Source organism: Oryctolagus cuniculus, chromosome 2, assembly GCF_051225735.1.
Source record: "Oryctolagus cuniculus isolate XC-2025 breed Fujian yellow rabbit chromosome 2, ASM5122573v1, whole genome shotgun sequence".
NCBI classification, from domain to species: Eukaryota; Metazoa; Chordata; class Mammalia; order Lagomorpha; family Leporidae; genus Oryctolagus; species Oryctolagus cuniculus.
The window spans coordinates 185,337,666-185,626,023 of NC_142868.1; the positions used below are offsets into that span (position 1 = coordinate 185,337,666).

Sequence of the window (288,358 nt, forward strand, 5' to 3'; positions counted from 1 at the left end):
TATACAGCTTTAGGAGCATAGTGATACTTTCCCCATAGCCTCCCTCCTGCCATGCTCACACCCTCCATCCTCCTACCTTTATTTTCTTCTAATTTTGACAATGACATGCTTTCAGGTTATTTTATAATCATAAACATAATCCTACCCTAAAGGATTCAACAAATAGATTTGTTCCTCAACAATAGGGACAATGGCTATAAACAATAATCAAATCTGAAAATGTCAATTTTGCTCATATACATTATATATTTGGGCTGCATTAGATCAGGGAAATATATGACACTTATCTTTGGGGGCCTGGCTTATTTCAGTATGCATAATGATTTCCAGTTGCATCTATTTGTCAATAAAAGGCAGCATTCCATTCTTTTTTACCATTGTATAATACTCCATAGTGTATATATACCACACTCTCTTTATCCAGTCATTGGTTGATAGACATCTGGGTTGATTCCATATCCTAGCTTATTATTCCATATATTAGTTTATCTGAATTGTGAATTCAGCTGCAATAAACATAGAGGTACAGATAAATATTTCATATGTTGATTTCATTTCATTTGAGTAAATTCCCAGGAGTGGGATGGCTGGGCCATATGGAAGATCTCTGAGGAATTTCCATACTGTCTACCAAAATGGCTATATCAGTTTACATTCCCACCAACAGTGGATTAGGGTAACTTTTTCTCCCACATCCTTACCAGCATTTTTTCTTTTTTCTATTTATGCATGATACCCATTTAACTGGGGTGAGGAGAAACCTCATTGTGGTTTTGATTTGCATTTCCTTGATGGCTAGTGATTCTGAGCATTTCTTTCATGTGTCTGTTATACATATGAATTTCATCCTTTGAAAAATGCCTGTTCATGTGCTTTGCCTATTTTTTTTTTTGACAGACAGAGTTAGACAGTGAGAAAGAGAGAGAGAGAAAGGTCTTCCTTCCGTTGATCACCTCCAAAATGGCTGCTACAGCCGGCACACTGCACCAATCCAAAGCCAGGAGTCAGGTGCTTCTTCCTGGTCTCCCATGTGGGTGCAGGGCCCAAGCACTTGGGCCATCCTCCACTGCCTTCCCAGGCCACAGCAGAGAGCTGGACTGGAAGAGGAGCAACTGGGACAGAACTGGCGCCCTAACCAGGACTAGAACCCGAAGTACTGGTGCTGCACGTGGAGGATTAGCCTAGTGAGCCGTGGCGCTGGCCAACCTTTGCCTATTTTTTAACTGGATTGGTTGTTGGTGAATTTCTCGAGCTTTTTATAGAGTACAGATATTTGTCCTTTATCAGTTGCATAGCTTGCAAGTATTTTCTTCCTTTCTCTTTGTTGTCTCTTAACTTTGTTGAGTACTTTCTTTGTAGTACAGAAGCTTCTTAGCTTGGTTTAATCCCATCTGTATTTTTGTTTTGTTTTGTTTTGTTTTTATTGCCTGTGATTCTGGAATCTTTTCCAAGAAGTCCGTCTGATGCCAATATCTCACAGAGTTTCCCCAAAGTTTTCCTCTAGTAATTTGATGGTATCAGGCCATAGACTTAGATCCTTGATCCATTTTGAATTGATTTTTATATAAGATGTGAGATAGGGGTCTTGTTTCACTTTTCTGCACAGTGAAATCCAATTTCCCCAGCATCAGTTGTTCAAGAGATTGTCCATTCTCCAGGGACTGATTGTAGCTCCTTTGTCAAAGGTTAGTTGGTTGTAGATGTGTGGATTGATCTGGGGTTTCTATTCTGTTCCATGGGTGTACATATTTATTTTTGTGGCAGTATCAGGCTGTTTTGATTATAACTGCACTGTAGTATGTCTTAAAAGCTGATATTGTGATGCTGCTGGCTTGTTTTTGTTATATAAGATTCCTTTATCTATTCAAGATGACGTGTGTGTCCATATCTCCTGTATCTCCATATGAGTTTAGCATCATTTCTTCCAGATCAGAGAAGAATGTCATTGGTATTTTGATTGTGGTCACATTGAATCTGTAAATTCCTTTCACTGTTATGGACATTTTAATGCTACTGTTTCTTCCAATCCATGGACATGGAAGTTTCTTCCAATTTTTTGTGTCTTCTTTTATTTCTTTCTTTAATGCTCTGTAATTTTCATTGTAGAGACCATTTATCACTTAGGTCAAATTTATTCCAAGGTATTTTTTTGTAGCTACTGTGAATGGTACTGATCTTACAATTTCTTTTTCAGCCGTGGGATTGTCTGTGTATCCAAAGGCTATTGATTTTTGTGTGTTGATTTTATAACCTGCCACTTTACCTGACTATCTTATGAGTTCCAATAGCCTCTTATTGGAGTCTTTTGATTTCCCTATGGATAGGTTCATGTCATCTGTAAACAGGAATAATTGGACTTCCTCCTTTTTAATTTCTATCAATTTGATTTATTTTTCTTGCCTACTGGCTCTGACTAAAACTTCCAGAAGTATATTGAATAGCAATGGTGAAAGTGGACATCAGTGTCTGGTTCTGGATCTTAGTGGAAATGCTTCCAACTTTTCTACATTCAATTGAAGCTAGTTGTCGGTTTTTTATATATTACCTTTCACTTTCAGTTTGTGTTTATTTTTGTTGGTGAGGTATTTTTCTTGCAGGCAGAAAATAGATAGGTCTTATTTTTTAATCTATTCAGCTAGTGTGTATCTTTTAATTGGAGAATAGCATCCATTTACATTCAAGGTTATTTACATTCAAGGTTATTATTGGTAACTAACAATTTATCCTGCCATTTTTCATAGTTATTACTATTGTTTACTTTGGATTTCCTTTGTACTTTTACTACGGTATTTTCTGCCTTCACATTCTCTCATAATGATAACTTTCTTTCTGTGTTTCTATGTATAGCACATGCTTAAGGATCATTTATAAGGCTGGGCAAGTGGTGACAAATTCTTTAAATTTCTGCTTGGTATACAGGGTCTTTATTTCATCCTCATTTTGAATGAGAGCTTTGAAGAGTATAGTATTCTGTGTTGACTTTTTTTTTTTTCTTTTAAGACTTGCACTTTGTCTTTCCATTGTCTCCTAGCCTATAGGGTTTCTGATGAGAAATCAGCTGTGAGTCTAATTGGAGATCCTCTGAAGATAATCTGGCATTTCTCTTGTGCACATTTTAGAAACTTTTCATTGTGTTTTACAATTCAAAGTCTGACTATATTGTGTCATTGTGAATATCTTTTCTCAACATATCTATTATGACTTCTATGTGATTCCTGTACTTGGATGTCCCTTTTTTTTCTCCAATTAGGGAATTTTTCTGTTATCATTTAATTGAGTAGGCTTTTTAATCCATTCTCTCTTCCAGACATTCGAGAATTCCTAAGACCTGTTTGGTTGGTTGTTTGATAGTATCCCATAAATCTCAAACATTGTCTTTAGTTTTCCTAATTTCTTTTCTTTTTCTTTTTCTTCTTCTTTTTTTTTTTTTTTTTTTGGTCTGACTGAGATATTTTTAAAGAATTTTCTTCTAGCTTGGATATTCTTTCTTCTCTCTCACTGTTAAGCTAAGCTGTTAAGGCTTTCCACTGTACTTTTTCTTTGACATATTGAATTATTCATTTCTAATATTTGATTTCTCAGCAATGTCACTATCTCACAGGAAATTTTTTCATCCATGTCATGTATGGGTTTCTTTAACCCATGAATTTGCTTCTCATTACTTTTCAATAATCTTATGATCATGCTTTAATTTACTTTTCAGGCATGTCATCAGTCTCTTCATGTTCACATTCTTATATTGAACTTTTGTTGTGTTCCTTTGGAGGAGTCATATTGTCGTTGTTGTTCTTGTTTCTAGTATTTCTACATTTATTTTTTGACATTTGTTCACTTTATCCTCTGTTGTCTTTTATGTTAAAATATGCTTTAGTGGAATGTCTTACCATTCAGTGGATATCCAGAGGCATGTGCTGAGTGAGGCCAAGGAGCTCGTGTCAGTGCTGAAGGGTGGGTGAGAGTCCAGGATAATACACACATTGGACATGATAGATCTCCTTTATTGTCAGCAGTGGAGAGGGCATCATCACAACATCTGGTGTGGTAACAGCCTCAGCTCTTCTGTGCCAAAATGATCAATGCCCAGAGGGTGCCCAATGTGGCTACACACTCCCACCATGCATTCACAACAACCATACAAAGGATCTGTACAGTCCTCAACATAAGCACAGGATTGATGCTGTGCAATGATCCATGTTAGGCGCTTAGGGCACTCTGAGCCTCTGGGGCTAGATACAGTGATGACCCAGAGACCCAGCTACATCCTTGCCCTATTGTACAGTTACAGAATTCCCAGTCACAGCATGCAGGGCTCCCACAGTCCTAGGGATGAAGGGAACCACTTTCAATCCTGTGAGGCTGCTCACTCCATGGATAAAACTGAGGGGTTCACAGTGCCAGCTGTCTGTGGGTGTCCTGCCTTGGCAGTTTGAGTACAGGCACCAGTGGTATAGACAGAAGGCGAGTGTCTCAAAGGCTTAAGTGGGCACCTTTTCCCCTGCCAAACCTCTAGGGCAGACTCAAAGTCAATGGTGACCGTGGATTTATCCCTCAGATAAAATTCCCTAGTCACATGTGTATGAGCCACAGCAGCCTGTACTCACCTATAAGGTGGCACTTTGGGGCCGGCACTGTTGGTAGCAGGCTAAACCTCCACCTGAGGTGCCAACATCCCATATGAGGGCCAGGTCATGTCCTGGCTGCTCCTCTTCTGATTCAGTTCTCTGTTAATGGTCTGGGAAAGCAGTGGAAGCTGGTCCAAGTGCTTGGACCCTTGCACCCATATGGGAGACCCAGAAGGTGCTCCTGGTTGCTGGCTTTGGATCGGCCCAGCTGTGGCTGTTGTGAGCATTTGGGGAGTGAGCCATCGGATGGAAGACCTTTCTCTCTGTCTCTCCCTCTCTCTGTCTATAACTCCACCTCTCAAATAAATAAGTAAAACCTTAAAAAAAGAAGAGGATGATTCCTCCATGCTATTCGCCAGGAGCCTTGTTGGGGGCAGGACAGGGGATGGGAAGCAGACAGTGTGGTTTCACTCTCACTGCACAGGTTTACATAGGCATCCTGCCCCCTTAATGCTGCAGGACAGACTTACAGTCGGTGTCGTCTGACAGCCCTCAGGCAGTATCACCAGTGACACAGGCTGCTGCAATTTCCTCTCATTTCTCTTAAGAAGATGCTGTCTCCTGACGCTGATTCTGTTCCTGGTAGGAATGGAGCACAGGAGCACTGCCCCACTGTTCACTGCTGGGTAGAGTGCTCAGCAGGACTGGGGGAAAGGGAGGGAGAAGGTGTCTTCCCTGCTGCACACCTGGCAGTTGTTCATAGGCCAGTCAGATCCCCAGGCTGAAGAAAAAGTCGGTGGGAGACTCTGGAATTCGCTCTCAGATAAAACTGTCAGCGGTGGTGCACAAAGCTAGTTCTTCCTGTCTTGCTGTAGTAGTATGGTGGTACACAGCCAGCAGCTGGCTGTGCCGTATGGCTGCTGCCATCTCTTGTCTTCATTGTGTTTTCAGTTCTTGGCCTCAAATTTCCATCAGTCAGGTCCCTGGAAACGTGGTCCTTCCTTTGTTCTTTTCATATCCCAGAGCAGCTGAAGTTAGTGTGGCTTCACCCTACTCAGCCATCTCGGGTTACTCCACAATTATTTTATGAAATTTTCTTTGGGATGAAAGAGACCTGATTGTGTGATTCAATCAATTTATCTATTGGTCAGGCAGTTGAATCGATTTCTACTATTACATTTGCAAGCACTAAAACCTTGGACATTTTTCAATTTGGGACATGTTTTCAGTTTGGGACAGCTCTAAGAAAAATCTCAGTTCTTTCATCTGTGAATGTGTACCTGTCTATACTCGACTAATATTAGTTTGCTGGTTTTCTAGGAAAACATTGCAGAAAGAAAAAAAGCTAACAGTGCAGCAGTGTCTGGGAAAATAGAAGAGTATAGACTCGAGCTCATGTAAATGGATGAATTAATCTTTCAAAGGAAGGAGGACTGATGTTGTGCTTAATGTAAAAGACTAAGCAAGGGCATTTACCTTTATGTGTTTGGAACTGGAAGACTATTGATTTTGATAGTTTTTTCTTTCTGTTAATTAATAATCAGCCCCCAATAGGTTACAGAACTGATGTGAAGAAGGCTTAAAGATGGCCATGACTGAAAACAGCAAGTGTAGTCAAAGTGAGAAAAAGCATGCTGAGAAAAAGGCTTGTCAGACAGTCTTGAGTTTCCATTTGATGCTACAGGAAATACATTTGATGAAACAGTAGTTTGAGGTCCTGTTTTTTTCTTTCTGAAAATGGTACCTTACTTGGTACTTGATGAGGGAAGGATGACAATGGATTTGGCCCAGAATTAATATTCTGTGAAGGGGATGCAAGAGAGTGATGAAATGTGAAATGATGAATGTGAAAGGAGGATATTAGAAACCGAGACTTGAATTATATTCAAAATTGAGAAGGAATTGGGTAGGAATAGAATATGATATAGGTAAATAATGAAAACTTACAGCAGACAGAATTATCAAGATCCTGGTCAGAAGAAAGCTGAGTTGAGATAAAGCTAATGAGCTGGAAGGGTTAAAACACAGTTTAACACTGGCATGTTTATACTTTGCTACTTTACACCAGTGTGAGTGGATATCTCAGGATAGAGTTAAAGGCAGGTTGACCCATTTTATACTTGTTATACATCAGTAGTTTTCCTTTTATTTTTCTAAATCAAATGCCTAATCAATTATTTGTAAATCAATATGTGTATATACTAAAGCTAAAATTATAGAAAGACATGATTACATTCATAGTCCTCCATAGGCATTTACAGTGAGACTGAATTGGCTCATAGATCTGAATGTTTTGTAAATAGTACTATCAATGCCTACATATAGCCTGATGTACACTGTTAATCATTTCATTTATACTACAATTCTACTCAGGATGAATTGTACTAAGTTCAAGTTGAGTTATCACTGACTCCAAATTAATAATACTTTGATGTATTTGAGGACCATTCTTTGGCCAAAATACTAATTTGTCTCCCATTTTTAGGTCCATGCAAAAATAAGTCCTACACATGATTTTTCTCATGAAGTTTATAATAATAATGTGTTGGTAGTAATTAGCACAGGATTTTAGTGTATAAAATTTTCCTTCAGTTCTTTTTAAAATTTACTCTTAATTTTTGCTCACACCTCATTATGTACAACACACATAGAGGAAAAACACTAGGATCCTAGGTGAAGTGGTTATTTACTCTTTTTTGATGAAGGCTTTTATTTAAATATGTCAAAAGTTTAATCTGTGTGGGAAGGCATGTAGTGCAGTTAAGTCCTTGCTGGACGCTCACGTCCCCTATCAAAGTGCCTGAGTTCAGGTCGTGGCTGCTCTGCTTCTGATCCAGCTTTCTACTAATGTGCATCCCAGAAGGCAGCATGTGATGGCGTAAGTACTCTGGTCCCTTCAGTCCATGAAGGAGACTCATGATGTTCTGTGTTACTGGCTTCAGCCTGACCCAGCCCTGGTTGTGGCGGGCATTTGTGGAGTGAACCAGTGGGTGAAGATTTCATATCTGTCTGTCTGTCTCTGTCTCTCTGCCTTTAAAATGAAAATGAAAAGAAATATATAACAATTTCTTAAGAACATAATTGAGTTTATAGGGTTTCAGAGATAATTTAGAACGCTGTGTTTTGACTGTGTCATTCTTAAACGAGAGTGATTCACAATTTCTGAGTCATTTAGAGAGAAGTTATGACCATTTTTGCAAGTTTTAAAATAACCATCTTCAGTTTATTTGATTTGTGAATTTGTTTTTTTTTTAATTACTAGTTTCTAAAATTTGCATTAAAGCAAAGGTGTGAAACCTAGGCAACTACCAAGAATCATGGAATCTTCCCAAAAGGTGTTCAAATGTATAATTGTTTCTCAATTAAACAGTGCAGTCCACTAAATCCAGAAATCTGGCATGAAAAAGGACCTGGAATACCAGTTTAGACCCCCAGAATAACTTGTATCCTTTTAGGGAAACTAAAAATGTTTGTTCTGGGGGTAAATGATGTCTATTCCAAAGATCTCCTGGTGAACAAAACAATTATCATCAATCCCTTAGAATACTGAAGTGTCTAGAGAATAAGTACATTTTAGTTACATTGTACAAACATAACTACTGACTTGCTTTTAATCTGGAAAAGTATTTTAACAGCCTTTGAAAAAGCAAAGGCCGGCGCCGTGGCTCAATAGGCTAATCCTCCACCTTGCGGCGCCGGCACACCGGGTTCTAGTCCCGGTCGGGGCGCCGGATTCTGTCCCGGTTGCCCCTCTTCCAGGCCAGCTCTCTGCTGTGGCCAGGGAGTGCAGTGGAGGATGGCCCAAGTGCTTGGGCCCTGCACCCCATGGGAGACCAGGAAAAGCACCTGGCTCCTGGCTCCTGCCATCGGATCAGCGCGGTGCGCCGGCTGCAGCGGCGGCCATTGGAGGGTGAACCAACGGCAAAGGAAGACCTTTCTCTCTCTGTCTCTCTCTCTCACTGTCCACTCTGCCTGTCAAAAAAAAAAAAAAAAAAAAAAAAAAAAAAAAAAAAAAAAAAAAAAAAAAAAAGAAAAAGCAAAGAACCTGAAGATCAGAAGATTTGAAAGTATGTAAACTTTAAATATTAAATATTTCAAACAAAACTTTCCTTCTTACATGAAAAGTATTAAATGAATTACACACATATTACATGTATATATATATATATATATATATATAAATATACATACTTCAGCTATGCAGAATATATGTGGTAAATATACCGGATACTTTCCACGTACGATATACTGGAAATTGTTAACAATGCAAGGGCTTTTGTTTAATGGATGAAGTATATATCTGATTCAAATTACACTGAAATCCAAATGTAAAGTATAAACACAGGTGATATTTTTTCTGAAATAAAGTAAATATTAACTATCCTTTCAAAATAGATAAATTATACATGAGGAAAGAATGTATGTGGACTGGCATACTTCCTCATTTTGATACATGTAAAAATGTATTTCATGTTTGTATATATTTTAAGTGTTACAGTAAAATATAAAATTCTGCTTTTATGAACAAAGTCACTGGGGCAAGTGAAGTGAGCTCAGTTGGTTGAATTGGTTGCCTTCATATGGAGGCTTATTTAACTTTAGTCTGGTTTTCTTTGCACATGTAAAACATGTCAGATGATGCACTGTAAGGCTATGGGTGATGCAAGCATTTGTGGTAGACCTTAATAAAACACACAAAATCCATTGATATCAGGGGAAACTGGATTTCACACTTTTTTCTTTGTCATTTGTTTTCTTCCACTCCAAGTCTTTGATATTTTCTATGCTGCTCTAAATGGTGCTATTATAAGTTGATGGCTGAGAATAGAACTCACTTTCTTTTTTTTTTTAAAGATTTATTTATTTATTTATTTGAAAGTCAAAGTTACACAGAGAGAGGAGAGGCAGATAGAAAGAGGTCTTCCATCCTATGGTTCACTCCCCCGTTGGCTGCAATGGCCAGAGCTGTGCCGATCCCAAGCCAGGAGCTAGGAGCTTCTTCCGTGTCTCCCATGTGGGTACAGGGGCTCAAGCACTTGGGCCATCTTCTACTGCTTCCCCAGGCCATAGTAGAGAGCTGGATCAGAAGTGGAGTAGCCCGACTTGAACCAGCACCCATATGGGATGCCGGTGCTTCAGGCCAGGGCGTTAAACTGTTGCTCCACAGCGCCAGCCCCAGAACTCACTTTCTTCTTATAGGCGGCTGATGTGACTTTTCTCATCATTATCCTCAACACATGACTCTTCAGAATGATTCATGGTAAATTTTTTGTTTGCTTTTAATAATCAGAAACATCATAGCCCCTTCTATTTGGGTTGATTTTATTTTCCCTTTATCTTCAGGAGGCAATTCTTATGAAAGGCCCACTGTTTTTTGCAGTGAAGTAGAAGGGCATAATCCATCTCATGTCATGAAATATATTTCTAACGGTAAGTTTAGGGGATTTGAGGACCTTCATCCATGAGTCGGCATCACTCACTCCTGCCTGATACACACGAACATCTCCATGTATTCTTGTCCTTTGTCATTGAGGCCAAATTCAAATTCCACCATGAGCTGAAACTGAATCTTGGTGCAATCAATCACCTGAAGGTTCACTTACACCAGCATCAAGCTTCAGATTTGATGGAGTCTCTGTCAATCCACGGCTGCTGTTTGTTTCACAACTTATTTCCCTTATTACCCATGAGACGAGGCTCTTATCGAAGGAAAAGCGAATGCTCTTGGAGTGGTGGTACTTTGTCCCTCCTTTGATAATTCATCAGAATTTTCTTCTAGTCAGAAGACGTTTTTTTCCTCTGCATTTGCAAAATGTTCTTAGGTCCTGTCCTGTAAGTATTTCTTTGTTTAGCTCTACTACAAGATCATAGATTCTTGAATCTAAGCTATTAATGATTTTTTTCCCTTGTCTCACTAATTGCTCTCCTTCTAGATGAGGTGGATCATCTAAACCTCAAATTGGAAGATAAAGTTTCTTTTCCTGTAGCTCTTGCGCAGGTCGCCATTGAGCAGACTCATTTTCAAGCTGACATCTGCTTTCATTCACAGAAGGGACTGAATCCCATGACTCCATCCAATTGACTGCTGCAAAGTCTAAGTAGTTCATTCATATATTTTCCTATATTCTTTCATAGAGAAGCTTGGCACTCCAAACAGATCTCCTACAAAATCATTGGAGCAACACACATTCTTTTGTTTTTCTCATATTATATCAGTTTAGTTATAACACTTGATAGCACTTGAAAAGTTTGTAGAAGACCGGCACCGCAGCTCACTAGGCTAATCCTCCGCCTGTGGCGCCAGCACACCGGGTTCTAGTCCCGGTCGGGGTGCTGGATTCTGTCCTGGTTGCTCCTCTTCCAGTCCAGCTCTCTGATGTGGCCCGGGAAGGCAGTGGAGGATGGCCCAAGTGCTTGGGCCCTGCACCCACATGGGAGACCAGGAGAAGCACCTGGCTCCTGGCTTCAGATACGCGCAGCACCAGCTGTAGTGGTTATTTGGGGGGTGAACCAACGGAAGGAAGACCTTTCTGTCTCTCTCTCTCACTGTCTATAACTCTCTGTCTCTCTCTCACACTGTCTAACTCAGCCTGGCAAAAAAAAAAAAAAAAAAAGAAAAAGAGAGAAAGAGAGAAAGAGAGAAAGAAAGATTTGTAAAAATAAGTTTATTTTGGTGCAAAAAAGTTGAAATCAATGCATAGTATTTAGTCTTTCAAAATAGGCATTTCCATGAACTTTTCAAAGTACCTGCTGGTCTAGATAAAATATAACCTCTTCCTCAGAAAGATCAAGGTACTGTACTCATATATTATGAGCATAGAAATTCTTTTTTTTAAGATTTTATTTCTTTATTTGAGAGGTAGAGCCACAGACAGTGTAAGGGAGAGACAGAAAATTCCTCCTTCCATTGGTTCATTCCCCAAATGGCTGCAACAGCCGGAGCTGTGCCGATCCGAAGCCAGGAGTCAGGAGCTTCTTCCTGGCTTCCCATGCGGGTGCAGGAGCACAAGGACTTGGGCCATCTTCTAAAGCTTCCCAGGCCACAGCACCGAGCTGGATGGGAAAAGGAACAGCCAGGACTAGAATTGGTGCCTGTGGGGAGCAACTCGGACTAGACTAAGTTACTGGAATTAAGACTTATTCTATGCATCTGCTCTCCCACAATATGGCGCTGGGAGAGGAGTAAACAACTTCTACACAGCTGCCTCTCGCCAATTTGACTGATGAGCTGCAGGAGCTGATCTTGCTCCTGATTGGAGGAGAGCAGCGTGCTCGGCGTGTGGGTAGCAGAGTTGGGATTGGTGGAAGAGGACTATAAAGGAGGAGAGAGACAACATGCACCAGGAACATCCGGATAACATCTGAGCAGCCCCCGAGAGAGCCGGCCGGCAGTGTGCCGCTCCCCTGCGGAAGTGGGAAAGTGGCAGGGGGAACCGCCCTTTCACGGAGGTGGAAGGATCGGCAGCCAACCCGGGAAGAACCAGCAGCAAACCCGGGAAGGGCCGAGTAGACAAAAGAACAGCACAGGGTCCTGTGTTGTTCCTCCACGAAGAGGGGGAGCGACAGGTGCCCATCTTGGATGCCAGCGCCACAGGCAGAGGACCAACCTATTGCACCATGGCACTGGCCCCAAGCACAGAAATTCTTAATCTGGGGTCCATTAATGTCCACAAAGTTCTTTTTCATAACATAAATGTCTTTTGTGCACCTATATACTTAGACAATTTTACAAGCAACAGCTTTGGGCCAACCAGAGTCTCTTGTTACTTTGCTGAAATTTGGAGGTGTTTCCTTTTACAAGCACTTTCAGTAGACACAGACATGTTGGTATGGAACATGTGTCCTGTGGGTCTTCTGCTGATAGGATAAAATGAAGAACTGGGAACCTCTCCAGTTTCTGTCACTCAACATGGGAACCAGAAGCCTTAGACCCAAGTGACCCTTCTGTGCAGGGCCCTGGCCACAGGTGTGCTTGATCACAGTAGTGCCAGAGAGAAAAGGCTTACATCGGTGAAAGTAGCATTGCTCGGACAGACAGAGGGGTAGGGCTTCTACTTGGTCTCTGTTTTTTGTTCCCCTGCCTTTCAGTCATACCGAGAGGCACCGGCACCAAACAGGGCTCAGTTGATTTTTTGGGAAGGGAGTACACCCGTGAGCCCCAGGCCCTCCTGCCCTACTAATGATTTCATTTTCAAATTCACCCTGCTGTGGATCTTCCAAATGAGTGCAAAATCTGTGGCATAGCAATGAGGGTGATGAAAGGGGTACTTGAGCAAGACTACTTACAAATGAATATGCATTAATAAAAGATATGATTGACTAAAGCTTGAATCTCTAACTGAAGTATTCATGTACTCGAGAGAGCGAGCCAGTGGAAAATGTGAGCACCTAGCATGGAACATACACCTGACCTTCCCTGTGTGTGATGCTTCACTGATTTAATTGCTTTCAAAAATCCAAGTTCCTTTCAACTCTTAGCATCTATTGCAAGCCTAAGGCAGGTAAGTTTGAGCTGGTGGATAAAGCCATTACAAAAAATGTAATCAACAAACTGTTACAGATCTCCTCAACTAATGATTCACACAGGATTTCACACAAAACTCCCATTAATGCTAATGAAATGGTGTAAGTTATAGGCGGAAACTCTACCATACATTGATAGGTGAATAATTCCCTGAGGTACTTACTTAGATGAGGGAACTTAATTTTGTCTCCTCTAATCCTCTTCAGATGAAAACTAAGAAATCATGCTTCACTAATTAGATTTCTTCATTTAAAGTAAATGGCACAAATTCAGAATCATTGAAGTGGATTCATCAAAAAGCACATTGGGACATCGACCAGGTCATCTGGACCACACAAGACACCTTTAGATCAAAGAGGATTGCAATTGTCCTAAGTCTTAGGAAGTCAGTGTTTCTTGTGACTGTGAGAGTAACTCATTTAAGTCCATTGGATTTTGCTTTTTCAAGATTTTTTAAAAGAATATGCAGTTATGTGCAGGATCTATTGACAAGAAATAGAAATTCCTGATTACTGTAGTATGAATTGAAGAGTTTGGTCACAGATTTAATTAGCTGCCTAAGGAAGGAAAGATGCAATGTTGAGTTAGAAATGATACAAAGGTACCCAAAGGCTTAGACCATGTGATAGTAGATATAATTAAGTTTTGGGGGCAGATGTGCTTTTTGTGGTTCAGAGGAAACTAGCAACTTTGAATAGCATGTCAGCATTTGAGCTTGATAATGATCATTCTAACACCATCAACTTGGTGGTGTTCTTTTTTGCTTTTATAACTAATGTAAAATATATTTTCTGTTCATTTTCTCATTTATTGCAACTTCTTAGTGTGTCAAAAAGCTTTGGTTCCTGTGCCATTTTATGACTGACAAAATGAGATTTGGTTTAGCAAGTTACCCCACATAAGAAAAGTGGGAGACCTTTCAGAAAAACATTAAATTATGTAAGTCGTAAAGAAAGTATGCTTATTTGGTCCTATACTAAGGACAATAATGTTACAGAAACAAAAAACTTTAAAAAATCTCATTATGCTAACATTCCCCTTTTCATAGCTGAAACAATTGAGACCTGAGAATCTTCAGAAAATTGTCAGCCAAGATCTTAATTTCAGAAGAATTGTTTGTTTTTGTTTTTGTTTTTGTTTTTTTTTTTTTTTTTTTGACAGGCAGAGTGGACAGTGAGAGAGAGAGACAGAGAGAAAGGTCTTCCTTTACCGTTGGATCACCCTCCAATGGCCGCCGCTGCAGCCGGCGCACCGCGCTGATCCGATGGCAGGAGCCAGGATCCAGGTGCTTTTCCTGGTCTCCCATGGGGTGCAGGGCCCAAGCACCTGGGCCATCCTCCACTGCACTCCCTGGCCATAGCAGAGAGCTGGCCTGGAAGAGGGGCAACCGGGACAGAATCCGGCGCCCCAACCGGGACTAGAACCCGGTGTGCCAGCGCCGCAAGGTGGAGGATTAGCCTATTGAGCCACGGCGCCGGCTAGAAGAATTGTGTTTTGACTACTGATATTTAGGAAGGATATTAAATAGGGAGAACTCCCCAAATACCAAAAATGTATCTTTGATTAAATTATGTATGAACATGTAAATTGTTATTATGAACTATTCTATGAGAACTATGAGACTTCTCATTTTACTAAGGCCTGAATAATGGTTAAGCATCAGCAATCTAATTATATGACTAATTATGTGGCTAATTATTTGACTAACCAAATAAAATAATTTTTATTTATTATAAGGAGCATTGCCATTTCACATGGTATATTCAAACCGACTGTGTTTGAATGTCTAGTGTCTAGTGTTCACAATTATAGCTGGAGATGTCTCAGTTATTGATAGAATGATTAATGTGAACACAGCAAGGAACAGAAGACCTGCAGCTACTTGAAATTTATAGGACAAAGGGCAGAGGCCCAGTGACATCCGGATACATGTTTTTCTCTTTTTGTGCAATATACCAGTCATCAAGCTAGACCACATTCAGTGATACAAAAGGCCTCAAGATTTAGAATAATGAAACTGCATAGCATAAATATCAGTCCACAATGGAATGAAAGTAGCCCTCAATAGAAAATAATCAGAAAAATGCCCAAACACTTGGAAATTTTAAAATACGCTTCTCAGTGAATGCTCTGTCGAAGAAGAAACAGTAAATAATTTGAGGAATATTTTGAATTAAATAAGAGTGAAAATACAATATATAAATATTTATGCAATGCTGCCTAAGTAGTGCTTAAAATAAAATTCTAGTGGCCGGCGCCGCGGCTCAATAGGCTAATCCTCTGCCTGCGGCACCGGCACACCAGGTTCTAGTCCCGATCAGGGTACCGGATTTTGTCCCAGTTGCTCCTCTTCTAGTGCAGCTCTCTGCTGTGGCCCAATAGTGCAGTGTAGGATGGCCCAGGTACTTGGGCCCTGTACCCGCATGGGAGACCAGGAGAAGCACCTGGCTCCTGGCTTCGGATCAGCGCGGTGCGCTGGCCGCAGTGGCCCTTGGAGGTTGAACCAATGGTAAAGGAAGACCTTTCTCTCTCTCTGTCTCTCTCACTCTCCACTCTGCCTGTAAAAGCAATAATAATAAAAAAAAAAATTCTAGCACTAGGGTAAAAGAAATCTTTAAAATCCATCTTACAAGACTGAACCTAAGAAACTAGAAACAGAGAGGCAAATTAAATTCAAAGCAAGAAGAAGAAAGGAAATAAGAGCAGTAATCAGTGAAATTAAAAATGTAAAAGAAATTTTAAAAAAAATCAATAAAACAAAAGCTGGTCCTTTGAAAGGATCAAGAATAAAATTGATGAGCCTCTGGGGCCAGCGCTGTGGTGCAGCAGGATAAAGCCCCAGCCTGCAGTGCCAGCAGCCCATATGGGTGCCAGTTCAAGTCCTGGCTGCTCCACTTCTGATCCTGCTCTCTGCTTTGGCCTGGGAAAGAAGTAGAAGATGGCCCAAGTCCTTGGGCCCCTGCACCCATGTTGAAGACCTGGAAGAAGCTCCTGGTTTTGGATCAGTTCAGTTCCGGCCATTGCAGTCATCTGGGGGAGTGAACCAGTGAATGGAAGACCTCTCTCTCTTGTGTGAGCGTGCATGCCATCTACCTTTCTCTGTAACTCTGTCTTTCAAATAAGTAAAATAAATCTTTAAAAAATTGATAAGCCTCTGGCCAGAGAGATTAATAAAAAAGGCAGAGGGAAGACACTACCAATATCAAGAATTAAAAAAGGGAAGTGTCACCTCAGATCTTAATGTCGTTAGTTATAAAGGAACATAATGAACAGCATAATGACCACACAAATGCTTTCAGAGATACACTTTCTAAAGAGGGTGAATTTTACTATAATACAAAGTATGCTTGAGTAAGCCTGACATAAAATACAGATTGTCTATTTGGGGAAGTAAGCAAAATGCAGCATGACTAGAAACACAAGTGAGATTTTTAAAAAAATAATTTATTTAATTGCTTTACTTTTCTTAAATAAATATTTGTTTTTATTTTATCTGGGAGAGAGAGAATGAATGAATGAATATCTTCCTTCTACTGCTTCATTCCTCAAATGCCTACAACAGCCAGGGCTGTGCCAGACCCAAACTTGGGGCCTGGACTCAATCCAGGTCTCCCACATGGGTGATGGGGGCCCGAGTACTTGAGCCATGGCATGCTGCCTTTCAGGATGAGTATTATCAAGGAGCTGGATAGCAAACAAAGAGGAGACTTGAAATGAAGCACTCTGATTTAAGGTGTGGGCATCCTACGTGGAATCTTAATTGCTAATCCAAATGCCCACCCCAATTGCTTTGATTTTGTATGCCTCTTCCCAACAGCTCTAGACATCAAGATGATATAATGAGTTGGGCATTAGCCCTGCAGTTAAGACAACCTTCTCCCATAGAAGAGTATTTGAATTCAGTTCTTAGTTCGAGCTACTGATTTTAGCTTAACTGTTAATTCAGATCCCAAAAGTCAGGGATGGTACCTCAAGTGATGGAGCTTCTGCCACCCACACAGGGCACCTGGATTATATTCTGACTTTTTATTCCATCTCTCTCATGCCATTGCTGGCATTTGGGGAGAGTGAACCAGCAGATTGGAGTGCTTTCTCTCGCTCTCTCTCTCTCGCTTTTGCTCTCTGTCCCTCCCTCCCTCACTCTCAGATAAATTTTAAAAAATTAAAAAGAAAAATTATACAACTGTGCTTTGAATTCAGTTGCTTAGTATTTCAAAAGTAAACATTTATTTTCACACTTTCTGCCATTTATTGTCCTGTAACAGGGCTTACATGTGAGACAACTTACTTCCATGTTTGCATGGGTACTAATAAGATCAAGGGAAGTGTTTGGGTGTAAGAAATAAGGCTAAGACTCATTTTTCTCACTTGGTGTTTAGTTGGTCTATTGGGCAACCATTTGCCTCCCAATCTGAACATTAGGAACTTGATTAAATTGTGTTAAACTAATAGAGTCTCCAGGGACTTATTTTTTATGGAAGTTTTAAAATTATCACATCACTTTTTGCACTTTTCCCAGTTGTAAGCTGTGTGTGCTGGTGGTCAATCACTAGTAGGAAATAGAAATGCTTTCTAACATGAGCATTAAGTATTCATTAAATGATTAGTTCTCTAATAGATCCAACAAGGAAAAAAATAGATCAAGATAGCTTTTACTAGTAGGAGTGATAATAATAACGTGATAGCTATAATTTATTGAACACTTACATGTGCCAGAGTGCTAAGCAATTTTCATTCATTAGATTAATCCTTATAACATCATTAAGACATGAGTGTAATTCTCATTGTACCACAAAGCTATGATACTAAATACTAAGAAATATTCTGCATCAGTTAATGTAAGGGGAAAAACTCATCCAGTATTTATCATGGGTGTTGGAAAATGTATGCATTCCAACTTGCATTGTTTGTGAAAATTAAGTCAGTAAAAATAGTTTTATTTAGTAATTTCTAGCACATATAAATATTTATCCACATGTTTTATATTTTGGTAGAGTAAATGCAATTTTAGGAACATATAGGAAGAATGATCCAAGCTATGAGGGGGAAGCTTTGATTGATGATTTTAATATGATCAGTAACCATAACAATAATTTAGATAAAAGAATATTTAAAGAAATAAAATGTAGCCATATTATTTAATTTTCAATTCAAATTGCTATGCACATGTACTATTTACATGTGAGTTTATTACATAAATATGTGTGAAAATCAATACAGCTCTGTATCTATTCATCCCTTTGATAAAAACTATCTTCATACCATGGCACACAGACTGAAATACAATTGTCTAAGATGTAATTTCTAAAATCTCCACTTTTTCTGTTACATTCCTATAACAGGAAGTTGTATAGAGTAACCCAAATGAAGCTGTGGCATGTGCCTTGACATATGCATCTATTATTATTATTATTATTATTATTATTATTATTATTCTTGGAGTAACCTTCTCATCCTTCATGTCTTGGGTTAGTCCACTTTGTCTCTAAAATAAAGCCAAGGAGGTGGCTTTTCTGAGAGTCCTTTCTTGGGCCCTTTCCATGTCAAAATAAGGTTCATCCCAATCTCTCTCTTTCTCGCTCACAAAACCTTAGATATTTCTATAAATCACGTTCTTCTGTGCCTGTGGCCTACACCTGGAAGCCTTGTGAGCTTGGATACTTCCATGTCTTCCTCATGTTGTCAGGACACAGCAAATGCTGGGCAGGTAGCGATCATCAGAAGCCCCTCAGCAACTGAGCTTACAAGATCCAAACTGGATCCACTATCATCCCTTTTCTCAATTCCCTATGCTTTTATATTATTTTTATAATGACCCAAATAATGGATTCGAATGGAATAAATATGAAAGCAATATGCCCTTGGATTTATCTGTAACTGTGCCCATACCACTCTTCAATCAGAAAATTTTAAATCTACTTACAAAAATAATCATGATATCATTCATTGGAAATGTTAAATATTTACTATAAATCTGGTGACAAAACTGATGATGAAAACTTATATTCAAAAGGAATGATGCTTATCTGTAGAATCCAAATGTGATGTCATTATAAAGCACATTACGATAAGAAAACTACAAATAATGTAGTAGAACCCAAAATTTAAGTATTGGTACAAAAATCATGTTGCTGCTTTTAAATTCACGATGCTAGCATGAAAAGCTAACTGCTCTAAAAATTGTAGGACATATAATACATGATTGCATTAAACAATGTGAATATTCTAGATATTTAGCTAAGAGGATGTCCTTTTATAATCATGCATTATGTGTACTCTAGCCCCAACATAGACATACAGCATTAGTTTAAATCCCTGCAATTGTTGGGATTCCTGGGAAATAAGGAAGCAATACTGTTAAAAAATTACTTTTGATAATCTGAAGATACTTGTTTCAGCAAGCATTGTAGATTTTCTGAACACCAGTAGAGAGGGGTTAATAGATGTCTTTTGGCTTGGATGGAGATCTGATTTAGGCAACACCTGTTAACTAACTGATTGTGATGCATTTTAGAGAAGTAAAATGGGGTGGGCATTTGGCCCAGCAGCTAGCACTGTGGTTAAGATGCCCATAAACCATATCAGTATAAACCTGGGTTTGAATTCCAATTCTGGCTCCTGAATCCAGCTTTTTGCTGAAAGGGACCTTGGGAGGCAGCAGTGATAGTTGGGTCCCAGTCGCCCACATGGGAGACTTGGGTTGTATTCCTGGCTCATAGTTTTGGTCCACTCCAGGTCTAGCCATTACAAGCATTGGAAGAGTAAACCAGAGGATGGAGTTTCTCTCTCTGTTTCTCTTCCCCTCTCTGTCTCTCTATCTCCCCTTCTCTGTCTCTCTGTCTCTCTCTCACCCTCTCCCTCTCTCCCTCCCTCCCCAAATATAAAAATTTGGGGAAAAAACAGAAGCAAATACAGAAACAAGATCAGAATATTTGGCTCCTCTGATGTGGTATTTCTCTTTAAAAATCGCATTAGGATGCTGTGCAACACATTCCGCATTCTGGAGGCACGTTTTTATTTAAAAACATCATTGTGACATGCTAATGAAAGGAAACTCTAAGGTGAGAAAACTGAAAAGTAAGCCAAAAAGATCTGTACAAAAGGAAAATAACTAAGTTAAAGCACAGACATGATAACTAAGCACAGAACAGAACACTTTTGATCCTAAACATATCCAGAAACCATGAAAGGCAAATGTTACAGGTAGAAGCAATAAAAAGGATTACCTCGAGAAAGAGATAGTGAGAGAAAAAGCATATATTTAGATGCTCTGTAAGAAGAGAAAACAAAACCAGGCAAGCAGTGAAAGATCTGAAAATTGAAAGAGAAAAATCAAATCACTGGCTTTTCTGCCTCATCCATCTGCCGGCACCCAGACAGCACACTTTGGAGTCCAATAGAGTGAAAATAAGATTGGGCAACTTCAGCAGAAACACATCCTCTCCATTTTAAAAATAATGAAAACAGTAACAGAGGCATGACTAGGAACCAAATGGAAGAAACACCAGAGAAATTACACAGGGGACAGTCAGGGAGGCAGTGAAAGGGAGTTTATTCATTGGAATGAAAATTCAGCATGGCTGGAACAGGCTATCTGCATCAATGGCCTGGAAGAAATGAGTTGAGAAAAATTTGAATCTGCTAATGATCATACTTGGTCAAGCAAAAGAAAGTGTGTTGGGGTACTTGGGAAGATGACTCTGGTTTCTGAATTCATATAACGAGTCTTTACTTTCCTATGTGTGGCACATAGTCCTTGTCATTTGTCTTCAGGATTGTCCCTGAGGTACCGCCTCCGCAGTTCCTGGGCAAGGCTCTCCAGCATTGTCACAAGTGCCCTTGAGAATAGCCCAGACCTGTTACTGAGGCTTAAAAGACTCATGTCATTTGGCCCATGCCTCCTTACCAGCAATTGGCCTAGCAGCTAAGACTCTTGTTAGGATGCTCAGGTACCACATCTAAGTGCCTGTATTTCATTCCAAGCTCTCGCTCCTGAATCCAGCTTCTTCCTATTACAGACCCCAAGAGGAAGCAGTGATAGATGATGTAGCTGGGTTCCAGCCACCCACATGGAAGAGCTGGGTTGTATTGCTGGCTTCTGGCTTTGGCCCAGTGCAATTCTAGGCATTGTAAGCATCTGGGAAGTACCCAACCTTTGTCATATCAATTCCCTGCTGTTTATTAATCTCTGCTATTTCTTTTGTCCCACCCAATCCTGAAACTCTTCCATCGTATCCATGTCTTTGTATATGTTAGTGTTGCTGGAAAGGTTTCTCCACTTTCTCTCACTCTTAGGTCAATTTATCAGGGAGGTCTTCCAAGGCTATTTGCTCCCCTCACCCTTTGCTGTCACATCACGATCTCATCTACATTATAATGCATAGTGACATTTGAAAGGAGCATGTATGGTGATTTTTTAAGAAATCTTTTATTTAATAAATATAAATTCCATAGGTACAGCCTCAGGAATATAGGGATTCTTTCATGCATACCCACCCTCTCACCCCCACTCTCGTCCCACCTCCTACTCCCTGTCCCATTCTTCATTAAGATTCATTTTAATTATCTTTGTATACAGAAGACCAACTCTAAACTAAGTAAAGATTTCAACAGTTTGCACCCACAGAGACACACCAAGTTTGAAGACAAGTTTTACCATTAATTCTCATGGTACAACTCATTAAGGACAGAGGTCCTACATGGGGAGTAAGTGCACAGTGACTCCTGTTGTTGATTCAGCAAATGATGCTGTTCTTTATGACATCAGTGATCACCCAAGCTGCCAAGTGTCACAAGCTGCCAAGGCCATGGAAGCCTTTTGAGTCCACAAACTCCTTCAGTATTTAGACAGGGACATAAACAAAGTAAAAGTTCTCTCCTGCCCTCAGAGAAAAGTACCTCCTCCTTTGATGGTGCCTTCTTTCCACTGGGATCTCACTCACAGAGATCCTGAGAGGTCATTTTTTGCCACTGTGTCTTGGCTTCCCATGTCTGAAATGCTCTCATGGGCTTTTTAGCCAGATCCAAAAGCCTTAAGGGCTGATTTTGAGGCTACAGTGCCGTTTAGAGTATTTTTCATTCTATGAATCTGCTGTGTGGCCTGCTTCCCATGTTGTATCATTCTCTCCTTTTTAATTCTATTTATTGTTATTAGCAGACACTTGGTCTTATTTATGTGATCCCTTTGACACATATTCCTATCTACATGATCACTTACATACATAATATGATCACTTTAACTAGAAAGATGGCATTAGTACCACCCAGGTTAATGGGATTTGGAGTCCCATGGAAAGTTATTAACTTTACCCTTAGGGGTAAGTCCATGGGAACGTGTGTCGAAAGGTACCTCTCTTCCCGCTCTCGTTCCCACTCTTATTCCATAGAGTACATATCCCATAATTTCTTTATCCAGTCTTCTATTGATTTATTTTATTTGACTTATGGCTCTGGTTAAAACTTCCAGGATAATTTCAAATAGCTGTGGTGAGAGTGGGCATCCTCTCTGGTACCAGATCTCAGTGGAAATGCTTCCAACTTTTCCCTATTCAATATGATGCTGGTCGTGGGTTTGTCATAAATTACCTTGATTGTGTTGGGGAATGTTCCTTCTAAACCCGATTTGCTTAGAGTTTTCATCAATAAAGGGTGTTGTATTTTATCAACTGCTTTCTCTTAATCACTTGATACAATCATGTGGTTGTTGTTCTTTAAGATGTATCAACATTGATTGGTTTGTGAATGTTGAACCATCCCTGCATAACAAGGATATATCCCACTTGGTCTGGTGGATGATCTTTCTGATGTGTTGTTGGATTTCATTGGCTAGAATTTTGTTGAGGAATTTTGCATCTATGTATCAGGAATATTGGTCTGTAATTCTCTTTCTCTGCTGCATCTTTTTCAGGTTTAAGAATTAAGGTGATGCTGGCTTCATAGAAAGAATTTGGAAGGATTCTTTCAATTTCAATTGCTTTAAATAACTTGAAAAAAATTGAAGTTAGTTCTTTAAATGTCTGGTAGAATTCAGCAGTGAAGCCATCCAGTCCTGGGCTTTTTATTTCATGGCAGGGTCTTTATTACTGGTTCAATTTCTTTCTTGGTTATGGGTCTGGTCATGTTTTCTATGTCTACATGGCTCAATTTAGGTGGGTTGTATGTGTTCAGGAATCTATCCATTTCTTCTAGGTTTCCCAGTTTGTTTGCATAGAGCTCTGGTAGTAATTTATGATGCTTTTTATTTCTGTGGTGTCTGTTGTTATATTTCCCTTTTCATCTCTAAGTTTATTGAATTTGTTCTTCTCTCTCCTTTTTTTGGTTAGTTGGGCCAATGGTGTATCAGTTTTTTTTTTTTTTTAACAGCTCTTCATTTTGCTGATCTTTTGTATTTTTTTTAGGGGGACGGTTTCAATTTTGTTGATTTCTTCTCTAATTTTAATTATTTAGTTTCTCTTACTAGTTTTGGGTTTGGTTTGCTGTTGTTCTTCTAGATCCTTGATATACATTGATAGCTCATTTATTTGGTGCTTTTCCAATTTCTTGGTGTAGGCACCTATTGCTTTAATTTTTCTCTTATCACTGTGTTTGCCATATCCCATAAGTTTTGATATGATGTGTCACCACCTAGTTTGTTTCCAGAAATGTTTTTATTTCTCTTTCAATTTCTTCTGTGACCCACTGTTTATTCAGGAGCATGTTGTTCCATTTCCTTGTGTTTGTATATGCTCTAGAGATTCCCACTTTGGTGATTTCCAGCTTCATTCCATTGTGGTCCAAGAAGATGCATGGTATAACTTTGATATTTTTGAATTTGATGAGACTTGCTTTATGAGCTAGTAAGTGGTTAATCCTAGAGAAAGTTCAATGCACTGCTGAGAAGAATGTGTATTCTGTAGCTCTAGGATGAAAAGTTCTATAGATATCTGTTAGGTCCATTTGGTTAATAGTGTCGATTAAATCTGTTGTCTCCTTGTTGATTTTCTGTCTGGTTGATCCGTCCATTGCTGAAAGTGGAGTACAGAAGTCCCCCAATACTATTGTCTCCTTTAAAATCCCTTAATATTTCTTTTAAATAGCCAGGTGCCCTGTAATTATGTACATATACATTTATAATAGTTACATCTTCCTGTTGAATTGATCCCTTAATCATTATCTAGTGCCCTTCTTTGCCTCTTTTAACAGTTTTTGTGTTTAGGTCTGATATTATGGCTATGCCAGCTTTTTAGGTTTCAGTTTGCATGCAATATTTTTCTCCATCCTTTCACTTTCAGTCTGCATGTATTTTTGTTGGTGAGATGTGTTTCTTGTAGGCAGCAAATAGATATATTTTGTTTTTAATCCATTCAGCCAGTCTGTATTTTAACTGGGGAGTTGGTACCATTTATATACCAGGTGGCTATTGATAAGTAGCAATTTGGCCATACCATTTTCCCATAAATATTCCTATTGCTACTTTGTATTTCTTTTGTACTTTTGCTGAGAGATTTTCTTCCTTTACCTTCTTTGTAGAGATGACCGTGTTTCTATTTTTCTGTGTGCAACACATCCTAAAGTATATTTTGTAGGGCTGGAGGTGTAGTGCCAAATTATTTCAATTTCTATTTATGATGGAAGGTCTTTATTTCACCTTCATTCACAAATGAGAGATTTGCAGGGTATAATTTTCTGGGATGATAGTTTTACAGTTTTTTTCTTAAGACTTGGACTATATCTCACCATTCTCTCCTAGCATGTAGGGTTTCTAATGAGAAGTCCACTGTGAGTCTGATTGGAGATCCTCTGAAAGTAACCTGGTGTTTCTCTCCTGCACATTTTAGTGTCTTCTCTTTATGTTTTACGGTGCTGAGTTTGATTACGTGTCATGGTGAGGATCTTTTCTGATCATGTCTATTGGGAGTTCTGAGTGCTTCCTGTACTTGGAGGTCCCTATTTTTCTCCAAACCAGGGAAGTTTTCTGCTATTATTTCACTAAAATGGCCTTCTAATGCTTTCTCTCTCTCCATGCCTTCAGGGACTCCTAGAACCCACATTTTTTATAGTGTCCTGTAGATTCCCAACAGTGTTTTTTAATTTTATAATTTCCTCTTGTCTTTGGTTTTACTGTACTTTCCTGTGCTTTGTTTTCTAAGTCCTTTATTCTTTCTTCTGTTTCACTTATTCTGTTGTTAAGGCTCTCCATTTTTTATTTGTTCTATTGAGTTCTTCATTTCATTTTGATTTCTCTGTAAGATGTCAATTTCATGGGAGAAATTTTCTTTCATTCCTGCACAGCTTTCAGTAGTTTGTGCATTTGCTTTTTATTACTTCTATGTAATCTTATGATCAATTTTTTGAGTTCCATTTCTTGCATTTCTTCTATCTCATCATCTTGAAAATCTAGTACTGAACTGTCGTGTTCTCTTGGGGGCCTTATGTTGTCTTTCTTATTTTTGTTTCTTGGATTGATGTGTTTGTTGTTTGGCATTTGTGGAGATACTCGTTGGTTTCTTCTTCTTCTTCTTCTTCTTCTTCTTCTTCTTCTTCTTCTTCCTTTTTTTTTTTCCTGTGGCGGCTTTTATCATTGTACTATTGCTCTGTAGATAAGTGGGATGTCTGCTTTGTCTGCTTTCAGTGAATCTCTAGAGATGTAAGGGAGTGCTTAAGGTGACACACCCAGGTTTGGCGTGGTATCTCTCTCTCTCTCTAATCAGAAGAGAGATTTATTCTGCTCAGCTGATATCCTCTCCTCAATGGCAATCAGTGCCTGAGTGCTAGCCCCAGTGGGTATAGCATTTGTTTGCTCTGTCCCAAGGGCCACACAAAGGATCTGTGCAGTCCTCAGTGCAAGTTCAAATTCCCCAGCAATGTCTCTCACTAGGTAACCAGGAACCCCTGAACTTGTGGCATCTCCCACTGAGACAGCTGAAAGTCCCAGCTATACCATGAGTCCTCCCACACACCCTCAGTTTTTTTCACAGTCCTGGTAGAGAAGCCTCACACAGTCACAAGCTCCTAGTCCCCTGTTAGTTCTTTCCACCAGAGTCAGGAGTTTCCACCCAGCTGGTTGCTGGGTGCAGACATGATCTGGTACAGCTGCTACGTATGTCCAAAGTGGCACCCAGTTTATCAGCTTGTTACAGGACCCCATTGTAAAGTGATCAGGGAGAGAAACATGTCCAGCCCATCCTTTTATTTTTTTCCTCCTCTAGTTTGTCTCCAAGCTGGGTTCCCTCTAGGCTCTTCTTGCACCTTTTTCGCCAGTGGCTTGGGTTATTATGATCTGGTCTCATCTCACTTTCCAGTGCTGGTATGTAGGCTCTTGACTGCTGAAGTCCTGAGCACCCTCCATGTAGGTCCACTCTGTCCTTCTAATTGCACCAGAGTTTCCTCTGTTGTTTTCTCCCTAACTATTCCCTGAAATTACATTCTCTCCACTTTTTTTAAAATATCTTCTCCTGGGCTAGAGCAGTAAGCTCCCTCCCTACTCTATCATCTTTGAACTGCCCCATATAGTGCTTTAATATTGAATATAAACTTCTGAAATGTGTTTTGTTCACCACTCAGTCCCAAACACTGGAACAGAGATTACTACTATACAGTAGGAATTCAATAACTATTTATTTAAAGATTGGATTGGCAAAACAGTAGCCATTCAAGTTTTGAGCAAAGCTTTGAAGGAGCAGATAGATTTTGAGGCCTACTTTATACCACAAAGTTGCTAGGCATTTTAGATACATTACTTTTCATTGAGTTCTCTCACCAAAATTAGGACATAGTTATTAGCTCCACTATACGTATGGTAATTGAGGCTAAAAACAATGAAACAACTTAATCAATGTCATAGAACTACTATCAAGAACTTCGTTTGACACTGGAGTCTCAATTCCATGCTCCCTCATTGTCCCATTTTGCCAGCTCTTTGTTTTGGTCATTTTGTTCTCTAATGGGCTCATTCGCTAACATCTTTGGTTAAACAGAATTCCATGGCTGTGTTCTTCAAGGGACATTCTGATCATCAATTGGACCTTTATTAGGAAATATATAGGCTTGAGCTGCTGACTCTCATTTGCATGTATCTACTATGTTTCTCTATCTAAGCAAGAATGAATTTTGGCACAGTGACTCTGTTTCTTCTTTGCCTGCCCTCATTATCCCCTACTTCCTATCTTGCTGTGTCTCTGCGACATTCCCTAAACCATCCCTTCCCCTGACACTCTGCCTAAAACCCTACTTCCTATGTCTTTGCACTTTCATGCCTCTGCCTTTTTAAGCTCCTCCCAGCTCTATTCAAACTGCCACTTTACACCTCTCCCTTCCAGGGTCTCTTGTAACTTTCTATTCCCTGCAATAACTTGTTGCACAATTCTCTGTATGTTGAAGTATATTTAGTAATAACTGAACATAAAAATAGGAGAAATTACAGTTAGTAGGGATTTCTTATTTCTGGATGCACATTCATCATTTCTATAATGGCTGGAAGAACGAACCGAAGACCAAAATTATTTAGAATGAATGATAGTCTCATTTGCTTCATTTGCCCATGCATGGTGATCCCAGTTTCACTCAAGCCTCTGCAGTCACCTCCTATCTAGCCACGGTTTGGCAGTGGCAAGTGAATGCTTCAGAGAAAGAAGGACCTGGATTCACACTGGGACTCGGTCTTCCCAACTGTAACCTAGTTAATTTGCCTTCCTAATCCCAGTTCCTGTCTCTAAAATGAGGTAATTATATTGACTATTTCAAAAAATTCTTATATGGATAAAGGAACTAACACATGGGTATTTCTTACCAAAATGTCACATCCGTAGAAAACACTGAATAGTGACACTGTTCAAAACAGGTAAGAGTGTCACCCCAGCCCTCTGAAGAGTTTACATGGCATTCTTTGAAGGAATTCTAAGACAAAGGAGAATTCAATGTGGAATTTTTGCAACTTCTCTCACAGCCATGAAATCATTTGCTTATTTTTTATTACTAAGTGGTATCTCCCTATTCAGAAGAAACACTCGCTTTTCCAAAAGAATTTTTACTGATGTTTTAAATATGGTAGGTACCACTAGTACTAATAACAGGATCTCTGTTGTTTATTGCATGCGTATTAATCAGAAGTTCCCTCCTCTTTTGAAGTTAGGTGGAACCATATGAAAACCAATGAAATGGAAGCAAAACTAACATGCTCTTTTGCCCAAAACAATGATGATCCCTGCAGATTCTTCAATCTTTCTTTCTCTTGCCACAGTTATTTCAAACAAGATATGTACCAGTAGAACAGAACCAAAGGATCCAAGGCATTAGGTTTTAAAAAAAATTACTTATTTACTTATTTATTTGAAAGAATGACAGTAAAAGAGAAAAGAGAAGGAGAGAGAGGGGTAGAGAGAGCATTTTCTTTTTTTATAAAAATATTTTATTTATTTATTTGAGAGGTAGAGTTACAGACAGGAGAGGGAGAGAAAAAGAGAAAGGTCTTCCACCTGCTGATTCACTCCCCAAATGGCCACAATAGTTTGAGTTGGGGTGATCAGAAGCCAAGAGCCAGGAGCTTCCTCCAGGTCTCCCATGTGGGTGCAGGGGCCCAAGCACTTGGACCATCTACTTCTTTCCCTAGCCATAGTAGAGAGCTGGATCAGAAGAGGAGCAGCTGGGACTAGAACCGGCACCTATGTGGAATGCTGGTGCCACAGGTGGAGTCCCAGCCCACTATGCCACAGCACCAGTCTCAAGAGAGTGGTAGTTTTCTATCCCCTGGTACACTGCTCAAATGACCATAACCTGATCTGGAATAGGCTAAAGCCAGGAGCCAGTAACTGGGTCCTGGTTCCCCATGTGGGTGTCAGGTATTGAAGTACTTTTCCCATCTTCTACTGCTTTCCTAGGCGTGTTTGCAGGACACTGTTTTGTAATCAGAGAATCCTTGGGTGGACCTGGCAATGTGGTATGTGATGATGGCTTTTCAAGTGAGGACCTAATCGACTGTGTCATGAGGCTGGCCCTAGTATCGAGCTCTTAAATGGAAAGCAAGAGCTCTGAAGGGTTCTGTAGATTTCCAGCAAACTGTACATAAATGGGGGTGGGGAGACTTTTGTAGTAATGAATCAGTGCTACTAAAGAGTTGTTTATTGTAGGATAGTGTTTCCAGCCTGTCCATAAAGGGTTAATTCATTAGGCCTGAGTTATATAAGCCTTGCACATTCTCAGAAGGGCTTGTTTTCTTACCAGCCTCTTGGGAATTGAATGCTTAGAATGTTTTAAATGATAACAGTGCTTTGAGTATTTGGAGTCCTAAGAATTTTATACTAGCTTGTCTAAATAGTTGATTCAACATTATGATTTATGGTGAATATCTGTTTTCCTTTTGGAGAGCTGTGGTTAGAGTAATTATCCTCAGTCATAAAGGCATTGATGCAGCCTCCATAAAAACCACAGGCTCTTAGACTAAACCAGGCTTCCATGGTAAATAAGACTGCACTTATGTTGCCAGAGTTCATAGCAGGAAGAAACAAATGTGTCTTAGGTGACTGCATTGTAAGGAAACTCCTGGACAGTTAACTTCTAGCTTTTTCTAGACTTTGCATAATAGTATCACTTGGTGACTTTTACATTGTACACTTACATTCTAATAAATTGTGACCAGAATTGATTTGAGTCCTCTATATCCTTTTAGTGAGTCACTGTTTCCTGGTTAATCTTGAGGACTATAGGAAACTTCTCCAACCAATACAGAAAATCAGTACTGGAAAACTGGTGTTATAAAAAAGGAACCCTGAATATATAACAGTGCTATTGTAAGCACATAAAAGCTTGGTTATTTGTGTTCTAAATTTGTAGAACTTTTGTCTTATGTAATAGGTCATAAAATTCTTGCTTAGGGTGATTTGAGAATTGAATCATATAATAAGAAACGTGTCTTCTAAGTCTGGGTGGCAGTCAAGAGCAAAAATTTTGGAAAACAAGTTTTAATAGGGTGTTTGTGGTGGAATTGTCCTCACTGGATGGGGACATTCTGATAAAGTGAAGAGCCCAGCAAAGTATTAACTGTGGAATATAGTAGAGGAATTGCAAACATTGTAGGTCCTTCAAAGTTGGTGAAACTGTCTGCTTTTAGATTCTAGGCTCTAAATGATGAATATAATAAAGCCTTTGAATGTCAAAAGCTTATCAAAACTCAACCATGCAACAATGATTAAATTAATGAACTTCCTGCCTTTTGTTAAAACCCTCTTCATAGACTTGAGTTCCTTAAAGCAAAAATTGGATTGACTCAACAACCCATAAATTAATATCAGTATTTAAAATTTTATCAAGATCAGATTTATAATACAGCCCTTTCATCTACCGCTAATAATAGACAAAGTGAGTGGATAAAGGGAAGGAAGGGAGATAATAAATAAATAAAATCAAAGAACCACATTGGACTTAAGGGCATGTAAAGAATATTGGTACATGGATCTAAATTGATTCAAGTATATAAGAGCCCTTCTGTGGCTTTCTATTTTGAAAAATAATAATACTGTATTTTTCTAAAGAAATTTTGAGCCTAGCCTGGAAAAACCTGTGATTGTTTGAGACTGAAAACTAATATTCTCCTGCATCAAAAATATTATGTTCACCCACTCAGGAATCATTTCTAATAATTCTTATGCCTTTAACTCAAGACTGTAAAGACAATAAAAATAAAAGAAACTACAGTTTTGTATCAGATAGATTGGGGTTTGAATCCAAGTTCCATTATGGCCTAGCCATGGGACAGTGGGTAATTTAAGCAAGAATAATTATAACGCCATTCCAAATGGCCATTGTAAAGATTAAATGAATGTAATTGCTAAGTATAATTTCTGTCACATAGAGAGTACCCAGTCACTGTTAACTTCACATATCAAAATTATCCTTGGGCTTCTATGCTTCTATAGGCAAGTAGTGGGTTGAGAAACTGTTATTTTCCCTGTGAAGGACAGAGTCCCCAAACACTTCAGATATGAGCATAGGGAATATTGAAAGAGAAAGGAAATGAGAGAACAACTTTCAGATGGAGCTAGAAGGATCCTGAGGACAATGGGAAACGACTCTTCCTCCAGGAGACCAGGATAGTCTCCACCATCACGATAGGGAGCTCATAGGAGGTCTGCCCAGTGGGACTGCAGAATTTCCAAAGAAATTCTCATACTTTTTTCAAAATGAGACTGTTTATTGCAATTAGATTAGCTTTATTCAACCATTACATGGCAAGTGTTTTTGGAGGAGCAGAAGACCGTCATTTTAGAATTCATCGATTTTGCTTCAAAAGTAAATGGAGGGTCCGGCATTGTGGCATAGCAAGTTAAGCTGCTGCTTGCAAGGCAGGCATTTCATATGGGCACTAGTTCATGGCCTGGCTGCTCCACCTCCGATCCAGCTCCCTGCTAATGGCCTGGGAAAAGCAGCAGAAGATGGTCCAAGTGTTTGGTCCCTTGCTACCTGTATGGGAAATATGGATGAATCTCCTAGGTCCTGGCTTTGGCCTGGCCCAGCCTTGGCTGTTGCAGCCATCTAGGGATAAGTCAGCAGATAGAAGGTCTCTCTCTCTTTAACTCTAAATTTCAAATAAATAAATATTTTAAAAAAATAAATGGAGATCTGATTAGATCTGAACCAAACCTATCATAGATGTTCAACATCTAAATTTTAGAGATATTACTATGTAATGTTTGGGTAATTTTTGGTAAGAGGTTGTGTGTTTTCAAAAAAATTAAATATCAGTCATAGAAGAAAAAACAATGCAGCAACACTACCTATGCTCATGGTATCTAATTCTCCTTTTCTGCCCTAGTTCAAAGGAATTGCACTCAATGTCCTTACAGTAGAAATCATGTGCCTTGTCTTAGCTAATAAAATATTATTTTCAGGGTGAAAAGACAATGAAAAAGAATTCTAATCTCATCAAAGCACTATTTCGGCAATTACAAAGGGATTATCATATTTTGATGGCCAAGTTCCAAAAGTGCAGCAGGCTGAATGGTGGAGAGCTGCAACTAAGAGTTTTGTAGACCCATTAAGAAATTAACATTATTATATGCAGCTGAAGAGGCTTATGGTTACCTGTTAAAGCAATATAGCTTAGCTCATTCTGATTAAAGCAGTGAGTACTGCCAAAGATTTGTGACTGAAATTTGTTTTCAGTAGTTCTAAGGAGGAGTGGAAGAGGGAATACTCCAAAACTCATGTTACAGGACTGGCAAATTATAGATCAATATCCCTGATGAGCGTAGATGCAAAAGTCCTCAACCAAACACTAGCAAATCAAATTTCATAGTACATTAGAAGATCATTCATCATTACCAGTTGGTATTTATTCCAAAAACACAAGTATGACTCAACAAGGATGGCAAAAATATAAATGTGACATGACACTTTAGCAAAATGAATGGCAAAACCCAGATGATCCACTCACTAGATTGAAAATCATTTGACAATATTTGATATGCCTTCAATAAAATAACTATAGAAGGAAGTTACCACAACATGATAAGGTCATATATGGAAGATTTTCAACTAGCATCTCACTAACAGTAAAAAGTTGAAAGTTTTTCTTCTGTGATCAGAAAAAGACAAGAATGCCAACCCTCACAACATGTGTTCAACTTAATACTTGAAGTCTTATCCAGAACGCTTAGGGAAGAAAAAGAAATAAAAATGCTAAATACTAAAGGAAACAGTTAGATGGTCACTGTTTATAGATGGCAAGATATTATGTATATAAAATGAAACCTTATAACTCCACCAAAAAAAAGAAACCTTTATAAACCATAAACTAATTCAATACAGTTGCAGGATACAAAGTCAAAACCCAAAATTCAGTGGAAATTCTATATACTAACAGAGAACTACACAAAAAGATTAAGGAAACAATGTCAGTTGTATTAGATACAAAATTACAAAATGCAAATTTAGCTAATGAACCCATACACTGAGCCACAAAACATTGATGAAGAAAACTGAAAAATGCATAAACAAAAGGAAATTATCCCATGTTTAGGGGTTGGGACAAAGATTAATACTTTTAAAATGCCCCTAGTATTCAAAGAGATTTATAGATTCAATGCAATTCCTATCAAAATTTTAAAGATTGTTTTTTCACCGAAATAAAATCAATAGCATTTCTATGATAAAGCAAAAAGACCCTGAATAGCCAAAGGCAAAAGGATAAAGATGAAGAATCATAAAAGGTGATCTCCAAGTTTACTAAATACTTACAGTGATCAAAACATTGTGGCTCTTTGGTCAAAAGGATTTACATCTAATGATTTTGATCCATGTTGTCAAATTTCTTTCAACATAGACTACAGTAATATATTCATGAACATACCCTCAAATTTCACCAAAATGAACACCACCATTATTTTATATCTTTGTCATTTTGATAGATGAAAAAAGATATCATTATTTAATTTGTATGTTTTGATTATGAGCAAAGTTACCCATCAATTGTATGTACATATGCATACTTGCATGAAAGAATATCAAAGTGTTGCTGTCTTGATTTAAACAAAAAAGCATTGTGGTACTGGCATAAAACAGATATGTAGGCAAATGAAAAAAAGTAAAATTCAAAAAATATACTTTTATAAACACTTTATTTTTGACAAAAGTATCAAAAACACATGATAAGAATAGCATAGTTACGTCAATATATGTTGTTGGGTGAACTTGATATTGACATATAGAACAGAGTTAGATTATTTATGAAGCTATTAGAAAAAGAATCATAGGGAGAAGTTTGTTACATTGACCTGTGAAATGATTTTTTGGTATGACCTCAAAAGCATGAGAAACAAAAGTTAGACTACGCAAATGGGATTACATCAGTCTAAAATGTTTCTGAACAACAAAAGAATAGAGTAAGCTGCAAACTACTTATTGAATGAAATTAGCTGCTAAACATATCTGATAAGGAATTACTACTCAAAAATTATAAGAAACCCAATTTAATTGAAAAAAAAATAAACCAATGGAAAAAAATGGGCAAAGTAACATCTCTCTCAATTGGTCATTGAAAGGGCTACCAAGTATGTTATGAAATGTTCAATGTCACCAATCATCAGATAAATATAAATTAAAAACTCAGATATTACTGAATACCTGTGAGAAAGCTATTGGTGTTGGTGAGGCTTTGGCGAAATTGGAACTTTTATAACCTATTGGTGTTAATGTACATTAGCACAACTATTATGATAAATACAAATGACTCTCCTCAAAAAATGTTAAAAACAGAGCTACCATATAGTCTAGCAATCCCACATTGAGTACATATCTAACTAAAATGAAATCCGTCTGTGGAATAGATCCTGACACTCCCATACTCACTGCAATGTTGTTCACAACAACCAAGAAAGAAAACAACCTAAGTGTCCATCATAAGATAAATGTATAAAGAAAATGTGGCCTATATGCACAGTGGAATACTATTAAGCCTTTAAAAAGAGGCAAACCCTGTCATTTGCAATGATCTAGATGGACTCTGAGGGAATTACGTTATGAGAGATAAACCAGACACAGAAAGACATAAATACTGTGTAATCTCATTTACCTGTGTAATCTAAATGTTGAGCTCATAGCAGCAAAGTACAATGTTGGTTATCAGGGGCTTTGTAGAGAGTAGTAGTTGGGGAAAGATATTGGCCAAAGGATATAAAATTTCAATTAGATAAGGGAAATAAGACCTATTATACAATATTTTAATATACCTATTAATGATGTAATGCATTCTTAAAAATTGCTAAGGTAGTAGATTCTGTGTCCTATCACAAACATAAGTGTATATGTGTGAGGCAATGCTTATGTTAATTAACTCCATTAAATAATTCTACGATTTATACAAATTTCATGTTATTGTACGTGATAAATATATACAACTTATATTCATCAAATAAGATTAATCAGATTTTTGTGTTTTTTTTTGTTTTTGTTTTTGTTAAGACTCTTTATTTGAAAGTCAGAGTTACAGAGAGATAAGGGAGAGAAACAGGGAAATCTTCCATCTATTGGTTCATTCCCCTAAGTGGCCCCAAAGGCCAGGACTAACTAAGTCAAGCTGAAGTCAGGAGGCTGGAGCTTCTTCCAGATCTCACAAAAGAGGCCCATGCACTTGGGCCATCTTCCGCTGCTTTTCTCAGGGCATCCACAGAGAGCTGGATTGGAAGTGGAGCACCTGGGACACAAACCAGCACTTGCATGATTTAGCAGCATCATAGGCAGTGGCTTTATCCACTATGCCAGATGCCAGCCCCGGATAATTTCTATGAATTAATTTGAATCTTTTTCTCAGGGAAATAATGGGCTAGATATTTTTAATTTTTGCCCCCAAAGGCCAGTGTGGCTCAACATATTAAACACGCAAAGGAGATAGTTCAAAAAAAGTTGTAAATTTGATAGTTTACAGTATAAATTTATTTTAAGTCAAAATAATAAATAGGGATTTTCTGTAAAAATAGTAAGGCATTGAATATTAATCAGCAGAGCCACATAAGATACACATTATATAAATATGCTGGACCATGTGCAGATCACAAAAGAAACACAGAGAAGAGTGTTTTCAGCTCTTAGAGTTCTTGAGCAAAAAGATGGTGTGGTTTAGGCTGCAGCGGTAGCACAGATGGAAAGGTCAGGATAGATTCCACACACATTTTGCAGTTCGAGCAGTAGGACTTGCTGGTGGTATTAGGCAATGCACTGGAAAGTTATTTCTCTTGAAGGAAATATAATTTTTGAGAAAGTCAAGAGACTATATAAACTTTTCTATATTTGCAAAGCTAGAAATTTGCAAAGGTCTTGGGATTTATCCCTTGTAAATGTCAAGGGTCTTATGATATCTACTTATTGTAGAAAACTTGCAAAATACAGATGTACCCAAATGTCACATGGAAGTGGGTATGAATTGCATCTGTGACACAATTACATTTTTAAGGACTTCTAATTTTATATCCCATAACCTAACCGTGCTCCCCAGTGCAAATAAGAACATAGACTTGCAAGTACCCCACCACAACCATCACCATTTGTGTCTGAAAATATCTGAAGGGGCTTTCCATGGCTATCCAAGGTCTGTAGTGCTTCTCTCCTATTTTGCCCTCAAACCTCCAAATTTGTATCACCTCCAAACTTTCCCTGTCACCCTGCCATGCACAAAATCTGGTTTACAATGTCTCAGGGACATTGTTTACCTAAATTTTATCAGAAGTATTACCCATTACGTGATATCTTAAAGTGATAATTTAGTATTTTCCTATGAGGAATATATTTTCTTTTATTTTCTTCTGCTTATATCTTGTCTCCACCTCCTGAAGAAAGCAGTCTAATCATGTTTGAGCTGCTACTGCTCTATCATTGTATCTACCTTTCATAGATTATCATTTTTCCTTCCTTTATTTATGTTTTTCTTTTTGCTTTCCAAAGCATGGCTGCTTTCATCATTTCTGGGAATACCAAGGCAGGCTCCTAAATGAATGACATTGCGTAGAAGCAATGAGCCTCTCCACACTTAAACACTAATCTTAACCACCCGCCCCCCACACCAAGCCCTCAACCTGCTCTAATAAAAAGATTGAAATCTTTCAATATCTTCTCATTGCCCTAAGGCTAGGTCCTACCTTTGTTGATTTGCTGCTGGATATGTTGAGGATTTGCTATGCCTGTTTCTACAGCCCCATCTTTTTCACTCTCCCCTCTAACACAGCATCTTGTCTAATCATTATGAAAATCAACTCCTCGACATGGCAAGGTTCTTTCATTTAGGGCCTTCACATGTTCTTATTTAATAAAATAATATTTCTTATATGTGTTTGGGATCTCAGCATCAATATGTTTTTTTCCTCTATAAATCTTTTATGCCTTCTTTGTGAGCCCTGTTTTCTTTCTTTCTTTTTCTTTTTTTTTTTTTTTTTTTTTTGACAGGCAGAGTGGACAGTGAGAGAGAGAGAGAGACAGAGAGAAAGGTCTTCCTTTGCCGTTGGTTCACCCTCCAATGGCCACCGTGGCCAGCGCGGTGCGCCGGCCACAGATCCGATGGCAGGAGCCAGGTACTTCTCCTGGTCTCCCATGGGGTGCAGGGCCCAAGCACTTGGGCCATCCTCCACTGCACTCCCTGGCCACAGCAGAGAGCTGGCCTGGAAGAGGGGCAACCGGGACAGAATCCGGCACCCTGACAGGGACTAGAACCCGGTGTGCCGGCGCCTCAAGGCGGAGGATTAGCCTGTTGAGCCACGGCGCCGGCCAAGCCCTGTTTTCTTAACACATGGTTTCCAAATACCTTGAATTGCTCTGTTATCATGTTTCACATTTACTGCTGTTTTATATTAGCCATAGATGTTACTCAACTCTTTGAGGAGCATCTCTCTTACCCAGTACATAATGAGAATTTCACATATACTCCGTGACTTCTTCCTCTGTTATCAGATTTTCTGTCTAGTTTTCTCCCTGTCATCTGAATACAAGCCACCAAGTAAATAAATATGTGCATTTATGGAAGAGGCAAAATTGTCTACATTGGGATATAGTAGCATAGTGGTTTCATCAGAAATTTCTGTACTACACATGAATGCATTTGAAGCAAAAACAAAATAAAAGCAAAATCTCTAGTATTTAACAGGTGTGTTTCTGCCAGTGTCCTATATTTATTTGGTAGATATATGAATTAAAAATATAGTCAGTTGGAGAAATACAGAGCTGGATGGATGGATAAATGAGAGTTATAATTGAAAGTATATTAGATGTGATTATGTACCTTGTTTTTTGTTTGTTGTATATTTGTGTTTTTACATTGTATAGAAGAATAATTTTCCATATAATTAAAATTGTTTTGGGGGCAGGTGTTTGATGCAACAGGATTAATGCAGCTTGGATCACCCACATTGCATATCTAACTGCCTATGCTTGAGTCTCAATATGCTACAGGTTGCACCTTCCTGCTAATGTACACCCTTGGGTGGCAGCTTGTGCTGGCTCAGCTATGTGGGTCCCTGCACACATGTGGAAGATCAAGATTGATTTCCATTATTTTGGCTTTGGTCAGGTCTAACCTCAGCTGTTGTGTGCATTTGGGGAGTAAACCAGTAAATGAGAGTTCTCTCTCTCTCTAATTCTTTCCCTCCCTACCTCACTTTTCAATAAGTAAAAAAGAAATAATTTGAAAATAAAATTGTTTTAATGGCTGCGTGATTTTCAAATACATAGTGAACATTGCTTAGCCTTCACATTGAGTAACATATTAGTTCCAGTTTCGATATTACAAATAATCCCCTAGCAATCAATTCTGGATGTTATAGTAATCTTTCCTTTTTCATTGATTCTTTGCACTGGTACCTGGTCTTCCAGTGGAACTTAGGTATCTCTTAAAACACATATATTTAGACTCGTTATCATGTCTTTTATGTCTTAGTGACATTCTCCTATTTGGTTCAGAAACTTGAAAACATAAACTCAGTGGAATTGGGTGCCTTTGGAAATTCATGTGGTTACCTTGAGTCTTAGTTTCCTCCCTCTACTAATAATCACTCTCTTGTGCATAGGTTTCTATTTTTTTAATTTGAGTATTTCTTAACCATTAAGAGATTAAATATAAGTAAATACATTTTAACTTCCATTTCTTTGTGACTCTATAAAATGGTTATGTTTTTACTTATTTGGAATGATCTTATGTCCTTTGAATTACTAGAGTTAACTTCAGATGTTTGAATCATATACTTTGTGCTTGGGTCATGTCCAGGGGAGTCGGTTTGGCACATAAAATTCTCAGTTTCATTCCAAGTTACTGCTACAATCTTTCTTTGTGTTTATTCTGTCCCAGACATACTTTCCCACACTTTGCCAAGTTTCAAGATCCTTTGAAAATGTGATTTTTTTTTTCTACTAGCTCGTTGGTCTACTTAGAATGTCTACCATCACAGGATTGTGATTCTCCTAAGGTTTTTACTCAGAAGGCAAATGGATGGTGGCTACTTCAAAGCCACTGCACCTGTACTGCTATTGATGTGTTCAGCTGTCAGCTCCCTATCAGGAGATGACCTTACATCATAAGATGTAGATGCTTCACTGTATTAGTTAAAATAATACATTGCAGAGTGAGAGCAGACATGTGTTATTGTAAGGAAAATTAACAACCAGCATCTGGGAAAGAAATAAATGAAAATGACAGGCCAGTTTTAAGAGACCTTTTGTTGGAGCATACATTTTTCACCTAGAACTGGACACAATTACTGAAAATTAGAAATGAAGCTGGGCTTTATACAATGAAATGAGATAATTTACCGGCCAAAACAAGTGGGCTCACATTGAAAAGAAAGCCATTAAAATATACCTAAGCAGTAAGTTAATGGGGGAGAAATTCAATTTGAAAATGAGAGAACATTTTCAGATAGAAAGGGCAGGCAGTGGAACAGTGTGCTTAATGAGGTACAGTAGATATATTCAAGTTTAATCCAGATAATTTTAGATAATTACAGAAAAAGCTTAGGCTAGGAAATTTTTCTACTCCCCAGCTCTTGCCTTCATGTTAAGAATTTGACTGGACCAAAAGAAAAATATGTATATTATCTTCCTGTAATCTTTTTTTTCTATGAAATTTATTTTCAATAACCCCCAATTTAAATAATTTTTCTCTAGGTTACTTGGTGTCAATTCAGAAAACAACTCCATTGTTGACAAATATGCTTTGACGAAAGACATCCGTCACTTTATTAAATCTGACCCCTACTTCTGTCCAAAAGTAAGTAAGCTCACCCTCACTATTCCCCTTCTCCCTGTTTACTGGATTGTCAGCCTGCTCTAGGACATAATGCCCTGGTAAATGACCACTCTATGACAGGTGAAGGCTGCTTTCAAGCTTTTGATGGGATTTCCCAGGGATAACAATTCTCGAAGTTGTGCTACTGTGTTTGGTGTTTTCACTCACTGTAATAACCTCATTGTTTTCCTCTGGTATTTATCCATGTTTTACATTTTGTTGCAGATAGTTGGGAAATGCCATTAGCTCTCTAAAAGCTCATAAGCCCAGTTACCTCATTCTCAGTCAAGACTTGGTATATAATATTGAGTTTACAAAGACAGAAAAGAGTGTTGTACAGGAGGAAGGTTGTCTTGCCTTCCATGTCTGCTGAGGCATCAAAACTGTCAAGACACATTTGCTGTCAATAGACAGGATCAGTTGAGTATCTCATGGGTTCTATGGTTTGAATTTATTTTTTCCTCTCAGCTTTACTTGTATCTCTGATCAAGGGCTGTATGAAATAGGCTCTCAGGGCTCTAGTAAGAAGTGACTTATTGGCTTGAATCCAAGAGTATTCTACTCCACAGAGAAAAGTTAGTGAAATGGATAAGGATACAGATTTAGGAGAGATAGAAAACCAGCTTCAACTTCCTACTTATCCACTTGATTACTGAATGTTATTGGACTACTTGCCTTATTTCTTAGTAAGATTTTGTTTTCTTATCTTTCAGAGAGGCATAATAACTTCATCCTATTCTAGCTTGTCAGGAGGAATAAATGAAACAGTATACAGATTGCTTTTATGTATAGATCATAAATTATTTTAATTTAAACTGATAGTGGATGTATTTTAACCATGATTATAAAAATAAATAAATGTGGAGCTCTTGCTATTGCTATTATAACATCATTTCAAGTCAGAAATATTTATGGAACTTACAATTACCTAAACATTTTTATATTTGAGATATGTTCCAACTTTACTGAAAAGATAACTTCAGATCACAAAAGAAGGGGCCGAGATGGCTTCGTAGGGAGAAGCCTCACTCAGCTGAATCACAGAAACATATTAGAACAACAAAGGAAGGACTACACTTCCAAAGGTCTAAGAGAAATTTTCTTTACAGAGTGCTGGGGATGGCAAATAGCACAGACACATGGAAAGCCAACAGAGACAGGAACAAGCATGCCACAGTTACTCTGCAGTCACTCTACCACTTCCCTGGCTGCCTTACACCAATATCACAGATAGTCCTAACTTTGGGAGAATTCTACAGTTCTCACTGACTTTAAATCCAAGCTAGAGAGCTGACTGGGGTCTGAGTGATTACTTTGCTCTGAAAAGGGAACCCACATTGTCTCCTTCTAGTCCCAAAGTCTCAGACTCCAAGTTGTTGAAGTAGAGCTTCTGGTATATTCTGTTCTGACCTAAGGGACAGCAATTTATTCTACTGTTGCCATAAGGCAGAAGAGCCAGTTAGAGGGTACTTTCCAGGGCAGAGGGCAGGCCCATTGCAGATTGTAGCTGTGGGAATTCTGATCACAAGCCCTGGAGCCATGCTTGCTTGTCTGTGTGACCCAAGGAAGTTCCTCTCAGCTTCCTGGGGCTCAGTACCAGCAGCATCCCATAACAAATTGGAGAGACTCAGACCTCAGGAAGGTCTCTCTGCATCTCTGAGCACATGGTGCAGTGTGGCAAGGGAACAGGTCTCAGCATCACCCTTGCATGCCCACAGAAAGGGGGTTGTTGCTGTTAGAGGAGTTCATACTCATTTACAGTCTCTGGAGGGCACCAGCCACATTGCTGTGCTGAAGGCTGGTGGATGCTAGTCCACAATCCCCAACATAACTGATTATCTTATTATGAAAGCTGTTTAACAACCCCATTGTGTTCTGAGGCACCAAGACTGTAACTATTACTAATTAATTCCTCAGAGTCACTAGAATTTAATTGGTGGGACCTAGGGAAGATGTATCCTGAATTCCACCACTCCTGAGCCATACCTGCCAGTATAAAATCCAGAGTATATCTCCTAGTTATCCCATAGGGCAGGGGCACAGTCTCCTTAACATTTCTTAGCATTATACTAGGGATATTGGTGCTATAAGCCCCCCAGCATCACTCAGACTCTCCAAACAGGACCTATGGAAGGTCCCATGAACATCATGCCATCCCACAGCCATGGCTGTGAAATAATAGCTGAAAACATTCCAAATCTTGAAAGAGATATGAACATCCAGATACAGGAAGTTCAAAGGATCCCAACCAAACTAAACAAAATACATTCTCTAAGCCATATTGTAATCACATTGTCTAAAATTAAAGACAAGGATAGAATCTGAAAGATGGTGAGAGAAAAAAAATCATATGTAAAGGCAAACCCATTAGATTAACAGTAAATTTCTCAGTCAAAACCCTGCCCAGAAGACAGAGTTATGATGTATTCAAGTTCCTCATGGGAGGAAGACTTCCAAGCAAGACTATTATACCTAGCAAAGCTATCTTTTAGAAATCAAGGAGAAATAAAATATTTCCCAGGCAAGCAGAAATTGAGAGAATTCATCACCACCAGATTAGCCTTCCAGAAAATCGTGAAGGGAGTCCTACATTAGAAGGAAACATCAAGAAAATACACAACAGCACAAAATTCACTAACAGAGCATATAAAATCAGTAAATTTTCAATCAAGTGACAGCAATTAGTTTTTGCCTATCAGTATTAACCATGAATATGAATGGATTAAATTTCCCAGTCTAATGATACAGATTGTTTGAACTAATTTTAAAAAAGATGCAACTATACCCCGCCTATAAGAAATTCACTTCACAGGTGATATACATATAGACTAAAAGTGAAGTGTTATAAAAAGATATACTATGCAAATGAAGACCAAAAATGACCTGGGCTACTAATATCAAATAAAACAGACTATAGCCAGCGCTGCAGCTCACTAGGCTAATCCTCTGCCTTGTGGCACCGGCACCCCAGGTTCTAGTCCCGGTCGGGGCGCCGGATTCTGTCCCGGTTGCCCCTTTTCCAGGCCAGCTCTTTGCTGTGGCCAGGGAGTGCAGTGGAGGATGGCCCAAGTGCTTGGGCCCTGCACCCCATGGGAAGACCAGGAGAAGCACCTGGCTCCTGCCATCGGATCAGTGCGGCGTGCCGGCCGCAGTGCGCCGGCCGCGGCGGCCACTGGAGGGTGAACCAAGAGCAAAGGAAGACCTTTCTCTCTGTCTCTCTCTCTCTCACTGTCCACTCTGCCTGTCAAAAAAAAAAAAAGACTATAAATGAAAACCTATAAAATGACAAAAAATCTAATAGAGGATCAGTTCAGCAAAAAGATATAATAATCATAAATATTTAGGCACCCAACACAAGACCAACAAATTATATATAGCAAATATTATGAGACATAAATGGAGAGATAGACTCCACCACAATAAGAGGGGAATTTCTGCAGCCATTATAACTAATGGACAGATAGAAAATCCACAACATGTGTCAGAGTTGAACCAGATTGTAGTGGAAATGGACCTAACAGACATTTATGGGACATTTCACCTGACAGCTACAGAATGTAAATTGTTTACTTCAGTGCATGGAGCATTTTCTAGAATACATAATATATTGGCCACAAATAAAACCTCAGTAATTTTTTTAAAAGTATAAATCATACCATGTATTTTCTAAGACCACAAAGGAACAAAACTAGAAAACAACAATGAGAACAATAGCAAATTTACAAATAAATTGAAATTGAAAAACATTCTCCTCACTGACTGATGGATCATTGAATAAATTTTAAAAAAAGAATTTCTTGAAACTACTAAAAATGAAAATACAACAAATCAAAACCTGTATAATATAACAAAACCAATATTAAAGGGGAAAATTATAGCCATAAGAGCTTATATTTAAAAATAGAAAGACCCTAAGCAAACAATCTATTGATTAATCTTAGGGACTTACAAAAACAAAAACAAGAACAAACCAAAAACCAAAATTAGGAGGAGTTAAAAAATAATAGAACAGAAATAAATGAAATTGATACTAAAAAAACCAAAAAGCTAGCTTTTAAAAAGATAAACAAATTAGACAAACCTTAGAATAATGAGAAGTTTCAAATAAATAAAATTTCAGATGAAAAAGGAACTTTACAATGGAAATATAAAGGGTCACAGGAAATTACTGTGAACAATTTATCGGTAACAAATTGGAAGGCCCTAAAGAATGGATGCATTCCTGGATACGTACAACCTCTCTAGACTAAAGCAGGGATATATAGAAAATCCGAGCAGAACCATTTCAAGGAATGAGATTGGTATTGTAATTTAAAGGCTCCCATCAGAAAAGTCAAGGATCTAATGACGTTACACCTGAGTCTTACAATACATTTAGAAAGGAACCAGCTTCAATACCTTTCATACTATTTCAAAATACTAAGGAGAGAACTTTGCCAAAATCTGTCTGTGAACCCAGCATTACTCTAAAAGCAAAACCAAAGAAGATTGTTGACCAATATTCTTGATGAGCATAGATGAAAACTCTTGACAAAATACTAGTGAACTGAATTCAGCATTACATGAAAATGATCATACATCACAATCAAGTGGGATTTATTTCAGAGACGCAAGAATGGTTCAGAATTTGAAAATCAATATACAGAATGAAGAATGAAAGCTGTATGATCATCTCAATAGGTGCAAGAAATCATTTGATAAAATTCAACATCCTTTCATGATAAAAATCTGAACAAATGAGGTCTAGAAGGAAAATACCTCAATATTTTAGAGGCTAAGTATGACAAACCAGCCATCAATATTATATTGAAAGGAGAAAAGCTAAAAACAATTCCCTTCAGATATGGAATAAATTAAAGGATGTACACTTACAGCAAATTTATTTCATACAGCCTGGAAGTATTAGCAAGAGCAATTAGGAAAGAGATAGAGATCAAGGGTCTCAGAATATAGAGGAGGAAATAGGAAAAATCTACAGCCTCCTCAAAAAGCTGTTAGAACTGATAACCAGCTCAGTGAAACTGTAAAACTCCACATTCTTTTATATTTAATAATAATCTGAATTTTTAAAAAAAATATTAAAAGATAACTCCCATAACAGAGTTACTATGTCAAGTTTGTGATTAGTCCCATATATGGATTTTGTTTATGGCAAACATTCTAGAAAGCTCATCACCAAATCCAGATGGCAATGACATTCAAGTCACTGAAACTTTACCAGGTGATAGGCAATACACAAAGCTTGTACATGTGTTTCCACATTAGTAATTTCTCAGATGAAAATAGCTATGGAGCTCTTCATTATTTTCTGTGTCATAAAGGACTTACTAGCAATGACAAAATCTTATCTATTATGCCGATTAACACTACTCTAATTCTTCAGTATTGTGAATGGCAATTCCATTTCTTTATGACTGAAAACACAATATTTCTGTAATGATCTTTATCTCCATCCCCATATTTTATTTGTAGATACTCTCTCAAGGAGTTATGTTATGTAATTTTATACCTATCAGTTAAAATACAGGAAGTTGCTATTAAATTCAGTTAATACATGTTCCAAGCCATAGTTAAGTAAGCATAGAAAAGTAAACAAAAGAGAAAGGTGGAGGAAGGGTGTGCACATGGGCAGGAGGGAGAGTAAGGTGGGAAGTATCATTGTATTCCTTAATCTGTATGTATGAAATACATGAGATTTGTTTATCTTTTTTAAAAATGTATTTAAGTTTTACAAGTTTCATGTATTTCATACATACAGATTTAGGAACATAGTGATTCCCCCCAGCTCTCCCTCCCACCTAAGCTGCAACCCTTCTTCTTCCTCCCTCTCACATTCCCATGCTTAATTTTTACAAGGATCTATTTTCAGTTTATGTAATTATCATATAGTTAACCCTACACTAAATAAAAGAGTTCAACATATAGTATGAAAGAAAAAAAAATGTTCCTCATCAGAAGAGTCAAGGGCTATAAACAATTACTGAATCTCAAAATGTCCATTTCACTCCTAAGCATTACATTTTAGGTACTTTATCAGTTACCTCAAATCAAGGAAAACATGGTATCTGTTTTTTTTGGCTTATTTAAATAATTATAATGGTTTCCAGTTACATCCATCTTATTGCAAAAGACAGGAGTTGAATTTTTTCTTTCTTTTTTAAAATTTTTTATATTTAATAAATATAAATTTACAAAGTACAACTTTTGCATTATGTGGATTTTTCCCCATAACCTCCCTCCCACCCACAACCATTCCATCTCCCACTCCCTCTCCCATCCCATTCTACATTAAGATACATTTTCAATTATCTTTATGTACAGATGGTCAACTTAGTATATACTAAGTAAAGATTCCAACAGACTGCATCCACACAACCACACAAGATATAGAATACTGTTCTACTAGTAGTTTTACCATTAATTCTCATAGTACAGCACATTAAGGACACAGATCCTACATGGGGAGCAGGTGCACAGTGATTCCCGTTGTTGATTTAACAATTGACACTCCTATTTATGACGTCAGTAATCACCTGAGGCTCTTGTCATGAACTGTCAAGGCTATGGAAGCCTCTTGAGTTCACCAACTCTGATCTTATTTAGACAAGGCCATATCACAGTGGAGGTTCCTTCCTCCCTTCAGAGAAAGGTACTTCCATCTCTGATGGCCCATTCTTTCTGCTGGGATCTCATTCACTGAGATCTTTCATTCAGGTCGTTTTTGCCGCAGTGTTTTTGCTTTCCATGCCTGTGAGACTCTCATGAGCCTTTTAGCCAGATCTGAATGCCTTAATGGTTAATAATTTTTTTTACAGCTGAATGGTACTCCTATATATATATATATAGCATGATTTCTTTATCCATTCAACAGGTGCTATACATCTGAATTGATTCTATATCTTCACTATTGTGAATTGTGCTGCAATGAATATGAGGGTACAGATAACTCTTTCATTTACTGATTTCTTTTGGTTTCAGTAAATTTTTAAGAGTGGAATGGCTGGATCATATGGTAGGTCTATATTGAGATTTCTGTGGTCTCCATACTGTCTCCCACAGTGGCTTCACCAGTTAACATTCTCACCAACAGTAGATTAGGATACCCTTTTCCCCAATCTTCAACAGCATTTGACCTTTGTTGATTTCTGTATGAAAGCCACTCTAACTAGAGTGAGATGAAACCACATTGTGGTTTTGATTTGCATTTCCCTGATGGCTAGTGATCCTGAGCATTTTTTCAAGTGTCTGTTGCCCATTTCTTAGCTGAATTATTTGTTTTGTTATTGTTGATTTTCTTGAGTTCTTCATAGAGTCTGGATGTTAACTCTTTATCAGTTGCATAGTTTGCAAATATTTTCTCCATTCTGTCAATTGTCTCTTCATTCTGCTGAGTGTTTGTTTTGCAGTGCAGAAGCTTCTGAACATGATACAATTCCATTTGTCAATTTTGGCTTTGATTTCCTATGCTTCTGGAGTCTTTTCCAAGAAGTTGTCGCTTATGCCAATATTTTAGAGAGTTTCTGGAATGTTCTATGGTAATTTGATGGTATCAGGTCATATATTTAGGTCTTTGATCCATTTTGCATAGGTTTTTATGTAAGGTGTAAGTTAGGGGTCTAGTTCATCCTTCTGCACATTCAGATCCAGTTTCCCCAGCACCATTTGTTGAAAAGAGTGTCCTGGCTGGGGGGCGGAGCCAAGATGGCGGAATAGTGAGGGCGCGCACCGATAGTCCGGGAAAATTTAGTTTAATAAAAGGGGAGTTACGGTAGCCTCAGAAAAAAGAACCAGGAAAATATTGCAGACAAAACTCTTCTGGATCCAGTGGGCGTGAATCGGAGGACCTACTGGGAGAACAAGGTCGCCCACCGCGCGCGAAAGCCGAACCGCAGGACCGAGCCGCGGGACTGAGCCGCAGAAGCCGAGCCGCGGGACTGAGCTGCGCAAGCTGCAGGGTCTGCGCGCAAGTGCTCGAAGGGGAGTGCAACAGCGGGGAGACTTGGGAAGTCCAGGGCTCCGAGTCCACACATCGGCGCTGGAAGGGGAGCAGACCTGCGTGGAGAGCGTGGGAGCCCACAGTTCGGGACGTCAGCGGCAGACTCAACACACCAGCGCTGGAACGCGAGGTGAGCCGAACCTCAATAACCCGAGACACCGGCAGGCAAGCGGAGAGAGGAGACTAGAGGGAACGACCCCCGGGGCGGGGGGGACTTCACCAAGCTAACTGGAAGAGAGAGAGAGGGAAAAAAAAAAAAGGTGACTGGTATGGACACGGGTTTCTCTCTCTCCGCTCACCTCTCAAGGGCGAGCAAGACAAAGAGCAGGCGCCATCTTGGACATACGTCATAAGCAGAGCGACCTCAGGTCTGCACCGGCCCTGAGCCTAGCAGTAAAACCTGACTCTGGGTGGGGTGAATTAACAGGAGATTAGGACTTAGTAAATTTATGGTGCTACTGAACTGAGACTGTGAAAAAAGAGACGGTGGGGGAGAGAACTCACGGAATTCACGTGAGCACTCTCCAGAGACGCTACAATTCCGTAACTTTGGCAACCCAGTGGGAGATTGAAGGAGAATTTGAGCCCACTCTAAGGACCGAACAGATTCCCTGTGTGGTCCTTGGGAAAGAGCTTCTGATCTCTGGCTCCTGTGGGTATATCATTTGCCTGCTAACTACCTCCAACTTTGTTCAGCTGTGCAGAATAACTTCCCTGTTGAATCAAAAAAAAAAAAGAGAGAGAGAGAGAGAGAGAGAGAGAGGTTTACCACGCCTAACCTGGGAGTGTCACCTTTGGCACACCAAACAGAGCTCTCAGGCCACACCCATCTCAAGCCCTAAGGCTCCATCAAAAACAGATAGTCCACTTAATCTAGAGTCATAGTATAACAAGAAAAAGCACCACAGTGAAGAAACCAAATATCTCCAATATGACAAATAACAAACGCAAAAACCAAGGTAATAAAAACAAGGAAGTCACCATGAAGCCCTCAAATGAAAAAGACACCCCAATTCAAGATTATGAGGATGATGACATAGAAGAAATGCAAGAAGCAGATCTCAAAAAATTGATAAGAACATTAAGAAGTTCTCAAAAACAAATTCTTGAACTACAGAAATCCTTAATGGACAAGATAGAAAATCTCTCTCGTGAAAATGAAATATTAAGGAGGAATCAAAATGAAACGAAACAACTAGTACAACAGGAAACTGGGATAGTGACTGAAGTGAAGAATTCAATAGATCAAATGAAAAACACAATAGAGAGCCTTACAAACAGAATGGGAGAAGCAGAAGAGAGAATATCGGACTTAGAAGACAGAGAACAGGAAAGGATACAGTCAGACCAAAGAAAAGAAGAGGAAATTAGGAATCTAAAACATATTGTCGGGAATCTTCAGGATACTATTAAAAAACCCAACATTCGGGTTCTAGGAGTTCCTGAAGGCATGGAGAGGGAGAAAGGATTAGAAGGCCTTTTTAGTGAGATATTAGCAGAAAATTTCCCAGGTTTGGAGAAGGACAGAGAAATCCTAGTACAGGAAGCTCACAGAACCCCTAATAAACACGACCAAAAGAGACCCTCACCACGGCACGTTGTAATTAAACTCTCCACAGTGAAACATAAAGAAAAGATCCTAAAATGTGCAAGAGAGAAACGTCAGATTACTCTCAGAGGATCTCCAATCAGACTCACAGCTGACTTCTCATCAGAAACTCTACAAGCTAGGAGGGAATGGCAAGATATAGCCCAGGTACTAAGAGAGAACAACTGCCAGCCCAGAATATTATATCCTGCAAAGCTATCATTTGTGAATGAAGGTGAAATAAAGACTTTTCATAACAAACAGAAATTGAAAGAATTTGTTGCCACTCGTCCAGCCCTGCAAAAGATGCTTAAAGATGTGTTACACACAGAAACAAAGAAACACGGTCATCAATATGAAAGAAGGTAAAGGAAGGAAACCAAGGAAGGAAAGCTCACAGCAAAAGATCACAGGGAATTCAAAGCATATATTAGAACTTATCTTTGGCAAATGGCAGGGCAAAGTTACCACTTATCATTAGTCACATTGAACGTGAATGGCCTGAACTGTCCAGTTAAAAGACACCGTTTGGCTGATTGGGTTAAAAAACAAAACCCATCTATTTGCTGCTTACAAGAAACACATCTTTCCAACAAAGATCCATACAGACTGAAAGTGAAAGGCTGGAAAAAGATATACCATGCCAACAGAAATGAAAAAAGAGCAGGCGTAGCCATCTTAATATCAGACACCATAAACTTTACCACAAAAACCATTAAGAGAGACAAAGAGGGACACTACATAATGATTAAGGGATCAATTCAACAGGAAGATATAACAATTATCAATGTATATGCACCTAACTACAGGGCACCGGTTTATCTAAAAGATTTGTTAACGGACTTAAAGGGAGACTTAGACCCCAATACAATAGTACTGGGGGACTTCAATACTCCACTCTCAGAAATAGACAGATCAATAGGACAGAAGATCAACAAGGATACAGTAGATTTAAACGACACTATAGCCCAAATGGATCTAACAGATATATACAGAACTTTCAATCCTACAGCTAAAGATTATACATTCTTCTCAGCAGTACATGGAACCTTCTCTAGGATTGACCACATACTAGGCCATAAAGCAAGTCTCAGCAAATTCAAAAGAATTAGAATCATACCATGCAGCTTCTCAGACCATAAAGGAATGAAGTTGGAAATGAACAACTCAGGAATCCCTAGAGCATACGCAAACACATGGAGATTGAACAACATGCTCCTGAATGAACAATGGGTCATAGAAGAAATCAAAAGAGAAATCAAAAACTTTCTGGAAGTAAATGAGGATAACAGCACAACATACCAAAACTTATGGGACGCAGCAAAAGCAGTGTTAAGAGGAAAGTTTATATCAATAGGTGCCTACATCAAGAAATTGGAAAGGCACCAAATAGATGAGCTTTCTATTCACCTCAAGGATCTAGAAAACCTACAGCAAACCAGACCCAAATCTAGTAGGAGAAGAGAAATAATTAAAATCAGAGAAGAAATCAACAGGATTGAATCAAGAAAAACATTACAAAAAATCAGCCAAACGAGGAGCTGGTTTTTTGAAAAAATAAACAAAATTGACACCCCATTGGCCCAACTAACTAAAAAAAGAAGAGAAAAGACCCAAATCAATAAAATCAGAGATGAAAAAGGAAATGTAACAACAGACACCACAGAAATAAAAAGAATCATCAGAAATTACTACAAGGACTTGTATGCCAGCAAACAGGGAAACCTATCAGAAATGGATAGATTCCTGGACACATGCAACCTACCTAAATTGAACCAGGAAGACATCGAAAACCTAAACAGACCCATAACTGAGACAGAAATTGAAACAGTAATAAAGGCCCTCCCAACAAAGAAAAGCCCAGGACCAGATGGATTCACTGCTGAATTCTACCAGACATTTAAAGAAGAACTAACTCCAATTCTTCTCAAACTATTCAGAACAATTGAAGAAGAGGGAATCCTCCCAAATTCTTTCTATGAAGCCAGCATCACCTTAATTCCTAAGCCGGGAAAAGATGCAGCACTGAAAGAGAATTACAGACCAATATCCCTGATGAACATAGATGCAAAAATCCTCAATAAAATTCTCGCCAATAGAATGCAACAACACATAAGAAAGATCATCCACCCAGACCAAGTGGGATTTATCCCTGGTATGCAGGGATGGTTTAATGTGCGCAAGACAATCAATGTGATACACCACATTAACAGACTGCAGAAGAAAAACCATATGATTCTCTCAATAGATGCCGAGAAAGCATTTGATAAAATACAACACCCGTTCATGATGAAAACTCTAAGCAAACTGGGTTTGGAAGGAACATTCCTCAATACAATCAAAGCAATCTATGAAAAACCCACAGCCAACATCCTATTGAATGGGGAAAAGTTGGAAGCATTTCCACTGAGATCTGGGACCAGACAGGGATGTCCACTCTCACCACTGCTATTCAATATAGTTCTGGAGGTTCTAGCCAGAGCTATTAGGCAAGAAAAAGAAATTAAAGGGATACAAATTGGGAAGGAAGAACTCAAACTATCCCTCTTTGCAGATGACATGATTCTTTATTTAGGGGACCCAAAGAACTCTACCAAGAGACTATTGGAACTCATAGAAGAGTTTGGCAAAGTAGCAGGGTATAAAATCAATGCACAAAAATCAACAGCCTTTGTATACACAGACAATGCCATGGCTGAGGAAGAAATTCTAAGATCAATCCCATTCACAATAGCTACAAAAACAATCAAATACCTTGGAATAAACTTAACCAAGGACATTAAAGATCTCTACGATGAAAATTACAAAACCTTAAAGAAAGAAATAGAAGAGAATACCAAAAAATGGAAAAATCTTCCATGCTCATGGATTGGAAGAATTAATATCATCAAAATGTCCATTCTCCCAAAAGCAATTTATAGATTCAATGCAATACCAATCAAGATACCGAAGACCTTCTTCTCAGATCTGGAAAAATTGGTGCTGAAATTTATATGGAGGCACAAGAGACCTCGAATAGCTAAAGCAATCTTGTACAACAAAAACAAAGCTGGAGGCATCACAATACCAGATTTCAGGACATACTACAGGGCAGTTGTAATCAAAACAGCATGGTATTGGTACAGAAACAGAAGGATAGACCAATGGAACAGAATTGAAATACCAGAAATCAACCCAAACATCTACAGCCAACTTATATTTGATCAAGGATCTAAAACTAATTCCTTGAGCAAGGACAGTCTATTCAATAAATGGTGCTGGGAAAATTGGATTTCCACGTGCAGAATCATGAAGCAAGACCCCTACCTTACACCTTACACAAAAATCCACTCAACATGGATTAAAGACCTAAATCTACGACCTGACACCATCAAGTTACTAGAGAACATTGGAGAAACCCTTCAAGATATTGGCACAGGCAAAGAGTTTCTGGAAAAGACCCGGGAGGCACAGGCAGTCAAAGCCAAAATTAACTATTGGGATTGCATCAAATTGAGAAGTTTCTGTACTGCAAAAGAAACAGTCAGGAGAGTGAAGAGACAACCGTCAGAATGGGAAAAAATATTTGCAAACTATGCAACAGATAAAGGGTTAATAACCAGAATCTACAAAGAGATCAAGAAACTCCACAAAAACAAAACCAACAACCCAATTAAGAGATGGGCCAAGGACCTCAATAGACATTTTTCAAAAGAGGAAATCCAAATGGCCAACAGGCACATGAAAAAATGTTCAAGGTCATTAGCAATCAGAGAAATGCAAATCAAAACCACAATGAGGTTCCACCTCACCCCAGTTAGAATGGCTCACATTCAGAAATCTACCAACAACAGATGCTGGCGAGGATGTGGGGAAAAAGGGACACTAACCCACTGTTGGTGGGAATGCAAACTGGTCAAGCCACTATGGAAATCAGTCTGGAGATTCCTCAGAAACCTGAAGATAACCCTACCGTTCGACCCAGCCATCCCACTCCTTGGAATTTACCCAAAGGAATTTAAATTGGCAAACAAAAAAGCGGTCTGCACCCTAATGTTTATTGCAGCACAATTCACAATAGCTAAGACCTGGAACCAACCTAAATGCCCATCAACGGTAGACTGGATAAAGAAATTATGGGATATGTACTCTTTAGAATACTATACTGCAGTAAGAAACAACGAAATCCAGTCATTTGCAACAAAATGGAGGAATCTGGAACACATCATGCTGAGTGAAATAAGCCAGTCCCAAAGGGACAAATACCATATGTTCTCCCTGATCGGTGACAACTGACTGAACACCAAAAAGGAAACTTGTTGAAGTGAAAGGGACACTATGGGAAACGGTGACTTGATCAGCATAGCCCTGACTGTTAACGAACAACTTAATACATTATCCCTCTTAGTAGTTTTTTTGTCTGTTCTACTTAATATGACTGATTTAATTCTGTAATTAATACACAGTTATTCTTATGTGTTGAAATTTAACTGAAATGTGATCCCTGTTAAACATAAGAGTAGGAATAAGAGAGGGAAGAGATATATAATTTGGGACATGCTCAAGCTGACTTGCCCCAAATGGTAGAGTTAGAAACATACCAGGGGACTCCAATTTAATCCCATCAAGGTGGCATGTACCAATGCCATCTCACTAGTCCAAGTGATCAATTTCAGTTCGCAATTGATCATAATGAAAGGACTAAGAGTCAAAGGGAGCACATAAGCAAGTCTAGTACCTGCTAACACTAACCGATAGAATAAATAAAGGGGAGAGTGATCCAACATGGGAAGTGAGATACTCAGCAGACTCATAGAATGGCAGATGTCCTAAATAGCACTCTGGCCTCAGAATCAGCCCTAAAGGCATTCAGATCTGGCTGAAAAGCCCATGAGAGTATTTCAGGCATGGAAAGCCAAGACACTCTGGCAAAAGATCTCTGTGAGTGAGATCTCAGTGGAAAGAACAGGTCTTCAAAGAAGGAGGTACCTTTCTCTGAAGGGAGGAGAGAACCTCCACTTTGACTATGACCTTGTCTAAACAAGATAAGAGTCGGAGAACTCAAGGGGCTTCCATAGCCTTGGAAACTCATGACTGGAGCATAGGGAGATTACTGATGCCATAGACAGGAGTGTCAATTGGTAAAGTCAACAACAGGAGTCACTGTGCACTTACTCCTCATGTAGGATCTCTGTCCTTAATGTGCTGTGCATTGAGATTTAATGCTATAACGAGTACTCAAATAATATATTTCACTTTGTGTTTCTATGGGGGTGCAAACTGTTGAAATCTTTACTTAATGCATACTAAACTGATCCTCTGTAAAAAAAAAAAAAAAAAAAAGAAAAGAAAAGAAAAGAAAAGAAACTATCAACTCCCAACTTGACTCTCACTGGGATTAAACATGACAATAGGTCTGATCTGATTTCATCATCATTAAAAAAAATCATCTATTATTTTTTACTTTATGTTTCTGTGTGGGAGCAAACTGTTGAAATCCTTACTTAATGTATACTAAGCTGATCTTCTGTATATTAAGATAATCGAAAATGAATCTTGATGTGAATGGAAGGGGAGAGGGAGTGGGAAAGGGGAGGGTTGTGGGTGGGAGGGACGGTATGGGGGGGAAGCCATAGTAATCCATTATTCGTACTTTGGAAACGTATATTCATTAAATAAAAGTTAAAAAAAAAAAAAAAAAAGAAAAGAGTGTCCTGGCTACAGGGAGTGATTTTAGCTCCTTTGTCATGGATTAGTTGGTTGTATGATACATGAATTGATTTCTAGAATTTCCATTCTATTCCATTGGTCTATATGTCTCTTTTTGTGTCAGTGTTTATCTTAAATTAAAAAAAAATCATATGCTCAGTGTTATGATTTTCTTGCTTACATTGGAGATATGTTTCTTAGCCTGGCCTCACAGGTCATTGAGACAGATCATAAAGCTTGAAACTGTAACTACCATCTTTTTTTTCTTTTTCTTTAAGATTTATTTACTTAACTTGAAAGGCGGAGTTAGAAAGAGAAAAGGAGAGACAACATGAGAGAGATCTTCCATCCTCTGGTTCACTCCCCAAATGGCTAGGGCTGGGCCAGGCTGAAGCCAGGAGCCAGGAGCTTCATCCAGATCTCCCAAATGTGTACAGGGGCTCAAGTACTTGGGCCATATTCCATTGCTTTCCCAAGTGCAGTAGCAGGAACTAGATCAGAAGTGAAGAAACAAGGAGTCAAACTACTGCCCATATGGGATGCTGGCACTGCAGACAGCAGCTTACCCCACTATACCATAGCACTGGCACTGGCAGCAATCATCTTTCACTAGGGCCAGGTATGTTCAGTTAGGAAATGATATATTTTGGTTTTTCTTTCAGTTTATACATTACCATATACTTATGCTTGTGAACCTTGGATATTTAACCTTGGATATTTATGGATTATGTTAATGAAATAAAATAAAAATGAAGAACTCTAGTAGGTTTAGATGTGTAATCTTCACTTGGTTAGAGAACTGCTTGGAAATACTTAAACCATGTCTTGAATTATTGTTCAAAACTTGTTTACTTGGAGTGGCTTAATTTTGGGAATTAACCTGGCATAGGAAAGTGGTAGAAATTTGAAAAAATTATCTAGACATATATGAGATACTATTTTAAGAAAAGTCTATTTTTGAAAATAACTAAGGCCAACTTAGGAGAGAATACCAAGGTAAAAAACAAAATTTTTGAGGGTGCCTCAAAAAAGCCCATAGAAAGTGAGATCTAATGATTTTTATTGGGGCTGGCCCTGTGGTGTACTGGGTTAAGCTGCTGTCTGCAGTACCGGCATTCCATATGGGTGCTGGTTCGAGTCCTGGCTTTTCCACTTCCAATCCAGCTCTCCGCTATGGCCTGGGATGACAGTAGAAGATGGCCTGAGTCCTTGGGCCCCTGTAACCAAGAGGGAGACCTGAAGAAGCTCCTGATTCCTGGCTTCTGGATCAGCGCAGCTCCAGCAGTTGTGGCCAATTGGGGAGTAAACCAGCAGATGGAAGACCCCCCAGCCCCGACTCTCCTTCTATCTCTGTGTAACTCTGACTTTCAAATAAATGAATAAATCTTTAAACAAATAGATTTTTAATTCAGTATGAATCATTCAAAACTTATGAATCATTTTTTTACATTCTGCATTTTCCATGTACTTTCATAAAATCTTTCATATATATTCTAAAATATTATATCTATATTTAAAAATATTTTAAAGAAACATAAGATTTCAGAGACCATGATTTAAATGAAATGGAGAAAAATATACTTAGACTATTATATACCAAACCATAACAATTTTTAAGATAATGACTAGACAACAATGCATGTTTTTAATGATAAAAGAACAAAAAGTTATCAAGGATTGAGAAAATCTAAGAAGAACATACTGTAGATGATAGAAATGACTGGAATAATTCCCCTGGATGAAACTAGGAATTAGGAAACTACAGAAAACTTCCCTGTGAAAGTTATAGAGTACATTTAAAAACTAGCAGAAAACTGCCTTTGTGAATATTGTACTAATTGTAAGAATAGATTATATACTATTAGATCAAATATACTAGAATTATACTGGGAATAACAGTGTACAGTGCTCAAGTTATTGTTGATTGAATTTTAGGTTTATTATAAGTAGATACTAGCTATTCTCTTGGGGAATATTCTGTGAAAATTTTATGAAATAACAAATCTAAGACAAAATAAAGTATGAGCAATATGTAATGGGGGGAGACAAGTGATCTCAGTAAGTAGAATTTGGATCAGGGCTACATTTTGGTAATGCTGTACTCAAGAGAACAAGGCAGAAATATTTTGAAAGAATCAGGAATGAAAGGCAACATGCTTTTACCATAGAGGATCTCAGTGGAGTTGAGGCATATATTACAAAGAAAAATATGAAAGATCATTCAACAGGGAAAATTAAGCATAACTGGTTTTGTAACACTCTAAACAATGAACATGTTTATACATCAAGAGGGTACCCCCTAGGAATATTGGGAGGGTAACACCCAAGATAGGAAACAGACAGAATTAGGTTGATGGACGTTTAAGGATATCAGAAAATTGAAGACACTGAAACATGATTGAATGAGGTCAGTACTATTCGAAGAGTAAATAACTGGACTTGTCCAAATTATGAACCCGTATGTTTCACCGGTAGTATTGCCTGTCATCAATATAAGCATCCCATTCTCAGGAGAAAGTTACATCAGCAGAAATGTTTTAGAGACAGAATGGAGAAATAAAACCTCACAATAGAAAAATCTGGCAGGTGGGTGTGCTGAATAGGAAGATGGGTTAGGGTGAGCCATTATTCTTAGCTAGGGTCTGAGTCAAGCATTTTAAAGAATCCTCAGGAATGAACTTTTCATGTTGTCTTGGGTGATAGCCTAAGGACATCCTCTTCCTTTTTTAAAAAAAAAAAAAAAATATTTACTTGAATTTCAGAGTTACAGAGAGAGAGAAGGACAAGAGCGGGGTGGGGGTGGGGATCTTCCATCCGCTGGTCACTCCCCAGTTGGCTTCAATGGCCGGAGCTGTGCTGATCTGAAGCAAAGAACCAGGAGGCTTCTCTGGATCTCCCACGTGGGTGAGGGGCCCAAGCACTTGGGCCATCTTCTGCTGCTTTCCCAGGTCATAGCAGAGAGCTGGATCGGAAGTGGAGCAGCCGGGCTTGAACTGGTGTACGTATGGGATGCTGGCACTGCAGGCAGCAGCTTGACCCACTACTCCACAGTGCCCGCCCCATGCTCTTCCTTTTCTTTAGTGTGCTTTTCTTCTCCCCTTGCTTGCCCTATTCTTCCTCCTCCTGTCTCCATTTCATAGTCTCCATTTCTTTCCGCCTTTCTCATTCTTTCCTACTCACCTCTTTTGTCCTTTTTTCTTTTCTCTTTTTAAAGGAAGAAAAACAGGATTGACTGCTTGTTTTCAGGGAAAAAAATAAGAAATGTTGACAGAAGATTTATTTTAACTTTTTTTAATAAAATTGACTTTCAAATCGCTTATTTTTCTTTATTTTCTTACACTTTATACATAACTTTATTCTAGAAAATAGAATAATGGAAAGAGATTTGCATTAAATTGGATCATATACTTATTGGCATTTATATTACTCTTGATGTTGCCATTTGATCCTATTATAGAATCTCTGTTTTGGACAAAGTGGTTTAAAGTGATTTTAAATGGGAAATAGGCAGGCAAAATTCTAGCTTTGGACATATTATACATCCAGAGTATATATGAATAATGTATTCCTGTGATCTATTATAAACTTTTGGGGAGCAAATCCTGTATTACTTATTAGAATATCCAGAAAAATAATCAAAATGAATTGTTTATTTTGCACTGTGGAAGGCCTCCTGCATGTCGGGCTGATAAGCCAATTTCCTTGTGAGTAACCACACTGTTGATTGACCCAGTACCTAAAGGCTAAGCCCAGTGAATTAAGGGGGTGGAAACACATGGAATATTTGAAGGAGGATATTCTTCTGAAGCTAAAAGCTTCATTATTGTAACCAACATCTCCCCTCTCTTTCCTATTCCCATGTACAAGTGGATTAAGCCATCATATTGGTAACATTGAGGGTACCTGGATTCAGATACCTCCCTTTATTGTCTTACTAAGCAACATGGGGCCACAGAGTTCACATGTATTTCATTCTTTTTTGATTGTGCCAATCACACAGAGAAAGTGCTCTTTCTCATGAGGGTGAGGGTAATCCAGAAGATCTTGGGAGTAAGTGAACTTGGAAAATGATCAGTTGCGAGAAGTTATAAGAAAGTCACGTTCTCCTAGATGAATAGTGTGAAAGCAGTATGATGAATTCTACTTAATCAATAAATTGATAATGTTTTGGGATATTAATGGTTGCTCTATGATGTAAAATCAAAACTATGCCTGTGATGCCATTGCTTTAACAGAAGACCTAAAGTCAGGGACCAATTCAAACAGTGACAGATGACAAGTCAATTTCAGGACAAAAATCTATAAAATGATCCAGAAAATTATAATCAAGACAATATCCATTTAGAAGGTTTGAGTATAATGAGGGAAGGTTGAATGATTTCAAATATTCTACTTAAAAAGAAAGCTAAAGTTTTGGAAAGTATAGTGCATCCTTAACTAGTCTCACAGTAAATAGACTCAGGGAACGGTTGTCTAAATTTCACATCCTACGTTAGTCACATTATATGTGGTTGTCACATGAACTCATTGTTTTAAATATATTTAAAAATTATGTTTTGAAAGATAGTGATAGAAGTAGAAAGGCAGGGAAACAGACAGAAAGAGATCTCCCATCCCCTGTTTGAATCCCCAGATGTTCACAACAGCTGGAGGTATGCCAGGCTGAAACCAGTAGCCAGGAACACAGTGCAGATGGCCCGCATGCGTGTCAGGGACCCAGCTCCTTGAGCCATCATCTGCCTCCCAGGGTTTGCATTAATAGGAAGTCTGTTTCAGGACTGGAAACAGGATTTGAAAACAAGCACTGCAATGTAGGATGTGTTTATCCTAAGTATAATCCTAACTTCTAAGCCAAGCACCGCCTCTCAGAATCAACCATTACTGCTTTTAGAGGAAAATGATTTTAAAGTACTTCCAGCCATTTTTTTAACATATCAAGGAAAGATGCCCTCTATAAAGATGTATTCAATTCAAAGTATTGTCTGAATTAGCTCCGAAGCAAAGTAAATCACATTTGCATGCTTTTGCCATATTAAGGAATCTTAAAACATAATAGTCATGTTTATAGATTTTTCAAAAGCTCTTAACACAGTTCAGTTATATATAGGAGTTTGATTTTTGGTAGTATAAAATGCATACTTTAATTTGATAAAAATCAAATATATTTAAAGTATTTTTATAACTCGGTATTCCAGCTTATATTTAAGAGATAAGTATATTACTTCAATAGCTGTATTTATAAGCATATAAGTATACTCTCACATTGAAGTCAACATCATGAACTTGAAATATTTGATTCCATAGCTAATGAGTTCACCAGTTTTCTTTAGTAATTTATTCAAAAATTTAAACACTGACAACAAAAGATTAAGTTGCTTGTTTTTTTATCAATTCCTAAATGGTTTCTAGGTTTATAATTAATAAGTCTAGAGAAATAAACCATTTTTTCAGTATCATTAGATGTGTGAGCCATTAAAAAGTGAACAATCAATCATTTAATTTATCATGTTTCTCACATTATGCTCTTTAGATCACTGATATGCAATTTTTAACTCAATTTTTAACAAATATTTATGAATGAGACAGAGTAAATCTCTATATTTATAGAGGAATATGTATCAATGTCATAACTTCCTCATCCATGTCCAATAGTTCCCTATCTTCAACAATGCTCAATTCACTTTTGTTAAAGAAATTTATTCACAGTGGAGGTAGGAACTTTACTTTGTTCAGCAAACTTGATGGTTGAGTGTGTTCTCTTTCATATTCACACTTTGTTATTAACAAATGATTTATCTCTACACATATAATTCACAGATTAATACATGAAAAAGCTTTCATTAATAATTAATGACATTTTCTTTATTTGCAGAAGACTGCAATTCAATGAGCTGAGAACTTTTCTTAATCCTTTTAAACAATATCTAGCAAGATTTTCCCTGAGTACCATCACAGGGTATTCCTATGCTTTTCTAAAGCTATATATATCTTACAGTCAAAATGTTTTGAATAGGTTAATCAAATTTATCTACATTTTATTAAATCTCCACTTGAGAAAAGCAGTTTTGGATATAGAAATGGAAAAGATATGAGGTTATTTTTTTCCATCAGTTGTTTTATCAAGTAGTGTGTACATCCTGGTTTTCTATGCCTGTCCCATTAATTTTTGTGATCTTACGATGTATTGGCATTGTCGAAGGACATAAGATTGAATGATGTTGAAGACTGTCTTCATGCCCTCATTGCCCTTAAAATCTAGTGGACAGATAAGAAGTTAGTTTGAAATAATATGAATATAATTTCCTTAAAATGAAATAAAATTGGATTTAGATTTCTTTGTGTAATTTTTGTGTTTGTATATTCTAGCTGCATATATAAACGATGAAACAGCATCTGGTTTGGGTCAATAATAAATCAATGCAAATACTTTTTTAAGCTTCTGAAGAAGGCTGCTTTAGAATAGACAGTTCTGTAAGCTCCCTGAAGACAATGACCTCCTTAATCGGTCCCATAAAGTATATCAGAACATAATCAAGTTCACTGTGTAGAAAAAAAAAAAAAAAAAAACAACACTTGTGATTTGAAAACTCACTTTGTAACATACTTACATAAAATATGTTCAGCTTATTATTTTAATGCTTCCTGGCATTTTTAAAAAAATAATTATTTACTTATTTGGAAGAGTTACCGAGAGAGAGGGAGAGATTAGAGAGGAAGAGAGATGGGGGTGGGAAGGTGGGTATGGTGGTAAGAATCATTGTATTCCTAAAGATGTACTCATAAAATTTATACTCATTAAATAAAATATTTCTTAAAAAAAAAGAGAGCATCCACTCCTGGTTCAGTCCTTAGATGACAAGTACAGTCAGGGCTAGCCAAGCCAAACCTAGGAGGCAGTAGCATCATCTGGATCTTTCACGTGGGAAGCAGCAGCCCAAGTACTTGGACTATCCAGGGCTGCGTTTCCCAGAGCATTAGTAGGGAGCTGGATCTGAAATGGAGCAGCCGAAACACAAAACAGTACTCATAAGGGATGCCAACTCTGCGGGCAGCAACTTTACCTGGCATTCAATTTTTTTTTTTAACTTTTATTTAATGAATATAAATTTCCAAAGTACAGCTTATGGGTTACAATGGCTCCCCCCCAATAACGTCCCTCCCACCTGCAACCCTCCCCTTATCCACTCCCTCTCCCCTTCCATTCACATCAAGATTCATTTTCGATTTTCTTTATATACAGAAGATCAGTTTAGCATACATTAAGTAAAGATTTCAACAGTTTGCTCCCACACAGAAACATAAAGTGAAAAATACTGTTTGAGTACTCGTTATAGCATTAAATCTCAATGTACAGCACACTAAGGACAGAGATCCTACATGAGGAGTAAGTGAACAGTGACTTCTGTTGTTGACTTAACAAATTGACACTCTTGTTTATGGCCTCAGTAATCACCCTAGGCTCTTGTCATGAGCTGCCAAGGCTATGGAAGCCCCCTGAGTTCACCAACTCTGATCATATTTAGACAAGGCCATGGTCAAAGTGGAAGTTCTCTCCTCCCTTCAGAGAAAGGTACCTCCTTCTTTGATGACCCGTTCTTTCCACTGGGATCTCACTCGTGGAGATCTTTCATTTAGGTGTTTTTTTTTTTTTTTTTTTTTTTCCCCAGAGTGTCTTGGCTTTCCATGCCTGAAATACTCTCATGGGCTTTTCAGCCGGATCCACATGCCTTAAGGGCTGATTCTGAGGCCAGAGTGCTGTTTAGGACAGCTGCCATTCTATGGGTCTGCTGTGTATCTCACTTCCCATGTCGGATCGTTCTCTCCCTTTTTTATTCTATCAGCTAGTATTTGCAGACACTATTCTTGTTTATGTGATCCCTTTGGTTCTTAGTCCTATCATTACGATCAAGTGTGAACAGAAATTGATCACTGGGACTAGTGAGATGGTATTGGTACATGCAATTTTTTTAAAAAAGTTATTTGTTTATTTGAAAGTCAGGGTTAGAGGGGGAAAGATAACCAAGAGATCTTCCATCCAATGGTTCACTCTCCAAATGGCTGTAATGACTGGGCTGTGCCAGGCTGAAGCCAGGAACCAGGAGCTTCTTCCAGGTTTCCCACGTGAGTGTCAGGAATCCAACACTTGGACCATCCTCTGCTGCTTTTCCTAAGCCCTTAGCATGGAGCCATATCAGAAGTGGAGCAGCTGGGCCACCAACCAGTGCCCATATGTGATGGCAGAAAGTTATAAGCAGTGGCTTTACCCTCTAAGCCACAAGGCCAGCCCTACCTGGCATTCTTATAACAATTTTCTTGCCTGCAAACATTCTACTGGGAGAGAAATACATATGATTTCCTCTGATCTAAATCCCCTCAAAGTTCTCCATGTGCAGATTTCCTGTTTTACTCTGAAAATAGAAGTAATTAGAAAAGACATTTCATGAGCTACTGTCATTACATCTGACCATGTGTCTACAAGAGTGTCTCCATTGATCATCGTCCTTTCCTGTTTTCATAAGTGAATTGCTTCTCACATAAATTCCCCTCCTAAAGTTTCTCAACTTGCACTTGAGGCTTCATCGATTTTGCTCATTCTAGGATGTCATGCAAATACATTTCTCTATTGTATCACTTAGATATCACTGTCTTACATCCGTCCACCCATATCCTGTTCTCTATCCTACCTCCCTCTTTTGCTAGTGCCTTTTCTTTACTTTCCCTTAGAGCAAAGCTCATCTCAAGTGTTGTGCATATTTACAAGTACTCATTTCTCCCCTGCTGTCTCTGTTGAATGTATTTCATTCAGAATTTCACTTCTACCAGGCTCCTGAAAATGTTGCCCTCAAGGTCATCAATGACCTTTACATTGCACTCTCAGACCCCATTTTACTTGGTATGATGGTGTTGGGAAATGGAGCAGAATGAGCGGTGATTGAGTCATAAGATTCTGCCTTCATGAATGCATAAAATTTGTTGTATTGGGCTGGGTGATTCCTAAGAAGAGAGAACTTGCTTGAAAATCAAGTTTGGCAAACTTTTTCTTTGTCACTTTCTCAAATGTGCTCTCTTAGCTTATGATGCTTTCCACAACATAATGACTCCACGAGAAGGGCCTTGAACTCGGCTTTCCAAAGCTTTAGAAACTTGAAATGAATAAGCTCCTACTATTTTAATAAAATTTTATGATAAAGTTTGTTAAATAAAATTTCAGTAAATAAACTTCTATTATATTTACATTTCTCAATGTTTGTATTCTGCTACAGCACTTTAAAGAAACCAAGACAGCTTTCTCTTGGATGACTCTTCCTCATTTCCACAAAGATTTTAATTTCAATGGCTATCAGGAGTCTAATATACTCTATTGTCTATTTTCATAGCCTTGACAATCACTTATAGTTACATAATTTTGAATAGCTTCTGTCACTGATAACTCCCACTTAGCATTTCTCAGCCTGAACCTTTTCTCTGAAATACAGATTTTCAGATGCAACCGCATACTTGACATTGCCACTTGGATTCATTAACAGAATTTCAAGTCATTGTAAAAATCTCAACTACTGAACTATCGCCTCATCATGAACATTCAGGTTGTTGCAGTCTTTCCTACATAAATTGATGACACTATCATTCATCCATTAGTACAGACAAAAACTTGGGGTGATTCTTTTTTTCCTTTTTCTTTTTTTTTTTTTTGCAATTTTTGAACATTTTCCATATTGCCTCAAATGTATACATACTATATTGTTCTTGAAAACAAAGATGTTAATATCACACAGTGAGTGATTCATGAAATGGTTTTATGTGGGAAAAGAGGAATGTACTATCATTACACGTTATGATTCAGTGAAGCAATGTTAATAGCTAAATGCCAAATGATATGACTTTTTTCTATCCAATTTTTATACTAGCTATATATATATTATCATCTACAAATGAGGAAAAAAACGTGATATTTGTCTTTCTTGGTTTGGCTTATTTCATTTACCATAATGATTTCCACTTGTACCCATTTTGTTGCAAATGTCAGAATTTAATTATTTTTTATGACTGAATAATATTCCATCATGGCACATTTTCTTTATGCAGTCTTCAATTGATGGGTATCTAGATTGATTCCATGTCTCTGCTATTGTGAATTGAGATGCTAGAAATAGGGGATTGCAGGTAATTCTTGCATATTCTTGATTTACTTTGGATGTATTCCTAGAACTTGGATAGCTTGCTCATCTGGCATTTAGTGTTCTTAGGAATCTCCATGTTATTTTCCATAATTGTTGTACCAATTTGCATTCCACAAACATTGTATTTGAGTAGTCTTTTTTGCCAACCTCACCAGCATATGTTACTTATTGATGTTTGGATAATAACCATTCTAACTGGAGTGAATTGATACCTCATATATAGCTTTGATTTGCATTCCCATTAGGGCTATTGGTTGTCAGAATCTTTTCATGTGTCTGTAGGCCATTTGTATTACATCCTTTATCCTTTGTATATTTATTTTCTAATTAATTTTTATTTGACAGGTAGAGTTATAGACAGTGAGAGAGAGACAGAGAGAAAGGTCTTCCTTCCATTGGTTCACTCCCCTAATGGCCGCTACGGCTGGTGCTGCGCCAATCTGAAGCCAGGAGCCAGTGCTTCCTATTGGTCTCCCATGCGGGTGCAGGGACCCAAGCACTTGGGCCATCCTCCGCTGCCCCCCTGGGCCACAGCAGAGAGCTGGACTGGAAGAGGAGCAACCGGGACTAGAACCTGGCGCCTCAGCTGGGACTAGAACCAGGGGTGCCTGCGCCACAGGCAGAGGATTAGCCAAGTGAGCCACGGCGCCAGCCTTCCTTTGTATATTTCTTAACTGGATTGTTTTTATTGTTGTAGAACTTTTTGTGCTCCTTATATATTCTGGTTACTAATCCTTTATCAGATGCATAGTTTGCAAATATTTTCTGCTATGCTGTGGGTTACATATTCAATTGTTAATTATTTCCTTTGCTGTGAAGAAGCGTCTTAACTTGATCTAATCACTTTTGTATGTTGTTGCTTTTATTGGCTGTGCTCCTGAGGTCTTATCCAAGAAGTCTTTGCCTAGGCCAACGTCTTCCAGCATTTCCCCTATGTTTTCCTGTAGTAATTTGGTGGTTTCAGGCTTTAAGTTTTGAGCATAAATCCATTGTGAGTTGATTTTTGTAAAGAGTGTAAGTAGGGGCTTTGCTTTCAACCTCTACATAAGGAAATAAAATTTCTGCAACACCATTTGTAGAATAGATCATTCATTCTCCAGGGAGTGATTTTATCAACAATTTGTTGGTTCTAGATATGTGGATTTATTTATGGTTTTCTATCCTGCTCTATTGGTCTACTTTTGTGTCAGTCCCAGGCTGTTTTGATTATAATAGTTGTTAGTGTTCCTAAAAATATGGTAATGTGATTTCATCAGTTTTTTTTTTAATTGCTTTGGCTATTCTGGATCTTTTGGGTTTCTATATGAATTTTAGGATTTATTATGTAGTTCTGTAAAGATTGTCCTTGAATTCATCCTTTCCCTCATGCACCCTAAATAAATTCAGAAAAATTTATTTCACTAATGCACTGCCTACCCTGGTTCAATCTAGCATCATCTTTCACTTGATAATGTCAAACTATTCACCAGTATGCTCTACACTCTGATCACATTGGAGATTGTCAGTTTTTCATGGTGGACATATAGTAACATTTTACTTTGATTTCACTTGCATTTTTATTACTAATGAATCTTTATACATTTTGTATTAGCTATTTGATTAACTTTTTTATGAAGTTCTTGTTCAAACATCTTGTCTGCATTTCAGTAGTGTATCTATTTCTTATTGATATAAAGACATGTTTTATATTTTCGTTATGAAATTTGTTGGTTACATGAGTTTTTAATATCTTCTACTCAGTCATTTTGTGTTCTCTAGTTATATATTTTGATAAAGATGTCTACCTTTCCTTCATGCTTATTTCTTTTTAATTTCCTTTTGTTTCCTACTCCCATGTCATAAAAACATTCTACTATATGATTTGAAGTGACTTTTTCCTATATGATTTCCTACATGGATTTCACACATAGACATATAGATTAAAGATAATGCATATTTCCATGAAATTTTGAAGCCCTCTCATACAATCAGGCAGGATTTGTTTTGTGTGTATGATGACAAAAGAGCAAAAAATTTTTTTTCATGTGAATGTTCAGACATACCTGTGGAAAAAGTAGTTATTTTCCCTGTAAACTAAATCACCACCTGAAAAATGTCTGTAAAGATAATTTTCTCTTTGAAACCTTCATATCATTCAGCTAAATGAAAAGCTTTACTAGACCAGATAAATAACTCAAAGTTTTTTTTAATATACTAAGAAATTATTATATTTAATATAATTAAAATGGAAAAAAGGCATGTCTGGTTATAAATATCTAAACAAAAGCCAATAGATGAGAGAAATATGCTTACCATTTATATTCCTGGCTATAGATTAAGTTCAGTAAGGTATGAGCGCTTGTATCATCAGTCTTAAAATGATGAATGACACAATGGGAAAAATTGGAAGGGAAAACCAAAGTATATTTCACCATGCAAGCCATGTGGACGGTGCATGGGACATATACATTTTTCTGATACTTAGAATATAACATTTAAAACAAGGTACGATTTTTAATCCTGTGATAACAGCAAAGATCTCTTTATATACTATTCTGTTACTGATGGATGAAAACAGATACTTTACAAACACACACACACAGAGGGAGAGAGAGAGCAAGCAAGAGGCAGAATGTGCTTCAGTCCACCAGTTCACTCCTCAAATGCCTGCAACAGCCAAGGCTGAGGCCAGGTGCCACAAACTCAATCCAGATTTCCTTTGTTTGTGGCAAGGACTGAAGTTCAAACCATCATCTGCTGCCTGTCAAGGTACACATTAGCTAGAACCTAGTTCAGAAGCAGAAGCATTGGGACCAGAACCAGGCACTTGGATGTGAGTAGTCGGAAACCTGTGTTATATCTTAACTTGTTGCACCAATCATTACCCTAAAAAATCTTTCATGTTCCTTTGTAGGCATAGAAAAATGCGATAGCTTTTAAAATGCAAGTCTTCCTGACTGGTTATTCTATGTGTACATGTACTGATAAATACTCATCCTCCTCAAAATTTATATAGTCAATTCTATTACTATTCCATACTATTTTTGAGGTAATAATAACAAGTACGGGTGAAGTAACTTGCCCAAGATAATAAATAGCAAGAAAATAAAAAAAAAAGGCTGAAATTTCACAGTAGAGAGTCTGATTCCAGATTCCATACTCTGGGCTCATAACCTAGTTTTACTGACTTTGTATGAACATATGAGACTGGCATTCCTGTAGATTTATCAGTTTGCTATCAGGTATAAATATCAAACATTATGGAACTACACAATGGGAAATGAAGCAATCATTAAGAAGAGAGCAGTATAAAATTATAATTGCTGATTGAAGGATAAATAAGAACCTTGTGACACTGGTTAACTTTGTGGTATATCCTGGAAATCTGGATTTGTAGTCAAATTTATTTTTTATTACACTACACTTTTGTATAGTTTTAATTTTTTTATCATGGGCACTTATACCTCAAGGTTTAGTAATGAGAAACTTCAATAGACAGTGAGCGACTCTACTTGGATGATATCTCATGGAGTCCTACCCCAAATGTACACACTTTGTAAAGAAAGCTCTCCAACCATCCATTGCCCACTGCTAATGTGGAATCCTCGGAACTGTCTTTAGCGGTGACTTGCTATCAGAAACAGACTGTAGTTACCCCTTTAGTTAATTATTAAGATAAAATAGAAATGTACTCCTATCCATATTGTTTGGGAGATAGTTTGTAGAGGCGTCTCCATGCCATGGAGCATCCTGTCGGGCTCTGCCTTGCTTTCCAAGAGCCCTAATAGTTCATTCCTCAAAGGAAATGTCAAGCTCCTCTCACCAAGAACAGAGCAGATGCTCTGCTGACGTCTGTGAGAAGTGTCAAGTGACTGAAACGCAGATGCCAAGGATGGCATGAAATCCTTCCCTGATCACTGAATCCCATGTGCCCCATGTCCTGGCATTTTGCTAGGAACTCCAGGCCTCAGGGTTAGCCCTATCTCCACCTAGGGAGTTCCCAACAAAGTGACTATGGGGGCATGTGAGGACTTGGCTTCCTCTCTGCCTCTGTCACAAGATGTTCTCTGTGATCATCAAGTAGAAGGCGTCTATTTATCTTGCTTTCCTTTGGAAAAATTTCCATTCTTATCTGACAGCTCTTATCTAGGAAGTGTCTTTTTTCTTTTAACATATGTTTTAAACATTCTGTCTTTGTAACAGGTCTTTTTATTTCAGTGTTTTCTAATATTTAGATGCTTTCATGGAAAGTCTTTATTAAGACACAAAGTAATAAAACAGAACTTCTTTAATATTGTCTCCATGTGTTCTGATGCATTACTTGATGTGAACTTCAGAGGTAGGGATGACATTTGGAATGGCAGGTAACATGCTGCTTGCCAATGCTGAAATCGCATATCATGATATGTGCATGGTGAGAGGCTGTGGGTGACGGCTCAGGTGCTTGGGTTCTTGGCATCCTTGAGGGAGACCCAGATCTTACTTTGGTCTGGGCCAGCCCTGTTTTAGGCTTTTGGGGTGTGATCCAGTAAAGGGAAGATCTCTGTCTCTCTGCCTTTCAAAAAAAAAAAAAAAAAATCAAAGACCATTCAAGTTCTATCTTATAAAATAGAAATATGAAATCTGTGAGTTCAAATAACATGTCCAAAGTGCCTCATGTAATTGTAGAAGGAGGTGGACTGAAAGCTCTGTTTGACGGTGGTTTCCCATATATCAATAACTGTCAGAGTTCTCTAGATTGGGGTTTTCATCCTTTTTCACAAGTATATTTTGCTTATAAAAATTATAAACCTCTAAGTCAATAATGATGCATTATTACTGCAGAACAATTTAAGAATTGTAAATAAATATGAAAAGCAAGTGGGGGGAAAGAAAGGTAATGTGAGGGAGAAATGGAAAGAGGAGAAAACCAAGAAGACGATGAGCAGAAAGAAGAGAGCAAGGAGAGAACTTCAGCGAGAATACAGTTAAAGACTGTTGACATTTTTACTTTATTTTTAGATTTCAATTTTATTTTATTTTTTAATTTTATCATCTTTATGGTAGCTATTAATAACGTGAGAAGTCTTACAAGTTGTAGACACCCGTAAAATTTCATTTTCAATCTAATGTTCTGTTAAGGATATTTCCTGCTTCCATGTGTGCAGTGTTTGTGATCTTCCTCACCTTTGCTGCTATGAAGAATCTGCAAAAAGTCCATGAAAAATACATGTTAGGAAAACCTTGGCATAAATTTCAATTTTTGTACCAAGAGAATTCCATTTCTGATGAACTTTCTGAAATCTACCCATCCATCCATCTATTTATCTATCCTAGACATATTTGGAAACATTATTTGCCTTATAATTTTAAATGTCTGAAGAATTAACAGGAATTAATTCCTGGTACTCTACAATTAAAACATTGCCTTTTTCATCTCTCCATGTGTTTTGCTGTTTCTAGAAATGACAGCATATGTTTACAATTATGACTCACGCTCTAGCCATGCACTTTCTTGTCAGTGTCAAAAGTCAGCACAAGGGTGACTTCTCTACAAATCAGCTAATAAGGACTAAACGAACCACACAAACATGTCCACATCAATCAATTGTCCTTTTGATCAGCAAGGTCAAACAAAAACTATCATTTCTTTGTACAGATTTTTGTAGTAATGTACTGTTTCTAGTGTGAATTAAAACTATTTTTAAATTTCATTTTCTAAATATGTAATCTGTCTATCAAAAAATATTTTTTTAAAAAAGATTATCTTGGGCCAGCGCCGTGGCTCACTAGGCTAATCTTGTGCCTGTGGCACCAGCACCCCGGATTCTAGTCCTAATTGGGGCGCTAGATTCTGTCCTGGTTGTTTCTCTTCCAGTCCAGCTCTCTGCTGTGGCCCGGGTAGGCAGTGGAGGATGGCCCAAGTGCTTGGGCCCTGCACCCACATGGGAGACCAGGAGGAAGTACCTGGATCAGAAGGAAGACCTTTCGCTCTGTCTCTCTCTCTCTCACTGTCTAAAACTCTCTCTGTGTCTCTCTCTCTCTCTCACTAACTCTGCCTAGCAAAAAAAAAAAAAAAAAAAAAAAAAAAAAAATCTTGGCTTCAAGTTTAGAATAGCTTATGGGACAGGAAAGAAAGAAAGGAAGACACAGATATAGATGGTCAGGAGTTGTTACAGTGACTCGTGAAATTTGATTTCAATCTTGGATCACAGAGGAAGCAATCAATACAGTGGGGAGTAGGCAAAATTTGAATATATGTTTCCTAAAGGTTTATATATGGGATCTGAGAGAAGGAGGAGCTTCTAACATGATACCAAATGTGTGTCCAAAGAGACTAAAGAGATGAAATAGGTATAAAATTGAAACAGAAAAGCTGTGAGTAACAATAATTTGGGGGACATGGCAGGGAGAAGAATCAGTTTATTTTTTAAGTTGTTAAGCCCAAATAGTTTTATTAAATATTCTGTTCAGTTGTTAAGTTTTCAGTTATTGTGTGAGCCTAAAATTTGAAAATGAGATCTGAGTGGGTGTGTAAATTTGTAGGTCACTGCTATATGGATGGTATTGAGAACCATGTTCTTCAAAGGTAGATTTAGAAACAGTTGCCAAGTGAATTAAGGTCTGGCCACTAGTCATTCAAATGTAAGGAAGCCTTGGATAAGAGGAGAGTCAGCACAGAATACTGAAAGGTGATAACTAGCAAAAGAGTAGGAAAACCAACATTTGTAATGCCAACTTAACAATATTATCTTCCAACCCATGAACACAGGAAGCCTTTACACTAATTTAGCCTTTGATTTGATTCAACATGTTATGTACTTTTCATTGTTTCAGTCTTGCACTGTTTTAATTAATTTACCATAAGGTATCCTTTTTTATATGTCATTTAAAATAGATTCTTTTCTCTTTTTTTCTTTTTTCTTTTTTCTTTTTTTTTTTTTTGACAGGCAGAGTTAGACAGTGAGAGAGACAGAGAAAGGTCTTCCTTCCATTGGTTCACTCCCCTAATGGCCACTACGCTGTGTCGATCTGAAGCCAAGAGCCAGGTGCTTCCTCCTGGTCTCCCATGGGGTGCAGGGCCCAAGCACTTGGGCCATCCTCCACTGCCTTCCCTGGCCACAGCAGAGAGCTGGACTGGAAGAGGAGCAACCGGGACAGAATCCGGCACCCCAACCAGGACTACAACCCAGGGTGCCAGCGCCACAGGCAGAGGATTAGCCTAGTGAGCAATGGCGCCGGCTAGATTATTTTCTTTTTTTCTTTTTCTTTTCTTTTTCTTTTTCTTTTTTTTTTTTTTTTTTTTTTTTGACAGGCAGAGTGGATAGTGAGAGAGAGAGACAGAGAGAAAGGTCTTCCTTTTGCTGTGGGTTCACCCTCCAATGGCCGCCACGGCTGGCGCGCTGCAGCCGGCGCACCACGCTGATCCAAAGGCAGGAGCCAGGTGCTTCCTCTGGTCTCCCATGGGGTGCAGGGCCCAAGGACTTGGGCCATCCTCCACTGCACTCCCTGGCCACAGCAGAGAGCTGGCCTGGAAGAGGGGCAACCAGGAAAGAATCCGGTGCCCCGACCGGGACTAGAACCCTGTGTGCCAGCGCTGCAGGCGGAGGATTAGCCTAGTGAGCCACGGTGCCGGCCTCTTTCCCTTTTTTTAACCATTGCTTTTTGAATTCTGACAAGATTATTCATATATTCCAGAGGAAATCTTCCATTTCGAAGTAGGATTTCTTATTTTCTCCTTACCTGCCTTTGTGTCTGAGGCAGACCCAAACCCTTATTCTCACAGCTGCTGTTAATGCCCATGGGAATGGAAATGGAAGATGGTGATGGTTTGGAGAGGGTTGTGTGTGTGCATGGAAATATGTGTGTGATGACTTCCTATTTAAATATTAAGAACAATTGCCCATCTGAAATCCTAACTTTATAGTATTTTCTAAGAATAAGGGTGATATTGGGGCCAGCACTGTGGCTCACTTGGTTGATCCTCTGCCTGCGGTGCCATCATCCCACATGGGCACCAGGTTCTAGTCCCAGTTGCTCCTCTTCCAGTCCAGCTCTCTGCTGTGGCCCTGGAAGGCAGTGGAGGATATCCCAAGTTCTTGGGCCCTGCACTCACATGGGAGACCAGGAGGAGGTACCTGGATCCTTTCTTTGTATCAGCACAGCGCCAGCTATGGTGGCCATTATGGGGGGAGAACCAACGGAAGGAAGACCTTTTGCTGTCTCTCTCTCTCACTAACTATCTGTCAAAAATAATAATAATAAAAGAATGAGGGTGATATAGAGAAAAGGGACCTTTTCTGAATCAGTTTTGTTGAGACACAAACTTCCTTTAAGCAGTGTCTACATGGATAAATGAAAAATGCATTTGCCCTAACTCCAATACATAGCAGTGGACTCATTAACAATGATGGGTTACAGGCAGTTAAAAAAATTATATTTCAAGAATCCACTGGAATTTTTCTCTCCTCATTCTTTAGTGTTGTTTTCTGTTTTGTGTGACTTGTGATGGACTATTACATGCTGACAACACCTTGGATGTGGTCCAACAGTAACCAGTCAGATCAATGCAACTCAGATGGCACTCCTGGGACATGACAAGAATTTCTGATGTCCTTTAGGACACAATTACCCTGCTGTTTGCTATAAAGAGTGACCTTCTTTACTCCGGTAATTACTGAATCCAGTCCTAATGTCTGGTTTCATTTCAAAATCCCTGTCTTCAGGGTCTACACCAAGGCCAAGTACAGTAGGCAGTGAACCACCATGGCTGCCAAAAATCAGAACTTGAAGAGCATCTCCGCCAGGAGATTATCATGCCTGTTCCCGTTAGAATCAACAGTGCTTTTTCTGGCTCATTTGATGTAAAATGCAATTCAGTTTCAAAGATAACTACTCTAATTCACAAATGGTTGACAGTAGCAGGATTACAGTACAGACCGAACTTAAAAATAGTTTGGGTCTGATTATGAGTATTTTTGCATTGGGAAAGATTTAACAGGATGGGACTGAATAGAGGATATTAGTATTTCGCTTTATCAGCTTAGGAATAAAGACAAACTAAAGGTATGACAATTGAGTAATGGGATATGGAACTGGAGTCATGATCTTCTATTTCATATTAAGAAACATTTTGAAGGAATAATATATAGGTTTCATTAAAATTTATGCTGTGATTTATTTTACTAAACTACTACAGTGATTTATTAGGCATAATTGCAAAGAAGTAGCTCAGCTTTTTTTTTTTTTTTCCTTTTTGGCTAGAAGTTAAGTACTCTTGAGTCTAAACTTGGGGGACATGTCCTTATTAAAATGGAACTCATAATTAACATTTCTGTGCATTTCCTATAATCCAAACATGCAAGAGGGAACATTTAAATGCCTAGCAATTAAAATGAAAACATTTTCCTTCTACTGGCAGCCTTTTAACTTTTCAGTTCATCATATTTATAGTTATCATTATTAGACATCTGGAAAAATATAGTTATGCTTGCTATTTATATTACAAACTAAAGACTTTGAATCACTTTGTAGACATGATCTCATTAATGCTCACAAAATCTCTGTGAGGTAAGTGCAATTATCTTCATTTTATTGAGTTTAAATTACTTTCCAAGGTGTCAAAGAAAATTGTGGTAGGATATGGAAAAAAAATCAAGGTCTCTTAGTGTCCACTCTAATGATAAATCCTGTTCAATAAAATCAGAAAAAATGAATCCAGTTTTAAGTGGATGGGGAGTAATTTTCTACAAATAGACATTTGATGTAGCTATCTGAGACATAACATTTTGTAGTTATGCCATTTCCAGTGTAATTTATCAGCCTGACCCATATTCCAAGGTTTTTGTCAAATCAATATATTATGCAATGACATTCTCCTAAGTTTTCTGAAAGTTTTACACAGAAATAGAAATAAAATTGACTTTCTCTGTAAATGCTGATGCTATTATTAAAGAAGTTATTATTATCCTTTCTTTGTAAAATATATTTATTTGTTTGAAAAGTAGGGGATAGAGAAAGGAGAGAGAGGGAGGGAAGGAGAGAGAGTGAGAGAGAGGAGAGGAGAGGAGAGGTTCAAAGAGAGAGATCTTGGGGCCAGCACAGTAAATTAACCCTTCACATGCAATGCTGGCATCCCATTGGTTGCCGGTTTGAGTCCTGGCTGCTCCACTTCCAATCCAGTTCTGACCTGGAAAAGCAATAGAAGATGGCCCAAGTGCTTGGGCCTCTGCACCCATGTTGGAGACCTGCAAGAAGCTCCTGGCTCCTGGCTTTGATTTGGTGTGCACCTGCAGCCATTTTGGCTATTTGGGGAGTGAACCAGAAGGTGGAAGACCTCTCTATCTGTCTCTCCCTTTCTCTGTCTGTAACTGCCTCTCAAATATGTGAATAAATCTTTAAAAAGAGAGAGAGATCTTCCATCCGCTATTTCACTTCCCAAATGGTTGCAATGGCTGGGCCTGGGCCAGGCCCAAGCCAGAAGCCAAGAATTTCATCCCTGGTCTCATGTGGGTAGGAGGGACTTGAGTACTTGGACCTTCTGCTGCTTTGTCGGTAACTTTTCCAGGGAGATGGATCAAATGCCAGGTAGCTGGGACTGGAACCAATGCTCCAATATAGGGTGCCATTGTCAGCAGTGGTGGCTTAACCCACCTTGTCACAATGCTGGTCCCTGTCACTAATATTTCTAATTGTTTCCAAGTTCTTCAGCCTCTCCCATCCTAGTCCACATTTATAATCTAGGGTTGGGGTGTAGGTGCTTAGTCCAGGGGTTTAGATGCCCACACCTCACGTCAGAGGACCTGGATATGGAAACAGACTTTAGCCTGACTTCAGCTTCCTGCCAATGAAGCTTTGGGAAGGAGCAGGGACACCCTGACACCCATGTGAGATACTTGACTGTTTCCAGCTCCCAGCTTTGGCCCTGGCTCATCCATGGCCATTGTGGGCATTTGTATAGTAAACCAATTTGTAGGAGTTTTTCCTGTTTCTTCATCTCTCAATTACATTTTGCTAAAAATTTTCTAGGCTTTGTTTTCCGATAGTTGTTGAAATGTGTTCCTTTCTACATTTTAAGAAAATTGGGAGAGTTTGCCAGTATTCATTTTGTGTATTTACAGAATTACTACGGGATTATTTATCCCTCTTCTATTTCCTACTTGTAGACTTTTACCAATGCTAAATATTTACAGAAGCATTTCCCACTCCAACTTTCCTTCAGATGTTCAAATATAAGAAACTTTATACTGAATTATGTTCTTTTTACTGTAAAATCAAATGTGCAATCAATTGATTTCAACAAGAGTACTGAGACCATTCAACAAGACAAGAATCATTTCCTCAACAAATGGTGTTACAAAAACTACATACTCACATGAAAAAGATAATGTAGACCTTTCTCTTATGCCACATGGAAAATTAACTCAAAATGGATACAAGGCTTCACCTTGGGTGGTGACCTAGTGGTTAAGCTACCAGTTAGAATACCTGCATTCTACATTCATTACCTGACTCCTGCTAATGCGTACCCTGGGAAGCAGCAGATGATGGCTCAAGAGTTCGAGTCCCTGCCACAAATATGGGAGGCCCAGATGGAGTTCCTGCTTCCTGACTTTGTCCTGACCCAGGACGAACTGTTGCAGGCATTTGGGGAATGAACCAGCAGATGGAAGACAATTCTCTCCCTCTCTAACTCTCTCCTTCTTCCTCCTTCCCTCAACTTTGCTTTCCCTCCCTCTCTCTCATTCTACATTTCAAGTTAATTAATATTTTTGAAAAGACTAAAGTAAAAAATTTTAGAAAAAAATAGCAGGAAATCTTCATGCCTGGATTTAGTAGCAGTGTCTCAAATGTGGTACCAAAAACACGGGCGAAAATGACAAACAGGTAAGTTGAATGTCATCAAAATTTAAAAAAAAAAAGGCTTGTATATCAAATGTCATTACCAGGACAATGAAAAGATAATCAACTAATTGGGAGGAAATATTGAAAGATCATCAATTTGACATAGGTTTAATATGTAGATTCTATAAAGTAATGCTCCAAATAAAAACCAAAAAAGCTAATAATCCAACTGAAAAGTAGGCCAAAAATTGAATTGACATTTCTCCAAACAAGAAATACAGAATCAATAAGCCAGTCAAAAAATTTCTTGACATCTTTTGTCATTAGGGAAAGGCAAATCAACTCTATAAGGAGATATAACTCACAAGAATAGCAATAATGATGATGATGATACAGTGAAAATAACAAGCACTGAAGAGGGTGTGGAGAAATTGAAACTCTTGTGTATTACCAGTGATCATGTACACTGAGGTAGCCACCATGGTAAACTGTCATTTCCTCAAAAGCTCAGCATAGAATTAGCATATTTCCAGGTAATTCCTCTCCTAGGTATACACCCCAAATAATTGTATGCAGACTAAAATAGAAATATTATTCCAATAGGTAGAAATAGCCCAAGTGTCCATCAATAAAATTATGAATAATCAAAATGCATCCTTATCAAGTGAGTAAAATAGAATATTTTCAGTCATAAAAATGAGTGAAATTTTTAAAAATGCTACAATGTGGATCAATGTTGAAAACTATACCAAATTAATAAGTCAGACAAATATTTTATGAATTTACTTCTATAAAATATCTAAATTAGATAAGTTCATAGAGAGGAAATTAGATATCATTAGGGGTAGATAAGAGAGAACTTATTGCCTAATGGGCACAGTGTCCATAGTGGTTTTAGAAATAGGTAGTGATGATGGCTGTGTGCTATCATGAATGTGATTAATGATATTTAATTGTGTGTTAAAATGGTTAAAATGTGATATTTTATGATGTGTATATTTTACCACAGGAAGCCCTTATCCTTTTGGATTTCAATATAAACTAACTTACACAAAGCCCAAATATGATACACATGTTTAGTTTTATGTTTTCCAATCTGGGGAGCTCTTCATTGGCTTTATAGTTAAAATAAAGCAGTGTTGAAAACCTCTCTCTGATTTCAACCATCTCTAAAATAATTTGATATTTTAAAAGAAGGCAGAATATATTATACATCATATTTGAGAATCCTTTAGGCAAATACCTGTTGTATATAACAGGAATAGCACAATTTATTTCCCATTGTGAAGCTAACAGTCTTCTTAGAATAATGTTCATAGTTTTTAGGACATGCATTTTTGAGACCTAGTTTTCGGTTTCTAAGAGGGTTTTACCTGTGAAATTTTAATTAGATTTTTCCTGTGAAATTCTTTACCTTGTATTTTCAGAATAGGTAAAGTTTTATAAGTTTTTTTATTTTGTAAGCATTCACAAAAGGCACACATATTAGTTCAGGAGAGAAACCAGAAGTATACAAGTATAAATTTTTTTAAGATTTCATTAAAATGAGAGATAATAGTAAAAACCCTTGATAATGGAAATTGAAACACTTGCCCTTAGACAAATTCTCAATTTCATTATAAAAGCAAGAATTTACATATTGGTACAAAGAAAATCTTGCATTCTTTCAAATAAATAATAAGTAGACACTGTGTAGCTTATTTTGAACATTTTCATTACCAATTATTTAAAAATGATGTCACAGCCTTGAGCCACAAAAGAGTCATGACTAGAAGCTGAGAACATTTGAGCAAGTGAATTTCTGAGACAGCTCCATGGCGTAATGATAAACAGGATGGCTATATGTCTCTTTCTATCATATACATAATAGCTAACCCAAACTGTGTAATGATCAACTTGTCTGCATCTTGCATCTTTCTAGCCTTGTGGAAAGGAAAAGTTAACCAAGATCCTAGATACATTTGCATTATCTGTAAAAAAAATACAACTATTGTTCTAACTGGCAGTCAAATTCATCAAACAAAGGAAAATGATTGGAAAAATAACTTGAAAAGGGACTGGCGCTGTGGCTCACTTGGTTAATCTTCCGCCTGCGGCGCTGGCATCCCATATGGCCACCGGATTCTAGTCCAGGCTGCTCCTCTTCCAGTTCAGCTCTCTGCTGTGGCCCGGGAGGGCAGTGGAGGATGGCCCAAGTGCTTGGGCTGCTGCACCCGCATGGGAGACCAGGAAGAAGCACGTGGATCCTGGCTTTGGATCAGCACAGTGCCAGCCATTGTGGCCGTTTGGGGAGTGAACCAATGGAAGGATGACCTTTCTCTCTGTCTCTGTCTCTCTCTCTCTCTCTCTCTCTCTCTCTCTCTGTCTATAACTCTACCTGTCAAATAAAAAAAACTTGAAAAGTGCTATAGTTAGGACTCTTTTAAAGGGTCTGGGTATTGTTATCTGATAGTGAGGCTCTAGAGAAAAGATAAAATAATGTTGTATGAGATAGTATGATTGTGTTTATTTTTCCTCTCTCCCTCTCTTCCTCCATCCCTTTTTTCTGTCAATATTTCTACTTCTGTATTGCTTATTTTTTAATTATTACAATAATATATGTGAGAAAAGCTGTTTATGAAGGAGAGAGGCTTACTTAACTCATGGTTGTGGAGGCTGAAAATCCAAATTGCGTGACACATTTTGGTGAAGGCACCATGTAACTTTGTAGAGTGTCTACAGAGGAAGGGTCACATGTTGTACACGATGCACAGAGAGTGGGTAAACCCAAACTTAGACATTTTTAATTTTCAATTTTAATTTTCAAAATGTACACACTTTAAAATTTGAAAGGCATGGCGCCGGGGGTGGATCTTGCAATTGTAGGTTCACTTTGCAAATGCCTGATACTGCTAGAGTTTGGTAAAGACAAAGCAAGGAGCAAGGAGTTCAGTCTGGGTCTGCCAAATAAGTAGCAGGGGCACAAGTACTTGATCTACTGATATTCCCAAGAGTGTCCATCTGCCAGAAGCTGGAAGTGGGAATGGGGGCCAGGACGTGAACCCAGGCATTGTGAAAAGAGATGCAAGTGTCCCTAGATTTGTCTTAATCGGTGCACCAAATGCTTGCCTCTTTATTTAATTTATTTTAAAAGATAGATAGATAGATTTATTTATTTACTTACTTATCTAAGAGAGAGAGAGAGAGAGAGAGAAAGAGAGAGAGAGAGAGAGAATCCATCTGCTGTTTCACTCCCCAAGTGGCTCCAATGGCCAGAGCTGGGCTTATCCAAAGCCAAGGGCCAGGAACCTCCTCCAGGTCTCCTCTCAGATGCAAGGACACAAGGACTTGGGCCATCCTCCACTGCTTTTGCAGGCACATTAGCAGGGAGCTGGATTGGCAATGGTGCAGCCAGGTCTCCAAACTGTGCCCATATAGGATACTAGCTCCAAAAGAAATGGCTTTAGCCACCATGCTGCATGCTAGCCCCTAACTCAGAGTTTCATAACAACCCTCTCAGGAGACCTCAAAAGATCACAGGAGAAGTACCTTCCAAGGGCAAGCCTCTAGTAACCTAGGGATTTCACACCAGGCCTCGCCTCCTAGAGGTTCAACCAATTCCCAGTCACACTAAAAAGCTTTAACCAGGTGAGCCTTTGGGTGACATTGAACTACCAATAGCAATATCTTTCTCCATTTCCCTACCTCTCTATTTCTTCTATGGAGAGGAAAGACAAGAGGAAAGGGGAGGAAATAACATCTTGGAGCAGTTGTTCCACATTTGAGGTAATAAATATATTCAATTCCTCCCAACTTTTATTTGGTCCTGCTTCATTTTTTTTTTAAGTTGTAGGAAACTCATACTCTGGCCCTGTCAAAAATCTGTTTTAAAATGAAGAAGAAACTCATTTATTTGGTGCCTTTCCAATTTCTTGATGTAGGCACCTATTGATTTAAACTTTCCTCTTAACACTGCTTTTGCTGTATTCCATAAGTTTTGGTATGTTGTGCTGTTATCCTCATTTACTTCCAGAAAATTTTTGATTTCTCTTTTGATTTCTTCTATGACCCATTGTTCATTCAGGAGCATGTTGTTCAATCTCCATGTGTTTGCATATGCTCTAGGGATTCCTGAGTTGCTAATTTCCAACTTCATTTCTTTAAGGTCTGAGAAGCTGCATGGTATGATTCTAATTCTTTTGAATTTTCTGAGACTTGCTTTATGGCCTAGGATGTGGTTAATCCTAGAGAAGGTTCCATGTACTGCTGAGAAGAATGTAAATGCTTTATGTGTAGGATGAAAAGTTCTATAGATATCTGTTAGATCCATTTGGACTATAGTGTCGTATCCTTGTATCCTTGTTGATCTTCTCTCCGGTTGATCTGTCTATTTCTGAGAGTAGAGTATTGAAGTCCCCCAGTACTATTGTATTGGAGTCTAAGTCTCCCTTTAAGTCCCTTAACAAATCTTTTAAATAAACCGGTGCCCTGTAATTAGGTGCATATACATTGATAATTGTTATATCTTCCTGTTGAATTGATCCCTTAATCATTATATAGTGACCCTCTTTCTCTCTTAACAGTTTTTTTGGTAAATTTTATGTTGTCTGATATTAAGATGGCTACACCCACTCTTTTTTCATTTCTGTTGGCATGGTATATCTTTTTCCAGCCTTTCACTTTTCAGTCTGTATGCATCTTTGTTGGAAAGATGTGTTTCTTACAAGCAGCGAATAGATGGGTTTTGTTCCTTAACTCAATCAGCCAATCTGTGTCTTTTAACTGGAGAGCTGAGGCCATTAACGTTCAATGTGACTATTGATAAGTGGTAACTTTGCCCTGCCATTTGCCAAAGATATTTTCTAATATATGCTTTGAACTTCCTGTGATCTTTTGCTGTGAGGTTTCCTTCCTTTACCTTCTTTCATATTGATGACCGTGTTTCTGTGTTTCTGTGTGTAACACATCTTTAAGCATCTGTTGCAGGGCTGGACGAGTGGTGACAAATTCTTTCAATTTCTGTTCGCTAGGAAAGGTCTTTATTTCACCTTCATCCACAAATGAGAGCTTTGCAGGATATTTTTTAGATTTCTAATTTCCTCTTCTTTTCTTTGGTTTTACTGTATAATTTCCTGTGCTCTGTCTTCTAACTCCGATGTTCTCTCTTCTGTTTCATTGACTCTGCTTTTAAGGCTCTCTAATGTGTTTGTCATTTGATCTATTGAGTTCTTCATTTCATTTTGATTTCAGTATCACACTTTCCTGTTCTACTAGTTTCTGTGTTTCATTTTGATTCCTCCTTAATGTTTCATTTTCTCGAAGGAGATTTTCTATCCTGTCCAGTAAGGTTTTCCATCGCTCAAGCATTTGTTTTTGAAAACTTCTAAATGTTCTTCTCATAAATTTTTTGAAATTGGTATCTTGCATTTCTTCCATCTCATCATCTTCATAATCTTGGCTTGGAGGTGTCATAATGTCTTCCTTGTTCTTGTTTCCTCAGTTTCTGCGTTTGTTGCTTGGCATTGTGGAGATATTCTTTGGTTTCTTCTTCCCTCGCTGTGGTGTTTTTTCTTGTTATACTCTGACTGTATTAAGTTGACTGCTTTTGATGGAGTCTTAGAGGCTTGAGATGGGTGTGGTCTGAGAGCTCTGTTTGGTTCCTCAGGGTTAAGGGTGTGCCAAAGGTGACACTTCCAGGTTAGGCGTGGTAAATCTCTCTCTCTTTCTTTCTTGTTTTGATTCAAAGGAAAGTAATTCCGCACAGCTAAATGGAATTGCAGGTAGTTAGCAGGTGAATGATATACCCACAGGAGCCAGAGATTGGAAGCTCTTTCCCAAGGACCACACAGAGAATCTGTTCTGCCCTCAGTGTGGGCTCAAATTCTCCTGCAGTCTCCCACTGCGTTGCCAAGGTTACCGAATTGTAGCAACTCTTGAGAGTACTCATGTGAATTCCATGAGTTCTCTCCCCCACCATCTCTTTTTTCACAGTCTCAGTTCATTACCACCACACATTCACTAGGTTCTAATCTCCTGTTATTTCCCAACCCCCCAGAGTCAGGTTTTTCTGCTTGGCTGAGGGTGGGTGCAGCCCTGAGATCACCCTGCTTATGACATATATCCAAAATGGCGCCTGCACTTTGTCTTGCTCACCTTTGAGAGGTGAACAGAGAGAGAGAAACTCATGTCCATATTAGTCACTTTTTTTTTCCTCTCTCTTCTAATTAGCCTGGTGAACTTTTCCCCATGGAGTTTCAAGCCTCATTCCCTCTAGTCTCCTCTTTCCACTTGCCCACCGGTGTCTTGGGCGATTGAGGTTCAGAATCAGCCCTTAAGGCATTTGGATCTGGCTTAAAAGCCCATGAGAGTATTTCAGGCAAGAAAAGCAAAGACATTGTGGCAACAACAACAAAAAAATGACCTAGATGAAAGATCTCTGTGAGTGAGATCCCAGTAGAAAGAACAGGGCCATCAAAGAAGGAGGTACCTTTTCACTGAAGGGAGGAGAGAACTTCCACTTTGACTATGACCCTGTCGGAATAAGATCAAAGTCGGCGAACTCAAAAGGCTTCCATAGTCTTGGCAACTCATGACTAGAGCCTAGGAGATTTCTGATGCCATAAACAAGAGTGTCAAATTGTTAAGTCAACAACAGAAGTCACTGTGTACTTACTTTTCATGTGGGATCTGTCCTTAATGTGTTGTCCAATGTGAAGTAATGCTATAACTAGTACTGAAACAGTATTTTACACTTTGTGTTTCTGTGTGAGTGCAAACTGATGAAATCTTTACTCAATATATACTAAATCGATCTTCTGTATATAAAGAGAATTGAAAATGAATCTTGATGTGAATGGAATGGGAGAGGGAGCGGGAGATGGGAGGGGTGTGAGTGGGAGGGAAATTATGGGGGGGAAGCCATTGTAATCCATAAACTGTACTTTGGAAATTTATATTTACTAAATAAAAGTTTAGAAGAAGAAACTGATTTTCCATTATTCTACTTCTCTCCAAAATGTTTAGGACTCTAATTTGTTGCAAAGGTAACATTGGCATACTTGTAAGCAAGTTATATTTGCTTGTTTTTAAAAATATTACACATTTTTGCCATAGGGGAAAAAATCCATGATCTCTTCTTACTCCTTGTTTTCATTAAAGAGTGTTAGTTAATTCTGAGAAAAAAAAAAAAAAACACTGTTTTTAAAAGCAATTTACTACTCATTGTTAACCTTTGACACTAGTTCAGATGTTTCAAATACTGCCTACTAGCCTAGACCTGGTGGACATTTGTGTTCTGCATCAGAGGTTTGCATAATGGTGGAGCTGTGAAGTGGTGGACCTGCCAGCTCCTCCCGCCCCTCACTTTCCTTCTCCTCTCCCTGCTGTCTTCTTGCCTTTCTTCTTGTTCTCTTTCACAGAAATTTATCATTACCTTAGATTTTCAGATTTAAAATTTCATTCATTTATGTTTGTGTGTGGTAAGAAAATTTAACATAAAATCTGCCCTCTTTTTATATTTGAAGTGAATTGTCCTAAACTGTAATTTATAGACACTGTGCTGTAAAGTAGGTCTCTAGTACTTATTACTCTAGTGCACCTGAAACTTCATACCCATTGAATAATCACTCTGCCTTTCCTCAAGGTCTGAGTGCTGGCAACCACTGTTGTGTGCTCACTTCTTTCATTTTGACTACTTTATATACTTTTTATGCTTGGAATCTATGTGTCATCTAATTTTTGAAAGATTCATTTATTTCTTTGAAGGAGTTACAGAGAGAGATAGAGAGAGAGAGAGAGAGATTCCATCTGTTCATTAACTTCCCAAATGCATACCACTTCCAGGGTTGGGCCAATCCAAAGCCAGGAGCCAGTAACTGCTCCCAGATCTCCCACATGGGTGCAGGGGCCTACACACTTAGGCCATTTGCCGATGCTTTCTCCAGAACATTAGCAGAGATCTGGATCATAAGTGGAGCAGTGGGGCATGATCCAGCACCCATGTGGAATGCCAGTGTCACACTCAGCAGCTTTACCTACCAGGCCATGATTCCGGACCCTAATTTCACTTTTTGTACACGGAATCTGTATATCCCCTGTGACAAATTTCACTTAACATAATATCTTCTAAGTTCATCCATGTTGCCACAAATTGTAGATTTTCTTTTATTTAAGGCTGCAAAATATTCTATTGTGTGTTTGTACCACACTTTCTTAAACTCAATCTGTTCATGCACATTTGGGTTCTTTCTATATTTTGGCTATTTAGAAAACTGCAATAAATGTGGAAGCAGAGATACTTATGTGTATTCAAGATCCTTATTACAGTTATTTTGAGTACAGACATAAGTGAAATTTCTAGATTATATAATTCTTTAGTTTTTGAGGAAACTCCATAGTAGTTTCCATAGTTGCTGCAACATTTTATATTCCTATGAACAATGAGCTAGAGTTTGAGATTTTGTGAATTTTCTGTTTTAATACTTGATTATTGGATACAGTTTTGTGGAAAAATACTTAGTATGATTTAAATTCTCTTAAATTTTTAATATTGTTTTGTTCCCTAACATATGGTCAGTCCTACTGAATATCTCATGTGTGCTTAAGAGAAATATGTATTCTGCTACTCTTGGGAGGAATATTCTGTCTGTCAGGCAAATTTGGTCTGCACTATCATTCAAGTCTGCTGTTTCCATATTGATTTTCTATCTGGATATTTCATCTATTGTTGAAAGTGTGATACTCATGTCTACTACTGTTATTGTATTGCCTTCTATTTCTGCTTTTAAGTTTTGATAATATCTGCCAAATATATTTATGTGGTCTGAGGTTGAATGCACAAGTATTTATAATCAATATATTTTCCAAATGAATTGGCCCTTTTATGATTACATAATGTTCTTCTTTGTCCTTGTGACTGTTTTCATCATAAAATAAAATTTGTGTGATCTAAATATAGCCACCTCTTTCCTGTTTTTTTTTTTTTGTTATTGTTTTTAAATTTTTGACAGGGAGAATGGACAGTGAGAGAGAGAGAGAGAGACAGAGAGAAAGGTCTTCCTTTTTCCATTGATTCACCCCCGAATGGCAGCTCTGGCACTGTGCCAATCTGAAGCCAGGAGCAGGTACTTATCCTGGTCTCCAATGCAGGTTCAGGGTCCAAGCATTTGGGCCATCCTCCACTGCCTTCCTGGGCCACAGCAGAGAGCTGGACTGGAAGAGGAGCAACCAGGACAGAATCTGGGCCTCTGACCAGGACTAGAACCCTGAGTGCTGGCACCGCAGGTGGAGGATTAGCCTAGTGAGCCGCGGCGCTGGCCCTCCTGTTGTGTTTAATATCTGCATGGAATATCAATTTCCATCACTTACAGCATTTTGTGTCCTAAATACAAAATGAAACTTTTATGGATAACATATAGTTAGCATTTGTTTTATTAGCAATTTTGCCATTTTATCTATTAATTTGTTTATGTAATAATTAACAGTGAAGGACTTGGTTTTGCCATTTTGCACATTGTTTTGTGGTCCTTAAGTACATATTTTTCCTCTTGCTTTCTTCTTTTGTTTAGTTCATTTTTGTATTCCTTTTTTTAAGGCTTTTATTTAGGGGCCAGTGCCGTGGCGTACTAGGTTAATCCTCCACCTGCTGCGCCAGCAACCCATGTGGTTTTAGTCCCGGTTGCTCTCTTCCAGTCCAGCTCTCTGCTGTGGCCTGGGAAAGCAGTGGAAGATGTACTTGGGCCCCTGCACCCACATAGATGACCAGGAAGAAGCACCTAGCTCCTGGCTTTGGATCGGCATAGCTCAGGCCGTGGCATCCACTTGGGGACTGAACCAGCAGAAGGAAGACTTTCCTCTCTCTATCTCACTGTCTGTAACTCTACCTGTCAAATAAATAAATTAAATTAAAAAAAAAAACTTTTTTTATGAATGCAAATTTCATAGATACAATGTTAGGAATACAGTAGTGCTTCCTCCCATACCCACTATCCCACCCCCACTTCAGTCCCAAATCCTACTCCCTCCCCCATCCCATTCTTCATTAAGATTCATTTTTAATTAATTTATACACAAAAACCAACTTCATAATAAGTAAAATTTCAACAATTTGTGCCCCCCACATAATGGTTAAAGTACTGTTTAAAGACAAGTTTTACAGTTAATTCTCATAGTATAACTCCTTAAGGACAGAGGTCCTACATGGGTAGTAAGTGCACAGTGAATTCTGTTGTTAATTTAACGATTAACACTCTTATTTATGATGTCAGTGATCACCTGAGGCTCTTGCCAAGGCTATGGAAGCCTTTTGTGACCACAAACTTTGTCAGTTTTTACAGAAGGCCATAAGCAAAGTAGAAGTTCTCTCCTCCCTTCAAAGAAAAGTACATCCTTCTTTGATGGCCCCTTCTTTCCACTGGGGTCTCACTCACATAGTTCCTTCATATAGGAAATTTTTTTGCCACAGTTTCTTGGCTTTCCATGCCTGAAATGCTTTCATAGTCTTTTTGGCCACATCCAAATCGCTTAAGGGCTGATTCTGGGTCAGAATGTTACTTAAAACCATTGCCATTTTATGAGGCTGCTATGTGGACTGCTTCCCATGTTGGATATTCCCTCCTTTTTAATTCTGTCTAGTATTATTACCAGGTACTTGATGCTATTTATATGGTCTCTTTAACACTTAATCCTATCTGTATGTTCACTTTAATACTTAAAATGATCACTTTAACAATTAAGATGGCATTTTTATGACCAATTTTAATGGGACTTAGAATCCTATGTCAAGTTTTTAAACTGTACCCTTAGAAGTAAGTAATTAGTATTGTATGCAGGACTATACAACTTTACAGTTACAAACTTCCTTCTCCCTCTCTTATTCCTCCTCTTATTTTTTACTGGGATCTATTTTCAATTGAATTTATATACATATGATTAACTATGTTAAATAAAGAGTTTAACACATAGTATGAAGACAAGAAAAGAAGAAAAAAAATAAAAATTAAAAATAGAAAGCTGTGACTCGATAGGCAAGACGAGGGTTGTTTGAGTCATTGTTTCTCAAAGTGTCAATTCACTTCTATAGCTTTTATTTTAGGTCTGCTATTAGTTCTCACAAATCAGGGAGAAAATATAGTATTTGCCCCTTTGGGATTGGCTTATTTCACTAGCATGAAGTTTTCCATATTTGTCCATTTGTTGCATATGACATATTTCATCGTTTTTACTGCTGTGTAGTATTCCAGAGTGTACATATCCCATAATTTCTTTATCCAGTCTTTGGTTGATGGGCATTTAGGTTGATTCCATGCCTTAGCTATTGTGAATTGAACTGCAATAAACATGGCATGTAGATAGCTCTTTTGTTTACTGATTTTATTTTCCTGGTGTAAATTCTCAGGAGTGTAATGGCTGGATTAAATAGTAGGACTATATTCAGGTTTCTGAGTACTCTCCAAACTGTCTTCCATAGTGGCTTTATCAGTTTACATTCCCACCAGCAGTGGATTAACGTACCCTTTTCCCCACATTCTCTCCAAAGTTTGTTGTCTGTTGATTTCTGTATGAGAACCATTGTAACTGGGGTGAGGTAAATCTCATTGTAATTTTGATATGCATCTCCCTGATATCTAGTGATCCTGAACATTTTTCATGTGTCTGTTGGCCATTTGGATTACCTTTTTTGAAAAATGTCTGTTTAAGTCCTTTTCCCATCTCTTAACTCTTTTGTGTGTGTGTGTGTGTGTAGTATCTTGATCTCTTTGTAGATTTTAGTTATCGATCATTTATCAGCTGAGTAGTTTACAAATAATTTCTCCCATTCCGTTTGTTTCCTCTTCACTTTCCTGACTATTTCTTTTGCCATACAGAAGCTTCTCAATTTGCAGTAATCTCATTTGTTAATTTTAGCTTTGACTGCCTGTGCCTCTGGAGTCTTTTCAAGGAATTCTTTGCCTATGCCAGTGTCTTGCTGGATTTCCCTAATGTTTTCAATTAATTTTATGGTTTTGTGTAATAGATTTAGATATTTAATCCATGTTTAGTGGATTTTTGTGTAAGGTGTAAGGTAGGGGTCTTGCTTCATGCTTCTGCATGTAGAAATCCAGTTTTCCCAGCACCATTTGTTGAATAGACAGTCCTTGCTCAAAGGATTGGTTTTAGCTCTTTGGTCAAATAAAAGTTGGTTGTAGGTGTTTGGATTAATTTCTGGTATTTCTACTCTCTTCCATTGGTCTATCCATCTGCTTTTTACCAGTACCAAGCTGTTTTGATTACAACTGCCTTGTAGTATGTCTTGAAATCTTGTATTGTACTGCCTACGACTTTGTTTTTGTTGTATAAGATTGCTTTAGCTATTCAAGGTCTTCTGTGCCTCCATATGAATTTAAGCATCATTTTTTCTAGAGCTGAGAAGAATTTCTTTGGTATTTTGATTGGCATCACATTGAATCTGTAAATTGCTTTTAGATGAATGGACATTTTGATGATACTGATTCTTCCAATCCATGAACAAGGAAGATTTTTCAATTTTTTTTTGTTTCTTCTATTTTTCTGTTAAGGTTTTGTAATTCTCATCATAGATATCTTTGTCTTCTTTGGTTTATTTTTCCAAGGTATTGGATTTTGTTGTAGCTATTGTGAATGGGATTGATCTTGGAAATTATTTCTCAGCCATGGCATTGTCTGTGTATACAAAGGCCTTGATTTTTGTGTATTGACTTTATATCCTTCTATTTTACAAAACTCTTGTATGAGTTCCAATGGTCTCTTAGTGGAATCTTTGGATACACTATATATAGAATCATATCATCTGCAGATAAGGATAGTTTGACTTCTTCCTTCCCAATTTGTATCCCTTTGATTTCTTTTACTTGGCTAATGGCACTGCTTAAACTTCCAGGACAATTTCGAATAGCAGTGGTGAGAGTGGACATCCTCTCTGGTACCAGATCTCAGTGGAATGCTTCCAACTTTTCCCCATTCAATATGATGCTGGCCTTGGGTTTGTCATAAATTGCCTCGACTATGTTGAGGAATGTTCCTTCTAAACCCAATTTGCTTAGAGTTTTCATCGTGAAGGGGAGTTGTATCTTGTCAAATGTTCCTCTGCATCTATTGAGATAATCATATGGTTTTCCTTCTGCAGTCTGTTAATGTGGTGTATCACATTGATTGATTTGCAAACATTGAACTATCCGTGCCTACCAGGGATAAATCCAAGTTGGTCTCGGTGAATGATCTTTCTGATGTGTTGTTGCATTCTATTGGCGAGAATTTTATTGAGGATTTTTGCATCTATGTTCATCAAGGGAATTAGTCTGTAGTTCTCTTTCTCTGCTGCATCTTTTTCAGGTTTAGGAATTATGGTGATGCTGGCTTCATAGAATTTGGGAGTATTCCATCCCTTTCAATTATTTTGAGTAATTTGAGAAGAATTGGAGTTAATTCTTCTTTAAATGTCTGGTAGAATTCAGCAGTGAATCCATCCAGTCTTGGGCTTTCCTTTGTTGGGAAGGCCTTTTTTTTGATAACTCAATCTCTGTCTTGGTTATGGATCTGTTTTGGTTTTTTATGTCTTCAGGGCTCAATTTAAGTAGGCTGAATGTGTCCAAGAATCTATCCATTTCTTCTAGGCTTCGCAGTTTGTTGGCATACAGCTCTTTGTAGTGGTTACTGATGATTCTTTTTGTTTTTGTGGTATCTGTTGTTTACATTTCCTTTTTCATTTCTAATTTTATTGATTTGGGTTTTTGTATGCTCCTTTTGTGAGTTCATAGAGTCTTCCTTATTCTTATTCAGGATTTTTCCTTTGTTCTTTCACATTTCTGGTTGGTTTCTGTTTGATTTTATTTTTAAATTGATTTCCCTCAGTCATGAGATGCTGTGTTTCTGTGCATTTCAAGTGGAAGCACACAGCCCCGCTCCTGGTGTCTGTTTACATCTAGATTGTGATGGAGGCAGGTACCAATGCTTTGGTGCACAAAGCCCCAGCTACTGGGGCTGGGCTCCCTTTTCACTGGTGCGGGAAATGAGCTCCTGTTTTTGCTGTTTAGGACCACTCCTTGTTGTACGGCTTGCAATGTGGGGAGGAAATCACTCTGAAATGTTGTGATCCTTGTTCCCAGGTGTGGCATTTTAATGGGTTTGTACATGGAAGGCAAATGTGGCAGCCACTGTTTACACTGGAAAATGTAAATGATCAATATGACTTCTCCCTGCTGGATGTAGGTCTGGTATGGGGAAGGGTGCTAGCCACATATGGACCATGAGGTACCTAATCTCTCCGCCTTTTCCTCTACAATTTCTCTTTCTACCTGCTTGGAGCTTCAAATGCAGTTTACCATGATTCCCTGCCTGCCTCTATCTGCAGCTCTGTGGACTTGCAACTTTTCACCTGGTTCGCTGAGGGGGGTGGCACCAGTCTCCTTGCTCGGTACCTCCCTTGCTCCTGCGCTGCACATCTGCCACCTCTCCTTCCTCTTTGCTCCCCCAATGTGGACCTGAGCAGTCTCTCGTGGATTCCTGGGCCACTCTGCATGAATTTCTTCCAATTCTGCAACTGGCTTGTTTCCCCTATGCTCACTAACTGTCCATTTTTTCCCCAGCTGACTTGGAACATCCCACTGCTATACTGTCATTTTGGCCCCAACCGTTATTCCTTTTCATTTTGTGAATCTTCTGTATGTAATTTTGCGGTTGCCATAGACTTTTATAAATCATATTAAATATAAATCTGTATTTTAAGCTAATTTTAAATTAATTTCACTCATATATTAAAAACTGTTTACTCCCTACACTAAATTTTATGTTTTTGATGTTAAAATTTGCATATTTTATTGGGAATACATTTGCAAATTATTTAGTAGCAATTATTATTAGTATTCATATCTTTTCAGTTTTATATTTTTTAAAATTGTATTTCAGTTATACATGTTTCATGTATTTTCATATGTACAGATTTAGACATAGTGATACTTATGACCTTCCCTCCCTTCTGCCCATGGTCCCATCTTTTTTCCTCCTCCCTCTCCCATTCACATTTTAATTTTTACAAAGGTCTACTTTCAGTTTACTTAATGATCATATGGTTAACCCTCAATAAATAAAAGTGTTCAACAAATAGTATGAAGATAAAAAAAAAATTGTTCTTCAACAGAAGAGACAAAGGGCACAAACCATCATTGATTCTCAAAGTGTCCATTGCACTCCAATACATTTTAGGTATTCTATTAGTTACTTCAGATCAGGGAAAACATATGGTATCTACCTTTTTGGAACTGGCTTATTTAACCAAGTATGATAGTTTCCAGTTGCATTCATTTTGTTGCAAAAGACAGGATTTCATTTTAATTTCTTTTACAGTCAACAGTTGATGGATATCTGGGTTGATTCCATATCTTGACTATTGTAAATAGTGCTGCAATGAATATGGGGGCACAAATAACTCTTTCATATGCTGATTTCTTTTGATTTGGGGAAATTCCTAGGAATAGGATGGCTGGGTAATATGGTAGGTGTATATTCGTATTTATGACTTATCTCCATACTGTCTTCCACAGTAGCTATAGCAGTACATTCCCACCCAACAGTGGATTAAGGCACTTTTCTTCCATATCATCCCCAATATTTGTTGTTTGTTGATTTCTGTATGAGAGCCGTTCTAACTGGAGTGAGGTGAAACCTCATTGAGGCTTTGATTTGAATATCCCTGATGGTTGGTGATCCTGAGCATTTTTTCAAATGTTTTTTGTCCATTTGGATTTCCTCTCATGAAAAAATGCCTGTTCAAGTCCTTTGCTGATTTCTTAACTGAATTATTTGTTTTGTTGTTGTTGAGTTTCTTGAGCTCTTTATAGAATCTGGATATTAACCATTTATCAGTTGTGTAGTTTGCAATTATTTTCTCCCGTTTTGTTGGTTGTCTCTTCACTTTGCTAAGTGTTTCATTTGCAGTGCAGAAGCTTCTGAATTTGATGTAATCCCATTGTCCATTTTGGCTTTGATTGTCTGTTTCTGGTGTCTTTTCCAAGAAGTCTTTGCCTATGCCAGTGTCTTGCAGAGTTTCTCCAATGTTCTCTAGTAATATGGTCATATCAGGTATAGATTTAGGTCTTTGATCATATGAGTGGATTTTTATGTGAGGTGTATGGTAGGGGTCTAGTTGCATAATTCCGCATGCAGAGATCCAATTTCAGTTTCTCCAGCACCATTTGTTGCAGCCTGTCCTTGCTCAGGAGGTTGATTTTAGCTCCTTTTCAAAAATAAGTTGGTTGTAGATGCATGGATTGATTTCTGGAGTCTCTATTCTGGTTCTTTGTGTGTTAATTTTGTGTCCTGCCACCTATCAACTGTGTTTATGAGTTCCAATAGTGTCTCAGTGGTCTTTTTGATCCTCTATATATAGAATCATGTCATATGCAAACAGGGATATTTTGAATTCTTCCTTCTCAATTTGTATCTTTTTGATTTCTTTTTCTTTCCTAGTGGCTCTGGCTAAAACTTCCAGGAAAATATTGAATAGCAATGTTGTGAATGGGCATCCATGATTAGTTTTGGACATTAGGGGGAAAGCTTCCAGCTTTTCCCCATTCAATAGGATGCTTGCTGTGGGTTGTCCTAAATTGCCTTGATTATGTTGAGGAATGTTCCTTCTAAACCCAAATTACTTAATGTTTTCATCATAAAGCAATGTTGTATTTTATCACATGCTTTCTCTGTATCTATTGAGATAATCATATGTTTTTTGGTCTTCAGTTTGTTAATGTGATGTATCACATTTTTTGATTTGCAAATGTTGATACATCCCTGCATACCAGTTAAAAATTCCACCTTGTCTAGATGAAGGAATTTCTGATGTGTTTTTGATTTGATTAACTAAAACTCTTAAAGACTCTTATTTGTATATTCATGAGGGATGTTGGCCTATAGTTCTCTTTTTCTGTTGTATCTTTTGCTAGTTTAGGAATTAAGGTGATACAGGCTTCATAGAAAGAGTTTGTGAGGAATCCTACCCTTTCATTTTTTTTTTTTTTTTTTTTTTTTTGGATAGCTTGAGAAGAATTGGAGTTAGTTATTCTTTAAATTTCTGGTAGAATACAGCAGTGAAGCAATTCCATCCTGTGGTTTTCTTTGTTGGGAGGGTTTTATTAATAATTAAATTTCCATCTTGGTTATTGGTCTATTTTGTTTTCTATGTCTTCATGGTGTAATTTTAGTAGATTGTATCCAAGGACCTACCCATTTCTTCTAGGATTCCCTAATTTTTTTGTCATACAGTTCTTTCAGTTCTTTGTAGTAATTCCTGATGATTCTTCTTTTTTTTAAAGTTTCTTTTCTTTTCTTTTTGACAGGCAGAGTGGACAGTGAGAGAGAGAGACAGAGAGAAAGGTCTTCCTTTGCCATTGGTTCACCCTCCAATGGCCGCCACGGCCGGCACGCTGCGGCTGGAATACCGCGCTGATCCAAAGGCAGGAGCCAGGTGCTTCTCCTGGTCTTCCATGGGGTGCAGGGCCCAAGCACTTGGGCCATCCTCCACTGCACTCCCTGGCCACAGCAGAGAGCTGGCCTGGAAGAGGGGCAACCAGGACAGAATCCAGCACCCCGACCGGGACTAGAACCTGGTGTGCCGGCGCCACAAGGCAGAGGATTAGCCTAGTGAGCCACGGCGCCAGCCTCCTGATGATTCTTTTAATGTATTTTGTTACATTTCCTTTTTCATTTCTGATTTTAGTGATTGATCCTTCTTTTTATTCCCTTTGGTTAGATGGGCCAAGAGAGTAACAATTTTGCTTATTTTTTTTAAAACAGCTTTTTATTTCATTGGTACTTTTATTTTTTCCAATTTTTGTATATTTCTTCTCTAATTTTAATCATTTCTTACCTCCTTCTAATTTGGGTTTGGTTTGTTCTTGTTTTTCTAGATCCTTGAGATACACTGATAGCTCTTTTATTTTCCAATTTTTTCATGTAGGCACCAATTGCTATAAACTTAACTCCTAACACTGTTTTCGCTGTAGCCCATAAGTTTTGATGCTATGTATTGTTGCCTTCATTCATTTACAGAATTTTTTTTAATTTCTTTTTTTTTTCATTTTCTTTTTTATTGTTGTTTGATTCTTTTTTTTACTTTTATTTAATTAATATAAATTTCCAAAGTACAGAATATTAATTGCAATGGCTTCCCCCCATAACGTCCCTCCAACCCGCAACCCTCCCCTTATCCACTCCCTCTCCCCTTCCATTCACATCAAGATTCATTTTCAATTCTCTTTATATACAGAAGATCAGTTTAGCATACATTAAGTAAAGATTTCAACAGTTTGCTCACACACAGAAACATAAAGTGAAAAATACTGTTAGCATACTAGTTATAGCATTAAATCTCAATGTACAGCACACTAAGGACAGAGATCCTACATGAGGAGTAAGTGCACAGTGACTCCTGTTGTTGACTTAACAAATTGACACTCTTGTTTATGGCCTCAGTAATCACCCTAGGCTCTTGTCATGAGCTGCCAAGGCTATGGAAGCCCCCTGAGTTCACTGACTCTGATCATTTTTAGACAAGGCCATGGTCAAAGTGGAAGTTCTCTCCTCCCTTCAGAGAAAGGTACCTCCTTCTTTGATGACCCATTCTTTCCACTGGGATCTCACTCGTGGAGATCTTTCATTTAGGTTTTTTTCCCCCAGAGTGTCTTGGCTTTCCATGCCTGAAATACTCTCATGGGCATTTCAGCCAGATCCACATGCCTTAAGGGCTGATTATGAGGCCAGAGTGCTGTTTAGGACATTTGCCATTCTATGGGTCTGCTGTGTATCTCACTTCCAATGTTGGATCATTCTCTCCCTTTTTGATTCTATCAGCTAGTATTTGCAGACACTATTCTTGTTTATGTGATCCCTTTGGTTCTTAGTCCTATCATTATGATCAAGTGTGAACAGAAAATGATCACTGGGACTAGTGAGATGGCATTGGTACATGCCACCTTGATGGGATTGAATTTGAATCCCCTGGTATGTTTCTAACTCTACCGTTTGAGGTAAGTCAGCTTGAGCATGTCCCGAATTGCACATCTCTTCCCTCTCTTATTCCCACTCTTACATTTAACAGTGATCACTTTTCAGTTAAGTTTCAGCACTTAAGAAGAATTGTGTATTGATTACAGTTTCCAACCAAAAGTATTAAGTAGAACAAACAAAAAAATACTAAGAGGGATAACATATTAAGCTGTTCATCAACAGTCAGGGTAAGGGCTGATCAAGTCACCGTTTCTCATAGTGTTCATTTCACTTTAACAGGTTTCCTTGTGGTGCTCAGTTAGTTGTCACCTATCAAGGAGAACAAGTGGTATTTTCCCTTTGGGATTGGCTTATTTCATTCAACATAATGTTTTCCAAATTCCTAACAGGGATCACTTTTCAGTTAAAATTTAAACACCTAAGAATAATTGTGTGTTAATTACAGAGTTCAACCAATGGTACTAGAACAAAAAAAAAAATACTAAAATGGATAAAGTATTACATTGTACATCAACAGTCAGGACAAGAGCTGATCAAGTCTTGATTTCTTTCATGACCCACTGTTCATTCAGGTGCATTTTGTTTAGTTTCCATGTGTTTGCATATGATCTACAGATTATTGAATTGTTAATTTCTAACTTCATTGCATTGTAGGCAATGACAATACATGGAATGATTTTGATTTTTTTGAATTTGTTGAGACTTGCTTTATAAAATACCATATGGCCTATCTAGAGAAAATTCCATGAGCTTTTGATTAGAATGTGTATTCTGCCAGTGTGGAATGAAAAGTTCTGTAGATATTAGGTCCTCTTGGTCCATAGTGCTGATTATATTATTTCTTTCTGATTTTTTGAATCTGTCCATTGATGAATGTAGGGTGTTGAAGTCACCCATTACTATTGGATTGAAGTCTATGTCCCCATTTAGATCCACTGACATTCCTTTTAAATAGTCGGGCACCTGGTAATTTGGTGCATCTACATTTATGATAGTCACATCTTTTTGTTGAATCAATCCTTACATAGTGCCCTTCTTCATTTCTTTTGGCATTTTTTGTGTTAAAGCCTCTTTTGTGAGAAATAGGATGGCTACACCTGCCCATTTTTGCTTTCCATTAGCATGGAATATCTTTCCATCCTTTCACTTTTGGTCTGCAGGTATCATTGTCTGTGATATGCGTATCTTGTAGACAGCAAATAGGTGGGTCAGGTTTTTTAATCTATTCAGATAGTCTGCATCTTATCTGGAGAGTTGAGGCCATTTACGCTCAACTGACTATTGATAAGTAACAATTCGGTCATACCATTTTTCCATAAATATTCCTATTTTTTACTTTGGATTTCTTTTGTATTTTACTCAGCAGTTTTCTGACATCACATTCTTTCATAATGATGGCTACTTCTGTGTTTTTGTGTGTAGCAAATCATTAAGAATCATTTGTAAGACTGGACAAGTGGTGACAAATCATATCAATTTCTGTTTGCTGTGGAAGGTGTCTATTTCACCTTTATTCATAAATTCAGTCATGTATCTCATCAAATACCTCTCCATATACAAAATTTTATCTACAAAATGTCCCTGTAAATTAGTTGAATCTTAGTTAAATTGTTAGTTCATAGAATATGTGCATTGTGCATTTACAACAGTGATAGTTGTTCATATTGCATATAGGACTCTTTGTAACATTAAATACTATTAGTATCTATGTAAAGGAGCTTTTCTTTGAATTCATTCTTGCCTATAAAAATCTTTTTGGAATTATTTTTCAGGTTTGTATGGTACATATGGCATCTATTTCTTTAAAATATTATTTCTCTGATTATTTTTATACTAACACCTCTTCATGTTTAGTGTACATATATTTTCCATATTAGTTTCCTGTTTGTAACACTATATCCATTTTTGATGGATTGGTTGGATTTCTTTCTTTAAAAAAATTATTTCAGAAATGCAGTGAATACCTCCTTTGTGCAAATCACTGTTTCAGGTTGTTATGAAACAGCAGCAAAGAAGATGAAGTCCCTTTCCTTATAGAGTTAAAATTCTGCTAGGGAGACAGAAAATGATAGGGTAAAGAGGTGAAACAGGAAGTAAAATTACAAGTCCTGTGGATTAATTGGCAAAGAATATTTCATGGATAGGAAACATCAAATTAATGTATTTGGAATGGAGGCATGTATGATCTTTCCAAGAACACTGCAGATTAATATGAAGGACATGCTTGTGGAGGACAATCATCACAAATTATTTCAGAAAAGTACCCGGGTCTTAGATTCTGTAGGATTATGCTGGACATGGTAATGACGCTGAATATTATTTTAAGTGTACCTAGAAATCACTGATGGCTTTATTTGTTTTCACATGAAACAAATGATCTAGATTATTAATTCACAACAGAGAGTGACTTTCTCAGCCTGGAATATTGGGTAGTACCTAGAGACATTTGTTTTTATAAGTTTTACAAATAAATAAGAACAAATATCATTTAGGTAGATCATATTTATGGTTAAATATACTATAATATAAGAAATCTCCACAAGTAATTATCTAGCACTAAATGTTAATAATGATAAAGGTCAGAAGTTTGATCTAATCCTATAGCAACCTAAAAATAATGTATTCATTTAGGGTATTATCTATTAGAGTGTGACAATTGCTCATTTGCTACCTATTTCTATTATGCATCTTTCATTGGTTGATCTCTAGATACATGTTTTATATACATAGGTATCATTCAACCTATGTGGGAAAAAAACGAAAACTACACAGTGATTTTTGATTCACTGACAGTATTTTTGAATGTCATCATCTCTTCCATAATGTGGGTGGTTGTTATTTTCTCTTAGAAACTATCTTGTCTTTTGTTTCAGTAGTTTTATTGTATTTCTCCTGTAATCTCTGCAGTTGTTTTTTTTTTTTTTCTCATATAGGAATACACTCACTCACATATACATGCCCATCTGCGTATCTACAGTCCCTACATATGGCCATCTGAATCAGTGGACATTGGAGTAGACAGTGACACAGCTTTTCTGTGACAACTGCATTAATGATTCAGGATCTTCCTTGTTGAGCCCATCTTTGACTATGTGTGTGGGCTTCTTAACCCTTCCATGGAACCTACAAAACATCTTTTATCTCCTTTTGCCACCTCTTCAATTCCTAAATATTGATTTTTTTCTGTATAATCATTACTATTATGAGAAATGTTGTTGAGAAAACATGCTCATATAAAGTCATCATGACACATAAGGCCATTAGGACAGAATATATCTATTACAAACAATTTAACTAACCCAAGTCTGCCAGAGCTCTCAGCCTTGAAAAATGATTATCTTGCTGCACAGAGATAAACAGCATCCTCGAAGGATAGCTCCACTCTGGTTGACACTGTTGGATGTGGGGCAACATGATTAAATATGAGAAATGGGTAGTACTTAAAAGTAATTTTCTTGCCACAAGAATCCACGTATGAAAATGATCTTTGATAATTTAATTATGATTTTATATTTTTAAAAATATTGATTTTTATAAAAAAGTGAAGTCAGGAATTGTTTAGTTTAGAATCATGAAAAATTTTGAAAATTATTACTCTTTTTATACTTCTATGTATCTATGCAACTATTGTTCACTCACAAATGTGGTAAGAGGTGGAAGTTTAAGTTATCATGTATCTAATTAAACATTGATTACATAAGCTAGTGAATTTAGTCATGCAAATAAAATTAAATGGATACATTCATGTTATATGAAACTTCACAGAAGTGCAAGCCTTCATTGAACTGGCAGTGTTTTTCCTAGATGAAGAGCTAATATAAAGAATGCTTGGTCATTGACTCTTAACATTTCACTGTGTCTAATATAATCTGTATGTTTCTATTGTTCTAAAAAGTATGTCAGATCTCTTTCATAGTTGACTGGTAGTGATGAGGTTGTGTTGTGTTTTGAGTTTGTTTGCTTATTTGTAAATTGATGCTTCAATGGGAGCTTCTTAGTAGCAAAGGTATTTAGAGGCCTGGAGATTCATTTCTAATTAATATACTGATTTCCATATGGGTCATACATGTTTAATCTGAATTATGTAGGGGTCATTCTATAAAATTCAAATGAATTTTTAAAGTGCATAATAAATACTCGTATTCATCAAATATAAAGAAATTTTAGTAAGATCAAAGCAATTTAGACCAACAGTCCTAGAGGAAAGCCATGACATATTGCATATCTGTATTTCAACTGATTATATGAGTTATGTATGCTTATAATGACACTAAAAATTAAAAATGAAATGATATTATCTTTAAGGAATTTTCCTATTGCCAGTGGAAAGGGTAAATTCTATAACCATGTAAAAGGAACTTTAAGAAGGTAGTAGACACTAGAGAAAACTAAAAACTTAGAGAATCTTTCTATCTACCCACAGAAGACTACTCTTTCAGAAAGACATGTAAATGCTCATGACCACAAGAGCCCAAGGAGGATGGATCATTTGTTGACCAACTATGCAAATTCATTCACGAGAACTACACTAAGCTTTTCTCTCATTGAACCTTTGAATATGACTTTATCTCCTTAAAAATTAGTCTAGAGACCCATAAACTGCAATGACAAGTATATTTTGACATATAGCATCCAAATGAAACTCAGAGAGTACAACCTCATAAACACTCCCATCAGAAAGGTAATGATGGGGGAGGGGTGGCAGCAACATCGTTCAGCAGGTTAAACTGCAACCTGGATGCCCACATCCCTCATGGGCACTACTTCCTGGTCCCCAGATGCTCCAGTTTGGATCCAGCTCCCTGCTAATATGCCTGGGAAAGCAAAGGAGGATGGCCCAAGTACTTGGGTCTCTGCACCAATGTGAGAGACCTAGATGAAGCTCCTGGCTCCTGGCCTGGGCATGGACCAGCACCAGCCATTGCAGTCATTTGGGGAGTGAACCAGTGATTGAAATCTCTCTCCCTCTCCCTCTCCCTCTCCCTCTCCCTCTCCCTCTCCCTCTCCCTCTCCCTCTCCCTCTCCCTCTCCCTCTCCCTCTCCCTCTCCCTCTTCCCATCTGTATGTGTGTGTTTGTAACTCTGCCTTTCTAATAAATTATATAAGCCTGTAGTAGTCACTATTGATAGAGAATTCGAAATCTCACCAAGAAAGTTTGCTGGATACCCTTAGCTTGAGGGTAAGGAAGTTCCTTTGGTTAGGTCCATCTTTTGCTTCTTGTGAAGCCTTAACCACTTTACATTTTATTTCAAATTTCCATAAAGCTTCTTTTTTTGATGTTATGGAATATTCTTTGCTGTTGTCCCCCTGGGTGACTGTGAGAGGGGCAATGGGAAATGTTCCCTTCTCTGTTTACATATTATTTACATTAATATTATTGTCCCAAATTAGCTATGTGTCAATGTATAATAACGGAAGTACAGAGAAATAAGTATTTCTCCATGTAGGTCAAAAGGAAGGTAGTGAATATTTATTGAACAGTAATTTAATATACCATATCAAACAGAAAAGTGTTAAACAGAATATCATAAGGGTCTCGGGGCTGACAGGAGGAATGAATATCTAGACGTTATAAAGACTCACTGAATTAAAAGGTGAACAAATCCCGCATTCAGTGATGTCACAGTTAATAATCATGATTAAGTGCATTATGAAGTTCAGAAATTAGTCATCCCTTATTGGCAGTGCAGTAGGCATCATAGAAATAAGGCAACCTGAATCAAACCAATTGTGTAAACTTGCATAATTTATGTACTAATTTATGACTAGTCTGTGTTTTATTATATAGGAATAAATAGTGTCCAAGTTTACATGGTACTGCAAATGATCCCTGATTTCTCATTGTCCTATTTAGAATTTATATTGTTTAATTTTTTTGGAAAAGCGGGAGGCATTCATTATGAACCATACTTTGAACTTCAAAATATTTCTCTTTTCCCAGGCTAGTAATAACGTGTTATAAGTTTGTCTCACAATGTTGGGATGCACTGGGCCACACATTAACAAGGGTAAACATCTGATGAACTACGCTGTACTGTGTCACGAAGCTATGATGTTTGTCATATTAGGTATATTAAATGAGCTTTGAGCTTTATGATATTTTAAATTTATCATGAGATTTTCAGAGTGTAGTGCCATGGTCAATTGAGACGTATCTGTAGAGATTTTATCTGTCTACCTATCTAGACAGAATAGGAGCAAACATGTGTTTTTGTCATTATTTAAAAGTTACATTCCTCTGATTCCTACTTTCATCCCACATACATACCCTGCATTTGTTTTTTTCTCTTCCTTTAGTTAACAAAGGGGATCAGATTTCAAAGAGAATTTCTGTTAGCTTCAGTAGATGGGGTGATGCCCAGAGTTGCAGTGGTAAGAGAAAGGAAATATCATTATATGTTGAAGGACCATATAATCAGAAAAAACTAAAATTCACATAACAGTATATAAAAATGAGCATATATTGAGTTGTGATTGGGGAAATACCTCAACTACTGATCTATATTTACTGTAAATATTTATATCAATTTTAATTAACACTAGAGCAGGAGAATGAGGTAACATCTTGGAACTGTACCTATGGAATACATGAATTCTGTTCTGTTTATAGTGTTTTATTACTTCCCTTTGTAAAAAAAAAAAAAACATAGCAAAAAAAATGGGGCTGTGGGTGGAAATTGATGCTGTGGCACAGCAGATTATGCCACTGTTTACAGGGCTGTTATCCCTTATGAGCGCAGTTTGTGTCCTGGCTGCCCCACCTCGGATCCAGCTCTATACTGCTGAGAGCAGCGGAGGGATGTCCAGGTGCTTGGGCCCCTGCACCCACATAGACACCTGGAAGAAGCTCCTGGTACCTGACTTCAGCCTGGCCCAGTTCTGGCCATTGTGGCCACTTGAGTAGTGAACCAGCTGATGAGCAGGACTGAGTTTTCAGCTCCAAAAGCACTTGCTCTCTTGCTTTCTTGCTTCTTTCCTCCTTCCCTTCCTCTCTTTCTCTACTCCTGCCCTTTAACTAAATAAACGAGTTATTTTTAAAAGTTAAAAAGGGTAAAGGACTTGTCTTTTAAACAAATGCTGAGACAACTGCACATACACATGAAAATTGAGTTTCAATGTATTTTTTAATATCATGCATAAAAACTAGTTTAAAAATGATTGGCAGGGCCAGCAATGTGCCAGCACCATATATCGCCTTTGGTTCCTGTCCTAGCTGCTCCACTTCCAATCCAGCTCTCTGCTATTGGCCTGGGAAAAGCAATGGAAGATGGACCAAGTACTTGATCCCCTGCCACACATGTGGGAGAACTGGATGAAGTTCCTGGCTCCTGGCTGGCCTGGCCCAGCCCTGGACATTGCAGCTGGCCTGGGAGTGAACCAATGGTTGGAAGATTCTCTCTCTCTCTCTCTATCTCTCTCTTTCTCTTTCTCTCTCTCTCTCTCTCTCTCTCTCTCTCTCTGTGTGTGTGTGTGTGTGTGTGTCTAACTTTCAAATAAATAGAATCTAAAAAAAAAGTTGTATCCTAAATGTACGAGATAACAGCAATGGAAATCTTAGTAGAAAATAGGTATCATGTTCGTGATCTGGGCATAGGTGATTTTTTTTTTAGCTATGGCACTGAAAGAACAAGCATGATATAAATACTAGGTAAATTGAATAACGTTGTAATGAGAACAAAATGTGCCTCTTATACCATTAGAAAGTGAAAAGACAACCAACTAAATGTGAGAAAACATTTACAAAGTGTATATATCTAGAAAGAGACTTATCTCTCTTCTGAAGACTTTTAAAGCCAAAAATACAAAACACGACTCCCTCCCTCCCTCCCTCCCTCTTCCTTCCTTCCTTCCTTCCTCCCTCCCTCCCTCCCTCCCTCCCTCCCTCCCTTTCTTTCTTTCATTCTTTCATTCTTTCTTTTTTGACAGGTAGAGTTATAGACAGTGAGAGAGAGAGACAGAGAGAAAGGTCTTCCTTCCGTTGGTTCACCTCCCAGGTGGCTGCTAAGACCGGCGCTGCTCTGATCCGAAGCCAGGAGCCAGGTGCTTCCTCCAGGTCTCCCATGCAAGTGCAGAGCCCAAGCACATGGACCATCCTCCACTGCCTTCCTGGGCCACAGCAAAGAGCCGGAATGGAAGAGGAGCAACCTGAACAGAATCCGGCACCCCAACTGGGACTGGAACCTGGGTTGCTGGTGCTTCAGGTAGAGGATTAGCCTAGTGAGTCGCCGTGCAGGCCTCAGCACAGTTTTCTTTGCAGCAATGAGAATGCACTGTTTGATTGGCTCTCTCTTCCTCTCTTCTTCTTTCTCTTTCTGCCTCTAATAATAAATTTATGAGCAAAATACCATATCTTTGATATTTTTAAATTTTTATGAAAATTATGCATCATAAATTTCACTCACTCGTTTTTGTGAGTACAATGCAGTGATTTTTTTGGAAATATATATAGTTTCACCACTATCAAAACAATGCAGTTTTAGAAAATTTCCATTACTCACCCAAATCTTAAGACACTATTTTCAGTCAAACCACACTTTTCTGTGAGCCTCAGGCTAGTGAAATTTTGCTTTCTGAATAAATAAATTTGTCATCCATAGATATTGCATTTAAATGAAATTATACATTGCATAGCTTGGTTGTACATTTGTGTATGTATTTGAAACATTTATTTAACTTAGCATAATGTCTGATGTTCATCTACATTGTAGCTTTTATAGATATTTAATTCCTTTTTATTGCTGAATATTATTCCATTGTATCCATGTTCTACATTTTCCTTATCCATTCTCATTTTGATGCATATTTAGATTGTTTTCAGTTTTGGCTTCAGTAAAAAATGCCATGAACATTCCCATTGAATCTTTGTGAGGATTTTATTTTAAGCTTCATTAGGTTTTTGTTAGTGAAATTGCTGAGTTTTGTGTGTATTTCTATGCAACTTAGTAAGAACTGTCAAAATGTATTCATAATGATGGTGGTTATAGTATGTCCTCACCTTCACCTTCAATTTTTGCTGGTTTCTGTCTTTGCAGCCAGTTTGTATACCATATTATTTATGAGTTTTGTTAGTTTTTAAGTTTCAATTGTAACTGATATATGAAAATATTTTATGGGGTATCCTGTGATGTTTTAGTACAAATATACATTGTATAATGTCCAAATCTGGATAAATAAATAAATGTAAATGTACATCTCTTTAAACATTTATTACTTTTTATGGTGAAACCAGTGAAAATTCTCTATGGTTTTGACTTTTGTTACTCTAATGAACAGTTATTCTAAAAATCTTTTCATATTCCTTTCAGACATATGTATTCCTTGTTTTATGAAATATATATTAAATATTTTACTTATTTTTAATTATGTTGTTTGCTATTGCCTTATCAGTATTTTTTGTATACTTTGAATACCAATCTCATAAGATACATGGTTTGCAAATATTTTCTTCTCAATGTATGAATTACATTTTTACTTTTGTTATTTATCATTTTACATGTAATTTTACTGAAGTCCAATTTGTCTTTTTTATGATTCATGCTTTTGGGGTTGTACTTAAATATTTATTTTTCTAAACTCCAATTTATGTTTACGAAGATATCCTCCTATACAAATTACTTTTAGTTTTTAGTTTTGGTGCTTAAATTTAGAATAGTAATCCATTTTGAATTAATATACATGCATATTGTGATTTAAAAATATATTTTTATTTCTTTTTCATTTCAGCAACATTTGTTGAAAAGACTGTTCATTCTTACTAAATTGTATTGAAGTTTTATTTATTCATTTGAGAGACAAGATTATATTGATTCACTCCTTAAAAAGCTGTGATGATTTGGGCTGGGCCAGGGCAAATCCAAGAGTCCTGAACTCCATCTGGGTCTCCCACATGGAAAGCAGAGTCCCAAGCACTTGGGCCATCCTTGACTGCCTTCCCAGATGCACTATGCAGGGAGTTAATTTGGAAGTGGTGCAGTGGATCCCAAACCTGGCCCACATGGGTGGCAGAGACCTAACTACTTGAGCCATCATTTTCAATAACTGGAAGCTGCAGTGGAAAGTGGAGCTGGAATGTAACCTGAGCCCTTCTATATGTAATGCAGCTATCCAAAATGATGTCTTAATCTCTGCACCAAATATTCACTTTTGTGGCATGGATTTCAAGTGTTTACATCACAATAAACGTATCTTTTCACTCCATTTTCCATGAACTTGATTGCCCAAGTATATACATATGTGTATACTGAATTTATTTTTATATTCTGAGACATATATATAGGTATTTTAAAAATACAATTATATTTATGTTTTTAGAGGTTATATCGTGAGGTTGAATGCTCTTTTTTATTTTTTATTTAGTAAATATAAATTTCCAAAGTACAGTTAATGGATTACAATGGGTCCCCCCCCTCATAATTTCCCTCCCACTCACACCCCTCCCAACTCCCGCTCCCTCTCCCATTCCATTCACATCAAGATTCATTTTCAATTCTCTTTATATACAGAATATCGATTTAGTATGTATTAAGTAAAGATTTCATCAGTTTGCACCCACATAGAAACACAAAGTGTAAAATACTGTTTCAGTACTAGTTATAGCATTACTTCACATTGGACAACACACTAAAGACAGATCCCACATGAGAAGTAAGTACACAGTGACTCCTGTTGTTGACTTAACAATTTGACACTCTTGTTTATGACGTCATTAAACTCCCTAGGTTCTAGTCATGAGTTGTCAAGGCTATGGAAGCCTTTTGAGTTCACTGACTTCGATCTTATCCCAACAGGGTCATAGTCAAAGTAGAAGTTCTCTCCTCCCTTCAGAGAAAGGTACCTCCTTCTTTGATGGCCCTGTTCTTTCCACTGGGATCTCACTCACAGAGATCTTTCATTTAGGTCTTTTTTTTTTTTTTTTTTTTCCCCAGAGTGTCTTGGCTTTCCATGCCTAAAATACTCTCATGGGCTCTTCAGCCATATCCAAATGCCTTAAGGGCTGATTCTGAAGCCAGAGTGCTATTTAGGACATCTGCCATTCTATGAGTCTGCTGTATATCCCGCTTCCCATGATGGATCGATCGTTCTCTTCCTTTTTGATTCTATCAGTTAGTATTAGCAGACACTAGTCTTGTTTGTGTGATCCCTTTGACTCTTATACCTATCAGTGTGATCAATTGTAAACTGAATTATGATCACTTGGACTAGTGAGATGGCATTGGTACATGCAACCATGATGGGATTGTATTGGGATCCCCTGGCACGATTCTAACTCCACCATTTGGGGCAAGTCCAATTGAGCATGTCTCAAATTGTACATCTCCTCCCTCTCTTATGCCCACTCTTATATTTAACAGGAATCACTTTTCAGTTAAAATGTAAACACCTAAGAGTAATTGTGTGTTAATCACAGAGTTCAACCAATAGTACTAGAACAAAACAAAGAGAAAATACTAAAATGGATAAAGTATTACATTGTCCATCAACAGTCAGGACAAGAGCTGATCAAGTCACTGTTTCTCATAGTGTCTATTTCACTTCCACAGGTTTCCCCTTTGGTGCTCAGTTAGTTGTTGCATTAATGTGCAGACAGCTTGTTTGTTTGCCAATTTCATTTCCTTTGGGTAAATTCCAAGGAGTGGGATGGCTGGGTTGAATGGTAGGGTTATCTTCAGGTTTCTGAGGAATCTCCAGACTGACTTCCATAGTGGCTTAAGCAGTTTGCATTCCCACCAACAGTGGGTTAGTGTCCCTTTTTCCCCACATCCTCTCCACCATCTATTGTTGGTAGATTTCTGAATGTGAGCCATTCTAACCGGGGTGAGGTGAAACCTCATTATGATTTTGATTTGCATTTCCCCGATTGCTAGTGATATTGAACATTTTTTCATGTGCCTGTTGGCCATTTGGATTTCCTCTTTTGTAAAATGTCTATTGAGGTCCTTGGCCCAACTATTAAGTGGGTTGTTTGTTTTGATGTTGTGGAGTTTCTTGATTTCTTTGTAGATTCTGGTTATCAACCCTCTATCTGTTGCATAGTTTGCAAATATTTTTTTCCCATTCTGTTGGTTGCCTCTTCACTTTCCTGACTGTTTCTTTTGCAGTACAGAAACTTCTCAATTTGATGCAATCTCAAATGTTAATTTTGGTTTTGTCTGCCTGTGCTTCTGGGGTCTTTTCCAAGAAGTCTTTGCCAGTACCTATATCTTACAGAGTTTCTCCAATGCTCTCTAATAATTTGATGGTGTCGGGTCATAGATTTAAGTCTTTAATCCATGTTGAGTGAATTTTTGCGTAAGGTGAAAGGTAGGGGTCTTGCTTCATGATTCTGCATGTGGAAATCCAATTTTTCCAGCACCATTTATTGAATAGACAGTCCTTACTCCAGGGATTGTTTTTGGATCCTTGATCAAATATGAGTTGGCTGTAGATGTTTGGATTGATTTCTGGTGTTTCTATTCTGTTCCATTGGTCTAACCATCAGTTTCTGTACCAGTACCATGCTGTTTTGATTACAACTGCCCTGTAGTATGTCCTGAAATCTGGTATTGTGATGCCTCCAGCTTTGTTTTTGTTGTACAAAATTGCTTTAGCTATTTGAGGTCTCCTGTGTCTCCATATGAATTTCAGCATCATTTTTTCCAGATCTGAGAAGAATGTCTTCGGTATTTTGATTGGTATTGCATTGAATCTGTAAATTGCTTTTGGGAGAATGGGCATTTTGATGATATTAATTCTTCCAATCCATGAGCATGGAAGATTTTTCCATTTTTTGGTATTCTCTTCTATTTCTTTCTCTAAGGTTTTGTAATTTTCATCATAGAGATCCTTAACGTCTTAGGTTAAGTTTATTCCAAGGTATTTGATTGTTTTTGTAGCTATTGTGAATGGGATTGATTTTAGAAGTTCTTCCTCAGCCATGGCATTGCGTGTGTATACAAAGGCTGTTGATTTTTGTGCATTGATTTTATATCCTGCTACTTTGCCAAACTCTTCTATGAGTTCCAATAGTCTCTTAGTAGAGTTCTTTGGATCCCCTAAATAAAGAATCATATCATCTGCAAAGAGGGATAGTTTGACTTCTTCCTTCCCAAATCATATCCCTTTAATTTCTTTTTCTTGCCTGATGGCTCTGGCTAAAACTTCCAGAACTATGTTGAATAGCAGTGGTGAGAGTGGGCATCCCTGTCTGGTACCAGATCTCAGTGGAAATGCTTCCAACTTTTCCCCATTATATAAGATGTTGGCCGTGGGTTTTTCATAAATTGCTTTGATTGTGTTGAGGAATGTTCCTTCCAAACCCAGTTTGCTTAGAGTTTTCATCATGAAAGGGTGTTGTATTTTATCAAATGCTTTCTCTGCATCTATTGAGATAATCATAGGGTTTTTCTTCTGCAGTCTGTTAAAATGGTTTATCACGTTGTTTTGCGACCATTGAACCATCCCTGCATGCCAGGGATAAATCCCATTTGGTCTGGGTGGATGATCTTTCTGATGTGTTGTTGCATTCTATTGGCGAGAATTTTATTGAGGATTTTTGCATCTATGTTCATCAGGGATATTGGTCTGTAATTCTCTTTCAATGCTGCATCTATTTCCGGCTTAGGAATTAGGGTGATGCTGGCTTCATAGAAAGAATTTGGGAGGATTCCCTCTTTTTCGATTGTTTTGAATAGTTTCGGAAGAATTGGAGTTAGTTCTTTAAATGTCTGGTAGAATTCAGCAGTGAATCCATCTGGTCCTGGGCTTTTCTTTGTTGGGAGGGCCTTTATTACTGTTTCAATTTCTGTCTCAGTTATGGGTCTGTTTAGGTTTTCTATGTCTTCCTGGTTCAATTTGGGTAGGTTGAATGTGTCCAGTAATCTATCCATTTCTGATAGGTTTCCTTGTTTGCTGGCATACAAGTCCTTGTAGTAATTTATGATGATTCTTTTTATTTCTGTGGTGTCTGTTGTTATGTTTCCTTTTTCATCTCTGATTTTATTGATTTGGGTCTTTTCTCTTCTTTTTTTAGTTAGTTGGGCTAATGGGGTGTCAATTTTGTTTACTTTTTCAAAAAACCAGCTCCTCATTTGGCTGATTTTTTGTAATTTTTTTTTGGATTCAATCCTGTTGATTTCTTCTCTGATTTTAATAATTTCTCTTCTCCTACTAGATTTGGGTCTCAATTGCTGCAGATTTTCTTGATCCTTGAGATGAATTGAAAGCTCATGTATTTGGAGACTTTCCAATTTCTTGATGTAGGCACCTATTGATATAAACTTTCCTCTTAACACTGCTTTTGCTGCGTCCCATAAGTTTTGGTATGTTGTGCTGTTATCCTCATTTACTTCCAGAAAATTTTTGATTTCTGTTTTGATTTCTTCTATGACCCATTGTTCATTCAGGAGCATGTTGTTCAATCTCCATGTGTTTGCATATGCTCTAGGGATTCCTGAGTTGCTAATTTCCAACTTCATTTCTTTATGGTCTGAGAAGCTGCATTGTATGATTCTAATTCTTTTGAATTTGCTGAGACTTGCTTTATGGCCTAGTATGTGGTCAATCCTAGAGAAGGTTCTATGTACTGCTGAGAAGAATGTAAATGCTTTATGTGTAGGATGAAAAGTTCTGTATATATCTGTTAGATCCATTTGGGCTATAGTGTCATTTAAATCTACTGTATCCTTGTTGATCTTCTGTCCTGTTGATCTGTCTATTTCTGAGAGTGGAGTATTGAAGTCCCCCAGTACTATTGTATTGGGGTCTAAGTCTCCCTTTAAGTCCCTTAACAAATCTTTTAAATAAACCGGTGCCCTATAATTAGGTGCATATACATTGATAATCATTATATCTTCCTGTTGAATTGATCCCTTAATCATTATATAGTGTCCCTCTTTGTCTCTCTCAGCAGTTTTTGTGTTAGAGTTTATGTTGTCTGATATTAAGATGGCTACGCCCGCTCTTTTTTCATTTCTGTTGGCATGGTATATCTTTTTCCAGCCTTTCACTTACAATGAATATATTTATTATAGTTTTTTTATATCCATGCAATTTTTGTTTTGAGCATGACTATTTTACTTCCTGTACTTACTCAAAATTATAATGTGTTTCACAAAGAAGAAAAAGAAGATACATAATTTAGATAAGACTCCAAAAACAATACTTCTTATCTCATGTGGATTTATATTTTATCTACCGTGAATCACATTAGCATAGAATATCATATCCTTTTGATTCCCAAATGCCTCCAAATGGAAAGAATACTAACAGTCCTGGTTACTTTTCGTACCATGTACTTGTCTCCTACTTTGCAACCATGACAAGAGAACATTTCTTTTTGATAAGCATTCTTCACATTTAATAGGTAAAGTACTACCAATGAAATTGCCAGGTAAAATCTACTGCAGCAGATCTATTTTTAGAAGTCCCCCCAATTTTTTCTGCATATGATCAAATTATTGCTGGACTGAGTCAGTAGACTTACAGTATATATTATTCAAGAAATAGCCAAAGAATTAGCTAAGGTCTCTGAATCCCTACAAGCAAAAAACTCCAAGATTTATGTAGAATAATTGGAGCAGAGCCCATAAGAGTCCAATTTAATATTTTTTAACTGCTAGCTAAACTTTCTCAATATCTTTTAAAAATTGAAGCCAAGGAAGGTCTTCAGACTACTATAACCAAAAATACTTTCAGAAGTGTCTAGAAAAAAATGTTCACTTTCTATCTACCTATATATCGCTATAGGAAACTAGTATAACCCCATAAAATGTATAAGCTTTTTAGAAGTTAATCAAATACTTTAAAAAGCTAAAGCACTAAACACAAGAATAACCTAATATTCAATGATATGGATTTCCCAAATATATGTGGATTAGTTTTAAAAAACATTTACAGGCTGGCACCGCAGCTCACTAGGCTAATCCTCCACCTGCGGTGCTGGCACCCCGGGTTCTAGTCCCGGTTGGGACGCCGGATTCTGTCCCAGTTGTTCCTCTTCGTGTCCAGCTCTCTGCTGTGGCTGGGAAGGCAGTGGAGCATGACTCAGGTCCTTGGTCCCTGTACCCGCATGGGAGACCAGGAGGAAGCACCTGGCTCCTGGCTTCGGATCTATGCAGTGCGCTGGCGGCAATGCACTGGCCGTAGCAGCCACTTGGGGAGTGAACCAACGGAAAAAGGAAGACCTTTCTCTCTGTCTCTCTTTCTCACTGTCTAACTCTGCCTGTCAAAAAAAAAAAAAAAAAAAAAAAAAAAAAAAAAAAAAAACTTACAACTAATATCTTCTTAATGCAAACCTAAATATAGTTAATGTTCCAAATGCAGCCAGTGCTTTTTTCTGTACTATAAAAGAATTATGCTCAGCTTTTATCAATGTTCTGGTTGGTAAATATATACAAATTGATTTGGCTTCACTTTGTAAAATATTGACAGTTTATCTGTAAAATTATACCCCAAGAATTTATAAAGTTCTATCTTATAGCTTCCGAGTTTTTATACTGAGCTTTTAAATTATATGATCCAAAGTATTTTTGACCAGTTTTTATATTCCATTGATTTGAACAGCTGATCACCAATTCTCTCAACCTAATCATTGATATATGGGCCAGAGCTTCTAAGAAAATCTTTTAAAGTTCCAAATTTGTCCAACAACCATTTAGAATTTCAGTCTCTGCCTGTTATTAATGGCAGGGCATTATCTAGACAAAGAGATCGCACTACTCAATATCACTTGAGATAGAGACTACGAACTATAAAAGTATGCACCAAACATGTCTAAACTAGAAAGGCCTCTTTTTATTTTACTTCAAAATATCTAAGAACTAATGCCATAAAATGCAAAGACCCAAAAGACCATCAGTGTTTTCAAAGTATCTCTTAAACATAAACGTGTACTCTCTTATTTTTATAAGTTTCATTTTTTGGATAAGTAAATGAAAAGTTGGGTCTTATTCTAGAAGTAAGACCCATTGTCCATCACTAGCCTATACCTAGATACGGTAGCCAAGATGTTTCCTTCTCAATATATTTCTTGAAAATGATACTCTGTTGTGTCTTGCTGTATGTTTTAAAATAATTATTAGCCTTCAGTGATAAAAGATGAACAGTCAGAAACACCAGGCAAAATGCGCTATGGTTTTTATAATTAAAAATAGATGACAAATAGCTTCAAATATTTTATCAGTCCTGCATAAAAGGTATAGATTTAATTGTATCAGTTTATTATTCTTTTTACATAGATTTAGATGTTATTTGCTAACATTTTGGTGATAGTATTTTCATCTATATTTTTAAATACTTTTTTAATAAATATAAATTTCAAAAATGCAACTTTTGGATTACAGCAGCTTTATCCTCCCATAACCTCTCTCCCACCCGCAACCATCCCATCTCCCATTTCCTCTCTCATCCCATTCACATCAAGATTCATTTCAATTATCTTTATATACAGAAGATCATTTTAGTATATACTAAGTAAAGATTTCAACAATTAGCACCCACACAGAAACACAAAGTATAAAGTACTGTTTGAGTGCTAGTTATACTGTTAATTCACATAGTACAACACATTAAGGACAGAAGTCCTACATGGGGAGTAAGTGCGAAGTGACTCATGTTGTTGATTTAACAAATGACACTCTTATTTATGACATCAGTAATCACCTGAGGCTCTTGTCATGAGTTGCCAAGGCTATGGAAGCCTCTTGAGTTCGCCAATTCCAACCTTATTTAGACAAGGCCATAGTCAAAGTGGAAATTGTCTCCTCCCTTCAGAGAAAGGTACCTCCTTCTTTGATGGCCCATTCTTTCCGCTGGGATCTCACTCACAGAGATCTTTCATCTACGTCTTTTTTTTTTTTTTTTTTTTTTTTTTTGCCACAGTGTCTTTGCTTTCTTTGCCTGAAATACTGTCATGGGCTTTTTAGCCAGATCCAAATGCCTTAAGGGCTGATTCTGAGGCCAGAGTGTTGTTTAGGACATCTGCCATTCTATGAGTCTGCTGTGTATCCTGCTTCCCATGTTGGATATTTCTCTCCTTTTTAATTCTATCAGTTAGTAATAGCAGATGCTAGTCTTGTGTATGAGATGCCTTTGACACTTAATCCTATCATTATGATCAATTATGAACTGAAAATGATCACTTTGACTAGTGAGATGGCATTGGTACATGCCACCTTGATGGGATTGAATTGTAATCCCCTTGCATGTTTCTAATTCTACCATTAGGGGTAATTCCTAAATGTGCCAAAATGTACATCTCCTCCATCTCTTATTCCCACTCTTGTATTTAACAGGAATCACTTTTTAATTAAATTTAAACACCTAAGAATAATTGCGTGTTAATTAAAGAGTTCAACCAACGGTATTAAGTAGAACAACAAAATACTAAAAGGAATAAAACAGTAAGTTGTTCCCCAACAGTCAGGACAAGGGCTGATCAAGTCATGGCTTCTCATAGTGTCCATTCCACTTCAACAGATTTCCTTTTTGGTGCTCGGTTAGTTGTCACCAATCAGGGAGAACATATGATATCTGACCTTTTGGGACTGGTTTAATTCACTCAGCATGATGTTTTCCACATTCCACCATTTTGTTGCAAATGACCAGGTTTCATTTTTTTTTTACTGCTGTATAGTATTCTATAGAGTACATAGCCCATAATTTCTTTATCCAGTCTTTTGTTGATGGGCATTTAGGTTGATTCTATATCTTAGCAATTGTGAATTGAGCTACAATAAATATTGAGGTGCAGACAGCTTGTTTGTTTGCCAATTTAATTTTCTTTGGGTAAATTCCAAGGAGTGGGATGGCTGGGTTGTATGGTAGGGTTATATTCAGGTTTTTGAGGAATCTCCAAACTGATTTCCATAGTTGCTTTACCAGTTTGCATTCCCACCAACAGTGGGTTAGTGTCCCTTTTTCCCCACATCCTCTCCAGCATCTGTTGTTGGTAGAATTCTGTATGTAAGCCCTTCTAGCCGGGATGAAGTTTAACCTCGTTGTGGTTTTGATTTGCATTTCCCTGATTGCTGGTGATCCTGAACATTTTTTGATGTGTCTATTGGCCATTTGGATTTCCTCTTTTGAAAAATGTCTATTGAGGTCCTTGGCCCATCTCTTAACTGGGTTGTTTATTTTGCTGTTTTTGAGTTTCTTGATCTCTTTATGTTTTCTGGTTATTAATCCTTTATCAGTTGAATAGTTTGCAAATAATTTCTCCCTTTCTGTCTATTGCCTCTTCACTTTCCTGAGTGTGCTTCTTTTGCAGTACAGAAACTTCTAAATTTAATGTAATCCCATTTGTGAATTTTAGCCTTCATTGCTTGTGCCTCCAGGGTCTTTCCCATGAAGTCTTTGCCTATGCCTATATCTTGAAGGGTTTCTCCAATGTTCTCTAATAATTTGATGGTGTCAGGTTGTAGATTTACATCTTTAATCCATGTTGAGTGGAATTTTGTATAAGGTGAAAGGTAGGGGTCTTGCTTCATGCTTCTGCATGTGGAAATCCAATTTTCTCAGCACCATTTATTGAATGGACAGTCCTTGAACCAGGAATTGATTTTAGATCCTTGATCAAAGATAAGTTGGCTGTAAATGTTTGGATTAATTTCTGGTTTGTCTATGCTCTTCCATTGGTCTAACCATCAGTTTCTGTACCAGTACCATGCTTTTTTGATAACAACTGCCCTGTAGTATGTCCTGAAATCTGGTATATAAGAGATATTGGTATATCATTTCCTTTGCTGGAATAGATTTTTTTAATCTGATATTAGGGTAATTCCAGAGTAAGGCAATTAATTTTTATTTTCTCTATGCTTCCATGATCTGGAAAGGATTGTGGAGAATTGGTATCATTTCTTTCTTAATTATTGGCAGAATTCACCAGTGACACTATCTTGTCCTGATACTTTTATGGGTTGGAAGTTAATATTTAATTTTGTATGTTTATATGATTTTCAAAATTCTCATTGATATCTTGGAGTGTTACCCTATGTTTTCCTCTAGCACGTTGATAGTTTCATGTCTTAAATTTATATCTTTGATCCTTTGGGGGTTGATATTTCATAGTGCATAAGGTATGGTTCTGTCTCAAATGTCTGCATGTGCAAATCCAATTTTTCCAATACTGTTTATTGAAAATTCTGCCTTCTCAAGGGGATATTGTTAGTACATTTGTCAAAGATAAGGTGGTGGTAGATGTATGGCTTTATTTCTGGTGTTGACCTGCATTTCTATTTTTATGCTAGTACCATGCTGTTTTGGATATGATAACCCTGTAGTATGTCTTGAAAACTGGTATTGTGATACCTCTGACTTTGATTTCACTTTTTAGGATTTCTTTGACTGTTTGCAGTCTTTTCTGTTTCCATATGAATTATAAGATTATTTGTTCTAGTTTTGTGAAGAATGTCATTAGTATTTTGATGGGGATTGAATAGAGTGTATAATTCTTTTAGACAATATACACATTTTGAAAATATTAATTCTTACATTCTGTGAATTAAAGGGGTTTTTCCATTTTTTTGTGTCATCTATTTCTTTCACTAGTGTTTTATAACTTTTTTTTTTTTGACAGGCAGAATTAGAGATAGAGACAGAGAGAAAGTCTTCCTTCTTCCATTGTTTCACGCCCCAAATGGCCGCTACGGCCGGTGCGCTGCGCCGTTCTGAAGCCAGGAGCCAGGTGCTTCCTCCTGGTCTCCCATGCGGGTTCAGGGCACTTGGGCCACCCTCCACTGCACTCCCGGGCCACAGCAGAGAACTGGACTGGAAGAGGAGCAACTGGGACAGAATCTGGCGCCCCAACTGGGACTAGACCACGGGGTGCTGGCACCACAGGTGGAGGATTAGCCTAGTGTGCCATGGCGCTGGCCCATAATTTTCATTATAGATGTTTTTTACACCATTCTTAAAATTTATCCCAAAGCATTTATGTTTTGTAGTTATGTGAATGGGATTGTTATCATAACTACTTTCTCAGCAAGATCATTGGGGTATAGAAATGCCACTAATTTTTGTGTGTTCATTTGGTATCCTGAAGCTTCATCAATTTCTCTTATCAGTTTTAGTAATCTCTTGTTGGAGTGCTCTGGTTCCCCTACATATAGAGTCACGTTAACTAAAAATAGGGATAATTTTACTTCTTCTATTCTTGTTCATATACCTTTTCTTTATTTTTCTCTACGCCAATGGCTTTGATTAAAGCTTTTTGAAATCTATCCAGTAACAATGGTAAGAGTGGAATTCTAATCTGATTCCAGATCTTAGTGAAAATCTTCCAGATTTTTCTCATTCACTATAATATTGGCTATAGGCTTCTCATATACAGCCTTTCTTCTGTTGTGATAGGTTGATATGTTCCTTCTTTGCCTACTTTGTCCAAATTTTTTGTTTTCATGAAAGAATGTTATATTTTATCAAATTCTTTCTCTGCATCTCTTGAGATAATCATGATTTCTATCTTTCACTCTGTTGACGTGATGCATCATGTCATTTATTTGCCTACATTGAACCCTCTCTGCACCTCTGGGATAAATCCCACTTGGTCAGGGTAAATGTTCTTTTTGATGTGTTGGATTCAGTTTACTAGAATTTGTTGAGGATTTTTGCATTTGTCTTCATCATGAATACTAGTCCATAATTCTCTTTCTTTTCTGAAATCCTTGTTTGGTTTTATAAATAAGGTAGTGCTGGCCCTTACAGAATGAGTTTGGATGGGTTCCTTCCATTTCAATTATTTGTAATAGTTTGAGAAAATTTGGTGTTAGTTCTTCCTTAAAAGTTTGGGGGAATTCAGCAGAGAAACCATCTAGTCTTGAGATTTTCTTTGTTGGAAGACTCTATTAATGACTCACTCTCATCCTTGGTTATTATATATTCAGTTTGTCTATATGTTTGTGGTTTAGTTATTATAAGTTATATATTAGATATTACCCATTTCTTCTAGGTTTTCTAGTTCATTGGCATATTTTTGCTCATAATAACACCTAATGATTGTATTTCTGAAGTACCAATTGTAATTTCTCCTTGTCATCTCTGATTTTATTGATTTTTCTTTTTTCTTGGTTAGTTTGGTTAATGGTTTATCAATTTTATTTATCCAAAAATCACACTTCATTTCTTTTGTGGTTTTTTAAATTTCTGTTTTTTAAAAATTGTCATGATGGCTGTCTGGCTCTGCGGCTCACTTGGTTAATCATCTGCCCACAGCGCTGGCATCCCATGTGGGTGCCAGTGCTAGTCCAGGTAGCTCCTCTTCCAGTCCAGCTCTCTGCTGTGGCCCAGGAGGGCAGTGGAGGATGGCCCAAGTGCTTGGGCCCCTGCACCCACATGGGAGACCAGGAGGAGGCACCTGGCTTCTGGCTTCAAATTGGAGCAGCTCTGGCCATGGCGACCAATTGGGGAGTGAACCATCGGATGGAAGACCTCTCTCTCTCTCTGCCTCTCCTCTTTCTGTGTAACTCTGACTTTCAAATAAATAAATAAATCTTTAAAAATAATCATGATAAAATGAATGAAATATCAAGCCACAAAATGCATGGATACATCTTAAATACAGAATTTTAAATTAAGTAACCAGTCTGAAAGTTTTATATATATATATATATATATATATATATATCTGGATATATATATATATGTGTGTATATATATATATATATATATATATACATCTCTGGATGAATTGTTTTTTGTAAAAAAATTACTTCTATTATAAACATGAATGATCTTCATGAAAGAATGTAAAGGAACTAAGTGCTGACCTAAGTAACTTTGGAAATGAGTCAACTCAATAAGACTAAGGAAGTAAATAAAGTACAGTATTCTGGTCACTGAAGTTGTTTCCCATAGGGGTCCAAGTTAGCAACTTCAGTAGTGCTCTACATGTATACTGGAACTGAGCAATTAAGTAAATAGCAGGAATTGAAGGAGCTGCCTTTCATATTGTTGGAATTGGGGAGCATACATGATTTAGGCATGGAATCTAGGCTAATCCATGTAGGAATGGATTACATTTGGACACATGAATAAAAGCCTAGATTTTATAGATGAATAGGAGTAGCAGTATCTATAGATATGTGTATATACAGTATGTATGCTGTATATATGTATATAAGTGTGTGTATATATATACACACACACATTTTTGTTCTCTCTGACAGTTTCTAGAAGCAAAAACATCTCAGTATACAGGATACATCAAGAGCCCACTTTTGTTGTCTAATACAATTCTCCAATGAAAGGAAATAGGAATTCTTAGAGAAATTTGTGATTCTAGGATAGAGATAAGATATCTATTATGAATTTTGCCATCTCATAGTGCTTGAAACTAAGACAGTGTCCTCAAAACAGAAATCAAAAACAAACATGACAGGAGCACATCAATAGAACAAAGGAACCAACTGAAGAAGAAAAATTGAGTGTTGAAATACATGAAGTAGTATTGGATAATAACCCAAAATATGAAATCATTACTCACATATCTAATGTAATATAAATAATTGGCTAAGTAAATCAATGAGAAAAAAATCAATCTCCCATGTAAAAAGCTGTCTAGTTATTAATGTAAGTATTCTGTCCTTGAGGAGGTAGACTATATCCCCAACCCCTCCACAGTGGGCTTGGCATAGTGGCTTCCCTTAAGAGTACATTGTGAAGAGATGGGGAATCCTAACAAATGGTTCATCAATGAGTGGATCTAAATTAAGATAAGTTTACTTTGGTAAGTCATGTTGATAGTATATTTCCTTAATAGAAAGTGATGAACCTCGCATTTACCTTTGTGAACCTCCTCCAAAGAATGTGTAACAGGAGTTTAATTATGAATAAACATCACAGAAATATAAGTTGAAGGCCACTCTCCGAAATACCCAATCTGCGCTCCTCACAGCGATCAAGGTCTTCAAAATCAAGGAAAGTCTCAGGAAATGAGGATTAACTATAACCTGCTGTCTATATAGGATCTGAAGAGAAAGGGCATTAGGGAAAAATGAAGGAAATTTTAATAAGTTATAGATTTTAGCTGATAATAATGTGTTATCCTTTACTCATTGTAAAACATATACCATAGTAATTTAAGATTTAATAATGAAGGACACCACATGCACAGTATATGGAAATTGCAGTATTTTAAACAATGTTTCTGTGAATCTAAAACTAAAAAAATTCTATAAAGAAATCAGCAACTTTCTATGAAATTTCTAATTACAGAACAAAATACCCTTCACCAATGGTGGGAAAATATTTAACAGCTTAGAAATAACCGTATTTATAAATTTGGGGGTTCTAAATTAAGAGAGTTAACTAAAAAGAAAGGTGTTTCATATTTTTTCAATAAAAAATGAGTGTTGTAAATGTGTTTAGACCTTTCTGGTTTTGTAGGTCACCAATTACAAATTTTTATTGAATTCCAGTTTTTATTGAGTTCTGAAGTCTTTAGGGAGAAAAACTAATTGAGGAATTTTGGGACAACAGAGATATTTTACTGTACTTTGCCCTTGTAGGAACCATGAAGGCTAAAGAAAATGGGAGAGGAAGGCATAGCACTGAAGGATGTAACCTAGATTCTGGAGCCATGTGCATAGCTGACATGAAGAAAGTTTTGTACACAATATACTGCACTAGGACCCGCCTTGTTGCCCAAGGACGACAATGGGGCTGAAAATATTATCTGGATAATTCTGGAAAGCAGTACCCATGCCGTGGTCAGTTTAAAGATCAAATGTCTCCATTAAGTGCTAGCTATGAACATGTATTTGTTCCTAAATTACATAAACCAGCCCTGATTAATTCATAATATGAAAACGAGAACATTTTATATGAAATTTTTATAGGACCGAAGAAGGTTAAACCAACAATATAAACAAATAATTTCACAGACATTGATTTTTTTCTTATTATAAATCACAAGTACACATATCCCAGTGTTCTAAGACCATGTTTTCAATGATTAGATTCTATTTTTGGGTAAGAATATTTTTGCTTTGATACTGTTTAATTTTGTATTTTAAAAGTTAAAACAGGTTTCCAAGATTGATTGGAGGGGAGTATAAAGAAAATATTGCCTGGAATCAAACATTTAGACTTTTAAGTGATTCTTTGCTTTCTTGATTTTTTTTTCTTTAAAGGTGAATAGAATTGTACTACAGAAGTATTCTTTTTATGTGTCTCTGGAATGAACCTTGGTAATTCCACAAAAGCTACTGAGAGCTTTTAAAGAACAAGAGAACTGCATGCCTCCAAGGACTTGTCAGCACTTAGTATTGCTTGTTTTCTGTTCCCTTTGTTTTCAACAAGAAACAAACTTTAGAATTTAAACGAGAAATGCAGTCCTCATTAAATATGAGCCTGTGTGGGAAAGAAAAGAAGTTAGAACTTTTCACAGGACTTTTATCTGGCGGAAAACAGTGTGGAGACATAAATCCCAGAACTGTGGTCCATCTCTGAAGAGGCTTGCAAACTCAGGGAAGACCTTAGGAAGGAGCTGTAAAGGCAGGGACACTAACCTTGATTATTTTCATATATTTTGTTCAATGCCTTAAAAGATATGCATGATGTTAAATAAAAGGAGTGAATTTTGGAATGTTACCACTGTATACATGTTAGGTAGGTTTCTATATGTTATCCTAATCCTAAAGTATTTTATTACACAGTCTAATTCATAAATGTAGTATGCTTCTAATTTATAGCAGACATTCACATATGAGTTTATCTTCACTATAAGCAAAACACTCCTCATTTTCTTTGTGTTAAACTTACTCTTGGATTTAATCCCTTTTTATTATGTGATAACCTCCAGTTTATACCTTGCTATGGTTTGAATGTGTTTCCTGAAGTTCAGATATTAGAAGCTTAGTCTCAAATACAACAATATGGAGGTGAAACCTTTTAGAAATGATTAGGTCATGAGGGCTCAGTTTTCCAGAATGGATTATGCAGCATTAACTATTTCTGAAATGTGTTCCCAATAAAAGAGATGACTTTGCCCCACCCATCTCTCCCCCCTCAACCCCGCTCCCACCTTTCTTGTACATTCTTTTGCCTTCTTCCATGAGATGACACAGAATTAAGACTCTCCACAGATGCAGTTCCAAACGCATTTCTGCTCATTATAATTACTGAGTCTTTGGTATTCTATTAACCAGTAGAAAGCAGATTAACTATACCTAAACCCACCATCCACAAATCTCCTTAAATGGGTATTTCAAATGTTAATTATAATGGCTTCTTTTAAAGCTTTATCTTATTTGACCTGTTTAGGAAATGGGAAAGTGGGTCAAATCCAAATTTGTCTTCAAATGACTTTCTTAGCCTCTGACTCAATAGTGCCTCCTCCCTCTGGTCATGAAATCGGAGAAGACCCGCTAAAATCTACACTGAAATGTGACCCCTTAAATTTCCCTAGAAATGCTATCTGGGGTGCCACATGTGCTACCGGAATTTGGGGTGCCTTACGATTTCACCATGGGCTTATTACTAAATCCCTGATATTAATAACTGAAGAGGGTTCTTGCCTAATATTTAGAGAAGAATTATAAATACCGGCACAGATAAAAGAGGCAGTATGTTACGTTTTAAGCTTTTATTTAATGAGAAAGATGCATAGAAGAGTGAAAGCTTTAGCTCAGGTAGGAGAGTGGGGAAAGTCTGGAAACTAGGGTAGCATCCATACAACCCAGAGAGCAGGCCAAAGCCATGTGCAGCCAGCACCTTGAGCTGCTAGCCACCGCTTATCACTGGCAGCAAAGCAGAGGCAGACAGCGTTTTGCGACACTCCTTGCCTATTTATATATTTCCCACAGAGGAGTGGCTTGTGGCCAGGTGGGCGCTCAGGTGTGGTCAGGTAGAGCCTGGTGTCACATGGGGGTGAAGGTATCAGGTAGGGCGTGAAGTCACACAGGGGTGTGGCAAAGGCATGGTCTTCCAGCTCACAAATCTGATCAGTTTTGGCCTGTATGCCTGCCTACTTCAGTCACACATGCCTTATAACCAGTTTCTGGGCTGTCAAATATTTGTGGATTCGACATAACATAAAAGCTCAAGGAATTTGGATCAAGATGTACTAAGATTTTCCTATGTCATTGCAATTGGACAGTTTCTCTTAGACCCTATGAGATGGACAGTTTTCCATTTTTTCCTATAAAGAATTGTGGCATGTCTGACAAACCATTGGCTAAAAAGGAAAATTTATCTCCATCAATAATAGAAATTAATAACTTGAAATAGAGAATTTCTGAGTGTAAAACCATGTTTTATCTGAGTTAGAAGAAAATAAATAATAATATACTGGTATTACATTGTATAATCTATAATTAAGGCTTCTATGCTTATTTTATTTTTGAATTTATTTTCATTTTATTTGTGAGAGGGAGGGAGGGAGGGAGCGGAGGATGGAAGGGGGGAGGGAGAAGGAGAGAGAAAGAGAGTATGTGTTTTTCTAGATGCTGGTTCCATCTCCATAAGCCCACAACAGCTGGGATTGTACAAGAATGAACCCAGGAGTACAGAACACAGTCAGGGTCTGCTATATGAATAACAGGGACCCAACTACTTGAGCCATCACCTACTACCTTTCAAGATGGATTTAGCAGGAAGTTAAAATTGAAAACAGAGTTAGGACTTGAACCCAGGTGTTACATGATGGCACATCGACTATTCAAGTGACATCGTAACTACTATGTCCCACTATCCTTATTTTTAATCATCTCTTTCCTGTTTTACCTTCTTCTTTGCTGTCGAATTACCTATGTGTTACAAAGGAAATGACGGTTCTGAGATATAAAGCAAGCAGTGTTGATCAGTGAAAAAGAACTAGGATGATTGGAATTATAATTAATTTGTCACATGCCTATCCTATTTCAGACCCTCTTCTAACAAATTTACAAAATATTTCCTTTGTTTAACTATTAATTTTATAATAAAACCTGCAGGTACTATTATGATCTCCAGTTTATGAATGAGCAATTGAGTCAGAGAAAGGTTAACAACATGACAAATGGAAATGCTACATAGAAAGGATTCCAATCCAGACAATTTGCTCCAACTACTGTGTCCTTAAGCAGCATGTTATACTGCTTAATTATTGAAAAAAGAAATGAAACGAGGTGTTGAATTAAATATTGAAGTTAGAATCTCTGAGTATCCATGCACAGATGTTTGTGAACACAGGACATATCAAAGGTGAGACTATAAATAACTTTGAAAGTATTTAAAGACATTTCCCATTTATACAAATCATTTAGAGGAAGCTATAATTATCTTAGAGATAACTGCTTATTAATATAGACAACTTAATCATAGTTGTTGACCCAAGTGTTGTTTTTGGAAAGGACAGAAGTTTTAATTTATTAAAATTTACTGTGTAATGACCCAGAACCACATTCTTAGAACAAGTGATTTAACCTGTTTAAAAATAAACCCAATGGTATTAATGAATCAAGTTATCTCAAGTCTTTGATAGGAGATAGAATTCGGAACAAAAGGTCATTTAACACTGACACTTCATACACTGTGATTTGTCAGTGCATTTTATCAGACATAAAGGATTTGTACAAGAACCAAACTATTCCTTTGTGTTTTTGTTAATCTTATTAATTACATGTTACTACTTTTGCCTTTATGGATATTTTTGTTTGTTTCTTACATTCACTTTTTCATGAGACAAATTCATCCCAATAGGATGCCTCTGTATTTGCAAAGTCTGAATATCATCCTACATTTCAATGTCCTTGATTTTGCTTCTCATATGTTGGCACCCTTATTACTTTCAGACAGATAGTTCTCTTTGTGGATTCGCAGTAGCCCTACAAATGTGAGCTTACTTCAGCACGTTAAAACCCTCTGCTCTATAACCACCTCTCCACTTTCCTCTGCACCTTTCTTGTTGCCCTGACATCTCAGGTGCACTGAAAATTGCTTTTTCTGATTTTTCATGGCCATGGTCTTATACGAAGGAATCTAAGTAGTGGATAGCGTTCCTCAGGGCTTTATTTGTAGATGCCTTATCATTCTATACTGGATTGGGTGATTTAATCCAGACACACACACACACACACACACACACACACACACATATATATATATATATATGCTTATGTTTTAGTCATATATTTTAGGCCCATCTCTTCTAAAAATAATTCCATGACTTTTTTTTTTTCGACAGGCAGAGTGGACAGTGAGAGAGAGAGACAGAGAGAAAGGTCTTCCTTTGCCATTGGTTCACCCTCCAATGGCCGCCACGGCTGGCACACTGCGGCCGGCGCACCATGCTGATCCGATGGCAGGAGCCAGGTGCTTTTCCTGGTCTCCCATGGGGTGCAGGGCCTAAGTACTTGGGCCATCCTCCACTGCACTCCCTGGCCACAGCAGAGAGCTGGCCTGGAAGAGGGGCAACCGGGACAGAATCCGGTGCCCCGACCGGGACTATAACCGGTGTGCTAGGTGGAGGATTAGCCTAGTGAGCCACGGCGCCAGCCCATGACTTGTTCTTCAATTAGATACTCCTCAAAAACTCATACTATAGCCAGAGAGAATCAAAGAAAGGGAAAACTATAGTTCAAGAATATTTAAAATATACAAGAGGCATATCCAACCCAATCTGGAAGGAAGGAAGATTCTAGGAGATTGAAGAATCAAAGATGAGTAATAGGAACCAGTAAAGGGATAGGAAAACAAATGGCACAAGATTACTGAGGGCAACCAAGTGGAACTGCATGGAGCTTAGCCTGACAGCATCATAGTCAGAGCAAGGATAATTCAGAGAAATGCAGCTTAATACATAAACAGGACCAGACAATAAAAGGCTTGCCCCTTGAATGTTGTCAGATAAGAACTTTCTAAATATAATGCTCTAGGTGGAATTTGAAATTGAAACTTAGATAAGACAGGAGTCAAGAAGACCAACTATGATGCTATTGCAAAAGTCCTCATGACAGAGATAACTGAATTAGGATAGTTTGCTGTTAAGTTGGAAATAAGTAAAGACATTTAAGAGATAGTTTGACAGGTATTGCTTTGTGATTGAATAACAGTCATATGGAAAGGGAGATCTCTGAAAAGACGTACAGTACATGGCTTGGGTAACAATGTAGACTCCCTGTGGATATAGTAATTAGATTCCATTTGAGCTATGCCAAATGTGAGGTTTAGATGTAATATTAAAGTGTAAATGCTCATTGATATTAGATATGAGGAAATGGATATTTTGTAGAAGGGAGTGAATATATTGACTCAAGATTTGGTTTTAGATTGGGGAAGGGAAGATATGAAGAGCCTGTATAAGAGCATTATTTGGTTCTAAGCAGGTGTCATATGGCTGGAAGGAAAAGGACAATGATGCAAAGGATACAAGGATACTTGCTTTAATGGGTGCATGAGATGTTGGTATATCATCTCTAATCTCTAAAGTTTCTTCAAGATCGAGGTACAAATAGTTTCACTATTGAAAATTGAGTGATTGGATAACCACTTTAGAATGGTTCTGAATTTTGGAATGATATTAAAGCAATGGGAAATAGACCTGACAAAGGGCAAAAGAAAGGATTAGTAAGCAGCATGGAGGGCTGAACTGAGTGTGCAGATAGAAACTCATTCCAATGCTTTAAGGTGATTTAGACAAATTTGTGGCCACTGAAATAGAAATGAATGCTACTAACCTAAACATATCAACCAGGTGTAACCTGAACCCAGTTTGTATTATGTGTCATGATTTGAGTCTTTAAAAAAATCCCATGGGGTAGTAATACAACAATTTACATTTAGAGATGAAAAATAGGACATTTAGAGAGAATAAATATTTTTTCCAGCACAACCCAGAAAATCCTCATAAAATGACTTCCATTCTATAAGCAGTACTAATCAACATCTCTAGACACAACTAGTATCTGAGCAACGACTTATTACATCACACTAGAGGTATTGGCAAGGATAACTTCTGAGGTATCTGCTAAATTTAAAGTTCTGAGTATTCATGCTTTAAATGCCATGACAATGTGTTTTATAGTTTAAAATTAATTTCATGCTGTAAAATTTCAGAAATGTCTGAAATTTTAACTAATGTAATTGCAGTCTTCACCTACTGCTAAAATGATAGATGAGTTTGTTTAGTGTGGTTGTGTGTGTGTGCACAGAGCCAGATATTTGACTTTTGCTCTTTATTGCATTTCTTAAACTAGCTATACTTGGTAATTCATTTACATCAATAATTGAAAAGCCATCAGTCTCCTCTTGTCTTAAACTTCTTGCTATGCACACTAATGATATGCATGATTGGCTATTGCCATAAAAATGCACCATAAATTTTTTAAAGATAATTCAGCTACAGAGAATGAATCAATATGAACTACAGTGATAACATATGCAAGACAATCTCTAATGCTACTTCAAAGTAGTTAGTGCTCCTCTTGATGAGAACCTATCATTGCTTCCAGTTGGAGTTTTTAGGGAATGATTTAGCACTTTCCTATTTCAAAACTTGCCTAAGGTACTGAGCTCTCCTGCTCCCAGTTTTACAGACTGCTCTCTCCTACTGAAGCTTCTTTTATCTTGAGCTTTTCTTTCTTTTTTACCCCCTGCTGTCCTGTAACAGAAAATTGACCTATGGAATCTTATGTGTGCCATAAAAGAGGTCATGAAATACTGAGCTTGATCACGAATTTACTCATTCATTCAAGAGACTATTGTTTATTTGTCCTTATACAGATAATAGTATTTTATGAGACTGTCATCTATTCAAAGACATAAATCCTGAATTAAAAAAATGGAAATAAAACCAGCAATTAGGCTAGTCAATGCCTAGAGTGTGGTGTCTAAATTGAATGTGGATATTCTGGGCTCTAAATATGTGATGATTTTGTTTATTCTGTTATAGAAAGCTGGGGCGATGCTATTTGCAGGCCCTTTATACGTCTCAGAAGTCACACAGGGAAAAGGATCAGAGGGCAGGTGCAGCCAATTCTCTCAGCATCCTCTGTCAGAGGCCAATGACAACAGAGTCTTTATGGAAACTGAACTTCACACTTCAACAATTTACATAATGAAAGGAGTATGACTCAGATTTAACTCCCTTCTCTACATAGCTGTTTCCATAGAACAAGGTTGGATAAGCTTCAGCAAAGTGTAATCTAAATCAAAACTTTGTCTGTTGGCACCCTAGATATCAAGGATCTCCAGGGATTGGATGGACCTGCAATTCAAATTGGGAAGCAAATATTAACATGTTGCTTTCCATTCTGTGTCCAAAGATAGAGTGCTCCAAAATGTACATTTGCAACATGTGCACATGTATGTGCACACACACACACACACACTCCAATTATTTGAGGTATGATTCACCCTCCAGAGCTGCTCTCCACCTGTTTATACAAGGCTAAATATCAAAGTTGTTTCCTGGAGTGTTGTCAATGGTTTTTCTTAATCTCCGGAAATGAAATCTAGTTTTTGCATGTGTTTTAGCTAGCACTAATGCTGTTCAGCAGAAGGCCCTATTTATTTCTTCTAATTTTTCTTCTGTTTCTGGTCTCAATTTGCATTCTTATTCCCTTTCCATATTACCAAGTTTTTATGTCCATCAAAATGCATTTAAGCTTATATACTACTCTTATTTGGGCATATTTGCTTGTTTTTAAAGATTTAGTTATTTTTAATTCAAAAGGCAGAGTTATGGAGAGAAAGAGGGAGAGGAAAAGGGAGAGGGAGAGAGAGACTGAGAGAGAGGTGCCTTTCATTTGTATGTTCACTCCCCAGACAGGTGCAGTGACCAATGATAGGTCAGGCTGAAGCCAGGAACCAGGAGCTTATTCAGGTCATGTGGGTTCAAGGGCATGAACACTTGAGCGAGCCATCTTGTATTGCTTTTCCCAAGCCATTAGAAGGAAGCTAGCAGAAGTAGAGCAGCCAGGACTCCAAGCAGTGCTTGTATGGGACGCTGGCATCACAGGTACTGGCTTCATTCACTGTGCCACACTGCCAGCCCAGCATGTATTGTTATAACTTGCCTATGTGGTATTGCGTTGCAGTGGATTCGTTCCTGAGAGGAGGAGCGTGGTGGGGGCAAGAGGCGCGGAGTCACCACACAGACTCTGGGAGTCGGGTGAAAGCAGGCCTGAGGCAAGCAGGCCTCAGTTTATTTCAGTTGCTACAGCTGCTTATATATCCAAGGCAGCCAATCCAGTCAAGGGGCGGTCTATGCCCTAACCAATCACAGCCTGTTGCCAGGCAGGCTCTGTTGCCAAGCAGTTTCTGAAGCCATCCAATCACGACCTGTTGTCAGTCAGGCTCTGTTGTTGGGTGGTTTCCTAAGTCAACCAATCATGGCCTGATGCCAGGCAGTTTCTGTTGTCAGCGGCCATCTTGGCATGACCTTCTCACCTTCTCATTCCACCACATTTCCCCTTTTCATTTATTTTTGAGCAACAGGAGGCCTGATTCTTGGCCATACCAGTGTTGACCCCATTTCCATGTGGTCTCCGTATGCAGCTGTGCCTGTCTTAGGTTGTCCTCCAAGGGATCTTACCCATCATTGACTAACCAGCGCTCAAATCAGGAGACCACAGGAGTGCTTACCTCAGCCTCCCAAGTAGCTGGGACTACAGGCGTGCACCACCAATGTATCTTTAATCTTAGAACTTACATCATTGTGTCTACTTCTGTTGTAGTGTTTTGTATCTGGAATATTTCTTCCACAATGTATTCCACTGGGTTCGTAATATAAATTTTCCATTGTCTCACAGATTATGCTACAACTCTTCATTTACAATAAACACACACATCATTGCAATCAATTATTTTGGACATTTCTGATGAAATGTACCCCCAGTATGTGCTCAGAAATTGAAGTGATTATATAGTATAGGCTATCTTAATCTTATGAAGAATTACCAGTATAATTTCTAAAATACCTGAGGACATTAACATAATCAAGGGACTAGATTTCTTGTCTGGCCATGTAATCACCAGCATTTGGCATTATGGCACTTTTCCATTTTTTTTGCCACTCTGAAATGTGTTGCCTTGTATCTCATTGTTGTTTAATTTGCACTTTCTTGTTTTAATTTAGTTTTAATTATTCCTGGGAGAATATTATTTTACCCTCCTGTGTTTTTGCCTCTGTTTTATTGGACTGCAAGCATATTTGTCCTGTATTAAGAATACCAGGAAGGGATGGAAGAATGGAATAGTGGTAAAAGGTAGGAATTCTGGGGTCCTACAGAGGTTTAATTCCTGAGTCCAGTGTTTACTAGCTTTGTGATATTAAGCAAACTGTTTCAGCTTTTATTTCTATTATTTTATATGAAGTAGATAACGCATTAGTCAATGATGACTGATGTGATTCAATTCCTATCACTATCACTACAGGATGGCCAGCAGCAATCGTTTAAAAAGTTCTGTTATTTTGATTAAAGAAGATATTGTGACCCCCAAACTCTCCCTCCCCCACTATGTTGAATGATTTTCCCAGAATTATAGATGGTCATCTCTATATGTATTATGATGATTACTCTTTTTTTGACAGATTCATTTTTACTTTGCTATATTTTACATATAATGAAAGGTACAAGTATTGGAAGTTTGGCTCCATTGTTTCTGACAGTTTTCTATATTCATATGAGAACCATCCAAACAACATTTAAAATACTTGCGTCATGTCATGTTGTGATTTTCTCCATTCAACATTCTCTGCAATCCCATCATTGAGCATGTCCTGTTAGTGTCTCCTGAATAGAATTACACAGAGTGCGATTCTTTTAAAGATTTATGTATTTAAAAGGTATAATGATAGAAAGAGTGGGAGAGAAAAGGAGGGAGAGTGGGAAGCAGAGAGAGATGTCTTCTATCTGCTAGTTAAGTTACCAAAAGCCTGCAATGTCAGTGTTAAACACTCCATCTGGGTCTCCCATGTGTGCGGCAGGGACCCAAGTCTTGGGCCATCTTCTGCTGCCTTCCTAGGTACATTGGTTGGAAGCTGAGATAAAAAGTAGAATAGCCAGGAAGTTGACACTACAGTATGGGATGTGGGCATCCTCAGTGGCAGCTTAATCTGTGCCACAATGACTACCTGTGTATACCAACCTTTTATATCCTGCTTCATTAGAAAGCACACCGTTTTCTATCCCATTCATATTGTTGCACTTAGGAGTAATTCATTCTGGTTCATCACTGACTAGTACTTTATCACATGGATATAGTGCATGCCTACATATTCTCTTGGTAGACATTTGAGTTATTTCTACTTTGAGGTCGTTATGAAGATGCCTCCTGATGATAATTTATTAGGAATGTGTGTATGTGTGTATGCTTCTACAGACACATGTGCTTCTGTGTACCTTAGGAAAATACCAAAATATGAACTAACTAGACATAGAATATATGTATGCTTAATGTGTGTTTCACTTAATAAGAAACTATTACAGTCCTCCTAATTGGTTATGCCATTTTAGACGTCCAGTAGCAAAACAATATATTTTGAGCTAAATATGTACTAAATGTAAAAGAATATCTCATTATGTATACAATTTTATTCTTGATGACCCTACTGTTGTGATTTGTCTATTTAGTGCCTTCATTCACAGAGTATCCATTCAAATATTTTGTGCATTCTTATTTAGATTATGTTCTGATATTTTACTATTATCACATTGCAGTATTTATACATTTTGTTTAGCAGTTTTTTTAAAGAAATAAATGTTATGTGAATATTACTAGTATCTGTAGCTTACATTTTAACTTTTTTGAATTTAGTTAAGAAATATAAATTTCCAAAGTACAGCTTATGGATTACAGTGACTTTTCCCCCCATAACTTTCCTCCCACCCACAACCCTCCCATCTCCCACACCCTCTCCCATTCCATTCACATCAAGATTCATTTTCAATTATCTTTTTTTACAGAAGATTGATTTAGTATATATTAAGTAAAGATTTCAACAGTTTGCACCCACACAGAAAGATAAAGTGTAAAATACTGTTTGAGTACTAGCTATAGCATTAATTCACATTGTATAAAACATTAAGGACAAAGATCCTATATGGGAAGTAAATGCACAGTGACACCTGTTGTTGACTTAGCAAATTGACACTCTTGTTTATGGTGTCAGTAATCTCTCTAGGCTCTTGTCATGAGTTGCCAAGCCAATGAAGCCTTTTGAGTTCGCTGACTCCGATCTTATTTAGACAAGGTCATAGTCAAACTTTTAAAATATTGTCTTGAAGAGAAGAAAGTTTATCTTCAAGAAAAATTTTTTTCTCTGTGCTGCTTTAAAAATTATTTATTTATTATTATTTTATTTTGACAGACAGAGTTAGACAGTGAGAAAGAAAGAGACAGAGAGAAAGGTCTTCCTTTTCCGTTAGTTCACCCCCCAAATGGCTGCTACAGGCAGTGCGCTGCGCCAATCCGAAGCCAAGAGCCAGGTGCTTCCTCCTGGTCTCCCATGGGGTGCAGGGACCAAGCACTTAGGCCATCCTCCACTGCCTTCCCGGGCCACAGCAGAGAGCTGGACTGGAAGAGGAGCAACCAGGACAGAATCCGGCGTCCCAACTGGGACTAGAACCCGGGGTGCTGGTGCCGCAGGCGGAGGCTTAGCCAAGTGAGCCGCAGTGCCAGCCAAAATTTCTTTTCTATTTAAGAAATTTTCTAAGACTGAGGTAATAAAAACACCTAGAATTTTTTGTTTATAAGTTCTATCTTTCTAGCATTTAAGTTTTACAATATTTTGATCAATGAATCATCTTAAACACATTTTTATGTTTGGAGTGAAGTAGGGGTCAATATTTATATTTTAGAAATGGAATTCAGGTTTTATCAATATTCTCTTTATAAGGATTTTTCTTTCTTTCTAAGTTGATTTGTCATTTTTCAAGAATCAATCAACTGAATATTTATGATTGTGGATTATAGTTCTTTGATTATACAAGGATGCTACACTGTATTACTAGTTATTTGTATAAGCCTTCCAATTTATTTCTTTTGCTATTTGTTATTTTTGCCTATTAAATTTAATGTTCTTTTCATATAAACATTATAATAAACTGATAAATTTCTTCATCGCCACCACAAAATCTTCTTAGAATTTTAATATATTTGGTTTGCATCTCTAGAAAATTTTATAATTCAATATATATCACCTTTTATATCTTTTATTGATATACATTTGAGTTATATCTAGTTATTTAATAATAATTGTTATTTTAATATTCAAAATCCCAAACAGAAACATGAAGTCATGAAATATCCCTCCATTAATTAAGGACTTAAATTTCACTCACCAAAAGTTTAATCATTTCGACTGGGAGATCTTTCACATCTCTCATTAGGTTCTTTCCTAGGTTATAATATGTTGATAATTTTGTAAATAACAAAGAAAACAAAATTTTCCTATTTGTTATAAAACAGAAACCTAATTAAGTATAGTTTTATACATGCATTCTATCAGTAGTGATGTTTTCATTGTTTCCTAGATTTCTAGTTTGCTAGAATTTCTAGTTTGTTGCATGCTATTTCTTTCTCCTTTATAATGATCGTTTGACATTTCACCTTTATTATGTAAATGTGGAGAAGCCTAGTACTTATTTATATTGAATCTGCCTTGCCTTCTTGAGATAATATCGCTTAGTTATAATATATCAAATTTATTATATATTCCTAGATTTAGTTTGCTAACATTTAAGAAATGTTACACTTATCTTATGTCAGATACTGATCAGTAATTATTTTTTAAATTTCTCTTCGATGTTAGCTACATAAAACATACATTAGCCACATAAAACCAATTGGGAATTGCTCCTTTCTCATCTATTTCCTGAGAGAACTTGTGGTGGATTGCTATTACTCTCCCTTAAATTTTTAATGAAATATGTGGACGAATTCATATAGACCTAGAAAAATTTTTATGGCGATGTTTCTGGCTCTGATTCAGTAAGTTATAGAGTTACTTAGATTTTTACTTTATACTTGCATCAGATGTTTGAAGAAAAAAATCATTATTTTCATATTTCATTGTCATTAGGCTGTTTATAATCTCTCATTATCAGGCTAATGTTTCTAAGATATATAGTGGTGTTTTCTTTTTCCAATACTAATATTGATAATCTGAGTTTTAGATTTATTAATTCATTTGAAAGACAGAGTTATAGAGAGCAGGAAACAGAGAAAGAGAGAGAGAAATTGCGAATGAGAAATCTTCCATGCACAGGTTGACTCCCCAAGGGTGCAATAGCCAGAACTGAACCAGCCAATAATAGTAGCCAAGAGTTTCATTCAGGTCTCCCACTTGGGTCCAGGGGCCTACATGCCTAGTTCACCTTCCACTGATTTCCTAGGTACATTTTCAGGGAGCTGGATCAGAAATGGAGCAGCTGGGACACAAACAATTGCTTATATGGGATGCTGGCATTGCAGGTCAGGTTGGCTTAACACTTGCACCACTGTGCCAGCTCTGAGGGTTTGTCTTTTTTATTTTTAAAGTTTTAAAACAATATATTTATTTGGAAAACATAGAGACAGGTAAAAAGAGCTCCTATCTATTTGCTCTCTTCCAAATGTCCACAGTAGCCAGGGCTGGGCTTGTCTAAAATAGGGAAGCAGAACTGAAAACAACACATATCCCCCAAGCAGGAAGTTAAGGGACTTAATCACTTCGTTTACTTCATTTATCACTGCTGCCACCAAGGGTCTACATTACCAGGAAACTAGAATCAGGAGTTGGCATCAGGGATCAAATACAAGTATTCCATTGTTGGTCACGGGCATCATCACTGCCATCTTTACTACTAGGCCAAACACTGACTGCACAGTTAGTATTTTTTTTTTTTTTTACTTGATTAGTCCTCTTGGATTTTTAACAATTCAACTTTAGTAGAGAAACATCTTATAATTTCATTGAATTCTGTATCATTTGTCCATTTTGTATTCAATTCATTTTGCTTTTATTATTTAAATGTTCTTTCTTTGGATTTACTTTATTCTTTGGCTTGTTTTATGCCTTAGAATATAAGACAATTTTATACTGTTCTAACATGGGCATTTAAAGTTAAAAATCCATTTTAATTAATGTTTAGCTATATTTCACATATTTTTATAGTCTGTATTTTCATTACCATTTAGTTTTAAACATTTTCTGATTTCCTTTGTGATTTATGCTTTATCCATGGATTATTTGATTTAATTTTTCCAATATTCGGGGATTTGCTTCATAATCTTATTGCTATTGATTCTTAATTGAGTAACATTTTGTTCAGAAAATATGCTATGCTACTTTTAATTATGTAATATTTATTAAGCTCAGCATATGATTTATCTTAGTTAAGGTTTCACGCTTGCTTGAAATTAATGTGTATTCTTCAGTGTAAGGTTATAATGTTCTCTAAATGCCAGGTCTGTCAAATTGGTTGATAGTTGCTTTTATTATACCCTTTTCCTTAATGATTTTGGTCTAAATATTCTATGAATTACTGAAACTATAAATTTTGTATGTTTTTATTATATAATTTCTCAATATTTCCCCTTGGTGTATTTATTTTTTCTCATGTATGTTAGGTTATTGTGGTGAAAAGAACATAATGTAAAGTTAAACATGGAGAAATTCAGTGCATTCATGTTGTTCAACTGCCACCTCTATCTAGTTCCAAAATCTTGCTGTTGCTCCAAATTAAAATCTCTTATCCATTAGAAAGGTTCTCCCCATATACCCCTCCCTCAGCATCTGGTAATTAAAATTTTCTCATCTCTATGAGTTTGTCTAAGTTTGTCTATTCTGCACAGTTCAAATTTGGAATCATGCAATATTAGTCTTTTTGTCTGATTCTTGCACCGAACATGATGTTTTATAGGTCCCTCCATAATGAAAGATATATCTGTATGTCATTCTCTTTATAGTTGAATAATTTTGCCGTGTATATGTTTGTGTGTATGTGTTCCGCAGATCGCTTAATCATTCATCCACCTTTTGGCTATTCTGAATAGCGCTTTTATGAACACGCACACACACACACACATACATACAGTCCTTTGAGTATCTGTTTTAACTCATTTGGCATCAGATGCTCTCAAATTGTGATGTGACTACATACCAAAAAATCTACCCAAAATTGAAAATATGTCAAGTTGAAAATGTGCACTAAAACACCTGACTTTCCAATGTGAATAGCTTAGTGGTATCTGTAATTTACCCTTGTAAGAGCCTGGATTGCTCCCTGCTGTTGCCCAGGATCACCAGAAGCCATATGCACACGTACTGCTGGCCTGCGAAAAAATTGCAGGGCAAAATTTGAAGTGTGGTTTCGACTGAATTAGTATCCCTTTTTCAGTATTGTAACATTGAAAAAAATTTAAGTAGTAACATCCTAAGTTGAGGAATCTCTGTATTATGCTTAAAATGTCAGGGTTGTATATAAGATAATTCTATCTTTAACTTGTTGAGTAACCTCCAAGCTTCTTTGCTCAGAAACTAATCCTTTTGTCTTCTCACTGGCAATGTGAAAAGTATTCCAGTTTCTCTATCTCTTCACCAATGCTTATTTACGTTTTTTATTTTCCTTAATATTATGGTGACATTTGCTCGTTGGCTAAAGTATATCATTGTGGTTTTTATTTTCACTTCCCTAACGATTAATGATGTTGAAGGTATTTTCATGTATCTTCTGGCTCTTTCAGAATCTTCTCTGAGGAAACGTCTCTTCAAGTACTTTGCTTATTTTTAAGTTGTTTAATGTCCTGTTTTATGAGTTTTTTTTATTTTAGATATACATAAAATATTCCTTGCAAACACATGATTGGCAAATATTTTCTATAGTTTCTGTAGGTTCTCTATTCTGCAGGTTACCTCTTCACTTTTTTGATAGTTCTTTTTAAAGTCAAGATTTTTTTTTTAATTTGGATGAAGTCCCATTCCTTTTCCTTTTGCATGTTTTTTGTGTCATATATGAGCATATATTACCAAATCTGAATTCATAATGGTATACTTTTGTTTTTCTTCCATGGGTTTTAGTGTTTGTTTATGTATAGGTTTAAATCTTTCATTTAGAGACTACTTATGTCTGTAATTTGAAGTTAATGGTCTGCCTTCATTCCAGCTGCCCTGTACCATTTATTGAAGAGAATATTCTTTCACCATTGAATAGTCTTGGCACCCAGTCAAGAGTCAATTGACCATAGACAGGGTATACTGATGAACTCGCAACTCTATTACATTCGTATCTATCTATCAGTATGCAAGGACCTTAAGATTTCAATGAGCTTTCAATCAAGAATTAGTATTGGAAAGTCTCAGCCCTATAACTTTGTCCTGTTTTTCAATATTTTTACTCATTGGGGTCCCTTTCAATTTCATATGAATTGGAGGAATTCCACTTCTATCCCTAGTTTCCTGAATATTTTATCATGAAAACGGGTCTTAGATTTCATAAAATCTACTTTTCTTGTCAAGTAAGATGGTAATATTTTCTTTCATACTGTTATGGGAAAATGGCAGTGGAGAAAATTATTGTTACCTCATTTCTTTGTCTCACATGGAGGAAGAATTTCCAAGTGGACAGCAGAGAGATTTAAAAAGATTTATTAGCATCAAAGACATCCAGCCAGAGTGTTGTGGAGGAGGGCTTCCAAGAGAGGGAAAGAACCAAGAGAAACTGTAGCACTGGGGTTTTTAAATATGATTTTGAAGGAAAATAGAAGCTTGACAATCAGAGTGGCACTCAGTTACCAGGCAAGGACAAATCCCAAAGGAGCTGATACACAATCCTTTATCCTATCTGGCTTGCTCATGGCAAAACTAAAATCCATGCTGAAGTGTGGGATATGTAACTTGTTTTCACAATAGACTGAGCTCAGGAAGATGGAATCACCACTCCCTTGCTATTCTCATGGTAAATTTGGAGATTCCACCAGGAAGGAGGACATTTTGTTATTGCTAAATATAATGTTCTTTTGGGGAATGACACAAACATTTTACACCTTAAATTTTATTGGGACCACCCTGACTGCCTATTAACCCATCTGACCCCTCACAATGCTATTATGAGGTATTAATAGTGATTAGTTTCCTTATATTGAACCAATTATCCTAATATTCTTTGAATAAAATGTTTAATAACTTTGAATTTAATGTCAGTGTTTTTTGAGGATTTGTGATTGTGTAATCATAATGGATATGGGCCTGAAATCTTCTTTTCTTGTTATGTCTCTATGTTACTTTATTATCATGCAATACTGGCTTCATTAAATGACTTAAGAAATAGTCCTTTCTCTTCTGTAATTTCAAGAGAGTTTGACAATGATTGATGTTAATTATGTAAATATTGTAGAGAATGCATCATGGAGCTATTTTGTCTTAGATTTTCATTTTTAGTTTTTTTATTATTATGATTCATTCTCTTGTAATAGATTGGCACATCTTTTTTTTCTTTTTCTTTTTTTTTTTTTTTTGAGTGAGATTTAGTAATATGTGTGTTTCTAATATTCTCTTATAATTCTCCTTGTCAGGGCAAAAGTAGTATACTAATTTTAATTTATGATTTTAGTTATTTGTGGGAGTATTTCTGTTTTTTGTGACTAATGCTTTTTTTCAGTTTTATAGATGTTTCAGAACATCATCTTTTGCTTTTATTGATTTTCTCTGTTGTCTATTCAGTTTCTTTTTCACTTACCACCACCATATTTTTTGGTATTCCTTTCTTTCTGTTAGCTTTAAGTTTAATTTGTTTCTTCTTTTACTAATTCCTTAAACCTAATCCTTAGATAGCTGATTTGAGATCTATGTGTTTATTTATAATTTTACTGAGCACTGCCTTTGCTGCACCCCATATTTTGGTATACATATTTTGTTTGCACTGATGGGATAAAGACATAAGTTTCAGCCATTCTTGCTCATTGCTCGAAAGATAGATAAACATTGGATTATATTCCTTGCCCTTGAATCTCAATTGGGTCTCACACCCTATTGCCTTCATACCCCACTTCCCAAAGCCACCTGAAAGACCAGTTGCTGGAACACTTGAAAGACCAGTTCCAGGAATCCCCCTCTTCCTGATGCTCCCTATCCCCACCCCATCCCTAGCTCTCCTAAAATATCAAAATGCCTGGACCCTAGGTTTTGGGGCCTTCTGCAAAGTGTTCAGTCAATGTGCACTTGGGCAGTTGGTCACCCACCTCCATGAATTTATTTTCTCTTAATAAATTCAGTCTGGCTGTAAATTTGTACATTGCGTCCTCTCTTTTTTGCCTCTTTTCCTAACATCCTCGGTGCCCCATGTGAGGAGGCATCAATCTGCAACTCTTTTCTTAACTATTTATTTATTTATTTATTTTAGAGGTAGAAATGGCCAAAGATGGGCTGATCTAAACCCGGAGCCAGGAATTTCTTTTGGTCTCCCACATGGGTGCAGGGGCTCAAGCACTTGGGCCACCTCTGTTTTCCCAGGTCATAAGCAAAGAGCTGGATCACAAGAGAAGCAGCTAACACTAGAACCAGTGCCCATATAGGATGCTGGTGCCACAGGTGGATGCTTAGCCTACTAAGCCACAGCATTAGGCCCCTAAATTTGGTAGTTTGAGGACAAAATAAGAGAGAATGACAGAAAATTTGGTTGTTCATGGAAAGCTGTCCTCAGATATTTGTTTTTTCCAAAGGGCTTTGCATTACTACCAAATATCCTTTGATTTCAAATTGATGAGTTCCCTATTAGATTTCTGGTAGGGTGATTCATTCGTAACAAGCTTCCTTAGCATTTGTTTATCTGGAAATGCCTTAATTCCACCTTCATTTAGAAGAATTAATTTTCCATTTATAGAATTCTTGGTTACCTTCCTCTTGTTTTCTATTATTTCATCATTTTAAACATGATATTTTATTAGTTTCTGGTCACCAGGGTTCCTGATGAAACATAAGACAATTGAGTTGAGTACCCCTCTTGAGTGAGGGTCACTCACTCTTGATGTTTTCAAGATTTTCTCTTTAGATTTCAAAAATTTAAATTTAATGAAATGTCTTGGAGTTTATCCCTATTTGAAGTTCATTAAAGTTTCTGGATCTGTAGATTTGTATCTTCCATCAAATGTGGGAAGTTTCTAGCTATTATTTCTTCAGATATTCTTTGTGCCTCTTCCCGACTTTATTTATGTAGAGTCCCTCTGGCCCCTTAGGCTCCATTCCTCTTCCCTAATTTTCATTCTTCTTTTTTTTTCTTCTGATGCTAGCCTGGGTCATTTAGAAGTAGGCAGTACTTCTGTAATTGAATCTGTTGAGGATTTTTCATGCTTGACTTTGTTGAACCCTTGCAGCATATTTTTCAATTTAGTAGTTACATAGTTATATTCAGTTATTATTTGGATTTTTGAGCATATTTAATTCAGCTAATATAATATCTTTGTTTAGTAAATAAAATATCTGTTGTTTTAAAGTGGATCATATTTTCCTACTTCTTTGTGTTTTTCTTACTTTTCCCCCTAAAAACTGAAAATCAGATATTACAAGTTAAATCAGAAAAACAGATTTTTATAATAATATAGAAATTAATATTGCTTATTTTTGATAACTTTAGCTGTTCAGTAACCTTTCCAAACAATTTATAAGAGGCCATAATGCTTGTTATAAATGATCAATAGTTAGAGTTTCCTTCAGAGACTTTGCTGAATACCAGGATTCCTTGTCCAGTCTTGGTGGATTGGCTCTGAGATGGGGTGCTCTTTGACATTTACCCAGGGCATTCAAAACTCTGCCTTAGTCTTCATTTACATGATGCCCCATTCTCTATTGAGCAGCTTTGTGAGGCTACTGGCATGTGTGTGGCTTTCCAATATATATGTAAACCTTTGAACATGCCGATTTCCTTCCCTTCCCTTTTCATCTCAAACTGTAGACCATCTGTTAAACTTTTTCCCAAGCAGCATCAATTTCTTCTTTCACCTCACAGAGTTTTCAAAATGCTTATCATGTTTCTACCCAGAGTTCAGATTTAGATAAAACAGAGATAATGACTTGCATCAGTCATGCAGGCAGCCCTCAGACAGGTCAGTGGAGATAGAAACAGCCATCTGTGAACAAGATCCGCTGTGCTCCCTCTGTCAGCAGTTTTCTAGCTCCAAACCTGGGAACATGTGTGGCTGTCTTCATGACCCTCACCACACAGAGTAAAAATAAGAAAAATAAACAGTAGGAATTATTTCTGTGATTCACTTGTCATTTTCTTGATTTATATTTTGCTTGGCTGCTGTCCATCTTCAACTGTTCTATGAGGATTTTTGCCCATTTTTCTTTTTATTTAAAAATATTTCAAGTAATATAGAAAAGCAAAATATGCAATGAGGTGAAATCTCACTGTGGTTTTGATTTGCATTTTCATGATGGCTAGTGATCCTGAGCATTTTTTCAAGTGACTGTTGGCCATTTGAATTTCATCTATTGAAAAATTCCTGTTCAAGCACTTTGCCCATTTCTTAACTGGATTGTTTGTTTTCCTGTTGTTGAATTCCTTGAGATCTTTATAGCTTCTGGATGTTAAACCTTTATCAGTTGTGTAGTTTGCAAATATTTTCTCCCATTCTATTGGTTGTCTTATCACTTTACTGAATGTTTCTTTTGCAGTGCAGAGGCTTCTCAGCTTGTTGTAATCTCATTTGTGAATGCTGGCTTTGATTGCTTGTGCTTCTGGGGTCATTTTCAAAGAGTCTTTGCCTATGACAATGCCTTGCCGAGTTCTCTAGTGATTTGATGGTATCCAGTCGTAGATTTATGTCTTTGATCCATTTCACTTCACTACAGTTGGAGTGGCTCTCATACAGAAATCAACAAATAATAAATGCCATTGAGGATGTGGGGGAAGAGGTACCCTAATCCACTGTTGGTGGGAATGTAAGCTGGTGCAGCCGCTATGGAATACAGTATAGAGATACCTCAGCAATCTGAATATAGACTTATCATATGATCCAGCCTTCCTACTTCTGGAAATTTACACTAATCAAAAGATATCAGCATATGAAAGAGTCCTCTGTACCCCATATTCATTGTGGCACAATTCACAATAGCTAAGATATGGAATAAACCAAGACTTCCATCAACTGTTGACTGGATAAAGAAATTATGGTATATATTCACTATGGAGTGCCACTCAGCAGAAAAAAAAATTGAAATCTTGTCTTTTACAACATAATAGACACAACTAGAAACCATTGTACTTAGTGAAATAGGTAAGTCCCCAAAACACAGATATTACATATTTTCCCTGATCTGAGGTAACTAACAGAGTACCTAGAATGTAATATATTGGAGTGAAATGGACATTTGGAGGTATGATGATTATTTATAGCCCTTGTCTCTTCCACTGAGGAAAAATGTGTTTTTTTTTCTTCATACTATTTGCTGAACTCTTTTACTTAGTGTAGGGTTACCTATACAATCATTAAGTAAACTGAAAATAGATCTTTGTAAAAATTAAGAGTAGGAATGTGAGAGGGAGGAGAAAAAAGGGTTGGGACATGGGCCTGAGGGAGGGGAGGGTAGGAAGTACCACTATTTTCCTATATCTGGATATATGAAATACATGAAACTTGTATAATTTAAATAAAATTTTAAAAATAAAGAATATAAATGTTGTAAAATGTTCAATGAGTATACTTATTTAATGCCTTTTAACAATTTTTTAAATTCAGTTCATATATAAACATTTTATATCCATAGATATACTTCTGTGAAAGCAAGGGTGGATATATTGATAGCACATAATGTGGGATTTATGGCAAAGATCATAAATTCAGAAACATGGTATATTTTTATATTAGGAGTATAACTCAGTGGATATATATATATATATATATGTCTATGTTTATATATATGTTTATATATAAATGCCAAAAATATAGCATCCACATTCTGTATATTCATCAACAAATTTGTGTGTATACTCATGCACATAAGAGAAAAAATATGGTATTTGTCTTTCTATGCCTGGCTTATTACATATAGCATGGCCTCAATTTCTTTACCCATTTTTCTATTGATGGACATCTAGGTGGATTGCAGATCTTTGTTATTATGAAGTATTGCAATTAACAAGTGAGAAGAGTGTTTAGTACTTGGAAGATGTATTTGTATTCCTATGCTTTACAGTTCTTACAGAATTGGTTCTGACCATTTCTAATTATATCCCAATGTTTCTGTATAGGGAAAAATATTGTTAGCTGACTACTGTGCAATTTGGCTGACTTACTTGTGTCATGTATTTGCAAATCTTTTTTTTTAAAGATTTATTTATTTGAAAGAGTTACACAGAGAGAGAGGAAAGTCAGAGAGAGAGAGAGAGAGAGAGAGGGAGGTCTTCCATCTGCTAGTTCACTCCCCAGTTGGCCACAACAGCCAGAGCTGTGCCGATCCAAAGCCAGGAGCCCAGAGTTTCTAACAGGTCTCCCATGTGGGTGCAGGGGCCCAAGGGGTTGGGCCATCTTTGACTGCTTTTCCAGGCCATAGCAGAGACCTGGATAAGAAGTAGGGCACCCAGGACTTGAACTGGCATCCATATGGGATGCCAGCACTGCAGGTGGTGGCTTTTACCCACTATGCCACAGCTCCAGCCCCTGAAAATATTTTATTAAGAATATTTACATTCATGATATTCTACTTATTATTTAACATTTTACCAAAACTCCACTTTACCATGACCATATGAGCTTTTTTTCTTAATAATTCAGTGCAAAATCATTTTCTATTCAATTGTGCAAAATATTTATTCTTGCCTCAGCAATTAGTGCCAATAAAAGCTAAGTACTTATATCTATTACATTCTTTTCAATTTTTTGACTCAGATTTGTGTAATTCCCACTTTCCTTAGCTTTTCTAACTTCTGGAACATAATCTCCAAACTTGATCTCATCTGGGGATCATGTTAAATTTTTATTTTAGTTGTCTTTGGGCTGAGTGTAGGGTAGATCTCACACTAAAGTGTGTCCTTTCCCTCTATTCATTGGCTTTTTTAAAATCTTAGTTGACTGCCTTGCTTTGTAACTTCCTGAACATAGACCACCTGTCTCTCAACTATAGACTGATAGGAGCAATTTGCAATGAATTCTGTATCCTTTTATTCCCAGTCCTACCTCCCCATTATCATATATTTGGCCCATTTAAATTGTCACAAGCTATGATATATGCTTCTTAACTTTTATGACAGACTATCGTTTGTTTGCTCTTCTAGAGCTATGTGAGTTTTGCCCAAACTGACAAATTTTCCCCATGCAGAGAACTGAGTGAACAAGGAGATAATTTCATAAATTCTCATTCTGTCAGGTTCAGAATCTTGTGCTACCTGTTTTCTCCTGCTTGAATAACATTTGGCTACCATATGCTCTTCTCTTTTATAGTTATTGTAAAAGGGTTTGTCTAGTAGAAGTCATTCTACCATGGGCAAAAATGGAGATGCATTATACTTATTCTAATTTACCTGTCTTTTTATTCCGTCTGGACCGTCTCTTGAGTGTTTCTCCTCTTAACTGTGACTGTATTTCCTTGCTCCATTGTATGCTTCGAAGCTGTATCTTGTAGTTGACACAAAATTTTTTACATATTTATGGGGTACTGAAGTGGCAGAGGTGCAGTTTAATTTCTATTTCAGGTCCTTGTCTTGCACCTACAGAAACATTCTCATTACAGGCACATGCACGGTGTACAGAATGATAGCTTATTGAAAAAGTGAGAAAGCAAACACATACACATGCCAGTAGAGTGGGCCAGAAGGAGGAGAGGGGGAGGGGAGGTCCGTGGAAGAGGGCACTTTCACCAATCACCAGCCTCTTATGAGGTTGGAAGGGGACTGAGTGTTCAGGTGCACCTTCGCTGTAGTCACCAGGTACGGGGAGGTTCTGAATAACAAGTAGGTGTGTAGAATCACATAGTGTGGGGGCTTGTGTTCTATGACCTCCAGATCAGCCAGCTATACTTTCCCAGATCAATACCATGTCATCTTTCAATACATATCTGCACTGTTAAATGTTCTAATCGTGGTGAGCATATCAGTCTTCTCTAATACTTTCATTTCTTTGTAGTGAAAAAGTTTGATATCCTATGATAGCATTTTTGAAATATATGGTACATTTTTATTATATACAATCTCTCTACTGTACAACAGAACATCAGATCTTATTTCTTTTATTTAGTGTAACTTAGTATTGATTGACCAAAATGTTTCCACCTCTCCCACACTGTGTCTTGCCGCAGCCTCAGGTAACCATCATTCTACTCTCACCATTGATGAGATTAACTTTCTTAGATTTCACATATGGTCAGAGATCATACAGAATTTGTCTTTATGTGACTGAAATCTTCTACTTGCTATATATGCCAATCACATACATTGCCATAATTTGCAGAATTTCACCCTTTTAACAGCTAAATAGTATTCTATTATGCATGTATACAACATTGTTTTATTCACTCACTTGTTGATTAACATTTAGTTTGATTCCATATCTTGGCTATTATAAATGGTGATGTATTCAACATGGGTATGTAGATGTCTCTTCAACATACCTGTTTCAATTCTTTGGGGTTTCTACCCAGTAGCAGGGTTGTTGGAACAGAGAGTGGTTCTAGTTTTGATTTTTAAGGGACCTCCATGCTGTTTTCCACTGTGGATGTACTAACTTAAACTTCCTCCAACAATGTGCATGGATTCACTTTTCCCTACATGCTTGTCAGCACTTGTAATTCTCTGTTTTTTAATAAGAGCCCTCCAGCTGGAGGAAGTTAGATATCTCCTTGTCCTTTTCATTTGCATTTCGCTGATGACTAATGATCATGCAAATTCTTTCATATATATGCTGGTCATTTGCATGTCTTCTTATGAGAAATACCTATTTTAATCTATTTGTCCTTTTAAAATTTATTTTTCTTGCCTTTTAATCTCATTTCTGTGAACTTTTAAAAATACATATTTATTACATTTATGAAAGAGATGGAGGGAAAGAAGAGAAAGATATTCCATTATCTGGTTTGCTCTCTAAATGAATGGCTGGATCAAGGAAATCAATCCAGGTCTCTTACATTGTTTGCAGAGATTCGAGTACTTGATCCATCACCTGCTGCCTCCAAGGATGCATACTGCAGGAAGCTAGGATTAGAACTAAGCAAAACTTCATACTCGTTCTCAATGAAATAAGATGTGGGCATCCCAATTTGTATCCTCACTGCTGTATCAAATGTCTATTCCTATTGCGCATTTTTAAATGAGGCTATTTGTTTTTTAGCTATTGATTTGAGTACCTGGCTATTAAGTCCTTACCATATGTATGGTTTAAAATAATGTTTCCCATACTGTAGGTTTTATTTTCATTCTGTTGATTGTTTCTTTTGCTGTGCAGATTCTTTTTAATTTTATGTAATTATATTTGTTTTTGTTTCTGTTCCCTGTGCTTTTAAGTTCCTATTCAAAATAACATTGCTATTTCAATGTCTTAGAGCATTTCTCCCATGCTGCCCTACCATCATTTTATACTTCCAGGTGTTATATTTAAGTCTTCAATTGCTTTGGGATGATTTTTATAAATAGTGAGTCATGAGTACCAGTTATAGTCTTCTGAATATGGACATCCAATTCTTCCCACATCATTTATCAAACAGACTCCTATCCAATGCATGTCTTTGTTTCTTTTACTCAAGATTGATGTAAGTATTCACGGATTTTTATAGAGCTCTATGAATTTTAGGATTATATTTTCTAGTTCTGTGAAGAGCACCATTGGTATTTTGATAGAGATCACATTGAATCCATAGATTGCCTTTGAAGATACAGCTATTAGTACCGTATTGATTCTTTCAATTCATGAACAAAAAGGATCTCTCTCTTTCTTTGTCCTTTTCAAATTTTTACTAGTGTTTAATAGTTTTCGTAGCATATGCAATCCATTTCCTTTGTTAAATTATCCATAGACAGATTTTGTTGCTGTTGTAAATTGGCTGGTTTTGTTAATTTCTTTTTAAGATAATCCATGTTGCTACATATAATTTTTGCTACACAGAAACCACTATTGGTTTTTGTATATTGACCTTACATCCTGAAACCATACTGAAACAACCATTCATTAGTTTGAACAGTTTCTTTGTTTATTATTAATTTATTTTAATTATTCTTGTGGAGTCTTTGAGATTCTCTACACACAAGACTACAATCCTTACAGTTAAGGACTTCCTTCTTTTCGGTTTTAAAATGTGTGACATTTCATGAATGTCTTTTTGTAATCTTTTTTCAGGTACCATGATAATCTCTTGTATCATTCAAGTTTTAGTGCATGTGTTACTGAACTAACCACATGCCTTGAAATGTTTATTTAATGCCAACTGTCTTGTGAAAAAAAAAAAGAACAATATAGTAAGGTAAATATCTCTAATTTGAAAGAACAATATAACATTTCTGTTGATAGGGCTGTATGGGGGCAAGGGATATGTGAGTTTGATATTTTGATGACCAGAATCAGGGTATTATTACAGGTTAGATTGATTTGGTTCACTCTGATTTCAAATTATTGAGGGACATATTAGGATTTTCCATTGAAAATTCTTGGAGCATAAACAGTATAGATATTCCACAGATCTGTTTATTATTATTATTATTAGGGGGCTTATTGGGCCAGCACCATGGCTCACTTGGTTAATCCTCCACCTGCAGCGCTGGCATCCCATATGGGCACCAGGTTCTAGTCCCGGTTGCTCCTCTTCCAGTCCAGCTCTCTGCTGTGGCCTGGGAATGCAGTGGAGGATGGCCCAAGTGCTTGGGCTCTGCACCCGCATGGGAGACCAGGAAGAAGCACCTGGCTCCTGGCTTCAGATCGGTGCAGCGTGCCAGCCGTAGTGGCCATTTGGTGGGTGAACCAACAGAAGGAAGACCTTTCTCTCTCTCTTGCTCTCTCACTGTCTAACTCTATTTGTCAAATAAATTTAAAAATATATTATTATTATGGTATCAAACTGAGGGCTTCAGGATGTAAAATCTTTTTTTTTTTTTTCATTTTACTTTTCTTGAAAACAGAAATGATATTACAAAATGAGATATTCATGCTTTCAATATTATCTGCCATTTTCAGAAAGCTGGGAGACCTCTCCCTCCACTTTAGAGAGTAGCTCTAAGCTTTTTGGATTCCTAAGGAATCTTCTTATATAGTAGATTCCACCATAACCCCTACTTTCTGTGCTGCCAGAGATCGCCTTGTTGCCCATTACCAACTTTCAGAATACAACTGATAAGCACTTGTGAAGAGGGATTTGCCTCAGCTTTTCTACCTTGCGTGTTGCCTGTGGCACATAGTTCATTGTGTTTTTGTGTTATATATTCATTCTTTGACTATGGCCATTGAGGATGCTAATCTATTGATTAGCTCACAAATAGATTTCATAAACTTGTGGAAAGCTGAATGTTTCGTCAGTGTTCTTGCCTATGTTGGGTTCAATCTCCTCATGTTCTATGGCAGATATTGTGGTAATCCTGGGTCTCTATTCTCCTAGCAAATCTTCATAATTTTTGGAAATACAGCTTTTAAGACTATCTGATGATTATCTGTAGAGCTAGTTTGTTCTCCTTGTTAAATAGGAGCAATAGTACCTTGCAACTTTTTTTTTAAACTTTTATTTAGTAAATATAATTTTCCAAAGCACAGTTTATGGATTACAATGGATTCCCCCCCATAACTTCCCCTCCCACCCGCACTCCTCCCATCTCCTGCTCCATCTCCCATTCCATTCACATCAAGATTCATTTTCAATTATCTTTATATACAGAAGATCGATTTAGTATATATTAAGTAAAGATTTCATCAGTTTGCACTCACACAGAACATAAAGTGTAAAATACTGTTTGAGTATAGTTATAGCATTAATTCACATTGGACAACACATTAAGGACAGAGATCCCACATGAGGAGTAAGTACACAGTGACACCTGTTGTTGACTTAACAATTTGACACTCTTGTTTATGGCATCAGTAATCACCCTAGGCTCTAGTCATGAGTTTCCAAGGCTATGGAAGCCTCTTGAGTTCGCTGACTTTGATCTTATTTAGACAAGGTCATAGTCAAAGTGGAAGTTCTCTCCTCCCTTCAGAGAAAGGTACCTCCTTCTTTGATGGCCCGTTCTTTCTACTGGGATCTCACTCGCAGAGACCTTTCATGTAGGTTGGTTATTTTTTTTTTCCCCAGAGTGTCTTGGCTTTCCATGCCTGAAATACTCTGATGGGCATTTCAGCCAGATCCGAATGCCTTAAGGGCTGATTCTGAGGCCAGAGTGCTGTTTAGGACATCTGCCATTCTACGAGTCTGCTGTGTACTTTCTCCACTGTGCTTTTAGTTTTGTATATATGTCTATGTGTTTCTAAAATAAAATTCCTCCAAGAAGGCTAGACTGATATCCTAACAAGCTTTGAGTCTTAGAATAATCAGTGTCAGAATTTAAAAAAGGAAGTGTTCAGTAGACAAATCTAGTAGTATTTAGGGATTTGGGAGGTTTTAAATTTTCCTGTGACTGTCCTAATAGTCTAGAGAAAGGATAAGACATCATCCTCTTCTGGGCTACAAGCCCTCAGCATTCTCCCCTGATTACTTATTCTACTGTTTCATCTACTACATAGGTCTGCTCCTGTATGGAAATTGTCTGGATAGCCCCTAACCTTTCTAGCTAAGAAGACATGATGAGAGAATGAGGAAGACCCTGAAATGGGAGAAGGATGGATTAAAAGGTAGATACAGAGACTGAAGTGGAAAGAGGCAGAAAGCATGGCTGGAATTCAGGGAACAGGAGGCTAGGCAGGAAGTCTCTGGAAAGAACTCAGGCTTCCTGGTAGAACAGGGGCTGCTGGTTTGAGTGGCCCAAGCTCAGTAACCCAGCTCCCATGTATCTTTATTGTCATCTGTGGAGAAAGCCAGCTAACAGAGGAGCAAGGGAGTCTGGCCCTGTTCCTGTAAGTTATTTCTGGATGCATTATTCATATTTGATAAATCATTTAGAGGCAGTTACTTTATTAGCTTATAAAGCACATTATATGGTTTTAAATTGTTAATAAAGGCTGTTGTGATGCATATTGTACCTCAGAAAAACCATGCATCACTTTAATTCATAGCCTCATTATAAAGCTTGTTACAAAGTGCTGCATTATTACATGAAGGATAGTGGAGTCACATTTCTGCAAGAATCCTGAATGTTTTATTTACATCATTGGTGGTTTGGTATAGGCTAGAAGGAATGCACTGGGAGATGCAACAAGATCAGAGTTTAAATTTCTTGAAGAGAGAAACTGAACATCCTTCTCTGCCAGATTTTAGTCCATATGTGGCACCTCGTTCTAGACTTTATGCATGAATATTCAGAGGTCTTGCTTGAGTAATGGCTTTCCTGATGACCTTATCCAAATTGTCATATTTCTCAATCTCCAGAAACACTTGTGCAAACCTGAGCCCAGGCATGTTTTTCATCATGCTTTTAAGAGACCTAAATCACCAAGTATATACTGGGGTCAATGTTAGGAGGAGATAAAACAGCAATTTATATGTATTCTGTGGCTGCCTAAAATTTGCCAGTGCTTTCATAAACAGTATAAGTATGGTGGATTTCTGCTGCAACATTGAAATTAAATGCATTTTAAAAAACTTTCAGTGATAAGCCTGAAAGTAAGTTATCAAAAAAATGTAGAAAACTAAGTGATTGATAGAATTCCATTTGATCTAAAGTATAAACCACCTCTTCCAGGAAGCTCAACTTGACTAAGAAGTAAAACAAACCTAAACTTTAATCCTGGTTGATATAATGATTGTCCTTATATAGTTCATTTACTCTAATTAGCGCAGTGTTTTCTCATCTGCAAAATGAGAATAATCGCTGCCTTGTCGTACTGAATCACTATACACATTAAATAAGTAAATGCTTAGTGAGAATCTGAAACATCACAGATGCTCAATACATCATTTTAACAATCATCAAGAGATTGAAAGTAGAAGGTGTTGACACTTGTCATATTCACCTAAAGCATGCATAGGTGTTGTAAAACATAATGGAATTAGAAGTCAAACATTGTGAAAACCTCTAAAAACTGAATGATCTCTTTGGATTCTGTGTAACCCAACTGGTTGCCCTGTGCATTGGTGTATTTCTCCTTTTTGGAACTGCTGCTCTGTATACAGCTTTCAGGAGGATAAAATGATGACTTGGTATTCAAAACCAGTAGTGACTAGTCAGCTGGTGAGAATGCTTTGTTCCGAATTCTAATTGGTAGTAATATAGGTTGGAAATGGAAGATCATGAAGGCACTAGATTTTAGTCTGAAGAATGCAGGCAGTTAGTCAGGCAGCCAATGCTAGCCCCTAGAGGTTTAGAGAAAGTGCTGCATCATCAGAGCTCCTCTGTTGGAAGTCATTTGTATCAGAGTGTGGGAGATGGGAGGGACTGAAGTTAGATTAGAAGTGAAGCCCAAGTGTTGACAAGTGTCAATGGTACAACCGCCTCTCCATCTTCCGTGTTCACTCAATTTCCCTGATTTCCCTACCACCCCCAACCTATGCTAAAATCTAAGGCCCCCTGTTGATGCTGCCTTCTCTTCATGCTTTGGAAAAATAACATTCTCTTTGAGGTATCTTTAGGGAATAAGTGCTCCTATAAGTTTCTAAAGTGTGTTTTAAGTAAGCAGAGATGAGAAAATTTTGAAAAGGAAATAAAAGTAATACCCAAATGATATTATGATAGAAAACTTTGCAATTGGAAAAAAAGAGTCTTCTTCATGTATATGGAAAATGTGCAGTAGCATTTGCTTTTACATTTAGTGTTAGTTTAAGGAATGATGGAAAGTAGGTGACTGTGCCCCAAATCACCTGCATGCTGTGACTTTAGTCTTGCTAGAAATAACATCTTTATAATTTAAGAAACACTTCTGAATGTTGAAAACAAAAAAAAAAGACAAGCCTTACATATTTTAGAGTTAATGAAGTTCAATGCTAGCAAGTCATTTACATCAAAAATAAGCATAGAAAAAGAAATAGGATCTGTGCAAATACTTTTTTTAGATGAGATCTGTGCTAACAGGTGAATATCCAGACCAAAGAAAGTTTTTCATCTGGTACCCTTTGATTTCTGAATCCATGAAATAGAGTAAGGGAAAAAAGTACAAGCGGCCCAGCAATGCTCACAGAGAGAGTTTCTAGCATTGACTTTCTTCTAACTTTTTATTTATGAAACTAGCACCAGTACATGTTTTCACTCTAATTCCAAAACCCTGGCGTTTTTATTACAAGAAGAAGCAGATGAGGGATGAATTTCTCTACTCCCAATTACTGGGTATTAGACATGGTCAATTGGCAGGAAAACTTACAACCCACTGCCCAGGAATTCATGAGTCCTACAGAAACCAGGGCACAATCAACATACTCTCAATCATGGTCAAATTGTGTGCACTGAAATGGAGTCTCCTATCTCCCTTGCTTAAAACTGAAATACTTAGCTCTGTGGCTGTATTTACCAAGATCAAGGAGAGCTACACAGGAAATACCAGAAAGTGGCTCCCTGGGGGCATCTAGGAATGTTTGGGGAATGGGAACTTTTGATTCAGATTTTTAACTATGGACCATTTGTCAGCCTCTTTTCTCTTGGCTTATTCTCAGCTCCCAAAAAATGTGAGGACTTGGCTCTTCTCTGTTCCCTTATCAGGGAAAGGTGCAATGAACAGTAGTTTCCCAGGTACCAATTTTTTTTTCAGCACAAAACTATTCTTCTTCATTTAATTATAAGATGTTTGGAAAGGCAGAGTGACAGAGAGGGGAAGGGGATGGGAGAGAGAGAGGCATCTCCCATACACTGCTTCACTTCACAAGTGTCTGCAATAGCCAGGTCTGGGCCAGGCTGAAGCCACGAGCCAGGAACTCTACCTGAATCTCCAACATGGGTGTCTGGGACCCAAGTATGTGGGCCATATGCTTCTGCCTTTCCTGTTATGTTAGTAGGAAGACGGATGGAAAGTAGTAGCTGGGATTCCACCCAGCGCTGTAGCATGGGATACCAGTTATGCAAGCTATACTTTAAATTACTGGGCCACTACACTGCTCCTTCTTCTAAATTGATTATTGGAAGTGTGCATTCTAATTGCTGAGTTCTGAATCATAGCTTCAGTTCTGTTTACCACAGGCCCATGATATCCTGCCATCACCGGATCTCCAAAGCACTCCATGTGCTCAGGCATCACACTTCCTACTCCTCCATGTATGGACTTCCCATATACCACTAAGGAGAACAAGGGAGTGTGGGGCACAGAAGCATGACAGAAATCTGACTCACTATGGTCACATGGTCCAGGGTTGCAGTGTAGTTGTGCCAGTTGTACACTACAATTCTAGGGGCATGGTTTGCTTCTGTACTTACAACCAATGTGTATTTTCCTCAGATGGTTGTGCAATGTCAAAAGGAACAGGCATTGCCTTTTTCTTATCCATACAAATGTGCCATTTGAACTGTAGGGCTGATGGGGGCTTGGTTGGCTGTGCATTCTTAGGCAGGCTCATGAATGAGTCATCTATACTTGACTCTTGTATTTTCGATTTATTTCCCAATTATGTGAATCTTACATAGCCCTTGTTCCAGACAGATGAATCACAATATAATTATCAAAGGTTATGGGCATATAGTACTTTCTACAGATAACTAGATTCAACATTTTAGTCATGTCTAAACATGCAACTTATTCTCTACAGAACAGATTGCATTGCATTTGTCAAGTCTGTACATTTGCTGTATTTCCTCTGCATTTAAAAAGTTCGTAACATAATAACCAAGTTCCCTGAAGTATTTGTATTAACTTTTTAACCAAAGAAAAAACAAACAAAAACCACCATTTTTTCCTTGACCATTGCTAATAGTTTTTTTCAAAACACTCTGGCAAAAAAAAAATAAAAATAAAAATAAAAAAGAACCCTACATGAAAGATCTCCGTGAGTGAGATCCCAGAGAAAAGAACAGGTCATCAAAGAAGGAGGTACCTTTCTCTGAAGGGAGGAGAGAACTTCCACTTTGACTACGACCTTGTCTAAATATGATCAGAGTTGGTGAACTCAAAAGGCTTCCATAGCCTTGGCGACTCATGACAAGAGCCTAGGGTGATTACTGATGCCATAAACAAGAGTGTCAATTTGTTAAGTCAACAACAGGAGTCACTGTGCACTTACTCCTCATGTAGGATCTCTGTCCTTAGTGTGCTGTACATTGTGATTTAATGCTATAACTGTTACTCAAACAGTATTTTTCACTTTGTGTTTCTATGTGGGTGCAAACTGTTGAAATCTTTACTTAATATATGCTAAACTGATCTTCTGTATATAAAGAGAATTGAAAATGAATCTTGATGTGAATGGAAGGGGGGAGGGAGAGGGAAAGGGGAGGGTTGCGGGTGGGAGGGAAGTTATGGAGGGGGGAAGCCATTGTAATCCATAAGCTGTACTTTGGAAATTTATATTCATTAAATAAAAGTTAAAAAACAAAACAAAACAAAAAAAAAGAAGCAGGGTTGGAAACTGCTGTGATAAAGAATGTTTGTAACAGAGTCTACATCCAATAGTGACTTGGGAATTCAGTCACTTGCATTGTAAGCAGTATAAGTATAAGGGGAAAATTTCTTGTCCTAATGACAGATATCAAGCTGTTATTCATATTTGAGTGGTAACAGACCTGAGTTTGCAAATATGGAAGGCTTGAAACAGGACCCTACAAAACTAAAATAAAAACTGTAGGTTGGCACTAATTTGAGCAACTTATTGATCTTAACAAAGGAGCAGTGCCTGGTGTGAAAGGAACTAAATGATAATTGTGCAAATGATTCTGATGAGTTCATATAGCAGATAAAAATGTCAGGTTTACCTGGAGAACTTCTGATAGTACTGGTTATTGGTACTGGAATTTGATGCCAAGAAAATTTCCATTCCTAGGGAGTTATATAACCATAGTTAGCTGATAGTGATTGATTTGGTGTGCTCAGTACTAGGATGAACAATTTAAAGGCATGATCTTAATATATTCAGTAAGCGAAGTACTAGTATTACCCCACTTTTACTGATGAAGAAACTGATGCACACATAACAGCATTATGTGTTTACTCAGTAAGTATGAAGTTGCATTTAGAAAGTTCTGTTAACCAAAAAGATGGAAGGAAAGGACCTGGTGGAGTCTGTCCAACTAGGACTGGGCACAGGAGTTTTAGCTCTGGCATTTCTGTTTATTGCATTAACAATAAATAAATAGATCAACACCAATTTCCTTTTGCATTGGCACACAGAGTCAAAATTGTGTATTTTGCTAACTTGTATTTCCATTAGCTTTTTTCCATGTTACTTTAAAAATATTAAAAATATTAATAAAAATCACTTTTTATTTGACATAGCTAAAAAAAGAAGTCATTTTTTGTTTGTTTTTGTTTTTTGATAATTCACTATTTTAGCATAACCATTTTTCTCATCTCTGTATTATTCTTCGGGAAGATGAACTATTGCATTCTGAAATGGTGACCATCTTCTGCTATTTGATATGTAGACTGTTTCCATTTTATTTTTCATTATTATAGATATATTGAGCATCTTTTTAAACATCTAAACAGTTTTTCCTTAATATACATTCTGAGAAATGGAGTCATTTGGCAAAACAGAAGTATGTTTAATGATCTTGAAACACAGAGCCAAATTGATTTACAAGGAATATTGTGTTATTTTATTCTCCTAATAGAAGCATTTTAAAAAGTCTGCCTCACTGCACTATCACCAACCTTGAAACAATTTGATAGCAAATAGAGTATCTGCATATTTTAATATGCATTTTCCTTATTTTCAGGAGAAGTTAAACACTCTTTCATATGTTTATTAGCCATATTATATTTATATTTCCTCGTTTAAAACATTTGCTCATGTTCATAGTCCATTTGTCTATTGTTGTGTTAGTACTTTTTTTATTTGTTTTCAAGGGCACATTACTTATTAATGACATTATTTCTTTGCATATCATCTTTTCAAAATATATTCCTGAGTTTAGATTTTAACTGTCTTGCTTTTTTATCTGAGAGAGCCCACAACCTTCAAGTTATCATGAAAGTCAGTGAAACATTTAGTTATGTATAATTTTAGATTTTTATATTTTATTTGTAAACATTATAACTTAACAGGTGTATCTATGTTGCATTTATTAACTTAATTACCCAGACAGTTAGCTTTGCCTACTGCATCTACTAAATGTGCAACTCTTCCCCTTTGGTTGGGGATAATTGCTCCATTCTTTGGATGTCACTCTCCAAATGCCCATCAGCAACACTGAACTCTGCCCCTGACCGGCCTGGTCCAAGTCCTAAGAGGTGTCACTTTTTTCCCTCTGTTTGAATTGGCCATCCCTCATAACCATGTGAACTGGGGGCAGGGGAGACAACTTTTTAAATAAATTATACACCTGATATAAAAATAAGCAACTTCTCTTAGAAGTTTAAGTATTTGGAAATATCACTTGTTAACCATAAATGGCTTCGTAATCTTAAAAGAGTAATAGAAAATTGGCAAATGATATGGACAAATCAGTTGTAATGCCCAGCAGGTTAGAAAATTTTAGCCATTTCCCCATGAGGATATACAAAGGGAAAAACTGGTGTAATAATGGGGAAAAAATAGGGAGATGTATTTTCTCTTACATGGGATTACTGAATTCTCTGAGTTGTCTGACATTCTCTAAAGAGGTAGATTATGTAACTCTACATCTGGAGATGGATGTTTTGAGGGTTGAAAAGGCAGTATGAGTATAACAGGAATAGGAGTCATTAGGAAAACTAGCCAAGGGAAAGGGTTAGATGTGAGGGGTGCCTGTAGAGCGTTAGGAACAGAGGTGTGTATTTTATACTCTTACTTCATCTACTGGTTAAATGGTGGATTGTTGCTGTTTTTCTGGCATTCAGTTATCTACATTTTAGCTTTTTGAATGATTCCATCTATTTTATCTGTTTTTCTTCTTTTTATTTTTTAATCTGAAGAGTCTGGAACTCAACTATGTTGTTTTAGCTATTAGAGCTACTCTATGTGACCACATAATGGCCAAGGACATAGATTTAGGTACTTACAAAGAAGCATCAACCTGCAAACAAGCTGAGCTTATCACTTGAGGCTCCACAGTTTGAAGATAAGGAAGTTACCCACTGAATCAGAAAATAAAGGTTTGATGTATTCTTCTGCCACATACATAGCCAGGCAGTTAAACTACCTGTAACTCAGCTGTAATCTCTATAAAATGGGAGTTTGTACCGATTTTAAGTTTTGTGGCACATGTATAGGGGGAAGATTCAGTGATACCCTTGTGTGGTGTCATTACTGTCCTAGACACAGAACAAATAGTCACCTAACCAAGCCATGAAAATATCAATGATCTGCTACTTGCAGAATGTTATATACTATCTTATTGAGATGTGGAAGAATTCTGGGATTATATAACCTCATAGGGATAGCAATTTCATCACAGCAAGAAGAAAAGGTCACACACAAACACACACATATATTTCTTTGACATATTTCTATGGATAGGTCCTTTTAAAAATTCAAAATCTACCAAAATGCACATTCAAGATCTCTGTACCTCATTGTATTAAATTAAACCTCAATAAGATGATAATAAATAAAAGTAAAATAAGTCCTTTGAGGGCCAAGATTGTTTAGCACCTTGCATGCATGTTCAGAAAACCGTCTCTAGTACACAGCAGATGATTAATGCATATTTGTTAAACCTGGGATCAAATTCAGTATGTTTATGACCTTGATAGATAATTATCTCCACAGTCTCTGCAGTCTTGAGTAAACAGTGATGCAAGACTGTTGTCATGAGCTTTTGTTATTTATTTTTAAAATTCATTTTAAATTAAAATTAATATATGTATATATATGTAGTTTTGAAATTGGAGCTCATTTTGTTCACTTAAAATATAGGAGGGAAGAGAAGATGCCCTTTTCTAAGCCAGTTCTACAATGATAGAACCCTCAGACTTTATATCCCTCATCTACTATCTTTGAGAATGAAAAGGTTTTGCTCTCTGAGAGTACAAAGGGCAACACCAGAGCTGGGCTGGATGCCAATAGGAATGAATTTGAGATGCAGAGCAGGGCTCCCCTGCCCCAGCCTTACAGACTAAAGCACACATAGTGGTTTGCCTCCTTCCCCTTCCATTTAACTGGAGTTCTACTGCATTCCAGCTGCAAGATACACAACACATTTATCCCAGTCCATTTTAACAGCCTTCTCTTTGCACATTTGCATATAGCTTAACTTTCATACAGCCATGGGAAGCTAATAAAATCTCAGCCTGTGCTGACCATAAAAAAAGTATTTTTCTATATTACTGGGTTTGTGTTCTTCCTTAAAGCACTAGAAGAACCACAGGAGCCTTTAAAACTAATTAACAGCCCCCTGTTGGGGACATGGCGCTCGGCAGTGATTTATCCCTGGTGGGAGTGCAGACCTGAGCAGGGAGAACTTCTAAAACCCTGTGCAGATCTAAGGGGATTTGTGAAGTGGTGTTATTTATGACACTCACCTCCTCATACCAGTTTTCTGGGAAATAGAAATATTTAATACATCCCTATCCTAATAGAAAATGCAACAACAGGTAATTCTTTCTATGGTGCCACTTGTGCAGTTATGTCTTCCCAGAACTTAAGTCCCCACCTCTTCCTTCCTACAACTGTTATTTTGTTTTGAAAGATCAAGTAATACTGCTACGCCTGCTGCAGTCTGCAGGGCTTCTGACATGTTTTAAAACATGTGTGGCTCTAGGACCTAGTGTAGTTATTGCTGCTATAATGATGTGAGGCACCTACAGTTGCCCTTTCTCTTGGTAAAAGAATGATCTGATGCCTTGGAGTATGAGATTTTAACAGCACCTTTTCCCTCAGGTAATTTCCTAGCTAAAGAAACAGAATGATTTTCAGTGGCTAATTTCACCCAAGAAATCCCCAAAATGGAGCTATTAAGATCTGGATGGGGGTTGGGGGCAGAGTTGTTTCCATTCCCAGTGATCTTCTGCCCTGTGTTCCCTTCTCAGATCAGGGGTTTACTTACTGACTGGCAGTGAGCATATGGACTTAAGCTCAGAAGAGAAAATTGAAGATGAAGAGTAAGTTTAGGATAGAACAGAAGCATGTGAGGATTACTGAGAATGAACTGACTAAGGTCCAGGATGATCAGTATAGCTCCCATCAATGTCTCTTGCTGGTTGAGCAGCCACTGGAAGTCATTATAACTTTCCAATTCTCAGTTTGTTTTTTATCAATACATTAAGAATTAAAAGATATTATTTGTGTACATCCTAGCACAGTGGTCATCTAATCAAAAAAAAAAAAAGGTAGAAAGTGGGCCAGTAAATGAAACATTTGATTGTAGAGTTTTAGGTATCAGAAAATATACCACGTGTGAACCATCTTCCTCTCTTTCCCATCCATTCAGGTAGAGGTGATAACTCTAGGTGAAAACCAATGCAGTGGCAGAGGGGCAAGTGGTGTTATTTCTAGGATTTAGGTAGCCTCATTTATCATATCTCACACTGAATATGTCATTGCAAAGTCCAAGAAAATGATGACTTCTTCCCTCACATGGCATGGTCAGATGAGACAAGCAGAATCTTGCCTTTGTCCCCGTCTCTAGCCTGTTGTCATCTTTTTTCCTGTTTCTGCCCACTTTTGATCTCAGGGAGTCTCCACCATGGTTCTGTCTGCATTTGCCTTTGAGAGGACACAGAGGCCCAACCATTTTTCTTACTCATTCCCAGATGTTTCTATGGTTACATTCATCTTGAACCCTGAATCATAATTCTTCACAGCAAGGTACACACCAGGAACCCCTGTGAGCTGGGCTTTGTCTGCATAGACAAGCATATAGGTACCATAGCTGGAGGCAGCATCCTATTGTAAAAGGATATAGGCAAATTCAATTCCATCTACATAAACATGATTTAAAATCATTTTTAACCTCATATATGTTTGCCAGCCCAAAGAGACGACTATCTCTGACAATTTCTTTCCTGAGGTGAAAATGCAAGAATATCAATGCAATATTAGGGCTACCACCCCAACAGCTTCTGTATCAGACTGAATTATTTCAGTGGAAAAGCATTTTAGAGTCAGCCCTCTATCATGGGATTTGTGTCCATGGATTCACCCAACCAGGGACTGAAAATATTTGTAAAAACATTACATCTATGATGGACATTGTCATTTTCCTTACACAATACAGCATAAAATATTTATGTAAATAATCAAGAGATGATTTGAGTTATATAGAATTCAGAATAAGTTTTATGCATATACCACACCATTTTATATAAGAGACTTGGGCATTTGTGTATTTTGATCTTCTCAGTGGGACCTGAAACCAATACCCCAAAACTACTGAGAGATAATTCTACTTCTCTAGTTATAGGAAGCCCTTTAGAGGTATTCATTTACGCAGACTTCCTTTTCCCTTTATGACATTCAGTTGAGACCTGACCCTGGACACCTGCAATATCAATGGGACCTGAGAGGGGAAGGAATAATGCTAGACTCAGAACTCCAAACACAAACTCAGATTCAAAACCCACACTTCCTATTTTTGTGTTTTGTGACTTCAGTTTTGTGACTTCAGTTCGACTTGCTTAGGAATTCTGTACTTTAAGCTGCTCTGTATAGAATTAGAACAGCTACATCACACGACTTGATGAGGAGTACCAGAAAGTGCAGAGTACAGAACAGCTAATGCATATTGAGTGTGAATAATTGCTTAATTTCAATCTGAAGGTAAGATGACTTCTTTGCAAGCCCATGACAATGACAGTTGTGAGGAAGACAGAGAAGATGTTGCATTAATAATTAACAAGATGAATTTGACAGCAAGTAAGGGAACAGGGACTTAAACAATGTAGATATTTAATAACTCATTTATTGAGTTCTTGGGGGTAGCATTTGCAGGATTGGTTCAGCAGCCCACTGGACCATCAAGGACTTTGGGGCTTTCCATTTTTTGCTCAAATATCCCCAACTGTCACTCTTTTCCCAGGTATAATAGCTACTGCAGTTTCAGGCAGAATGCACATAGTGAAGGCAAAAACATCTGTAATAAAATTTCCCTAGAAACAGACCATGCCTCTCACCACAAAGACTTTATCCTCTGTCTCATTGCTCAGATATGACTTATGTAGGCACCCACAGTGGTGGACAAATACAGAAAGTAAAAATATGATAAAAGAGAACCAGACTGCACGATTCATTCTTTGGGTCTAGGCACACTGTTGTCTGAAGAAAGTAAAGGTATTCTGGGCAAGGACAAAAGAGGATGGGTACACACTTTGAGAATACATTGTCTGTCATAGAGAGATTTAATTGAAGGTGGAATCCCAGTGCCTCCCAAACAGACTAAATGGGAACCATGGACCCTGGGAACATGATATGCAACATTGGATAGAGCAAGTAGATGCCACGTGATCCACACTGGTGTATAATGCAAATGCACTAGCTTTGTGTGAAAAGGTATTGTAATAGTCAGTTAAAACTATACAGCTCAGCTTGTATAACTGGTCATAAATTCTGGCCAAGGCATACATACTTTGGGTAGCATGGAAAAGTACCTACAATGAAATAAATGCTTTTAATAATAGTGCTGCAAATGCAATGATCAGCTCGTCTCCAGGGACAAACTTTGGATTTTATTTGCTTAGTTAGGTTATACAGTGAAGACTAAACTTTCTTAATTGATTTTATTACTTGTTTCACCAAAATCTCATTTTACAATGCTTTGCACATTACCACATAGTTTCAAAGTAATCTCCAATTTAGATTTATGGGAGGTGTTAAAATATTTTACAAACATGGATTTTCTTCTAGTTCTCACAAAGTGTATTTATTTTATGTATAAACAGTGTATATATTTTGGAATGATTTTACTTAAATTCCTAAAGATTTATGGACACCGTAGTTTGGCTGCCCATGTAATTTTATTTCACCCTCTCTAAAACATGACGGCTTTACCTGAGCAAGGCTGTGGTGCGGGTGCTTGGTGATCAGCATCTTTTGGCCTTGGTATTATCACTTCAGGGGGAGGAGGGCTATTTAGTTTTTGTTTGCTTTTATTGTTTCCTTCAAATCTCTGGCTGTTTATTGCATCTCTGTATCATTTTGAAATTTATAGTCTATTTAATAGCATTTTTATTTTTTATGATTATGTCAGTCTTATCCATAAGGGGGTCTTAGGGAATATGTTTTGAGTTTCTTTCAATAGCAACCGCATCTAGAAACCACCTAACTGAATTATGAGTTTTATTTTTTTACCAGAGGGAGCTATGAAACAGAAATGATTTTAGATGTAGATTATAATAATAATTTGGAGGCATCTTTATGATCTGTGAGTTTCATATCACTCTCATGCCTGGCACTCTCTCTGATTATTACTGTTCTAATAGAGCTCAGCCAAATTTCTATACGTATCCAATAACAACCTCGACATCAGAGGTCAGTGCAGGCGGCCAGGGTAGGATTAATACTGCATTGTTTACCATAATATCAGGAACAGTTTGTGCCAACTATCCTAAAGGGAAGCACAGACTGATGTTTCTTTCTCACAGACTTTGTGTTGACAAGGGATCATGATATTAAGCTGTCATTAACGGGGAGTGGGAACCATAATTTATTAGATGCATATAGGGATATTTTGGAGAATCCGAAAGGACAAAGTCCCCTTGTATAGGAACAGATCAAGACACTAGAAGGTTATGAAGGCGCAAGGTTTCCTGTATGTATTCCTGAGTGGCTGACTCGGGGAAAGAGCCCAGCACAAGTAGATACAGGCATACGAAAATGGAATGCAAGGATGGTCATAATTAAAGGTCACATTAAAAGGGTGTACCAGGCCCCAGACCCTCTTCCAAGTACCTTACATATATTGATGCATTCAGTCATCACAGTGTAAGAGCAAACAGTAGGGAGAACTTAACTTACTCCTTTAAGGTCATTTAAGTGAATAAATAATGAAAAACAGAGTCCTTATTTGGTGCCAGCTGCCTGGCTTCAGAAATGAGTTCTGCGTTCATCTGCAGTATTGCCCCTCCTCCTCACCTTTCCTATTTTTCTGCTTCAACCTATACTGAACTGCCCCACCTCCACTACTGCACATTTTCCCAGTTCAAATGTCTGACAGAGATTGACTAGACTCTCTGTGTTCCAATTCCAGTTTCCTGGGAGACACAATCTCTCTGGTCAAACTGGGTCAGTAGTGTGATCTGCCATGCAAGGAAGATGGGGTTATGCAGTTCTGACCTGGCTGCCTGGTCTTAGTGGGGGTGGAGAGGGACAATTCTGCCACAGCACTTGTGGCCAAAGCAGTCACCCACTGAAACTGTCTATTACAATTTGTAGCTTGTACTATAAATATCTACATCTGAGTAGCTCATTCACATGGTCCATATAACTTCAGTCATTAATTTAGAATCAATCTAATTTATTTCCTCAAGAGCAATTTATGACAAGATGGATTGTGATGTATACACTTAAAGAGTTCATTTCATTCTTGTTTATTTGCATACCTTGCCCTCTATCTAAGAATGTATTTAGACATCAAGTAACACAATGATATCCTGGGTTTCTCTTTAAAATAGATATAATTACCATGCATTTTATTTTATTTTTAATCAACACATAACATTTTCACAAATATGATCATTTATAAATACATACAAGGTGAAATGATCAAATCTAAGTAGTTTGCATTTCTATGCCCTCCAATAAATATTGTTTCTATGCGTTGGGAACTTTCAGATAATTCTTTTTTTCTTAAAGACATATTAATTTATTTGCAAGAGTTACAAGAAGGGGCTAGTGCTGTGGCATAGCAGGTAAAGCTGCCACATGCAGTACTGGCATCCCATATGGGCACTGATTCAAGTTCCGGCTGCTCCACTTCTGATCCAGCTCTCTGCTATGGCCTGAGAAAACAGAAGATGGCCCAAGTCCTTGGACCCCTGCACCCATGTGGGAGACTTAGAAGAAGCTCCTGGCTCCTGGCTTTGGGTTGGCACAGCTTGTCATTGGAGCCATTTGGGGAGTGAACCAACGGAAGGAAGACCTCTCTCCCTCTCTCTCTGCCTGTGCCTTTCTGTAACTCTGCCTTTCAAATAAATAAATAAATCTTTAAAAGAAAAAAGTTACAGAGAGAGGGAGAGACAAAGAGAAAAATTTTTCATCCTCTGGTTCACTCCCTAGATAGTTACAATTGCCAGAACTGGACTGATCTGAAGCCAGGGGCTTCTGCCAAGTCACCAACATGGATGCAATGGCCCAAGCAGTTGGACCATCTTCTGCTGCTTTCTCAGGCCATTAGAAAAGAGCTGTATTGGAAGTGGAAAAGCTGGGACCAGGGTCAATTTGTGATGATGGCTTCGCAGGCAGAGGGTTTACCTGCTAGGCCACAATGCTAGCCCCCGGATAATTCTTTTCCAGTTATTGTAAAATCATGAATCATTGTAAATTATAGCAACCCGTTGTGCTAAGGAGCACTATATAACTGTGGTTTGGTCCCTACATCACTCCTCTCTACCTTTCCTTTATTTCTAGTGACCACTACTCATCACTCTACTTTCTTCTTCTGTGAGATCAATACTTTTAGCTTCCACAAATTTAATTATTTCAACCAACCTATAAGGCAGAATCAATACTATTCACATTTAATGATGACAAAACTGAAGCCAAAAGATTTTCAATTAAAGATTCAGTTCACATGGTCAGGAAGTAGCATGATTCAGATCCAAATCCCGTCTGAATGCAGGGCCTGAGCTTTGACTATACACTACACTGACTGGTGCCTGAGTGTTAGCACATGTACCTGTTTTGCTCATTTAAAAATACCAGTCTGACAGGCACATCTGTCATTGTAATTAGCATCTCTCACCATTTGTGATTTCACTGGGCAACTCTCAGAATGGGTACCCATGAATCTCTGATTCTTCGTGGACAACTGTAGCAGTTGACCCATCTCTGGGAAGCCATGAGATCTAAAAGGAAGTGGAGTGGACCCCAAGGGCTGAGACAATGATCTGAATACAGACTACCTAGGATGGGATTTGTAATACACTTTTTCAGAGTTGTGTAAATTGGGACCAAAAACCTATCCATGCTGAACATCGTTTGTAAAACTCAGGTTATAATATCTGCCTCTCAATGTTTTAAAAGGTTTATTTATTTTATCCAACAAGCATATTACAGAGAGAAAGGGAAACACACACATACACACACACACGCAACACATATGGTGGGGGTTGGGAGAAGAGAAAGAAAGAGAGAGAGAGAGAAAGGGAGAGAGAGAGAACTCTACTAAGGTCTCCTATGTTGGTGGCAGGGTCCCAAGCACTTGGGACATCTTTCGTTGCATTGCCAGGAGTAATAGCAGGGAACTGGATTGGATGGAACTGGAGCAGCCTGGACACAAACCAGTGCTCCTATGGATATCAGCAACATAGGTGGTGGCTAAATCTTCTGCACCACAATGCCAATCCCCTTCTTCCAAATTTTTGTGAAGAGTAAGTGAAACATGATACATATTGAGTTAATGTGACTGAGACTCTCAGAGGGTGTTTAGGGCACAAGTTTATTTCTATGTCTCCTTTTAACCCTCAGCCTACCTACAAGTTTAATTAATGCCCCGTATCTTCTTCTTCTAAGTACATTTAAAACTTCTATAATATGTGAACGAAGAGCTCACAAATCTTCTTGAACTCCCTGCATAGAAAGATTGAAGAGGCCAGTGCCTCAGCTCAATAGGCTAATCCTCCGCCTACAGCACCAGCACACTGGGTTCTAGTCCCAGTTGGGGCGCCAGATTCTTTCCTGGTTGCTCCTCTTCCAGTCCAGCTCTCTGCTGTGGCCAGGGAGTGCAGTGGAGGATGGCCCAAGTACTTGGGCCCTGCACCCACATGGGAGACCAGGAGAAGCACCTGGCTCCTGCCTTGGGATCAGCACAGTGCGCGCAGCACACTGGCCACAGCTGCCATTAGGGGGTGAACCAACAGAAAAGGAAGACCTTTCTCTCTGCTGTCTCACAGTCCACTCTGCCTGTCAAAAAAAAAAAAAAAAAAAAAAAAAAAAAAAAAAAAAAAAAAAGAAGAAGAAGAAGAAGAAGATTGAAGAGGCAATAATACTTTGGTGTTTTGCCTGGACATTGTATTCGTAAAATTAAACAAACAAGAAAAAACCTCCACTGGAAATATCTCCAAGGAGAATCTAGCAGAATAGACAAATAATAGGTCATCTGTGACATTTTTGAGAGAAACATGAAATGTATTTGGCTTTCATTGATTTTCCCAGGGTAAGATATTTAGGAAATATGCTAGTTAATGTTCTATAATCATATTTTGTGGCCAGCAGAATCTGGGAAGTTTTAAATCTCTATCAATAACACTAAGCACTTAATTTCCTTTGGACTTTATAGTATTTATGAAATATTTTTATATAAACATTTCTGTTCTTATAGAAATGATTTATTGATTTTCCATATTCCCCATTTTCTGAAAGACTAAGCTTTTTTCCAGAAAATATTCATGACTTTTCATTGCATTATTCACACCATGGGCTCCTGTGCCTTTTAGCTTAGGACTTAACAACACGGGGTTTAGAATGAAATAGAACTGATCTCCATTTACATTTGATGACTGGAAAGGATAAAGAATATCTCCTTCATGAGTTCAACATGTATTTGGCTGCAAATATCAGAAAGCTAACTGATTGGATATAAACAAGTCATAGTTACTATCAACTGCCAACTTTCATTCCTTCTTTTTAAATGGTCTCCCACAGTCATTATACAATTCCCTTTGCTTTTCCTTGTCCAAACCACCTCCACTAAAGTTTCACAAACAGCCTAGAGTAGACATAAGCAGAATGAAAGTTTCAACCTCCTGTTGCCTTCCATACACAAAGAAAAGGCTTCCTACAGACTCCCAACCCCTACAGTGGCCTTGTTTCTTGGGCACAATGTGAGCTGCCCTGTGCCCATCTCTTCCTGTAAAGCACTGTAAGAGTATAAAGCTCAGAGCTAGATATGATAGTATCTCCAATAAACTTGTGTTACCCCTATACAGAAAACCAAGACTGAAGATATGGGTCATAGAAAGGCTAAAGTGACTATCTCATGTAGCTGTTAGAGATATCTTATTTAATGTATCTTTTTGTTATATGATAGCCATGTGACAAGTCACATTACATATACTATTATTGATATGTAGCAATTGATTGTTTTTCTTTCCCATGGACAACAGACATCTTTGAAAGAAAAATAGTATTCAATAATAATCATCAAAGTTGAAAATGTTACCTTATATTTTTGCTATAGTGAATTCCTAAATATTTTAACATGTTTTAGTTTCCTAATATTCACTTAATAAAGAGAGAGAGTATCCATTATTATATTTTACGTCAGAAAAACTGATCTCTATAGAAATGATGGGATTTGTTTAGAAAAATGGCAGAAATATATATGCATTTTTATTTCAAATCTTACAGTATGATTTAAATTACTTATATTAGTATTCAAAAGTGACCCATTCACCCAGAAGGAATGATAAGAAATGTAATTTTATTAATTGATCATTGAAAAATTGACAGTAGATAATGTCCTCTTGGAATAGAGCTCTTTGCAATTTAAAAAGTATGTTCATTGTTGAATATTAAAAAAAACAAGCATGAAGTAGTGATGGCAAGTGAGACCCCAGTTTAAATGGAATCTCTGACTGTTATGTAATTTGCCCAAAAGTCACTCCGCTTATAAATGAAACAGCTGGTCAGAACCCTGGTCTTCCCAATTTTAGCCCAGTGACCATTTCACTGATCCTTGCTTACCTTTAGAAACAAGATATTTTTTCTTTTACCTCTTGTGAGAAATGATATTTTATAAAAATTGTAATTCTGAATTCTTTTATGTTGAATCTTACAAAACTGGGTCTGTATTTAGAAAATATATATGTTTTGTTTGGCCTCTATATCATGGGCCACATTGAGGAAAAGGTAATAATTGCAAGTGTTTGAAAATCAGATTTGACAGTAAAATCCTACATTTACAGATCTGCTTGATTCCATATCTGAACCACACTCCTGAGTGGCAGCAAGCAACTGGACTGTGGGTCAAGTGTGAATTTCTCGGTTTGACACCATCCCAGAAACTTTACTTTGGACACTAAGACAGTCTCCTTCACTCATTTGATGCATCTTCCTGCTATCCGTTGGGTGGGTAAGTCTGGTCTCCACTTAACTTGTAATAATAAGTCATGTCCTAATACTGGACACTGGAATGAATGATACGGTGTTTTCCTTTTTGCTTTCTGATTTTTTTGAGATTTTGTAGATTCAAAACAGAAAAAGGAAAGTATATGTGTTTAGTTTCTTTTTTCCAAGTTAGATGGAAAACATTTACATATCTTCAGTCTGTTTGGCAATGATTTATGTATGTTAACCATGTTCAGTCAATATAGAATGTAACCTTGACATTGGCAGGCTAGTCCAATCAAGACCAGTGAAGGTGAATGAGACAACTCTAAAAATAACAGAAAGGATGCAAATTACTGCCTGAAGTACAGGTCAATCCAGCATAGATTTATCGGCCACTGGAACTTGGATGTAGGCTATTTGGGGACCACAGTTTGACTGAGAACTCTATTCCTACTCCATCACTAAGTTAACAGTAAAATAGGGCTTCTTAAAAAGGAGTTGACTTACTACTTGTTTTCCCCCACATAAATATAATTAAATATGAAAGGTGGTGATGGTGGTTGAACATCTGTCTTTAGCTTTCAGGTTTTTCACAGTCTGTTGATTAGGTTATGTTTTGTATTATTCCAATGTCCACAGCTGTCAAATGAAATGGGAGCAGGCCTGCCTGAATCGGGGAGCTGAGGTCTGCAGCAGCTTTTCATGTTCCACGTGGTAATAGCTGGTGACAGCTTCCACTCTGAACAAATTGTTTTCTGTTGGTTGATGGGTCTCAGCTGTTCTAACCTGGGAAGTGATGAGTTTTGCCTTCATTTGGAGACTAGGATCCGTTCAAATAGTTTCTGGCTTCTTTGGGCATTATTGTTTGTTTGACTTTTTCTTGGTGGGAGGAGGGAATGTGTTCACATGCAATGGTATTTGGTCCATTTCTGACAGTAAGTTCTATTCTTACCAGAGCACAATATCTAGAGCCTTCCAAGGTCTGTGATGTTCCTGATATATTGGGAAGGGGAGATCAACACAAGGGCAAGAGGACCATTTCAGACAATCTTCCTCCTACCAAGCTCCCTGAGATTGATTTTTCATCTTGACAAAGGAACATTTGTTCTCAGGCTGATGTATTTTCTTCATGAGTGAGATTAGCTCACACCAATATCCTTGGGTAACACCAAACAGTGGAGTGCTAGTTAAAGTGGTAAGATCGGGAAACATGGAGGTTCTTTCAGACATGATTTTATATTCAGTGAGTGTGTGCACAAAGCACTGGAGTTGAATAGGTTTGAAATGCAAAGATCTGAAAGATTTTCCCCAGTGCTTTCATGTTTTCTTCTACTTCTCCATATCAAAACAGGGTGTTACAGTAGGATGTAAATATAATTTCACCTAAAGGCATATATAATGAATAATTGATTGCTTGGCTCCTTGTAATTTAATAAGGAACAATTAAAGGTCTCTAATGCAGTCTAATAGAACTTTCTTCATGAGGGATATGTCACATATCTTTTCTGTCCAAGTCCGTTGCCACTGGCTCCACTTCCCTAGTTTTCATTACTTGAAATGCAGCTATTACAACCAAAGAATTGGAGGTTTACTATTATTTCATTTCAATTACTTTAACTTTGAATCCTAAGAGCCACATACGCTTAGGCCTGATGGGTGGTGGCACAGAAATAGGCCACTAGTTATGCTAAGGCCTTCACCTATTTCAAAGTGTGACTGTTTTAGGATCTGTTAATTGTACACTTCGAGTACTGAACTTATACCACTGCTATCTGAAAGGATGGTACTAACCATCTCACCATAATGTTGTGGGCAGCAATAAGATACTCAGAGAACGAATGTATGTGAGAATGCATAGTGATAATAATACAATTAAGACATATGCTTGAGCCAACTGTGAGAAGCACATTTCCTCCATCATCTATAAAATCCTTCTGTGAGATATAAATGAAATGAGTTCAAAAACTTCATGGGAAATGGAATTAAAAGCTAAGTTTATTTTGGTGCACAGGTTTCTGAAATGCATGCATTTTTCATAACATGTATTGTGCATGATATTCTCACGATCACTTTGCAGATAAGGAAACTGAAGAGCAGAAAAGTTAAGGCCTTGCTCCAGACTATAAATAGCTCATAAATGCTGGAGTCTTGTCTTTATTTCATTTCTGTCTGCTTCTAAATCTCACGGTCATAATTACAGCTTCTGTTGTGTCTTTGAGCTTAAAAATCAGCTTACTTTATGGGTAATTAAAGAATTTCATATGTGAATGTAGTGCCATAGATCTCTAGGATCTCTTTCTGTCCTTTTAGTGACTATTAGGTTTAAAAAAGGAACAAGTTTCTGAATATAGCTAGTGTAGAATGCATACTCCATAAAAGGCAGTTGTATTTTATTTTTAATTCATTTTGTCTACTTGAAAGAGTTACAGAGAGTGGTAAAGACTGAGAGAGAGAGGTCGGTTGGTCTTCCACCCTCTGGTTCACTTCCCAAATGGCCAGGATGGCCAGAGCTGAGCTGATCCGAAGCCAGGAGCTTCTTCTGGGTCTTCCATGTGGGTGCAAGGGCCCAATAACATGGGCCATCCTCTGATGCTTTCTCAGGTGCATTAGCAGGAAGTTGGATCAGAAGTGCAGCAGCAAGGACATGAACCGGTACATGCATGGTATGACAACAATGCAGGGGTCAGCTCCACCTGCTATGCCATAACAGCAGTCCCTGTATTTTTTTTTTACTTTCTTAATTATATGGCACTTATATAAAAATTGCATATGTAGCATCATTTAGAAGGGTCATTGAGTCATAATCCTCAGAAATGTTTCTGCTCTTAATGTCATCAATGATAACAAAAAAATCACAAAAGTGTAGTTATGAAGATATGTGGGTCCCAAAGAAACAGTTAAAAACATTTTATTCTAGAGGGAAGAACTATTGCCAGATGTGATTCTTTTCTGCATTCAAAATCAATAATGGTAGTTATGAATATGGTTCACAATACTACCTAATTTTGGGTTTCCAAAGAATCCTGTATCTCATTGTCTGTAATTATTAAGTGGTGGAGCTAGAAGGGGTGGATGGTTCTGTATAGTACTTTTGGTTATTATTTGTAGTAGAAATTGCATCTACCAGCATCTCCACTAAGTAGATGTTTATTTTCTGCCTTTCATTCTCCCTGAAATGTACTTCCTGGAATCCTCATCCATGGGACCTGTCAGCAACTGCAGCAGGCACTGAGTTTGGGGAAAACGGATTCACTGGCTGTATTAAGAGGAGAGAAAAACCTCTACCACAAAACACTTAGCTGTCAGCCATATGATCTGAAGTAAATTCAATGAAATTGATTTGTTTTAATTCTTCAGTATTTCTAATTGGTCCCAAGCTGATTGCAGTTAATATTCATAATGTTAAATTCAGGTTAACCATTGGATTGCTGATATTTTTGTTATCAAAAAGATTGTGCAATTTGAGGGCTCTTCAATTTGTAAACATTTTGGTAGACACATTGACACTATTTTTTATTTCTCAGTCAGACTTATAATAGTTCTAAAAACCTAAGATGAGAGTGGGTTCCTAGTTGATCAGTAGAGCAACTGAATATCTCTGGGAATCAGGGTGGGAATCTCTTTTGGTCCTATGGCAAAGGTAGCCTGCAGGTGCTTACTGCTCTGCACTGAGATGAGAGTGGGAAAATTCAACTAGATGTCCTTAGGGCTGCAAGCCCGAGGAAACCACACAAAATTGAACTGACTGGGTGCTCGGCAGAACTATCAGCTGAGGGCGGGCCAGCAGTGGAAGCTGAGTGTTGAGAAATGCCAGGCATCAGAATGGGGACACACCCATGCCTTCAGAGCAGTCTGGGATGCAGCACAGAGTTGAAGTAGTAGGATGAGGGTGAGTTCCAATCCTTTTGTGCTACAGAAGTGGGTTTGTCTCTATAAACCTAGTTATTGCATCTGAGAATAAGTAGATAAGATACCAGATAAAGCTTATATAACACACTTTTTCTTGGTTAAAAATATCAAGTTCTGTTCAATGTTTTCCATTCACGTTTATCTGCAAAAAGAAGCAGTTGGCATAGGCATGCTTTCCTATGTGAATAGTGTCAGCTTCATGCTAAAAGATGTAATTGATGCACTCATTGTACAAAAGGACTCATGTATCTCCTTTGGACTAAACAGAGGCCATAAAGAGGAGAGCCTAGACAACAGTAAGGACAGCATAAAAACATGTAAACTAAAGCAAACGCAGAATCAGCAACATTTTATGGACTGAACAGAAAACTACCATTACTCCTTCTTCTAATATAGGTTCTATAGGAAGGTAAATCCCATGTGCTTGGTTTTGAAATTCTTTAAAGGGAAACTTGTTCACCTGAGACTGAACCTTTGCCTGTAGTTGGGTTGAGTTTTTAACAAACAAATGAATTGTGATCAGAAATAAAATGAGGGAAGATCAAGGATGGTTATTAAATAAAATGCAATCAGGAATTAAATGACTTCAGGGCAGAAATCAAATTGCAGGCCAGAGATCAAAGCCAGAAGTTGCCAAATATTACAATTACAATTTAATGCTTCGAGGAGTCAGTTGAGTGGATAGAGAAATCAGGTAGCAAGGGCTGGCGCATGGCACATTCTCTGGTGGAAATTCTATTATTGGTCTTCATTAGATTTACAAAGAAGAATACTATACATGCTCTCAAAGCAATAAAATTTAAAGCAAATAACAATAGAACAAAGCCAATTTGCATGTCTGTTTCCCACAAAATAATATCTTATTCCTTATGCAGATATTTTACTTTCTTATCAGAAAATTTTCCATACAAAGATTGAATTCAAAGGTCGTATCTTAATTATGTATGGTACCTATAAACAAGAAAATAAGTGCTGTTTGATTTGTAGGCCATCTGTTAATTTCTTTTTTATTTATTTATTTATTTTTTTGACAGACAGAGTGGACAGTGAGACAGAAAGACAGAGAGAAAGGTCTTTCTTTTCCGTTGGTTCACCCCCCAATGGCTGCTGCGGCCGGCGCACCGCGCTGATCCCAAGGCAGGAGCCAGGTGCTTCTCCTGGTCTCCCATGCGGGTGCAGGGCCCAAGTACGTGGGCCTTCCTCCACTGCACTCTCGGGCCACAGCAGAGAGCTGGACTGGAAGAGGAGCAAGCGGGACAGAAACCGGCACCCCGACCAGGACTAGAACCCAGTGTGCTGGCGCCGCAGGCAGAGGATTAGCCTATTGAGCTGCGGCGCCGGCCTACCATCTGTTAATTTCATAGATCTCATGACATCTGATAGATCATTATTAGAGCTATAGTAATAGTGTCCCATGATGACCTTAAAGAAACAAACTCTCACCCCAGCTTTACAATTTTACATCATTTTCTTCACTTCAGTTCCAGTTCTATACATACTCCTTATTGGGACAATCAGATTCGGTAATGAACCAGCATAAACAGTAACAAAGTAGACAGGAAGAAAGGTCTAGAATTTAATGGATCTTGAGCCTCAACTTTTTCTTTACTGACCTTGCATGTTAGTGGGATTTATTTAAAATTTCATTAAGTCTCCATCTGAGATTTTTATTGATATCATTGTAAATTCACTTTCAGTGAAATAATACAGGGAGGCTATGCATGCTCTTTGCCCAAGTTCCCACAATGGTAATGTTTTGCAAAATTGCAGTATAGCATCCAGAAACAGATATTAAACAACAGAGTCTGCCAATTTTACTCAAATTCTCCCACTTTTAATGTTACTGGTGTGTGTGTGTGTGTGTGTGTGTGTATGCTTCTGTTAAGTACCAATATAACAGGGGTCTCCAGTGTTACCCTTTCTAAGCATACCCACCTCCCTACAGTCCTTTTATTTCGTAATTTGTTTTCTATGCTTTATCTAAATTTTTCATTTCATTACAAGGATATATAAAATCTATAAATATGGTAAATTCAGGATTACAATTAGCTTTGAAAAATGGAAATATTCAATACTACCTATAGATAAATACAGGGTTATTCAAAGATATTTTATCTTAAAATAATTTAAAATTTCTAGTTAAGCTATAAAGTAAGGGGACAGGTTCAATATATTTCTTGATACCTGTAAGTCTATTTCAACTTTAAATGACTACCAAATCTTCAAAAATTAATACCAGACTAATACAATCTTCAATTCAGCTCATTTAATCCTTTTTAATACTTCTTTTGAAAAATGTCTATTTAGGTCATTGGCCCATCTCCTAAGTGGGTTGTTTGTTTTGTTGTTGTGGAGTTTCTCGATCTCTTTGTAGATTCTGGTTATTAATCCTTTATTGGTTGCATAGTTTGCAAATATTTTTCCCATTAAGTTGGTTGCCACTTCACTTTCCTGACTGTTTCTTTTGCAGTACAGAAACTTCTCAATTTGATGCAATCCCAATAGTTGATTTTGGCTTTGACTACCTGTGCCTCTGGGGTCTTTTCCAATAAGTCTTTCCATGTACCTATATATTGTAGGGTTTCTCCAATGTTTAATAATTTGATGGTGTTGGGTCGTAGATTTAGATCTTTAATCCATGTTGAGTGGATTTTTGTGTAAGGAGTAAGGTAAGGGTCTTGCTTCATGCTTCTGCATGTGGAAATCCAGTTTTCCCAGCACCATTTGTTGAATAGACTGTCCCTGCTGCAGGGGTTGGTTTTAGCTCCTTGGTGAAATATAAGTTGGTTGTAGATGTTTGGATTAATCTCTGGTGTTTCTGTTCTGTTCCATTGGTCTATCCATCTGTTTCTGTACCAGTACCATGCTTTTTTGATAACAAATGCCCTGTAGTATGTCCTGAAATCTGGTATTGTGATGCCTCCAGTTTTGTTTTTGTTGTACAAGATTGCTTTAGCTATTTGAGGTCTCCTGTGCCTACATATGAATTTCAGCATCATTTTTTTTCCCAAATATGAGATGAATGTGTGGTATTTTGATTAGTATCGCATTGAATCTATAAATTGCTTTTGGGAGAATGGACATTTTGATGATATTGATTCTTCCAATCCATGAGCATGGACGATTTTTCCATTTTTTAGTATCCTCTTTTATTTCTTTCTTTAAGATTTTGTGATTCTCATCCTAGAGATCCTTAACGTCCTTGGTTAAGTTTATTCCAAGGTATTTGATTGTTTTTGTAGCTATTGTGAATGGAATTGATTTTAGAAGTTCTTCCTCAGCCGTAGCATTGCCTGTGTATACAAAGGCTGTTCATTTTTGTGCATTGATTTTATATCCTGCTACTTTGCCAAACTCTTCTATGAGTTCCAGTAGTCTCTTAGTAGAGTTCTTTGGATCCCCTAAACAAAGAATCATATCATCTGCAAAGAGGGATAGTTTGACTTCTTCCTTCCCAATTCGTATCCCTTTAATTTCTTTTTCTTGCCTGATGGCTCTGGCTAAAACTTCCAGAACTATGTTGAATAGCAGTGGTGAGAGTGGGCATCCCTGTCTGGTCCCAGATCTCAGTGGAAATGCTTCCAACATTTCCCCATTCAATAGGATGCTGGCCGTGGGTTTTTCATAAATTGCTTTGATTGTGTTGAGGAATGTTCCTTCTATACCCAATTTGATTAGAATCTTAATCATGAAAGGGTATTGTATTTTATCAAATGCTTTCTCCGCATCTATTGAGATAATCATATGGTTTTTCTTCTGCCCTTTGTTAATGTGGTTTTATGCACGTTGAACCATCCCTGCATACTAGGGATGAATCCTACTTGGTCTGGGTGGATGATCTTTCTGATGTGTTGTTGCATTCTATTGGCCAGAATTTTATTGAGGATTTTTGTGTCTATGTTCATCAGGGAAATTGGTCTGTAATTCTCTTTCAATGCTGCATCTTTTTCAGGTTTAGGAATTAAGGTGATGCTGGATTCATAGAAAGAATTTGGGAGGATTCCCTGCTTTTTGATTGTTCTGAATAGTTTGAGAAGAATTAGAGTTAGTTCTTCTTTAAATGTCTGTTAGAATCCAGCAGTGAATCCATCCGGTCCTGTGCTTTTCTTTGTTGGGAGGGCCTTTATTATTGATTCAATTTCTGTCTCAGTTTGGGTCTGTTTAGATTTTCTATGTCTTCCTGGTTCAATTTCATTAGGTTGTATTTGTCCAGGAATCTATCCATTTCTGATGGATTTCCCTGTTTGCTGGCTTACAACTCTTTGTAGTAATTTCTGATGACTCTTTACTTAGTATATACTAAATTAATCTTCTATATATAAAAATAATTGAAAATGAATTTGATGTGAATGGAATGGGAGAGGGAGTGGGAGATAGGATGGTTGCAGGTAGGAAGGAGGTTATGAGGGGGAAAAGCCATCATAATCTTAAAGTTGTTCTTTGGAAATTTATATTATTAAAATATAAATATATTTTATATATAATATATAACATTATATATAAACATATAATATATTTAAGAGTATTTTATATAAGCATAATAATATATTATATATCATATTTATATGAAATTAATATAGAAAATATTATATATTTTATATTATTATATATAATTATATTATGTTATATATTTATATATTATATAAATATAATATTATATATAAAATATGTAAAAGTTAAAAAAATACTTCTTAACACTGTTGACTAATAATGTATATTTTCATCAAAATATATTTCCAGAGACATTTCTGGGACAAGAATAACATATCAGTAGTGGACACATACCATCCAAATGCTTTCCAGAAATATGTCCCAATTTATACTCTTACCCTTACTTTAACATTGACCTACCTAAACTAGTTTGTGTAAATATTTGCTTCTCATTGCTTTCTTATTTAAATTACATGTAAGTGATTAACTCAATTGTTTCTTACCCATTCATATTATATATTTTAATTTAATACAACTTTATTTTTTATATCAATTTTTTTGTTTTGTTCTACTTTTACTGTTCTCATTTATGCTTCTTAAAATATTATGCAGTATTTTGTATTTTAATTTTGCAAAAACTTTCTTTTTTGTGTTTGATTATTAATCAGTGATCATTTCAAGTTTTTAGCCACAGATGTTTTACCTATTTTTATTTTGCTTTTCATGGTAAAAGTTGCATTGTTTTAATTTTTTATTTAATGAATGCATTTTTTCATAGATACAACTTTAGGAATTTAGCGGTTCTTTTCCCCATACCCACCCTTCCACCCCAATTTCCATTCCACCTCCTTTTCCTTCCCCCATCTCATTTTTAGTTTGATTTTATAGACAGAGGACCAACTTCATGCTAAGCATAGATTTCTACAGTTGGCACCAATGCACACACACACAACATATAGAGTACAGTTTGAAAACAAGATTTGCAGTCGATTGTCATTGTACAACTCATTAAGGATGGAGGTCCTACATGCGGAGTAAATGCACAATGACTTCTGTTGTTCCTTTAACAATTAACACTCTTATTTACAATGTAAGTGATCACACGAGGCTGTTGCCGTGGGCTACCAAGACTACAGAAGCCTTTTGTAACCATAGATTGCATTGGTGTTTGGACATGGCCATAAGCAAAGTGGATGTTCTCTCCTCTCTTCAGAGAAGAGTACATCCTTCTTTGATGATCCTTTCTTTCCACAGAGATCCTCCATGTAGGATATTTTTTTGCCACAGAGTCTTGGTTTTCCATACGTGAAATGATCTCACAGGCCTTTCAGCCAGACCAGGAAGTATTAAGGGTGGATTCTGTTGTCAGAGTGTTATTTGCAGTGAATGTCTTTCTAGGAGTCTGCTGCATGGAATGCTTCCCATATTAGACTTTCCTTCACTTTTAATTCTATTATTATTACCAGGTAGTTGATGTTATTTATATCATCACTTTTACACTTAAACCTATCTCTATGCTGACTTTAACATTTAATATGATCATTTTAACAGTTAAATGGCATTTATACCACCGATTTTTATAGGTTTGGAGTCTCATGTCAGGTTTTTAGGCTGCACCCCTAGAGGTAAGTCTGTAGGACTGTATACAGAGCTATACTGCTTTACAGTTATAGACTGCTTCCTACCTCTCTTATTCCTCATTTTGTTTTTAACTGGGATCATTTTCCAATTGACTTAAAATATATATTATTAACTCTGTTACATGAAGAGTTCAACATATAGTATGAAGAAGAGAAAAGGAAATGAAAGAAAGAAAACAGAGAAAAAAGGATATACAAAATATAAAGTAAAATAATTAACTGTGCCTTGACAGGTCAAGGACTATTCAAGTCATTTATTCTGAAAGTGTCAGTTCGCTTCAATAGCTTTCATTTTAGGAGCACTATTAATTCTCCCAGATCAAGGAGAATATAAGGTATTTATCTCTTTGGGACTGGGTTATTTCACTAAGCATGAGGTTTACCAGCTTGCTCCATTTTGTTGTAAATGACCAGGTTTCATCCTTTTTTTACTGCTGTGTAGTATTCCACAGTGTATATATCCCATAATTTCTTTAACCAGTCATCGGTTGATGGGCATTTAGGTTGCTTCCATGACATAGCTATTGTGAATTGAGCTGCAATAAGTATGGAGGTGCAGATAGCTCTTTTGTTTACTGATTTCATTTCCCTAAGGTAAATTCCCAGTTGTGAAATGGCTAGATCATACGGTAGATCTATATTAGATTTTTGAGCTATCTCCGCACTGTTTTCCACAGTGGCTTTACTAGTTTACATTTCCACCAACAATGGGTTTGGGTGCCCTTTTCCCTACATCCTCTCCAGCATTTTTTTTAAGATTTATTTATTCTTATTTAAAAGTCAGAGTTACACAGAGAGAAGAGGTTGAGAGAGAGGTCTTCCATCCAATGGTTCATTCCCCAGATGGCCACAACAGCTGGAGCTGTGCCGATCTGAAGCCAGGAACCAGGAGCTTCTTCCGGGTCACCCATGCAGGTGCAGGGGCCCAAAGACTTGGGCCATCTTCTACTGTTTTCCCAGGCCATAGCAGGGAGCTGGATCAGAAATGGAACAGCCGGGTCTCGAACCGGTGCCCATATGGGATGCCAGTGCTTCAGGCCAGGGCATTAACCCACAGCAACACAGCGCTGGCCCTCCATCATTTGTTGTTTGTTGACTTGTATGTGAGGGCCACTCTAACTTGGGTGAGGTGAAACATCATTGTGGTTTTGATTTGCATTTCCTTGACAGCTAGAGATCCTGAACATTTTTTCATGTGTCTGTTGGCAATTTGGATTTCCTCTTCTGAAAAATGCCTGTTAAGGTCCTTGGCCTATCAGTTAACTGGGTAGTTTGTTTTCTTACTGTGGAGTTCCTTGATCTCTTTGTAGATTCTGGTTATTATTACTTTATTAGTTGCATAGTTTGCAAATAATTTCACTCATTCTATCGATTGCCTCTTCACTTTCCTGACTGCTTCTTTTGTTGTACAGAAGCTTTTCAATTTGATGTAATCCCATTTGTTCATTTTGGCTTTGACTACCTGTGCCTCTGGGTCTTTTCCAGGAATTCTTTGCCTGTGCCAATGTCTTGAAGGGTTTCTCCAATGTTCTCGATTAATTTGATGGTGTCATGGCATAGATTTAGATCTTTAATCCATGTTGAGTGGATTTTTGTGTAAGGTGTAAGATACGGGTCTTGTTTCATACTTCTACATGTGGATATCCAGTTTTCTGAGCATCATTTGTTAAAGAGACTGTCCCTGCCACAGGGGTTGGTTTTAGCTCCTTGGTGAAATATAAGTTGGTTGTAGATGTTTGGATTGATTTCTGGTATTTCTGTTCTCTTCGATTGGTCTAACCATCTGTTTTTGTACCAGTACCAGGCTGTTTTGATTATAACTGCCTTATAGTATGTCTTGAAGTCTGTTATTGTGAAGCCTCATGCTTTATTTTTGTTGTATAAAAATAACAAAATAGCTTTAGCTATTCAAGGTTTCCTGTTCCTCCATATGAATTTCCAGCATCTTTTTTTTTTATAGAGCTGAGAAGAATGTCATTGGTATTTTGATTGGTTTCACACTGAATCTGTAAATTCCTTTTGGAAGAATAGACATTTTTATGATATTGATTCTACCAATCCATAAGCCTGGCAGATTTTCCATTTTTTGTATCTTCTGCTATTTCTTTCTTTAATGTTTTGTAATTCTCATTGTAGACATCTTTGACATCCTTTGTTAAATTTATTCCAAGGTACTTGATTGCTTTTGTGGCTATTGTGAATGGGATTGATCTTAGAAGTTCTTTCTCAGCCATGGCATTGTCTGTATATATAAAGGCTGTTGATTTCTGTGTATTGATTTTGTATCATGCTACTTTACCAAACTCTTCTATGAGTTCCAATAGTCTCTTATTGGAGTCTTTTGTATCCCCTAGATATGGGATCATGTCATCTGCAAATAGGGATAGTTTGACTATTTCCTTCCCTATTTGTATCCCTTTAATTTCTTTTTCTTGCCTAATAGCTCTGGCTAAAATTTCTAGGACTATATTGAATAGCAATGGTGAGAGCAGGCATCCCTGTCCGGTGCCAGATTTCAGTGGAACTGCCTTCAACTTTTCCCCATTCAATAGGATGCTGGCCGTGGGTTTATCATAAATTGCCTTGATTGTGTTGAGGAATGTTCCTTCTAAACCAAATTTGCTTAGCGTTTTCATCATTAAAAGATGTTTTATTTTGTCAAATGCTTTCTCTGCATCTATTGATATAATCATATGGCTTTTGTTCCTCAATTTGTTAATGTGATGTATTACATTGATTGATTTTCAGCTGTTGAAACATCCCTGCACACCACTGATAAATCCCACTTGGTCCAGGTGAATGATCTTTCTAATGTGCAGTTGGATTTGATTGGCCTGGATTTTTTTGAGTATTTTTGCATCTATGTTCATCAGGGAGATTGATATATAGTTTCTTTCTCTTTTGTGTCTTTTCCAGGTTTAGGAGTTAAGATCATATTGGCTTCATAGAAAGAATTTGGGAGGATTCCTTCCCTTTCAATTGTTTTGAATAATTTGAGAAGGACTGGGGTTAGCTCTTATTTAAAAGTCTAGTAGAATTCAGCAGTGAAGCTGTCCAGTCCTGGGCTCTTCTTTTTTTGGGAGGGCGTTTATTATTGATTCAATTTTTTGTCTTGGTTATGGGTCTGTATAGGTTTCCTTTGTCTTCATGGCTCAATTTAGGCAAGTTGTATGTGTCCTGGAATCTATCCATTTCTTCTGGGTTCCCCAGTCTATTTGCATATAGCTCTTTGTATTGGTTTCTGATGATTCTTTTTATTTCTGTTGTATCTGTTGTTACATTTCCATTGCCATCTCTAATTTTATTTATTTGAGTCTTCTCTCTCCTTTTTTTTGGTTAGATGGGCCAAAGTTGTGTCAATTTTGTTTATTTTTTTCGAAAAAGCACCTCTTCTTTTTGCTGATCTTTTATATTTGTTGTTTCAATTTTGTTGATTTCATCTCTAAGTTTACTCATTTTTTTCCTTCTACTGGATTTGGGTTTGGTTCACTGCTGTTTTTGTAGATCCTTGAGATACATAGAGAGTTCATTTTTTTGGTGCCTTTCCAGTTTCTTGATGTAGGCTATAAACAATTGCTATAAATATTCCTCTTAGTACTGCTTTTGCTGTATTTGGATAAGTTGGTTGTCATTTTCATTTGTTTTTAGAATTTTTTTGATTTCTCTTTTGATTTCTTCTATGTCCCACTGCTCATTCAGAAACATGTTGTTCATTCTCCATGTGTTTGCATATGATGCAGAGATTCTTGAGTAGTTGATTTCCTGCTTCATTGCATTGTGGTCTGAGAAGATGCATGGTATGATTTCAATTTTTTTTGAATTTGCTGAGACTCCCTTTATGGCCTAGCATATGGTCAATCCTAGAGAAAGTTCCATGTACTGGGGAGAAATATATGTACTCTGTGGCAGTGGGATAGAGAGCTCTTTAGATATCTGCTAGGTCTTTTTGGTCTATAGTGTCAATTATCTCTGTTGTTTCCTTGTTGATTTTCTGTCTGGTTGATCTGTACATTGCTGAAAGTGGGGTATTGATGTCCCCCGTTACTGTTGTATTTGAGTCTGCATCTCCCTTTAAATCCCCTAAGAATTCTTTTAAATAGCCAGGTATCTGGTATTTAGGTGCATATATACTTATACAGTAACATCTTCCTGTTTAATTGATCCTTTAATCATTACGTAATGTCCTTCTTTGTCTCTTTTAATAGTTTTTGTGTTAAAATCTATTTTATCTGATATTAGGAAGGCCGCACCAGCTCTTTTTTGGGTTCTGTTACTGTGGAATATCTTTTTCTAACCTTTCACTTTCAGTCTGCATGCGTCTTCGTTGGTAAGGTGTGTTTCTTATAGTCAGTAGATAAATGGTTTTTCTTTTCTAATCCATTCAGCTAGTCTGTGTCTTTTAATTGGGGAGTTGAGACTTTTAAATTTAGTGCGACTATTGTTAAATACTGTCTTTCCCCACCATGTTTCCCTATAGAGCTGTTTATGTGTTTTTGATTTTGTTTTTACATACATCTTCTTTTGTAGTGAAGTTCCTGTTTCTATGTTTCTGTGTGTAACACATCCTTGAGCCAGTGTTGTATGGTTGGGCACGAAGTGGGAAGAGGGTCAATCTACATGAGTTCAGAAGACAATTCAAAGTTCACCACTTTTAAGACAGATTGTCTGTCTCCTTGGTTAGCTTCTTTATCCCCCATGCTCTTTTGCACAAACCAGTTTATGCCTTTTAGGATACAGAAAACACAAGAATTGTACTCTCATCCTCTATTGGCTGCTCAGAGAAGTAGGCAAATAAAGGACTCCAGCACGAGAAGAGAGAGAGCAAGAGTCAACCATACTATATGAAAACAAAGACAGGATTTAGAAAAAGCTTGTTTAGAGCAAACACTACATTTTCCAGTTATTTTGGCCAATCAGGAATGTTTGCTCATTTCCCTGCATTTCTCCTAAAGTTTCCTAATATTGGCACAATGACTTTGTTTGTATTTCTTGAGCCTGGGGGGAAATGATATGATCTTGTTAATTCATTATTATTTTGCATTTTACTGAAGATTAAAGCTGAAATGGATTTAACAAATATAGGGTGTGCCTTTTGCAGGAACAAATCATATATAAAAGTCATCTATACAACATATTCACATTAAATTATTTAACATCAGGAATGGAGAACAAATGTTTCATTCATCCAAATAAAGAATACAGTCTGTCTGTTAAGGTGAAAAATGTATCATCATCACTTTCTAATTCTCAATACTGAATTTTTATGAAGGGGTCTACATCTACAAGATAAGCAGGAAATAATACATGACCAAAATATAAAAAGATAAGCTATCTTTCATGTTCAAACGTTAGAAGAAGAGGTTCTCTAACAGAGATAAGCTAGGAAACTATACTACCTGTGTGATAATCTTCAAAAATGTTGTAAACAAAGAGAAATGAAAAACAGAAACAGGAAACCTATCCAAGAAATATAGCTAAAATCATGAATCAGAATACTAATGGTGAGCACTGATGTCATTTAAATATTATACTACAAAGAGTGACATTGGAAAAATGACATTCTGAATCTTATGCATAGTAAATGGCTAAGAACCATCCCACAGTGGGAAAAGGGGAAGTGAATAAATCATATTCTGTGGTTTAATTCCAAACTTTTTCATATAGCAGTCATATTTATGGGTCATCTTAGACATCTTAAATTCAATATATATAAACTAGGTTTATAGTGTCTCTTTCAAATCTAGTCCCTTTCCAAAGTTCCCTATCACTGAATAATCAAGCCATTCACCCATAAACTTGTTTTACAAATTTAAGTCACCATTGTTGTTCATAATGGGTTCATTGTTGGTGCTGAACCATGGGTACATGCATTTTTCCCCTCTCTGTCTTTTTTTTGACCACCTCTCCCATTCCCCCATGTCAATGAGGACTTCTAATAAAATATGCTTTCAATGTGTCAAATTGTACAAGGCCATGATTTCCAGATACCTCCCCTGAGAAGTAAAATTAATTTAGGGATTCAGGAGAGCACTTGGAGTCCAAGCCAGCTGCTCAGTACAATTTTACCTAAGCAGGCACTGTAATATGCCTTGTCAATACTCTTGCATAAGTTCTCAATGTGATTCAGGACCAAGAGTCAGAGGCTTATGACTCATCCCTACTCCTTCATGTCGCATTGTTAAATATTGTTTTGTGTGGGTGAAGGGCAATTTACCAACTCACTATAGTTTAATACTTTCAATAGCTTTTTTGAGTCATTCTTTTAAATGAGTTTCTTTTTAAAAATGTTAAAGAAGCAGACAGAGCAAGCTCATGCTCCTATCTGCTAGTTCACTCCCTAAATGCCTGCAAACATATAAGCTGGGAGCTAGGAACTCAGTTATGGTCTATCCCACGATTGGCAGAAACCCAGCTACTACAGCCATCACCTGCTGCCTCCAAGGATATGCATTAGCAAAAATCTAGAAACAGGAGCAGAGCTGGGGCTAAAACACAGCACTCCAGTATGGAATGAGGATTTCCTAATCAGGGCATTAATTGCTGGACCACATGCCTGTCTCAATTTTATCTCTTGTATGAGGCTTGTGGGGTTTTGATTTCTACCAGTTGGCAGTTTTAGTAAATCTACATGTGAACATATATGACTGATATTTTGGGTTTAATGTTTGGTGATAGCTTACTATTCATTTTTGTCTTTCTTGATGTATGATTTTCTTTGCTTTATTTGATTAAAATATTTATTAAGCAATGCTAAAATTTATCTTTTTACACTCTGTTTTTCTTGTTCTCAGAGCCACCTTATTTTAGTTGACCTTTGGTGATAAAAGATGAAGACATTATTATTCCTACTTAATTAATCAATATATGTTAATGATAGCATCCCTACACTCTCAATATTTATGACTGAATTCTATCTTCTTTATGACCCCAACATTTGCACCCATTTCAGTTGTACAATTAAATGAATTCATTCCATTTAATGATAGGTTTAGTTTTAATTTGCAATGAATTAAAAAAGAACATCACACGGCAGTTTGCAAGTTAGCTTTAGGATGTACTTAGTCGCCTAATAGAGTGTATTGAAGTAGCAACTGTAATACCCTCATAATAGAATAAATATATTTTTAAATTCCCATGCTATTCCTGTGAATTGATCAACGTTTATATAGGAATAAGTGTATTCATCGCTGGCATTCAGAGTTCTAACATTAAAGCAACTTCAATGGTAGTTAAAATAATAAATTTTGGAGTCAGGATGCCTGACTTGAAGCTTAGCATTACCATTATTATATGAGAACATCACTAATATTTTCTGTAAGGTGGCAATTAGCAATTAAATGACAAATTAAATGAAGATTACAAGAAAAAATCTATAGAAAAGTATGTTGTCACATGATATGGGCTCAATAAAGGAAGGCCATTATGGTATCATCCATTTGATTCGTACCATTTGGTAGTCTGTTAGATAAAGAGTGTTAACTACTTCTTTGAATATGCCATCTCCAGATCCATAATAACTTAAAAGTATGTTTATTAAATATTCATATGTCTTCTATGAATTGCTTGTTAATGTTCTTTTTTCCATTTTCCTCTTGAGTTTTCTTTTTCCTAATAAGTTAGCCAGAACTTTTTGTTATAGTATATGCAGCAAACTTGTCTTTTTCTTTTTCTTTTTTTAAGGGAAATAGTTTTTTGTGGGAAACCCAACAGACTGGAGGGAAAGGGAAAAGAAGGAAAAAGAGAGAGAGGAGAGCATAAGAGAGACAGAGACAGAGGTCAGAAGACAGAGAGAAAGAGAGAGAGAGACAGACAGACAGACACATGGTAAGGAATAGGTCCTTTTAAAACTTTGCCAGGGGGCAGGAAGGGAAGTAAGAGCAGTGAATCCCATTAGGATAGGGGTGGAGCTTGACACTGATGGTTGGACCATGTGGCTACCCGGCTTCCAGCAAGGGCAGCAGGGCTAGAGCCTAGGATGGTGTCAGGGTGTAGATTGTGTCATAGATAAGACTGTAGCGAACTTTTCTGCACATAAATATTTTTTTGCAAATGTTGGCTCCCTTCTTAAATTTATATCTTTAAAAGGTTTTTGTTAAAATATTATTTGTTCAGAAATAGGTACAGCTCCTTGTACATTCACAATAGGAACTCATCCGTGCAGCCAGCATTCAAACCATGGGAAAAAATATTCCAGCAGCTCAGAAATCTCATGTTTTGGGCCATGTCAGTACTACCTATATCTATGGGTGATTACTGAGCTAACTTCTTACAACATAGGTCAGGGTGTGCTCATATTTCTTGAACTTTGAATAAATGGAATTATATTCTAGTTTTTGTTATTTGAAAATTGATTAGGTATGGCACTATTCATTTTAGAAATGATACTTTAAATCTATTTTTAAGAGCTTAGTGAAGTGAATAAAGAAAATACTTTTGTATATTGTTTTGGTAAAGGATGAACTGATAAATCTGAATATAATGTGATATTGTTGAGTAGTTTCACTTCCTAGATCAATATTTTTTTCAATAGAGAAAAGAAAGGCCTTTTAATAATTACAACTGTAATTTTCAAATCCCAGCTAATCTCTGTTATCTTTTTTTTTTTTAGAGTTTGCTATGGTCTATTTCATTCTACAACTTCATCCATATTAGGTGTTATCATCTGAAGCAGTGTATACATAGGTTATTCTGTTACCTTCCAAAGCTGATAGTCTCCTCACATCTCTCTCATTCTCTCAGAGCAGGCCTCTTTGTGACCTTTCCATCTTGAAGCCCACCTTATTTGTGGTGCCGAGTTACCCAGCCAGCCTGTCTGTAGTCTAATGCATATTTATGGGAAACTCCTGGATTTCACCTAATACTTAGATACTGAATATAAAACATAAATGTACTACAAAATTATTATTTTTTAAAATTTATTTATTTATTTGAAAGACAGAGTGACTTCAGGATGGGTAGAGGAAGATCATCTCTCCCCAGGTTCATTTTCAAAATGCCTGCAAGAGCCAGGGCTAGATTCTGTTTGGGGGTTGGTCATTCTGCACTACTTATTCCAAATTCAAAGTGACGAGGGCCAGGAGAATGTGTCACCAGCTGATTGTGGTGATGCAGCTGAACCTCTCTCCCTGGCCATTTGCTGCCTTTTTCTCACAGCAGACTGCTCCTGGGCGGTCGCTACAGTCTGGATTTGGTTTGCCTATTTGGAAGACTGAGAACTTTTGAAGAAAACATTGACATGCCTATGGGCGACATAGTAATTCCATTTCCATTTACCATGGTGAGAGCCATAGCATTTCTTAGCAATAGTTTTTCTTTTTTCGTTTTTTTTTTTCTTCCTAGGGAGGATTGTTCTCATCCTTTTTTTTTATTTTTTTTATTTAGTAAATAGAAATTTCCAAAGTACAGTTTATGGATTACAATGGCTCCCCCCCCCCATGATTTCCCTCCCACTCGCACCCCTCCCATCTCCCACTCCCTCTCCCATTCCATTCACATCAAGATTCATTTTCAATTCTCTTTATATACAGAAGATCAATTTAGTATATATTAAGTAAAGATTTCACCAGTTTGCACCCACACAGAAACACAAATTGTAAAATACTGTTTCAGTACTAGTTATAGCGTTACTTCACATTGGACAACACATTAAGGACAGATCCCACATGAGAAATAAATACGTTATCAATTATTATTTGATTTTATAACTTTATTTTTAAAATTTCAATTAGTACATTGTGTAGGGTATAGTGTAACAATTCAATATACAAACACAGCATTCCTTTCACACCAGGCATTTAGCCCTTCCGTTTCCTTTAATGCAGGCCATAGTTACCCTAGTGTTCTGTGGAACATCAGAAACCATTACCTTCACCCAACAGTGGTGTCTTAAACCTGCTACTTAAGTACATCCTTTTATTCTCTGCAGATAAATTTACTTTTTTATTGCTTGAACAGGATTTGAGAATTCATGAATAATTTCTTTAAATACTTCCTCTCTCCCACTAAGATAAAAAACCTGTTGCATATTTATAACTACCTGTACCTCTTTTTCTCAGAGTTCAGATAGAATTTCCATTTCTTTCAGCAGAAAGTCCTATCCACTTATGCCCTGAGCCCTTATCCACAAACTTCTTCCTCTGGCTTTTTACCCCCTACTCTCTCCTGCTCTCCTTTTTAGCTTCAATTTCTTCTTTTCATTTTATTTACATTGTCTTACACGGTAGAATCTGCATCCTTAAAATTAACCCCATGTCACCAGGATGGTGTTGTTTTACTATATTGCATCCAAGCTTCATTTTGGAAGCAAGCAGTGAGCTTCTCCCCTCAGCTTGGTAGACTTTCTGCCATTTTTCCTTGCACCTGGTACTGTTGGTTACTTGCATAGTGATGAATTGCTCTTAAATTCACACCATGTGTGCTAAAAAATATGTGTAAAAGGCCCACCAGAAGATGCTCCATTTGTACTCATTACATTAGCTTTCAGAACTCATCAGTTAAACATTTTCCATCACTACATCTTGACTTTCAACCCTGCCACTGTCTGAAAGTGCAAATGAGATAACATGAAAAGATCCTAATCGTCTACCATTGGGGATAACTCCTCTTTGCTTTGGATGTTCTTGGGCCAATTGGCCCTTTTATTTCTCTGACTGAATTTGCTTGCACTTTGTTATTCTCTAATTCAAAGTGCTAGTGACTCTTTTCCCAATTTGTATGTGCTTTGGTCAATTAATCTATATATATTTCCTGTAAACCTTCCTTGTCCCATATACCATTTTATATTCTGGAAATAGAAAAAAGAGAAACAATATTCCTGAACTCATGAGTTATCATTTTAAATAGTTGAGTGATAATGAGTAGCATGGTAAAAGACAACACTTAGGACACAATTTTAAAATTAAAGATATAAATGGAGTTTTAGAGAGGAGCTGGGACGAAGTAGATGTGATCAGAGTAATTTTTCCCATGCATATTGCTAGAGAAGACTTTTCAGACTCTGCTGCTAGTCTTTTCATCTTAGCAGGCAAGTGCCAAAGACTTCAGCACAGCACTTTGTACAGCGAAGGGTTATTCAAAAGACTATGATCATATTGAACTTGGAAACTTTGAGAAAGCCATTCTCTAAGATCAGCCAGATTTTGTGGTCTTTCAATTTATTTTCTTTTGTTTTCTCAAAACTTGTCAATGTAGTTTTTTGTGTGTATGTGTGTTTAAGATGTATGTATTTGAATGTCAGAAAGAAAGAAAGGGAATGATAGATAGATCTTTACTCATGAAATGGCCATAATGACCAGGTATGGGCCAGGCCAATGCCAGGAGACAGGAGCTTCATTCAGGTCTCCTATATGGGTGGTAGAGGCCAAGGAGGTGGCCATCTTATGCTGCTTTCCAAAGCTCATTAGCAGTGAGCTGGATCTGATGTGGAACAGGCAGGGCTCAAACTGGCACCCACATGGCATTGCAGGCTGTGTCTTGACCCATTACATCATGATGCCATCACCAACAAAACCTTGGAAGTCTATCACATTGCATTAGCCTAAATTGGAAGTAAAGCTCTTTCACCTATGGGAACCTAGCCTCTGTTCTTGGCATGAACATTTGATTCCCTAGTTTTGGCAACATCATTACTAGAAGGACATCTGTGGCATCCTAAAGTCACATCACAGTATAGAACAAGGTCTAGTGATAGAGGGGTTAAAGATTAGTGTTTTAAAAATTTGGTCATGTTTCAAAGAGAAAAAGATTTGACCCTGGAAGAATGCATTTCCCATGACACTCATGCGGCTAATTTGGCAACATCGGAATTCAGTCAAATCAATTGTGCAGTGACATGGAGAACATATCTCTAGCTTGTTCAAGCACATTTCATCTTCCTAGCATCTGTGTTAACCTTCTGAGATTCAGGATAAAATGATCCGAGTGATTTCAGGAAGCTCTTCATTTATCTCTTATTTTGCTAAGACTGACTGGAAGGGCTTCCCAGAAGTCGGGATGATGACAATGTGCTCAGACGTGTGTTTAGTATCCTCTCGTCATCTCACTTGCTCCAATATGAGCCATATCCACGCCATGGAACCTTTATGCAGAGGCAATAGTGGAGCCTGGCAAATAGCAACTGAAAAACTAAAGCATTCAAATCACACTTCAGAGACATTTCTCCTTGGCCTTTAACATGCTGCTGCTGAGACAGCTTTTGTCATCTCCATTGGAGGCTCACGATAGGCACTGAGTGGTCAGCAAAAGATTAATAAGACCAAAAATGAGAAACTGGAATGTTTCAAGCTAAAGCCTTACATCCAGGCCCCATTTGTAAAGGGAAAAAAGTGGAAATAAAAATTGCATTAAAGAGAACAGGCGGTTTCATAGCATGGTGAACCAAGGCAAACAAAACTCATGGCGTTGGCACAGAATGCACTCTGAGGGAGGGGAATTCATGTTTTTTCCTTGGCTATAGATCATTTGTGTCATCCACTGCTGATTGATGTCCATGCCTCTTTGTAACAGTGAGAGTTAATTTTATATATCCACTGCACTGGGCCAAAGGGTGCCCAGACTTGTGGCCAAACATTATTCTGAGTGTGTTAGGCAGGATATTCTTGGCTGAGGGTATACATTTGAATTATGGACTCAGAAAAACAAATTGTGTTCCCCAACATGGTTGAGACACTGTCATCCAGTCAGCTGAGGGCTTGAGTGGAACTAAGGTCCAACCCTCTGGGGATTGAGAGGGAACGTCTTCTGCCCATGTGCTCCAGACTACTAGTTCCTTGTGGTCTTCAGAATCAAACAGAAAATCTGCCACTGTCCCAGTAGGAACTATACTGCCGCCCTCCAGATTCAGAATGGGACTACGCCAACAGTGTGCAGGTGCACGCACACACACACACACACACACACACAAGCTCTGCCCTAGAGCTGGCCTGTACATTTTAAAGCAGGACAATGAGTGGGAAAGGACAATGGGACATTTCTCAGCTTTCACAAATTTCTTCCCTTCCTTGGCTTCTTCTTTGTTGTCCTTCCTCCTGACAGAGGGTTTATGTTAATTTGCATAATGACCTTCAACAATATCTCTGTTTTCATCTATTTTTTCACCATATAGCTATATGTTTTATGTAGTCCAGATGTCTCAAAGACTTAACATTGTACACAATATTGTCAGTAGTAAATGTGTCCAAAAATAATACCATCACAGATTTTTTTTCCAAAAGGAGAATTAGATCCAAACCAAACAGTGATATGGCAGACATTGACCAGTTCTGAGGCTGGTAGAGGAAGGAAGGAAGTGAGGCAGGGAGGGTGGGATGCGTTTGCTTCGTATGAGCCATGAGTTATCTTGTGTAATGTCATTAAGGTGAATAAGTAGTGCCATAAGATCTTACCTACTAGAGTTAATAAGTCAGTGACAGTTGGGGACTTATGCACAACTGACTGCTCCATAAGGTAATACTGTTGAAGAACTCTGACAGCCCATGTGTTTGCCAGTGAGTCTGGACTATTCATAGTTTACATTAAGCTAAACATTCAAACTTTAAAGTAGAGCCCTGCTTCCTGAATGAGTACAAGTAGATCCAAACTCTGATTTAATTATCATCACCTGCCATACCATTTCCTGTGATGAAACAGGATTCTAGCACATAACACTATTTTTTTACACATATATTTGAAAGTTACAGTTATAGAGACAGAGACACACACACACAGAGAGAGAGGGAGAGAGAGAGAGAGAGAGAGAGAGAGAGTAAGCAAGAGCGAGAGAGCTCTTCCATCCACTGGTTTGTTTACTCCCTGGCCAAAGCCAGGATCCAGGAGATTCATCTGGCTCTCCTGTGTGGGTTCAGGGACTCAGGACCTGGGCTGTTTTCACTGTTTTTCCAGGCACATTAGCAAGGAGCTGGATTGGAAGTGGACTATCAAGGACTCCAGCTGCCACCCACATGGGATACTTGCATTGCAGGCAGTGGCTTAACCCACTATGCCACAATGCTGGTCCCATAGATTTTGTTCCAGGATTCTAAAAATAAAGAGGCTGTCAGTATGAAGAAAGGGTAATACTCAAGAAAATGTGCTTACAGGGCCTTCACTTGGTTCCATGTGTTTATTCTTGATGATCAAAACCCCAACACAAACACTTACCACTTAGGAGATCAAGAATTCAGAAACTGCTTTCCTGGATATCATTGAATCCTCTATGATTTATACCCATAGATAAGGATAATTGTATAACTAAAAATAATTTGCATGTATCAATAAAATTCATTTGTGGGCAGATTTTTTCCTAGTATATCTAAGTTAAAGATCAGATTATTATATCTCAAATGAGTATCAATCCTTTCTTTTTCAGTCTATATACTAAATTTTCAGATGACTGATGTCATATTTATTTTATAGATGAGAAAATTAAGTCTTAGGGTTTTGAACTATTCAAGGTCATCCAACTGATCAGCAGAAAAACTGGAATTTGATTACAGATGTGTTGGACTCCAGAAAGTGGTTTTTGATACGTTCATATGGATCCTGAAGTTAAACTCAAGCATGATCAGCAACTAAGGGAAGGACAAAGTCGAGGGCAAATCAAGATGAAAAAGTGGAGTCCTTCTGTCTGCCTCCCTCGCTCCCTCCTGCTCATTATCCTTCCCTCCCTGCCTCCATCCCTCCCTCCCTTCCCTCCACCCTCCCTCCCTCTATTCATAATGTAAACTCTAGCTTCCTTTTAGTACCAAACTGTCACTCATATTTATTCAGTACAGTTCCTGGTTGTAAATAACTCAGAAACGTATCCTTTGAATTGGGGGTATTTTGCTTTTCCATTTTTTCTCCCCTTTCCCTTCCTCAAGTTCTTTACTACCATTCCTATCCTTTGCCCACTTGACTAAACTGCTTGCCTCCCTTTTCCACTAAGCTTCATCCCCCCAGAAAATTCATCGAGGACACCACTGACTTCTTAAGGTACTTAACATGAGAAGAAACCCAGTGACCAACTGGTATGTACTTATTTTTGCTTGTTTTATTTTTCCAATGTAAGTATATAAATGATGTCTGTTGATAAAATATTTTCCACCTATTTGAAAAACACAACACTCAGTTCATAAAATCTGCTAAGGAAATTCAGAGTAATTTGTAGTGAGGGATGATTTTTTTTAAAAAAATATTTTATTTATTTGAAAGGCAAAGTAAGAGAGAGAGAGAGAGAGATCTCCTCTGGTTCATTCCCCAAATGGCCTCAACAGCCAGGGCTTGGCTAGGCTGAAATCAGGAGCCAGGAATTTCATCTAGCTCTTGCTCATGGGCCCAGGGCCCAAGAACTTGGGCCATCTTCCGCTGCTTTCCTAGGAGCATTAACAGGGAGCTGGATAGGAAGTAGAGCAGCTGAGATTTGAACCATGCCCATATAGAAATGCTGTGGCTTTACCCTCTATGTCACAATGCTGGTCCACAGGGGTGATTACTGACATTCATACGTTACTGGGGCATCTCCTAAGTTGCCCCTCTCAAGGTCAACTCTCTGTTTGTATTATGGCTATTACTACTGGGCTCCCCCTAGTTTAATTTTTTTCTCTTTTCTCCTGGTAAATTTCCAGTCTCCAAACTTTTTCAACGTACAGGACCTTGAAGGACTTCACTAATTTGCAACCACATTTGTTCCTCATAATAATGAGGAAAAAACTTAGAATTCTACTGGAAAAGAAGGAGTTTTGTGGTTTATTTTTTTGGAAAGGGTTTTTCATGTATGATAACATAATTTTTTATTTGGATTTTAAAAACACACAAAATGTGACATTCTACACAATAACTCCCAATGTATTTTTTATTTAATTTTGCCAAATGTACTGGGCTCAAAATTGGAGGGCAATTCATTTTCTTTTCTTTCTTTCCTACAGCCAAGATTGTTTTTACTTTGCTCATACTCTGGAACCTTGTATCTTGTTGAAATGTAATGGTGATCTCACAGGTACTTTATCAACAATGAACTAGAGGGACTCAGCAGAGCTTCGGTTTGGAGTAATACATCATATTGTGAGTAAGTGCCATGTTTGCAGTTTTGGAATTTAAAGAATATAATAACCAAGATTGAGGGTCTGGTAGGAAGTGAGTGACTAAAGGAGGGAACTGCCTTTTCAAGGGGTTAACATGTGTTTATGGTTATTAACTACTTTTACATTTCACATTGCTAATTGCTTTTATTCTTTCCAGTTACAAAGTAATTGGATAAAAAAAATGAAGTCTCAAATGTCAGGTTCAGATATTACATTGTGTGTCTGCCCAAGGAAGTTTATATACACAGTTTAGGTTATTCAGTATGATGGGTAATATGGCAACTTTCAAGGTGACTAATGATACCCGAACCCAAGGCAGCAAATTTGTAGCAAACATTCAAGGGGTTTGTGAGGGAAATATAAGATCATGGAAAATTAACATGTGGATTTTCACTAGTCAATTAACCACCATGCAATTCAGTTCATTTAACAGAAAACATTTTTAAGTCAGCAAGGATGATAATTGTTACTGTAGCTCAACATCAAGATGTTTGTAATACAAAATCTGTTTTCCATGAATTTTGTATGTGGCACTCTGATGGTTGATGGAGAAGATGGATCCTCTTTAGCACATGCATCAAGGACACAAGCATGGTTATCTGGCATTTGGCAGAGTGCACTGGTTAGGACATGGACTTCTTGCAGAGAGGACAACTTCTTCGTGGACATACAAATCCACATAAATCTTCTAGAAATTATGAAGCAATTGTTTGGGTGAGATGAAGGAAATGCTTAGGTCTGCGCTTTTATGGATCCCAGGGCAGGGATGCAAATGACCCAGGGAGCTCACCACTGCATAACACTTGTGTAAGTTCATAATTTGCATCCTTAGTTCCTGAGAAAGTTTGAACCATAGACTTTATACCTTCTTTTGTTTTCTTAAAGATTTAATTATTTGCTTGAAAGGCAGAGAGAGGCAGAGGCAGAGAGAGAGGTCTTCCATCCACTGGTTCACTCCCCAGAAAGGTGCAATGGCCGGAAATGCAGCGATTTGAAGCCAGGAGCCAGGAGCTTCCTCCAAGTCTCCCAGGCGGGTGCAGGGGCCCAGGTACTTAGGCCATCTTCCACTGCTTTCCCAGGCCACAGCAGAGAGCTAGATCAGAAGTGGAGCAGCTGGGACTCGAATCAGTGCCCATATGGGATGTCGGCACTTCAGGCGGCGGCTTTACTCGCTGCACCAAAGCGCAGGCCCCTACATCTTCTTAAGAAGAAAGGCTGAAGGGTAATATTTTGAATAAATATTTCAACCAAAGTTACTGTTTTTAATTAAGCTGTACACAGCTTAATAGCTTGTATACTGCAAGCTCTAATAGTGAAAATGTTTCATATATATACGTATATATATGTGTGTGTGTGTGTGTGTGTGTATATATATATATATATATATATATATATATATATATATATACTGGTTCATTCCTTGACAATAAAGTAAAATAGGGAACATGGATAAATATAAATGTCACTTTCTCAGGATTCCTTTCCATACTTTGGAGCCTGGAGCAAGGAAGCGAACTCTGCATGGTTAAATGGTTAACACTGAACACCTTCCTGAAAAACCTAAATTCCCATATACTACACCATGAAACCTTGAAATACCCATCTTTTCTGTGTATTTATCCCCATCATATGCTCCCTGGGTTTTCAAAATTATCAAAGTGAGATTTAACTAGCAAGCCTAACTTCACATGTGACAAAGTTCACTTTTTAAAGATGAGAGGATGAAGACCCCGAGGAAAGGATCAATTCTTCCCAGGCTCTAGTCAGCATTGAAGTTGGAAATAAAATAGTCAAGTGTTTTCAAAATTGGACTCCATGCACCCAGGGGAACCCAGTTCCTTGGGATTTAGCAAACCTGTTGTAAGTAACTACTGTCAGGCAGAAAGCAACCTGAAAACAACATTATTGACCTGCTTCAGAGAGAAGCCTCCTAGTAGATCTAACAAAAGTTCATGTCTAATGGATGTGCTCTTCAGTGCCTCTTGGTAAGCAGTCTGCCCTTAACAGCATCTTTGAAATCATACCACTTTGTCCTACTTTCACAGAAAATGCTCGAATGGTTGAGCGGTCTCTCTTGGGTTCTTTCTCTTTTGGCACTACCATGAAAACAGACACTGCGTATGCATAGTTACTATCAATGTTGTTAGAAAGGAAGTGCCCGAGTTTCTAGCCCATCATCTGCACACGGCAGAGCAGAATGCTGCTGGAGTGTAATGACAATCTGTAAGTAACCCAGCCATGGTAAAGCATATCACAGATATGGCAATTTACAAAGATGCGTCCCTCAAGCATACCAACATTGTCATCAAAGCAAGTTAGCTACCAATTAACTTCTACCACTTGCACAAAGGCCACAAAATTCTAGTGCAAAAATAAAACCAGTTAATACATATCTACTGTCTATGAGCAGCAAATGATAAAAAAGTGAACAGATCTCTTGGTGCTCTTCGATGTGTTGCCATCTTCTGGACTGCTCCTGTCCAGGCTTCTGATTTAGGAACACTACTGTCAAAGGAGATATTAGTAGTGATGTTTTTGCCCACATATATAAGTTTAAAATTTCAGGCAATGAACTCCTATTGTGTTGCCATTATGTTCTAGGTACTGGATCATAAAAAGCAGGAGAATTTATTGAAAACTGTTAGCAAAGCCATGCATTTCTGTATGCATTATAATTGAAATATCTATATTTTAAAAAATAATTCACTTTTCACACCAAGCATCCAGTTAATTATCTTTTGACAAATTCACTTATATACCAAAGAGAAATGTGTAGAGGGTACTGCTGTGCCCTAGATGCAGAAAGTGAAATGATCAGGGAAGAAGGCAATATTTGTACTGGCTCTTGAAGGATGCTAATGTTTTATCATTTCTGGCCAACTCATTGGTGTTTCCTTGACACTCTTCACCTACACAAGGAGAATCTCTTAAAACAATAAAATAAACAATAATAACACCATATTTATAAACTGCATTCCACTTTGAGCTTACCAACCCTCTGATGAGTTCCTGCAACATTTGCAGGCTGCAACAAGGAAGTTTGCACATCATCCCAGCATTCCCACTCTGTGGAATGCGGGGGAGTCTTTTGAACCTTTCTGATTGACTTAAATATAGTCATTTCATGTCACACACTAGAGCTTAAGAGCAAATTATGCAATTATTAAGGGTGCAGAGTATAATTTTGCTCTCCCTAGATTCATCCACCCATCTCTCAGCCGTCTACTGACGTACACATCAGAATGCTGATACCATGCTTTGTTCTTTTTGCTCTTTCCAGAAAGCCTCTGTGCACATGAGCGTGCCCAATATCCTGTTGAGCCATCAAGCTTCACTTTACCCTCTTTACATTTGAAAGTTCTGTTCTCTCCTAACATCACATAGTTCATAACTTCTACCTTCATTTTTTTCATAATGGTCTTCATTCATATACTTCACTAAACATTTATTGAGCACACTATATTCCAACTATTATTAAGGAAATTATAAAATAGCACCAAATTAAAAAAAAGTACATTGGCCTCTTTGAACTTACAATATATTGTGGGAAATAAAACAATAGACAAGAATATATATATATATATATATAGTATTAAGCATTTGGAGAAAAATAGAGACAAACAGAAGGAATACTTGAGTATTGTACAATACTAAGAGGTGATCAAGAATCCTTCATGAAGAAGGAAATATTTTTTTTTGTTTTGTTTTTTTTTAAACTTTTATTTAATGCATATAAATTTCCAAAGTACGACTTATGGATTACAATGGCTTCCCCCCCATACCATCCCTCCCACCCACAACCCTCCCCTTTCCCACTCCCTCTCCCCTTCCATTCACATCAAGATTCATTTTTGATTATCTTAATATACAGAAGATCAGCTTAGTATACATCAAGTATGGATTTCAACAGTTTGCTCCCACACAGAAACATAAAGTGAAAAATAATAGATGATTTTTTTTAAATGATGATGAAATCAGAGCAGACCTATTGTCATGTTTAATCCCAGTGAGAGACAAGTTGGGAATTGATAATTTCTTTTTTTTTTTTTTTTTTTTTTTACAGAGGATCAGTTTAGTATGGATTAAGTAAGGATTTCAACAGTTTGCACCCCCATAGAAACACAAAGTGAAATATATTGTTTGAGTACTCGTTATAGCATTACATCTCAATGTACAGCACATTAAGGCTAGAGATCCTACATGAGGAGTAAGTGCACAGTGACTCCTGTTGTTGACTTTACCAATTGACACTCCTGTCTATGGCATCAGTAATCTCCCTATGCTCCAGTCATGAGTTTTCAAGGCTATGGAAGCCCTCTGAGTTCTCCGACTCTTATCTTGTTTAGACAAGGTCATAGTCAAAGTGGAGGTTCTCTCCTCCCTTCAGAGAAAGGTACCTCGAAGAAGGAAATATTTAAGCACAAATCTGAAAGAAGAGTAATTAGACAATTAACCAGTAGCTATTTTTCTACTCCATAGGTTATATAATAAACAGATAGATGAATGAATAAACAAAGCAGATCCACTCACCCCATTTGATTTCTGTGATGTCTTGGGCATTAAACACGTTACAACAGAATCCCTACTTGTGATTTTTATCTTTAGCACCCCACACAGGGTGCGACCGTAGCACTTCCAAAATAACGGATGGATTCTGGCTTGCAAGGGCAAATGAGTGTTCTGTATTCTGCAAGCATTTTAAACCTTAGCTTACCCTCAACTATGCTATATAAGGGATAATAGTGTTAATGAGATTTTCCATGAGGCTCCTTTTATTTCCCAACCTCCTTACAGTTGGCAGGGAGAGCTTACTAGTTTTCTTCAAGAAAACATGAACATAAGTGGCATGTGTTACTTAGGAGTCAAGGCATTTAAAAGACAATACATGACCCTCCAATTTTCTTTTCCCATACTGTGACTATCTCAAAGACCATGTGTTGAGATGAAAATGTCAAAAGCAGAGCGTCCTGGACCACTAGATGAAAAAGAGTCCTACCAGCTTGTAGTGATTTTCAGAGAGAATTGAATTTTGTTTTGCTAAATCATTAAGATTTTAGAAATTAGCAGAAATAAGACTGAGCACCCTGAAAGTTCTCAAGATTGCACTGATACCTCTTGGTTCATTGAAAATTCAAAATATGGGTGTCAGGTCAGTTCTAAGAAGGAAAGGAACTTTTTCAAAAATACCCATGTGGCTCCAAGGAGGCTCTTTAATAACAAGTATTGTGGAGAGTCCTCAACTTTTGTCTTTGGGCCTTAAATTGTTGTTCTACCCACCCTGGGTTATATGGTAGAGAGGGTCAAACAGGAAAATCTACTGTCTTGAGAAAGTCCTTATTTAATATATACATTATCATTTATTCTCATGCTTGAACTAATCTACCCAACTATGCTATGAACTACTGATAAGACACCTTTAATTTTTTTAATTTTTTTATTTTATTTTTTTATTTTTTTTTATTTTTTGACAGGCAGAGTGGACAGTGAGAGAGAGAGACAGAGAGAAAGGTCTTCCTTTGCCGTTGGTTCACCCTCCAATGGCCGCCGCGGCCAGCGCGCTGCGGCCGGCGCACCGCACTGATCCGATGGCAGGAGCCAGGAGCCAGGTGCTTTTCCTGGTCTCCCATGGGGTGCAGGGCCCAAGCACTTGGGCCATCCTCCAGTGCACTCCCTGGCCACAGCAGAGGGCTGGCCTGGAAGAGGGGCAACCGGGACAGAATCCGGCGCCCCGACCGGGACTAGAACCCGGTGTGCCGGCGCCGCTAGGCGGAGGATTAGCCTAGTGAGCCGCGGCGCCGGCCTGATAAGACACCTTTAATATTATTCTACTACACTCCTCACAGCATAGAGCAAGAGCAGGGTCAGTAGGTCTGTTCATTATTTGGTTGGTTAGTTAGGTAGTTAAAAAGCCCAAACTAGTGAACCCATTTATTTCATTTATTTATTTTTAAAAATATTTTATTTATTTGTTTGAGAATCAGAATTACATACACACACAAAGAGGCAGAGGGAGAGGGAGAGGGAGAGGCAGAGGGAGAGGGAAAGAGAGAGAGAGAGAGAGAGAGAGAGAGAGAGAGAGGATATCTTCCATCCACTGTTTCATTCCCCAAATAGCCACAAGGCCAGGGCTGGGCAAGCTGAAGCTAGAATCTAGAAGCTTTCAATGGATCTCCCACATGGCTTCAAAGCCAAAGCACTTGGGCCATCCTCCACTACTTTCCCAGGCACATTAGCAGAGAGCTAGATTGGAAATGGAGCAGCCAGAACTTGAATAGGTGCCCATATAGGGTGTGAGCCCTTCAGGCAGTGGCTTAACTCACTGAACCACAGTACCAGCTCCCACCTATTTATTTTATTAATTAGATCTCCAAGTCTGAATTTGGAGTCCCCACATCCAAAATTCATCTGTTAAACTTACTACTCGAGATCCTGGAGACCAAACTGTCATTTGTGATACCCATTTGCAAGCAAACGAACTCCAGATGACTTAAAAGACAGATGAGTAGAGAGCCAGTATCAGGAACGTAGAGACTAGAGTATTTTAAAATCACCAGCAGATCTGATACAGTGAGGGTGCTACCACCTTCCAGAATACTGAGCACTAAACATTACAGTTGGCACAACTGCTACTACTAGTCCTGGATGCTGGAAATCACCAACAGCATCACTGTCACTGTTGCCCAGCAGAACATTCTCTGTTCTCCTAAAACCTGTTTGTAACATTGTTGATAGTTGTTTATTGTCAGTCTTCTAAAAATAGCATATTTCATTTACTAGATTAATTTGTTCACCTCACCTTCACTTTGCAATCTAAATAAATTGGCTTCTCTCTCCAGTGCTCCACTGATGGTATCGTTTGGCTAAGATCTTAGTAACGTTCTAATTGGTAAATGCAATGAACATCTAATCAAAATAAACCTTGATAAATTTAATACCCTTGAACATGTCCTTTTCATCAGTATGTATTTTCTTGTACATGCCTTAACTGCTAGTATACTAAAGATTTGATCCACAGTGAATACGTCCATTCACTCTGTTTTCCAGGAATTTAGTCCATGCTTGCAGTTTTGACTATCTCTTAAATGGTTAACGTCACCTATAATTGTAGTCCTTGCCTTCTGAACTTTAGTTTTCAATATGCAAATTGCTAGTAAACAGCTCTAATTGGGTGCATTACAAGAAATTTAAAATTACAGATTTTAAATTCACATTATCATGTACTCCAAATATGACTTTTTGTGTCTTGGTTCACTGAATGACATCATTATTTATCCAGTCTCCCAGTCTGAAAGCTGGCAGTCCTTTTAAAATTTTTCATTTTACTCACATCCAACACGAAATCAATCCTTTGTTGTAACTTTACACATTCTCTTGAATCTGTTCAGTCATAACTGATAACTTCCAGGTTCAGAATTTCACTGTAACCTTTGATTACTGTTGACAGTAGGTATGGTGTGAGCAATCATCTTGGGCTCTGTTCTTGAGCCCCTCCCTACCTACCTCCCAGAGCTCCAATTCCTAGTAGACCTCCTCTACAACCTTTGCAATATGATACAATTCAAATGAAGCCACCCATTGTTTCTCTTGGACTTATAAGCATCCAGTGCTCCTGTCTATCCAGGACATATGCAAACACATGTCCATCTTCTCCCATTGCAGTCCACTGATATGATTCCAGTATAGCTGCCTGCACACTCATATGGTTCAACACAGGTCACTCTGTCCTGCTGCCTCCCATGCATTTCTCTTTGGTGTAAGCTCTATTTAGCCCAACTAACTATTAGCCATTTTTTGAAACTGTAACTCAAGTATTACTTCCTCCAAGAAGCCTTCCTGGAACTTTCTGAAGGGTATTGATCTATTTTTTTTCTTAGTTTATCCAATATCATTCTTTTAAAACCCTTATGTTTATTCAGAAGTGTTTAATACCTGATTGTTAACTCATTCATATTGAAAACAGTTATCCAAAGATAGCTCAACCCCATAAGCCAGTGCAGTCATATTTCATTCTCTACCATTTTTCTGTTATGGGCACTTCTGCTCATGTGTTTCTATGAACATAAAAGCTGGTGGCTCGAAGAAGGACATTGATCCTGCTTTATGATGCTCCTGAGCTTTGGCTTATTTGTGTATTTCCCTAGACAGAAAACCTTGTGCAAATAATTGTCAAAACTCCCATGGCTCCTATGAATACATAATAATAAACAGTAAATAAATAATTGGGAAAGTAAAGATTAAGGACAGGATACCAGAATTAACAGGAGCCAGGATCGAACTAATGTTCTTATCCTAAGATATTCTATCTCCATCTTAATTTTTTTTATACTTTTTTAACCATTTCATCCTTCTCTTTTGCTATCATCTCTTTGTTCTTCTCTTTGGCCCACATGGTGGAACTGTCATGAGGCTACACAGTTATGTATGTATGCATTTTTTAAAAAGTTTCTTTTTTAAAAAGATTTATTTATTTATTTATTTGAAAGGCAGAGCTACAGAGAGGCAGAGGCAGAGAAAAAGGTCTTCCATCTGCTGGTTCACTCCCCAGATGGCTGCAACACTGGAGCTGTGCTCATCTTAATCCAGGAGCTAGGGGCTTCCCCCAGTGTCCCACATGGATGCAGGGGCCCAAGGACTTGGGCCATCCTCTACAGCCCTTTCAGAGGGCTGGATCAGAAGTGGAGCAGCCAGGACTCAAACCAGCACCCACATGGGATGCAGGTGCTGCAGACTGGGGCCTTAACCTGCTATGCCACAGCGCCATCCCATGTATGTATGTTTTTGTCTTCATTTTTTTTTTTTTTTAAATACAGAGAGACAGAGAACGAAGGGAAGAAAGGTATAACTCCTGCACATTAGCAGGAGTGTGGATCAAAAAAGTGGGAACTCAAAGCCAGGTATTCTGATACACGTTGGGATGCGAGGGCATCCCAAGCCGCAACTTAACCGCTGCACCATATCCCCCACCACCCCACCGACAAAGGCAAAAATTAAATGCCCTTTGTTTCAGCTGGTCGAAGCAAAATACTCTTTTCTTTCATTTTGGTTTCAAGCTCCTAGGGAAAATTTTTGGAATATTATGGGTCAAACACCTACCTCAAACAAAAGGAAAAACAAATACAGGAGGCAGAGGTAAATTACAGTATCACAGCAGGTCAGAGGCAACACTGGATATTGAAAGGGAAGATTCATTTATGAAAGAGGGAGGAGTTGTTCTGGGCAGACCGATACGTCTATTCTCCATAATGGTAATCCTTCCCACGTGCACAGTGCACTTCCTAGCTTACACAATTATTTTTAAAAGGCGATTCACAGCAATTTTCTCGTCTATTTCATGCACAGTCTCTGTGGTTTAAGGGTTACTGTCCTCACTTTACAGATGAGGAAGTGAAGCCTCAAACAGAATAAGAAAACTAATATGGTTCAAATAACTAGTAAAAGGCTAGAGCTAAATCATCAACTGGTGCCTTCATTCTTTAATAAACATGCCTTGAAATATTGACTGCCTTGCTATAGATATCTGGGGACCTCAAAAACTCCTTGATGGTTCTCGGGGTCAGGGCTCTGCATTCTGATAAATGGGACATATTGCTGGCTGAGTACCCCACTCTTTCCTCTGAAGTAAAGTCTTGCATTTGAAGAGCAGATATTGTTGAGATCTATCCTTATATGAAATTTATTTTTCCATCTGTAACTGGAGGATAGCGAGTTCATACTTACTAATTTATTTTCTTTTTTTTTTTTAATTTACTTGACAGGTAGAGTTATAGACAGTGAGAGAGAGAGAGAGAAATGTCTTCCTTCCATTGGTTCACTCCCCAAATGGCCACTACAGCTGGTGCTGCACCAATCTGAAGCCAGGAGCCAGGTGCTTCTTCCTGGTCTCTCATGTGGGTTCAAAGGCCTAAGCACCTGGGCCATCGTCCGCTGCCCTCCCAGGCCACAGCAGAGAGCTGGACTGGAAGGGGAGCAACCGAGACTGGAACCCGGCACCCATATGGGATGCCGGTGCTGCAGGCAGAGCATTAACCAAGTGAGCCAAGGCAACTGCCCCCATACTTACTAATTTTCATTGAGAAAACATACTCCTGGAAGTATTCATTTATTTGATAAGTGTTTTTGAGCATTTGTGATGGAAGAGGCTGTATTCTTGAGTGTGGGGAAATATAAAACAGTGTCCCTGGGGCTGGCATTATAGCCTCGTGGGTTAACCTGCTGCCTGCAATGCTGGCATCCCATGTGGGCATCATTTTCTGGACCAGCTGCTCTGCCAACTCAACTCCATGCTAATGACCTGGGAAAGTAGCGAAAGTCGTTTCATGTACTTGGGCCCCTGCATTCATGTGGGAGAGACTCCAGTGAAGCCCTGGCTTTGGTCTGGCAAGTCCCAGCCATTGCAGCCGTTTTGAGAGTAAACCAGTGGGTGAAAGATTCTCTCTCTCTCTCTCGCATTCCCGTTCTCGTTCTTGCTCTCACTCTCTCAACTCTACCTTTCAAATAAATAAAATAAATCATAAAAATTACAATATCCCTGAAATCAAGTAATTCATAGTCAATTGGCTAATTGGTAGACACCTGTAAATATATAATTCCTGTTATAAATGCCACAAAGATATGTAAACTGCATTCTGTGGATATACTCAGAGAGGCAATTCATTGCCACATCTGGGTCAACAAATCCATCTCTGGGTAAGTGTCACTTGAGTATGACCTCAGAAGATGGAATTGCGCAAAATGGTTTAGTGGGAAGCAGGCATACTTGAGTGGTGTGGGCTTAGCAAAGTGGAGCTCAAATCTGGGTCTCACAACACATCTCTCTGAAGGCTGTATTCACAATCAAATCAACTGTTCCTGCCTCACATGTGGAGCCATTTGCCTTCCCAGAAATGCACACAAATTCTAATTGTTGCTCATGTAAATCTATGGTCCAGTTTTATTCAATAATTATAATCATACAAACCGACATTTGGGCAATATTATTATTAATCCTAGACTATTGTAACAGAGTATTTTATACTACTAAATGTATATCTTATGCCAAAAGAAATTATTTTAGCTTTCATTCCAGCAGGATATTATTATGAAATTGTGCATAGAAATGAAAAAGGACACATATTTCTGTATAATAATCTGGTTCTTTTTGTTATTTTTCCAGTACTCTCTGCTTCTCTTGAATAAAGGTGGGAGTGGGGGTAGGTTATCTGAACCTGGCTGAGCCTAGACTGAAGCCTGGACTTCAGCCTACACCTACAGAAGTGCCTTAATATGTATTTTATATGATATACACATATGCAAATATATCAGTAAGTACATGAATTTTTAAACATCCAAAATTATTTCATTTACTCAGTTAACATAACACATAGAATAGTTACTATGTACTAACTTATGTGGATACACAGAATACAAAAATTTCTTGATCTATCTTATGATTGGAAATGGTCATTAAATAAATACATATGTAGCATGACAGATATGACAATTTCAAATAGTAATGCATGATATCAGTAATATTATATGCAAAAAAATCATTTTAGGTAAAGGAGGTTAAGAAAGACCCAGGGATGACATTTGAGAGAATATGTGAATGAAGGGGTGAGGTGAATGATCTGGAGTTTTAGGGAAACATGCAGTAGACATAAGAGGGAACAAGTGGAAAACTCTGCAACTGGAATCAGCGAGAGGCTACTGGGGTCAGAGCAGAAGGAGTGCAGGGAAAAGTAAAGAGAAAGAGATCTTAGGGAAAGGAAGGGGCTGGATCACGTGAGCCCTTGAAGGTTCAGGATCAAGAGTTGATGATGGATTCTGAATGGGACAGGAAGCCAAGGGAGTGTGAAGACGACACTCAGAGCCTTTGCTGTGTGAAGCCATAGCTCTGCTGGCTGTGGCATTTATCTGGATCGAGGCTGACACTGTAAAGTCACTGAATCAGAGGGAAGATGTAATTTTAGGGTATATTCTGAAAGTAGAGTTGAAAATGAATAGGAAAGAGGGGAATGAGAGAAATGAAGAATCTGTAGACAATTCACTGATTTTTGACCTAAGCAATAGGAAGAATGACATTGTGGCAGAAGAAGCAGTAATTGATGAACACAGAGGTGGTGCATAGAGTAAAAACTTGTGGGAAATAGGTCACAGAGTTCTTGTCAGGGGTCAAGTTCACAGCCGGAGGCCAGAGAAAAGTCAGGGCAAACTTAGAAGTTATGGGAATCCCTAGGGTATTTAAACACAAGGGATTGGATGAAATCCTCTAGTGAGCACAGAAACAGAAATTCAGCCACTGAGATCTGAGGCACTCACAGATTTTTGAAAATTTATGAAGTCAGCCCAGTTTCATGAGCTTTCTAAGCACCTTAAAGATGTGTGCAGTGTGATATTCTCAGTTTTCCCTTCTTCGCTCTTCTCCATCCTGGTCTGAACACTAGGAGGTAGACAGTTCAGAAATGTTTCAAGGAGGAACCGTTGGCCTCTTGCTTTTGTTTGGATTTTGCCATTAGGAGGAACCAGCAGGAGCTCAGAGAACCAGAGGAGAGGTTGGATTATTTTTTTCCCTTGCTAACTAACAGCAACCTCCCTTCAGTGTGTATGGGGAATTGGTTCCAGTACCTCCTATGGATATCAAAATACACAGATGCTGGCTGGCGCAGTGGCTCACTAGGCTAATCCTCAGCCTTATGGCGCCGGCACACCGGGTTCTAGTCCTGGTTGGGGCACCGGATTCTGTCCCAGTTGCCCGTCTTCCAGGCCAGCTCTCAGCTGAGGCCAAGGAGTGCAGTGGAGGATGGCCCAAGTCCTTGGGCCCTGCACCCGCATGGGAGACCAGGAGAAGCACCTGGCTCCTGCCTTCGGATCAGCGCGATGCGCCGGCTACAGCGCGCCAGCTGTGGCGGCCATTGGAGGGTGAACCAACGGCAAAAGGAAGACCTTTCTCTCTGTCTCTCTCTCTCACTGTCCACTCTGCCTGTCAAAAAAAAAAAAAAAAAGATGCTAAAATTCATTAAATAACATACTGTAGCATTTGTATATAATCCACACCATCCTCTTGTATATGTCAAATCAGCTCTAGATTATTGATAGTACCTAATACAATGTAAGTGCTTTGTGAATAGTCATTGCACTGTATTGTTTAGGCAATGAGAAGAAAAAGTCTGTACATGTTCAGTACAGATGTGCAGAAGTATTTATTTAAAATATTTTCACCCAGGATTAAAGACTACATAAAGGCAAAATTTAAGGATACAAAAGTACAACTGTATAAGTTTGCTGACTGTGTTAAATCACTATGCAGAATTGATAGCAACATTATCGTCACCATAAGTTTGCTATGATTTTATTTATTTATTTATTTATTTTAGTTTGCTATGATTTTAGTCACTTGAGAAAACACTCTCAAAAATCAAGGCCTATTTGGTTGGTCCCTGCTTGGAATTTGAAAGGAGGAAAACAACATAGTTTATTAATGACTTCCTCACTAGCCTAAAAGTACAGATTAATTGATGCTCAGTTTTGTTAATGCATGAATGAATGAGTGTCTTTAGTATTTTCCCGAGGCCCAGGAGTAGCCTGGCATGGAGGAAAAGCAAGTGGCATCAGAGGCCTGGGTTAAGTGGGGCAGTTCCTGAGAAACTGGGAAGGGACGATGGAACAATATTACTTCCTTGTAAACATCTCTCAGACAAAGTTAGCTTGGAGAAAGAAAAGACTCAGGGTTACCACATGGACTATAGATATTTACTTGGGCTTTTACACACTACCAGACTCTTCAGGACCTTATGAGAAAGAGCACTAGAATTGGAGATTGACTTATTTTGAATCGGGTTATCTAAGACAGCATTGCTCCAATGCCGTGGGTTTGCCTTCCTTCTGCTTTTGGTGCTGCTCCAAGGTCGTTTGGGCCGTGTTCCCATGGCAGACAGGAGGCCTTGCCATAACCAGAGCAAGAGGAACTCTCAATGAAGAGGACAGCCTTCTTTTGCCCGTTCTCATGGGCTTGTCCTTGCGACAGAGTGAAACAAATTTGACCAAGTGGAGCAGAGCACCAGGCATTTCCATGTGCCTTGTACACTGGCTCCTGTGCTGCAATAGCCCTGCAGCTCTCTGGCATCCAGCACTGGTGATGGAGACCATCTCTTGGAGTCTGGCAGCGTCATGGGATCCTAACATTAGGCCAGGAGTCTGCCCTAATGCACCCCTGCTGATAGGCCCTGTCTTCTGCAGCAGACATTCTCCAAAGCAGTACTGACTCCATTCCACTTGCTGACAGTTCTGGGGAGTCCCAGCTGTGCCCGTGACTGATTTCACACAGCACTGCTGTCCAGCCACATCCGTTTTGGCCAGGAGCTAATGTGCTAGTTCACCGCCGCTGTGTTAAATCCTCAGTGTCATAGAAGATGCTCTAGGTCTGAATGTAGAAAATAAGTTGAATGTTTGAATTAAAGTCATTTTGCAAAACGGATGTTTTGGAAGAACATAAAAACTAAATCTATTGTCAACTATGGATTTTTCCCCAGGCCATTCCTCTGAGTTGTTAGTATCTAGCAAACAAACCAGGTAAAGTTAGTGAGATGGCATTGATCTACATGTAAAGCCTCCTTTCTCCCTTTTACAGAAGTCATGACACAGCTTTTAAAAAAAATAATAAACCTGCCAGGTCTTTGTTAACATGTATGAGTGTCTTACTCTGTTTGCATGTCTGAGTGAGTGTATGACACTTTGACATGTAATGACTCTGAACAGCCCTTGTCTCCACTGTTGAACAGGTTTTTTTACACTATTTTTTGAACTCTTTACATAGTGTAGGGTTAATCTTATGTGTATAAAATTAATTGAAAAATAGATCTTAGTAAAAAATAAGGATGGGAATAGGAGAGGGAGGAAGAAGAAGGCTAGGAATGCAAGTGGAAGGGAGGGTGGAGTGGGAAGAATCACTACATTCTTAAATTTTTAGGAAGCTTGTATACCTGAAATATAAGGTTTCTGGGTAAAAAAAATAAACATACTTCTGAATTTCTATTTTAAAAAAAGGTTCATGGAAAATGGAATTAAAAAGTAAGTTTATGTTTATGGAAACAAGTTTTTAAGTCCATGCCTACTTTTTTTCTATAATATGCATAAACTTTTTGAGGTTTTCTCATAAGCCATATCTGTGATCTATGAGGGATATTTATTTTTAATGTAAATTTCTATTTTAGAGTTTGAGGAGATTAACACAAAAAGCAGCTAGAACATTAGAGAAACTGAGTGGAGGGGCTAAGAGTTAAGTTTAAATCCTGCCTCCCCCACAAATTGTCAATGAAAGCTTGTACAAATGACCCACTACCATCAAGTATCAACTGGATTATGTTAAAAATAGGCACTACTTATAAATAGTCATGCTATTGTGAATACTAAATGAGACACTTCGTAGGAAAGCAATTTTCAATTCTTTTTGTAAATATTAAACCTTGACTTATATTTTAAAAACATATTTTGATGGTAGCATTTTTAGATAAAACATCAGACTACCAGAAGGCCTCTCTGTTCAGTCCTCAGAACAGAGAGATATGTATAGAGGGAAGTTTAAGGCATTTGAAATTGAAATGCTAGGGAAAATGATCGCTCACACAGTTTTTGTGTGATTGAACAAACTAAATTTATGTTTTTCTAACATTCTAAGTTTCTCTAAAGGTTGAATGAAGGACAGGTGGGCTCTTATTCCACCCCCGGCTTTTGAGGACAGAGAAGAGGGAATTAAAAGTTTTTCGTTTTAAGCATACTATTAATGTTACAAGACTGGCAACGTTCACACTGCCAGTGTATCCCAAGCAGATGACTGTAGCCTTCTCGTCGGGCACCATTTCACCCGTCCTGATGGAGAGATGCAGAAAGGGTCACACGTGTGGTGTTTTGTAACAGCCTATTTGCTCACCAACTCAGTTGCTTCATTTCAGTTTCATCTCTAAATAGAATGCAAAATGACATTTGATGCCAGAAACATAGCTACACTAAATACTTGTGTGGATTCAGTAGCATGTATCTCATGAAATGAGGGCAGAGTGAATTTGCTCTAAAGAGAACCTCCCGCCGAGAGACAGTGGCTCTGACCTGCCTAGCCTGGCTCACATCAGCATTGATCCTATTCCCCCACACCCACGTTTATTAAAGATGGATGAAATAACTCCACGCGCTTCCACTCAAAACTACAATTGCAGCGACACTACACAATACTGTCTAGAATTCCTTATTCCTTTTCTTCTATTAATAATACATTAAACCTCAGTTTTTTTAAAAAAAAGAAAACTCAGAGAAAAAGGAAAAAAAAAAGATAACGATTTCTTGACAGAACTTGAATGGAAGGCTTTAATACAGCTTTAACTGAACTTGACACACCATTTTTTAATATGAAAGTCCCTTCTATTTCTGAAGCTCTTCATACTTAATCGAGAAGTCTCACTTAGGGATGAATCAAAGGCGTTAATAAGCCTCCTCCCCCAAATCATTAATTCAAAATATCTGATGTTGATTATGCATTTTGGGGTGGTAAGTTTTCTCCCTGTTGATGTCTGCATCGAATTGGACTGAGTAACAGTGTTTTGTGAATAAAATCCACACTGTTCAAATTGGAATGTTTTATTAATTGCAATTCTTAAAAGATATTGAACATTGGAGGGGTAGATCAGGAAATAAATAATACATACTTTTGAAACGGCCCTAAGATGAGTAGCTACAGTTCTTTTTATAAATATTACAAGCCTCACACAATCCCTTTGGTAAAGACACAATGTTCAGCCAGCGTAATGATGAACAACAAAATAGCATTTTAATTTGAACTAGATTATTCCTGGATATGCTTTGCTCATTCTGTTAATACACACTCCCTTGGTACGTGTGAGATAGGTGATTAGTAGACACCAAATAATAGATGACTATCCTGAGATGCAACAGCCAACTCCCATTTGGTCAGTAACAGTGATAAAATGATAGGAACTGGAAGGGACCATTTATACAGAAAGGGGAGGGGAGGGACCACTTTAGTGTTATGACTAGTACTAGCCCAGCATCTAACAGTCAAGATTAGTTTGGGCATACTGTATTTGTTTATAGATTTTTAATCATTCACCTGTAAAAATAAGCACTGTATGTATCTGAAATTTTGGAAATGATTCCAATTTTGTTTATTCTTTCACGGGTTTTATTATGGCATACATAATTATTATAAATTAAATACTCTAATTGCAATATTACCCAGGACACAGTAACATAGAGCATTTTATTTTCTGTAACTGCCATTAATAATCTATTATAAAACTATGAAAATTATATGAAAAACTAATTCTCAAGTGGACATGCACGCACCCATTGGATCATTTCGGAGCACAATTACTGAGATTAGGGTTTGGTCCTTGGTTTAGTGTTCCCTGGAACTCCACTCTTTGTAATTCATGTATCTCTGACTGTTGTTTTCACAGAGATCACCTACTATTTCTGTAGCTAATTATTTGTTGATATATTTCAAGTTTGTCTTTTCAAGGCTGCAGACACCAGGTCTTATTTACATCTGCATGACTGATATCTGAGTCTGGGACAATGTTTTTCATACAGTGCCCTTATAGGATATTAGATTCACACATATGCACAACATACATGGACACACACACCAAGAAAAAAAAAGCGATTGATTTATTGGTGTTTGAATGACAAATCAATTTAACAGCAAGCATGGTCTCTTTTTTTCTTACTCTCTGCAAAGTCTAAAAAAGCATTTCTGCTTATATTATGCTTAAGTAAAAATGATGCATCACATATTTTTCCAATTCCTGGCCTTGTTCAAATTTTAATGAAAGTAAATTGCCTTATACATTTCTGTTATAGAGCATTGTAAGAAGACAGATTTTGTTTTCCTAAACATTTTTCAGTACTCTCTATAATCAAGTTACTGGAGATGCAAACATACATAAGATAAGGCAGTGGAATCAAACAGCATTTTTGAGAAAAAAGAGGAACAGAGAGAGAAAAAAATAGACATAAAATAGAGAGGAGTTTCACTTAAACTCATAATAAGCTTGCTGTTGTCTGAAATTTAAATTGTCCCACAAGATACTACACTCACAAGGTTCAAGATTTGTGTTTTTATTCCTGTTATACTCCAATTTCCAACAAGTACTATAGAGAAAATCATATTATTTATCAAAAATTGTATTTCTAAAAATATTTTCTTCTGATATCCCTTGTTGTAGTTCTGATTCCAATATTCCAGTGACTATGGGAGGACCTACAGATGATATACACATCTCTCTTCTCATCACACACCTGGTCCTGGAGTGGGAACATGCATGGAGGTCAGGAGGCAAACGTTCTCTTATAAATTGCTCAGTTCATTAATAATGAACAAGGTGTTTGGCCACAGAATAAATCAATCCAGCAATTTAATCATGCTATAAATGTTTTATAACTTCAAATATTTTATTTTTAAATAAGTTGAGAATTGGACAAAACTAAAAATAAACCAATATATATATTGAAGGAGTGTTTAAAAGATGAACCTTCTTTGTTGTGAATATAAGAGTCAAAAACAGCAATAGGTTTGAAATAACTGAAAAAATCCAGTGGACTTTATTGAATTTGCTACTAAATTTGCACAGCTGTCTTGTTATTTTATTGGAGTATCCTGTGTGATTTGGTTAAGTTCTTCCCCATCTGATGTGTGTGTGTGTGTGTGTGTGTGTGTGTGTTTGATTTGCAATGAGTGAACTAGACCAGAACAACTGCATGTAGAGCTGTGTCAGGGCTTTGGAAAGTCCTCTGTTTTACAAGTAGTAGAACTCAATGAAGATACCTGACAAGTAAATAAATCCAAAAATGATTTGCTCTTATATAAAGTGAGTTCTTTTGAGGAGTTAAACAAATCATCGCTAAATATTTTGTTAGGCCCTCTGGGAATATGCTTAAAAAATAGATTCTGGTTTTATTTTTTTTTAATTTTTCTTTGTGTGTACATTGTGCCAGGAACATAGTGATCTGGGTAGGGACCCTCCTCCCCTGCACTGTGGCACATTACTTTCTGAAGTCTTAGACACCACAAGCATAGTCTCCCACCTGACAAAGCCCTTTTGTGCCTTTAGAAAAAAAAAAAAAAGGTGGAAAACCCATGGGAAAGAGATCAAAGACAGGAACCATGGGCTTGTTCAGACTAATGGATATGTAACCTCCAGACAACTTCAAATAAACCAGTTTCTGGTAATAAAAGCAGTGCAGCTAAAACCTGACCTTGGGTAACTCATGAAACCTCCCTGCCCCTCAATCCAGTCAGCTATTAAATGATGATAAGAATGGACCTGTCTTTGAGGACAGATGTGAAGATGAAAGGAATAAGCATATGATAATGGCCTAGAACATTCTCTGAGAAGTTGCAGTATCCAACAGGTGTGCTGTTAATACAGCTAATTGAGGCCATGTTGTGGAGTTTGTTGGAGATCCACTGTGGTATTAAAGGAATAGTAACTGAGAAGTCCCTGAACCGCTGGAGACCAGAAGCTTGACAAATACTTCCCCAATCATTGCTCAGTAAGCAGCATCACTCTCGTTTATAAGGTCTTGATGCACCCATCTTCTTCTTTCAGCCTTTCCTGGTCTTTCCAATCAATAGTATTCTTCTCTCCACTGCTCCACAGAGCAGGAAACTTGCACAACACTGTTCAAAACACCATCTCTTAGTTGTTCCTCATGCTTCTGTGCTGCTATCTCACCTGATTGTGAATACCTGCCAGTCTTTGTTTTATGCAACTTTTATGGAAAGTTTTATCTATTTATTTGAACACACACATGCGCACGCGCGCACACACACACACACACACACAGAGGAGTTGCTCTAACTAAAGGGGGCACTGGTTGGTGGTCCTAAGGCTCACTCAGAAACCCCCTCTCCACCTTGAGACCCCATCTATACTTTTTCGGGAATCAATGGGATGTTATTGAATTTAAAGAGAATGAGTTGTTGAATGAGTTCAAATCATGATACTGCCACTTACATGCAAAGAATTATGGTCTACTGGTTCTGTATATAAAGATAATTGAAAATGAATCTTGATGTGAATGGAAGGGGAGAGGGAGCAGGAGAGGGGAGGGTTGCGGTGGGAGGGAAGTTATGAGGGGGAAAATGCCATTGTAATACATAAGCTGTACTTTGGAAATTTATATTCATTAAATAAAAGTTAAAAAAATAAAAAAAGAATTATGGTCTAGTCTTTGACATGTAATATGAGCTACAAAATAAAGATGGATATAATGAAAGCATTTCCATCTAGGATTATGAGAATTCACAAATATATAGTACAGATATAGAATGTCCTTCTATAAAACAGACACTATTATTATTTCTGTGTTTCATACCTTAGTTGCCTTGTGCTCTCAGGAGTGGAGTAGCTGCTTCATTCTTTTTTCTTTTTTTTTTTTTTTTCTTGATAGGCAGAGTGGACAGTGAGAGAGAGAGACAGAGAGAAAGGTCTTCCTTTGCCGTTGGTTCACCCTCCAATGGCCGCCGCGGCCGGCGCATCGTACTGATCCCATGGCAGGAGCCAGGTACTTAACCTGGTCTCCTATGCGGGTGCAGGGCCCAAGCACTTGGGCCATCCTCCACTGCACTCCCTGGCCACAGCAGAGAGCTGGCCTGGAAGAGGGGCAACCAGGACAGAAGCCGGTGCCCCAACTGGGACTAGAACCCAGAACTCCGCAAGGCTGAGGATTAGCCTAGTAAGCTGCGGCGCCGGCAGCTGCTTCATTCTATGATGTGATTGCCTCAGACCCTAATGGAGAAGACAGAAACTGATCCATCACCATTTACACATGATATTCGTTGGTCCCAAGTCTCCACCTGCTTTACTACAGAAAGTCCAGGCTTCTATAGGGTGATCTCCGCGCAGAATTCTCAGATATTCTCCAAGGCCAAACAGCTCCTTCTAGTTTCTATTCATTACTCTACATGAAGTCTCAGATCCTAGATTTTTACTAATTCTGGGAGATGCCCAGATAAGTAAGGATTCTGTATTCCTATTCATTGCTACTCCCTGCCACATTTCATGCTGACACTGATTCCAGAAAGTGAGTACAACAATGTGTCTTGGTTGAGCTCAGTTTCAAATCAAAGCAGGGTTCCTTTCACCCCAAAGCGTCAAAGCATTGAATGCCATACTTCTTTCTAGGTACACTAACAGCTTGCTTCTCCTAGGCACCCACAGCTGGCTGGAAACATCTGAATGAGTTTTAGTGTGAGGTGATACATAGTGACAAGTTTTGTTGCTCAGTTTTGCCCAATAATCTGGTTGTGGTCTTCCAGACTTCTCTACTGATGAGTCTCCTTTGTATGTCTCCATTGTTTGTTTGTTTGTTTGTTTTCTAAAATCTAGTTTCCAGTGCTCACAGGTAACTCCAATCCATGTTGTAAGTGAATTAAGCATTACTGTTCAACTTCACTTGCCAGAAGCATATGAACCCAGGTTATGTCAAGTCAACATACCATTTTATATACCAGTCTGAGATCTGAGTTCTCATACTTACTTGAGATGATTTCTTAGTCTCTGCACACATCTGATGAGAATTTACTTTAAAAATGATACCTTTATGCCCACAATGTTTCCATAACTCAATTATTCACATAGATTCATGCAAAAAACTGTTTGATACTTCTTTTTTTTATTTTTGACAAGTAGAGTTAGACAGTGAGAGAGAGAGAGAGAGAGAGAGGTCTTCCTTCCATTGTTTCACCCCCCAAATGGCTGCTCTGGCTGGCGCTGCACTGATCCGAAGCCAGGAGCCAGGTACTTCCTCCTGGTCTCCCATGTGGATGCAGGGCCCAAGCACTTAGGCCATCCTTCACTGCCTTCCCAGGCCACAGCAGAGAGCTGGACTAGAAGAGGAGCAACCGGGGCAGAATCTAGCACCCCAACCGGACTAGAATCCGGGGTGCCAGTGCTGCAAACAGAGGATTAGCCTAGTGAGCTGTGGCACCAGCCTGTTTGATAATTCTTGTAGGTATATCTACGTCGGAAACAAACCACCAGAAGGCACTATATCTTGTCCTGTAAGCTATGTCCAGTTAATACTCAGAAGAATCCTACAATGGAAACATTTTAATTATGAGTACTTTATACTTGAGCAAACCTAGGATTGGGAAAAGTTAGGTTGTCTGTCATAGTCATAATGTAATGGCAAACCCAGGGCTTGATTCTTGGTTTCTTTTTTCTAGAAGAGCATTATTTACCTTTTAACAGTGATTTCCATTTCTTGTGGTTGCATTGTTAGTGTTTGCGAAATCTTTTCAGGATAGGTGCTTTCACATTCATAGAAAATACAGTAACATGTGCATGCACTGGAAATACAAGATATATTATAGCAAATTCTCACCAATGCTCACCAATTTAAGAGAAGCTCTGAAAATTCAGTGTACATTAAGATTTCTTGCAGGGTTTCTTAAGATACAGAATCCTGGGTCCAGCCAGGATTTCTAGTTTAGGTGGTCTAGGGTAAAGTTTGCGAACTTATACATCTAACAGTTTTCTAAAAGAATCCACACAGCTGGTCTCAGGACTATGCTTTGTGATCCCCTCCTGAATGTTAAGAGGAAAAGTAGCCACTGTTAGGATATGGACTGTGTCATTGTTCATTATTTTTGGTTACTAAAGAAAACCTTAAAAATCATGGTTTTCTTGCTCACTCTCAAAGAATACATGTGCGGGCCGTATAACAGATTCTCTGTTAGGACTAATTAATGGAGGAACCACCTTCCATGTGACACTGATGTGGGCCTACCTGGAATTACAAGTGCTCCAGTTGAGGCTACCTTCCTGCACTCCTTGTTGTTTCATTGGTAGGTAATTTGGGGTGACCTAGATGGTGCTTATGTAATCTTTTCTATTTGCTTTAGACTCCTAAATGGAAGTTTTCCCTTTTGGACCAGTCCACAAACCTGGGGCACTGTCAGGATTGAAAAGAGAGAAAAATTAGCCAACCAGGGGCTGTAACTGCAGGATTCTTCCCCAGCAACCTAAAGCATTTTGCCATTTCTCTGGTTTGCAGAGGTAAAAGGTTGGACAGAAAGCTATCCTGTGCCCAGTAGTCCATCCTATTTCCTTTGGGCTCTTCTCTTCTGACTGCAATTTACACTTCACCCAGGTGTGAAACCTTTCCTGTGGAGAGGAAGATGCGAGCCCCTGTGTCAGCAGCACAGTGAAGTCACTGTCCTCCTTGTTACTAAGGAAGTGAGTCCGTGGCTTAGCCCCTGATTTTGTTCAGACACTTGAACTATTCATACTCTATTAGACACATATGAAGGAAGGAAATTGGACTTTCTCAGGTTTCAGATGTATCAGCAGGGATGTATGACTGAGAATTGATTCCCTAACACACACTGATGAAGCCAGTGGTTTCCTGAAACACTGAGATATATTTTATATGTTTCATAATACATGATCTCAACGTTAGATGTTTTTCTTTCTTCAAAATGCAATGTTCTGGCAATGGGATCTAGAATCTCTCATTTTCATAAACAGGTTTCTTGCTAGTTTATCAAAATCTCAAAAAATTGTCAAGGTGCCTAGCAATAGAAATATTCTTTAATACGGATATTTTATAATTAATACAGAACCCCATGTAGATGCACAATGTTAGATGAACTAAAACACTATTAGATCTAAATTCAATCTGCAACTGAAAACTAAACACCCTTCATCTTAGTGTTTTTTATATATCTCCAAAGTCTACATTTTTTTTCCTCTTCACACAAGCGTTAAATCAAACATTACAAATCACTCAATATTCACTTACGATGCATTGGTAGATATCATTCTTAAGTCAGCCTTGCTTATTTTTAAATGAATACATATTTTATTTCATTTAACTTTAATGTTTAATCGCTGTACTAAAGTCTCATACAAAATATCTGGATGTGAAATCTTAGATGCCACTTATTATCCACAGTTCCTAGAGCAAGCTCCTTGATTTTTTTTCTGATCCTTCATCCATTTACTTGCACAAAAGTTCCAGCTGCTTTGTCTCAAATGTTCATTTTGATGAACAACTGGCTGATGGGTGGAGGAGAACTTCAAAACCTTTAAAATTATACAAATTGTGAGACTTGTTTTTGATGTGTGACTATATGACACATATTGTGCTTTGTAACAGAAGCAATAATCTAATCACGATGATTAAAATCCATAACAGGAACAGCATCCAGAGGATGCTCAATCTATTGACTGAAAGATAAAACTAATGGATTTAATGAAAGTTGGCAGGAGTCTCTTTAGTGTATATCAAAGCCAAATAATTGGAATCACTGAATTCTAAGAACACCTGACACCAGAAAACACTTCTAGAAACCAGGAGACATATGGAGGAGAAAAGCAGAAACAAAGAGTGAACAAGACTGGGGTTACCAGTGTTCTAGAAATGCATCCAACTACAGTTTCTATTCAGCTCTAGTAAGAGCTCCTGCCAGGACTGAGTTCAGAGATTAAAAGCAGCTGGCATTTGTACACTTTAAAATAGTGAGCAATATTAGAGATGTGAGGTGTGCGGTCACCAACAGCCTAAATCACTTTGGGTTTTGGGCAAATTGATAAGTCTTAAAAGAAACGTTGGTAGACCAGCCAATCTTACTGCAAACACGTGGAGGAACCCTAGTAAATGACTTTTCAGAACTCAGGGGTTCGTTTGTGTTTTCTTCTGGAAAATCAGTTAGTGTTGCCAGAGGCTAGTATTTCTGGAAGAAGTTTTATCTGTAACAATTCCTTTTGTTAAAATCTGGAATAGCAGTTAAATGAAGTAGAAAGTAATTTTTGTAAAACCTGATAGGCGAACTGTGTTCGGCTTACTGATGGATGGGATCAGGAGAAAAGCTGTGCATTAGAGAATGCCAGTGATAAAGCAGGGAGGAAGCCATAGACACCATTAATCTGACTTCAGGGATATTAGCCCTAGAAGGATCACTGAGAGACCAATAAGAAGGGAAGGGGAGTGGCCATAGAAGTCTAAGATCATACCTTGAACTATTTTAGAAATTAAGGTGTTCGTTCTTTTGTTAGAATATGCAGACTGTCAGTGCAATGGTTGCCATAGGTTTTCAGAGGCAAAACCTCTTCAGGATTCAACAATCATCTGCCTTGATATTTGAAGGTGTTGATGGGGTGGGGCTTCAGACTGTCCCAGTCTGTTGCAGGAAGGAGCCATTTGGAAGTTCTCATAATGACCTCTTCAACTCAGTGAGTTGCCATCTTCTGTTCAACTTGTTAATCTGGAAATAGATATAAAAATACAATAATCATCTAAACTATGTTTAAACACCAAATATATTTCCTTCAGTCTGTCTCTATTCATGCTAGACATGTGACATTGCAAATGGAGGCATATACTACAACAACACTGTGAGTAATTCTCTACCTTGAGCTTGAGAAATTAATGCTACTTTGACTTATGTACTCATTATAAAATAAATGGGAATGCTATAAGGTTTATTGTGGTGCCCTGTAAATAAAGGATTAGTAAGACTTAATATCAGATATGTAAGGGTGGCCTGACAAGGGGAGACTTCACTTCAGTAAATATTTATCAAATACCTCTCCTTGTCTCTCCTCAAAGACTTAGGACATAGAGATGAGTCACTCACAGTCATTGTTCTCTGCTTACTTATAAATCTTTAAAGAAGGATTGCACAAATAGGAAAATAAAAATAAAAGTATAGGGTAGTAGACAGGTTATTATTTATATATGGGGAAATTGAAAATGAGTTAAAGTTAACTCTATTTCACAAACAATTTTCCTGTAACATTTTAACCTCAGTGTCATTACTTCCCTAAGTGAAAGGTCCAAATTGGCCATCATTTCTATAGGATACCATATTGAAAGTTGAGAAATGGTTGGACTCACTGCACTTGATCTGATAACTGATGTGGTTTTCTCTCCAAGGCGCTTAGGCCTTTTTGAAATCTCATTCCCATGAGTTAAGACATTCTGAAATGGAGCTTTTTATGTCCTCTGTTACTCACAAGACCTTTTGTTCACAAAGGGTGAGGGTTGCAGAGAAAGCGTTTGGAAATCTCACTGATGTGGAAACCAAGACCTACTATTACTCTTCATTTTATTCTACTTGACATGCCAAGAAAGTGCTATTAAGTACTATTTCTCAGAGAAGTGAGGACTCATGCTTGGTTGGCATATCAGGACAGATTTCACGGGGTGATTGGAATGCAAAAAGAAATCTAAAAGCAGATTAAGATTTCAATAGGCAAAATAATGGAGGGAGAGGACATTTCCACTTGAAATAGAGAATATGAGTGGAGGTACAAAGTTCAAGTGGTAAGGAACATGATAAGGACTGTGTATCACTGTATTTTGGAGAAATGTAACATGTATTGATGGAAAGCATGGGGCAAACACTGGAATGTTGCTGTCAACTACAGTTTGGAGAGCTTTACCTGCTAAAATATATGTTAACTTGAGTAGACTTTAGGAGAAACAAAGAATGCTTTATGGGAGAGCAGTGATGCAGTTGAAGTTTACCTTAACAAAATGAATATGGCTGTGAAATGTGGAGTTATCTGGAGCACAGCAAGTGGATATTAGAAAAATCAAATAATGGGTTGTTAAAATATCCAAGGCAAACTATAATAAGAGTCTGGATTAATTAGATGGAAATGGGCAGTGAGAGGAGTGGGCAAATGAGATCAATATTCTGAAGGGAGGATTGTGCATGACTTGCTGTAAATGACTTAGAATACAGTGAATAGCTTTGATTAATGTAAGGGAAAATGGAAGGGTGAATGCATATGACTCAAAGAATAAGTATGCAGTTGATTAAGAATATGAGGGAGCCATTATTGGAAACTAAATTGTCAAGAGGAGAAGCTGGTTGTTCCAGATGATGGATGTGTGGACACTTGGAAGGTCTACATTTTACTAGTAAGAGAATATTATTTGCAAAGACATCTTTTAAAATGATGAATCTGATGAGAGTAAGAGCTTGAGTGGAAAGGGGTAAAGTTTTTGAACAGCAGTTAGTGGTCATTGTTAGAAGCTTCAAAGGGACCATCACCAAATGGCAGGATCCATAGTTAGGAAATAGCAGGGTTTCACAGCCAATAATGGCGATTTGTGATTTGCAAAGGGACTTTGTGTCTAGCAAATACTAAGCATCTAGATTTATTAAGAACAATTTTCAGGAGCATTGAGCCTACATAATTTAAATACAGAAGTCAATTTTCCCCCAGAAAGAGCAGTCCTGACTAATTCTTCTGGGAGGCATGCACACATCCACAGGCAAGGATGGGAGGGCTCCTTGTATTTTCATTGAGGGCCCCCCGCAGTCAAAGGATGGAGACAAGAAAGACACATAATGATAAAGAAATTTTAATAACTAGAGGAAAAGGATAACGCTTTTCAGCTTATGGAACTTGAGTACAATTACCTGACATCTATTTTTTAAGAAAGAGAAGGAAATTTAATTGAATGCACAGTTAGACATCTATCAAAATGAATTTTCTTTAAAAACCTCATATAACAATATCCCATTTCTTTCTCAGCATAATGATTTCTTACCAACAAAGGCTGTCAGTGTTTCCTAGAAGCAATATTGAAGTGACTTCTTGCTGGAAATTCAGCAAATGAACTTTTTCTGCTCCCAGAATCTCTCTCCTCATTAGGCTAGTTAGAAATTCGCCCGGGGCTCCCAGCCCTTCTTCTCTCTGACGGATGCTAAGTGTGGAGGAGCTAATGGACACTTTAACTGTTAGGGGGCTTTCGATTCAATGCCTTGCAGTCTGGCAGCTCATTCTGAGTCCTTTCAGAAGAGCTGCAATCATATGCACAAATATGATGGTTAAATATGGGCTGGAAGGGAAATAGCATTTTTCCCCCTCATGACAAGGGGAGACACTTGTTAAAAACAGGAAATAATTTCTGAAGATTTCCAGCAGGCCAGGACCCTTACCCCTTCAAAAGGTCCCTCTGCCTGGACTATCCCTGTTGCAATTTATCGCTTGCAAGTACCAAAAGGAGGATTCCAGCTATGCTGATACAGACTCTTTCTGTGGGTCATTGCATCCCATAATTTTTCTTTAAAATACTATCTAATAGCAATTACTGAAAGAATAAAGCAGGCCTAAACTAGTTTGAAATTCAAATGAAGGAAAATTGATAAGTATCAATTGTGGAACATGTTTCCATGTAAACAAACATTATCTGAGTAGGTGTGCAATTAGTCCTTTTCCCAATCACATTAATTGTCTCTGACTTCTGCTCTCTTTCCTTTGCACTTTTCTTGCCCTAATATCAGCACCAATAAGTTGGTTGGTGATTATTCTCTGATTATCTATGTTCCCCTTCCTTCTCCATCTAGTTGGATGGTTTTTGAGTGGTCATTTTCATTTTCTGCTCCTTCTCTCCCAACAAGCTTGGCATGGAAACTCTGATTTTATAGTTGTTGATTGCATTCTTAATCTACAGGTTAAATTTAGTTTGGGAAAACATTGGCTTGATGTTTCAGATGGTTGAGATTCAATAATGCACAAATGTCTAGACATTCAAATGAGGTCAGAAAAAAATCTATTCTTTGAAATTTATTTAGCAATTCCTGACATTGATTTGGAGAATGTGTCTTCCACTGAAAGAGGTGTTTGTTCTGGTTCTAAATGTGAATCAGAGTGGTGAGGCCCAGTTTATCTTATCTTTTCAAGTGTAAGCTTTTATTGAAATCTGTAAAGATCTTCCTGCAAATTTTGCCGGTGTTGAAGTACCAAGGCACAATCTATCCAAAAAGTCTGACATCGCTAGGAGTCAGGAGTGGGATGGGAAGAGTAGCTGCCATGACAAGGCACTGGGGATCAAACTTTAATATTGATGGGATTGTTTTCTCTGGAATGTCGCCTCATGATTTTTCCAAGAATATTGATGTTCATTTTTCCCTTGGAAATAAATGCTGGATTTAGTATGGTGGCTATGGACTTAATACTATATGACTCAGCTCAATGTCTCCCAAAGCTGTGTGAGGCTAGGGGCTTTTTGAATCTGTGGCAATCTATGTGCACCTGTTCTTGTAATAACAGGTCTCATTGTTAACTCTGATGGCGTGACCTAACATAACATGACACACACTAGAAGAAGTAATGTGACAAACTGGATCATGCAGGCAATGCTGCACATGAAAACTATGACATCTCATCTGAAACCAATCTTGCTTTTAGCAAAGATACTACTTCAAAGGGCACATCACTTTTGTCTGCGTCCTTCAAGCTTCCCGATGATGTGAAAGCCAGGTAAAGGTCACATCTCTCATGGACAGGCACAGAAGTAAGCAGTATCAAGGCAATGATAAAAGGCAATATTTGAGAGATGATGTGCACCAGAAATCAGTCCAGAGAGGTATAAATAAAGATGAGCAATCTGTCACGTGCTCCACCTGGTCTCTAGAACTGACCTCTACAACAAATCCTTCAAGGGTTTCCTTAAGTGGACCAAGTGAAATGGACTCAGTTAAAGAAGGAATCATGTATACTAATATCTCACTGCAGGGAGCTTCACAACTTGATCCAAGTTTGTGTCTTATTTCAACTAATAAGCATACATATTATATTTATATATAAATACACATACCTCATATATATATACATACATACATATATTTGAATGTATGTATAAAGTAAGTATGTATGAGAGAGAGAGAAGGAAATTTATCACAGAAAAATATTTATAAGTTGTTGGGAAGGGTTATAGGAAATATTAGTAAATCACTGTGCTACCTGGAGATCAGAAACCAGAGGCACTCTTCTAACTACTGTTTCCCAGGACTAGAGAAATGAAAATGAGAAAGTAGAATTAATCCCTCAACTCAGCTCACAAGTACTATTTTAGCCCTATATTTTTTATCCTTAACCTACTACTTCTACTGCTTGGGCATAACAAAAATACAACTGGTAAAGGAATAAAAATAGATAAATATGGTCTTTCAAACTCTACAATTCAGAGCACAGGAAAGGAGGAGGGGCTGAGATATGCTACAACTGAACAATGTTCTATTCTGCTTCAGTGATTGTAATGAAAGTTAAACAAAGCATATTCCTGTATAGATACACATAGATAGACATGTAATATGCATGTTATATAGATAATAAAGGTATATATATACTTATATGCAATCATATAGCTATAGTAATTTGTAATATATGTGTAATATATGCTAGAGGTATCTAATTAGTGTGTAAGTATCTATTTAATCCCAGCTATTTTCACATATGTGGGACTGGACAATAACACTAATATGCATTTTCATTTGTAGGATGTAGAAGAGATAACAAAACATATTTAACTACAGTATAATTAGAAGTTTTAATATGGCTTATATTTTCCAGAGATGTATTTTATTATTTTGAAAGGCAGAATTACAGAGAAAGACAGGGAAAGACACAGAGAGGTCTTCTATTCATTAGTTTATTCTCCAAATAGCTACGATGGTTGGGGCTAGGCCAGGCTGAAGGCAGGAGACAAGAATTTCCTCCAGTTCTCCCATGTGGGTGCAGGGGACCAAGCACATGAGATATCCTCGGCTGCTTCCCCAGGTGCATTAGCAGGAACTGGATTGGAAGTAGAGCAGCAGGGACTTGAACAGGCACCCATATGGGATGCTGGTACCACAGGTCAAAGGTTAACCTTGTACACCAAAGAGCGGCCCCAATATAGCTTATGTTTTAATCTTATTTGGCAAACATTTTTTGAAAATAACACTAGTATAATAGTTGTTGCCAAAATTGGCAATAAATTTGAAATACTGTTTTAAATATGGTGTTTTATTTCTTATTGTCACCTCAATTGTGAGCCAATAAATATTGAATATTTTAATTGTAAGTTGACCAAAAAAATTATGGAAGATAGTCATACATATTTTTTTAAATGTATTTATTTATTTGAAAGTCAGAGTTACACAGAGAGAGGAGAGGCAGACAGAGAGAGAGAGAGAGAGAGGTCTTCCATCCGATGGTTCACTCCCTGAATGGCCGCAATGGCCAGAACTGTGCCGATTCGAAGCCAAGAGCCAGGAGCCTCTTCCAGGGACCCCACGTGAGTGCAGGGGCCCAAGGTCTTGCACCATCCTCTACTGCTTTTCCAAGCCATAGCAGAGAGCTGGATCTGAAGGGAAGCAGCCATATGGGATGCCAGCACTTCAGGCCAGGGTGTTATCCTGCTGTGCCACAGCACCGGCCCTGATATTCATACATATTTACTGTTACTACAAGTCCTGTAAAAATACAGGTCTCTTTTTAGAGCAGAATGAAGCAGAAAAATATTTGTTATAAAATAAAGAATTTACTTTTTTAGGATTCACTAACTAGGAGAAGAGGTGTTTTACTGAGCAGGTTTTTTCACATAGATAAGAATAACTTATCATTAATCATTGTAATATCCTAGGATTAATATTTATTTTTTCCTGAATAAAAAATTAATATATACTGGAGGAGTTATATCAAGATTAGAAATAGCTCAATTTCTTTTTTTAATTCTCTTCACATTAAAATTTAACTGAAATTTTAAAAAGGTGACCAAAAACAAATAATTTCATGGAAACTCTAGGAAATAAGAAAGATACAAGGCAGAAACTTTTAGGGAATCCTGGAAAAATGACAGCAATTTGGATAAATTTCCAGGGGAATTGAAGCATAGAAAATTATTAAATATAAACAATTAGAACTATTTTTTCATATTAAATTTGAGAATATCCAAGCTTTATAATGACAAATACAAAACCAGTTAAGGCCACAGGATGATAAAATAGCTGAATTTGGATTATCTAGGCAATTTGAATGCCTTCAGTTTTCCTAATTTTAGGTTTTATTTCTTTAAGTGTGTGTGTTTAAGTGTGTTTTTTTTTTAATTTTATTGAGAAGCCATCATTGATGGTGATAATTCTCCTATTTCCTAAATTTTTGAAGAGATTCATTTCTTTATTTGAAAGCAAGAGCTATATAGAGATGGAAAGACAAAGAAAGAGAGCTTCCATCCACTGGTTCACCCCCAAAATGGCCACAAAGGCCAGGGCTGGGACAGGTAGGCAGCTCAAACCAGGAGCTTCTTTCTGCTCTCCCATGTGGGTAGCAAGGACACAAGGAGCCAGGTCATCTTCTGCTGCTTTCCTCAAAAAATATCAGGGAGTTGGATCAAAAATGGAGCAGCTAGGTCTGGATCTTGCACCTATATAGGATGCCAGCAGTACAGGCAGCAGCTTAAACTGTTACCACTATCCTGCCTCCCTGAAATAATTTTTAATTCAGATCACCCTTTAGTATGTGAGTAGAAATTGATGCTGTTAAGTATTTCCTTAGGTATTTAATTTTTAACTTATTCAATTGAATATTGATCAGGGTGGCTATTTGGCAGTAGGTGATTGAGTAGGGGCATATCTTTAACCAACTCTTTATCTTCTAAGATGATTAGCTGGAGAGTAAATGGACAGGCATAAATATTTACCAAATTTTCAGTGCCTAATCCTGATGAAAACTCTTTACTGCCTGGGTTTGTATCATATGCTTTAATTTTTAAATGTAGGTAAATAAGAGAGGCTAAGGAACATGGATTTAGTACCTTGCCAGAATAAACATGTCAAAATCTAAAGCCCATTGAGTGTATTTCTCCTCTAATTAATTTAAGGGCCACTACCTGGCCATTTCAACTGTCATTCACAAGTGACAATCTTTATTTGGTATTTCAGTGCTAGTATACATGTATAATGTGTTCTCTACATTATAGAGTGAGAAGAAGGGGTTTCCAGTATAAAATACTCCTGGAGACTCCAGAAATTATCTATGTCGGCAGTTTTTTGTGGGTGTGGAAATATGAATTTGATCACTCAACAACTCATTTGAAAATTTATCAAGTCACAATGAAATTGAATAACAATATATTTTTTCTGTCTGAAAAATGTTTTCTAAGGATCAAGATAATGTAAATGGTTAAATTTCATCATAGTTCTGGTAGGTTTTTAAGCAGTGATCTCCAAAACTTAAGGAAAGTTCAAACTCAGCATCAAATGTATATTTTCACACTTATTTCAATGAAATGCTGCTTTATAGTCACTTTAATAGCTCCAAAGTAAAAATATCATATTCATTCTAAAGATATAGTATTTCCCTTATAGCAATATCACAATTTTAAGCAATTTGTCCATAATCAAATACAATGTAAAATTGTAGATCCAGTATTTGCTTTGTCTGTGTATTTCTAAAGACTGTGCTCTTTACTTTTTTCTCTTTAAAATTTGTTTTCACCAAAGCCTATAATCATCAAGAAAGTGTGATTTAAACCAGGGTTTGAAGGGTATAAATGATTTTAATACCCATAATGCTGGGTAGGTTCAGCACAGGATGAGAATAGTTGGAGAAAATTTTCAGGATAAACCAAGTAACAATCAAAATGACCTTTACTATCCTTAGAGTTTAGAACATATGTACAGCAGTAGTGCAAAAAAGACATGATGGTGGGGATACTGCTCTTCAAGCTTTTATCTCCCACACTGAGTTATCCACATATGCTTTTGTAGGAGTTGAGTTTCATTAAGGTTGACACATTTTTGGAATCTAGCAATATATTCTCTATATCTTGCAATGGAAGAGATTGTAGAAATGATAAGGCAAGTTAAGAGCATTTTGTGATTGGAGGTAAGTTATAAGTGAAATAAAATTAACTTTGTTTTAGAGGAATTTTTGAGGAAGTATTTAAATAAAATGTAATTATCTATGCATGGATGATTTAAGTAATGATCATCACAGTAATCTAAGTAAGAAGTAGCTAGGCTCATATTTTTAGAATAAAATAAGTTTAATTTTATAAGTGCTATGAATGAGAAGAACATAGGTTGCTCAGGAGATGATGTCAGATATATATTTTTGGATTATATCCATGAGGTATCTAAGGGAAGAATTTTAGGTATTCTCAGTAGAAGTAAAAATTATTTACAGTATATAATTCATTGCTCAAATATTAATTAAACTGTATTGTATTGCAGAGTTATCAAATAAAATAGAAACAGTTGTTAAACAATTAGAAAACATCAGGATAGGGGTAGACAGCTGGCTTACTGGTTAAGCCATAGCTTGGAATACATGCATACCATACTAGAGTCCCTGGATTTGAGTCATGGTTCTATTTCTGGTTCTAGCTGCCTGCTAATGTATACCCTGGGAGGCAGCATGTAATGGCAGAAATGCTTGGGTCCACGTCAGCAATATGGGAGACCCAGATTGAGTTCCATGCTTCTGGCTTCAACATGGCCTAGAGCTGTCTATAGTAGTCATTTGGGGAGTGAATCAGCAAATGGAAGATCTCTCCCTGTCTGTCTCTGTTTGTGTGTGTTTGCCTTTCAAATAATTAAGATAAAACAAAATTTTTAAAAAAACACCAAGATAGTTATGTTGCAGTGTTGTGGAAGCATAGCAGGAGCAAGAAGTAATCATGGTTGGGGGGTGGGAAGGAGAGGACTGAAAGGGAGACTCTGAAACGGGTACTCAGAGTTCAGTTTGGTATCCAGCGTGCAGGAGATTCTGGAATATATGAGAGGAGAAAAAGCACTGCCAATTACATGGGTTGGAGAAAGACATAAAATGGCATGATCTTACATTGAAAAATGCTCATTAAATGTCTAATACTGTAAACACAGCAAATATAATAGTAAAATGACTTCACATGGGTATAGGATTTTGTACCTTTCAAGGAAGAGAACTCTGACAGGAACTAAGGTAATATTGAACCAAAGGCACCATAGAATTTAGCCTTGAGGAGCTGGCATTTTTCCTCTAAAATAAAAAGTCAAAATATTCTAAGGCAGTTTTACTTTTTCCCAAAGACATTCCCATTTTAGTACTTCTTGTGCTTCCTCATTTATTCCTGATGGATGAACAAAACCATAAGATACCGTTCCTAGGCTGTATTCTAAGCTTTGTGAGACCAGTAACCCTGACTTGTCCATTGATTGTTCAGCACCTAGGACAGAGCTCAGCAAAAAGGTGGGAAGGATAATGAATAAATCCTTAATCACTGTTTATATTGAATACTGCTTTATGTAACCTGCATTTTTCCATCCTGTGTTCCTTTGTATGTATTTCTCCTATTATTTCCATCTTTATATTTAAAAAAAAAAGAAGTGCTCAGCTGTCCTGTTTGAAATATGCCATATTGTATTCCTCAACACTATGTCCTTGATTTCTTCCTTCAACATCATAGCAGCAGTCTAGGTATCTTAAAAATACAATATAAGATGCTGTTAGAGTCTTTTGAAAAATAGGAAAATGCAATTTTATTCATTTTCTCAAAATGCTATAGCTTGTGAAAATATTAGACTTTTGACCAACTTCTGAATTCACAGCTAAAGAGTTGCCTTCCCATTGCTTCCCACATGAACATAATGTGATTTGATATTGTTAACCTGGTTGGGAAAAGTAGAAAGTCATTTGCAGTTAGTCTGAGAGGTATGTAAGGACTCTTTTTGGAGAGTTGATCAGGTTTTGCTAGACTGTGAAGTCCTTGGGATCCCTATAACCACCTAAGGATCTCAAATTATTTGAACTGATGATGAAAAAACTTGTTCTGTTTAAACAGACTATTCTGTGACTTCCTAAGCCTTTAGACAACTTAAGAACTAATGCATACTACATGTCTCTCCCTGAAATGTCCTCTGCCTTAGTTTTTTATATGAGAGTGAAAGCATGATTCTGCAGTATCTAAAGAAAATCTATGGATTCTGTAGAGACAGGAACAGTGTGACATAAATCTCAGGAAGGCATCTTATTTCACAAATTCCCCAGTTGATTCCTGCTATTGTGTATTTTTGGCTTTTCATGTCTATGAAAATCAGTCTAGAAGCATTTAGAGATTTCTTTCTGAGAAGCTAATGCTCCCACAGATTAAATCACGTATTTCATAGGTCTGAATGCACATTTACATGTTGCTATGCTTTAAATTTATTTTGCAAATGTATTCCTAGATCTTCATAGGCCAATTATAAAAAAAGATGAATATGTTAGGTGCTAAGAGGAGTCATGAAGAAGTTATTAAGTTGCCCCTGCTAGAGTTTAGGGGAGGGAATGAGATAGCCACAACCCTAGGGGTGTATATGGTATGAGCTAGATAATATGATTTAGGATTTAATGTCAACATTTTTATGTTGATAGTTTCTATGACCAGAGAGGGACTAGGATGATAACTCTTATGTGTTGTAGGTCCGATATAGTCCAGATAAATTGAGAAAAGGCATGTTGCTCCAGTGATAAGAACAGCTTTGTCACACACATCCAAGAAATATGAAAAAGTACTGGAGGATCAATATCTAGCAGGAGTGCCTGGGAGAAGTACAACTAGAGAACTAGAAGCACTGGGTTATGTCTATACACAAGAAAGGTGCCATCCACCATCAGTAAGAGGGAGTGTTTTCTTCCAAGTGGAAGTGCTAACATTTGATCTCTACACATTTAGAAGCCACTCTCTGTCCTTGATATGGAAGAGCATTATGATAAAAGTAGTATTTTAAATTGTATTTACAATAGTTATTGGTAACAGCAGGGATTTACTTTGTATTTAAAGCATAATAGGCATGATTTATTTATATTTATATTTCAGAATAATTTGATGAAATTGCTACTTTTGTTGCATTTTCAGATGACAAAGCTGAGAGTCAGAAAAGTTAAATATCTTGTCCAAGATTACACAGATAATTAAAGGCAAAATTGGGAACTCGGCTTGGGCATTGGACTCCAGAGTCTCCTAAATGATTATACTGTGTATTTTGTTTGGTTAATATCTTCCTTCCATACATCTTTACTTAACAGTAAACTTTTTATAGAAAACAACTTTTAATAGTTTCATATTATTGTTTAGTAGGGATATATCTAAATGTATTTATTCAGTTCTCATTTTGGTAAACAGTTCACTTGTTTTCCATTTTAAAAAATGCTATGATAAACAAAGCTGCATGAATTTTTATCTTTGCAAACATACCTCAAGGAAAAATCAGTTCCTAGCAGAGAAATGACTGGATCAAAGGATATGCATATTTTTAAGGATTTTGACATATGCTATCCTAAATCTCACTCCATAGATCATTTTCCAATTTGCATTGCCCCATCTGAGACAAAGATGATCAATTTCCTTAAACCCTCACCAGTACAGATGACTATCTTTTCTTTGTCTTTGAGAGTTTGCTAATCTCAGTATAACTCACTGTAGTCCCAATCTGAAATTTATATTTAAATAAGCTAAGTTGGATATTTTTATATTTAATATGTATCTCTTCTTTGGTTATTTGGTGATCTCACTGTTTAACTTATTTGTCATAATGTTTTATAGAGTACACTTATTACTCCCTTTGTTATATTTATTGTAAATGTTATATTTAGAGATTGAATTATATATGTGTTCATTTTAAATAGCTTTAAAGCATTAACATTTGATTTAGTTGCCTTACTCTCACAATTTTATAATAGTTCTTATTTTGAATTGCCTATTAGGTTTTTATTTTTAATTATATCTATCTCTGATTGTTTTTGATAAATATTTTTAAATAGGGAGATTATATTTTTTGTCATTTTCTGAAAACTGTTAGGTAAATATTGTCTTTTCAGTAGAGAAGCAAGTTCTACAAAGGCCTCCAAGTTCTCTGCTGGCCCTCAAGTCTTGTCTTCCATGTGTCACTCCCTGACCAGAGCATCATAACAAATTTGGCCAAGAATCTTAGAAAAATCCAAGTTTTCTGCCACACCTGCCCATATGCATGCTTTTGCTTTATATACTCTTCTTATTCTCTTGGGGATAATGTTGCTGTGGCTCACCACATGAGATTAGCACTAAGACTGTCCTTTTTTTTTTTTTTTTTTTTTTTGACAGGCAGAGTGGACAGTGAGAGAGACAGAGAGAAAGGTCTTCCCTTTGTCGTTGGTTCACCCTCCAATGGCCGCCGTGGCCGGCACACCACACTGATCCGAAGGCAGGAGCCAGGTGCTTCTCCTGGTCTCCCATGGGGTGCAGGGCCCAAGCACTTGGGCCATCCTCCACTGCCTTCCCAGGCCACAGCAGAGAGCTGGCCTGGAAGAGGGGCAACCGGGAAAGAATCCGGCGCCCTGACCGGGACTAGAACCCCATGTGCCAGCACTGCTAGGTAGAGGATTACCCTATTGAGCCACGGCACCGGCCTAAGACTGTCCTTTCATAGGCAACTTCCTCAATGAGTAACAGGGAAATCCAGTCCAAATGAAGCCATACTGTCGCTCCCCCTCTTCGTGGAGGAACGACACAGGACCCTGCGCTGTTCTTTCGTCTGCTCGGCCCTCCCCGGGTTTGCTGCTGGTTCTTCCCGGGTTGGCTACTATCCCTTCCACCTCCGTGGAAGGGCAGTTCCCCCTGGCCGCTTTCCCCACTTCCGCAGGGGAGCGGCACACCGCCGGTCGGCTTTCTCGGGGGCTGCACGGGTGTTCCTTCAGCTAGATGTTCCCCTTAGATGTTCCCTGGTGCATGCCGTCTCTCTCCTCCTTTATAGTCCTCCTCCGCCAATCCTAACTCGGCTGCCCACACGCCAAGTACGCTGCTCTCCTCCAATCAGTAGCAAGTCCTACAGTTTATTGGTTGAACTGGAGGCAGCTGTGCGGAAGCTGTTTACTTCTCTCCCAGCGCCATATTGTGGGAGAGCAGATGCATAGAATAAGTCTTAATTCCAGTAACTCAGTCCAGTCCGGGCTGCTCCCCACACATACCTTTTGCATGGTCATCTTCTGGAAAAGCATAGATTTTACTTCTGGGCAGCAGAGGGGACAAGATGAAATAAACACTTCTCCCAAATTTATCAAGAGACTTTTCAGCCACTCATGTCACTACAGACATGCTTTCTTCTTCAAACTATTAATATAAAGTGTAATATTATGTTTTGGCTAATACTGAATTATACAGCTTCATTAATTACTGTTGGAATATATCACCTCTTTTCCTTGAGATCTTCATTTTTATTATAATAATGATTTTATTAGAGAGTCACATTTTTAAAGATTTATTTCATTATTCGAAAGGCAGAGTTTACAGACAGACAGTGAGTGAGAGCCAGAGAGAGATATTCCATTTGCTGATTCACTCCCCAATGGCCACTGCAGCCAGAGTTGGGCTTCTCCAAAGCCAGGAGCCAGGGACTTCTTCTGGGGGCCCAAGTACCTGGACCATCTTCAGCTTTTTTCTTAGGCACATTAGCAGAGAGCTGGATTGTAAGTGGAACAATGGGAACTCAAACCCATATGAGATGCCAGTACCAGAGGCAGCAGCCTAACCTCCTGTGCTACAGCACCAGCCCCATAAAGAACTAATACAGCTAATACAAACTTACTGCAGAAGCTAATCATGCAGAAGAAGAAAGATATTAATCATTATTAAGTTTTCAGGTTATATTTTCCCATTTTACTGTTTTTGGATTTTTCAAAATACTGTACATCAATGTAAAATACTTTCTTTAGACCATTTTATGTGCTCAACAAAGTTGTCAGGGAAGTACAGTGATGACCTGTCTACTCCTTGCCCCTCTACAAGGAACGAGGCACCTGACAATGAGCTGGCAAAGTGATGGATGGCTGCTTGGTGGCTGGGCTTTCTGGGAATCTACACCATTGTGCCATGTCAGCTCACCTGAGGTCAACTGAAAGCCTGATCGATGTTCCACCAGTTTACTCCTTCTTCAAAAACTGCTCCCCCTGTTGCATTGTTGAGCATGAGAGAAATGCTTTCTTTTTTAGGAAAGGCTTCCCAGGCGTTGCAATTGAGTTTATTTCATTCTATTTTAGTTTTTAGCCCTCTGATTGGTTTTCAAAAATGATATTATAGCTTTTCAGGCTTCCTAATGTGTTTGGGTTGAGTGCTGTAGTCAAGGAAATTTGCTACATCTGGCCCAGTGAAATACTTCTATTTTGACATTTTATATTTGGGGCTGTGTGTGCGTGCTTGTGTGTGCATGTGTGTGTGTGCACGTATCTGAAGTTGCCCCTATAGCTATGGCAATAGCCTCTTCCTCATTTATAATGCTAGAACTGATGCATGCATTCTCCTTTTTATTTCACTGATGATGTTTTGTGTGGGTCTTTTAAAATTTTAGTTGTCGAGTAAATAACTTACACTATAATTTATTTCTATCACTGTGCTCATCAAATTATTTTTCTTAAACTCACTTCTACATAGATAAGATTTAATGTGATTTTCATGTTACTTAAAGATTTTATAAGCTTTAAAATACAAGAATATAAGACTATAAAATTTACCCTAGTTATATCTTTTTCTCATCTAAAATCATGACATAAAATTTTGCATAGTTCTTATTGATAGTATTTCAACTACAGTTTTATTTACTTTCTAATGAAATAATTATTTAGCATAGTGCTTTATTTTTTCATTTAATAGCAATCTACTATTGAGATTTGCTAGTAAATAATTGCTACAATATTTCAGTTTGTACATTTTTTTTCAGAGTATAGGTTTTTAATTGGGTAAACTATAGTCAGCATTATTTCCAAATATTCCAAATGCAACTGATAAGAAATTTTTATGTTTTATAGACAGATAAATCAATGCTTATCCATTGACTATTAATATATACAAATTCTCTCTTTTATCCTCTTCTGAATTTTGTTGACATAAATTATAATTATTATATTTATATATTTAAGTTGTACAACCTTATATCATATACATTGTGAAATAATCACCACAGTCCAATTAAGTAACATATCCATCAGCTCACATAGTTACTTTTATTCTTTTGTTCTTTTATGTTAAGGATGCTTCAGATCTAAACAAACTACATCTCTGAAAAAGGAAATCCTTATAATCTGGGCAAATAAGAGACCATAGAAAATGCATCTGGAGATAATATTTAGACTCTAGCCATGTAGCATGATAGAATAGATGTCCAAAAAAGAGTAATTATGGGACAGACAGACATTTGGCTTTCACGTGGGACAACTGCATGTCAAATCAGACTGTGTGTACTTGTGTCTTGGCTCTGCTCTCCATTCTGGCTTTACTGCTTATGTGCACCCTGAGTGGCAGCAAGTGATGGCTCAAGTATTTGAGTCCATGCCACCCATAGGAGAAGCCCATGTTGAGCTCTCAGCTCATGTCTTTGGCCTGGCATAGCCCTATGTGTTGTGACCATTTGAGCATTGAACTAGTAGATAGAAAATCTCTCTGTATCTGCCTCTCTGCCTTTCAAATAAACAAAATAAATAAAATGAATAATTGTTTTTTAAAAAAAGAGTTAAGTCAGTAGAAATACAACTTAATAAATCACCAAACTTATGAGATGAAATATTAATCTTTTGTTGATATGGTACTTTATGCTTTCAGTGTTATTTTATGTTTGCCTGTCCTTTGTTTAAAACAATGAAATGTTTGGGCACTATTATTACTAATCATAGCTATAGATACCTATGGAAACTACATGTTGTCACCAGTATCTCCCAACTTACATGGCAACACCAGGCTTGAAATAAGTTGTTTGAGGATCAGCAGTCTTCCCACAACTTTGGGACTACATAGTAATCAAAAGTATGGACACGTTGTTGAATTAAACCACAGCTATATGGTATAGAAGACTTGAGGCTTGGGTTAATTCAGGCCCCAGGTTACTTCCAGGTTTCTCCATCTCATCCTTAGCAACTTTACTCATGTCCTCAGACCTGTTCCTTCATAGTCTCAACATGACTGTGATGGTTATAAGTATAACATGCTCATATTGCACTACATAAAGTATCATCTCTCCTTACAAAAAAAGACAGAAATGTTTCCTTCATTGTATCATTTTTTATTTATGAAGAATAATTTTCTAGACTGTTCATAAAGTGGTATCCCCTCAGCTTTTGGTGTCAAAAATAGCATGGCATGCCCATTCTTAAAAAATCATGATCAGAGAGAGGGAAATTAATGCCATTAACTTTTAATTATCAAGATGCTGATCTTATACGTGAGAGGGTGATCTCTGATATTGAGAGAGAGAGAGAGAGAGAGAGAGAGAGAGAGACAGATGGGGAAATGAAGGAAGTAGGGAGAAAGGGAGGAAGGGAAGGAGGGCAAGAGAAGGAGAAAAGCAGATTTCTATTGTCAAGAAAAAAGATAGGAGAGTGAGTTAGGATGGGAGACAGTGTCTGTGATACAGATACCTAGTTTGGATTTAAGAGGAAGAACGGATGACTCAGAAACTATTAGATAACATACATGCTGGAAGATGAAGAAAATCGATTACTATCGAGAGAAATAGGAAAAGAACAAAGAGGTGTCAGTCTTGATGGAAAGATGATAGCCTTGGTTTGGCACAAGTTCGCCAGAGAGATGGGATTTTCAAAAGGAATTGCAGCACATAGTTACAAAGTTTGAAGCACACAAGAGCAGTCAGAGCAGCGATTGAATCTTGAAAACTTCTTCCTGGATTGGTAGTTGATGTCCTGAAAGTAAGATTACTGAGAGAGATACTATTAAGAGTAAAAAGTTACAGATATGAATCAATGAACAATATACAAATGGAACAAATACATATTACTTAGAAAACATGTGATACTCCATTGCAATTATAGATTCTTAGACTTCAAGTTGAATAGTTAACATCATTCATATTTTTACTTCTTTGTCAATAGTCATTTTAACATCGTTAAATCTAACATCAAGTGATTATACCTTCATTTATTTAATTAGTCCTCTGTTTTAGGATATTTACCCTATTTCGTTTTTTTTTTTTCAGAATTTTCTCCTTAATGCAATCTCAGCCTTATACCTCAGAATCTAAACCAAGAGGTCTATAGTCCCAGAACAATAAAATAAAGATGGTTTTGCCTAGATAGTTGGCTTCAAAACATTGTTTAATGCAGGGAGAAACTGCTTGAAACTCCTTTGGCATAACATAAAATAAGCTTGGCTGACTGAGACCATATATTCTCTCACTTAGTTCAGAGATGACACACCTACTCTGCCCACAGCTTACCCTCCAGGCAGCATTCTGGAAGAATGAGAATATATCACTCTGTTCCAGAAGATTGTAGAAAGGAAAGACAGGAAGGCAATGGAATGAATGATTATTTAGCAGAGTGCCTCAACATTTCTTTATCAGATTTTAACCCAGACAGGTGAAAACGTGTCATAGTGATTTTTTTAAAAAATTATAATTTTAAAAAACATGCTGTTTTAGGAGTCAGCTCTCCCTCACTTGTTCCTGTGAAAATATTAAGGATCATTGAGTGGTTATTAGAGGACGTTGTAAGGTCAGAAAGAGAATTTGAATTTGCTTTCATTGGATCCCCTTTAAGTCTCCTGTGGCTTATACACAGTGTGGGAGGAGAAGGATGATCTTACAGCTCAGCTGGAGATGCACTAATATGGGACAGCTTGCCTGATGGAGGAAAGGAAACAGAATCAGAAACATCTAGGACATGAACTAATGTTGAACAACACTGAGGAAGCATGGAGAGACCATTGAGCCTTAACTTCAGTGAGAAGAAATTGATTCACATGATAAGCAACTAAAGATATAGATGTCAGCAGAATGTCAATAAATAGTCCAGTAGTTTGTCTCCAGACTAGTTACCATCTAATTCTTTTCTCCATGTCCATGCATGCCATTCCTCTTTCAAGAAGTACGTCTATGCTTCTACTCCTCCTGAATACAGGGTTCAATTTAGAACTTGCTAGACCAATAAAATGTTAAGAAGAGATCTTCTGGGGTCCCTGAGAGCAAGTCATCAGATGTCTTGCAGCTTCTATGGACCCGTCTTAAAATACAACTGCCGTGTCATAAAAGCCCAAGGCAAATGACAAGGCCATGTAGAAGCTGTCCATTTAACAGCCTAAAGTGAGCTTTTATCCATTGACAGCAGCTGCGGTCATCCACTTGAATAAACAATCCCTGAGATGATTGCAACACCGTATCTACAACCCTAAGAGATTTCGAACTAGGACCACCCAGCTGAGCCAGTCCATCCATGGAACTAAGAAAATACCAGTATCTGGTTTGTTTAAAGATTATTTATTTATTTGAAATATAGAATTACATAGAGAGAAAGAAAGAGAGAGAGAAAGAGATTTATATCTATCTATCTATCATCTATCTGCTGGTTCACTCCACAGAAGGCCACAATAGCCAGCACTGGGCCAGGTGAAAGCTAAGAGCCAGGAGCTTCGTCTGGGTCTCCCATGTGGGTGGCAGGGGCCCAAACACTTGGACCATCTTCTGCTGCTTTTCCCAAGCCATTAGCAGGGAGCTGGAATGGAAGTGGAGCAGTTGGGATGCTGGAGTTGCAGGTGGCAGCTTTACCTGCTACACCACAATGTGGGTTCCTCAATTTTTAAGTCAGTAAGTTCTGTCCTAGTTTGTAATCCAGTAAAGGATAACTAGAGCAAATGAAACCAGTTCAGACATATACCCACAGATGTCTCCAAAGCCAAGTCCAACATGGATCTGGGGCATCATGGACTGAGAAAATATTCATAGGAGAAGATGCCATGTGCATCACTTTCCTAATTGCATAAGAAAGATGGAACATTTTTCCCAAATACTGAACATTGCCTGAAATAATCTAAGAATTTCACTACTAGGTAACAATAGAAACATATTTAATATACTAAATAGAGGCTTAAAAGGAAGAATAGATCACCTATAGGCAAATATAGAAAATGCATTTTACATAGGTAGTATTGTAATTAAATAAAGCAGGGATTAGTCCGTCATAGGCTGTTCTTGAAAATAAAGTGTATTGAAACCCAGTTATGCCCATTTATTTGCATATAACGTATAGCTGCTTCTGTGCTACAACATTTGTCATGGAGACTGTATGCTCTGAAATGTCTACTACATGACAGCTTAACGCAAGTTGCTGGCAATTATATAAAGTAAACTTTGTAGTTATTATTCGTGTATAGATCTTAAAGTAGTTTTACAACTATATTTTCAAGGTAAATTCCTAGAAATGGAATTTCTAGATCATAGAGTTTATGCAACATTAGGCTTTCATATATTTCATGCTAATTTACCTTCAGAAAATTTGTGTGAGTTTATGTGTAACTGTATCAAGTATGATAACTAAATTCCTTATATTTTCACCAATCTCCTAAGATTAAATATTTTTCACATTATTTAAAAAGTACATCTTTGTTCACAATTCTTTATCTACACTTATGTTCATTGTTTAGGATATTTTGCTAGAAGGAAAATTACAGAGTCAATAATCAGTATATTAGAAGTATGCTAACTAGGGTCTGCTGTGTGGTACAGTGGGTTAAGCCACATTCAGAATCCCATTTGGGCACCAGTTTGAGTCTGCTTTGGATTATCTCCCTGCTGATGAACCTGGGAAAACAGTGGAGGATGGCCCCAGTGCTTGGGCCCCTACCACCCATGTAGGAGACCTGGAAGGAATCCCAGGCTCCTGGATTCAGTCTGGTTAAGCCTCAGCTGTTGCAGCCATTTAGAGAGTGAACCACCAGATGGAAATTCTTTCTCTCTCTCTCTGCATTTCAAGTTAAAAAAAAAGATGTGTTAAAATCCACTGCTATGTGTTGCCAAATTAACTTTAGGAAAAGGTGTACTATCTTTTATTTCTCCTTATATGAAAATGGCATATTTGTTTCACTTAACATATAAAAATATCAAATAAGGTGACATTTTATTTATTGTTCTCTATTAAAGTGTTGACATGTTAAAGAAAAATATATTCCATATTTGTTTTAATTCACTCTTTATCACAAATTTAAATATTTTCTATATACTAATAAACTATTTTATTTATGTAAAAGTCCTCTCACAATTGTCAGTTTCTGTGGTTTGTTTCTAAATTGAGTTTATATTACATGATGTCAGGGGTACATTTTAAATATGAAGCTGAACTGCTTCCCTGCTCCATTTCTGTGTTGATCAGCTTCCTTATGGTACTGTGCAGAGATAATTATTGTGGATAACAATATCTTTTGGCATCTGGTAGGGCTTACATTTATTGCTCTACTTTATGTTTTGGTTATTCATAAGCGTTTTCTCCTTCAGATTATTTTAGGAACACTCTGTCAAAGTCCATAAAAATCTTTTTGTAATTTGCATTGAAATTGACTTGGTATATTTGAAATGTCATCTAATTTTCTTCAAAGGTATTTGTCACTAAAAATTATTCTTAGTTGATTATAAATTATACAATCTTTAATAATTGTGAGAATTATGATTACCTTTTAATTTTCATAATTTTGGCACAAATAGTTTTATTTTCTCTCATTTATTTTTATTGTGTTTTTTTTTTCCTTTTGTAATATATTTCACTTATTGTATGTATTTGAAAGTCAGAGAAAGAAAGAGAGACAAACAGTGACACAAAGAAATCTTCCATCCTCTAGTTCATTCCCCAGATGCTGGCCACATCTGGGGTTGGGCCTGGTGGAAGCCAGGAGCTGGAACTCGATTCAAAGTCTCACATGTGTAGCAGGAACTCTACTGTTTGAGCCATCCCCTGCTCCCTCTCAGGATGTGCACTAGCAGGGAAATGGAATCAGCAGTGGAGTGGAGATTCACAGCCAAGCTCTTCAATATGGAATACTATGTCTTAGCTGCTGTGCCAAGTACCTACCCCTGGTGACATATTTTAAATGGCTTTGTCTATTATATAAATAATAAAATAAAATATACATAATAGAAGGAAAATTGTAAGTTTTCTGTCATGTAAACATAAACTATATATATAAGCTACAGTGAAGTTTAGAAGGTTTTGAGATTTTTGTGAAAATATAAAAGTAGTTTCAGTATAAAAGGGGTCCCCATTTTGGAGACTGAAATAATGCATGTAAATCATTTTGATCATTAAGACAGAGTTATTATGAGCTCAAAATCCATGGCCTTTTGGACTCGCTGATACTGGACACTAACAGGATGAAGGGTTCATGTTTTCTGACTTGTTTACATCCAAACACAGAGTGTTCCTAGAATGGAAACAGGCAGTCTTTCTTGGTTCTGCTCAGATGCTGGCATCTTTCCGTGATCTCTTTAGCTGAAATGTTTATCTTGAAATATCAAAATTACTTTAGTTTTAGCTGTGGGTCTTCTGCTGCCTCTTCTATTGTCTGAAAATAGATATATTTTATTTTAGTTTTCAGGAGAAATGAGTAGCCCAGAGGAATATCTCCTGGCTGTGACAGAAGGATGCTGCAAAAATTTGAATAACTGCTAATTCTTAAAGTAACAGGCAATCTGAGCACTGCTGATGGAAACATGATAGAAATAATAGGACCCCTGGTAGGCACCCTGGGGATGAGGCCATGGGCCAGCAAATGCTCATCTTAATTCATGTTAATTCCCCTTAAGATGGGCAGCCAGCAAAGGTGATACCAAGATTCCTAAAGAGCTTCTTTGAAGAGTTCACCAAGTTCAAAACAAATTAATGCCAAATACATGTACATACATACACTTCAACCACACAATATATACACATATATATGTATACTATATATACCATGTGCACACATATATATATATATATATATCTGTAACTATATCTCTATCTATCTATATGTGTGTATATATATATATATATATTCACATATTTATACACACCAACCAAAATTTCATAGCTACAACTTGGGTTGCAGGGTTGATGCCCACAAACCCAGGGGCTGCTCCTTCAGTCTTTTTTAATTCCACACTTAAATTGGATAAAAGGCAGCCATCTTTGATGACAGGTCCCTGAAATCTAAACTACAGTTTTGCCCTGGATTCTGGAATAATTTATCTATCCACCATAATTATTAGGTTCCAATACCCTTATTGGAGTATATTCATGGAATATTGAAAAAGTTGATTGGAGAAAAGTAAAACATCATTATTTTCCCTTATATTAGATCCCAATTAGTGTCCTACCCTGACTCCAAGCTGAAAGCTCTTTATTTTGGAAATGTCAGAATGAATATAGGCAGTATCCCCACAGGGCCCTGTGCCACACTAAAACATTCAAGTTGACCACTGTTTTCCTATGAAGTCTCTCACCATGGCTTTCCTGTCTTTTCTTTTCTCATTATATTTCTACCTCATTTTTCAGTTTCCCTATGTTCTCATTCCCCTAACTTTTTCTAAGCTTCTGATCTCAAGCTATTTGGCATAGCATACTCACCATGATAATCCTCTCTTTTTCTAACTAGTTCATCAGTTCAGCAGTGTAGGTCCAGCCTTCAGACAGTCTTACTGTTTTCTAGTAGCTATTCCCAATTCTGCTATGGAAATCTCCCCTCCCTGCTGGTAAATGTGCATTCTAATAATATTTTGGGAAGATTCCATAACTGTCTTGTTACTTAGAGTTATTAAATCTCAATTTAGTCTAGTGTAAAACATAGCTGTATTTCTATATCAAATCTGTGTCTTTTCTGTGTCTCATGGGATCTGAAGTGAGTAGGGTTTGTGTGCTCTGACTCTGGCATATATCCAATCAACACTATTTATTGAGTACCTACTGGGGGCAAAGTGCCTATCTAGGTAAATGGGATTTATCTGTGACTCTAACAGAAGGGCTTGAATTTGCTATATAATTTATATCGCTCAGTATAAAATTATTCTGGCCTGCACTCTCCCTATCCCATGGACCCAAAGTACCAATTCAGTACAGACATGTAGACAAAGGCTTAAAATATGAACATTTTAGTACCTAAACCAGGGGCAGGAAAGGGACCAGTAACCTAAGGAACACACTGTGCTTTACCAACACAAGACAAGACATCTGCTGCCTGACCACCTTGAGACTTCTCTGGGCTTGTACCTGGACCATCCTGATTTCCAGATCACCATCAGACTGGAGAGCAATTGTGTCATACAAATTTCAGTGTCATCATAATCCCAGGGTAAAGGAAGACCAGTAAGGGCCCAGAGTGGTGCTGAGAGAATCAGGCAACAGAAAACTACCTAATAAGGCTGATAAAATGCATAATAGCAAATAAAGAACTTCAAGTCAGAAACCAGAAATATTAAACTCCAAACACAAGCTCCTTCTGAGCCTAGGATCCTTTGCAATTGCCCTAGTGCAGGTCCAAAGAGTTGGCACTGATTCTTGGTCAAAGAAATCTGCCACATGACCTTACAATGTAGCTGGACAAAACAGAAAATAGATGGAAGACACAAGAAAAGAGAAATGATATATTACAATATGAACAATTGTCAGAAAATAAAGAGTATATTAAGAGTGATCAGGGGTATTGGGAAGGTCAATACAATGAGTAAGATGGACACCGTTAGGAAGAGATCTCACATCAGGATTGAAGGAAAGAAGACTTGTAATTGTTAATAGGGAATCTCAAAAGGAAATATGCTCAGGCCAAGAGATGGTTGTGCTTGAAGAACAAAAAAGAAGCCAGGGGCTGGTGCCATGGCTCACTTAGTTAATCCTCCTCCTGCGGCACCCACATCCCATATGGGTACCGGGTTCTAGTCCCGGCTGCTCCTCTTCCAGTCCAGCTATCTGCTGTGGCCTGGGAAGGCAGTGGAGGATGTCCCAAGTATTGAGCACCTGCACCCACATGGGAGACAAGGAGGGAGCACCTGGCTCCTGGCTTCGGATCAGTGCAGCACCGGCGGTAGTAGCCATTTCGGGGGTGAGCCAATGGAAGGAAGACCTTTCTCTCTGTCTCTCTCTCTCACTGTCTAACTCTACCTGTCAAATAAAAAAAGCAGCCTGTGTGACTAAAGCTGAGAGACAGAGGCTAAGGGCAATAGGAAATGAAGTCACTGAAATACCAGACTCACTATTTAGGACCATTTTGCTACTACTAGAATGATTACTTTTAGGCTGAATAAACTGGGTGTCCCTGCAAGTTTTTGAACAAATGAATGAGACAGGATGACTTATTTTTTTAATGTGCCTATTTCCTGGCTAGATGTTTAGAGGAAATTTTTAAGAGGTTATCCCCTACTCAGATTGAAGTATAACATTGAGAAGACAGCAGTGGTCGAACTCTCAGTTTATTTTGAAGGTAAAGTCAAGAGTTTGTCCTCATGGATGGCAAATGAGTTATGAGAAAAAGGGAGAAATTAAACAGGATTCCAAACTTCATGGTCAATGTGATTGGAAAATTGAACTTGCCAATAACTTAAAAGGGTGACTATAGGTAGAATAGTTTTGTGGGGGTGCAAGGAAAAATCGGGAGTTAGTTTTTGACATGCTGATACGTATACTCATGAATCTTCCCTGTGGAAAGTGTGCTTGGATGTCTGATTTAAGACTCCTTGAATTCAGGTGAGGCAACTGGGCTGGAATATGAGCTATTGTACATTACTCATTACTAATGGTCCTTTGCTTCTTCCCTCTTATGCACTGTATTTCATTTCTTCACAGCAACAAGCTCTCTCTTACTCTATACACCCAAACTTAACTCATCCTTCATGTGCATGACAGAGTATAACTAACTCCATTGTCCCTTCCTCTCTTCCTTTCCACTTTCTTGCCTTCACTATTTTCTATTATTATTGCAATGTTATACCACAACCTTAAAGGATTGTTGTAAAACTGACTTAGCTCACATATGAAGGATTTAATACAGAATCTGGAGCAGAGTAAGCATTTTATAAAGGTCACTGTGTTATCTGTATTATTACAGGTCAGCTTCCAAATATTGCTTCATATCAGAGTTATTTGTCCTTATTAATTGTATTATATATCTTGAAGGGAGAAACCATGTCTTGCTTCCATTTGTGGAGTAGATGCTTATAGGGAAGTGTGTTAAGCACTGCAGAGCAAGATGGACATTTTCTTCACTGCATGGAGCTTCAGGTTCAGGAGAAGGAGGCTTAAATAAGTAATAGCAATCAGTATTGGGAATTACAATGGGAAATCCAAGAGGCAGTGAAGGCACGTAGTAGTGGTTTCCTCAAGAGGAAAGTTAATCCAGGGATGCTTCCTATGGAAAGCAATACTGAGCCTGTAATGAGGAGGATTTGGCAGGGTAAATAAAATGGAAGGGGATATTGACTATAGAGAAGCTAATTCTGGAAGAGAAAAGTGATGAGACTGAAGTCCAACAGGTGAGGGAAAACATGATCAATTGGAAAGAAAAATAAGTGCCTTGTAATTAGCAGTCAGGTTAAGAACAACTCTTAGATTTCTTGCTTAATTTAATTTAAGTAAAGAATACTATAAAGACCAGATGGGATTGTTTAGGGAAAGTAAAGAAAGCAGCATTAGATCCTGTTGATGTTACTATGTACTGAAGTAAGAAACACAATGAAGGAAGGACATGGAGAAAATAACAAATCCAAAGTGTATTTTGAGATTCTACTTCTGAGTAGAAATGTCCAGTAGGAAAGCAGAAGTGAAAACTTAATGCACAAAGCCATCTCATGTGAACCGTGATATCTGATCCCCAGGGTTAGGGAAAGTGGGGTTCACAGACAACAATCAAGGAGCAAAAATGAGCTCTTGATAGGACAGTCACCACCTATGCTCACACAGGAAATAAAAGTGAAATAGAACTGCATGATCCAAAAATCCCTTTTCTGAGTATACATGCAGAAACAAAATCAGCACCTCATTGGCATATATGTACTCCCATGTTCATTACAGCATTATTTACAATAGCAAAGACAAGGAAATCATCTGAGCATCTGTGTCCATCCACAGATGAATGGGGAAAGAAATGTTATATATATATTGAAAACCCTGTGTTCAATGTTCTGAAAAAATATCTTGGCTATCTCATTTCAGTCCTGATACTACAAGCCTATTGAATATAATATAATATAATATAACATAATAGGAATAGAATGTGTATGCAGGTGTCACAATGGAATATTCTTCAACATTAGAAAGGAAGGAGATTCTGACATTTGGAACAGCATGACTGAACACTGAGCATGCAAAGCTAAATGAAGTAAATCAGGACAGAAATACAAATACCACATAATCTCATTTTTTTTGTGAAATCTAAAAGAATTGAAATCATTATTAAAAACAGAGCAGAAAGTTGGTTACCAGTGATGAGGGATGGGGATGGGGAAATGTTGGTTAGATGGTACAAAATTGTAATCAGGCACAATGAATGAATCTAGAGATCTATTAGACAGTAGGAAGACTACTGCTAATGTTCTGTTGTATACTAGAAATTTGCTAAGAAAGTAGATTCTAAGAGCTCTTCCCACACACATACAAAGGTAATGTGTGAACATATGGATATTGTTAATTTGCTTGACTGTAGAAATCATTTCACAATGTATACTTATATTACTTGTATCAATTTCTGTTGAAAACATTAAATATGCATATACACAATAAAATAACTATTTGTATATGAAGAAACAGAGAGGTTGGGTGGAAAGAAGCAAGGAAAGGGGAAGCAGAAAGGAGGAGCAGGAGAGGATAGTCAAGAATGTGCCCCCATTTTTCATGTTTGGCACACTTGGCTCTGCAACTCATAATCCCTCAGGAAGCACTATATACAAGGTTGCAGAATGAATGAATGATTTTAATTGTGTGCGTAAACACATAGAGCTATTTTACAAAGTTATTTGTAGATGCAGAAGTATAAAGTGAGCAGCAAAAAATTGAGAAAAATTAAAAAGGAACTGGAAAGAAAGCTTCTACTTCATTGAAGATGCATTTCCATAATTTGGGTTTTTTTTTTTTTTTTTTTGACAGGCAGAGTGGACAGTGAGAGAGAGAGAGAGAGAGAGAGAGACAGAGAGAAAGGTCTTCCTTTGCTGTTGGTTCACCCTCCAATGGCCGCCGCGGCCAGCACACTGCAGCCGGCGCACCGCGCTGAACCGATGGCAGGAGCCAGGTACTTCTCCTGGTCTCCCATGGGACGCAGGGCCCAAGTATTGGGCCATCCTCCGCTGCACTCCCTGGCCACAGCAGAGAGCTGGCCTGGAAGAGGGGCAACCGGGACAGAATCCGGTGCCCCGACCGGGACTAGAACCTGGTGTGCCAGCGCCGCAAGGTGGAGGACTAGCCTAGTGAGCCAAGGCACCGGCCTCATAATTTGGGTTTAAGCACATTTATTTCCTTATATTAAGAAACTGTGTCATTGCAAAATGCATCAAAATGCATTTTCATGATATAGATGGAGTTCTGCTTTCAAAACTGCTGATTACAAATTAATCAGCATTATGTAAGAGTAATTTGTGAGAGGTCAATGAGAAATAGAAATATTTCCAGAATGGTTACCCTGGTATCAACACAGAAATGACATTTGGCTGGCGCGGGGGCTTACTAGGCTAATCCTCCGCCTTGCAGCGCCGGCACACTGGGTTCTAGTCCCAGTCGGGGCACCGGATTCTGTCCCGGTTGCCCCTCTTCCAGGCCAGCTCTCTGCTGTGGCCAGGGAGTGCAGCGGAGGATGGCCCAATACTTGGGCCCTGCATCCCATGGGAAACCAGGATAAGCACCTGGCTCCTGCCATCGGATCCTGCGCCAGCCGCGGCGGCCATTGGAGGGTGAACCAAAGGCAAAAGGAAGACCTTTCTCTTTCTCTCTCTTTCACTGTCCACTCTGCTTGTCAAAAAAAAAAAAAATGACATTTCATGTAATGTTATCATGAGGAATGCATTTGCAGAATAAATGATTGACAAGATTAAATGAAACAGCAATAAGGAAAATGGTACGGGGTGTATGACATGGGGTAAAGGAAAATGTTTGGAGGAAAATGAAAAATTATAAATGATTGCACATAAAAAACACAATTTAGAACCAGGAAATGGTTTGAATTTACAAAAACAAGATTGGAAAATGTGTTGATAAATAAATCCCGGGAAAGGACAGACAGGAAAGAGTTATGGAATTAAAAGTGCCAAACTGACTGCCTTTGGGGTGAAACAGGTCCCTTCAACTCAAACAGAAACATTTCACTCCAGAAGAAACAGCTGGTAGGCAACTCCATCTACTCATTTTCATCTTCACAATACAATCTTCCAAATTCATCCTTTGTACCGCTATAGGATTGTTGGCTCTTTCTAGATGGTAAAAGGATTCACAGTCCATGCTCAATGTTCTTAAAAAGTCTCTTGGTTATCTAATTTCAGTCCTGAGTCTACAGGCCTAATGATTATAATATAGATCTATGATCTAAATATGGAAGTACCAATCTTAATATCCCATTGGGCTGTGTTTTCCTGGTGACTTAAAAATAGCTCCTGGTAACTCTGTGAAAAGCAGAAGATAATAAGAAATTCTTTCCATGTGTAACCAGCACTCCCTGACAATAGCTAGTAGTAGGGGCCCCCAAGGCTCTGCTCACCATCCTCTTGAAGGAGAGGAATGAGGTATTTTCCAAAACCTGATGATGTGTTTTCCACCAAAGCCATTCAGAATCTGAGCTAACTGATTACTTGTGATCTCATCCGTTGTGGGGATCTAGAGTGAAAGAAAAATTCTGATGCCAAGCAACATCTCATTTTGGGGTTGATAGAATACCTGACCTGTAAACTCAATGCAAATATCCAACATATTAGGGACAACCCTTAGCACTCATTACCGTGGCGTGGTTCTCAAAAGTTTGTGTGCATGAAATTCATGGACTGGGGGTTGTTAAAAGAGCTTTCTTGTCTCCAACCGAGTATGTCTTGATCCCACAAGACGCAGGTAAAGCTTGAACATTTGTATTCTTAACACATTGCCAGGGAAGGCTGCTGCTACTGTTCTAGCAACATCCTTGAGAATGCTGCCTCCTTCTCACACAGGGATGGATGGCAATGCCAGCACAGGGTCTGTTTGACTTCATAGTCAGCTCAGATTTCTCTCCATGTGAGTGGGCCCCTTCTCAAGACTACTATCTCAATTCCCTCAAGAATTTACATGTGAACTATGACATAAGGCAGAGGAGGTTCTATAACCTCTTGCCAATTCCATCTGACTGATTTTCAGCATCAGCATGTTCAAATAAACACACACACACACACACACATACACACACCATTGCTTTTAAACTGTTTTACTTGGGGGGTCAGAGAAGTTCAATGTGTACCTAAAAACATGTGAATATCAAACCGTTATTATACATCTGGCATCCAGGAGGCCATTCACTCCATCAGCCCTGTTCCTCCTGGATTTCATCTTCCACATTTCAATTTCTTTACTCTCTTCATTTTTGCTCTCATATTTGTTCAATCTTCTTGTGTGAGTTGACTTCCTCTTCCAACAGGATTTTATATTTCATTTTCTCAAGCTACCCACTGCCATGTGGGGGAAAAAAAAAACATGGATCTGGGCACCCAGCTGCTGAGCCTATCCTGCAGAAGCTGGGTGCACTTTGTAGAGGAATGTCAAAGGAAAGACAATACTCTTAAAAATATAGCTTTAGCCCACATCACTGTCTCTACTGCTGTTGCAGGGGTGGGGAATGTCCAGCCTATGGGCCTTTTAAGCATGACAAAAATCATTTGGTCTAGCCCTACCAAGGCAAGTGCTTATGGAACTCAAAATCAAACAAATGTATAGCAGGTTAGTTTTTAAGTAGATAAATTTGTATGACCTGAAAATGATGTTACAAATGTCCCAGTGGCCACTGGCAGAAAAAAGTTCCCCACCCATGCTAGAGAAATAAATGTAAATAAACAAGTAAAGCTAAGTTACTGAAATCATGGTGTATTTACCTCTTGCAGGAAGCTTTGCCAAAGCACCACATCTCAGAGATCTAGCTGATGATGGGTGACAAGTGCCCAGCCCCAATCACCTTACTTGTATTATGCCATTTAGTAATTGCAACATCTCTATTGCAGAACTTTTTTTGCCACATGTCACCTACAAGGGATTTAAGACTTGGAGACGTTAAGTCATCTTCCCAAAGTAACTTCTAATCAGGGTCAGAGCCAGTGTTTCAAATCTGTCAGTCGGATGCCAGACTTCACACTTGCACGGGTGTGAGTTCTGCTTTCATATGGCAAAGAGATCCACAGCCAATCGCGTGGCACTTTCACAGTTTTGGTTTCACAGATTTGCAATGAATATCTTGTGAGCAAATGAACCTCAACCCAACGCAGAGAGAGTCCCAATCAAGCCTCCAGCAGGCTGTGTGTAAGAATCTTCTGCGAATGGGTGGGGGTGGGAAGACAAAACCATTGAATCTCGTCCCTACCTAGGAATAAATATAAGTAAGTGAAGAATATTGGACAGGAGAACATATAGTCAAATGGCCCACAGTGTGAAGAGCAAACTGTTAAATATGTGTTTTAGCTACAGCCGAGAACTCAGAATAAACATCTCCCAAACCAGTGGCAGGGTTGCCCTCAGCTCAAATGGAGACAGACTGGCTGCTGAATGTCCTAGGGACTTAGTCATATATCCATTGCACCAGGGGTATTTACAATGCCCTCTCATTTTAATATTTATTTAGAAGTTAATTACTGTCACTGTCAGCCCTTTTATCTCAACAACATTTCAGAGAAATGTATTCAGGCATTATGTGACTTGTAAGTAAGATTAACAAGAAAGTTCAGAGAAGTGTAATAACCAAGGGATTTGGCTGTTAATAAAGAACTTAATGAAAAACAAATGAGTTAACACCACGTAGAATTTGAATGTGGCTAAAGCAAATTCTAGAATTGCATATAGTATGCTTTCTTAAGCATATGTCATCATAAACCTGGAGTCAAAATTAAAGAGCAATGACCAAGTTCATGTGCAAGTGGACAATGAGAATAACCAGCTCTGAGGGTTATTTTAGCCTGCAAAGCCACGGCTTTGCCGTGTGTTATTTAAATCTTTAAATAAACACAAATGTGCTTTCAGGTGGGCTTCTCTGGATGCATTATCTGCATTATGCCTGCGCACACACTTGCACTCTCACACACACTACTGATGAGCTGATAGAGTGCATTACTCCTGCTTTACAGATGGCTAAAGGGATTAAGCAAATATCGCTGCTGCAGCGCGAGGCTGAGCCTTTGTATTCATTTATAAAGTTAGGGAAGTCACTGAAGAGAAAGAGAAATCATGCAACTGGAATGGAGAAGAAAAGCTCCAATTATAGTTCCAGAATTGGCTGCCACCTTTAGTGTTAACAGAGTGTGCACGTTTCTCAGAAGTGACACCTGCATTGTCTATGGGGAAACATTTAATCCCTGAAGCTGTATTAAGGAGGCTGGTGAGCACACAACTGAATAGAAATGATGTCAGTTCCTTTTGCAATAGAAGAAGCTGCACTAATTTAAGTAGGAACATATCAGAAGGTTCTGTGCCCCCTCTTAATTTGATTCCACTTGCTTGTACCATTCTGCCCCTGCAGAATACCTGGATATTGCATAAACATATGATTATTTAAATACAGATCTGTTTGTGATGTCCCCGCTGCCCTCCATATATGCTTCTAACCATGATTTGATCAGTTTATATTGTTCCTACTAACAGAAAAGATATTTTATGTAACATAGCATCGCCCATGACTAAAGTGTGTTATGAATATGACTAGTACTTGCAGAATGTTTGTGGAAGGAATGGAAGCATATTCACAAAACACCTTATTTTTTTTTTTTTATCTCAGGGTCACTTTTCCTCCAGCCTCACCAATCAACATCAGAGCTGTCAGAATGGAGGTAACAAAAAAAGACCCATTAATTAAAATCTGTACTTTACCCAAAGGAAATAATCCAAAGTGTTATTCATGGAACATTTAGTTTTCTATCTTTTTTTCTCTTGCCATTGTCACAATGTCTAGAATGCAGTTAGTGCTGAGTAGATGGGTGTTGCCTCAGGAATGCATTTTGTGGAATGGGAATGTGATATAGCAATTGAGAGGTCACTTGGGGTGATCACATCCTGCATCAGAGTGCCTGGGTTTGAGACCCAGTTCCATTCCTGATTCCAGCTTCTGTTTGTGCATACTGGAGATCCAATGGTAATGGCTCAAGTAGTTGAGTCCCTGCCACCCATGTGGGAGACCTGGATTGAGCTGCTGGCTCCTGTCTTCATCCTGACCCACACCTGGCTATTGTGGACATTTGGGCAGTGAACCACCATATGGAATATCACTCTCCATCTGTCTTTCTCTGGCACTTTGCCTTCGAAATAAATTAAATAAACTTGAAAAATTTCAGGAGATTCCAAGCTGAAACTTGAACATGCTTAATGCATTGACACTTAGAAGTGTAAGTTTTGGTTATCTCACAAAGCAGCTCATGGTGGTAGTTGATTCTGTTGTGATTCCAGAAAAATGCATTGCTGTGGGGCTACCCCTTTCTTGGAATCATCACTGCCTTGTCCAGGGGAAAGCGAGTCTCTGGGCTGTACAGCTTGCTACTCAGTTGCTAGGAGTGTGGAGTCAAGGCAGGTACGGATGCTAGCAGGATGCGGACACCTATTTAAGATAACTGGCTTCATCTGTCAGCCTGTTTATGTGGAGAGCTGATTATCAGCCATGTGCAAATGCAGGGGAACCGATTTGATCTCTGTGATGTTTTACACTGTAGGCAGAGCCCATCTTTCTATCCGACATTCACTCAGTGAGGCAGGAAATATAATTGAGCTTTCATACATATTCCCACAGTACCCTACACAGTGATTCAATCATTAAAATAAAGTCAGTGCCACTAGAGCTTGCTTCTCTGAGGATACCACCTAAGAATTTAACATCTCTTGGGTGCTGAACAAGGGAAGTAAGCAACATGAGGTTTGGGTGGAGGTGCAGGGCTCATGGGGAGTGAAAGAGGGGTTGAAGGAGATTGTTGCCAGTTATTTTGCAATGCACACCTGCTATATTTAGTCACATAAACATAATCGAGAATTTGTCAAAGGAAAACTTAAACCCCAACATTAAACTGCCTGAAAGAGTATAAAGCACGTAGCAGTGGTGATTATGGCCATAGTATAACAATTTCTGGTTAACCTGGCCCAAGATGACAAGAGACTTTGTTGAAAACATCTACAACAGCTGTAAATACAAAGAAAAGTTATTGGGCCAAGAATCATGAGACTTGTTTGAATTCTATCAATCTCATTCTTCATATGAATTTGAGGAGATGATTTAACCACTAAGAGCATCAATTTCCTTATCTATAAATGGGTCTGCTAGTACCTAATCATTGTATTGTCTGGGAAAAATTCAAACAACCCAATATGTTTACCTATAGCTCAATAAGCTATGGCTATTTTCTGACAATTTGTTGTTATATCCTAGAATATGTTCCATGAAACACTACTTCAGATACATACAGCAATATGAATTTATAAAGCACTACATATTCAGTTCTCTTTCAGATAGTTATAATGAATGGAAGAATTTTAGACAATGAAGAGGTCTAGGATTAAAAAGGTAGCAAAAAAACAAACAATAGCATGAAAAAGAAAACTCCTGTGTGATTGACCCAGCATTACCAAATATATTTGACAATCCTCACTGTTTCTCATATATTTAAATATCACTAACATGTCCTAGAACCAATGTTTCATGAATTCTATGTTGAGCAAGGTCTACTTTGTCCAAATTAACTCATTTCTGGATTTTTTTAATCCTCCAAATAAGTCTCTTTCCTGTGCCAGGTCACAGCCCTTACCACAGTGCACCCTCTCCACTGAAAGGCAAAGATCTATCAGTGGATCATGAATCAACTGGGGTGCTCTCACAGTTACTGATGCCTGGGTCTCAGCCCCAGAAATTCTTGTATAATTGACAAAGATTATGGCCAGGGCTCAGATATTGTTAGAAGCACCCTAGATAATTCCAAAATTCAGCAATGTTTGTTTATCACAATTAATGATAACACCAGGATTATTATTTTTAAAACTGTGAAGCATGTTAAAGTATTTTTCATTCAAATTTGAAGGTAAGCCTATATTCTCTCTTGCAAAGCTCCAGGGTCTAGTAAACAGTCAATGATCATCAGCAAGTATCTCTCTGTCAACAGTCTATTAGGTCATTTAATAATCGTATTCTTGGGGTATTGGTCTAGTGGTTAAGAGACTGCTTAAGACGGCCACATCTCACAGTGGAGTATTTGGATGTGAGTGCAGGCTTTACTCCTGACTCCAGCTTCTTGCTAATGTGCACCCGGGGAGGTACAAGGGGTTGGTTCAAGTCGTTAAGTCCCTGCAACCCATGCAGGACACTTGGGCTGAGTTTCCATCTTTGGCCTGGCCCAGCTCTGTCTTTAGTGGGCCTTTGGGAGGTGAACTAGTGGGTAAGAGTTCTCTGTCTTCTATTTCTGTTTTTGTCTCTAAAATAAATAAATAAAACTTTAAAATATTTAATCATATACTGCTCATAGAGACAACAGCTATGTTCAACTGATTTTGTTTAGCCTTCCTCATTTCTGGCAACCCCAGCCCTCAAAGTTCTCTTGGTTGTCTGAAGTTCTATTCATCTGATTACTTTTGCAAAACAGAAGAGCATATGCAGTATTCTGTCCCTTTAGCCATGTTTTGCTCATTGTGCTCTTCTTCCTCACCCAGTTGACTCACAAGCTGGTAAAATTACACAATTACTATAGATGTACGAGCAGAAACCAATTCCCACAGAAGAAAAACAAGAGTTTTGGAGTAAGACAGATCTGAGTATAAACACTTATTCTACTTCTTATCAACTGTGTGATCTTAAAAATGTTCTTTAATTTCTTTATCTATAAAATACGAGTGATAATACTGACCCGGCAGAGTTATTATGAAGATTCAGTGGGATAAAGCACACAAAGTTCATAGGCCAGGGCATAAAACATCAGCGGTGATCAAATAAAGGAATCACTTTATATTATCAGTGTTGACCATTTTGAGAGCTCTGCTTATTGCACCCACCCTGGGTACTGAGCAGATATATTGACTTCTCGGAGAGTAATTCTGCAAAATGCATACCTCAAGGGCCAGTGAAAAGACTTGTGGCACGTTAGGCAAAATGATTTCCCAAAATTTATCATTTTGCTGCTATAAAAAAAGAATCTGAGGAGAAAAGGATGCAGTCAGATTGATACATGAAAATAGAGAAAGTGGGGGCTGGAGTTGTGGCATAGTGGGTAGAACCACTGCTTGCACTGCCGGCATCCCATATGGGCACCAGTTTGAGACCCGGATGCTCCACTTCTAAACTAGCTTTCTGCTGTGGCCTGGGAAAGCAGTGGAAGATAGCTTAAGTCCTTGGGTCCCTGAACCATCATGGGAGACCCGGAAAACCTGGGTCCTGCTTCAGTTTGGTGCAGCTCAGGCTGTTGCAGCCATCTGGGGAGTAAACCAGTGAATGGAAGACTTTCTCTTTCTCTCTCTCCCTTTCTCTCTCTCTCTTCCTCTTCCTCTTCCTTTCAAGTAAATATTTTTTTCTAAAAAATAAAGTGAAGAGTAAGTATAAGTATATGGATAAGTAATGTTCTTAAAGAGAAATGAATCTTATAAAATTTTATTTCAGTTGGACTTGAACATATTCCCATTAAATATCATTAGAGACCAAGAGAGAAAATATAAAGCAGACTGGAACACCGTACAATAAACATATTAGCAAACTATTATCCATGCTAATGACACAAGGAGGCCCTGGGGTGCGTGGGGTGGCGGTATAGCCTCTTCGGGTTAGAGTTCTGGTGGCTTATCTGTGCCAAACCAAGGGACATGGTCATTTAGTATTTGTACTATATTAAATATCGCATTCTTCAATATGGTTGTCCCCTCAATAAAAGCAAATATGATCCATTTTTCTTTTCTGTTTGTTTTTCTTTTTTAAAATTTGACCATTTGAACATTTAAAGTTTACGTAAGGTGAACAAATTTCATGTATTTCATATACACAGATTTGGGAGCATAGAGATATTTGCAGCCAACCCTCCCTACAGCCCATGCTCTTACCCTCCCTCCTCCTCCAATATTCTTTTATTTTTTACAATGACATATTTTCCCTTTATGTTATAGTCATAGGATTAACCCTCCACTAAGTAAAGAATTCAACAAATACTAAGAAAAAAAAAAAACAAACAAAAAACAAAACACTGTTCCTCTCCTCAACAGTAGAGACTAGGGATATAAAATAATCAATTCTCAAAATGTCAATTTACCTACATGTATTACATTTTTGCACTCCATTAGTTACCACAGATCAGTGTATATATACCACATTTTCTGTATCAGTCATCAGTTGGTGGACATCTGGGTTGATTCCATATCTTAGCTATTGTGAACTAATCTGCAATAAACATGGTGGTACAGATAACTCTTACATGCTGACTTCATTTCCACTGGTAAATTCCTAGGAGTAGGATGGCTGTGTCATATGATAGATCTATTTTCAGATTTCTGGTGTATCTATATACTATCTTCAACAGTGGCTGTACCAGTTTACATTCCCACCAGCAGTGGATTAGGGACCCTTTTGCTCCACATCCTCTCCAGCATTTGTTGTTTGTTGGTTTCTGTAGGAGGGCCATTCTAACTGGGGCAAAGCACAATCTCATTGAGGTTTTGGTTTGCATTTCCTGATGGATAGTGATCCTGAGCATTTTTTCTTGTGTCTGTTGTTGACTCACTTGTGGTCACCGCTTGCTCTCTAGAATGAAAATGAAGTTGTGTGGAAAGTGGTACCCTTGTGGTCTTAGCTTTACCTTTCTCTGTGTGCTCACACAAAGTTCAGAGCAGTGACCATTCTGGAGACAAGTAGATTGGGGAAGGGAGACAGGTTTTCACCAGACACATCTCAGGTCATAGGCATGTTGCAGCATGCCCAAACTCTTCATTGCCTGAAAATTTTGTCCTTGTTTCTCTGAGGCTTTTAGAGAGGGTCTCTGACCACTCCCAGGGAACCATCCAGTGAGAGAAGGGAATAATATCAAAACAAGCACCAGCACTGGCATTGTATTGTCTTTGGAATCAATGGGCTGCTTTTCAACAGGATCTCCAGGACTGGGGACTAAGTCTATGTACAAAAAGCCCCCATGAGGACATTTCACTCTGCTCCCACCATAGTCCACATTCTATACTTTGGCATTCTGCTTTATGAATCCTCTAGCATTCTCACCAAGAAATAGGCTAGACATGCACTTCAGAACAGAAGATTCTGTTTCTACATGTACCATGATTCTACATGTCTAGCATGATTCTTGGGAAAAATCAGGACATCAAAAAGTTCATGTAAAATGTGAATTTTGAAAAGCCTATACATGGAATTCAAATTTTTTGTCCCAAATAAACATATTTTTTAATTTCCTTCTCCATGGACTTTAAAAGAGTTTTAATCATTTATTTGAGAAATGGAGGGATATGCATAATAGGAGAGAAAATTGGACCAAAGTAGAAAATATTTCAAGAACTTAACATAAAAAAAAATTGGCTGATCAAGTCACCGTTTCTTATAGTGTTCATTTCACTTTAACAGGTTTCCTTTTTGGTGCTCAGTTAGTTGTCACCTATGAAGGAGTGGTATTTGTCCCTTTGGGATTGGCTTATTTAACTCAGCATAATGTTTTCCAAATTCCTAACAGGGATCACTTTTCAGTTAAAATTTAAACACCTAAGAATTATTGTGTGTTAATTATAGAGTTCAACCAACGGTACTAGAACAAAAAAAAAATACTAAAGTGGATAAAGTATTACATTGTACATCAACCGTCAGCACAAGAGCTGATCAAGTCACTGTTTCTCACCTTGACTGTTGATGAGCAACTTGATATGTTATCCCTCTTAGTATTTTTTTTTGTTTGTTCTACTTAATACTTTTGGTTGAATACTGTAATCAATACACAATTCTTCTTAAGTGCTGAAACTTAACTGAAAAGTGATCACTGTTAAATATAAGAGTGGGAATAAGAGAAGGAAGATATGTGCAATTCGGGACATGCTCAAGCTGACTTACCTCAAACGGTAGAGTTAGAAACATACCAGTGGATTCGAATTCAATCCCATCAAGGTGGCATGTACCAATGCCATCTCACTAGTCCCAGTGATCAATTTCTGTTCACAATAGATCATAATGATAGGACTAAGAGTCAAAGGGATCACATAAACAAGAATAGTGTCTGCAAATACTAGCTGATAGAAGCAAAAAGGGAGAGAATGATCCAACATGGGAAGTGAGATACACAGCAGACCTATAGAATGGCAGATGGCCTAAACAGCACTCTGGCCTCAGAATCAGCCCTTAAGGCATGCGGATCTGGCTGAAGAGCTCATGAGAGTATTTCAGGCATGGAAAGCCAAGACACTCTGGGGGAAAAAAAAAAAAAAAAACACCTAAATGAAAGATCTCCGTGAGTGATCCCAGTGGAAAGAACAGGTCATCAAAGAAGGAGGTACCTTTCTCTGAAGGGAGGGGAGAACTTCCACTTTGACCATGGCCTTGTCTAAAAATGATCAGAGTCAGTGAACTCAAGGGGCTTCCATAGCCTTGGCAGCTCATGACAAGAGCCTAGGGTGATTACTGAGGCCATAAACAAGAGTGTCAATTTGTTAAGTCAACAACAGGAGTCACTGTGCACTTACTCCTCATGTAGGATCTCTGTCCTTAATGTGTTGTACATTGAGATTTAATGCTATAACTAGTACTCAAACAGTATTTTTCACTTTATGTTTCTGTGTGGGAGCAAACTGTTGAAATCTTTACTTAATGTATGCTAAACTGATCTTCTGTATATAAAGAGAAACGAAAATTAATCTTGATGTGAATGGAAGGGGAGAGGGAGTGGGAAAGGGGAGGGTTGCGGGTGGGAGGGAAGTTAAGGGGGGGGGAGCCATTGTAATCCATAAGCTGTACTTTGGAAATTTATATTCATTAAATAAATGTTTAAAAAAATTTTTGTTTGTTTTCCTTACCTGGGCAAGGAACAAATTGAAATACTGAAATTTGAATTATTCATAACCCTCCTGTATCTTCTGCCTCTGTGGTTCTTGCTGGCTCAAGTTCTCTGTACCATCCATGGTTGTCCTGGTATCAGTGCACCTTCCAGAAATAGGAACTTTCAAGATAATAGGACATTCTTAAGTTGCTAATTGATAGGAAATATTTAAGAAATCAGTAGAATGATGGGTCTACTCCCCATGTTACGCATACTTAAGACCTCAAGCTGGAATAGTAGCACCCCTTTCTTTCCTAAAATAAAACTCATTTAGTCATCCTTCTATGGACCAGTGGGAGTGAATGGACTCAGACTTCAGGGCCCTAGTATCCTGAGCAAGAGGAAAGTCTCGGAAGATTTTGAAGACCATCCGATGCAAGGGCTGGCCAAACACAGCATGCCTGACTTGTAAAATGACTCCACTCTATAGCCTCTGACTTACGCTGGGCTATTTCCAAGTTTGTCCTGTCCTCAGTCTTCTTAAAAAGATTTCAAACAGCTAAAAGCAGTGATACCAAATCATTGAGCCATCTGGTTACGTTGTCGTTTTGTTTGTATATTTTTAAAGAAGTACTGAACTTGAAAAGAAGACAGTGTTGGTGAAAATCAATCTTTAATCACCCCCTCCCAGTCTGAAGTTTAAAAATATTTTCCTGTTCTATCTTTGCTTGAGGCTTATTTCAGGACATTCCCTTAATTGTCTTATTTGCAAATTGTTCTTATTGACAAATTAACTATTGAGAGCAACTCAGCAATTGGTCTCAAAACCACATATATATGAGTTGTTGTACTCTAAAGTGACTGAGCCTGAGTAGGTGGAAAAATTTATAGTGCCCATTGTGTCAAATTATCTATGTCTGTTTGGAAAAGCAGACAGAAGCTAGACTTTAGAACTTCTCAAATATTGATAACAGGATGAATTCCAAAGAAAATTGTTTTAAATTACAACAGTGTATTATTTTTGGCATTTCTAGACATTTCATTATTGGCTATAAGGTAAATCCCTAAAATTATTATCATAGCAAGAAATGAACTGATATACTTTTCTGGCATATATTGAGGTGTCTAAATCTGTGCTCTGCACTATAGACATCTATATTCTCCATGGATGTATATATGTTACCTTTCCTCCCATGAGTCTCTGGTACCACATCTATATCTGATTGGACAACATGTCTGATAACTGTATGTCTAATTCAAACAATAATTCAAATTAAATTTCTGGCAAAAACTTACATAAAAATAAGGATGATATACTTCTGTAGTTTTAATGATCTGCAATATTTTTAAAACTTACTGTGTGAGTGAAATTGATACTTTTTTCATTTGACTATTTTTTTCTTTTTTTATTAAAATTTTTATTTATATAGATGGAACAAGTTTCATGTATCCCATACATACAGTTTTTTTTCAATCAATGAATTTTATTAACATATCCATCACCTCACGTAGTGACCTTTAATTGTGTTTGTGATCAGTTAAAAAGGAGAGAATGATCCAACATGGGAAGATCGTTTGATTATTATTCATAGCCATTGCCTATATTCCTGCTCAACAATGGTCTTTTTACTTGTTGAAATCTTTATTTAGTGGAGCATTAAGCCTTTTACTATTATATAAATTTAAAATATGTTACCTTAAAAATTAAAAAAAATGATAAAAATCATGTAGCATTTTATCCAGAATTGCATGACAGATCTTATTACTTTTAATCACTGAGTTTTATTCACTGTGAATCTCTTATACTATATCTGATGTTAAATATCTTACTCAATTTCTTATTAATAGCAGTTGATAAATAAGTACATAAATAAATTGCTCATAGGATTTGCAGATTTCCAAGGCTTATTTAAAATCTAGCATTTCCTGGCTAGTTGTTGACCAGCTGGCAGTGTCCTGCATCCTCCAACAGGATCTTTAGCTCCTTAACTCCTGGAGTCCTGTTAGAGAATGCCCACAGCTCTCAGAAAGCTCTGAATCTGAATGGTTAGAGTTCAGAAGGGGACAGACACCCAAAAGCAAATTTGGAAAACAAATAAAAAAGAAAACTTTAGTGATTTTCTGTCTTGTGTCACTCTTATTAAGGTCAGAAACCACCAAATCAAAGGCAAGCACCTGGTTCTAACCAGGTGGTGCTCTAGAATCAGCACCAGAACTCAAATGCCAGTCTCTTGATCAACACTCATAGGATTACTAAAAATAAAATTAGATTAAGAATCGAAATATTTGAGTCCCATTTAGTCTCTGTTGTCAGTGATCTGAGGGGTTAAAACAAAGCTCATTTCTCTAAATTTTAGTTGCTTCATCTGAAAAATGAGTAAAACAATACTTATGAAGGTGTTTTGAGGATTAAATGTGAACTAGCAGAGACAAGGAACATTTGCAAATGATTTCATAATGTGCTTATACTAATTCTTATTAAACAATTAATTCTAGCTTAGGCAAATAAAGAATCCTACAGATCATTGCTCTGGCTGAACTCTCCCTGGTCTTCACTGTCTCCATAATGGGAGAAATTTCGCATTGAGTAACGTTGGCAACTTGGGAAAAATATACCTACTGTTTCCCCTGTTGCAGCATGTACCACTTAAAAGGGAGCTATTTTAATTATTGGATTTCAGGCATTTTGGAAGAAGAGAAGGAAAGATCCAAGGGTAGTGGTAGAGCTCTTCTCAGAAGCTTATTCACTGTGGTATCATTATTCCAGAGAGTCATCACTCTTCTCAATGTGTGTCTTGTGTAGGCTATGTCATACACACCCAATCAGGCAGGGGGCCACTAGCCAGGAGGAACTGAGGTTGCCCTTCCTATGCGTTAGCCCTGCCTGCGCCATCCAAATATCCCTTCTGCTATTGGTGCAATGGAAAACTGCAGCTGGTTTGGTTTCACTGCCTATAACTAGCTCTGATCAAGATGGAACCCATCGGCTGGCACCACAGCTCAATAGGCTAATCCTCCGCCTGTGGCGCTGGCACACCGGGTTCTAGTCCTGGTTGGGGCGCTGGATTCTGTACTGGTTGCTCCTCTTCTGCTCCAGCTCTCTGCTGTGGCCCAGGAGTGCAGTGGAGGAAGGCCCAAGTGCTTGGGCCCTGCACCTGCATGGGAGACCAGGAGAAGCACCTGGCTCCTGGCTTCGGATCAGCGGCCATTGGTGGGTGAAGCAACGGAAAAAAGGAAGACCTTTATCTCTCTCTCTCTCTCTCTCTCACTGTCTAACTCTGCCTGTCCAAAAAAAAAAAAAAAATAGAACCCATCATGGCTATCAATTGTGGCCTATGATGACCTTTACTTCCATCATGTTCCTGATGCTATGACATTTCCAGGTATTTCCAATACTCAAGCCTCCATACTCCCTATTCCTCCAGTTCATAAAGGGAAGGTCTCAAACCTTGTGGAATGCAGCTCTCTCTTGAGCATGCTCACACTCTGTCTTGAGCATTGACGCATTGACTTTCACTTTGCTTATCTTCTTCTGTAGTGACCTGTAACCTAGATCATACTCTAATTCTTGTACTGAGAACGAGAACCTAGACTGAGCCACCAGGACCAAGCTCCTGGTCTAATCACTAGCACAGTTGAAATTTGCCTTTACCTTCTTTGTGGCTGATACTTGTGCAAAAAAGGTTGTAATGTTAGGAAATAATACCACTTTGGAACTTCCTTTGTTATGTGGAGAAGATGTTGGTGTGGAATGTCCTTGGGAAAGACATCAAATGTGGCCATGTACAAAACCTGGTATTCAAACTTACCTGCAAAACCCAGAGGCCTAGCCTGGTCTTCTTAGTGCTTCCTCTTCACATCTAGTAGTTCATAACTATACACATAAATATATGTGAGAGAGTATGTATACAGTGTTTAGTGCGATAGATAGATAGATAATAGATATCTAGATAGATAGATAGATAGAATTTCTGTCCCCTATCTAGGTAGCCTTTAATCACCTCTTGCACAGATGGTTACAATTGTAGACATTTGTGTACTGTGAATATGTCCACCTATTAGGTAAAACTTCCAAAGACCTTGGCTTACCTGACAAGCTGATACATTGCTTGGTGGGTGCCTTCTATCTTTTTATTAATGGAACACCCAAAGCTCAGATTAACTCCCTAAGACATTAAAGATTGCCTCGATAGGATTTCTTGAATATCTGAGCATTATAACCACTGGTTACCCTTTAGCCAACCATTTCAAAATTTGGATACAAAAGGGATCCCATTTTCTCACCCTGTTTTATTTCCCCTCATGTCTCTATTATCACCAAGGGACACCTAGATTTATCCGCCTTAATAGTACATTTCATTGTTTTCCATAGCACTAAAGATAAATGGATTTGTAAAGAAAAATGGAATTGGATTTTTTTTCTCCTTTTGATAACTTAGTAGGAATTCCAAAATTATTACTTGGGAGATTTTCCTCACTGTGAATAGATTATTGTCTGCACTACATTTTAATTTATCTTGCCTGTATCAATTCTTTTTTAAAAAAATAATATATAACTATTTAAGGGCATGTTGTTCAAAAGCTTCTGTTAATTAAAAGAGTGTGTGGCAGGATGAGACATTTTGGGTCACTCTTTCGGTATTTAATTTGGTGATAAGTAAACTGTTTTTGTGTGTGCTCACTATCACTTTGGGCATTTAAATGTTAATTATCTTGGTTTTTAAAAACTATTGCAAGAGACTTCTCCATTCCAGTGCCTTGGATATGATACACCATCACTAGGCTTGTGTTTGTGAAGACGTTGCAGCTTCTATTTCTTGTCTGCTGGTTGTTGCATGCTTCGTGAGTTATAAAGATCTGATTAATAATATTTCCCAATCTCCAGGGTTATCAGAAAAAAAGAATTCAGCATGAAGAATGGAGAGGTTATGAACCTATATGTGACAAGACAGGGAAATAAAATGGGGGCACAAGGAGACCCCAATACAGCCTCAGTAGGATTGGCAAGCTAGGTTCTGGCTAAGATGGCTGGGCATATAAGGAGAAGAAATTGGGTGGAAAACTGGCTGGCACAGCAAAGCACATTCACATAAAATTGCCTCCTTGATAATGAATCTTAACTGACTTCCCCACACTGTGTGTGTGTGTATATATGTGTGTTGTGTGAGTGTGTGTGTGTGTGTTTCATGACTGATTAAATAGATTAGCTACATTGATTTTTACTTTGAGATTTCCAGGCAATCACACAATACTTGAATTTTTCAGTCCTGTTGCTACATTATATGTTAATAAAAACCAATAGAAAGCATTTAAAAAGTTTTCCTAGATTAGGGCCCTTCCAAGAATCAATAATCTCATTGACATGGTTCAAAAAGCTATCAATCCTATGAGGACCACTAATGGCTGCAGAAAGCATGCATGTAAACACCACCAGAAAAATCAATGTTCTCCCTACGCCATCAATACTTCTTTATGGCAATTGGAATTATGAAAAACATTAAATGTACCTCATGTCTTAAGTATTTGAAAAAGAACCAAATCAGGTAGGTAGTATCCTGGTGTCCAGGACAAAGCAACCCTGAGGTTAGGCTTTTATTGATCTGATAATTTGTGCATGGACACTGTCTCATGCTTTCTAAGAAATAGTGCCTTATGTATAGCCTATTTTATAGCTGGAGCAACTCTGCGAGGTGGACATGGAGATGAGCTGGCCTCATTGCTGTGGGTGAAGTCTCAGAGGGAGTCATGCAGTGGCCAAGCCATCCATAAGAGTCAGGAGTGAAGTTAGCTCGCCAGCTACCCTTCTTTCCCTTTTGGTGGTGATGCATACCCCCAATACTTCAACTGGAAATGCGATGTTTACCTATTATTCAGTTCAATGTACGACGGATAGGTAGCTTCCTAGGAAACCCAGAAACTAATAAAGGATCAGAAAGTTCAACTGCATAGACATACCTCAGTTAAGTTTATAGGACTGTCACAATAGTGTTTTCACTGAAAGATAAGCCACTCTTTTTATGCCATTGAATTGTTTCAGCGATTACTTGAGTATTTATCTATATTCTCATAAGTGGGCAATGTTTGACTTTTTTTCCCAATATTTCCTCATTTTAGAGGATGTAAATGACAAATATACATGAGCTTAATGAGGAATCCCAGCTCCTACCCCTGCACGTCTTCTTGCATCAATAATCATTTCTCTTATTTCTTATGCCAACTCTGTTTTTGGCTGAATATTATTTCTAGAATATAATTCTTATATAAAAATAATGTTTACAAATGAAATGAAGATTCACTCTTAAAGAAACAGAATTACCAGGAGAAGGAAATAATCCTGGGAGCTTCTGAACACTGTTAATGAATTCAATTTTCTTCAATCAAATTTAAAATTTAATTATAGGTAATTGTTCTTTTTTTAATGAAGTGCTTTTGACATAATGCTCCATTATTACATAATTAGATAATTAACTCCATTAATCACATTATACCTTATTTTCTCCATGTTTTCTTTAAATATTTATATACTGTGCCCATTTTTATAGCTCTAAATCTCACTGTAATTCTGGGTATAAATCAAGATAGGCAGTAGAAGACTTTGGCGAATGATATTGTCTCAGTCTGGTTTTTGTTGCTATAACAAATATCTTAGACCGGGAACTTTATTAGTTATTGAGTTCTTGATTCTGGTGGGTATAGTTAGTGTCTGAACACATGGTATTGATTTTTTCATGGAGGTCCCCTGCTTGTGTCACAATATGGCATAGGGACAAAACATATGGAGTGGTTTTGCTTTATAACAACCTGCTGTCATGACAACTAACTCATTTTCATAAGACCAACACTAATAATCCCTTCCAAGGATGCCAACTCTGAGACCTAGCTACCTTGAACTGCAGCCCTATCTCTTACAGGTTTACCATGTCAACACCACCACACTGGAGAACCAGCCTATAGCACACAAAACTTTGGTAGACACTCACACCATAACCCAACCATTGCACAAATCCAGTGTTATTTCCCTAGTGTCCATCCCATGCTCCTTGATTAACCAGATTATTAGCTGTTAAGTACCGTTTATATTCTCAAATCTGTGACAGTCATTTAACACATCATCTACCATTTGGTGACAACTTCATATGTGCCATTATGGCACATTGCATAAGCCTGAATTCAGACGAAAGGGATGGTAAGAGATGACTAAAGCATAACCCTGACCCAAATGAGCTTGTAATTTATGATGGAGAATCCATGGCAGAGTCCCATGGCTCTTCCTCATAAACTCATAGTGAATACCAGGAGATCATGCACAACACGTGTCACAGCAGTGAGAAAGTGCTGGATTTTGTGCACCATTATTGGTGAAAGGGGCAGGAGTTCTGGCTGTACCTGATCTTTTGGTGACCTTGACTTGGTTATGTTTATGTAAACCATCATGAGTTGTGTTAGCCCTCTTGTTTGCTGGCTCACATTTTGTATTTTTTTAACTTTTATTTAGAAAATATAAATTTCCAAAGTACAGTTTATGGATTACAGTGGCTTTTCCCCCCCATAACTTTCCTTCCACCTGCACCCCTCCTATCTCCCACTCCCTCTCCCATTCCATTCACATCAAGATTCATTTTCAATTATCTTTATATACAGAAGATCAATTTAGTATATATTAAGTAAAGAATTCAACAGTTTGCACCCACACAGAACATAAAGTATAAAATACTGTTTGAGTACTAGTTATAGCATTAATTCACATTGAACAACACATTAAGGACAGAGATCCTACATGAGGAGTAAGTGCACAGTGACTCCTGTTGTTGAATTAACAAATTGACACTCTTGTTTATGCTGTCAGTAATCTCCCTAGGCTCATTTTTTTTTTTTTTTTTTGACAGGCAGAGTGGACAGTGAGAAAGAGAGACAGAGAGAAAGGGCTTCCTTTGCCATTGGTTCACCCTCCAATGGCCACCGCAGCCAGCACACTGCAGCTGGTGCACCGCGCTGATCTGATGGCAGGAGCCAGGTGCTTATCCTGGCTTCCCATGGGGTGCAGTGCTCAAGCACTTGGGCCATCCTCCACTGCACTCCCTGGCCACAGCAGAGAGCTGGCCTGGAAGAGGGGCAACCGGGACAGAATCCGGTGTGCCGGCGCCGCAAGGCAGAGGATTAGCCTAGTGAGCCGCGGCGCCGGCCCTCCCTAGGCTCTTGTTGCCTAGGCTATGGAAGCCTTTTGAGTTGCAAAGGGTATGGAAGCCTTTTGAGTTCACTGAATTCGATCTTATTTAGACAAGAGAACTTCCACTTTGACTATGGAAGCCCCTTGAGTTCTCCGACTCTTATCTTGTTTAGACAAGGTCATAGTCAAAGTGGAAGTTCTCTCCTCCCTTCAGAGAAAGGTACCTCCTTCTTTAATTGCCTGTTCTTTCTACTGGGATCTCACTAGCAGAGATCTTTCATTTAGGTTGTTTTTTGTTGTTGTTGTTGTTTTGTTGTTGTTGTTGTTGTTGTTTTTTGCCAGAGTGTCGTGGCTTTCCTTACCTGAAATACTCTCATGAGCTCTTCAGCCAGATCCGAATGCCTTAAGGGCTGATTCTGAGGCCAGAGTATTGTTTAGGACATCTGCCATTCTATGAGTCTGCTGTGTATCCCATTTCCCATGTTGGGTCATTCTCTCCCTTTTTTATTCTATCAGTCAGTATTAGCAGACACTAGTCTTGTTTATGTGATCCCTTTGACTCTTAGACCTATCAGTATGATCAATTGTGAACTGAAATTGATCACTTGGACTAGTGAGATGGCTTTGGTACATACAATCTTGATGGGATTGTATTGGAATCCCCTGGCACATTTCTAACTCCACCATTTGGGGCAAGACCAATTGAGCATGTCCCAAATTGTACATCTCCTCCCCCTCTTATTTCCACTCTTATATTTAACAGGGATTATTTTTCAGTTAAATTTAAACACCTAAGAATAATTGTGTGTTAATTACAGAGTTCAACCAATAGTATTAACTAGAACAACAAAAAAATACTAAAAGGGATAAAGTATTAAGTTGTTCATCAACAGTAAGGACAAGGGCTGATCAAGTCACTGTTTCTCATAGTGTCAATTTCACTTCAACAGGTTTCCTTTTTTGTGCTTGGTTAGTTGTCACCAATCAGGGAGAACATATGATATTTGTCCCTCAGAGATTGGCTTATTTCACTCAGCATGATGTGTTCCAGATTCCTCCATTTTGTTGCAAATGACTGGATTTCATTGTTTTTGACTGCTGTATAGTATTCTATAGAGTACATGTCCCATAATTTCTTTATCCACTCTACTGTTGATGGGCATTTGGGTTGATTCCAAGTCTTAGCTATTGTGAATTGAGCTACAATAAACATTAATGTGCAGACAGCTTGTTTGTTTGCCAGTGTAATTTCCCTGGGTAAATTCCAAGGAGTTGTATGGCAGGGTTGTATGGTAGGGTTATATTCAGGTTTCTGAGGAATTTCCAGACCGACTTCCACAGTGGCTTAACCAGTTTGCATTCCCACCAACAGTGGGTTAGTGTCCCTTTTTCCCCACATCCTTGCCAGCATCTATTGTTGATAGATTTGTGTATGTGAGCCGTTCTAACTGGGGTGAGTTGAAACTTCACTGTGGTTTTGATTTGCATTTCCCTGATTGCTAGTGATCTTGAACATTTTTTCATGTGTCTGTTGGCCATTTGGATTTCCTCTTTTGAAAAATGTCTATTGAGGTCCTTGGCCCATCTCTTAGTGGGTTGTTTGTTTTGTTGTTGTGGAGTTTCTTGATCTCTTTGTAGATTCTGGTTATTAACCTTCATTCTGTTGGTTGCCTCTTCACTTTCCTGACTGTTTCTTTTGCAGTACAGAAACTTCTCAATTTGATGTAATCCCAAATGTCAATTTTGGCTTTGGTTGCCTGTGCCTCTAGGGTCTTTTCCAAGAAGTATTTTCTGGTACCTATATCTTGCAGGGTTTCTCCAATGTTCTCTAATAATTTGATGGTGTCAGGTCATAGAGTTAGGTCTCTAATCCATGTTGAGTGGATTTTTGTGTAAGGTGAAAGGTAGGGGTCTTGCTTGATGTTCTACACATGGAAATCCAGTTTAACCATCACCATTTATTGAATAGACTGTCCTTGCTCCAGGGATTGGTTTTAGATCCTTGATTAAATATAAGTTGGCTGTAGATGTTTGGATTGATTTCTGGTGTCTCTATTCTGTTCCATTGATCTGTCCATTGGTTTCTGTACCAGTACCATGCTGTTTTGATTACAACTGCCCTGTAGTATGTCCTGTAATCTGGTATTGTGATGCCTCCGGCTTTGTTTTTATTGTACAAGATTGCTTTAGCTATTTGAGATCTCCTGTGTCTCCATATGAATTTCAGCATCATTTTTTCCAGATCTGAGAAGAATGTCTTTGGTATTTTAATCAGTATCATATTGAATCTTCAAATTGCTTTTGGGATAATGGACATTTTGATGATATTGATTCTTGCAATTCATGAGCATAGAAGATTTTTCCATTTTTTGGTATCCTCTTCTATTTCTTTCTTTAAGATTTTGTAATTCTCATTGTAGAGGTCTTTAATGTCTTTGGTTAAGTTTATTCCAACGTATTTGATTGTTTTTGTAGCTATTTTGAATGGGATTGATCTTAGAAGTTCTTTCTCAGCCGTGGCATTACCAATTCTGATAGATTTCCTTGTTTGCTGGCATACAAGTCCTTGTAGTAATTTCTGATGATTCTTTTTATTTCTGTGGTGTCTGTTGTTACATTTCCTTTTTCATCTCTGATTTTATTGATTTGGGTCTTTTCTCTTTTTTTTAGTTAGTTGGGCCCATGGGGTGTCAATTTTGTTTTTTTCAAAAAACTAGCTCCTCATTTTGCTGATTTTTTGTAATTTTTTTATTCAATTCTGTTGATTTCTTCTCTGATTTTAATTATTTCTCTTCTCCTCCTAGATTTGAGTCTGGTTTGCTGCAATTTTTCTAGATCCTTGAGATGCATTGAAAGCTCATTTATTTAGTGCCTTTCAATTTCTTGATGTAGGCACCCATTGCTATAAACTTTCCTCTTAACACTGCTTTTGTTGTATCCCATAAGTTTGATATGTTGTGCCGTTATCCTCATTTACTTCCAGAAAGTTTTTGATTTCTCTTGATTTTTTCTATGACCCAGTGTTCATTTAGGAGCATGTTGTTCAATCTCCATGTGTCTCCATATGCTCAAGTATTCCTGAGTTGCTAATTTCCAGCTTCATTCCACTCTGGTCTGAGAAGCTTCATCATATGTTTCTAATTCTTTTGAATTTGCTGAGACTTGCTTTATGGCCTAGCATGTGGTCAATCCTAGTGTAGGTTCCATGTACTGCTGAGAAGAATGTGAATTCTTTATGTGTAGGATGAAAAGATATGTAGATATCTGTTAGATCCATTTGGGCTATAGTGTCATTTAAATCTACTGTTTCCTGGTTGATCTACTGTCCAGTTGATCTGTCTATTTCTGAGAGTGGAGTATTGGAGTCCCCCAGTACTATTGTATTGGCGTCTAAGTCTCCCTTTAAGTCCCTTAACATATCTTTTAAATAAACTAGTGGTATTGTGCATATACATTGATAATTGTTATATCTTCTTGTTGAATTGATCCCTTAATCATTATATAGTGTCCCTGTTTGTCTCTCTTAACAGTTTTTGTGTTAGTTTATTTTGTCTGATATTAAGATGGCTACGCCCACTCTTTTTTGATTTCTGTTGGCATGGAATATCTTTTTCTAGCCTTTCACTTTCAGTCTGCATGCATTTTTGTTGGAAAGATGTGTTTCTTTTAAGCAGCAAATAGATGGGTTTTGTTCCTTAATCCATTCAGTCGATCTGTGTCTTTTAACTGGACAGTTGAGGCCATTAACGTTCAATGTGACTATTGATAAGTAGTAACTTTGCCCTGCCATTTCCCAAAGATATTTTCTAATATATGCTTTTAACTTCCTGTGATATTTTACTGTGAGGTTTTCTTTCACATTGATGACCGTGTTTCTGTGTTTCTTTGTGTAACACATCTTTAAGCATCTTTTGCAGGGCTGGATGTGTGGCAGCAAATTCTTTCAATTTCTGTTTGCTATGAAAGGTCTTTATTTCACCTTTATCCACAAATGAGAACTTTGCAGGATATAATATTCTGGCCTGGCAGTTTTTCTCTCTTAGTACCTGGGCTATGTCTCACCATTCCCTCCTAGCCTGTAGGGTTTCTGATGAGAAGTCTGCTGTGAGTCTAATTGGAGATCCTCTGAGAGTAATCTGACGTTTCTCTCTTGCACATTTTAGAATCATGTCTTCATGTTTCACTGTGGTGAGTTTGATTACAACGTGTTGTGGTGAGGATCTCTTTTGGTCACGTTTACTAGGGGTTCTATGAGCTTCCTATACTAGGATGTCTCTGCCCTCCTCCAAACCCAGGAAGTTCTCTGCTAATATCTCACTAAAAAGGCCTTCTAATCCTTTCTCTCTCTCCATGCCTTCAGGAACTCCTAGAACTCGAATGTTGGGTTTTTTAATAGTATCCTGTAGATTCCCAACAATATTTTTTAGATTTCTAATTTCCTCTTCTTTTCTTTGATTTGACTGTATACTTTTCTGTGCTCTGTCTTCTAAGTCCGATATTCTCTCTTCTGCTTCACCGACTCTGTTTTTAAGGCTCTCTAATTTGTTTGTCACTTGATCTATTGAATTCTTTATTTCATTTTGATTTCTCTTCACTATCACAGTTTCATGTTCTACTAGTTTCCCCATTTCATTTTGATTTCTTCTTAAGATTTTGTTTTCATGAGAGAGATTTTCTATCCTGTCCAATAAGGATTTCTGTAGTTCAAGAATTTGGTTTTGAAAACTTCTAAATGTTCTTATCATAAATTTTTTGAAATCCGTATCTTGCATTTCTTCTATCTCATCATTTTCATAATCTTGGATTCCGGTGTCTTGTTCATTTGGGGGAATAATAATGTCTTCCTTGTCCTTGTTTCCTCAGTTTCTGTGTTTGTTGCTTGGCATTGTGGAGATATTTTTTGGTTTCTTCTTCCCTCGCTCTGGTGTTTTTTCTCGTTATACTATGACTGTATTAAGTGGGCTGTCTGCTTTTGATGGATCCTTAGAGGCTTGTGATGGGTGTGGCCAGAGAGCTCTGTTTGGTTCTTCAGGGTTAAGGGTGTGCCAAAAGTGACACACCCAGGTTAGGCATGGTAAATCTCTCTCTCTCTCTTTCTCTCTCTCTCTCTCTCTCTCTCTCTCTCTCTCTCTTTTATTCAGAAGGGAAGTAATTCTGCACAGCTGAGCAGAATTGAAGGCAGTCGGTTTCTGGTCTCTGGCTTTTGCGGGTATAATATTCATCTGCTTTGTCCCAAAGACCACACAAAGGATCTGTTTTGCCCTCAGTGTGAGCTCAAATTCCCCTGCAGTCTCCCACCAGGTTGCCAAGGTTACCTAGCTTGTAGAGTCTCCAGAGAGTACTCACCCACTGTTTTTTTTTTTTTTTCACAGTCTCAGTTCATTAGCTCCCACATTCACTAGGTCCTAACCTCCTGTTATTTCACCCCCCCCCCTAGAGACAGGATTTTCTGCTTGTTTGAGGGCGGGTGCAGCTTTTACATATGTCCAAAATGGCGCCTGCTCTTTGTCTTGCTCACCTTTGGAGAGAGAGACTCGTGTCCATACTGGTACCTTTTTTTTCTTTTTTTCTCTCCTCTAGTTGGCCTGGTGAACTTTCCCCATGGGGCTTCAAGCCTCGTTCCCTCTAGGCTCATCCTTCCACTTTCCTGCCGGTGTCTCGGGGTACTGAGGTTTCACCTCAACTCTCTTTCCAGCGCTGGTGAGTAGATTCTGTGGCTGGGGTCCCAAGCCGTGGGCGTCCATGCCCTCCACTTAGATCCACCGTGAACCACTAGTTATGAAAGAGTTTCCTCTGCTGTTTCTTCCCTAACTCTTCCTTGAACCTGTAGTATCTCCACTTTTATTAAACTGTCTTTTCCCAGACTATCAGTGTGCTCCCTTCCTATTCTGCCATCTTGCTGGAAGCCCCGGCATTTTGTCTTCTCAGTTGATATGTTCATAGGGAATCATTATCACTTTCCATGTTTGCACATGACCAAGGAGTAACTTTTTAAAGCTTTGTGTATGTACACATGTAAGTAGGGAGAGAGAGAGAGGAGAGAGAGCGCATGCACTTATAGAAGATCTTCCTTCCCCAAATCCACACATAGTCAGTGGCTAGGCCAAACCAAAACCAGGAAACAGAATCCAGAAACTCCTTGTAGGTCTGCCACAGAGTGGAAGGAACCCAAGTTCTTGGCCATCATCCTCTACCTCTAAGGCACAAATTGGAAGCACAGAGTAGCTGGAACTCAAACCAGAAACTCTGGTATGAGTTGTATGCTTCCCAAAGACACTTCACCACAATGTTCACCCCAAGTAGTTATTTTTAGACAATATTTATTTTGTCTAAAAACAGGCATCTAACCCAGCACTGCCCACTCCACTTTATATTCTTGGGAAATCACTTAATCTTATTTCATTTCAGTTCCATCACCTATTTATAAAGTTGTGGGAAATTTAGAAGTTAACAATTGGAAATCACTCAAACCATTTCCAAGGAAAAGTAAAAATACAAAGATATAATTATTATTTCTCTTGTTTCTTCATTTTCCCATTATCACTAGCTAAAGATACAATGAAAACAACTCTGCTAACACCCCCTTTCTTGTCCAAAAGCCACATCTGAATATTCATGAATGGTTTTCATGGGAGTGAGTGGCAGGTTTAAGTATCATAAACATTCTTGTTTTTAGGAGGCAAAATAAAGATATTTGAAATGACCATTGCCTTCAAGTATCTTCCCCATCGTTTTGATGTTATAATGGTCAATTGCAGTGAGTAGGACACTAGTGAATGTTTTCAGGTCTAGAGTAACAGTCATATAAAACAATAAGAAAGAAAAGAGAAAAACGAAAAGGAAGGACAAGAAAACAGGAACGAAACCATCCTGTATTGCTGATATGCGTTATTAACTAGTCCAGGCTTATAGGTGCTTACCCTGGATTTTATACAACTGATTTTTTGCCATAGGAAAGAGCCATCCAAACTGCAGAAAGTCCCAAACCTAGGGATGGAGAGTTTCCATTTTCTGAGGCAGTGTCTGCTCAGGGAGCTAGCTCCCGAAGGGAAGGCTCGGGAATTTCAACATTGGTTGAGGAACTGAATGATTAAATATTTTAGTAACAAATACTTTCCCCTGGAATCATCCCCAAATCATGTTTCTTCTTTCTGTAATCAATGAAAAGGTAAACACCATCTGCTAAAAGGAATATGGTTAAGAACACCCCAGAGAATATACTGTGAGCTTCACACGAGTTGTGCAAGATGAGCAGAATTCACCACGGAAGGACTTGAGAGAATATGACAAATGCCAGATGTTCACTTGGGAAAGAGAAGTTATCCACAGAGTGACTTTCTCTTCCCATCAAGGGAACATGTTCTTTGTATAAGGAAATACAGCCCCCTTTTCACAGGAACACTGGCAAAGATGGGGCAATCACGGATTCATTCCCCTTTTCTCCAAATATCCCTATGGTTGTGTCACAAAGTTTGTTAATGTGATGATTGGACATGGCTGGGAACTCAGGTGATGGATTTTTTTTTTAATGAACAGTGAATATACAGTGAATGCTTTGGAAAGTGCTACATATACAGAGGCTCATTGAATCCCTAGGACTTTTCTCTATGGTCAATAGTATCTGCTGTAATTTACAAATAGGAAGATAGGGTCTGATAAACAAAATAAATTTCCCATAGACTAAATTTCTCTCTCAGCTCTTTCTACCTTTGCATAATCTGTGGAAGAAACAAGGTTGATGGTAAAAAATAATGATAATTTATGGCCAGCTTGTTACTTTTTCCCTAGTTAGCCACTAATATTGGAACATAAGAATCTGATTAAATTGCCTAAAAATGTCCTTCAGGGATACAGTTTGTTTCAATATCTTCCCTGTCTGGGTTTGTCAACTGTTAACAGAAAATCTGTACTTGATTTTACACCTGATGAGTCTTAAGCTATATATATACACACACACACACACACACACACACACATATATATATAGTACAAAATTATTCACTAACATAGCAGAATGTTTTGAGAATTTCTGATAATGGGAGAGGAGCTGCAATTTGACTTGAGAGTCCAAAGACTAGGAAACTATTCAGAAGCAAAATCATGGAAATAGTAATCTGGAACTATTCTTCCAGAAAATAGCCTAACCAAAAATGAATCTATCTTTAATATCAGTTGTGGGGGCTGCTAACTTATGTTAATTCCACTAATACCAACAGGAGTCTGAACTCTTAAATTGATACTATTTTATAAGTGTTGTGATGAACCCAAAGACTTCTTGGTAGATTGGGGGAAATATGAATGTACGTTCAAAAGAAAAAAACCTCATAAATCATTTTATGATTGAATGCTGGGCTTGAATTTGTTGAATCAGGAAAAGCTGAAGCTAAAATAATAGGTGCCTCCTTACCATAAGCATATATTATCTTACTTAACAACCTCAAGAAGCAAAACCAATCTCTCTGAACCCCATTTTCACAATGTAAAATAGGAAAGTAAATGCTTGCCTTCCCTCCTGGCACAGTCCCGTGTTCCAGCTCTGCAGCATGAGAATGCTACACTCTGCCCCCTCCTCCAGTTCAGCAGCCTCGGAGCACTCAGTCCTCTTCTCCCTCTCCCGATCTCAGTCCCTCGCAATACAAGGCTGATTGTGCACTTCTCTTTGTCTAGCAGTCTATTCCCTCCTTGTGTCTCAGAAAAGAGAAAAATGATGCCCTTTAACCTCCCAACTCCTACCTTGTTCCAAAAACAGCCTTGACAAATGGACAGAGAGTCTTCATGAGTTACCTGAGCCTCAGCTGTGAGCAAAGCCCAGTGGACCAGAAATGTTTAGCACAGACCCTGAGGGGGCTGGGGACTTGCAATGTTCTATGCTATACCCAGGAATTAATCAGGAAATCTAAATGTCTTTGTGACAGTGTTGTCCAGGCTGTGTCAAGTGCACACCACAGTACCTTGCAGGGGCGTCATCATATCATACTACTCAGTTGATGAGCAGAAGAAAGATAGCAATGGCAAAGGCCATCTTCCCTGCATGGGATAGGTTCAAATGCACAGAGAGTACCAGGTCAAAAGTTCAAAATGGTGCTTGTTCATTCTTCTGGCAGAAGTATGATCACAAGGGAGAAGGAGTTACACTTTGCAGGAGCTGAAAAGAGAAAGGAGTTTGAAGACATATAAACCAGCTCTAGTCAAAAGGCAGCTGCACTACACTAGACTCCTAAGACTACAAAAAGTTTCAGGCTGACAGTGTGTCTTCATTCTGATGGGGAAAATAAAAGTGTTTCCTTTAGCACTGGCAGCCTGGCAAGGAAAAAGAAGTATTAGCAGAAGTCTGAGCCTTTGGGGGTCTGGCCCACATCCCAGCCATATCCTGAGATAATGGCAGGACTTCCACAAATTCTTGTGGCAGGGTTCTGCATTTCCTGTCCTAAATGGTTATGCCATCTGGAATGTCTATTATGGAAACATTAAATTTATGGAACTGTCCTCACAGGCTCCCAAAACTACTTCAAGTATTTTACAGAATAAAAATAAGTCGAATAGAAACAAACTACATGGATTACCAACTCTTCCAGTGAAGGAAGTGCAAATGTGCCAGTCATACTGAATGCAAAAATATAGACACTAAACATTTAAAAATACTGAGGCATTATATTTTTAAAATGATTCATTTATCTGAAAGGCAGATGACAAGGGAGAGGAGAGGAGAAAGGAGGAGAGGAGAGGGGAGGGGAGGAGAGAAATTGATTTTCAATCTATTGGTTCACTACCTAAATGTCCACAACACCAATGGCTGGGCCATGCCAAAGCAGGGAGCCAGAAGCTGGGAACTTGAACCAGGTCCCCCACATGAGTGACAGGAACCCAAGTACTTGGGCCATCATCTGCTGCCTCAGAATACATTAGCAGGAAGCTGAATCTCAAATATGGAGTAGTCAGGACTTGAATCGGCACTGCAGTATGGGATGGAGGCATCCCACGTGGAGGCTTAACCTACTGCTCCATGATGCCTGCCCTATTAAATGATTTTGAAGAGCAAATGTATGTTATAGAACTGAATCTAAAGTCATAGACTTTGGGTTGTGGTGTTCTCCTGAAGTTCTTAAAACTACCTCCTTTATGTACGTTAGTGGTCTCCAGAGACAGGACACAGCAGGAGAGAAGGATTGTGCAGCAACGTCTGCCTCCACAGTAGAGGCCAACGTGATTTAGTGATGGAGAGTCAGTAGTGTTATCTGTATATGCACCAAACAGAATCACTCTTCTTTAGATGACATCATCATCTTAGAATCTATATATAAAGGAACTCACATGTAAAAACTCATGATAGGACATTTAGCCACAGTGTAAGCACGCCCTGTCTTAGACTGCATTCTGTTGCTATAACAACATGTCTGAAGCTGAGAACTTACAAAGATATTCATTTAGCTCATAGTTTTGGAAGATGAAATTACAAGATCAGACGACTTTATCTGTTCAGCCTTTGGTAAGGGCCTCCTTGGCTGCATTGTAATATGGTGGATGGTATCACGGTCTGAGTGCATGTAATAGGGAGAGATCACATGGTGAAACAGGAAGCCAGAGAAGAAGCCAGGTTTGCCCTTTTATAACAACTCACTGCCATCAGAAATAATCCCTGGAGGCCAGCATTAATCCTTTCTGAGATTGATACCCCAAGACCTGATTACTTTCCACTGGCCCCATATCACCACACTGGGAACCAAGCCTCTACCACATTAATCACGGAGGAACAAGCTACCTCCAAAGCACAGGAAGCCCCCACATAGTACATTAGCTGCACTACAAATTACCACAAAATCATGACATGCATCAACCTCATTTATTCCAGTTATATTAGTTGTAAATCCAGGAAGACTTAACTGAGCTTTATGATTTGGCCATCAGATGGTACATTGCGAGGAATCAGCCAGGCTGGGCTCTAGCCTGAGACTCTGAGAAAGAACTGAATTCTAGACATGCAGATGTGTTCTTGTTTTGTATAAGTGAGATGTGTGGATTTGTAGGACTGAGGCCTGATACCCTTGTTGGCAGCCAGCTGAGGGCCCTCCAATCTCCATCACGTGAATTCATTCTCATGTGGTTTCTCTATCTTCAAATAACTAAAGTGCATTAAGTCCTCTAAGCCTTAAAATCTCTCTGATTTCCCTTCTGCCTGAAGCCTGAGAAATCTCTTTGCTTTCAAAGTGCTCACATGGTTAGATTAGGCCCTCCTGTATATCTGCTTTTTGCCATTTTAAAATGCACTAGTCAGCAACTTAGGAGAGAAGGAAGTTTATTTGGCTTATGCTTTAGAGATTCCCAGTGTGAGATCCGGTGGCTCCCTTATTCTGGCATCTGATGGAGGCTGGCATGATGGAGAGTATGTGGAGGATCAATCACATGGCAAGTCAGGAAGCCGTGCAGGAAAATGGGCCAAAATGGCCAAAATAAATGTCTCATAAGAACTACGTTCTGAGGGCAAGCCCTCAATTACCTATAAACATTCCACTAGATTCACTTCCCAAATGCCATAATTAGATAAAAATCTTCACTCTTCTTTGACTAATATGAATCCACTGTTAACATAAGGCTTTAGGGTTTAAGTGTCTGCATGAGTTTGGAGCCAAATCCTGTTGGAATCATAACATAAAGTATTCATTGTCACAGGAGCAACAGTAGCAGATAGAAATCTAAGGGATCATCTTAAAATTCTGCCTACCACACTTGGCTTGTGACTCAATCTTAAGACTGATACAATTGTGTATTTTCCTGTGAGATGAGGGTCTCTTTAGATAATTACAGCATCAAGGAAAGGCAGCCTGCATTTTTGTGTGAAATATGAACACACAAGGAGTGGTATATGATGGTAGGGACCATTATCATGACTTTACACATAATCCCTTCCTCTCTCCACTTCTACCCAAACACAAAATCCTATCATTTAAGTCTCATCCCTAAAGCTTGAAGAAATCTCAGTCTTCTCTGGCCATATTGGTCTTCTGAATAGCACCTATAGTTAATTATGTCCTGTATGCATTGATCTTTCTACATAGACCTATTCTTTCCTTTCTGCTTCTCTTGGGCATGTAGAGTATCCTACTCACTGTGAATCCCCAGCTAAATCCATCACAAGACTTGATCCAGAACTGGTCTTAAGCTATACTTGTCAGACTGAGATGGAAGATACCATTACCCTATATTGTGTCATGTATATGTAGTAAATAACATGATAACAGCTTTATATGCTGTTATGTTGGCAAAACAGATTAAGAGTTTGAATCCCACAATAGATAATCAATATATATTGCTACCCAGTATACATAGGCTTCTAAATGAGTGTCTACAGTTCAGTTATCTTCTTTCCCCATTCAGCTCACTAATCCATTGGCTGATAATGTGAGCTCTCAGAAGCTAGGGGATTACCATCTTTCCCCATGCAAATGATACAGGGATTAGCTTCAGTGAATATTTCAGTGTCACTTTGCTCTGGGTAACCCAATGATTTGGGAAATAAGCAGCTATGGCCAAAGGATCAGCTCTTCTGCACTCAGATTATTCCAGTCCCAAATCAACATCTGCTTTCAGCCTTTCAAGGAGAGTAACCACCACTGTTAACACAGGACCCTCATAGCCCCCAATAAAAATGTGTTGGGCAAGTCTAGTGTGAACAGTAAAATCCATGGTGAAGGACCAGAGGAATGGGTGCCTCAAAGGGTCTGCTGTCAGACTTTACTCCAAAGCTGCCACCTAAAGGTACAGGAGTTTCTCTCACATATGCAGAGTCAGTATTGGAATATGAGCACATCTTTGGGTTAGCTCTGAGGAAACCCCTGTTTGCAGATACTGAATACTTACAGTGACATGAATTTAAATATTGTCCTAAGGCTACCCAGATCAAGGGATGTTTCTTGAATAAAATGTTACTGGGGAGCTGTAATATTGTGATTTATAATAAGAAGTACGTATTTGGTCTTTGCCCTGTATCTGGGCACCTAAATACTAAAACCCTTAGAAACTGAAGTGGTAAGTGGATTTGTATAAATAATGAATTAGCTGAGGGCTCCTGGAGTCTCAGTGTGGGAGCTAGCTGATTGTCAGGGGAACCAACCCTGTGATTAGAGTGTTCAAGCCTTCTGTCCCACCCCTACAGTAAGGGCCTGAAGGTTGAGTTGTCCACCAATTGCCAATGATAAAATCATACTTATAAAAGGAAGCCTCTACGCACACAAAACAAAACAAAACACCAGAAAGCATAGGGTTTAGAGTTTCTGTGCTGCTGAATATGTGGAGTTGCTGGGAAGGTCATCCTCTGAGAGGACACGGAAGCTCCACATGCCATTTCATTCATTGTATCCTCTGTCCCTGCTCATCTGGTCACTCACTTCCACCATTCACAATATGTTTTATAACAAACCAGCAAATGTGACTTCCTGAGATCTGTGAGCTGTTCAGTAAACATTCAAATCCAACAAACGGGAATACAACCTCCCATTTTACAGCCGGCATATCAGAAATATAGGTCACAGCCTGGAATTTGCCATCGGCATCTGAAATGGGGACTGGGTCCTTACCAGCTCTGGTTATTGTCAAAACTGAACTGAATTTCAAGATACCCTGTGGATATCTGCTGGTGAATTGATGTGTGTGGAGGCTTAGGACATAAAGACAAACAATGTGTACGTCTGTTTTCAGAGGTATTCTATACCATGCTGAATGGAAATATAGTAGAAGAAACACTCATTTTCTACTGCATACTCTAGAGCAGTCAAATTGGGAAAAGGTGAAATTAAACAGTTGTAACTTTGGTTTCCAAATGGTCTGTCCATGAAGATTCCCAAAATCGGATACACAGTTTCTGGCCCACATCTTCACACTTCCAATAGATTAAACACAGGAAAGATGCTTTCAAGAATCCAGGACAAGGGCCAAATTTGTATAATTGAAATGTATTAGTCCAAATGTCAGTGCCCTAACCAGTGCCTCAGCCAGGTCATTTAGAGCAATGTTAAAATAGAACACCCTCAGGGCTGGTGCTATAAACCTCTCTACCTGCAGTCCCAGCATCCCATATGGGTTCTGGTTCAAGTCTTGGCTGCTCCTCTTCTGATAAAGCTTTCTGGCATGGCCTGGGAAAGCAGTGGAAGATGGCCCAAGTCCTTGGTGCCCTGCACCCGTGTGGGAGCCCCAGAAACAGCTTCTGGAGTTACGTTTGGATCGACCCAGCTCCATCCATTGCGGCCTGTTGAGGAGTGAACCAGCAGATGGAAGACTTTCTGTCTGTCCCTCTGTCTATAACTCTCTCTCTCTCAAATAAATCAATAAAACCTTTAAATAAATAGAATATCCTCATGCAACATGTCTTGTCTATCCTCTGGTTAAGCACTTGAGAATGTTAGTATAGAAATAAAAAGGAAACAAAAGAGTGATATATAAATTGATGTTTTTAAAAAAACTCAAAAATTAAAAATGGTGTCATTACTATTTACCATACTTGTATATGGTAGCTTACCATATGTTTTAACAATAATCTCCTCTGGTCTTATGTTTAAAAATTGCACAACAAATCATTGGTCTTCTTGATACTTTAGCAGAAGTCCTTTTAAATAGGATTCACAAACTATTCAGAAAATATTTCCAGTGGATTCGTCAGTGAGGAAATGCAACATTGAAATGGTTCTAAACGGGCCAATCTTTACCATATTTTAGTTAAGATTAGTTTATTTTCAGGGGAGCCCTCTTGTGGGTGACAACCATATTACCAAAACATAAATTTACATGGACTTGGTTGGAAATGGACTAAAAAAGAATGCCTCATGTTTTAATCATGACAAAGTTGAATATGTATGCACTTAATCAGCCCACAGTTGTTTTTCCCTATTTAACTTCTCAAATTGAACTCTAGTATTCTAGCTTACCAAAGTTTCTGAGGACGTAGAAGCCTATGTTGTCTCATGGTTCCCAAATTAACCAGTTATCATTATTATCCAGGGGATATTTTAACAGCACACATCCTGCAGGAATAGTTGGAGATATTTTGAGTTGGTATGACTGCAGTACAGCCAGAAATATCTACTGTTTTAAATCTCCCAAAGTGATTCTGATCATGAATACCTTTCAGGTTATTCTTGCTGTACCCAAAGGATATTGATATTTTAAGGTAACTCATTCTTGCTCCAACTCAACTGTGAACTTATGGCTCAACTTGCCTTCCATTCCACCTGCCTCTCACCACCTAGTGCAGTAATGGATAAAAGGTAAATAATCAAGAAATGTTTATTAGCTTGATTTAGGTAGTTCTAATCTACTTATATATATTGTCAATAGTACGCAAATTACAGTCCTAGTGGTTTTACATTCTGGAAAAATTTAAACCAAGAGATTTCAGCATAAAAATTCATAATAATCAATAGATACAAATGATTATAAAGAATCCAGGACCATTCAAGCAAGTATTGTGTACCTGTCATGATCATATTTAATACTGAGGATAAAGTTTATATTTGTTTCTCCCCACATCCATTTAAAAAGAGTGTATTGTTGTATTTCAGCTACAGTTAATAAAGTTTTTCAGCCCTTCTCACCATTCAGTGTGATGTACTTGGTATTAGAACAGTAATGGAAAAAGACAATCTGCAAGGAATTGTACAACAGGGGTACTCTCATTTATATGCACAATTTTGAATTCCAAGAAAATAAGAAGCAAGTTACCATGCATTTACCTTTACAAATGCTGGGACGAGGCAAGATTGGATATAAGCAATCGGATCTGATGATAATATATTCCATTTGCAATTGTTAGAGATTTATGCAAGATAGCAGGTAACACCTTCCTTTTGAATTTCAAATGCTGTATAACCTTTTGAAGATAACAAGGGATATTCATCTGAAATAATGGTAGGAAATTTATAACGGAGACCACATAATTAGTTGTTATTTTTTGCAAGTACCACACACTCTGATAGGAACATGGCTAGGGAAAAAAAAAAAAAAAAAAAAACAGCCCTCAGTAAGAAGTCAGCTTCTTTTTTTTTCCCTTTCCTTTTCAGTTGTGCAGTTGAACAGCTTGTCAAATAGGGTACCTAATATTCTATAAGAATATAAATGAAATGTAAGACAACATCCTGAGATTCTTATGTCCTCTATTAAATTTTGAGGTTTATTTCTAATGTATATTCTTATTAAAATTGTAAGTTTTATGGGCCTGGCTTAAATTCTTAAATTTTTTTGCCTTCATAGACCCCAGCAGTTTAACATAGGAAAAAGCATAGATTTAATTTTCTTAGGGTGGTCATTTTTAAAATTATTTTTATGAAAAATCTAATGCTGCAAATTCAGTTCTGAATAAAAATATGTCTACATTTTTGACATGATGCCTTACAGCATATTTAGATTGAGTATTAGCAATATTCATAAGAAGCCCCACATAACCAAGCATCAAATTCAGTGTTATATATTTGTGTCCTCCTTAGAAAAGAGAAACGCATCAGGGATTTTTATCTGTGTCTTCAATCTTTCACCCGTGGGGATAATCCTATCCAGCATTTCTGGTGTGACCCGCAGATGTCATGGTCTAATATTGACCTTATTGTTAAAATACAGTGATTGTGGCTTCTGATATGTCTGGTCATTCCCTGAGGGACTCTCACAAAAGATGAGTTTTGGTTTTCACTCCTACATCTCAGTTCCTACCCAGGGCTGAAATGACAATGACACTTCTCACAATATTTAAAGACATATATGGTTTGTTGCTACATGAATTCAAAGGATAGTGCATAAGACAAGTGGCAGATGAATATAAAAGTCAAGGAAGGAAGAGATTGCAATAAAGAGCTGGCAGAAATAATGGCTTGGGGGATATTTTGTATCCTGGAAATTAAGACCATATGTGCACTCATAAAGTTTAAGAAGGATAAAAATATTCCATATGTACATGGTGAAGATTAAGACATAATCACAGAACGATCCAACATGGGAAGCGAGATACACAGCAGACCCATAGAATGGCAGATGTCCTAAACAGCACTCTGGCCTCAGAATCAGCCCTTAAGGCACGCAGATCTGGCTGAAAAGCCCATGAGAGTATTACAGGCATGGAAAGCCAAAAAACTCTGGCAAAAAAAAAAAAAAAAAAAAAAAAAAAAAAACCAACAACAACAAAAAAAACCCTACATGAAAGATCTCCGCAAGTGAGATCCCAGTGAAAAGAACAGGTCATCAAAGGAGGAGGTACCTTTCTCTGAAGGGAGGAGAGAACTTCCACTTTGACTACAACCTTGTCTAAATATGATCAGAGTTGGTGAACTCAAAAGGCTTCCATAGCCTTGGCGACTCATGACAAGAGCCTAGGGTGATTACTGATGCCATAAACAAGAGTGTCAATTTGTTAAGTCAACAACAGGAGTCACTGTGCACTTACTCCTCATGTAGGATCTCTGTCCTTAATGTGCTGTACATTGTGATTTAATGCTATAACTAGTACTCAAACAGTATTTTTCACTTTGTGTTTCTATGCAGGTGCAAACTGTTGAAATCTTTACTTAATATATGCTAAACTGATCTTCTGTATATAAAGAGAATTGAAAACGAATCTTGATGTGACTGGAAGGGGGGAGGGAGAGGGAAAGGGGAGGGTTGCGGGTGGGAGGGAAGTTAAGGGGGGGGGAGCCATTGTACCCCATAAGCTGTACTTTGGAAATTTATATTCATTAAATAAAAGTTAAAAAAAATACATAATAATAGGTGATCTGGTTTAGTGGTAAAGGAATCTCTATCTCAGAGACAAACATACATGTTATTTATTTATTTATATAACTCTTTACATTGAAGGAAGTGTTTTCCAAATCACTGTTTGACCACTGAAAGAACAGAGATATGGGTGACCATACACAGTGAGGAATATAGTATTTGCTAGAATAGTATAGAAAAAAAATCTTAACATTGGATGACTGTATCCATCAAATATTAACAAAAGCAAACCTGGGAGAAGAAATATTATTATTTCCAGGGTCACCACATTAAAATATTTAAAATTCCCAGTTCTCAACAAAAAATTATTAATTAAGGAATTAAGATACTATATCTTAGGGCTAAAATATCAACAGAATAAGTCCCTGAGGAAGTCCAAGCCTTGGACATAGTAGTCAAAGATTTTAAATCAATTATTTTAAGCACATGCAAAGAGCTAAGGAAAACCATGAAGAAGAACTTAAAGGAAACCAAGAAAATGATGTATGATAACAATGAAAATATCAATGAAGAAGTATCAATTAGCAAGAGACCAAGCAGAAATGGTGGAGCTGAAAAGTACAATACAATGAAAAAAAGAAATGTGAGAAGTTCAACTTATAGGCAGAAAAAACAACAAACACTTGAACATTATTCAATCAAAATTATCTGATCTGATGAACAGTAAGTTTTATTCTGTTTTCTATAAAGGAAAATGAAGAGTGACTAAACCACTTTGTAGAACACCATCAAGTGAACCAGTATATACGTTATGGGATTCTCAGACAAGGAGTAGAAACAACAATTAAAGAAATAACTCAAAAGCTCACATATTTGATTAAGTACATAAATTCTCACTTAGAAGAACTTAGCAAATTCCGAGGAACATAAGCTCAAAGAGAATTTCACATTACAAGCAAACTTTTAAGACAAAGAATTCTGAAAGAAGTAAGAAAGAATTGATCCCCTTTATACAAAGGATTCTTAATAAGTTTAGCAACTGGATTCTCACCAGAATCCATGGCATCCAAAAATGAATGAAATGATATACTTAAAATTCTGAAAGATTAAAAAAAACTGTCAACTAAGAACACTATACACAGCAACATTTTCTTTCAATTTATATCTGTAAAGGGATTTGCATCTAGAATATATAAAGAATTCTCATGACTCAACAATAAAAAAGACAACCTAATTAGAAATGAGCAAAGAACTTGAATGAATATTTCTCTAAACAAGTTATTCATATGACTTACAGGCATATATACCCATGCTCAACATCATTAGTCATTAGGAAAATGTGAATCAAAACCACAATGAGGAATCACCTCACACCATGGTGATCACTGTACTAAAAAATGGAAAATGAAAGGATTTATAGAAATTAGAATCCTCATATATTGGTAGTAGCAATTTGGATAATTCATCCACTAGGGAAAACAGTTTGGCAGTTTCTCAAAAGGTTAAATATAAAATCTCCCATGACTCTGTAATTCCACCTCGAAGTTTAACCCAAATAATTGAAAACTGTTATTCAAATATATACATGAAAATGTATATTAAAAGCAATACTATTCACATATATATATAAAAACCAGTATATATAACATATATATATAAAGTAAAAATGTTCACCAATGTGTGTATGTATAAAAATATGTTCTAGATGCAAATAATATAATATTATTTAATCATAAATATGAATGAAGTATTGAAAAATACTACAATGGGGTCTGGTATTTGACCTAGTGGTTTACATTCTACTTAGGATAGCTGCATCCCATATTGGAATGCCTGGGTTTGAATCCTAGCTCTGCTGCTGCTAATTTGCAATTTGGGGTCCAGCAAGTGATGGCTTAAGTTGTTAAAAGATTGCCACAAACATGAGAGACCTGTATTAAACTCTAGGCTTCTGACTTCATCCCATCTCAACCTCAGCTGTTGTGGGCATTTGGGGAGTGAACCAGCAGATGGTAGATCAATCAATCAATCAATCAATCACTCTGTCTCTCTCTAACTTTCTCCCTCTTTACCTCTGTCTCTTTTCCTCACTCTATCTCCCCTTTTCCCTCCCTCTCCTTCCCTCTCCTCCCCTCTCAAATAAATAAAAATGAATAGATAAGAATTCTAAAAGAACAATGCCACAATGTAAATAAATCTCAAACACGTTATGCTAAGTAAAAGAAACCAAATACATTGTATGATTCCATTATATGAACATTTATCCATAGAGGGAAAACACAGAATGTTTAATTCTACGGACTGAGAAAGAGAAATTATCTAGCAACATCTGAATAGATATAGTTTCCTTTTAGAGTCTTGAAAGCATACTGCAAATAGTCATGATGGGTGCATGACATTTTGAGTAGATTAACTACTATGAACAGTTCACTTTAAAATGGTTAATTTTATGTTATGTGAATGTCACCTCATATAAAAATAATCTCACAGGAAACATGCTAGCTAAACCATGAATCACTACATATCTAGTGGTATCTAGTGTCTGGTCCAAAAAGATGAAAGGCTGGATATCAAATACAAGGAATATCACTGTATTCCAATTACAATTTACCTAGAATGCACACTAACTAGAATAAAGCAACTGAGTAGACTGGTTTTATGAGGCAGGAAGTGAGAATAAACTCATGGGTATTCTCTTAGAAGCATGCTCTGACAATTCTGTTCATCTACCTGGGTGGGGAAACATTATTTCTGCTGATGGCCATTTGGATATTTATAACATCATTTATGGGCCATTATCAAATTCAAAATTAAAACTAAAAATTGTCCAAAATTAAATTTTGAGGAGTTGGAGCTGTGGCATAGTGAGTAAAACCACTGCCTGTGACAATCCCATTTGGGCACCAATTTAAGTCCTGGTTGCTCCACTTCCAATCCAGGTCCCTGCTAATGTGCCTGGGAAAGCAGTGGAAGACGGCCAAGTGCTTGGGCTTCTGCACTCATCTGGGAAACCAGGGTGAATCTCCTGGGCTCTTGGCTTCCAGCTCTAGCAGTTGCAGCCAATTAGGGAGTGAACCAACAGAGGGAAGATCTCTCCCTCCACCATCTTCTCTGTAACTCTGCCTTTCAAATAATGAAAAACAAATATTTTTAAATTAAATTTTGACTCCCACTGTGGTTGCCTTGGCAGGGCCAGAACAAATGATTTCACAGGCCTTAGGTGGCTCGCAGGCCAGATGCACCCCACCCCGATAGCCATCTTTTCAAGTTTGTCCATTAATTGACTGTATGGTTTATTTTTAAAATTAAAAAAAAATCATTTTTCTGGACCAGAGAGAGAGAGAGAGAGAACGAGAGAGAGAGAGAGAGAACATATGTGTGGTTTAAAGGCCCTTATAGAATAAGCTATTGAATGACAACTAATATAGAGAACTTCACAAGTAAGTGCCATATTAATCTCTGCCATTTCAACTCTGGTCCTGTGGAACAGTAGGATGGTGGACAGAGAGCATGAGAGAGACAGGAGGAATTTGGTTCCTTTTGTGAAGCTCTTGAT

General features: G+C 37.8%; 1 non-coding gene and 1 pseudogene across 1 annotated transcript; both read right to left on the minus strand.

Moving 5' to 3' along the window:
- Positions 1 to 10,102: 10,102 nt before the first annotated feature.
- On the minus strand, positions 10,103 to 202,664 carry LOC149128177 (E3 ubiquitin-protein ligase Mdm2-like; annotated as a pseudogene).
- On the minus strand, positions 147,217 to 147,323 carry LOC138848855 (U6 spliceosomal RNA). The gene has a single exon (XR_011387001.2). It is a non-coding gene; the product is annotated as a U6 spliceosomal RNA (small nuclear RNA).
- Positions 202,665 to 288,358: the final 85,694 nt, after the last annotated feature.